Source organism: Aptenodytes patagonicus, chromosome 2 (assembly GCF_965638725.1).
Source record: "Aptenodytes patagonicus chromosome 2, bAptPat1.pri.cur, whole genome shotgun sequence".
Lineage (NCBI taxonomy): Eukaryota > Metazoa > Chordata > Aves > Sphenisciformes > Spheniscidae > Aptenodytes > Aptenodytes patagonicus.
The window spans coordinates 122,398,882-122,632,116 of NC_134950.1; the positions used below are offsets into that span (position 1 = coordinate 122,398,882).

General features: G+C 41.6%; 3 protein-coding genes and 1 long non-coding RNA gene across 7 annotated transcripts; 1 reads left to right on the plus strand and 3 right to left on the minus strand.

The window, feature by feature from the left end:
- Window positions 1–1,599: 1,599 nt before the first annotated feature.
- On the minus strand, window positions 1,600–29,969 carry CDCP1 (CUB domain containing protein 1). Its single transcript, XM_076331028.1, has 11 exons — window positions 29,884–29,969; window positions 27,399–27,400; window positions 25,234–25,296; window positions 18,110–18,313; window positions 16,398–16,754; window positions 14,697–15,065; window positions 8,976–9,203; window positions 7,840–8,220; window positions 7,012–7,377; window positions 5,637–5,718; window positions 1,600–4,427 (listed from the first exon to the last, which is right to left on the minus strand). Exons 1-11 carry the CDS (start codon window positions 29,967–29,969, stop codon window positions 3,980–3,982), a joined length of 2,586 nt encoding a protein of 861 aa, XP_076187143.1. The 3' UTR covers window positions 1,600–3,979.
- Window positions 29,970–70,008: 40,039 nt separating this feature from the next.
- TMEM158 (transmembrane protein 158) lies at window positions 70,009–71,222 on the minus strand. The gene has a single exon (XM_076331029.1). The coding sequence runs from the start codon at window positions 71,085–71,087 to the stop codon at window positions 70,161–70,163; it is 927 nt and encodes a 308-aa protein (XP_076187144.1). The 5' UTR covers window positions 71,088–71,222; the 3' UTR covers window positions 70,009–70,160.
- A 692-nt stretch (window positions 71,223–71,914) lies between these two features.
- Window positions 71,915–125,614, minus strand: LOC143156871 (uncharacterized). 3 transcript variants are annotated; one of them, XR_012994700.1, is made up of 3 exons: window positions 125,528–125,614; window positions 105,720–105,778; window positions 71,915–72,134 (listed from the first exon to the last, which is right to left on the minus strand). It is a non-coding gene; the product is annotated as an uncharacterized LOC143156871 (long non-coding RNA). The 3 variants fall into 3 exon arrangements; XR_012994701.1 differs by lacking the exon at window positions 71,915–72,134 and adding an exon at window positions 94,101–94,383; XR_012994699.1 differs by lacking the exon at window positions 71,915–72,134 and adding an exon at window positions 98,657–98,799.
- A 548-nt stretch (window positions 125,615–126,162) lies between these two features.
- LARS2 (leucyl-tRNA synthetase 2, mitochondrial) lies at window positions 126,163–220,914 on the plus strand. Of its 2 annotated transcripts, none has more exons than XM_076331031.1 (21): window positions 126,163–126,385; window positions 130,319–130,569; window positions 132,351–132,479; window positions 141,835–141,926; window positions 145,401–145,461; window positions 153,334–153,423; window positions 157,612–157,755; window positions 170,967–171,074; window positions 172,658–172,817; window positions 176,084–176,188; window positions 179,207–179,322; window positions 180,866–181,149; window positions 184,967–185,065; window positions 187,355–187,492; window positions 197,402–197,505; window positions 198,708–198,890; window positions 202,921–203,090; window positions 204,132–204,209; window positions 206,331–206,442; window positions 214,979–215,106; window positions 220,671–220,914. In XM_076331031.1, exons 2-21 carry the CDS (start codon window positions 130,336–130,338, stop codon window positions 220,848–220,850), a joined length of 2,715 nt encoding a protein of 904 aa, XP_076187146.1. In that variant the 5' UTR covers window positions 126,163–126,385; window positions 130,319–130,335; the 3' UTR covers window positions 220,851–220,914. The 2 variants fall into 2 exon arrangements, with proteins under 2 accessions (XP_076187146.1, XP_076187145.1); XM_076331030.1 differs by lacking the exon at window positions 126,163–126,385 and adding an exon at window positions 126,924–127,015.
- Window positions 220,915–233,235: the final 12,321 nt, after the last annotated feature.

Here is a 233,235-nt window from a genome sequence, read left to right on the forward strand (position 1 = left end):
ATATGTTGCTGAAACAACATGCCAGAAGTTTCTAAGTCCCTGTAAAAGGACTGTCCCTTCCTCCAGGCTGGATCAGTTTTCCATACCAGAATTCCTCAGTTTCAAAGAAAATTAGGTAACCCGTGCTTACATAATTGCTAGGATGCTATAGTTTATCAAAAATCACTAAGTTGGATGTCGAAAGCCATTTATACTAAAGGAATGAATCCTATAATTTTCTTTTAGTTTCTAGCTTCAAAGTTTTTGGGGAGACAGATTTGCTCCCATCTTTGTGTACACTGCAGCCTGCAATTAAATGCTGGCTGGTGAAGATGTGCACATGGATGAGGGATATTCAGCATTTTGCTTCCTCCCTGCCCCCCCAACAATATTCACATACTGAAATTTATTCTCTGTCACACTCACAGGTATTCCAGGATAGTTTCTTCAGAGTAACATCATTTTTTTTTTCCCCTAGGGTCAAGGAGTTGAAATCACAGTATTAGTCTGGTGTCAACAACAAAAACAACTTTTTCATTTCTTACATTTCATTTGCTCTACAAATTTTGCTCTAATCCGAAGATTAGTAACTTGGCTCTTGATTTATCTGGAAATTGCACTATTCACATACATGCTTAAAAATAAAGCAATTACTGAGTGTTTTGATAGATTGAGACTGTCCAAACCTCACAGATTCAAGTCCAAGCAGCAAGAAGTAGCAGCTTTGCTGCTTTGGGCAACAAAACCCGCAGCTTCTCTTTGCTCTTCAAAAGCAAGTAACATTCTGGCTAGGAGCTTCTGAACTGCTGTCCTCCCATGGACCCCCACCTTTCAATTAATGGTTAACCAGACTTAGAAATTTCATTTTTGGATGAAGACCACCACACGGGAACTACTCCAGAATGGCACAATATCAATGAAGATCCAAATGATAAGTACTTTCATTTACAGTCCTATTAAGTGGCAATTTTGGAGCAGGCCTAGGGACTGGCCAAACCTTGCTGAGTTTCCTATGCCTTCCAAGAGTAGATCTGACTAATTCAGCCTAGGATCCATTCCCAGCAATTACTGGGATCCTCAGTAGTGAGGATTTCAAACATCATTTTTATGTGCATTCAGCTTGCCTCAAAATAAAAAAATAAACCAAGAAAGCAGTCAGTATGTACTGATTCCATGCACTTTAATTTAGAACAAAAAAGGGCTTCACACATTTTCATAAGGGTCTCTTCTGGGCTGAAGGACTAGTCATAAAATGTACTTTTATGCTATTATCCCTGAAAAGAAATTAATTTGGAATTCAATTGTATGTGTCAGTTGGGTGTGAATAAATTACAAACATCACGACCCCACCGAGAAGCCACTGAACCATTTATTTTTATACTGAAAGCTTCAAATATTTTACAACCCTTCTCCCCAATGATCTAAACAAATGCCTTTAAAAACAGCAATTAATAGCATATCACTGGCTACACGAGAAAAGGACACTCACAGTCAGCAGTATATTAACCCAGCAAACTAGGTTCTCTAGAAACCCATTTCTATCATCTAGGGCAACAGCATAGCTACCAACAGTCAGATAGGAAAATACTCGAGGTCGAGTTTACACACACACACACACACACACGACAGACTAGTTACTCCAGCCGGTAGTATCATTATATTTTATTTATTTTTTAAAAAAATTAAGTCACAACTTTCTCTTAATGAAAAGCAAACTGGAATTTGTGCCTAAACTCTTACTCTAAACATACCAAAGTAAGCACAGTGAAAGTTAACCTTAGACTGGAAACAACTGTAAACTAAGGTTTATATTGCCATACCAAAAGCTGAGTTAAAATAGAACAAATAAAAATAACAGTCAACAAGCATCATATTCTTCCTTCAAAGATCAAGAGGTTGTGAACAAAAGCCCAACCTCCATTACATTTTCTTCAGTTGGTTAGAAAGAACATGAACTAAAAAATTTAACCTAAACAACTGCAGAAACCGAGCTAAAGGGATGAGACAGCCTTGAATTTCTCTTACAGACTTCTCATTCCTTTTCAATAAAAGAGAAGTGAGAAACATTGACCAGATGAACGCACAACTGGACTACTCTGATAAAAATGTATTGTGGCAAATCAGTTACCTGAGAAAAACAGGTATCAGTATCGCAGAAATCTTTTTAAGTTCTCAAATTACATTAAAATGATCCAGCAGACTTTGAAATATGTGATCCCAGCAACTAGCCAGTGATCTAGGAATACACATTTCTATATTAAAAGCAGGAAGATACCTGAAACAATTAAAAGGCACTTTTAGACGGCACATTTTGGTATATGCTACAGAAAACTGAGTCAGATACGACATTATACTGAATCTTATAGTGGTCCAAGCAGTATAATGGTATACACTGTTAAATATGCACACTTGACCGTATAAATAGTCAATTTCCAATGCCAGCATAGTTAACACAGGAAGAAATCCACATTCTTTTTTGATGTAAACAGTAAGGTTTCTAGTAAACACATTTTCATTTTAGACATTATTATATGTTTAACATTATTGCATGCAACACTGTCTAAAAGTTTTATGGCACCTTTGTGTATCCTTAGGCAAGAAACAGTCATGATAAGACATTTGGAGAGAAATTCTCAAGTCATCAGGTCTAGTGCTGCATGCAAAATTGCAAACATCCTCAGTAATTGCAAACCTTGACAAGCCAGATGTTTGTATGTAAAAGGCAACTTTATTCATATACCTGTAGTCCTCTGCATGAAGATCTGACCCTCAAGTTTTAAAAGGCACAGAAACTGAGGGGTACACTAACTACAGCACTTAAAAATGAGACCTATTATTTACCTGATTTCAAGAGGTAGCTTTTCAAAGGCAGCTAGGTGACTGAAGTGTAAGTCCTGCTAGAAATCAAGAGCTGTCCCCAACATCATTTCAACTTGGTTGTTAAATTCAGATTGATGAATAAAAAAATATCTAGGCTTTCCTTATGGATTCACTCCCATACTTTGTATTTCAGAGAAACCACCTGCTGGAAATAATCTGTTTTCTTTACTCCTTTTTTTGATCCTTACTAAATAACCAAGCATCTCTAACACACGTGAAGTGAAATGTATTACTAAACAGCTGGAAGACCACATCATTATTTCTTCACCGAATCCTTACTCTTACTTGAGCCAAAAGCACAAGGTATTAGTAAAGTGTGAATGCTACAGGCATCTGAACAGAAGCGCAAATTGTTTTAGACTTCTGAAACTGTTTTTGTAAAAAAGCAAGGAAAATACAGTCTTTGGTGTAGGCTCACACAGTGCTATCCAAGTATTATAACATCAGTTGGAAATTAGAGAAAAACCGTAACTTTACTTCCAAACTAGAAGAGCCAAAGCTCAAGCGTTCACACTGATTTACACACAAGGAGCTCTTCCAGGCAGCATACGTGGTCTTTCACTGCACTCACATAGCCACCAGTATACTAAATACGATGAACTTTCAAGCAGCAAGCAGTGGAAACGACCGTGTCCCCTCCTTTGCTCAGACATTAGCAGATTGCTCAGACATCTGTGCAACCTGGAGCTGCCTTGAGACGGTGATGTAGCCTACACCTTCAAGGAGTCACCAACGAACACTCAGGAACAAATGACTTGTGAGAGATGAGGACATTCTGGACAAAACTCTCCCCACGCTATTAAGCTGACAGTTCGGAATTAATTTTCGTGATGTCTTTGTAATAAAAAGCAGGAGCGTACCTTTGCCACTTGTTTCACAACCACAAGTGCATGCAGTCCTGGAGTGTCTTGACTGTTTTTGAGTTTGCTAGATGTTCACTCTAAAACTGAAAGCTATCAACAGCTGAAGTTTAAAAAAAAAACCAAACAACCAAAACCACACACACAAAACATCAAAACACATTTAAAATTAACACTCCTCTTCAGTTTTTTTTCCCCTAGACCCTTGTCCTTACAGGTCACCTGTATTTCCACAGGAAACTGCTATATCTCATGTAAAATTACTCCACTAAATCATCCTGTTCCTTGTTCTCCAGCAAGGACGTGCTCGTATCTGCATTATTCTTTTCATTTGTATCTCCATTGTCCTCCGATTGCTCTGATTTCTGATGAGCAAATGTGTAAGTGTCATGGTCTGTGTCCGTCAGAGGTAGAGGTTCCTCAGTGTTAGGAGAGCATTTAATGTCTTTTCTGAAGGAGAATGGAGGTGGAGAAGGCGGCAAGCTACCAATAGGTCCATCGAAAGGCCTGTACACATCAACTTCTGGAGCAACTGAGCCATTGGATTCCTTCAGCAAGTGCCCATAGACCATAGCATCATCAATAACTGCATAGACATGAGACTCATTGTTTTTCCTCCCTTTTGTGAATAAGCCTTGTTTTCCAGGCACTTGGGTATTCACATTAGGATTGTACACTCCCACCATGGGATTCTGGCTTTTCTTCTTCCTGTTACAGAGTTGAAATTGTTAACAGGTCAGAAACAACATATGGCTGCTGCGTTTGAACTCAATAACGGCAGCTTCTGTTTACCCATCCCAGCTACCCAGGGTCAGGCAGCCTACCTGGATTGAAGGCTTTACTTGCAATCTTAGGAAAAATAACTCGAGTCTAGACATGCTTTTTTGGCAGAGCAGAAAATAACTTCACACTATTTGGTTACCTACTGCTGTTCTGCTGACCCTGAAGTTTGCAAGATTAACTCCAACAGCCTCCCAAGTACAGGGATCCCAGCTATGCAGCGTACTGAGTCTCCCAACATCCACAGACACTAATAGGATCTAGAGGCCATCAGATCCTCACAAAACAAGGCTGAGCGTTGCTGAAGACCAGTAAGATAGTGGGTCCTCTATGAAAGCTGAATGAACTTTTCTTGATTGCACTGTCGGGAGCGACTGTCCCCAAGGTAGGAAGACCAAAGGCTGAATTGAAGACTTTAAGCATGTATTTGTAAAGTCTTTCCTGTGTGGCAGAGAAGTGTGCTCATAACTGCTCTAGTCATCGTATTACACAAATTCATTCCAGCTCTACAGCTTCAGGACCCAATCACCCTGCCAGCACTGAGCGTACATGTATCGGAAATCCCAAGCTATCGATGACTTCAGACTCTGCTTGCATGAGTAAGGCTATGCATGTTTGCTTTGCACAACCTAGTTCTCTCCCCAAGAGCTCATCTCACAGAAAAATGCTCCCACTTGATGTGCAAACTCCAGAAGAAGTTGCTGGAGGTTGTGTAGATGAAAGATAGCTCTTCGTATATCTGAGTGAGTTTACAGCTTGTCTGAACAAAGCCTTGTCTACAGCCACAGCAGTCACATTCATTGCGATTTCATTTCACAGGAATTGCTGATGAAGTCCAACCAATACCTTACTTCCAGTACAGCCAGAAGCCTGTGCTAAGTAAGGCCAAGGTAGGCAATGCACTGGGGGTGGAAGTAATGCGACTCAAGGAATGGTGCTCTACTCTTAAAGTCAATCAATTTAGAGTAAAGCAGCATTCTTGGAGGTGCACTACTTCAACTGCTAGCACGCTGCCTACCTCATGCTTCAGACCCTTGTTCAAGGGATCTATATCAACACGTGAAAAAGAGGCCCCAGCAGCTCTCCTGAAATGCCTTCTTGAACTGCTAAGTTACAAATGCGAAATTATGAACTTACTTCTTCTTAACACAGCACACAGCAAGTCCAATAGCCATGAGAACTCCAGCCCCAGCCACCACAGCAATTATCACTCTTAGGTCTGCAAACAGACAAGGTACATGGACACTGAGCAAGAAAGAGAAAACATTGAGCTTTTCTAAAAGCCAGCTGGGTTTGAACCTCCTCAAGAGTTTCTAAGCACACCAGCTGCCTGCAGAGCAGGAGTTTCCAAGCCGTGCTCACCACGGGGTAACACAAGCGATTTCCAAGAGGTTGGAGGCCAAGCAACAAACTCCTGCTGCTAGCAGTGGAGCACAGACAAAAAACCCAACCAACCCACCACCCCAACTCCAAGAATTCAATACAGCTCATGGGCTGCTAAACTTACCTGCAACATCTCACATGCCTCTGGCTGAATAGGCAGGGAAGAGAAGAAAGTGCAAAGAGAGACAGAAAGGGATTCAACAAAGGAAACAGTGACATTTTACCAACTTCCCCTCAATACAATCCTTTCCTCTGAAATACACAAGTTGTGTTGACCTGGGGTTTTCTAAGTCATAAAATTGATCAGGAAAGTCCACGTGTGAGCAAAGAAAAATGCTGCATGTTTTAAAAGAAATATACATTACAAAACAGAAAAAAAGAGGAAAAAAATAGAAATTAATTTGATACTACTTCAGTTCTAGCCTGTGTAGCCAATACTTCTACAGACAGCAGTCTCCCACAGACGAAGAGGAAGTGCAAGTGTGAAGCAAATTTACATGAGCAAAGCCTACCCTAAAAATGCCTTTTTTTTTTTTTTTTTAAATGATTTATGTTTCAGAGAAATGAAAGACACCAAGAATGCTGATTTTGCTGTTAGTCGTCAGCGTACTCTCCACTAAATGGTCAGACCTGCCCCAGGGATGATTTCTTGCTCATGTGAACACTGAGGCTAATTGAACTGCTAATGCGAAGTAATGACTACTTGGATGAATACGTCTGCATAATCAAATCCCAAGTTGTTCACCAGGTCTGTGATCTTGGGAGGGGAAAAAACATCACTTGATCTTCTTATACCTTCTGGCTGTGATCTCCAATTTAAAAAGCTAAATTAAATAAGGAAAATAAAATTCAGTCTCACTCCCCCCTTTCCCCCCTGAGCCCTGCAATCCTCTGTCTCAAAAAAAAAAAAACCCCAACAAAAAACCAACCACATTAAAAACCCTCCTTCCTCCCCAGCCTCTAGAAGTACCCAGCTGTAACTCTCAGAGGTTTTTGAGGGACAGGTATTTCTGAAGGCAGGGATCTCATAAAACCCACACCCAAGGTGGACCAGCATCCATTACTGTTCCCCCAAGGGAAAGCAAGGAAACAAGCAGAAAGCAAACCACCACAGCCTTCCAGGACCCACCTATCTGCTTGTCAGCAAAAGTCACCCAGAACTGCAAGGTCAGCTGTGTCTTATCCACAGGTTTACAGTTGGAGACGTTTACCCAGAAGTCGTGATACATATTTCGGGGCTCGGGCAGAAGCTCATCCTCACGGCGCACGGTCTCCTCTGCCCCCAGTGTCTCTTCCTTTATGTTGACATAGGCACGGCCCGTCTCGCAAGCGATGCCCATGCGGTCCTTGGAGAACCCTAGGTGGGCAACTTGCTTGCTGGGCACGACGACGTACCAGGATATGGAGACATAAGGAGGTAGACCATATGGCCAGTTGGGAGTCTGCAAGTAAACTTTAGCTTTTGGATCTGGACTCACAGTGAAAGTGCACTCATCTGTAGTAAAGGAAAGGAATAAAGGAATGAAAACTTAGTTTTGATACTTTCTTTTCTTTTAAAGCTTTCTCTTTCAGCATGTAAAATTATCTGGTCTTTCTTCTCCATAACAAAAAAGTGTCACTTATACCTGCAACCAGCAAATTTACACAGTCAACTGCATCTCAGTACCAGCAATACAACTCACCTATCCTCCCTTCCATATCAGTAATTATCCCAATTAGCACAGATATATCTGCAGAATTACCCACAAACAGCTATCTACTATATAGAGTACAAAGTTCCTTCCTTCTTCCAGGAATAAACCACCTCACTGATTCAGATAAAGATCGATCCTAGTAATGGTTCTAGGACTAGACTCTAAAGAATTGAACTCTTATTTCTATTTATTCATATGTGCTCTAACAAGCATATTGAGAGATCCAACACTGTACAACAAAGTAGTACAAACCACTACCTTACCTTTAATATGTGGCACAAAAGACATTTTCAGATCCTGATGGTTAGACTCATTGAGGAATCCTTTACCAAATGTTTTTAAGGATATGGTGATATTATTCCTCATCTGAATCTTTTCAATGGATCCACCAGGACAGAATACACCAACATTCAACTCGGTCTCTGGGGTGGCACTAACAATGCTGTAACTGTAGCTTGTGTTGCACCTCTGCTCTGGGACGTGTTGCTGAAGTTTCAAGGACGGAGAAGTAATTTCTATGTTGATCAAATCGGGAGCCAAGAGCTTCCAAATAAACTTATGCAGTCGAATTGGCAATTGGGTAATAACCTTGGGCACCAACAAGGAATAGATCTTCCTCTGACACCACCGAATATCGACACAGCCTGCAATCACAAAAACAAGTCTCAAGGGTTGTATTTTTCTTGCAGAGGAAATATCTAGGAAAAGCAAGTTTTCCTGTGTACACATACCCAGAGTACTGTCAGTTTTGTGTTACAGACCCAAACAAGCATTTTCCTGAGAAAATACCCTCTCTTAGTAACCTTTACCCAAACACGTATCATTTGTAGTTAAAGAGCTTTCCTTAAAAGGGTGCAGGACACCAAAGAAACCAACAGATACAAACATATTCAAAATTCCTCACTCAAGATATTACTTTTTCTGTATCACTGGCTGACTGGGCCACAGTTGCAGACTAGCCAAGGTCCAGATACATACTTTAAAACTCATTCTCTACTGGTAGTTGAAAGCATTTGGGAAAATCCTACACCAAGTGGACATGCAAGCAGCACAAGATGCATTCCTGGTGGCCACCTTGGTCCTGCATTTTCACGGGCAGATTTACAGCTCTCCTGTTCTGTTTCCTTATTTTACAGTTTTCAGCAAAAAGATTCTTAGGTGCTTTCTGTTCTTTCCCTTCTAAGAATAGCTATGCAGTTTCTATTTTTAAAGGTAGAATGACGTAGCGAACAACAAGGTCATCTCCAGATTTACTGTACCCATCTCCCAGCTGGCCAACGCTGGATTTCCAACCTCACTCTATTTAAAGCCCAAGCGAGAGAGGAGGTTTGGCTGACCACTGGGGAAAAGCATGCAAAAGCATTCCCTAGGAAACAACATTAAGCCACTTTTGTCATACTTATGCCTTTTTCAGCTGTGATCCTCAGACGGGACAAGTCCTTGCACAGAAAGGAGATCTTGTAGACGGCTCCAGACACCAAAGTCAAGACGCGGTCGCAGGTGCGAGGATTCTTACAGATCAGGCATATCGGTTCAGACATGAGCGGGATGCGGCTGGGCCACCCTTCAAAGTGTATCGTTACAGTCATATTCCATTCCTTGCTCAGGTCGACCAAATGGGTGACATCTGCAACGAAAAACACCCCAGAGCAATTACTGGCAAGAAGCATGGTGTGAAGCAGAACTTCCTCCGTCTCTTCTCACCCCATTAGACAAGCAGCTGTTATAGCTATTTCTGTATTAGCTAAGAAAACATTATTTACTTCTTTCCATCAGTGTAATACAAATTCAGGCAGTATCGTATCACTCTTCTAATTTAGAAGTTTGAGCCCTTCCACACACAAAACCCACTTCCCCACCACTTTCCAGCTATAACAGGGTAACACGTATGCTAGCCTCTTTTGAACAGGTTAGGCTATAATGTAAGGAGCTCAGCCAACTATGTTAGACTTCTTTTCCTTAAGAGGTTTCTTGTATTTCTTTTAAAGTCAGTTCTACCAATCATACAACAGTTGATCGGAAAAAGGTTCTCCGTTCTCAAATTTGTATTTATTTCAAGATTACCATCTCAGCTAACTTTTTGTTAGTTTAGGTTTTTCAGAGCCAAGCTGAAGAAAATTGTCCAAAGTGAGTAATTAAGCACATCTGGTTGTCTGGAGTCAGTTAAAGATTAAGCTAATTTAAATGCAAGTACCAATATGGTTCAAAAGGGAAAAAACTGCCAAGTACTGTACTTCAGCAGAAGTGCTGGCAGACATCATGAAGGTCACTAGAGCCTTCAAAGATACTTCCTAAAAGCCTCTTCTGTTTGGCAGTTAAAAACATACAGAGATGCCACAAATTATCAAAGTCTGTCACCATGCCGGTGGGAAGGCTGAGGACCAAGCCTTGCTAGACTGCTTGGTTTCCTTCAACGACATGACCGAACTACCACGCTGCCCTTCCATTTAATTGCTCAAAATCATTCTTCCAGAAATAATTTTCTGGCTAGCTGTAAAAAGCAAACCTGAGAGCTGGCAGAGTTAACCCTGAAAAGTAAAGAGCTCCTTCCTCTTCCTCATCACTAGCCACCACTTCTCTTGCAGTCCACCCCTTTCCCTGTACCGCACCGCACACCAGCTGCTGCAGGAAGCCTTGTAACACGCTCTGAGCTCGCTGGACCTGAGGTGCCCAGGCGCACACAGAGACCATCATCCCTGGCAGCCTCTCTCAAACAGCGAGATTCAGCTCAAAGATCTGCTTAAGGAGGCATGTACTGAGGCCAAAACTGCTTAACATTTTCACTAATGGGACAGACTGCACCGTCAGCAAGTTTGCAAGAGTGGGGCTGGAAAGCAGCTTTGCAGAAAGCCCTGGGGATCCTGGTGGACACCAAGTGGAATATGAGCCAGCAACGTGCCGCTGAGGCAAAGGTGGCCAACAGCCTCCTAGGCTATGCTAGAAAGCTTCGACAGCAGGTTGAGCAAGGCGAGCCTACCCCTCTGCTAAAGCACTGGTGAGACATTTGCAGTGCGGGGTCAAGTTCTGGGCTCCCCAGTACAAGAGAGACGTGGATGTACTGGAGTAAGGCCAAAGAGCCACAAAGATGCTTAAGGGATTGAAGTATCTCTCACAGGGAAAGAGACCAAGAGAGCTGGGACCGTTTAGCTGAAGAAGGTGGCTCAGGGGGATGTGCATGTGTGTGTGTGTAAATAATATGGTGCCAAACTCTTCTCAGTCATGCCCAGTGACAGGGCAAGAGGCACAAATTGAAATACTGGAAGTTCTGCTTAAACATTGTCCTAGTTTCAGCTGGGATAGAGTTAATTTTCTTCCTAGTAGCTGGTACAGTGCTGTGTTTTGGATTTAGGATGAGAATAATGTTGATAACACACTGATGTTTTAGTTGTTGCTAAGTCATGCTTACACCAGCCAAGGACTTTTCAGCTTCTCATGCCCTGCCAGCGAGAAGCTGGGAGGGGGCACAGCCAGGACAGCTGACCCAAACTGGCCAAAGGGATATTCCATACCATATGATGTCATGCTCAGTACATAAACTGGGGGGAGTTAACTGGGGAGCGGTGACCACTGCTCGGGAACTGGCTGGGCATCGGTCAGTGAGTGGTGAGCAATTGCATTGTGCATCACTTGTTTTGTATATTCTTTTATCATTATCATTACTATTATTTTCCCTTCCTTTTCTGTCCTGTTAAACTGTCTTTATTTCAATCCACGAATTTTACTTCCCCCCCCCCCAATTCTCTCCCCCATCCCACTGCGGGGGAGCGAGCGAGCGAGCAAGCGGCTGTGTGATGTTTAGCTGCCTGCCGGGTTAAACCACAACAAACATTAAAAAAAAATAATGCAAGGGTGGTCAAACACTGGAACAGGTTACCCAAAGAAGTTGTAAAGTCTTTGGAGATACTCAAAACCTAATTGGACACGGTCCTAGGCAACCTGTTCTGTCTCATCCTGCTTGAGCAGAGGTTTGGTACTAGATGACCTCCAGAGGTCCCTGCCAACCTCAGCCATTCTGCAAGTCTGTGATATCCTAGATGACTTGCTACAGCAAGTCAGAACAACAGGGGTAAGCAGGGATGACAAACACCTTCCCCCACGTAAACTACTGGCAGTTGCAAACACTTGGAACATCTGGAAGGGGGAGAGGAAAGGAAAGAGGAAAATAAATCGAAGATTATGGCTGTAGCCTAGTTCACAAAGATTAACTAGTGTGCAATGATAGATATCACATGCACACAGCATTCTTATGCTGTTAACAAGGCACGTGTCTCTGATGTCAAAGAAAGCAACCTGATCTAGTGGAAGGTATCCCTGCCCATGGCAGGGGGTTTGGAACTAGATGATATTTAAGGTCCCTTCCAACCCAAACCATTCTGTGATTCTATAAAGCACAGATTAAAAAAAAAAAGAATATATATACACACACTATTATTACTCTTAATTTTCTGTTTTTAGCTATGGATCTCAAAGGCATAAACAAAAGGTGAATAAAATAGCTTTCTCCTGTGTGGGAAATCAGACACACAAAAAGGCAAGAGGTCAGGCAGAAATCTCCAAGTCATTGTCACAACCAAGCACAGAATCTATGATTTCTACCGCAAGGTTACTCATTCTTCAGAGGTTTGTTTTTTTTGCAGCAGCTATACACAGAGAGGGTTAGATCAAGAAATTATTTTGATTGGAAAGAGCTATATTTTCCTCTTATTTAATGACAAGTACCACAGACAGCTGTGGAATACCCAAATGTTTGGGAAGCTTTGAGAATATGCAGATACCAATGCATTTTTAATAAGCGCCATGTTTAACTTGTACACTGCAGATGGCATTTTTTGTTTTTCTTTTTTTTTTTTTTTAATAAAAGTTTCAATACTGTCCTGAGGGCTGAATTTGAATCTTTGGTGGAACTTATATAACTACAAAATCACTTTTGAAATCCTATAAAATCCCTAGAGAAACCACTGTTGTCTCTTAAATCCAAGTGGTTTATTACTTGCATTTAATTCAATAAATGACAACCTGTTTTTTATTTTTTAGGTGATTATCGTCTTGTCTACTGGCCATAAATATATTAAAATTCCTCTTTGCTTTCCAAAGTAGAAGGGAGATAAAGCTAATTAACTCTATACAATGTTTTCACTCTGTCTGGCTTCCAAGGTGCAACACAATAAATGTAAGCAAACATGATTTGGTTAACAACAATTTCAGGAGGATTTGCTGTTCATGAATGGAGCCAGACTAGACAAAGAACTGAGGATTACAGTGGTGAGATGCTACAGAACCTTTCTGGATACATGACTTCAAGGTACAGGCCATTCAAACTTCATTCCCTCTAAAATGACTTAGAAAGCCTCTAAGTAGCTCCTGCTGCAGTGGTAGTCTGGAGTGTGGACTTCCCTCCACCTGCTCCTCTGCAGTGAGGGCACCTTGACTATTAACCTCTCCACCATGAACTGAGGTCAGAGCTAAGAAACCAGAGGATAAATCACTTATTTCATAGCTCATTACCTAGCCAGGCCTTTTATTTCTGTTTTTAGATAGAAGCCACGGTATTACACATCATTGTGTTAAGCCTGTGTGAATTTGGGGCAAGAAAACAGAAAAAAAAAATTCTTAGTGTAGCAACAAGCAGCAAGAAACCTAAAGAACGTCCAAATATGTAGGGGGTATTATCATTGGAGTATCTTATTGACACCTTCCATGTCTAGTGTGACTTCTTCACACTAGATGATGTTCAGGCTTCCCTAGGAAGCAAAATTAAAAACTCAGAGGAAGGAAGAAAGGAAGGAAAGAAAGAAATGCATATTGATGCCCTTAGTAGTATGAAGACAATTTTACACCTCCAGTTTCACCAGTTCATGCTATGGATCCTGACCAGCCGTGACAGAGGTTTCATCTGGCTAAGCGCGACTGCTTACGTACAGAGCAGAAACCTGGGCTCACATATTAAGAATTATCTTTAAAATGTTGAATCTTACAGCTGAAAATAAAACTGTCCAAATAAGCTTGAACTTGATTTCTGTACTGGAGAACAGTCAGCCACACGTGAGCCTGGACAATTCTGATCAAGCAGTTACAGTCCCTGCCCGGTAGCTGGATCAGGCCCCCAGAGGGAACACAGTCACAAGGAAAAGCTAGCTTTGTTTATACAACATGCAAGACCTGATACCGCAGGTGTTAAAGGCGTTTTTCAATTACATGGTGTGGGTGCTGGAAAAGGAAAGGCATCTCCGTTTACAAGCTACAGTGTAAAATCTACGATGAAGCTTTATACTCCATCACAAATTGCAAATTTTAGCATCATCGTCCGCCTTGCCATAATGATGGCCAGTGGTACCCAGGGCAGTAAAACAGGCCTCAGCGTTGCTTGGCAACCCACCTCCTTAAACTCAAGGAGGGTCCAAAGTTCAAGAAAAATGACAAAAAACCCCAATATTTCTCTTCCTTGTGGTGCTGTCCTGGTTTTGGCTGGGATAGAGTTAGTTTCCTTCCTAGTAGCTGGTAGAGTGCTGGGTTTTGGATTTAGGATGAGAATAATGTTGATAACACACCGATGTTTTAGTTGTTGCTAAGTAGTGCTTACACTAGTCAAGGACTTTTCAGCTTCCCCTGCTCTACCGACTGAGGAGGCTAGAGGTGCACAAGAAGCTGGGAGGGGGCACAGCCAGGACAGCTGACCCAAACTGGCCAAAGGGACATTCCATACCATGTGACGTCATGCTCAGTACATAAACTGGGGGAAAGCTGGCCGGGGGGGCTGCTGCTCGGGGACTGGCTGGGCATCGGTCGGCAGGTGCATTGTGCATCACTTGCTTTGTATATTCTTATTCTTCTTATTAGGATTTTATTCTATTTTTAGAAAGAGAAGAAGAAGAAATAAATAGAAATAGGAGAAGAAATAGAAAAAGAAGAAATAGAAATTTTCTATTGTTAAACTGTTTTTATCTCAACCCACGAGTTTTCTCACTCTTACTCTTCCAGTTCTCTCCCCCATCCCACCGGGGGGAGGGGAGTGAGCGAGCAGCTGTGTGGTGCTCAGTTGCCGACTGAGGCTAAACCACAACAGATGCTCAGCCCAGGCATCTGTAAGCAAAAGCAACAGAAGGGGCAGGCAGGTACTTACTCTCATCGACCTGCGGGTGCTGAACGACGACTTGGAAGAGCAAGCGGAGGATGCCTGGGTTCTGGGCATCCTGATCGCAGCCCTGCAGGGACAGGTTGAAACTGCCAGCGATATTGGCAGGCTGGCTGTCGCTCAGCTTGAACACCTCTGGGTTGCTGAGGGAGCCGGGGAGGTAGTACTCCACCCTCTCCTCTTTCCTTTCGCAGTTGGAGAGGCTGTAGTTGTGGAAAAACACGCTTGCTCTCATGTTGGAAGGAATCACAAACTGCCACGTCATGAGCTCATCTTCTGGAAAGCCGAGCGGATAGTTTGGGGACATCAGGGTGATTGAAGACTCCCCCTTCAAAATGGATTCAATAATGCATAACCCTAAAACATGGGGGGGAAACCAAACAAAACAAGTTGCAATTAAAGATTACACACTGGCATGTGCAGCACGCCGGCAGCAGAGTATTTTTATTTTGACAGTTAGATCATCCATTTCAGCTACAGGTTAGGTTTTTACAAAACCCTCAGATTAAAACATATATTTGAGTTGATGCTTTTGTTTTCAATTACAGAAAAGGTAAGGGATATATGATGCTGTATTTTCAGTTTAGTGGGTTTACCTTTCAAATGCATGGACGGAGAGGCCTTTATTTTTTGGAAAGGAAATATCCTAGTTCCTACTTCTGGTCCTGGCTTTACAAGAGCAAATATGCAACCTGACAACTGCTTCTGCTTCACTGGGTTTTGGGAAACAAAAGATGTGAGCTTTTATACCAGCACGGAGCTCTCTGTCCAAAAACCTCCCAGATCTAATAAGAGCACGCCAGCAAAGAGCCTCAAATACGCATGATAAAACATGAATGCGAACCGTGAAGATCGTGTAAGACACTTCATGCTTGGCTGACTTTTGGCAGCATGAAGTTGCGTACACAGAGATTATGGACCCACTCTAAGGGGGAGGAGTGCCAGGAGTTACAAAAACTCATGTTCTAGAAACTCGAACCTGGACCAGGTCCTTTCTATAACTGATGGCAACAACTGCAGAAATCAAGTAAAGCGCAAGAACATCTCCTAAAGAGGGTTTGTCACGAGATCACAAAGTAACCCACTGATTGCTATATAATATTCCAGGTATTTTAAGAAGATTATTACACAACATTTTATGTTACTGTGCAGGTTGAAACAGATAGCTGTATTTAAGCAGCCTCACGTGCCTTCCAGGCACTGCTTCCCCTTTTCCCACCTTCCTCTCCTGAAGAGAGGCATTTGTTTGAGACTCCAGCAAGTTAAGGAAGCTTTATTTAAAAATAAACAAATCCAACTACACACTGCAACCAGCAAAAAACTCTTGGCTTATTCTAATTATGCTGTCTAGTCTCACCTAGCTGAAAAAATAGAAACAACAGAGCAGGTATGTTTAAGTTTTAGGAAATTTAAAGCAATTGAAAATGAGTAATGTGCACCAAAAGCAGCTTCACAACTGTTTTCGTAATTACTAGGTTAACCAATCAAACTAAGATATTTTGACGCTAGAAGAGCAACAGCTACCAAACTAAAAACCACACAGCGACAGCTTTTAGAAAAGGTGAAGTGGAAGGGAATTAGGGGTAGCAGCACCAAAACTAGAAGGTTACCTGAGAAGAAAGGTTTAAAGAATTCTGCTGCAATCTGCACGAGGCGATTACAGGTGAGGAAACACTACTCTCTACTTACGTTTTATGGAAGCCCTGTTAGCTATATTGAAGCCTGAAGTGGTGAGGGGAGAGTCCCATGGGAGGTGCAGAGACATGATGACTCCTCCCAGCAGCTTGATGCGAGACACCGAGCCGTTCCTGCAGAAGGTACCAATGTTGACTGTGGCCGTATCGATACAGCTGTTGATGTTGTAGCTAACGACATCTGGGCACGTCTCTCCTGGTTCAATCTGTCTTAGCCACGGGGTAGAAAATTTCAGTTCAAGTCCAGCCTTTGTACTCGCCTTCACATCCCAGATGAAAGTCCTGTTAAGGCGAGGTAGCCCCGGTGGGTAAAGATGAACATCTCCAAAGGGACACGGACCCGACACACAGTCTAAACGCAGAAAGAGAACAGCCGTGATACACTATGGAAAGCATTCAAGTAAATAAGGAATTTGACACTTTCCATTTTATTGCTATTTTCACAATTTTTAGGTTGCTCTTAACTTCTATATGCATTAAAAGACAGTCCTATAACATGGTTACATGCTGTCTCTAAACAGCACTCCTAGCCCATAGAGTAGACAGGATAAACCTGCTTTAGTCAGGCTGACTAATAGAAGGAATTCATTGTAGTATTCCCACCTTGTTTGCTGAAGAATTTAGAAGGTATTTACTGAACAGGGTAGAGAGCTGAATGAGCAGAAGGGTGAAATTCAACATCAGGAGAGCTGGAAATCATGGCTCTAGAGAACTGATTTTATCACATCTCACTCAGAAAATTCCTGGCAAAACATTCATCTTTAAATTTTCCACTTCTTGCTGTGAACTGTATCTTCTTTTTCTTGGTGCCCTGATGAACAACCTGGGGCCCAGATTTTGCAGAAGTGATGAGTAACAACAACTGCCACTGCAGGATTCTGGGGAGAACCTAGAAAACTTTTCTCTGAAAAATCCAGATTATTGGTATTTTAAGCTGGACACTAAAAATAAGCATACTTTAATTTATGTCTAGGCTCCAACTTAAAAGAAGAAATATCACAAGTGCATCTTACAAATATGTAATGAAATATTGTGAACATTACTATCTGCATGAACCACATGAATAAAACTCCAAAACGTGAAGAGAACTATCCTTGAACACCACCCCAAAAATAGCAAAGATGTTACCAAAGACTGAATGCCCAATAAAGTTTGGGATCTTGTTGAAAAGTAGCACGTGTTCATGCCATTAAAAAGTACATTAACATATATACACCAGGGATCACATTCAAAGCAAATGAAGGTTTAGTTCCAAATTTTCAGTTTCTTGACTTCAATAAAGTTCATTAAATATAAGGAAACACGTGCATGTCTTCAATGTTTCTGTTGCCCTTACAGACACAATCAAGCTGTTCAACGAATAATGTGGGTAATATATCATTATCAGTGCTCAGAGGCTTTGGAAAGGAAAGAAAGATTCTTTGATGGGTTTAAAAACTGTAGGAGAAGGGAAGGCAGCAAGGAATTGATGCAACAAACTATCACTTAACTGTTTCCAAAACAGCCAAGTTAACATTAATTCTGCCAGCCATAATACTTGTTTAACTTGCATAGTTTCAGTAATTCAGGGTTATTTATCAGTGTCCAAAGACGACTTCTTACCCAAGATTACAGGGGATACCTTAATACAGTAACAGGAAAAAAAGGTATGTGGTTTTACTGGAGGAAAATTACCATCGGGGGAAAAATTCAAAAACTGTATCTTACCAATATTTTTCTGAATTTCCATGATGAAATACTTCTCTGGATTACTACAAGTGAAGGTAAAAGTCACGTTCTCCCCAGGCTTTATCTTGAGTTCAGACCTGATGACATTTTTAACACGAATTTGACAGCTTGGTGAAACACCGTGTCTCAGTTTAATCATAACTGTGATGTTGTCCACCGTACGAAGAGAGATCGTAAAGGAAGCTAAGAAAGAAAAATAGACGTGTTTTGTTACTAGCATGTACGAATATCACCAGCCTCTCCACACATCCCCACAGATGCCACATTATCAGAAGGAATATTTCCATCCACGTTCTAAAAAGTCCCTCGTGTTGGACCTACAGAAGATGCCTTGGCTCTTCCAGTCCAGCACAGACAACACGTAAAGACACTTGCTGCATGTGCCCAGAGAGAAGTATACATGGAACTTGTGTAGGACCAGTTCTGCTCCAGTTTACCTTCACCAGTGTTATTTATTTCACATTTAAAAAGTAGCTCAGCTATTCCTTTCAAATTTCTGTTGTCCAGACTTTGGTTTTTGGTCTGTCATGCCCATCATAGAGCCTGCTTCATTTTTGAAGGCACCCATGAAGTTGTGACTCAATTCAGGAAGTTTATTCAGCAGCCAAACAACAAAGCAACCCTCAATTTAAATTGTACACGACGGTAACAGGTGAATCTCTGGGTATGCCTCAACAATTACTGCAGACCAGACTAGGTACTCCAGCGATACCAAAAGCACATATCAACAGACACTTATACGTGTGGTCATGGCCCTCTCCCACATTCCTCACTTTTTACAACTCATTCCCTGAAGGTACAGGACATCCGTCAACGCCCCTCAGCAGCACAGAAGGCATCTGTGGCCTGGGATGGACCATGTGTGCTTGGATACCTCCCCTCCATCCCTGACATGACCATCATAGACTTACAGCTTTTGGGGAATACATAAAAGCCTCAGCAATCTTCAGAGATTTCAACCCATCCTCAAGCACTACCGAACGCAGAGACAGCTCTCACAGGAAATACTGGAGCCACAGAATAAACTGGCTGTTGAATAATCTTCTCATATTGAATTGGTAGCAATTTATCAACAAATGGACCAAACTTGACTGTCTTCCAAGAACATACATGCAATATAAGACACGAAGGAGCACCAACTGGACAGTCAAGACGACTAGAAAAGTTATTAGCATCAGTTTGATGCTTAGCAAAGACTTAGCCCAGCCCTGGCTGAAGCAAGTAAAATTTGCATTGAAGTCAACCGTATCCCAGCCCCAGGTGAAAGTCTGAGGACAGGTCAGTTGGCAAGTTTTCCGCCACTTGTTTTCACTACTCTCCCTTTCTTATTTCACTGTACAGAAGATACAATCACAGTGTCTACAGCACTTGTGCTTCTAGTGTTTATGAGAAAAAAAATAATTTCTGTGTATTTAAAAAAAAAAAAAAAAAAAGATCTAGAAATAAGGGTACCCCAAGTTCTGTTCAGAAAGGCCTGTTCCTTGAGTGGGACATTACGCAGGGCTGCATAACAAAGCTCTGCCCATACACCAGGTTGGGAATCCTCTTGCTCATTAACCCCAATAGAGAGAGATTTACCCTAGCAAACTCAGCAGCGCAGCACCCTGGGAGAGCCCCTGCAGCCATTCCTATTGCCAGGCAGCGTGCCAGGAAGGTGCGAGAGAACTGCTGGCTCAGAAATGCAAATCTGCAGGGCACCCCAGGTTCTACCCAACTGCTCACCATCCCTTGAGCACCTAAACAGCCAGCCTGGCCCATGCCAGCTGCTATCGCTGTGGTGGTGGTAAAGAGGCTGGCCAAAGCCCAGAGACCCGGGGGCTCACCTGGCGAGGGTTGTGGGGAACAGGGCCAAGCACACCTTGGGAACCCTTGATCAGCAGAGCCCTCTCATGGCAGATGAGCACACCAGAGACCCTCAGCCAACCTACCCACCCAACTCAAAACTACAGCCATTGCAGCTGCAGAGAGAAGCATACAGCATTAGTGACTCACGTTCCCACAAAAAACACCTGTCCTATTTTTAAACCTCCCTTTTAAAATCTCCTGATTTTTACAGCAATCTCATGGTTTTACAGGGCCTGACTTTCATTGCAATGTTTTGCAAAAGCCCTGGGGATCGATCAGTCAGCACGGGCTACCGTCCTTCCCTGCCACCGGGAACATTGCAGCTCCAGGTTTACAAACACTAGGCATCAAAATCTCACTGCTAGGGGAAACAGGGCAAAAGAGGGTACTCGAAGAGATAACCCATCGTGCTTTTATTTTAGTTTTGTGAGCCTTTTTCCAGACTTTCCAGCTTTCCTACACAATCTTGAAGTCAAATAGACTTAACAAGCCCTTGAAACTGCCTTACCTATTTGCTGCCAGGATCAAAGGCTTTAAATAAAAACCTCAAACACCATGAGGCTTGCCACATTTCTGCACATACTTGTAATGAGTTTACCAACCCTCTACACCATTAGTAAGAACCTGGTCACTTAGTAACTTTCCTACAGCTTTTAAGTGACAGGACAGCCCTCTGCCCTGAGTGTCTACACTGAATTCCCTTGCCTCTTCCAATGGCTGGCACTACTTGACATCTGCGTTTCTACCTTAAAAATGCTTTTGCAGCGGTTTTCAACCTGGGTTTTCCCAAGGTTGGGCAATGTCCATGGGGTGGGGAGGAAAAAAAAAAAAAAAAAAAAAGAGTAAAGCAAAGCCAGCAACCAGAGCTGCTCCTCCTCGTGCTTCAGGAAGAAGCAGTTTTCAGAAGAGAAAGTGAAACAACTACTTCCAGCCTAGCCCAGAGTTTTGTTTTCCATACCACTGGACACTTTTGGGTTTTATGTAGGTTTTTTTATTATTAATCATCATGCCTAGTGCACAAAATATCCTTTGACCCTGATGGTCATCATTTTTCTGATGTTTATGTCATCCAGATATGAAGTATAATAGCACAATACCAGTAATTAATAGCTACAGACAAAAGAGACTTCCTTCTTGCATACGGTAATTGTCACGCTTGTCTACAGTTTATGACTGAAAAGTCTGTTCCTCACTTTCCTGTCAAACAGTTATCACTGTTCCTTTTCCCATCCCTGGGACACCACAACCACATGGCCAACCTGGCAGGACGGAGGAACGCAGCAGGGCCACTAACAGCCAGCACTTCTGCACCAAACGCTTGAGCACGGCTCTAAGACCATTTTTAGTCATGAGGATTAAGTTTAAGCATAACCTTAAGCACATGACTAGCTTTAAAACAAAACAAATACACGCCCTGAGCTGAAACCAAATGTCAGACATTTTGAACGACATTTTGAAATAAGTGAGTAAATGCTTCCTACAAGGGTCAAAACAAAGCATCGTCTTCCCCAGCCCTTGAAAGACCTGACTTCTGCTGCCTGGGTTTTTTTGTGCCCTCCCACCCCCGCACCCCACCTCCAGACTTCATGACCACGTAGTCATTCATTTGATCTCCCTGCAAGAAAGACGACATTGGGCAACGGCAGGTGAGACAAGGCTCCTGCCTGGGGTGGTCCATGCACACAGCAGCACAGCACACAGGAGAGACTGACCTTGCTCTCAGCTGCAAGGAAAAGGCAAGCAGATACAGACAAAATAAAGCAACGTTGTCTCTAGTTTTCATGAAGCCAGCCTCATGAAACCCCTCAGATAATCATTTTGGTCAAAGAAATAAGAGCACGCTGCTGTAATGTCAACAGCAGCCAGCTGCTAGAGATGTGCTATCAAATCTCATTTTCATAGGAAAAATGGAAAAAAAGAATCATGCAGAAACTATAGCCAGTGATCCCAAAGTCACTAAAAATGACTAAATGGCTAAAACCCCCAAACTATAGCCACACACACAGAGCACAAGAGAGAGACTACTTAAAATCACCTTTATTGCAGAGCTTTTATAAACACGAGTGAGACTCTCTGTGACTCACACTGATCTGTCATTGTCTATGATTCCCACTGCATGCCTTTTTATTAGGATTACCAGGAATCTCCACGCCTCATTAAGGCTGCACAGGGATGACACACAGGATATCCAGACCAAGAGGAAGCATTGCCAAGCTGGATCTAGTCTCTGTCTGCACAACAATGAAATCGCTGGGCTGGAAGATGTCAGAGGTACAGCCTCCAGCCCTGAGCGGGTTCACAGGCTGACGTAGACATCTGATGTCACCCTGAATTTGTTTCCTCTAAGCGATTACAGTTTTGAAGCCTCCCTTGGCTATTTCTTCAACTGCCCCAATCTCAGTCTGCATCTTCCCTGCCACAACTGGATTTCGCTACTGCTCGTCCTTGTTTAAGACTGCTCCGTCATGACAGTTGTCTCATCACAGCATCCCTTTATCACTCAGTAATGCTCCTCTCTGCGCAAATGCATCTTGGCTAGCTTTTTCTCAACAGTATGATTTTTCCAAACCTTTCATCAATTTTATTGCTCAGAGCTCTCCAACTTGAGTTAGAAACAAACTGCATAGTGTAAAACAAGTCAGATTACTCCTCAGAGTTTAGCCTAAATTTATCTACTGTGGTTGCCTGACACTAATCCCCAGTATTTTTAATATGTATATATAAACGTCAAAAGGACATTTTTCCTGTACAAGAGGGTGGTGCAATGTAGAAAACAGTTGGAGGGACAGAGAGCATGCGTACATACAAGGAAAGGACTTGGCAGGACAGCAATTTTTATGGCTATGTACAGTGCCTTGCTAAACAAAGCAGGAGCGGGAACAGAGTCCAACTAGTTTTGGCTAGAGGGCTGCATTTTATTGCAGCAATTTATCCGTAAGGACCTATGGATTGTTTCATGACTTCACTGGATGGATTAAAACAATCAAAAAAACCCCAGACAGACCAAGAAACCAAAGCCGACAAGAGTCCCCAACAATAAAATCCCAGATATTAATTTATCCCAAAATAACGTACAAAACCCGCTGGTTTGCTTTTTCTGGTTAAATCATGGGCTTGTTCCACTTCAGCCATTTTTAATAAAAACCAGTTGGATGGGGCTGACTCAGACACCATTCACGAGCTGGCGGCAGCTGGAGGAGACAGGCTGCTGCAGAAGACAAGTAGTGGCAACGCTCGCTCCGGATATGAAGTACCTGGATCCAAACCTCTGTTCTGCCCGAGGGGGATCTGAACCCACACAACCAACACACCTCTCCGCAGAACGGGCTCATCCACCACAGCGCTTCGTGCTACCGCCTCGGGACATGGATAGCACTGCAGCGCTGTTTGCCTCTACGGCTCGGTCGGCGCTCCTGGAAAGCTCACCGCCTCTTCTGAGCCCTTGCAGGGATGCTGGCCCACAGGCACGCTCGTAGCCTGCTGAGGTTGTTCCACTACACATGATCTACCGCAAAGGTTGTGGCAAGATGGCGGGAAGCAAGGAGTACGACTCAATAACGTAGTGACCCTGCCATAAGCTGAATGATTTCAGTTTCAAGCCGTACGAATTCCTGTTGCTGATCTAATGGACAGCCTCGGTGCAGGAGACGGCAGCATTGGCAGGACACGTTCAGAGCAATCTGTCCAAAACACAGTTCGCCTCGCAAGGGGACCCTCACGCTGTCTCCTGCGTGATGGGGACTGCAGGCTCCAGCTCCCGCATCCCGAGCAAACGTCCCAGTGGCTCAGCTAAAAGCGATGCACCAACGCTACACCTGACCATCCATTCCCCCATCACCTCCAACACAATTTGTTGCACAGTTGACTCAAATTTGCCAACAACAGGTCAAAGAATACTTCAAAGAGTAAATGTCTCCCTGCTTTGCTGACTGTAACATTTTGTACCTGCCTTATTGAATCTTGCTTTGTCAATTTGAGTCCAGCTCTCCCATTTAACTACAACACCCAATTGCCCAAGCATCACCCACTCCTCCAGTTCCACCTGCGACACCCATCCAGGTAATTGCCTTCACATTCTTCGAGCCCTTAGCAAAGTTAGTCAGGGACCCGTACACCGTTTATACTCTTCTCACCTACCAACCAGTGCTGGGAGCAGCAAATGGAGATCACGAGCACAATCACAAATTATAGCCAACCCTGCTTGCTGCAAACTGCTGAAATCCTGTTGGACTTTATAAAGCAAACAGGCTTTCTGCTTACATTTAAAATGTGAACTCACTACTCTCTACATTGCTCAATAATCTCTGTATATTTGGACCTGCCTTCTAATACCATGCTTGCTTGGGATATGAGGTCCGTATTTTGTGAAAGGATTACTTTCAGGGAATCACCCAGAAAATTAAAGCTTAAAATCTGCAAAGGTTGTAAACACTTACAGATAGTTGCTGCCAATGGCTATTACACCAGGGTAACCACCCACATCTCAGGAGAGGGCACCCTGGGGGAGAATATTCATTCCTCAGCCACCACAGTACAGCCTCCTCATCTTCATCAATGGTTTAAACTGATAGCCAGGATGGGGATACGAAGCAGGCAAGATGTCACACATCCCATTCTCCTCCTCATCAGGGAGGAAGGGTGGACACTTTTGCAGTAGTTATGTTACAAGCCATCCCACCACAATTCACCAGAGAAGGTCTGTCAGTACCCCAAGCTACCAAGGTTGCTCACTCAAAGTTGTTAATTCATTGAGTTAATTTGTAATGCCTCAGAGGAATAAAGTACCTTCAGTTTAAACAATAACTTAACCCCCCCCCCCCAATTATAAATTTCAGTACTTCTACCATTTTCTCTGGAACCTTTTTAGAAGGATAATTAAGACACTCATGTGTAAGAGACATTTTTAAAAGAAGCTATTTTCACCAAAAGTGGGTAAAAAAAGACACTTTGGGACTTGTCAAGTTTAGCTGTAATTACAGAAGGGAGAATGTTGACTCTGGGCTGCCTTTTTTATTTTATTGTTATTTTACAGATATGAAGTTTTGTTGCTTCTGTAGAAGGGAGACGCAGAGCTCAGTGAATGCTGTCTGCAAGCTGACGCCCAACTCGCGTACAACATACAAAGTGTACGATACATGAGTCCGTGCAACTTGACAAGAAAGTGTCACACTGGCATGAGGAACACTAAGACACCACGCAAGTCGCTGCAGGAGCCTCCCTTGATCAAAGGGGTGTTTGCCTGCACAGTTTATCCCTACCTTGATGTAAGCCAGCGAGAGGACAGCATCTTGGAGCATGCCTGAACAGCTCTCTGGTCTTGGCTATGGCTGACGAAGGTAGAAGAGCGCGTTTCACAATCAGTGGTCCCTCCCATGCCAAATATCCTGCCGACAGCTTTTTGTCTCTCACATCTGAGGAACTTCAGATCATACCTTTTCACTCCCTGCAGTTTGCTGTCTCCATACGCTAATCTCTCAGCTCCACCCACAGATCCAGAAGAGCCAGGGCCAACTCCGTAACACTGGCGTGTTCGCACCTCAAAATAAGCATTTGCTCTGACAGCAACCACACTCACTTTGTTCCCCAAGAAATCAAAAGGTACAGCTCGAAGCAGGCTGTCCCATGGCACCCTTCAGGATGGTTGTTAAAAGGTGTCCAATGGAACAGGCACAGGTGAGGCTTTTCCCCCCATTATATGAGATAGGTAAAAAAAATAAATCTGTTTTCCCACAGTACTGGCAGCCTGGGCACTCAGAAGCAGACGAGACCTTACTAACATACGTGAAATGCACATCTACCAGACATTATGGCATGATTCTTCAGCTGGCTATTCTTGAAGGTATTCCAGGAGGTCCCATCAATACTATCTACACTGGGCAGGTTCAGCTACGGGCAGCGAACCCTCGCCTCTGTCACCAGCTAATAGAGAAACAGAAGATTTTGCTCTGACGTAACAGCCAGCAGTCAACAGTTTACTAAGCGCAGCACAACACACGTCCTTTCCTTCATGCCCTGGTCGCGCAAGCAGACATTGAACAAGAGGAATCTGCATGGTCACACCTCCATCAGATTCGAGAAGTTTTCGAGTTGAGGGATGGTGACCAGACTCTATCAGCTGAATCCTACTAAGAGAGCACCAAAAGTCACCAGGTGCTCTACAGGAATTGGTTAATGGTTTGGCTCTAACAAATCAACCCGTGCTGCAGTGGCTGCGTTGTCTGCTCCAGAGCTGAGGTTTGATAGGAATACCTGAACAACCTCAGTGAGACGGCTAATGTCCCAGAAACTGCTGAAAGCGCTCTGTTAAGGTAACATCTTTAGTCTTTCCCCCAGTCGGACAAAGGTTTATAAATTACAAAAATTATTAAAGACATATAATTGTAAAAAGAAAAATTAACAGAAACTTAAGAAAAGTAAGGGGAGAGGATACAGGATTACCCAAAAAGAGACCAGTTAGATCAAAACTGGTGTCCAAGACCCATTTTTCCCACATCCCCCAGTCTAAAACACGCTTCGCTGCAGCTGAGCTTTTCTAGGAGCTCTTGCGTGGAGACCATGGCCAGAACGCTTCCAAAGGGAGAGCTCAAAGGAGCACCCAGAAGACAGCAGGAGGACCCTGCCGCAGGTGTAGTAAGAAAATCTCTGGTCAGTTCAGTTGAACGTCCCACGTCTATGCACAGCTATCGCACCAAATACTTCTTTCTGCAGTTTTCCACCTACAAGTTAACCAACGTTTCATTTGATAATTTACGTTATGCATAAAGTTGCATCTGAAGAACCACCACAAGCTCCTCTGAAGACAATGTAACCAGCCATGCTTCACCTACACGTTCTTACAGGACAGTAAGGACAGCACCGTAATACTGTACCTGCTGGGAAAGCGTGGACAGAGAAGGAGAGAGAAGAAAGGACTTCATCAAGGATGACAAGAGACAGCTTTAGAGATAGAGCACCAAGATTTGTAGCCGTCCCACCAGAGCATCACCAGTCCTCGAGAAGAGGCACGTGTGCCTCACGGCCACCTCATGCATGGTTCTGCACACCCAGCCTAAACCTGGCCTCGCTGAAAGGAAGATTGCTGCAACTTGCAGCCAAAACACAGCAACAGCAGAGCCAGTACCAGTGTCAGCACCAGGGCAAAGGGAACTCCTTAAAAATTACAAGCTACGTAGGGGCGTGGGGGAAAAATCTTAACCTAAACTATCTTGGGTTTTCACGACAAACCTTTGCTCAGGGAAATGTTCAAACTACAGTTTTGGTTGTGCAATAACAAAAGCAGCTCTCACTGGGATGAAGGACACACCAGGCACACGACATCTACCAACAAACCTGGGAAGGCACTGTTCCACTCTCCGGTCCCACTCACACCATCGCAACCTTCAGCCTGCCAACCCATGCCACTAATGCGGCTGGAACTGAGCACCTCTTTTTTGGGGGGACTGGGGGTCCACAAAGGGGAGGAAGTTTGACGGGATGACAGAGGACCTGGCACACGGGAGCTGTGGTGCTTGTGCAGGAGAGGGACAAGCGGGCAGAAGCATGCAGTTAGGAAGGAAGAGACTGAAGGAGGTAGGAAGAGGGACCACCAAAAGTGGCAGCAAACCATTGGGTCTACCAGTGGTGTTTTGTGCCACTTCACTGTTACTAACTTTGCTTTACAGAGCAACTTCACGGTTTGCCCAAGGGCAAGGTCACTGGCTGGTGAGAAGTCTCTCCCCAGTTTCTCTAGATGAAGCTAAGAAAGCCCCAGATCACACAGACATCTTGTTTGTAGAGGAGGTTTGCACAATAAAGACAGACTAGACATTCTTCATTGGACTCGCCACCTTCCTTCCATTTCCTGCGCCCTCCCATCTGATTTGGTTTTGCCACCTTCCTGACAAGAGCTATTACAATCACATGCAAAGCAGACTTGCCTGGCTCTCCAGGGACACAGCCTGCACCCACAGCCACCACATAGCCAGTATCCTGCTCACTACTACACTCAACCAAACTAAAACAGTGTGGGCTCAACCTTGCATAAAGCAGGTATAAACTTTTTTTCTTAAATACCAATGCAAATACATAATTCATTTGGATGTTTAAACATGAGAGAGGGAAAGAAGCTGGAGCAGACGATGACAATAAGCGAAAGTCAAAGACATTGGCTCAAAAAGAGCTGTACTGTGCCTCAAAAGCAAGCCCATGAAGTTTAATGTGAGGCATCAAGAAGATTTATTAAGGGGGGAAATAAAAGGAACAAAGGATTTTGATAACACAGTTTGACCAGAGTGTGAGGAATAATGTGTGAATGTATGATTCACACATACATACATCAGTATGGCTGCTGCGTCTCCCAGTGAAGGTCTAGACCTATGTATGAAAAAGGATGCAGTTGAGGATTTTTTCATTTGCTACTTCAACAATACAAGATCTTTGGAAAGTCTAGCTCCTCTCCTTCTAGCACTGACCCATCTGAGGCTTTAAAAGTTTGCTTTCTTTTAAAACAACACACAGTTAACCACAGTATAATGTTCTTTCTTTTTCCTTTGAAGAGGCTTAGAGAGGCAAATAGCTGTCATTCAGTTGACTCAGAGGCAATGCATTAAATGCAAGTATTTTATTTAAAAGACTACATAGCTTGAAACTTAAACCTCAGTGCTGTCCAGTTTCACAGTCAACCTTTAGACTGTATTGTTTATAATAAAAATGGCTGTGAGCCACGCTTCAGCATAACCAGCGCCGTTAAAGGTAATAGAAACGTTAAAAAGACATAAATTTCACATCAGACTCTTTAGGTTATTCACAGTCACTGCAAATAACTCAGCAGTTCTTTTATATAGAAGGACTCGTACTTCAAGAGTCTTTAACAAGACTAATAGCTATAAAACAGACTGTTTAGATTTGAGGATGGGCACTTTTTGCAATCAAGCAGCTTTGGAAATTGAGGAAAACCCCACACGCTGTCTCTGCGTCCATAACCGGAATTCTTTTGGGGTCGTAGACAGGATTTAAGAAAATTATTCATGGGTTATATACACAGGATTGCATCAAGCATCCAGGAATTTCAAGAGACGCAGAGTTCGTAGTGAGCTGCGGTCTCCCATTCAGCTATCCGACCCAGCTGGGCACACAAGCCATTCTGTTTCCCTGTATGTACAGTTCATCCATTGCTCTGTATAAATAATATCATTCTCTTTGCTTAAAAGCTTACACGACCGCACGGTCCAACACAGAGCACGATCCCGCGAGCTCCCGCTCCTTACAGATAATTCAGCTGCCTCTCTGGCGCCCAGGGAAAAGGACTTTGTGGAGCGACTTGCACGATCAGTGCTCTGGCAAGCCAGGCCGTAAAGATCAAATCATTTGTCTTCTTAGTATTTACTTCATAGAGAAAGAAAAAGGAATCTTCACACGAGAGGCGCTGAAACTGGATGTCCCTGTTTCACCATTATTTTTAAGCCATGCCCGAGCACCCCGGCACAGCAGGCCGCCTTTGCCGGACGCCTCCCGCCTCCCCGGGGCGAGGAGTCAGGCAGAGCCGCAGTGAACTTTCGCTCCGGGAAGGAGACCGGTTACCCGCACACGCAAAACCCCGGGGCTCACCCCCGCCTGCCGACACAGGAGAAAAACGACCCGCACGCGGGGGCCAGGACCGCCACAAGGCGCCGTATGAACGTTACAGGTGCGATTTCCCCCTCCCCCCCCCTCCCTTTTAATAACTAATAGTTATCAAATGAGCAGTAGCACACGGAGATAAAAGAGAGTCACCGGTCTCTCGCCTGCGGTGCAGCCAAGAAAACCAAGGTAGGGCTCAGACGCACACCGGGGGGGTGCCCCCTGCCCGGCCAGCCCCACCGGGCGAGCCGGGGGTGAGGGGGAGCCGCCCCGCCGCAGCCCCCGCCGCCCCGTCCCCTCCCCGTCCCTACCTTCCCGCTGGAGGAGCTGCGCCGAGGCGGCCAGGAGCGCGGCCAGGAGCGCGGCCAGCGCCCGGCCCGCCGCCATCTCCCCGCATGGGCCCGGCGCCGAGGCGGGCGCGGGTCCCCTCCGGCGCCGCCGCCGCTTCCTGCTCCACCTCGCACCTGTCAGGGCGGGCCGGGGCAGGTGAAGTCCCTCCTCTTCCTCCCGGGCGGCGGGGAGGGGAGGGGAGGGGAAGGGAGGGGAGAGGCTCGGCTCGGCTCGGCTCGGGGCGGCCCCGGGGCGGCCCCGGGTACTGCCGCCGCCCCGGCGCGGCGGAGCCTCCTTGGCGAGGGCGCGGGCGGTGTGGATCGTAGTCGGTGCGAGAGATGCTGCTGCCACCGCAGAGTGTTATTTCTGCTGTTAGACCTTGCTCTAACGCTTCCCCTGCCCATTTCCGACATTATTAACTCCTACCAAAAGAGTCTTGAATTTTCGGTCAGCAAGCTCCCCTCGCAGTCTTGCCGAGTGCCCGATCTGTTACTGATGCCAGGTAAAGCGCACCTTGCCTGCCGAAGCATCTCTGAACAGATGTGCTGTCTCATCTAGCGATGCATAGGTGGTGGGGAGACCTTATTGCAGCCTTTCAATACTTAAAGGGGGCTTATAAGAAAGATGGGGACAGACTTCTTAGCAGGGCCTGTTGCGATAGGACAAGGGGGAATGGTTTTAAACTAAAAGAGGGTAGATTCAGACTAGATACAAGGAAGAAATTTTTTACGCTGAGGGTGGTGAAACACTGGCACAGGTTGCCCAGAGAGGTGGTGGATGCCCCATTCCTGGAAACATTCAAGGTCAGGTTGGACGGGGCTTTGAGCAACCTGATTTAGTTGAAGATGTCCCTGCTCATTGCAGGTGGGGTTGGACTAGATGACCTTTAGAGGTCCCTTCCAACCCAAACCATTCTATGATTCTATGATTCTATGATTCCATGTTTGGAAGTGCCAGATTTCACACAGAAGTAGGTTCTTCCCAGTGAAGAGCGGTTTGTACCCTGCTTTTAAATGTTTGGGGACTTTGCAATGAAAAACTCTGAGCAGAAACCATTGTGACGTAGTCAGGAGTAGATGTTTGCCCAATGAGTAGATACCTTACTAACATCAGACAGCTCATCTTCTAGCAATTCCATGCCATTGCTTTGGAGTATTTGTTTCTTTGGCAATAAACCCAGTACATTTATACTAGCCCACAACAGCACCTGGCTATTACAAAAATGTGCACAGCAATATTCATGTTCAAAGAAGGAGAAAAGTCAAAATTATGTCAGAAGTGCAAGACCTTTTACAGATTTAAGACCAAGCTTTAGAGAAGACTGAAGACCCTTTGCCCTTGCTGATTTCAGCTGGCAACAAGGATACTCAGGTCTCCTGGGAATCTTTACACCTCTTTTATAAATAAATCTATTGTTCAGTGGTCTTTTTCATAGTACGGCTTTTTACTCATCTTAATGAAGAATATGCAATTAAAAGAAAATATGTATGGCAAAAAAAAAAATCAGTCTTTAGAAATGGACACTGTTAATAAAAAAGTAATTAACTGGTTATATGACTGCAGAGAAATGAACAGATAGGAGCTTTACAGCCATATGAGGAGGAACAGAATGATTTCTTAGGGGCTCAAATCAGTTCTGATGCTGCTTCATTAACATAAGGAAATAAGGAAGGGCTAGGGTTTTTATTTTCTCCTACTGGAGAAATAGGAAGGCTTTTGGCCAGCTCACAGGCTTTATGTTAGTTGTGTCTTACAGAGTTTCACATCTTCATAAAGTTCAGTACTTTCCCACTGAAGGTAATTCTTATGTCAGCTTTATATTACCTTACAGTTCCTTTTTTCTTTTTTCCAGATCAAAACACGGAAAAAGTGTGGTAGACTTCCTAAAATAGATGTGGGTTTATGTTCATTATGGTTCTTAACACTATCCTGTCATTTGTAATTCTGATATAGGAGCACAGAACCAGAAATCACCTGCGGTCTGGCTGCTCTTATGTTCTCCTCAGTCGCCCCTCTGGTCGTCAGCATTTCCAAACGAGCTCTAGAAACATTAGCTAGCCAGTCTAACACCACCTCTGTGAGACAGATAAGTTCAGTTCCCTCCGATTTGGAGATGATGGACCGAGGGACAGCCAGTCCTTATGTCTTCCCCAGTGTGACAGGAGAGTGAGTGCTTCTCCGTTTGGCTGAGAGGGCCGTGTAGTGACGGACTGGCTAGTTACAAGAGTAACTTCCTAGTGGATTTGGACATCTACTGTTGCATAAACAGTGTAGATAGCTGGATTAAGATGCTTAAAATATTTTGCGTGGGAAAGCATGCAGAAACGACCACTTCAAGTCAAAAAACATTGACTGTCTGTACACATAACTCTACAGGAAAAAACCTACCAACACAAAGTGAAGGCATTTTCCTTACAGTGGTAGCAATCCTGGTTGCTGTAGTATCAGCTACAGTGAAGGAGTCAACATCCATCAACACCTTTTGTCTAGAGATGCCAGGATGCTATAGCGGAGTCCTGGGGGGGTGGCAGGGTTAAAGTTAAAGAGTTGTTCCACGTGTCTACCCCAAAACACCCTGACCCTCAGAGTACAGTGCAAATGGAGGTGTACCACTCTCCATGATGACGCTCCAGCATCCAGGAGGTAAGAAGGCATGCTCTGAAGGCAAATGCTGTTAAATAGGTACCCTGCTAAAATCAGACTTTTCTCCTCTGTCTGCAAAGAGTGAGGACAAGAGGTAAAGAATTGTCAGTCTAGTGGCGAGTTGATATGCTAAGCATAAAACTAACTTAATCTGCTTTGCTGTGACTTCAATTGCTTCAACTTTGTTTTTAAAATGAAGAAAGAAGGAAAACAGGAGGAAGAGTAAGAGACCCCTCTCCTTTCACACATCTTTTTACCAAAATTTCCTTTGAAATAGCTATCAACTTTCACTTCAGTGTATTTTCTTGAGAAGGTGGATACTCTTGTGATACTGTCAGTTTGTCCACATGTCTATTTTGGCTGATGCAGCTGATGAACAATTCCCTCAGTCAGCCTTTTTATTGAAGACAAAGAATTTTTTTTTAATTGTCCCATCTTCATTTTTTTGTGTGCTTAAGACATTTCTGGTTTTCCTCTCTTTTTGGTTATGCTTATATATTGACAGTGATGGGAAAGATCCTGATTTGGTCCTAATGTGGGTTAAATGTGAAAGCGTCTCTAAGCAGACCTACCATCCTGCAAGCAGCTCTCACCTCCGTCTCAGGCTGGAGGCGAGCAAGAGCAGCGTGTACCATTTTACATTCCTCCTCCCTGCTCTACAGTCATTTCCTCAGAAAAGAACAAGAGTGAGCCGGGTCAGATTTGGGAGCCAGCCTTCCTGGATCAGCTTAATGTGGTATGCAAGTCTATGGATTGAAGTTCCCAGGGATTGAGAAATAATTGCATCTGCAGTCAGAGTGTGCCCACACGCAGTGAAAGTTCCATCAAAACTGGCTAATTTGGCTTTCACCTCTCATTAGCTTAATGCACAGTGCCCTGGTCCCGCTGGAAACAGTGTAGAAAATCAGAAGATTTAATCCTCGTTAACGTTATTTTTCATTTTTATAGCATTCTTCTTCTGCAAGACTTGAAGTGCTTTGGAGCAGCCGTTTCACACGGGCCATGTATCGTTGTTCAGTGGTGAGCTTTACTGACCCGCTAACCACAGTAATGTCAATACACTTCTGAGGAAGAGCTAGGATTAATCATCTTGGAAATGTGAATTTAGTAAGGGAATCCATGGAAGAAGTAAAAATGGGATTAAAAAAACCCAAAAAACCCATGCATGTGCTGGTTAGTCAAAACTATTCCTCTACCATGTCTATGGGAATCATATCCTTTGCCTGGAAATGCCCTATTAATGACAGAGAGCAAGTTACAAGAAAAAACAGAAAAGCTATAAATGGAAGCACATGAATTCTAAACCATGCTATTTTTGAGGAGCAAATGTCCCACTTCAGCTTCCTTATCCCCGCAGTGTGTGTAACATTGCTAAATGAACACATCAAAGACTGATCCAGTGTTGTTCCTACCAATAGTTGTCAATGAAAGATTCTGCTCCCTACTTTTTTTCACCTAAAATGAAATCATTAAAATAATAACCGTACAGGCACATGGGCACAGACCCTCACAGTCAGCCTGGGGAAAAATCTGCTGAGAAAATATTCTGATAACCTCACACCAGGAGAGACACGTGTAAATGTGCTCTTGTCCTAATGAGAGAAAGTTCACTCGAGTAATTTTTAGGCTGGTCGTTTCTGCCATGCTCTGACTCTCAATAGCAAAACAAGCTCAGCGAATCCTGAAACAATAGGGTGTGGATTTAGTGCAGGTGTCCATGAGACAGGTGGTAGAAGAGTCGATGCAGCCCCAAAGAGAGTAATCAAGATGCAGTTCGTCATGCTTGAAACACAACTGCTGTATGAGATAGCATTTGCTTTCGCTGTGTAAACCAAAGCCGCTTTCAGCCAGCTGTGTGACACTCAGCCAGCTGCCCAAAGAGCACCGGACGAGTGCCCTGCGCTGGTGAGAGCGCACTCACCGGGTATTCTAGCTGAATTTCCAAGTATTTCATCTCCTCTGTTATTAAAGAAAGATCAGACTGAGCAGCTGCTTTATGACTATATACTGTGGTGATGCCTAAAGACCATACCTAACACGGACAGCTTCACCCTAGGCACCGTGCCAACACTGAGAGCGAGCCTCGCTCCACAGAGCTTGCAAATACATAAGCAAAAGGTGGCAGAAGCCTGTAACGGAGAAGAGGATGTGTTAGAGGGAGCAGAACCTGGGGCTGTTGGTGTTTGCACACACTGGACGGGGGTGAGTGCAGCTCCCCTCTACTGGGATCTGATGTACCGGGGTAATTGCTATGCACTGGCTCTCCAGTTCTGCTGCAGTTGAGAATAGCAATGGTGCACAGCATCTGCTTTCCCTGTGCTGGAAGCTCAGCTCAGTATGGTAGGAGAATGGTACGAAGTACAGTATCTCTTGCAAGAGCACAGGAAATACTGCATTTTTCAACCCTAGCAAATTCCAGGCTTATTTTTTTCACTATCTGAAGCTTATTACTGGAATATACTGAATGTGCTACCTCCTGACTGAGGTAGGCATGGAAATAGCTAATAGCATATTTATTTTTTAAGCTGTTTTTACTTACCATGTTTTATGAAAGTGATCTATTTCCCTTGTACAGTAGTTGCAGACTAAGACAGAGCAGGTTAATATTAAGGAAAGACCAAAGAACTTTATATGTTCCCTTGTCTCTCTTCAAGAGAACCAAAGTCACTGTTACCTCTCCTTCAATCCTAGCAGGAATATCCAGCTATAGTAATATGGCATATCCATCATGGTACATGGGATGCTGTTTGTGGCAGCTGCCTGGAGAAGAAGGAGTTGGAGTCTCATGACAGCCTCAACAAATATGTAAGGAGATGGGAGTTTTATTGCCTGCCAGGTGTACAGCCCCACGCTGTCTTCTGTGTATTTGTGAAAATGTCAGCCATATGAGCACATTTCCATTCCTTTGATAACTTCTTAAAGTAATTCTTCTACTAAAGCAATTCTTCTACTAAAGTGATTCCACAGGGTAAGTCTGCCCCAGCGCCTCTGGCCAGGTCTTGTGAGCCACTTCTCGGGGGAAGCAAGTGACTCAGGAGGAGCAAGGGAAGGGAGCAAACAGAAATGCCAAGGTGCATTAAAGTCAGGGCCCTTCTGATAAATGTAGGTACGTACTTAGATAGTTTTGATATTGTCCTGGTTTCAGCAGGGATAGAGTTAATTTCCTTCCTAGTAGCTGGTACAGTGCTGTGTTTTGGATTTAGGATGAGAACAAAGTTGATAATGCACCGATGTTTTAGTTGTTGCTAAGTAGTGCTTGCACTAGCCAAGGACTTTTTAGTTTCCCATGCTCTACCGACTGAGGAGGCTGGAGGTGCACAAGAAGCTGGGAGGGGGCACAGCCAAACTGGCCAAAGGGACATTCCATACCATGTGACGTCATGCTCAGTACATCAACTGGGGAAAGCTGCCCAGGGGGGCCGCTGCTCGGGGACTGGCTGGGCATCAGTCGGCGGGTGGTGAGCAATTGTACTGTGCATCACTTGCTTTGTGTATTATTATTATTATTATCATATTATTATTATTATTATCATTTTATTTCAATTATTAAACTGTTTTTATCGCAACCCACGAGTTTTTCTCACTTGTGCTCTTCCAATTCTCTCCCCCATCCCACCGGGTGGGGGGGAATGAGCGAGCAGCTGTGTGGTGCTCAGTTGCCGACTGAGGTTAAACCATGACAGTAATCAACACGATCAGTGTCTTACTGACACTGGCTGTAGTCTGCTCAACCCTCTGGACACAGGATTAAGTCCATCGCTGCAGGACAGAATAGAATTTCCCACAATAAAAGACAATTATTTGCATGTATTTAAATTCCATTGCTTTCAAGTTAGGCACTTGCTTACGGCTGTTCTCGAAATAAAGTTGAAGTGTATCTATGCTACAGCTGTAAAACACCTGCTCACTGTGTTTGGGAGTTACTCTATTATAGTGTTTAATAAGGATACATATGATGCTAAATAAGAAATACAGCTCTGCATGTCATAATATATACATTATTGATCATAAAAAATGGAGGAAAGAATTAGGCCCACCTATAATAATGATCCATGGAATATTTTTGAGTCAACAAATCAGTCTTCCATGGACTGAAGTCATGCAGCATATAATTTTGGTCAAAAGCTTAATTATTTCCAAGTTATTCATGGTGGTTAGATGAATTGTGGGAAGCATAGGGACTGCTTACAGCACTTGAATATGGATTCTGATTAGTTGTTGAATACGAGTGAGATTCAGCGATGCTTGAATGCAAGACTTTGAGCCAAGCCTTGTTACCTGAAAATACACCCACAAAGCACCCGAATAGCCTAAAGAAAATTTTTTCTCGCCAGAACATTTAAAATGCTCGTGTTGATAGCTCTGATTTGACTTGACAGGTACATTGCGCAGCGAGTGCAGCAACATTTGTTACAGCTTGTTCAATGATTTTATGCTGCGGAAGAAACAGCCCCCGAGCTGACTGGAGTTATCCTTCAGTCAATTAGTCAGCATGGGGCTTTTTTCTCATCATAGCAGTGAGGCAATTCTGACTTGTACCCTGGTTATTAGACAAACAGGCTTATCTTAAAGATTGGAAATTACACGTGCAAGGTCTTATCCCACGATCTTTTGCCCTTTGCCTGAGACTTCACAAGCGGGGCTGGATGGACCAGCAAAGCAGAGAGGGGATGCGAAAAGCTGCACCCTGGGCAAAGGAGGAGGTGGGTCACAAACTGCGTTGTAACTCTGCCCTTGGCCAAACTGCTCATTCAAATAAGGGTTACTCATTCATGTAAAGAAGATGAGCGGGATTTATCCTTGAGCAAGCTTCGATAAACAGATAGCTCGCAATTTTCCTGTGAAACTGGGTGTGAAGAATGTGATGCTGTTACAGTAGCACGGGAGAGAAATAGCTGCCTCCGGTACGTTTCATTTCTCTTTGGTATAAAGTTATTGTTTTCTTCTTGCTCGTATTTTAAAGGGAGTTTACCCAGGAAAAGAAATAGAAGCAGGACTTCATGAGGGGCTGCCTGCCCCCCTTCTGCTTTGTGCTATGCAAAATGCAGGGGAAGAAAACATACCAGCAAGCCAGAGTGGCTATTTGGCTGATTTGTATCCATCTGCTCCCAAATGGTGGTCAGGGGTGGTTCAGCATGAAATGTATTGCCTTACCACATAAGACATTGTGGCCTGAAAGGAGTAACCTGCTTGCGTAGGAAGGGAGCGCTCATCGTATATCACACAGACAGGCAAAGGAGACAGCAGAGAGAGTCTCGAGGCTCAGGCATTTCTGGGCCTCTGGGAAGAAACCCAATTTTTTGTCAGGGAGAAGTCACATTCCATCATCTTTATCTGTCTCTAAGTGAAATCATAACAAACCAGCTCAACAGCAGGAACATTCCTCGACGCTTAAGGATTGGTTATTTATTGCATACTGTATGTATCTGTTTGTCAGTTTATACAGACATCTCTGGTACAGATGCTCAAGGTCTGATAACAAAAGATATAAATAGTATGTGTGGTAAACAACTTGTAGAAAAGGATGCCACTACAAAATACCGTGTATGCCTATATGTATACTTAGCAGAGACAGTGTGAGTCGCGTAAGTGACTCTATGGGGAAACCAGCGCTTCCCCATGGCTCTCACACTGACACATATGTAATGGGTCCTTTATATATGGGAGCTATTGGTGATGTGCCTGCGCTATTAGCTATTCTGGTAAAAACAGTGAATTTGGAAAGAGCTTGAGACATGGAGGTTTCCTCCCTGAGTGGCGCATGTGGTCTAACATTCTCATGCCTTCGTAAAGGTCTATGGCTTCATTAGGAAAGTGAATCAGGTGCCTACTGCATAATATTCTGTCTTTAAACAGGTTGTGTTAGGTACTGAAATGATCCAATTCACACAGACACTAATTGTGCCTGGCACTGACAGTCTTTCCATCACAGATTTATAAAGCTCCCAAGCAGGGGGGCTGCATCCCAGGATTTTCTGTTGCCACTCATACCTGGTCCCATTCTGGCAAAATATTTGCCATCTCAGGTGGACAAGGAAAAAAAAAGGACTAGGTCAGTGATTAAAAGACAATTGTGGACTTCAATGTGATTTTGTGGTGATGTTCTAGGTGCAATTGCAGCAGGTTGTCCAGGAAACTGAAGCTAAAGTTCTTATTCCACATGTAAAACTGCTAAGACTTTCCTGGAAATGTTTAATGAGGAAGAAGCGAGCATATGCTGAAGCTATTTTAAGTTATACAGAATGTATCAAAAAAGTGAGATTCTGCCCAACAAGATAATGTGAAGTGTTAAAGTTTTTTTGTTTTAACTGAAAAGTTTGTGCTTAGATCCAGTTGTCACCAACGCCTGGGAGAGTTGGACATGATGCTCCGATGATGTTACATTTACACTTTGATTGTTCAAGCGGCTCCCGATGCTGCTGGTTCTGCAGGTTACAGGGCGCTAAGCTAAGAAGCTGTCATCTAGATTTGAATTCAGCTTTCCAAGAATCTGTGGCGTGTAGGTCCAGCATCCTAGCTCGGGTTTGAAGGAACAAAGTGTGATATTAAAAAGCCTGCTTGGGAATGGGAGCACAGCAGTCAGTCCTTACACTTGGCAGAAATTAGACATCTGCCCATCATTTCCCACCCACCCTAGCCCTGCTTCGCCAAGCTTCCCAGCGGGGCGAGTTCACTAGGCGGAAAACTTACTGGGCTGTACTGGGTTTTGCGTTACCCTCTTTAGATCCTGCTGGCTGAGAGCTATGTTGTGTCGCACAGATGTAGTTTTAGCCTTTCTGTGCCTCAGTTGCCTAACGCTTAACAAGGAAAAATAGCAACACCTTTTCATCAGTGCTAGAAAGATTAAATGCATTCAGAAGTGGGGCTGGTGGGCTGTTCTCTGATGCTGTGGCAATGGAGGTTGTGTAAGTGTGAGAAATTTTACTTTCAGTTGAAGTTATGGTCTCTTGTTTTCAAAAGCAGCTGGAGAAGAGGCTGCTTTGCCCTCTGGGGAGAGGAGTCGGGTTTTGGAAGAGCTGAACCCCACCCCAGAATACAGATAGCCTGGATGCTGAAAGGGCATGGATCAGCAGAAACTTTCTGTAGAACCTATTAATACTGAGAACGTACAGTCCTGGGGCAAGGTCTAGCTCTATTTTCGTGTCCACAGATCATCCGCTGCTCTTTTGGGTACTAACTTCATAATACATGCTGCTGTACTGAGACAATACATTCACAAATCCCCAGGCTTGTACATTAAAGATCAAAACTCAGGTGAAAGGCACAGTAGCGATCATAACTAGAAAATCAGCGTTTCTCGGAAGATAATTGCCACACAGTGACTATGGTGATTATACAAATACCGTGGGATCTGCAAATCAGAATGCATTTACCTGGCACAGATGCTGACTTTTCCAAGGGCAAGTAATGTTTCCAGTAAAGAGAACTTCTCCCCTAGGATTTTAGAGCTGGACTTCAGAAAACATCTACTTTATACTACAAAGGCTTATCAAATCCCTAGGAGAAACACAGTCTAGGTGAAAAATTACTTTACAAATATCCAATTTATTGGACAAGGAGAAGGTGCTGGTGACGGCAGGCAATGTAAGATCCTTCTGCCTGAAAAGGCTCAACATCTTTTCCTTTCCTGATCATTGCCTGTGCGTTCAAGCTCAGCAGAGGGCACCGAGCCCTCTCACATGAGCCCTTACAGACTGAGCCTGCTACCTTCTTCCTAACAAAGCTGTACATAAAACAGGAGAGAGAACGTATTTTCTAGGACACTGCATCTGTACCACAAATTAATTATAAAAATCAGTTGGCTCTCACTTTACATTTAGCAAAACATTAATTCACATCTTCCATCTCAGAGAAATACTTTGAGAAAAGTAGGTGCAGAATGTCTCCATTTAATTCTGTAACAGGACATAATGTAAGCTCTTGGTGTATGCTTTAAATTATATTCTTTTCCTTGCTCGATTTCATTTGACTTTTCCTTTGTGCTGTCAAATATTCCTGCTGTTCCGCACAGGTAGAGTCAGCCGACCGCAAATGTCGCCGCTGCCGAGAGATCATGCACAAACCTATCCCCTGCTGGAACCTCAAGCCCTCTGTCAGCTTTTTACATCAGGGAATTTCACATTCATGGAAGAGAGTAGGGGCAGATCCTGGCACAATATTTATACCTATCCCCTGCTTAGGTGCTTAAACTTTCTCGACTTCAACTTTTGCACATTTGAGTCTGCAACACATTCAAAATAGAGGTTACGTCCGATGTCCTGCAGAGCTAACATGCACCAGATTCTGTAGTAAGAGCAGCACAAGGAGGTGTTGCATCCTTGAGTCCCCAGAGAGAACAACGGGGCTCAGGAGAGGCCTTTGGTGCAGGTTTGTGGGGACAAACAAAGAGGTGAGACACCTTTGCTGTGTTCTCCTTCCTGGCAGTATGCAGCAAATGTAAAAAAACTCCCTGGGTTTAGAGCTGGGATGCAAACTCAGCTAAAAATCCTAGTGAGTGTTCCTAAAGCTTAGCCACTTGGGAGCATTTGGTACACAGATGCTAATTGCCTCCTGAAATATCTTTGTGCTGTCAGATGGCTTTTTTTTTGTGAGCTACATCCTTTTATGTCAGCAGTACCTCCTGATCATGCAGCGATTCCTTATACACTGTTCCAGGGAAATCGGTGAAGCCAGCAGGTTTCCTGGAAGGGAACAGAGACCGTCGGGGTGATTCAGACTGATTGCTCTGCGAATGCCACATTCACTGTGTGGCAGCTGAGTGCCCCTCAGGTTATTTCAGCAGAGTGATAACTTACGTAAAGTGATGGCTAGTTCATTTTGGAGGGAGACTATACTAAATGGAAAGACAGTTTCTCATTTCTCACTAGATAACAGCTGCAAGTAGAAAAAATTATTAGTGCCCAACAGTTCACTGGGACACATGTTCTTCTGCAGAAGTCAAAAGTCTTATACAGGTAGTATAAACTAATGCTGGATCTGCCAAGAGCTTACTTCTTGCATGGAGGAATAGTGCTTCTTTAATAACAGTCCCTGCTAAATATCTGAAGATAAAACTGTACAGCAAGAAAATCATCATCATCATCATCATCATCAATCATCATCATCCAAGGAAACAGCTCTGTACCATAGGAGGTACCCATAATATCACACGTGGCATTTAATGGGATATATGATATTCACCCATTGTAGATTGGGAATGGCACCTCTGGTTAAGATTGTCTCATGCTTCCCTCTCTAAAATTGTTTTTGATTGTTTGTAAGCTTATCATACTCTTCGTGCTGAAATTTTTCATGCCAACTATCTACTTCAACCTGAATTCTTTGAGTACATTCTAGCCAAATTGATTTAACTGATTCAATAAACTCATCATTTTATTACCTGTAAAAAAATATGGTGAGTTTTTTTTTCTGAAAAGCTCTGCTGTTCACATGCTTTGGAGCAAGAACTAGAAACAGTGTGGGCAGTGTGTCTGTCTGGGGTTTTCCAAGATTTCCAGCAGTCTGAAAGCTCCTTGGCTTCTGTTTGCTGATGCCACGTAGAGAAATTAATGTCCTTACTGGTTTTGCTGCTGATACCAGAAGACCATTAGAAGGCTGCCAGTTACTTTGTACAGCTGCTTCGTGTTCCCAGGACAGTGACTGCGTGGAGGCCGGGCACTCACATTTTCCACGGCTCTTTGGTTACAAAGCAGGCTGATGCGCTTCCTTCAAATCGCTGCTTTGTCCTCAGCAGCAGGACATCAAGCCTGAGGATCTAGTTTCACAGTCAGCTCACTAATCCAACTGAAAATTGACCCTTCAAAAACAGAAGAAAAAATCAGTTTTCAGGTGTCCCAGTTTGCTGAGCCAACAAGCTTATGGCAACAAGCTCTAGAGGTGACATGAGAAAGGGAACAAGGGAGGAGACGGGGCAGCGCTGTCGTTAAGTTAAGGTAAGATGTTTCTAACAGTCTCTCAGGCAAAAGCAGCAGAACAAACACTTTTGACAAAAGTTTGTCGTACCTGAAAATTTCATCCAGCCAGATCCCAAAGCAAATACCAAAGAAAGTCGCAGGAGGAGATCTGCAGATCTATCTTCAGAATAGTGCCTGGCAAGGGAGGCACACAGCTTGGCCCATGCCAGCGGGAAGAAAGCAGGAGGATGATCTGCTGGCACTTAGATGAACACCATCCCTGCTGCCCTCTGCATTCAACGCCTGCTCCAGGAAAGAGGTCTCAGAGTCTCGGGGACCACCACTGCGTATCGGCAGCTATCGAAAGCTGCAGGTTACACGTTGAGAAGTGGAAGACTCTTAATTTACTTTTACTGCACACTCTTGGATCCCCAAAGCACACAATGTTTCTACTTGCCCATCGCTGAGGATCAAAACGGCTCACCAGGCTGCTGCAAGTTTCATTTGCAGCCACGCACACATGCACCTTCTGTAGCGAGTATATTTGCCATTTATCATCTAACCTTTCCATGGATCAAAGCTTGCTTTATTTTGTGTAATTCTTCTTCCAACCAACATTTTAATCAGTCAAGTTTTCAAAAAACATGTCTGTTAGGAAGGCTCACTAGTGCTGTGTAGAAGGGTAGAAAGAAGACAGAGAGAAGAAAAAACAATGAACAAGATCTCCCCAATGCACTTAGAAACACTCCCAGACTTTTCAGTTTGTTCCCCAGTTTTGCTAACTTTGCCATTGTAAGGAGAATAAGCAAAATTTGTTTGGCAACATTCTTCCCTCCCTGAGACAGAATATTATCAATACTTACTGCAGCCGAGCAAATAATTAAAAATGAATAATTTATACAATTAATGCAGTCTTTTCTCCCATTTATATAATAACTGCCAGAGGATCACAAATTTCTTTTGAATTTATTCTTTAGTTAAATTTATTTGATACATCTTAATGATCCTACTGCTCTGTAGATTGAATGTTAATTTAAGTAATTATTCACATTCGTTAATATGCACATTGTTTTCTAGTGGCTGGTCAAATAAATCAAGTTATGTCATTTTTATTCCCTGGCTGAATAAATCTGCAGTCAATTCCAGTACAAACGTTCATAAACATGAATGCAATGCTTATTTTTTTGAATAGTCAGGCATACGAACTTTGAAAATCCTCTTCCGAGTTTATTTGAACTTGGAAACTGTGATTTCCCCCATATCTGCAAGCAAACGAACACAAAAGCCATGACAGCACATCTAGAGTGAATGTATTTAAAATTCAAATGGATATTGGCTTGTGGTTTGTTTATTTGTACATCTTTTTCCAGTCTTTCAAGTGCAGCTGATGCATGGAGGCCTCTGCATCAGACTGATATATAAAAGACATTATTCCCTCCAAATGCTAGCATCTTCCTTTCTCTAACGCATTCCCAGCAGATAAACAGCATCCTTTTGTACTGCTGATAGGCATTTAAGAGCTTCTTTAGCCAGTCCACAGCAGTAATGAGAAACAAAAATTACTTTCCTTGTAATGTGTGGCCAGACCACAATGACCTGCTTTAATGTGAGCTTTTCTTTTGACTTCAGCGGCAGATTGATCTAGTCCTGGCTCCTTTTAGCAGGTGGTTACTTTGCTTGGAAAATCAGCATTTCTTTAGCAGCAGCATGCAGCCTTTATCAGAGGAAGAAGGGTACTCACCTTCCCAAGGTCTCTGCTGTCTTCAAGAGACAGTAGCTCTTTAGTGTTGTATCAGTCCTCAATAAAATCCCTTCTCATCATGGCACAAAGCTCCTGGGAATAATGTCATAGCAGCAACAGTGCCTCAAAACCTAAGGGTTAGTGTTTCCTAAAAGCTGAAGCACAATTACTACCATTAACCCTTGTTCTTTGTGAGAATTTCAAGTGTGATTTTAAATCAGTTAGTTGCTTAATGTTACTAAAAAATATGTATAAAACCCAATATAATACAGTAATACAATAATAATACAACCAATATAATATAATATAATATAGCCCCAAAACTATACCACCAAGAAACTATTTTGGTGTGAAATCTACAGGTACTGCGGATGGGGAAAGCCCTCCCTCCGCACGCCAAAAAACTCTTTGCCCGAGGAGCATCTCCTCAAAAGCATGCCCAGAGCAGTGCCGCATATCGCCCTGTTGTGAATGCTGGGTATTACTGATGTGGTGGGAGGCTTTGCTACTCTGAAAGAGCTAGGACAGCTACAAAATTATTTTAATTTCATTGATTTACAGGTGTAGGCTTGAGGACAGGTTGGAACAGGACAGCTGGAACAGGTTCTAGCAGAGGAGCAATACACCACGAGGTGCTACACTGGCAGGCAGACATGTAAAAAGTGATGATTTTAGCCCTGATTCGTGGGTTGCCATGGTTAGTGCAATCTACTGCCCAAAACGACCAGCTCAGTGGCATGCAGGCACTTTGTGTTCGAGCCAGGATTTTAAGCAAGGGCCACGGGGTGCTGAGCTCTCGCCCTGACTTCAGCTTCTCCTTCCCCACCAGTGCAGAGCTCTCTCCTGGCTTCGTCCCTGTCTTTCATTCTCTGCAGATTTTTGCTTTGCCACAGATATTACTCACCTGCCCAGCCTTTGTTTTCCCTTCTATCTCTAACACACTCCAATATCTGCTTGATAAAGCATTTCCCCCCTGATTCCACCTCCTCCAACTGTTATTCACTACGTGCCGCCTTTCCAAGGGTATCCAATTTAACTGAGGTGCCTCCCTGGATTAATCATGGGAGATAAGCAGGACAGCCTTGCAAGGCTCTTCATCATCTCCTTTGCAAGTCTGCCTGTCCTGCTGTTATTTGTCCATTTTTTGCATTTTGGCTCATTATTATTTTTGCATTTGTTGTTGTGAGTGCCAAAGCTCTTTCGAGAAAGGCTTAATGCTTGTTTAAGTAGATAAACTAAAGGAGGTTTCTGTGATAATACCAGGTATCGATTGTTTTAACGGTCCACTTGGCAGCCGAGGCAGACTACGAGTGACGTCCGTGGTAACCTCGGTAGGCTGAGCCCAAGGCAGAGTCTCCAACCAGCTGGAGACAAAGCTAGGGCTCAGTCCCTCCCCTACTCACACCGAGCCATGCCGGCTCCTAGGCTGAACGGGTCTGTTTTGCCATGCATGTGAAAACAGCCATAGCAACAAGTTTGTGAAGAAGTTCGAGGATAAAGTGTGTTGATATAAATTATTCTCTAAATATCAAGATTAGTCAGATGAATTAAAAAAATTTATAAACATGGTAAAAGTCGGGATTATAGGGGAATCATTTGATGAGCTCAGGAAAAATTCACTCAAAATACCAGCGGTACTTCTTGTCCATGTACAAAATGAGTAAACATCCTTGAGAAGAAAGCAAGCAACTATTTTTTAACAATTTTATGAAAATATCACAGTAAATGTTCCGCTTTGTACAAATCAATACCATTGATTTATCCATAGGCACCAGTCTCTCACTCTTTGGAAATACACACTTGGGATTGATTTAGATAAAACTCTTCTGTTTAGTTAAAAAGAAATCAAAGAGGCTATTGGACACAGAGGTAATCTTTCCCCTGATGTTTTTAAACAAGAAGGATTTGCACTAATATGGAATCGCCGTGCAAAGCACTGAGCTGGCATTTTCTCATCTGGGGGAGGGAAGCGTTGCATTCACATGAGGAGCTGCATGCGTCAGAGCACCAGCGAGTGCAACTGTTCGTACGCTGAACCAGACCACTATGGTCTTTATTTTTTTCTGAAGAGAGTGCTTGTGCTGAGGGAACAATTACAGGGTTAGCAGGTCTCTAGATAATGATCCTGAAGGAAGCTTTTAGCAGAATAGATTTCCCGTTATTGTAACGCACCTATTCCACTGTTATAATTGTTCCGGATAGATCCAGTGCTTTCCATTATGCATCGCTCAGATTGCTTTGATAAACAAAGCATTTGCTCATGTTGATTGTAAAGTAAGAAGGAAACTCACACCCTAATCCAATTTAAAATGTAGCCAGGAGGTGGATGTTGATTACAGTGTGAATATAGCCACTGTCACATCAGTGTAAGCCCGGTCGCCAGATTAGAGAACAGGCAGCTTGGTACCTGCAGCAGCGCTGGGGAAAAGGAGCGGTACCCACTCCCAGTACCCCTGGGAGTCTCAGGGCTATTGATTTTCCTTAATCTCCCTTCCTTACCCATTAGAAATGTGTTCCTCAGTGTGTTTACGCATTCTGCTTATTTCAACCACCTAGAGGTTGGGATGGGAAAAATAAATTTGGGTTAAAATGTGAGCATAAAGCAGCAGTCACAGTTTGTGAAAAAAGGCTGTGATTTTACCGGTTAGCCTTGCTGTGAAAAAACTCAGCGAACTGAAAGATGGAAGAAAAGAAAAGCAGGAGAGTGGAAGAGAAATAGGGAATTGAGGGGGAAAGGGAGGAAAGGAGACAAACAAAAGACAATGGAAGGTATTATTGGGGAGCGGCATGAACATTAATGGGAAGTGATAATCCTAACCCTCCAGAGAACCAGGATCCATGTTCACAGATCAAACCTGTAAGAAATAAACAGGCTCTACTCTTTGTTCAGTTGCTTTCGTTAAGACAAAGAAGCAGGTGGTCTCAGTTCGTTTCAGGTCTCATCGCAGCTTCCACATCAAAAAGCCACCTACACCAATGGCCTTTCTGTTACCAGCGTAGGCACAAATGTCAGGAGCTGCAAGATCAGAGCGCCTTCCTCTTGCTACAGGCTCTTGCCCGGCCCCCATCCCTGTAGTGCCTGAGCGGAGCAATAATCCCATCTGGCAGACAGGGAACAGAAGCAAGCTGATGCTCGAGTTCAGCCAGGCAGCCCGTGCGAGAGCAGGGATTGAATCCCCCCAGCCCAAGTCCAGCCTTCCTTTCAGCCATCCCTTCTTGGCGAGGTATACATGCACTGTAGCCTCTGTGCCTTCTCCTGAATAGGGATGGTCCTTCTCATAGAGCAGCAAGGCAGCAGGAAAGGACTCCTGTTTGCTGCCTTTCTAATGGAGTCTTACTTGGGGGGGAGTTGTTTTGGGTAGCTGGATTACTGCAAACATTATGAACGTCAGATTAAGGGAACTGCCTTTGTTTTCCTTAAGAAATAGGTTTTAAAAACAGTGTACATAAGATCCCACAAGACCTACTGGCTTAACTACAGGCCACATTCAACTCTCAGCTGGTATAAATGGAGAGTAACCCAACTGCTGTCCCTAATGTCGCTGCAAACTCCCTCTCAAGCAGCAGAGATCAAAATCTGCCCCTCTGTTTTTGCCTCAAAGTAAAGTCAAGGGGAACATGCTTCCAAGGAACATGTAATTCCCCCTGAAATCTCATGGCCAACTACTCCAGATTTGAGCTAGACATGTCTGAAAAACATGTTTCTGTGGGAGGCTTGGACTAACAAACCAGTGATAAGATTACATGCTTTTTTTGCAGGGAAATGTTAGCTTGCCTTGGTAGTGCTCTGAGCCAGGCAGAAATAATACAGCCAGGTTGGGGCAGTGTTGGACCTGCACTAGCTACAGCCCCTTGTAGGACGGTGCTTCTGCATTGGACTCAGCTCCACGCAGACTGCAGCTTTCCATCTTCCACCTCAGAGCTGACTCTCAGAGCGTGGGCTGAGCTCAGTCGTGTGAGGCTGCAAAAGCCCGCGGAGATACATTCCTGGACAAAAGCACAGGAAAGAAAAGCAGAAGAAGGTGAGAAACTTTTCCTGCACACCAGAGATTAAGACGTGTACAGCAATCTCTGCCTTCTCCCTTTCAGGTTGTTACCAACACCAACACACTGCTCCACCAAGAGAGCATTGACAAATGAGTGCAGACCAGAAGACATTTACCTTCTGCTAGCTACACACAGGTCAGGATATAGCCACAGAGCAAGAGAGTGGAGACTCAGGGTTTCATTTTTCCCCATAGGATTATCCTGATCTGAGACACCACAAAACGGTGGTGGGGCACCACATGAGTGCTGGGGCTTAACGAGGCCCCACTGACCAAGACCAGACAGGTTCAGTGAGCCATGGGATGGGACTCCTCGAAAGACAAGGCCAGTTTGCAGCAAGCCTCCCTGTTCTTGGAGATAGTGGCTTCAACACTAAAGCAGATACCCAGTGCGGTTATTTTGCTGGTACAATACTGCGGGCATGAATGGTGCTTGACTAACAACATGAAGCAAGTCTTGGCCCTGAGACATTTGTAGTATAAGACTTCAATTGTGGCAGGGAAGAAACGGGCATATTCCTGGCCTGAGCAGATTTTGTGACAAGGTATGAGCTGGAAAAGAGCAAGGGAGGCTAAGAGAGTCCAAGTGAGATACTTCAGCACTTGGGGGGAACTCTCTGGTTTTATCACTCCATGTCCAAATAATCCTCTTTTCCCCTGTTTAGCCCATCCCAAAAGATCAATTCAGTCCTTGTGGATGAGGATCTGCATCACCTCCTCTCGAGCAGCAGCAGCTAGCAAGGCTTGGCTCTATTTGCCTCTCACATGGCATCCCCTTGTGCGGCTGTGGATGCTGATGCTCAGGGGAAGAGCAGGAGAGAGGAGGACTAGGACTACAACAGTAGCTATCAGATTTGCTTCTTGTCTCTGGTTACAGTGGCAGGTATCATGGCTGGCTAGAGGGGGATTAGACTGCAAAGTCGATCAGAATGGTGTATGAGCTATATACACATACAGACACAAGGACACACACACATATATATAACACAAAAATCCAAAGCAGTCAAAAATAATTAATAAAGGACTACTGAAAATTAGCAGAAGGACATTTCTGAAAGCAGGGAGACAAATGTAGGGAATGCTTAGTTATTAGCACACACAGACTCTTTGTAGCACAGTTCTTTGCAAATCCAAAAAAAACCCTGTGCCTGGAATGGGGATAAATAGAAATATTGACTGTTCTCTTATATTCTTTTTGTCAGCTTCATTTCCCAAAGTGCTCTGATTTAAAAGACAAAGGACTTGACCCCAACATTGGCTTAGTAGGATGAAGACCCTGTCTGTTAGCTGGCTTTGGAAATTCTCTCTTTTGTTAGGAACTGAAGATGCAGAGAAAAGCTCTCTGTCAAAATGGTTTGGATACACTTAATTTGAGTGCCAGCCCCTTTTTTCCATTTGTTTTTTGCTTTGGTTGGTCAGTCACTTAAAATACATTATAGGATAAAATGAACCCTGGCCAGGCAATGGTTGCTTATTTACCAAAGAGGCACAGTTCTTGTTACCACCTGAAGTTTCAAGCTTCCATGTACTGCTCTGAAAGCCATTTGGGTAAAGTAGACAGCCTGACCTACAAGCTGTCTGTACAAAGCTGAAAGCCACAACACCTGTGCCACAACCCTCAGAAAGCCAAGGAGCCCTGGCAGTGGCTCACTGGCGAAGGATAACTACCTCATCCTTGCATGTACCCTTGCAGCTTGCAGGACAGAGCAGAACTGGGCATGCCATTAGATCCGGGGGCAACCTCTTGATGTTTGCAGCAACTGCCCTGCACACAGCCAGCAATGCATCCCTGCACGGGGACCGTCCTGCTGCTAGGGCCTGGAAGCAGAGCTGTGCTTGGGTAGCCAGCAAAATGCAAGGGCTCATGACCTACGAGCCAGCTGCCCTGGCCCAAGGTTGTATTAGGGGAGCCAGCCTGCACTGATGGCTCAATTTTGGGCTGCTCAGAAGCCACCATTGCTGCACAATAGCATTCTCTGGTTTCTAAATCCCAGCAGTTATTAAAGCTTCCCTACCTGGCGGTTGTTGCTAGGCAAGAGGCATCCTGGAAGTGCTCAATCACTGAGGTCAATTAAATGCTATCCTCAAGCAAGCTGCTTTGAACTGAAGCCTGTGTGAAAACAGAGACAAGATCCTTGTTCTCTTCATTAAAGAATGATTTGAGATGTTGATAGAGACCAGTCTTAGTCACAGCTTTTAATTTCCTCAGAGTAGAAGGGAGGTTTGGACAGTAATTTTTAGGACTAAGCAAGGACACTGAATTTTTAAAGAGAAAGAAAATGCATCCAACATAATGTACATAATTTGAAATAGCAATGCAGAAAGGTCTGCCCACCCCCTCCTCCTTTGCATCACTTTTTCATCTGAAATGAGTGTTGGTGTTGAATGACACCATAGTTCATGCCCATGTAAATGGTAGGGTCCCTAGTTGTACCAACGGAATGAGGCACATTTCTGTTCAGATTTGGGATGTACTGCAAGAGAAGGAGAAAGATAGGAGGGTTGCTAAGGTTTGAAAGAGAGAGTGAAGCAGAGAAAGCAAAAAGGGGAAGGAAAAGATCATGGGTAGTCTTAAAGGTAAGGATGCTTTCTCACTGATAATAAATGTGCCAAGAAGGCTGAATTCATTTTAAAAAGTCATTGGAAAAAAGTCAGATGAAAAATGTTTTGATAATTGAAATCAAAAGTTTTGTGCATATTATTTCATCCTGGTTTTCTGCCAGCTCAGCCAACCAGCTTCTGGGCAAGCAGTGTTGCAGCCTGTAAAGGAGCCTATCCCCAAGCCAGGATCCCCTGGACCCCTGCTGCATGCAGCTCCGCACAGCTCCATCAGGCAGACACAGCCAGGGAAGGAGCCCTGGACTGCCCAAAACAGTGCGATAACCGGGGGAACTGCATGCCCTAGGGTTGGGGGAATATCCAGGGCTCAGCTAAAAAAGCTGGAAGTGGGATTGTGGTTGAGGTTTCCCTCATTTCAAAGCTCCTGGATTTCCTTTAAGCCCTGCAGATAGAATTTTATTTTTAAAAATTAACATGTAATGCTAAATTATTTTTAAAATTTCTTTTTTTGGAGAAATTCCAATTCCAGAATGATAATGTAACAGACTTTTCATGCCTCATTCAATGCTAGTGGGTACCCAAATTAATTTTTGTAGCAAATATTTTTTTTGTCAGTGAGAGACATTTTAGGAGCCACTACGCTTATTCAAGTTTCATGTCGAATTTATCAAATAGTTCGGGCAGAAACAAATATTTAGAAAATGTCAGATCATTTGACTTTGAGGTTTTGGTGTTTCATTCTGCTGTAGCATTGTAAAGCTAAGGAAAGCAGAGGAAAACACTCGGTGTTGTCAATTCCTTCACTAGACTGGGCAGTGGTGTGGGAAAATACGCATCTTACTGCTCAGTGAATTAGAAACTGGAACCCACCTGCCCCTTCACCCACTGAGCCTGTCACCACCAGGTCACAGAGTTGCTGGCTCAGTGTAATTTCAAGTATTTGAGTGTGTTTTTAAAGAAATGTATTCGGAGCTACAGCATTCACCTCAGAGGTGAGGAAGTCCAACTTTGCCCTCCCACATCTAGGGTGCAACCCCAAATGCTAGGCTTCTGTGGGAAGGGCGAAGAAATATCATGACCACTTCAGTCTTCAGTACCCAGAACAAAAAGTGTGATGCTGTGGCTGGCTATAAATAATTTTGGAAATTTTTAAAGAAACAGGAATGTCACCTTTCCTCTTGCTCCCTCCCAGCTGTGTTCCACCTCCTCCTGCTCAGGCTGCAGCAGAAGCTGCCTAAGGCCTCTGTGAAATGCTCTGTAAATGGTTTCGTTTAACCTGAAACACAGTTTCACAGCTGCTTCTTTTGGTGTGAAAAACAATGTTTCATTTTGGGTCGGTCCAAAATGGGTATCTCTTTATTGTATTATAATCCTATAGTAATACAGTGCCTTATTTGATTCTCCCTTCAAACAGCTTTCCACCAGGAAAAAATGAAACCCTTATCCTTCCTTTGATTTCTGTGCAGGCATCCTGCTGGCAGTAGTAGCCAATTTGCTATTTGTCATAGGATGGTAGTATCTTGAATACATATCTCAGCTGGTGAACCATTTGTCTTTTGAAATCTATGTTCTGCACCCTCTGGATATAGTTGACATCCCAACCTAACACAGTGGAGTAACAGGGGCTGCCTGCAGTCATATCTGCATTTCCCAAAATGCAAAATCTGTGGGTTTGGTTCTGACCCAAAAAAGCACAGATATTTCTTCCCCAGTCCTCCTTCCTCTCTGAAGGACCTTTCCCAGCTTGCTGCGGCTGTGTCATGTAGAGGAGAAGGCATTCACGAATTCTTTCAGCCAGGCCCAGTGCCTGGAAAACCACAACAGCACGGCCACAGGGTACTTCTTACTGACTTCCTTCCTGAGCAGTAGTTTTCAAGGGTCTTTCCTCAGTGCTGTGGAAGTCCCTACAGGTGACATGCCATAGGAGACCTTCAGGCTGCTGGAAAAGCCTTACGGAGAAGCCAGTGTGATTTTAGAGCCCGAGTCAAGACATGGTTTGCTCCCATTTCTGGGGCTGCAATCCTGCCCTAGCAGGAGAAATGACAAACATTACCCATGAGAGGAGACTGTAGTACACGAAAGACCATTGGGTAAGAAAACAAATGTTAATTATGTAAGCTAACCCCCCCCCCCCCCCCAATGCACAGAGAAAATCACAGGCAACTGCTGAATTTTCCTGCTACTGCATCTCACTCCTTTTTACTGCTAGAGCTTCCTGTAAGAAGAGCTAAGCTACTCACGTATGTCGAGATTTGCCAGGGTTTTCATCTTTTCTGCTGTGCCAGAGGGGCAGTGGCAAAGGAGCCTGACAGTGGCATTATCCAGCTTTAACATGAAGTGGAACAATAGTGTTCTGGCAAGGACACTAAATGGGGGAGTCAAGTCATCACAACACATAATTTCTCACTCAGCTTCCTCATGCTTCCCTTTTTTTCCCCTCTGGACAAGCTACTTAACTGCAGTCATCTTTAGTTGCCTTATTTTTGTGTTAGAGACAGAAATATCTGTGCCACGTTTCCATGCCTACTCATATTTACAGAGTTTGTTCTGAAATCTTGAGCTGAAAAATCAAAGGAAAGGGTTGCTAATAACACGACAGCAAAGCAGTCCACCTCCTGCATCCCTTTTTTTGTCCTGAGTCTTATCTCCCAGGAGAACAGTTATTCAGAAAGGGAGGTCAATAAAACCCGAAAGACAAGCTAACTGAAAAGTTCGTATTTCTTACAGTCTTTAATGATGTTCAATGACATGAAATTGTTACCATGGAAACTAGTTTAACAAAGGTGTTATATGTGCTGTTTCCAAGGTTCAGACAAGGCTCCTGCCTCCACCAGTGAAGTTTGTTAGAGGAGGAGATGACTTCTCAATGTCTTCATGGGTCAAACAACAGCTATCTGAAAATCTGCAGGCCAGTAATTAGATGTTTGCCTGACTTCACTCAGATAGGACATCCATTGTTCCCAGCTCCTTCCTTTTTAAGTAATCCATATAAATTTAAGATACTATTAGTTGAAGACTCTTCAGGAAATGCTAGAATTGAATATAGCATGAAGCTGGACCTACCAAATAAGTTGTTTTCTATTGCTTTGCTGCAGGCTATTTTACAACAGAAAAGATATGATTTGGACATTCAAGATAGAGTTAATCACTTTTGTTGGATGCTGAGAAAACAGAACATTCTGCATCTTTAGGGGTTTTATGATGAACCTACTCTCGTCATCAAAAGCCATATTTCTGTGGAGCGTACTTCTGAATTCCATCTGGAGTTTATAGCATGCGATTTTTCTTCATAGCATATAATTCCTATTATATTCTATTCCTATTCTCTTCTTCCTAGAATTATATTAAATTAAATAGCATGAAAAGAGAGAGAGGAGGCCTTTGGCAGTCAAGATTGAGAGATTTGCCTGGGTACTCCAGCACCAGCAGTGGCTACGAGGTAGGAACAGTGGTAAGATCACCTGTTGTACCAAGGTGAGTGCAGCCCTGCAGGAAGCCTACAGAGGCAGAGGTCTGCTAAATGCAAGTTGTGTAGGTATGTTATGCCCAAGGATGGACTGCCTCGGGAAGGCCAGCCTGCTGAAGAGAGCCCTGATGACACAAATTTGAAAGTCTAGAAAATAAGACCTGCAAGGAGAAATGGAAGGATGCGTGGCTGTTTAGCCAAAGAAGAGAGCACGGAGGAGTGATGTAGGAAGGGTCTTCAAATACTTCAAGGGTAGCTATAAGCAGGAAGGGACTATTTGGGGGAGGCGGTGTGTGAGAAGGACAAGGAATAATGTGTTTAAATTACACATGACAAAATTTAGGTTTGGCTTAGGGGTGGGATTCATCTAAGCAAATGTAGACATCTACTGTGTAAATACCCCATCTAGGCTTCATACATAACAGTGGAAAGAAATAGTCACTTACAGAGCCCAGATCATCTCATCCTAAAATAGACATCTAAAATAGTGCTTTCACAACACCTCGTGCTTTTCATCCAAAGCAATGCGAACCTGCTTCTTGCCCCCAGCGCTTCCAAACTGGTTCTTGCTCTTACAGCCCTAAACGTTAAAGTTTGTGAATCCATTGTGTATGCAGGACTAGGTGCCAGGGGCTGCTTATCCTAGTTTGCTAAGATAAAGAGCAGACCCCGGAGCAGGCTGAACTGCTACATCCAATTAGCGCTGTGACTGCAAGCCCGTATTTAGCAGTTGTAGCACATCACTGTGAGCGCTAATGGCCATGTTAGAAAGACTGCATGTTTATGCAGAATATAAATGTCCCTGTTTCCTGCTGTTGTGTGCTGGGAATTGGCTCTGGGTCATGCATCTTTTCAGGAGGACAAGGGGAAGAAAGGAAGAGAGAGCATCACCTTGGTGAAAGACAGGTTTTCTCTTGCAGTCCAAGCTGATAGCGTGGCACAGATGTCTGTGCGGCATCATGGTTTTGAAGATGTGGAGAATTAAGAGTGTGATGACCAGATTTTATATAATCGAAGCAGAATTATAGCTTAGGTTGTTAGAGGGTAATAAATTAAATGACTGCATCGCTCAAAATCATACCTTCCCTTCACCATATTGAGTTCTGCGCCACAGACACTCCCTTTTCCTTTTTATGTAATTCTTTATTCCAATATTACCCATGCAAAAGGCCAGCAGCAAAATTTTCTTCCTTGCAGTGAGCTGACATACACACACACACACACATGTATCTGCTCCTTGTTTCTTTTCCTTTGATGGCGCCTGTAACAAAAGTGCAGGGATGCTTGTAAGGGCTAATGGCAAACAGTAATAAGGGTGCATATTGGTACATTATTATTGTCTTTAAAGAAAAAAGCAAATTGCAACAGCTGTATCATGAGGAAAGAAAAAATCTCTCCAACCAGAGCAAATGGAAATGACTGTGCTGTGCCCATCTCTGTTCTAAGCCACAGAACTCAAAAGGGCTGAAGGTTGGTTTTAATGATCTCTTGATGAAGTGTAATGAAGGATACTTTTACTGCCCAGAAAATCCAATCCCTTGGCACATTTTACTTACAGAAACACTCTGAAATGTTGAGCTGTGGATAAGCCATCCTGCCTTTGAGATTCTGGCAAGCTTCTGTATATTTTATCAGATACAATAAATAAATACAAACCAAAGGAACAAAGAAACAGGCAGGGTCAGTACACAGAAATCAGGTCAGCACACTGGTACTTGTAAAACACGGTAAACGTATGTTACACCACCAGCACAGGCATTAAATCAATACATAAGATGAGGTGTTATCAGGAGGCAAGCAGCTATAGATATCTTCTAGTTTAGTTGTATTTCTGCACCTCTGTAAGCTATTCGAGGTGAGTAAATATGCCAGCGTAAAGGCTTAATGATGACTTACTCTAGCGCTCCTGTAACACTCTACCTTCAGAATGCCACCTGTCTGAGACAGGTAGGTAAATATTACCCCTGCTCTACAGCTGACTTATTTATAAGCTATCAGCAGGCAGGTTATGCTGGCGGGGTGCAGAGACTAATTTATAGCTCAGGCATAGGGAGTCACTTGGTTTGTCTGCACCTCGGAGTAATTTCATACTGTCACTAGTCCTTCTTCGGCCTGTGGATGGAGATTTCCTTGTCGGCCAGCTCCCGCGGTGGGAGGATAACAGATAGCTGGCTGCAGGAGACCCACCAGCCTCCTCTCCTCTGGATTTCATGACCAGCCCCGGGCTGCTTAGGTCCAGTCTGCCAGGCCAGTTTGTCCCCCGGCTTCTTAGCAATTGCTAGGGACAGCCAGGGGCACTTTATTTTACCTTTGGAAGAGTCTTCTCTTACTTGCCAGAGAAAAAAAGGTCTTGACCTCATATTCCCAAGTGTAAATCCGGAGAAACGATGCTGAAACCACTGGGGTTGCAGCATTAGGGCCAGAGTGGTTACAAGGGAATCGATTCCTTATTATTTATTGATCACGCAGAGGATCTGATTCTTGCTGTGTTACAGAGAGTCAACCAGAGAAGAAAGGACATTTTATTAAAGAAATAAATGTTTGATGTGGATTGTTCTAGGGGCTAGGAGACTGCATAACAAATGATTTATGGCCACTTTTAACATCTTCACTGGTAGGCTAATAGCACTGTAACACACAACATCTATCATTTCCTAACTCACTATAACCAGTTAAAAAGTGGGTCTTTAAAGACAAATAGGTCTGGACGCTGGCTTATTGGCATAACTGTTCTTGCTGTCTTGGAAATGGGATGCCACTGGTGATCATGGATAGGTATGCAAGGTCTGTGGGGTGGATGGCACACAGCACAGCCACACGTGGGGCACCGCCATGGGCAGCCCGGCTGTGCGGAGCGGGAAGCAGTCGGCAGAGCACGGTAGGACACAGCTCTGCTCCCAGTGGGGAAAGAGCCAGCACCGTGCTCTGGTTTGCAGGCTAAAGCACACACATACTGAGGTAATAAAACTGATTTGGGTAGTCTGTTTAGCCTGTACGTACTGAGATGTTAATGGCGTTTTACAGCACTGTACATTAATGGGATGGCTGGTGAATGCACATTTTCATTCCCTTTCTGCTATTTAACTTGCCAGAGAGTCACTTCTGCCCATCACACAGGCCACTATTTGATAGCATCATTAGACAGTGTGATTACATCATAAATCACACTGCTGTTAAAGCAAATCCCCAACTCCGTATGACAAACATAGATGTGCCTTGTGAATACCTGTATGTCTGTGAGCCTCTATCCTCCCTGACAGTACAGGTTATATTCGGTCCTATTCTTCTCTGATGTACTTTACCCTAAGAGAAATCACTCATTTTAGTTGCAGTGGCTACCTAAACTTCTTGTTTGCTCCTTTTAACTTTGTCAATTACTTACATCCAAAATGAATCACTATGATGAGTCATGATGAGGCTGAGAAAAACTATCTGCACTAAAGGAACAAGTCCTTCCATCTTCCAGGTCTCCTATCTGAAAAACTTACTCGAGTCCCAAGAGTCAGGTCAGGGGCACGGTACAGCCAGGAAGCCAGTAGTGAAGGATGCAGTCAGAGATCAAGGTGAAGTGGTCAGGAACAGAGAAGCAGGTCGAAGCTAAGGGGTTCAGAAGCATAAGCAGCACACAGAGCCAAAAAGCAGGAGACTAAACTAACGACCAGGAGCAAGAATCTGGAGCATAATGGCAGCCCAGAGTCGGGCCAAGCAAAGTCAGGGCATCCCAGCAGCCGGCCAAGGACAGTCTGGGGGCTGGTGACTGACTGTAGCTTGACTGCCTGGGACCCACAGGTTGGGCTCAGAAAGCCCCTGAGATTTTGGCTGGTTAAAAGTCTTTAGAGCAAGAGGAACGATGAGCTGGTCACAGACCTCTAGCAAAGCAGCGCAGCAACGGCACCACACCTCTTATGTTGCACTGTGGTAAGCTGGAAGGGTGCAGTAGAGCTGAAAATTCAGTGAGGCTCCTGTGAGCAAGCATGATGATGCCACGTGCTGGGTATGCTGCTGGGCCATGGCCTTAGGTTCTGACTTGTGCCTGCAGCACGTCAGAATGGGCTTGCTCAAGTTTGTACAAAGAAGTACTCATGCTAGCATTTGCAAAGCCTGGAGTAAAGTCGTACACTGCCTACACCCTCTCACAGTCATGGTCAATTCTGTGTGAATCATGTTACCATTGAGATACCATGTAGTTCATCACAGAGGCCCAGTTTTCATTAATACTGCCTCCAATTGTTATTCAACACATGCTTTTACTATCCATCTCATACATTTTTACATTAATTTTTTGCTTTTCTTAATATGTGGAAGGTAATCTGATTACAACTTTGACCTTTAAGACAAGGCATAGCTTGTTTTTTAAATGCCATTTTCCGTATCATGTACACATAAGCGTAACCTTATTAGACACAATTTCTGGTTATTAATGACATGAAGCATAAATATCCATGCACAGGGACTATAACCAAACGCACTGCTGAATTCAAATACCAGTCATGTTAGCACTAATCACTCAGACCTTTGGGCACAAGCAAAGCTCACATAACAGTGCTACAGCCACAACCAAGTTGCAGTATTGGCCAGGAATGGAGTCCTCTGCGAGAACAACAGTGGTAGTTGGTTCATCTTGCCTTCATCTTCCCACAGGAGCTTGGAGAGAAGAAAATTCAGCATATGCAATGAAATACACGACAGGAATATACTCTTATTCAAAACCATCAGGCACGGAGTATTCTGATACATTGGTCAGTGAAAAGAGGAAAGCATCAAAGTTGCGGTGGGGTCTAGAAGCCAAACCGCTGATGGAGAAAAATAACCTTGAAAGTTCAAGAAGCCTAGAGTACTGGAACAGGCAATGTCAACACAAATGCCCTTCAGCCATGACATTTGGATTCCATTTGCACAGCACCTTAAGGTGCAAACAACTGCAGAAAACTTTATTCAATCGAAACGCTTTTTAAAAATTCTGGCTGCCACTAGTAGCTAACAAACTGAAGACTTTGTTTTAGTAATTAATATTTGTTAAACACCCGAGGCACTCCCTGGGCAGCTACCTTCAAGAGTGGAGAAGAGCAAAAGTCAAGAAAGCATGACTGAGCACATTGAAACTGGAGTCAGTCAGAGTAGCTCCAAGTGCCTCTTTAGACCAGCCTAAATACATGGTGATTTTGCTTTTTCTGAAGCAGTGCTCACACCAACAGCCACGCTAGCACGAGGTGGTAACTCTCACCAAGCAGCCACAAGAGGAAAGCAGCTTCTCAGATTTGCTCCAGCTATTTGCTCCATGGACACGTGCTCATGGCTCATGGACATGTGCCCACGGCTGTAGGGTTCTGCCTCCAAAGTGGCACAGAGGTTACCTCGCAGCAGTGATAGCGACTGCTGCCCTCGGTCCTTGGCCTGCCCTCTCTGAGACGTTTCACCCTCCTGCCCACCAAGGAGAAGGCTCAGTTGTTTCAGCGTAGTGTGGTTAACTGGCATGTACTGCAGTGCTGTAGGGTGAGTCAAGACGTGGTACTTACGCAAAGCTGCGCTGCTGTGCGGTACTTTCCACCAGAAGTGCTCTTCATATGATCTATTCTTTCAGCATATATATATTTTCTACACTTTCTCTGAATTAATCAAACCCCTACATTCCAGTTCTCTGAACTAACTCAAAATCCTACAGTAATGTAGAAATTTACACCCTGCGATACATTTATTTATTAAATTCATCAAATTCTAACAACCGCCAAAGCTTAAATTAAAAACAGAGGAGCTGATACATCCTCCTTTCCTTATGCTTTATCCAGACTGACTGCTCAAGTGCTTTGAACTGATGAATAAAGATCCATGTCTTAAAACCACTGCAGCAAACATCGATTTCATTCTTTTCTGAAGTCATGCTCCACACTTTATAGCAAGCAGTGCAAGGAACCTCCAGCACGCTCCGTTCCTGTGCTAATGCCAAGCCTAGAAGGCTTAGTATTGCCTGCAGCAAGTTTTTGCTGAATTGCTCACATACTACATTGCTTCCTAAAAAACCATGACTCTAAGCATGCTGAGCAAAAGCAGACAGTACAGCAGCTGTAGGAAATAAAGGCAAGAAAATTAAGGTGGTCGAAGGGAAAGAACATTTTGGACCTTTTAAACCCTAATATTTAAGACAGGCTTATAGGTAGATGAAGTACACTTGTATCATTGAGGAACTCAGAGTAGTAGTTTGAAAATATTTTATGCGCATTGTCACGAGTAATTGGTTTTACCATGAATGTGGGATTGGAAGATATTAGGAAGTAGCTAAGCATAACTATTATTTGCCAAGTAATAGCAGACAACGCATGCTTGGGAACTTGCTGTGAATGCTTTCTGTTGCTACAGTCAACCTGTAGTCCTCAACACTGAGCATTTTGATATTTTACATATATTACAGAAATGTATTAACTCTTTGATGTTTTCCAGCTTATGAGCTCTCTGAATATCATTGTTAGAAGGATTTAACTGGGATTTTAAGCAGTTTTTTGGTCAGAAATGTCATTAACATTATTCATCATCACAGGTTTCTCACCATCTTTTTATATGTAACAGAAGAAAGATGGCAATAGAGACAACTTGATAGCTGTGAAGATACTAAAGATAGTGCAGGTATCAGCTGAATCACACGTAATTTGATGAAATTAATTGGGAAATTTTCAAAAAGTGATCCTATTCCTGTCACTATGGTAAAAGATCTTCCAATCACACAGTTAAGCTGGGGCTGTTCTCATGGCAATCAGCAGGAGTTACATGCACAGAAAACAGTTCTTGGTTTTGTTTTTGAAGAGCTGGTTCATTCAGAGTCTGCTTCAGGGGGTTTGTTTTTCTTACACGGGTAAAGCCACTGATTTCTGCTTCGCTGTGCCCTGCACATGTAGGAAAACAGATTAGCCAATGTTGTTTTCTTTCTGTACTTTGTGTGTGGGAGGAGAGTAAATCTTTCTGACCCATTCCACCCACGACACTTCAGTTAGCATTGGGCAGCACCATTATCAATCTCACCGGCTGAATTCAGGGAACTCAAAATTGTCACAGGCATGAAACATTCCAGATGTAGGAGGAAAATAAGAGTCGTCTTCTTCCGTCTTAACCCAGCATGGGCTGGTGCCTGTAAGTGTTATGATGGCACTCTCATGGGGAGAGGATATGTGTCTCCGTTACAGAACTGGGGATAAGTAAGTGACATTTTGGAGGATGAGTTTTGTCATGGGTAATCCACTCTCACACCAGGGTAGCTAGAGCAAAGCCTATGGAATGACATTTTATATGCATGGGAAAGGGGTGTTCCCAAGGCAGTACCTACAACAATTCCTAGTCAAACTCCGAAAAAAATAATAAAGCAAACCAAAAAGGCCTGCAAAACTCTCAGTATACATTAAAGGCACCAGTACATGGCTCATATAGTGCACAGACGCTTCTGAATAGCTCAGTAAGAAATCTTTTCTGCTCAAAATGGCTTTCAGGCTAAAACCTCATTCATTTCCTAAATTGTGAATGTGGTTTCCCTTAGCTGCCCCACATGGACCTATGAAGAAGTCATAGCTGTGGAGTGCTCCACTGGCATGGACTGCCATCAACTGAGGGCAAGAGGAACAAGAGGTCTGCTGGCAGTGGTCCTCTCCAGAAACTGTTACCAGTACAGCTACATTAATTTTTGTGAGAAATGCCGCTTGCCTGGGCCTGCTGTAAATTTATTCCCACCATAATTGTGCTTCCAGGACAGAGGGAAAGGTGATATATGGCTGGGGTAGAGCACAGAGACATAAGGCCCCCGTCTTCATGGTCCTAGCCCCTAAATGATCCTACAACTAGATAGTGGGGGTTGGGGCACCATGGGAAGTCCCCGTCTTGCGGAAGGGATGGGGCGTTGCAAGGCCACATTGGACACACTGTGAGGTAAACATCATACCTCAAAAGTGGGTTTCTCTGGGTTAAGAAAATGATGTGACCCTGCCTTGTTAAGTGCTTCACACGTCCAGGAGGAAATGAAAAAAATCTCAAGAATTCACAGTAAGTACTGCCTGAAGAAAGTAGTTTCCAGTTTCCATTTAGGAGCAACTACATTGCTGGCATAATTAGGCACAGCCCACATTCCCCAGAGAAAATGTGATGAAACACACAGTGCGAGAAAAGAAATGAAATAGCCCCATGATTAAATCTCCACCAGCTACCGCCACACCAATTTTTTCAGATGTTCACCTCCTAGAAAGTATTTCTTACACCTTGGGGGATTCTTTCATATACTTTTGGATTAATGAGAATCTCTTCCAGTAACATTCATCACTTAGTAATGATTTGTTTTTAATATATCAGCTCACAGCAGCACCTTTCAATGGGAAAAGCATTTCCAGAGTACAGCTATTGCCTGGCTAAATTGTGGACAAAATTGTGCAGAATACCTTAATTTAACAACACAAGGCTCAAACCATGCCCTTAAGTGCGAAAAAGAACAGAGAAGGAATAAAATCATGTTCATGTTTTGCATTTTTATTGTGCTTCACATGCTCAAAACGCCATACGGGATTTAGCTCATTAATCCTTTCACTACCAGTATGAGAAGAGTAAATATTATTTCCTCCACAGCTAGAGAGACACAGACAGACATGTTGTTTTCAGAAGGCTTGAGCACTCATAGACTCCAGCGTGAGCTGTACATATTTATGGTCTTACAAAAGCAGGGCTGCAGTGAGCTGTCCTGGCCATTCAGTCAGTTACTAGTGAAGCCAGAATGCCACTAGATCAGCACTTGAAAAATCTGTCAGGGGCCTCTGCTTGTACAACTTGTCCATCCAGGCAAGGGACTTCAATTTCTGCAGAATCCAAGGTTTATTTGAAAAGTAATGATTTTGACCCTGTAGTTGCATACCTGAGCTGAGTGTAACTTTAAACACTGATCCATTCCTAAGTGAGATCACTGCTTCTCTGGTTGTGCAGAGCTTTGCCAAGGTGTAAGACACCTACCTTCAGTTAGAGCAGAAGGCAGGGTGAGACACGTCCTGACATTGCAGTCGAGGATATGTGGGAAGGGTGGCATGTGAGCTCCCACGATTCATGAGATAGGGTTTGGGGCAGGTGCATGAGTAGAGGGTTATTCAGAGAAAGGACTTTGAGGAATTAAGGTGGAAAGAAGCTCTTCAAATCGGTCCACTTGTCATTTACTAGAAGACACAATAACTTAGGGCCCCTGCCCAGTGTCTGGGGCAGAAGTATGGAAGAAGTCCTGTGACCACAGGACTGGTGGGAGAGGCAACTTTGCACTTGGGTTTTGCCCTCAACACAAGGTTTCCTGTTCATCTTTGGCTTGTAGGTGTCACAGACCAAAGGCATGAGAGGTACGGTCTGAATGGGTGAGAAGCAGAGTGGAAAAGCCGAAGAAACTGATAGCACAGTTTCCTGGGGTACTTTTTATAGCTTGATAATATAAGACATGCTTGTGGGAAAGACAGGTGAGAAATCTGAAGACAGAAAATGTCAAGATAAAAATGTGCTAGAGAAAGAGAGAAGGAAAGAGGGAGATAGTAAGTAAGAAGAGGCAAATCTTAAGAATGATTAATTTTCAATGACAGAAGAGAAAGCAGAGTGACGCTTGGGAGACAATGAAGATAGGGACAAGAAAGGAAGATTAAGTAGGTAGTCTTCAAACTATATGAGTGAGAAAGTATTGGCAATATAGATCAGAATGCTATAAACAGCGTACCAGCATGTAGTCTTGTCAACAGCAGTGGCCCAGCCTGGGAAATACAGTCACACCAGCACTACTTCAATTGAGGTGAAAAGCTTTAATATAGTTCTGATTAACATTTGTGTGCTGGACAATGAGAAACGTATATTTTACATGGATCAAAACAAGGTATGATGGAAGAACCATAGCCATTCCATAAATACAACTTCTAGCATGTTTTCCTTACAAGCTCAGAGAACATCTGAAGCAAAATTAGAGTAGATAGCATATGCAAGAGAGTGCCTTGCCATTTCATTGCTTGGTTTCCAGCAATATGGAGAGTGATTTATTTTCTCTTTTTATTTATGGTATGGTGGTTCCACTCCTACTTTTTCTTGAGCCTCCCATTTATTCCCAGGCTCTTATTCCCTTTTGCCATTACTTTTGCCAATTGGGGGCCAAAACTGCAATCAATTATTCAAGCAAAGCACTGAAAAATTTGATTGAAGTACAGAATTGCGTTCCTAATTCATTATATGTCAGCTTCCTTTTTTCTCTATGATCTTAATCACTGTCTTTTTCCCAGTTGATACTTCGCAACTTCTTTGCAGAATGTGCTGGCATATTTACTTCTATGTCTTTTGTTTCCTTTATTCCTCCATGCTCTTTTTCTGTATCTCCATTTTAACCACTTCATGTTGCTTAGCAACACCCAGAATGACACCAACAAGGTAAGGTCCCACTGATTCTAGCAAGTCTCACCTTACAAGGAACAAAAACATAATTTAACTTCACACTCACAGTGAATTCACTTCCTCAGAATGGCATTGATCTCGAATTCATGTCTCATTAATCTGATGTTTTTCTACGAAAGCTAAGAACAAGTCAAACACGCAGAAACACACAGCGTTTCATAGGATATTTGGGTCTTCCAGTTTTGCTCTGACTTCGGTAACCAGATAATGTGAAAGCTAAAATAAGAGCTAAAGTTTTGGACCCTGTCTTTCCCAACATGCAGATCCAGAGACTCCTCTGTCATACAGATGATCAAACTGCTACACTCAGTTATGAATCCAAATTTTATAAAAGTTGGAAGATGTTTGGATTGTGAGACTTAGTCTGGCCACAAATCTAATTAAACACCATCCAGACATTTCCAGTAAACATCTTTAATATCCCAATTTTTATACCAGGCTGCTTTCTCCCTTGGCATAATACAATTGAAACAAAACAAACGGGCTAAGCTGCTTTTTTTTTTCCCCCAATTGTTTTGAACAACTTATTTAACCAATACTATTATGAAGGACAGACAAGAAATGTAGTTCCTTATCTGTCACAAGCTGTGATCAATTCCAAATCATGGACAAGAATACTATGATTAGAATATGGCTATGTATCACACAAAAAATAGGAATAATTTTTTTTTTCCCCAAAAAAAAGCACTTTTGCAAGGTAGAACACTTATATGCACTTATGATCTTCACTGAAATGTTCTACTTCTGAGGGGAAAAATGGAAACCGATGTCTTTGTTTAAAAATATGCTTTTAAAAATCCGTTACTGGTTAAAAAGATTTTTTATGTTTTGAAATCTGAATACATTTGGGATTTGATATTCACAAATTTTCCCAGAATCATTAAAAATGTTTTTTTGAAAAACCAAGGCCTTTCCCTGAAATACATTGAAAAAAAATGACATTTATTCAGTAAAATTCCTTGAAAAATAACTGGCATTTTCACACTAGCTTCAGAAAGAAGTTAATTTCCAAACTAGCAAGGCCCTACATTGGACTGAGAAATCCTGGCTTTGGATTTATAAACTATGTGTATAAAAAACAGAGAGGAACACGAATGCAATACCTACTCTTATATCTAGATATATATCTTTAAAATAGATTCTTTGATCTTTAGTCATACAAAACTTCAATTAACTTAACTATTTGATTTCATTGGGCTTTTGTTCAGCCCCTGGAATCATGTAATGTCAGCCCTGGAGATACTTTTATTCAGCAAGCGGGGGTCATGATGAATAATACTTACTCAGCCAAGTAAGGCTTTTAATTAGTATTTTTAGGGCCTGGTTCAGTAGCCCTTACTCACATCGAGTAATATTCACTGCACAAATAGTACTGCTGTTGCAGTCATATTAAGCATTGAAAGCACTGGTGAACTAAGCCCTGAATAAGTAACAACTCTCATGTTTATCTGAGTATGGCAATTTTGCCCCAAATATCCACGTACCTCCTGACATACAAAACTGCTCTTGATTACTGATAACCTATTGAACAACAATATGCTTACATAAGATATAATTATTATTATACTGTACTACATTTTTAAATTTTCATTATGGGAATTAATGTGGCACTAAATAACAACAAGACTGTGTCCATGCTAAAAGTACATATTCATCTGTATACTTCTGCTTCTAATATATCTATAAAACATAACTAAACAAGTATGTGAGGGACAGAGATCCAGTTCTGAGGTCTGAATATACAGCAAAAAATGTATCAGTCTAACACTAGCATACAACCTTCTAACGCTGAATCTCTCTCTGGAGAGAGTTCCTGGAAAAAAAAATCTGTAATATACTTGAATTACGTAAAAAGGAAATTGAGAAATTACCTCTGTTTCTAGGTATCTCTTGCTTACCAACAAACACATGTACATAAAGTAAGTCAGGATATCTTACCAGGAAACATGATCCAACAAACAGTGAAGGAAAACCAGTATTACTTGTTCAGTATTATTTGTTTCTCACCATCCTTCTTCTCCCTTTTGTTTTGACTTTCTGTTGTACACAGTAAGTCCTCATGTATAGATGTATGTATATATACACATATATATGCCCTCTCTGAGTATATGAAGGATTATAAATGGTGACTAATTCCGCTCTTGCGCTGACCCTGCTACCAACTGGTTTTAAAAATAAATCAAAATGAATAAAAATGGCTTAGAATCATCCCCAGTAAAGAAACAATAAAACTCCACTGCCAGTGAAAAAGAAAATAAATAGACACTTTGGTGTCTCAAGGTGAAATCTAAAACTAGCTGGTGTGGAGAGGTATCGTTTCACATTGCTCTGGGCTTGAATCTTCTAATTCAGATGAAATTCCCATGGATGCGGGTGAAAGTTGTGTGTGCCTTTTGTTACTCAAAATTATCGGTTACTTAGAGTCGTAGTAGCAGCCACAACTATGGGAGCAGGGTTATTGGTATTAGATGTATTAGTGACTGAAGAAAGCTCACGGTCTGCATAATGCATTTCCATTCTCTGTTCTTTACAGGAGAAACCCTGCTGCCACCTCACCGACACCCGAGGGTTCAGGGAGTTAGGTCCAGTCTAAACCCTGTGCATCGGGTAATCTCTGTGCCCTCCACTGTGCCTTAAAGTACTCTTTAAGGCACAGAAACGTGGACTGTCCTCCCTCTATGAAGGGAACATGCTTACCCCAATGGTTACTGCGATCTAAGGAAACACCTTCCCTAACTCAGAAGTGCTCTTTGCACTTTGTAGCTGAGATTAGTACTCCCCCAAAATTTTGCGTTTTTTTGTATTCTGGACAAGATTTGCCTTTTGCGGTTTGTTTTAGTTTTTTTAACGCCATCCCTGTGTTTTAAACATTTCACATTTTAGCAGATTTTTAATAGCAGCTCCACTTACAAGCATATTTATAGAACTATAAGCAAATCCCTCTCTTCTATCACACTTTTTAAGTGAAGCAGCAAAATATTCTGAGTATCGCATTGCCTGTTCAGAAGGTTTGTATTCAAGCTGATATTGGTAGAATTTAGGAGACATACCCCAAAACCATTCTGTACCAGCTTTACTGTTCTTGGTAGGTGTCTGTAAGAACTGCAAGTAAAAAACCTTTAATAACTGAAGCTGCCTGTTTCAGACAGTAACGCCATTATCTTGTTTATGTTGATGCAATTCAAGAGGAAAAACAATGGCACGTCACTGGTGAAACTAGGATAAGCAAAAAAGAGATTCCAACCTTGAGTTTAAGCACAGGCTCCCTGGATCACAGTGAGTACTACGCACTGTACGCTGCAAAGCCAGCAAAACTTCCAACAAAAGTTCTTAACTCTCTGCCTGAATAGATCTCATTCAAAAGAAGAAACTCTCTGCCTAAATTTATCTTCATTTAAAAGATGAAATTCTTTCCTGGCATGGCAACTCTTCCGAGGGTTATTCCGTATGTAGAGCATTTCTCTTTCACGGGAGTGTTAACACGAGCTTCATGTTCTCTTGCTAGCCTTGCCGTTCAGTACGAAGAGGCTCCTCTGTCACACGGGGCATTATAGGCAAATAACTGCTCTCTAGCATGTCGCATTTCTGTGCAAAAGAATTTGCACAAGGTGGAAATGATACTATGGTTTTCACATCAAGGAAGAAAAGCGGGGCTCTGTAAACTAAGCATACAGGGGAAAGGTGCCCTTTGGATCAACAGGTCAAATGAACATTTCTCGCAGTGACTGGATCCTCTACTTTCTGAAAACAACACTACTGCAATGTTTACTGAAGTGACATGCCCGTTAAGATCAATAGGAGAAACAGTGGGTGTAGAGGCAGCCCAGTAACATGGAACATTTTAAAATCTTGATTTATTTCTGCTGTTTGTCAATCTTTTTCTCTCTGCATTTTTTTTGCAGATAGCATACGCATACAGCATGAATTCATTTTATTTTGTTCTCAATTAAAAAAGTAGGAATCTTAAGAATTTAATCCTTCCAGACTTTTCATCCAGTCATTTCCACCAAACATAGAGAAGAAAACAACATTACAAGTACACCAAATTAGCCCCGAGTGAGTTCATGTGTCCCTAACAAATTAAATACATTGATGTTGGCAAAGGAATGAGAATTCCTATTGCAAATCTTTCTCACTTAATTCACATTTTTGTTTTAGAAACTTCGGCTGGACTAATCACGTCTAAGGCAAATGAAACAACTTCTTATAAGGCTAAACAGTTGGAAGTATACAACAAACGATATTTCAGGCTATGCAACTGAAATAATTAACAAGAAAGAAGAAATCTTGCAAATCTTTCTTCCTTGCATGCTTGCACAGTGGCAGCCGTAATCTAGTTCTGGACCGGCAGCTCCTGCCTCCTCTCCACCCCACAGGCTTTCTGTGAGCAAACCTGCGGACTGGTAGATCAAAAAGAGGTACGGTATTACCATGCCCTCAACAAATACACTGCATCTGAGTTGTTTTTGAGGAATGCACTTTGTGGATGTCAGAGACTTGCCCCCGGGCTGCTTTTAACACATCTCAAAGAGTGGGCCTCATCTTCCCAGGACCGAAACCACCCGACCTCAAACCGAGGAGAAAGCCATAGTCTGTGGAGCGGTGCTAAGTAAATCGCCTTGGAGGATCTCTGGCACAGACATGTTCCCCTTCCCACCCCACCCTGATGTAGGCATATAAACCGAAAGCTACTGTAAGGACAGGACAAACACCATTCAGAAAGGGTTTGGGATTCTCCTTTTTCCACCAACGACCCAAGTAATATGATCTCATGGGGAAAGGAGCTTCGCAGCCGGTTTGCCGATGGGGAAATCGGCCAAACCCTCTGTTCCACCCTGGCAAAAACAGACCGACAAAAGGCTGCGGTGGCTCCAGAAGGAAAACCTCTGTATTAAAAGCCAAATAACGCGGAGCTACAATAATAAATACACACTATCTTAACTGGGAAATACAGTGTAAAAGGCTCGTTAAAGTTCAGCTTCAGCAATAACAATATATATATATATGCTGCTTCAGTTCTTGATCCTGCCAAAGAGACTTTCCTTTCTGTAAATAAAGAAAAAACCCACTCCAACTGTATTCATATACAAAAAAGCTACTCCAACTACAACAAACGCGGTTGAATGGGAGGGTCTTTTATTTCCTGCGTTGATTTGGGGGGGGCTTTTTCTTTTTTTTTTTTCTTCTTTTTTACTAAAAGGTTCGTTTAAAACGGGTACTAAAGATATAAAACCAGCACACAGGATTTGGTCGTCTCCGCCGGCGGCGGGGCGGCTGGCGCGGCGGAGCTGCTCCCCTCAGGGCGGGCCGGGCCCTGAGGCGGCCCCGCGCGCCCCACGGCCGCCCGGGCCGGCGGCGTCCCGCCGCGCACCTGCGACACCCTTCAAACAAGAAAAACACGGCAGAGTCCGGCCCGGCGGGAGGCGGCCGCCCCGCGTCCCTCCACGCCGCACGACGAAGGGAAGGGGGGAATCACCGGGAGAGGCTACTTGGCGGCGGCGGCGGTGCCGGCGGCGGCGGCGGCGCTGCGGCGCTGCTCCATGCCGTTGGGCAGGAAGCCGGCGATGATGGGCACCGGCCAGATGAGGGCGGCCACGCTCCACACGATGATGACCAGAGTCATGAAACAAGCCACCAGGGTAGACTCGATGGGCTTGCGGTTCATCCGCCAGCCCGGCTCCCCCTTCAGCTCCTCCAGGCTGAAATCCAGGCAGCAGAAATTCAGCGGCTCCCCTTGGAGCCAGTACTGGCCGGGCTCCGCCGCCGGCGGGTAGGAGAGCGAGGAGGAGGCAGCGGCGGCGGCAGCAGCGGCGGCCTGGGGCGCGGCGCCCCGCAGGCGCCCGACCCGCCTGCCCCGCACCCAGCTGCAGCCCACGCAGAGGCGCAAGTCCTGCTGGGCGCCGCCGGCCGCCAGCCCCAGGTGCTCGATGAGCAGCGGCGGCCCCACGCGGTGGAAGGCGGCGGAGAAGAAGGCCCGCCCGTGGCTGTTGGTGGAGAAGAGCAGGAGGTCGCACTGGATGCCCAGCGGGCGGCTCCAGCGCACCAGCAGCGAGCTCAGCATCTGCCGCTGCACGCTGATATTGCAGTGCGGGTCCTCGGCGGGCTGCGGCTGCCCCTGCGGCTGGGGACGCTGCTGTTGCTGCTGCTGCTGCCCGGAGGAGGTGGGAGCGGAAGGGAAAGGCTCTTGGCTAGGGCCAGCCGGCGTGCCCGGGCTAGCGGTGCTGCCTTCCTCCTTGCTTGCTGCCCCGTCGAGGTCCATCTCGAGGCTGGCCAAGGAGCGGGAGGAGTTGACAGGGGGCAAGAAGAGCTCTTGCTCCTGCTCCTCCTGCCCGCTGGCAGCCGCCGAGGGGCTCCAGCCCTGGCAGGGCGGCAGGCAGGCGGCCAGCAGTGCCGGGAGGAGCAGCGGCAGCATGGCATTGACTTAGAGCCGGAGAGTAGGGAGAGGAGGAGGAGGAACGGGAGGCTGCATGGCGCTGCCGGCTGCCATCTGGGAAGGGAGGCACACTGCTCTCACCGAGAGAGCGAGAGAAAGGGAAGGAGGGTGGGGGCAGGCGAGGGGGTGGGAGCGGGGCTGGGGCTGCCGCGGCGGCGAGGCGAGCGAGCCGGGAGCCTCGGTGACGGCAGCGGCTCCCCCCTTCCCCGCCTCCTCCGCCCCCGGCCCGGCCCGGCCCGGCCCGGCCCGGCAGCTCCCCGGCGGGAGGAGCCGTGCGCCCGGCCAGCCCCGCTTGCCGCGCTCTGAGGTGCGGGCCAAGCGCCCCCGCCCCGCGGCGGGGCAGCTGCCCTCCTTGGGTAGGCAGCGCCTCCCTCCCTCGGGGCACCCGCAGACAGAGGCGGCCCCTCTCCCCTCAGGCGGGGACCGCTCTCCCGTGCCGCCCGCCGCCACCGCGCCGGTTCCCCGCTTCGCCTAGGAGAGCTGAGACGCCCCCCCCACCCAGCTCCGCCGCCGTCCCCGCGGCAGGGGCGAGAGCTTCCCCGCCGCCTGGGGACGGGAGCGGCGGGCGGGCGGTGCCGCGGCGGGCAGCGCCCTGTGCCCCGAGCCCGCCGGGTCCCTCCCTTCCCGCCTCTTCTGGCCGAGAGGGCAGCTGTGGGGCGGCCGCCCGCGGGGCTGCTGTGGCAGTAGCTTCTCTCCCTCTTAGGGGGGCAGGGGCGAGGGAAAGAGGCTGGCTGCGGGCAGCGCCCTCCCGCCGCCGCCTCGGGCTGGGGTGAGGGGCGCAGATGGAGGAAGAGCATCCAGGAACCGACTGCACACACTTTCATTTCGACTTTATAGGACGGGAAGGGGACGAGGGAGACGCGGAAGAAGAGAGTTTAAACTGTCGGATAGGGTGCGGTGGCTGGGCCCTTCCAGCGGTGCTCTGCACGCCCGGGCTCAGCCCCAGGAGCTGCTCCCGCAGCCGGGCATCCACAGCCTGGCCTGGGCTGAGGCGCAAGGCATCCCACAGATGGGTGCAGTCGGTCCCTGTAGCAAAGATTTAAACGTGGAAGCTTATTACAAGGAGCACAAAGCTACCAAGTGTGGTAACTGTGAGACTTGGCTGCATTTTTCGAAAGGCTGCTTTACAAGCATGGTAGTTTATAATCAATCTAGATACTCCAGCTTGTTTCATGACCCTGTGCTGGCTGTAGTACTACTCTTGACACAGGTTGAGGCTTGCTGTGTTGCAGTTTGACACTTGGAGCCTCAGGGAGGGACAGAACTGGATGACACAAATGGTGAACATTTCTTAGCCTTTACCTTGGGCAGGGAGTGGGATAGAGTTACATTTTCCTGGCAAGCATCCAGAACTGGGACTCTCTTCTTTGCCCTTGCAGCCCTTTTTTTACAAATACAGATGCAAAAGGGAGACACGAGTACAAAAACTAGGCTTTCCCAAGTATATATGGGACAATTTATGTGAACGACAGAACTGAACTCCGTAAGGCGCTCCTTTGAGGTTGGCATTGGTCCCATGTCAGACATGGTCCCACATCAAAGCAACACATGGACATGTTCTCACTTGGAGAATGAGTTCCTGTAATACCCCTCTCAAGTCTTTCAGATGAGTGAGGGTAGTAAATGAGGGTAGAGAGTAAATTTTAGATTTGCTATAATTCAACATGAACGAAGGTAGTGAATCAGTTTTCTTTCAAAACCCTTGCCTAAATATATTGTAACAAAATCCAGAGTTGCTTGCCTTCTATTCAAAAGAGACCTGAGCACCAAAATGGACTTGTGTTCAGTCCCAAATTAGCCCAAAGAGTATTGTCTGCCAGATGTCTATAGTTTGGCTAGGTTTTTAATTTGGCTTATTATAGAGAAACATGCCTGATGAAGTGTTCAAAGCAAGTTGTCCAGTTCCAGTTCTGGGTTTTTGCTCAGATGTTACAATACAGTTATTACAATTTTCAAGCGCTATTTCACTGTCTCTTATTTAAGAGTTCTCTGATACTTTTTATTGTCCCTTGAATATGTCTCTACGTGCATCTCCTGATGTCCTTTGTCATATCCACAGTCCCATGCATTTGTGTGGCTGTAAGTTTTTCTGTTGTAGTATGTCTATAGACCCAAAACTAGATTAAGAGAGGGCTAGTGTGTAGCAAATAATGCCAAAACTGTGCGACCACTCATGCGCAAATTACATTGCATTGGGATTTTGGCACAAAGGACTGGAAATGAAACTAAGCCTCATAAAAAAGATTTAGCTCCTCAACACTGTTGCAGTATGTGGGTGGCAAACGTTCTCAGGCAGAGCTTCAGTTCTTTTGGTCCCAACTCCCAGCACCCAGCTGAATGCAGTCAGGAGTATTTGCGAAGAAGTTTGGGGAGGGAGAGTTGAGCTAAGTTTCTTTTCCTGCAAGAAAAGATAACCTGCCACAGGAAGGTTAAATGCATTTAGCATCATTTAGACTACCATGGCAAAGAACTAAAAGAGGTCAATTTATTCCAGGTTGGAGATGCATGGGTGCCTCATATCTGTTCCTCTTCATCAAGGAATAATTGAGCAAGCGAGTAGAAGAAGCAGAAAGAATGTTAGATCATTGGTTGATAGTCAGGGTCCAACAAGGCCCTTTACAGATATTTCATTTATAGATCTATCAGATATACTTAATCTCTGCATGGACTCAGTCATTCAAAGAGGTTGCAGCACACTTCAAAACTCTTTATAAGTAGTATTAATACATAGCTCTGTTCTGTGGTTTTCAGCCATAAATCTCAAAGAACAAGGTAATTTTATGTCTGGGGAGGCTGAAGCATGAAGAAATCAGGGGCCAGCCAAAGGTGACCCATAAGTCACAGGCAGATCAGGATGTAGATTTTGCAGGTTTGATTCTATAGATGTAACTAGAACTATAATATGCACTGTAGGTCACAGTAGCATTTGTCAATGTGGTAGAGGAGGTGTGAAGTGGGCTATAATGATAAAATTTTAGAAGGGAATAGTGAGGTAACAAGATAGTAGGAGTTTCATGAGACAGACTGCAGAGCTGTTGGGAGGATGAAGACTAATGGTAAAGGACAATCAGAATCTTTGAGAGTTGTTTTAATGACATTTTAACTAACCATTTTTATGAAAGTATCGCTTGTGAAATACTTCAAGTAAGATGAAATCAAGAATAAGTATTTCTGCCCAAGTGCCTTAAAATTGCATCTCACAAGGGTGCTGTTTTAGAGCCTGAAGTCTCATTGCAGCTAGTGGAAACTGACCCTAAGCAGGTACAGATTCCAGAAGGAAATCCATAATTGGATTCAAGTCAAATCTTGTGATCCTCAGGCAGCGTTCCTCAATTCAGCAAACTTATGCTGATCTGCACTGAAGGAAGGGAATAACTGTGGAACTTTTCTTGATAGAGGATGCGCTTTTGAGGTTGTCATTTCTGAAAGGAGTTGCATGTGGGAGAGAAGATGGGAAAGTAGCGGAGTAAAGGGTTGGATACCCAGCTGTAACATCACAGAGATAGTTTTCTGTGGAAAGATACCTACTGTCAATTACAGGAAAAAAGATGTTAGGAGCAAGTAAGTATAGCGATGCATTACCGATCTCTGTAAAAGTGCCAGGTAAATAAGGAGAATTTCACAGTCAGCAGCTGAAGAGGGAGGCAGGGTCAGGAGAAAGAAGTTGGTGCTTGACTCCTTTCAGAAAAGAGCAGTTTCAGTTCTGTGAAAGGAGTAGGATCCAATCATCCTGGGGATTGTTCTGAGAGATACTTATTCCCAGCTGAGGAAAAATGTTTCTGTGATATAATTTAGAAGGCTTGGTTGGCTAATGGTTTCACAGCTGATGTGGGGGGAGAATCTCAGTGACGTAAGGAAGTGAGCTGATCTTACGATGGCTGTGGAATATGCTCTTTGAAGAGTCATTGATAATCAGTGGTTTGCTGGTTGAGGAAGTAGCTAAGAGATGTTTCATACTGCCCACCGACATGTTGCTTTGATTGTGAGCACAGTGATCAGAACCTTCACTCTCCTCCTTCTTGCTTGGTATTCTTGTGGATTTGTCAGAAAATATTTGTGATGAAACGCTTAAAGGCCACTGAAGCTTCTGAAACAGATAGTAGAAGCTGGTTGGACTAAGCAGCTTGCTACCACTACATCATGTCAGAAAGATTTATCCGCAGAGAACAGAGATCATGCGCTGCATGGAACAAGCCAGGGTTTTGTACCACCCTCTATATGAATATCAGAAGCCCAGACAAAGGGAACAGCCAGTTGGCAAGCAGGCTGAGAATAAGGGCATGATCTCTCCAGAGAAGTCAACACACCTATCTCAGCAAAGACACTAAGCTCATCATTTGACATGCATTTCTATCAGCAGCAGATATTGCCTCCACACCACCCTCTCAGTTATACAAACACAGAAGTCCCTGAAGCCATAAAAGAGCTGGGGCAGATGACTGCTATTTGAAAATAACACCTTTGATATACATGCCCTTTTTCATTAAAATATCATAAACATTTTCAGCCCAACCTTAACCCCAATCTTTAACCCCTTATCCGGATTACCACACACTCCTGCAAAAGCTGTGCTTGCGTAGCTGAGGGAGCGAGGCAAGGCAGCAGGGAAGGTGAGAGGGTTTGAGCAGCGAGGGCTAGGCTAGGGCTATTTAGCCACTGCATGTCAAGATGGGCTCTAGCGGGGCTCCTGCGGTCTGCAAACCACGCAGCTGATGGGAGTGTGGACCAAGAGAAAGCAACTGCCATCAGGAATCCGAAAGAAGTACTGAAGGAGTTATCCATGGCAATTACTACAAAGTCTAATCCAGCTGCAAATGCGATTGCTACAAATCGGGAAAACATTGTTCAGAGCGTCAGGTGGTATCAGTAAGATTGGGGGCCTGCAGGATGAGGGGTCTGTGAACTTTGAGGAGTACTTAGGAGCTCATATCCAGAACTCTGTTAGACTCTGTGTTGTACTAGCACAGACTAAAAATACTGTTTCAAATCTAAAGATAAGTGTGAAATATATGCAGAGAGTGCTAAAGGGAATGTATTAATAAACTTTCAGAGCTTTTTTTGTAGCATGCTTTATATAGGTTGAGGCTTTTAGACAAAGATCAAAAAGAAATGACAGGAAAAGAAGAATCAGTGGAAATGGGTGTAAGAGAGGAGTGGTCCAAAGAACAAACTTTGCACCTCCACAGCGGAAGGTGATCTTAAAACAAGACCAGACTGGCTTGAGGTAATTGCAAAATAGAAAAAAAACTATGATATAGGTTGGTTAGATCTAGTTGGCCTACAAAGAGTGATAAATGCAGTACTTTCATGTATTCCATTTATACAATGAAGTTTTTAAGATGGGTTTTGACCTGAAGCAGTGTTCTAGGAAGACTGGATTCACGTTCTTGCCTAGGTTCCCACTTGCAGGTGGAATAAGACCCTCACTCCTGTGAGACTTCCTCCCAACTGAACTTCTAAAGCTTAGGCAAGATTCAGCCCTGGACTACATTTATTTTGTCTTGTAACTACCATGCTTGCTTATTTTAAATTTTATTAGCCAGGAGCCTGACTATAACTTATTTTGCCTCCTATTTATTTCACCAGTAAACCTGTTCAATGTCGGAGCTTGGCTGAAACTGGCAAATTTATGATCTGATATGTTGATAAAGATAATGAATCCAAATTAAATGGTCTGTGCAGGCAGAATTGAGACTGGCAATCTGAGTCATTTTTAAGAAGCCTCAGATAGGGTTAAAGGGCAATATAATACCTTTGTTCCCACCAGAGTATACACATTGCAGGACTCGGGACTCTACTTTCTGCCAGGTTGCTAAAGGCCATTGTAGGGTGGGTTTGACCAGGTGTCAAGCTTTGTGTGTTCATGAAGCACAGATGTTCTGGACATCTGAATGATCCCCGGGGTTCTGGGCAAACCCTGACATGTCACAGCCGTTCTTGAGGGAAAAGCGATGTCAGCTAAAGCAGTAGTTGTTTAATGCTGATGCTGTGGAGATACTAGGAATGCGAAAACATTTTGTGTGATTACATATTAAATTGTTCTGCAAAATATTTGGACATAAAATAGCATTTCTCAATGACTGTTTTATGAGTTTGCCTTTGGAAAATCTAAACATTTACTACACCAATACATTGAAAAATAGCTCCCTGGAAAGCATTTAGTTCTGCAAATACTTTGAGTGTTTCCCAGCCTGTTCTGAACATGGCCCTAGGGCTTGCCTTTACTGTTATTTATCTCTGTGTAGAAAAGGGAGACAGGTGCATTAATCTGGTATTAGTCTGCACTAAGCAGACGTGGGTTTGGCACTCCCATGAGCTTCCACTGTGGCCTCAGTCCCTCTGTGGTTTTAAAACCCATCTATAAAATACAAAATCCTGCTTCCCTGGGAAGTTGCAAGACACTTGGACTGTGAAGCAATCCTGTTCCACAGGAGAGGAAGACAAGCTAGTTCACAGGTCATTTAAGCATCGTTTTGCCATACTGCACAGAAGACACACAAACACAAGACATTGTCGATGACAGTCGGTATCCTAAAGAACTTTTCAAGAAAACAAGTGGGTGAGAATCAGAGTTCAAAGGAGGGGGTGTGATACAGATTCTGTGTGCAGCTCCTTAGCCAACCTGCAGCCCTGACCATCCTCTGCCTTGCTGTTATTAGCTGGTGCTTCAATGCTATGAGATACGTGACAGAGACGTTGTAAAGGAGTCTACAGCAAGGACATTACTGGTTTCACTGCAGGATTTTCTTCCCAGTCATAAAGGGAAGTGTAGAATTGAGAAGCAAAAATGGAGGCTGCAATCGACAAAGCGAGGGTCGGTGGAAGGATAACGAATACCAGGACTCGTATGAGGCAGGATTGAATTGTGAAGGGCTTTGAAAGGGAGAACAAGGAGTTTGAATTTGGAGCAGTGGAAGAGGAGAAATGACAGAGGACTGTGGAAAACTTGGTGATGTGCCCAAATGAATGAACTTAAGACAGTTCCAGGTGCTCTAGCCAGAGAGGAGATTACAATAGGGAAGATGCACAGGCCTTGGCTAGGACTTTTGGCAGAGCAAGCTGAGATGAATTGTGATACTTTGGAGATGCTGCATGAGACACAACAGTGACATTTAAAGCACAGCAGTATCAACATCATCAGTACAATTAGCAGTAAAAAATAAGCCCCTCCCTGCCTCCAGACTGTGCATCAACACCTTAGACTGGGGCTCCCAGAGCTGCTGTAGCTATTGGTGTGCAGAAGCGGAGACCCTTGAGTTCTCAAGCAGCACTCAGGTACCACTTGCAATGGTCTGCCTATTAGTCATATGCATGCCCCTGTTTGGGAACCCTTGCCTGCTGTCTCTTCTCCGGTGAGACACTTGCTGTATATCAAAACAGGAAAAGAGATTCATCTGCCTCCGTGAGTCAGCAGAACCGCATTAACTCTTTCCAGTAGTGTCAGTGCCAGTGAGTGGGGCTGAGTCATCCGAGCAGACGGAGCTGATGCCCACCCATTCCTTGAGCTGGGAAGCAGTCCTAAGGTGTCAAAGAGAAGGTGGTTACATTTCCCATTCCACTCATCTGTCCAGCATCATAATTATTTGCAGAACAACAGACAGCCTGAGCTTCAACTAGCAGATTCAAAAAAACTGACAGCTGTTTCTGGGTTAGATAGGAACCAGATTTAAAAGGAAACAAAACGTTCTTTGTTTCTAGGGAACTCGCTAGTTCACACTACTTATTTTCCCAGCAATGGCCACAACCAGTATGACATTGCAACAATTGTCTGAGCCATTATTAGGCACTCAAAACCCAAGACTAGTGCTCAGACATCTCTGTTATACCTTTGCTAAGCTGGAGTAGCTTCATGGAAGTCAAGGGAGTCAGAGCTTCAATTCCTAACTTCCAAAGCACTCTTGTCCTAATCCAGCAAAATCAGTACATGAACAAGGAGACTGATTGCTTTCAGCAGGACCGTCGCACTCATAAATGCTATTCTGTATGATACTAAGGACTAAGTCCTTAATGCGGGGGTACACAGGAACAAATGCAGGTTTTAGCCTTTAAACCTGATGCGTTGAACAAGCAGCAGAGGAACACAGGCTCTTCAAAACCAAAGATTTTCTATTTTCATGCAAATATTCCTAATGTTCTGAAGCAGAAGGAGGTGCTTAGAAAATACATGCAGTACGAACAGCTTGCTCTCTGAAAGATCGATATTCACTCAGCGTTACCTACTCTTTCCATGAACAAATAATGACAAAACAAGTAGGGAATATAGCCTCTGATGTTATGTGCCTGGTTCTTCACTGAACTGACCAGGTTTAAAAGGTGTGCCTGGGTTTTTACGACGTCTTGGCTTGATTCTGCAAATTAAAAAGGGATACATATCAGCCCTAAGATGTGTATCTTAAATTAGTCTGGGGGATCTCTTGCTCAAGCCATCACATCAAATGCTACACTTCCTGATATTATATGTGAATCCATCACCCACATCATTGCATTTGCCCTTGGCAAATGCCCTTACTCTGTCACTGTAGAGCAGCCAGAGCTGACAACTGCCTTTTTATCTTCTCAGAAAGACTGGTAGGTGTTAATCTGTCATAACCATATTCAGGCTCCTCTTCTCAAGTTCTAGCTATGAATGAAGCCATTGATTCTCTTCTCACCTATACCCATGTGCTATGGCCTGTCCAGACTACTCCTGCTGCAGTCGACAAACTGCTGGTGGAAATGCCATGGTTCCCTGATTTCCAGGCTCTGGTATACACTTCCGAAACGCTAGAGGAAGACTGAGTTATGAGGAGGTGACATAAGCATGTTTGTGCTTTTGGTCACATCTTATCCATAGAGGTAAAAATAGGATTTAAAAATAATCCCCTGTATTCTTATTGCAAGCCAGGAAAATTTAATTAGTCTCTGTGGGATTTCCATGTGCAATGACAGTGAGGGATGCTAACACCAGTGGACCACTAGAATAAAGAGGATAATCTGATAGAGAGTTTATAATACTTTAATTAGCCTAATGCCTTATGAGAATATTATTTCTATTGTATTGTCTGCATATCTGAATATTGAATTAGCTTTCATCCCTGCCATAAAATACTCACTGGCTACATTTTCTTCTTCATGCCAGAGCAATAGCATCTGCAAGCGGCAGGTTAGATCAGAATCTGCATTCCCAGCTTTGCTGAATATGTACAAGTACAATGCTAGAAGAGAAAGGAGCATCTTCCTCTCTCAGCACAGGGAAGCAGTTTGCTCAGAAATCTGTAGGATTACCTGAATATCCTGTTTTAGAAGTTGTTCAGTTTTCTTTCCTTTAACTTTTGTTCGTGCTTTTGCCGTTTTATTTTGGTTTGTATCTCTTGTCACTGATGTCTGCTGATACGCATATTCCTGCCTACAGTTAATCAAACAGAAGGCTTCTCTGTGCTACAGTGATAGATGCTAATCCACTAGTCATGGCTTGTTGTGAGGTATCTTTGAATGGATGTCAGAGCCTTAAGTTTTATGTACAGTGCCATATAATATTTACAATATAACAATATAACTTTTCAAAAAAACATCATTAATTTTGGACTTTCATCTCTGTTTTCTACTTCGGTCTGTTATCATCCCTGTACAGTTTTTGTTTTCTACTATGCTGATGTCAAATCCTTGCTCAGAAGGCTGGACCTTGACTCACATGCTTAGAGGTTACAGAACTTTCCCCAGGCAGCATGGGTTTTCTGCCTGCAGTATCTGAACTGATACTCCCAGTCCTCCTCTTCTATGATTTCTACCTACCAGTTCGGAAACAGTGTAACTGGGACTCCAAGTTAGATGTCTTTCGCTATGTAAAATGACCAGTATAGTTTATTTTCACTTTCTGCCAGCAGCTCTGCTTAAATGGACATACTGGATAGCTGGTCCCAGGAGAGAAGGAGCACAGTTTCAGCTTAGGGACATACTTATCTCACTTCTATTCTCCCTGCTTCTAGCCTACAAATAGGAAGACAGATTTGGTATGTCGGCAGTGATAAGAAAGAAGCCGCAGAAACGTTGAGTGAAGGTAGTTGCTTGTTAAACTGGTCATTGCATAAGAGGAAATACAGAGCTTAGTGTCACATGTTAACCAAAAAAAAAAGTAATAAAAAAAAGCAAGATATTTGTGTCTTACAGAGAAAATCACATTATAGGGACAAAATTAGGAAGAAGTATGGAGCATAAGCCTTAGTCAGTCTGCCAGAATTTTTGTTTTTTATGTGGCTGGAGGAGGTGGGTATTAGACTCTCCAGCTGTTCTCCCTGTTGTCAAGTACACCAGTAGCTGGTTTTCTCTAGAGATTTTACAAATGCTGATGCTATTTTTGTTCGTAATTTTATACTCTTGAGCACACACATAAGGAACAAAAATGAGTTTAATAAACAGGACTCACTGAGGCTCTACTGATTAGTGAAGATGAATATGGTTAATTATTTAGCATTATTTTCTTATTCAGAATAGTGTCTTTAGCATCAAACATTGACATGACGTATTATAAAGATTTCCCCAGTGGTAAAAGCAAATTATATCATTTAAGCAAAATTGTCCACGTAACTTGAATCTGAGGCTTAACTGACACAGAAGGCCTTGTGACAGTCCTTTGTACTGGAAGGAAATTTGACACAAGAGCAGAACTGGGATTTCCTGTGGCACTATTGAAAAGAGGAGCTTGAGATATGCTTGAAAACGGCATCTTCAAAGGCAAAGTCCAAAAACGGTTTCAAGGCAGTGGAGCTTCTTCTGTGAAAATTCTTATTTACTATAATCAGAACTGATTTGGACTAAGGCCTCTTCCACAGGCAATTCTGACACTAAACAAATGAATATTAAAACATTCTGAAGTGGAGCTGAAAAGTGAAATTCCTCAAGAAATTAAAATTCTAAAGAAATTTGTTTTGAAGCTATTATTGTATGGATTTTAAGAGTTGGCTTACTACTATCATGTCAATAACAAAAACTTTGTGCCAACTGTACTATCTTGATTAATTTTGCTTAGACTTTGCATCAAATTAATGTCTCAAATGTCACATATCTGCAATATTATGTTTATATATTATCTAATATTATTTAATACAAAATATGGAAGATAATACATACGAAAGCCAATATCAAGCAATAACATCAAAAGCGGTTGTATTTTATTAAACTAAGCATTTCTACAAGATCACAACAAAACTAAAAGGGTGAGAGTTTGTCACATCACTGAAAACTGAACTGGAAGGTGGCAAGTTGTCACAGAACGGTTTGATCTTGACAAAGCTACATTTTGTGCCAACTTTGCAGACCAGGCCTTTGGCTCATTTACACACCTAACACTGCCCTGATTATTAGCGTTGTTAGAAAAATCTTTTGTAGAGATTTTACTCTTGGTCACTCACAGACGGTCAGATTCTTCTAGCCCTCCTAATATACTGTTTCCAATGTGCCAGGGCTACAAAGAAGTATGGGTATGAATGCTAAACAATTCATTAAAAAGGCCAGGTTTTCCTCTGAATACAAGGTTTACATCAACATCATCCTGTTGATTTTGACAGTTATTTCTGATTAAGACACATAAGAGTGGAGAGGCTTGAGACCATAAATTTTAATTGCAATATGGCCAGGCATCTGCTGAAATAACAGTGTTCTCTGTGATTTCAGTAGTAATTTTTTGGGTCAGGTTTTTCAGCTACTAGAAACTGCTTTTGAAGTCAAATCCATTGAAAAAGTATTTGCTTCACAGAAAGTATTTGCTCCAGAGTCCCACAGGGACCGTCAGCATTGAATGAACAGCTCCAGGAGCTGAGCACTGAAGACGATCATTGTTTGTCTAAATGGTATACCTGTAGTATTACTGCACCTGGAGCCATTCAGCTTGCTGCAAAGAAGTTACAAAAGGCACTAGAAAAACTTATGGATGATAACTCTGGCAGTGCTCTTACATATAGGTAGTCCATGAAACTATTCCAAGAGTTGAAAGCCTATACCTGAGGCAGGATGACCCCATATATACATACACACACACACATATATATATTATATATAGATAATATTATGTTCACATGAAAACTTCTCTTTCATTTTCCCATTGAGTATTCTATAAAAGCCAAACTCAGACATGCACTGAGCAATGTTGAAGCCCATTGTAACAACTGAGCCCTGAATGGGAGGCAGTTCCTGGCCCTCCATATTCTCTTCCCAGTATGGTCTCATGGGTGGGCCATCAGAACAGGCCCTGGAATGAATCCTAATTCTTTGATTAACCTGTCTGGTAACTGTGGACAGAACAGGGTGCTTCGCTCTGCCACTGCTTCCTCCAACTTTGACCTGTGACTGCAAGCACCAGGGAATATGTTCTGTATTTTGCTCTATGTAAGTGTACAGAAGCACAGAATAGCTTGAGTTAGAAGGGACCACTGGACCACTTGGTCCAGCCCTCCTGCTCTAATCTGGGTCAACTAGAGCAGGTTGTTCAGGACCATGTCTGGTCAGGTTTTGAATATCCCCAAGGATGGAGACTCCACAACCTCTCTGGGCAACCTGTGTTAGTCTTTGACCACGCATATTTAAATGCAATTTCCTGTATTTCAGTGTGTGCCTATTGCCTCTTGTCCTTTAACTGGATAACACTGAGCTACAACTCTGAATACTACTACAGCACCTAGCGTAATGAGAACTAGTCTTGGTGGTGCCTGTAGGTGCCCCTGTAGTCCAAAAAAACCGTAGAGAAATAACAGTAACAGTCAAGCAGGATTTCTCTCCCCAGCATTCCCAGAGGCTTCCAGTACTTCTTAATTAAATTGAATAAATAATTCATTTAACACCATAGACATTGCTCGAGATGAGCTCAGTGCTGATGGAGTGGGAACTGAGAGCATCACCACACAGGAACAGTGTGAACCTTGATTGCTGGAGCTCCTTCTGCGCAGCCAGAGGGGAGGCAGGGAGAGAAGGACAAAGTGAGCCTCAGGCACTAGAGTAACAATACCTGCGTGTGGCAGGAGACCTTCTGCTGGACTCAGCAGCCCACTTTGGGAGCTGGGGGCTCTGCAGGAGCGGATTGGCTCAGTATTCCTCTCTCCCCATCCTTTGCCTGAAGTTTGCTATAAAGGTGAAACTGAGCCTTACTTGTCAGGAAAGAATGAAATGATCCCCAAGGTTAGCAAAGCACTCAGAGACCCTTTGGGAAAAAAAGTGCTACGTAAATAGAAGCTGATTCCTACAGGTTATTAATAGATGTATCTGCAAAAGTAATGTGCAAACTACAAAGGAAAGATCATTCTGAGTTAAATTACCATAATTTTTTTCATTGCTGTCTCTTTTCAGGAGACCTGGATAATACTGCTAACAATGACAGGTTGAATAAGAGACAGGGTTTGTGTGGGCCAGAGGTGGGAACAGAGAAGGAGACTAATTATATCTTTTTTAACCTTTGCATGCAGCTGGGCAGGATAAAAATGAACTATGCAACCAGCAACTGAGCTGTTATCCCAGTGGAGGCTGCAAAATGGTGCCCAGGTTATCCAAAAACATGATCTAAGCTGTCCCATTTCTTCTGGTTCTAACCACTTTACAAATCATTAAATAAAATGGGTATTTTCTGCATGCTTCACCTAAGGCTCATATAATTATCCTATGAACAAGCCAAAACAGATTTATGTTACTTGCTCTTACCTCAACAATGCAGAGGATGAAGGGCAAGCACTGATGTGGTATGGCAGAGCTAGGAGTAGCATTCTTCAGTGTACCTTTTGAAACCTCCTGGGTTTAATAGGTTAAAGATGCTTTTACCGTCACTCAGATGTATCATTTGAACACTTTATCATGTGGTATTTATTCCACTTTTAATGTGTGTTGTGACATGAAGCTTTGTTCAAAGGTTGGAACCGGATGGGAAGGTGTGGAGGGGCCTTTAATACCTGTATTGCTCAGCAAGGTAGCAGGTGTCTGACCAGAAAGGGAAAGAGCCTCTTTGCAGGCAGCAATTATGGAGAAATGGAGGAATACGTTCCCATGAAATAAGAATTCTTTTTCTCTCTGCTCCTTGACTTTCTTCCCCAAAGTTCAATTCAAACTACAATTTAAGCTATGTGGTCTATTACTGATATCCTATAGCTCTACCACTTTAAAGGGATTTTGGCATAAATTGGAGTCATATCACAAGCAAAGAATTTGACCCTTCAGTCTTGATTTTTTTTGAACTCTATTCCCACCATTTTGCAGTGTCATCTGTGTTCCACACCAAATTAAAACTGTCTGTATCATACAAAGGGCTTGTTATGAACAGAGTTTTTTATGTTGCTCCGTAATGCTTCAGCCAGTTAGCCCTTTCCTCGCTGAGCTTATCAGAATCAAACTCTGGAGGCTGAATGAAGCATCTTTGAGAATCTGAACCCAAACTTTGCTCAGTTTTGTATTAGTTCCCTATCTCTAATTTGGTCCAGTACAGTATTTATTAACTGAGTGACCCAGGACACTACAAGGCTTTAAAACTTGCAGCCTAGGCCAATTTACCTAATTCAAGAATTTTGGCTGCTTCTTTTTACTTTCAGTCTTTGTCGTCTCAAGGAAATAGCATCAATTATGTCTGTGTTTTGAAAAAAGGGTAGAGAATATGTTGTATTTGGTTGCTATTGACTTACAGAACGGAAAGGAGCAATATTTCATTGGAATAGCTGTGCCTGGTGGCGTATAAAAGACTCTGTTAGGTTAAATCTTCTTGTGGATAACCTGATACCTCAAAAATGAGTACATGCCATTTCTTTGTCTCAAGTAGTGTAAAAAGCCAGAAAATGAAGTGGAAATACTGTACTGAGTAAGATGCAAGACAAATTCTGTTCCTGGAAGGTCACATTTTACTGAATTGAGATTTCCTCCCATTCTTCCCTTTTATAATCTGTGGCACCTTCTGTATTTGCAGTCAAGCACTTGTGATTTTGTAATTATTTAAACACTAAATTCTAGGTAACCTACTGCCACCTGAGTGACTGAATGCATCCTCACTAAACCGCTAATAATGACTCAATTAAGCAGTAGTCTGTGCCAGTGTCTGTAAAAAGGCCAAGTCAGTTTTTGTAAGACATCCCAATATAGCAGATCTGTTGATAATTTGGATATAGTGTATAACATTAATGCTTATGTTAGGAATTTACCAGACCTAATATCACTGTTGCTCCTCTAGAGGTATCTGTCACCTACTTGTCATCCACTTGCTGACATGGCCTTCAGAAGACAGCCCTTTCTGTCATCAGTACACACAAGCATCCGTGACAGTGGGGAACAGTCTCCAGTACCCATGTCTCCTGGATTTGGCCTTAGGCCACATAGTTTGTGTCCTCCTAGCATGTTTAGTACAGTGAGCTGAATGTGAATGGAATTCCTGAGACTGTGAAGATCCAGCAGATTAAATACCTATAGCTTACTTGTCAGACCAAGCAAGTGAATACAATCCAATGCCGCACTCACTTATGACACCTCATGAGAAGAGAAGTGAGCTCAACATTTTAGTTCCTATTTTTTAAAGCTCCATTGGACTGGTCTTGTTTCAGAAACAACCTTGGGACCTTCTGCGATAGCAATGTTCTGCTGGATGTGGAACCTATAAGCCTCAAGGGATGGGGGAGCTTGTGAATGCAACTGCCTCCTCATGACATGAAGGGATTTGCAGGTATGCATTGCACATCTGTGGCCACTAATGCATACATTCCTAGGCAAAGGAAGAACTGATACAGTAAGTGTTCTTATCACAAACATAATCACTACTGCCCACGGGGAGCAAACTTTAAGTATGTAAGCAGAGGGAATCAAGCTAGGAATTGGCGCATCCTGAATGCCCTGGAAGGTTACCAGCAATCCTGCCCCAGTAGAGAGGAGTTGTGACTATTTGCATTATCTATGAAGAAACAGATGATAGCAGCAAAGCAGATTTAGGACAGAAATCACTGAAAATATTTTGAGGGACTAAGAAATTGGAAATGCATTTGACATTCTTGAAAGAAAAAATATAGCAGTTATTGCCTCATATATGTTATTTAACTTCTTCAGGGGTCTTTTTGGGTGACAGTGCTGTTGGTTCTATTAACCCAGCACTCAAGGTGAGCAGGACTGTGCTGCGCATTCTCCACTCCCAGATGGATGCTTGTACTACCCAGAAATACCATGTTTATAAGCGAAGAAAATGATCCCCAAATCAACACAGATTAACACGATACATTTATTACACGACTTGAGCAGGGAGTTGCACTGAAGTGAAAACACTTGGTGCTCCTTGCAGCACATGTGTAATCACTCCAAATGGTTCCTTTATCCCAGAGCCTGGTGTTGGTTTCTTTGCAGAAGCCAATCTCTCTCGAAAGGACGGTTTAGGCTGCGCATGAACACAAGGCCTTCACCCCAGCTGCAAACGGCGCTGCAGAGCAGGAGAGGGCTGCGTAGGTGGAGCTGGTTGTACACGTGGGGAAGGGGGAGAAGGGCAGAGCCTTCTTGTGGCCTTGCCAACAGCAGCTTGGTGATGTAGGGGCTGCTTGTGGACCAGTGCTTCTTCTCCCAGCACCTAAAATGCCTACCATGGCTGACTGATAGACAGTGAGTGAGCTCATTGGTTTTTTAGCAGTGTTTTTTTTTTTTTTCTGAATGGGAGGCACAACCCTGGATTTCTCCTTAAAAGTAAACAAATAAGTATATTTCCAGTTTACTGTTCCAAATTGACAGAGAAAGCAATACATAGACTATATGTGCATAGCTCTTCTTCAAGGAGAAAGACTTTTCCATTCCAGGCACCAATAGAGCCTTTGCACTTCAGACATCTTCCCAGGCAGCATTTTTAATTAAAGTTGTAACTTATCCCAAGGAAGAATCCAGAAAATATCTGGATCTTTTCTTCCTTTCGTCTATCCTCTGCCCTAGGCAAGGAGATAATGAACTAGTCACTTCAAAACAGTGCTCAGCATGAGCTAATTTGTTACATTTTGGAGCTTCGGGTTTAGTACAGACTGGGGATTTCTTGCAGAAATGACAGAATATTTTGAGCTGACTGGAAAAGCAAGCTTGTTTTTTCCAACTATTTAGTTCTTAAGCAGAAGCAAAGGCATCAGGAGCATTGTAGCATTTAGTCAATATACGATGGAAAATGCAGAGGTGCAGTTGTGGTATGCAGAGTCAACATGATGTGTGCTCCCTCCTTTCTGCAAGAGGACCTCCTTGTCAAAGTAGCAATGAGTTGCAGCATGTGTGTGCTCTGCATGAGCAGCTGAAAAGGCTTCCCTTGCAAGCACCTCACAGGAGACGTGAGAAGCAGAAATACCTATGGCTGTGCTGGACTTTCTCTCCTGGCTTGACTACTTCTCCACCATTCAGGAGTAATTAGCACCCACACACAGCACATTACGGTGCAGAATTTTAAATCCAATCAAATTGTTTCCCCTGTAAAATTATTTCTCATTCCTAAACTTCCTAAACTCTCATGATCTAAATTAGTTCCCGTTGTCTCATTTTCTTTGATGACTTTGCTGCTGCAGAGGGGTCAGATGAAAAAAACTGGGGAAAGGGCAGGGGAGCCGAAGACCCTCCTGTATCTTTTCCCATCAAGAAAGTTATTCAGGGCCTGAGACTTGCAAGACTTTCAGCGGGCACTAAGCTGCGGCTGGGGCTGCTTCCCATTTCTAGGAAATCATAAAAGGAAGGGGAAAACTGAAGGGGCTGAAGTTGTAAGAAGTAAACCAGCTCACACTGTTGCCAGTTACTATACGTGCACGGACTAGATCTTCTCCACTTCTGAGTCAGGTGTGGCACCAGTAGGCATCCTCACATCACGCTGCTGGCATGAGAGGAGGAAGAAGATAACAGCATATAATTCTCTCCCTGCTGAAAATAAAAGACCTGGTAGCTGATTTCCAAGGGCTTTTTAAATACTTACGGTCTCCTGTTGCCTGTCTGATATTCTGCAGCTCAGTTTTCCACTTCTTGAGCCAACAGTCGCAGCTTAGGCCTGCCCTGCCCTTGCCGCGGGCTGGCATGGAGCATCAGGAGGGCACGCGGAGCTGGAGGTGCCCCTGCTGCCGCAGGGTAAGGCACTCCAGCCGTGCAGGGCACTGGGTCAGGGGTGGCTTACCGAGCGCAGATTTGGGCCAGAAACGGGCCCTGATGGAGAACAAGGCTCACGGTTGGAAAAGCTTGTCTTGTCACCAGGGCCGGGAGAGATGCCCCTGGAGAGCAGGGTTTATTTCCAGTTGATGACTCAGAAATTCTACTGAAGTTAGAGGGGTTCATAGCAGAGAGAGGGTTGCAATATGACACTGCCCAGGTACGTGACCTTAGCAGAAAGCAGACCATGAAGCTTAAATTCTGGTTTAGGAAATTCTTCAAATTTCAGTACTTCTATGGCTGATCCTTTTTCAGGTGGCTGCCATTTGCATTTTCCACATGAAATTCAAGGGTATTAAGCCCCCAATTTAGCAAGGTAGGTGAGCGCATTTGCAGCATGACTTGCAGAAGACTGGTCAAGTGCTTACAGTTGCCTACCCAGTTAAGTGGTCATGCTGATTTGAGACCTCAGTGGCTTTAATATCCTGCCTGCTTGAAGCCTTTCTTCCTCCTGGAGAAACAAGTACACCGAGTCACTGGTGAGGGCACTGCAGTATTGATTGCATTAGAGGCACATGCAGAGACATCAAGTCACGTGAGGGATGTGTTGGTCCATGGGATGACAAGAGTTGCAGCACTGCAGCTGGGACGGGTATGCTTTAGCAAGGCTCCATGGGGCATGAAGCCCCACCAAGAAGCTCCCGGTGCATATGGAGCACTGCTACTGCATTTCTCAGCCCAGGATGTCATAGCAGCTGTTCTGCCGAGCTCCAGTGAAGCCAACCTGGGCACGCAGTACAGGGTATCGCAAAGATGGAGAAAGGCTGTGCAGCTGTGGCGATATCTGAGCCCTCGGCAGAGAAGGAGGAACACATTGCATGAGGATTGACAGGTCTGGAGCAAAGAAAAGGAGATGGAAATAATCTTTTGTAGGGAGAAGACTGTGACCTCATGCCACATCTGTTTTGCTTGAAATTATTATTATAGATGAGCTAAATAGAAATCTGTTTTCCTTGGAAACTCATCTCAAGTTTAGCTCCACTCATCTCAAGTTTAGCTTCAGATTTACAGGCAGCAGGGAACCTTTCTGCTAATTGGAGTCTAGCATCAGGTCAGACTAGCAGAATTTCTGTTCAGGATCTTTTAAGGAAAGCAGATCTTTTAAGGAAAACCTGTACTACATCTGTGCCATTTTTACTGGCTAAAATTTTGTATGTGTTATTTGAAAGTACGTGAAACTCAGAGGGTGGGAGTAAACAGCAGGTGTCATTTGTGATCAATTTACTTCCATTTTTTAGACTTGGGCACTTCTGGAGCTGAAAATTCAAGGAAAGCTCATAACGGGATGTAATCAAAGACATACAAATGCTTGTAGGAATCTCATGAACAAAATGGCTTTATGAAGTCTCTACTTTTGGTCTTGGAATATGGAGAGAGTTTGTGACGCCTAAGACAGTCTTCACTGTACTAACATTGATGTCAAGCCTCCTAATGAATTCAGGCTCTCATTTCCATTCATTGATATTTTTCTTTACACCCGCTCCTAAACTTTGATCCCTTTCTTCACAGGAGGAAACAATGTGTATACTAAGCACAAATTCATATCTGCTGTTGGACACACCTGTTTGTATCCCATCAGAACCAGATACAAGGAAACAATCTAATTCTATATTTAGATTTATCTAATCTAATATCTATATTTGTACATTTCTTGATGGGCTCATCTAGATTTTCCTACATTGTGATTCTCCTGTTGTATATTTATATCACCCTGTAGAGTTCCTGTTAACACCACCAAACATTCAACCTTGAGCAGTTACAGTAACTGCACAGGACACAGGAAGGAAATCTATTTATAGTTTAGTAAATCTGAAACCTGCATGGTAGCACATGTTGTCATTCAACAGTGGATTTTAAAAAATGCAAACAGCAACCCAGAGGAATCAAATCTAAAATTACATTGATTTTGGTTGAGGGGAAAATATGAAAGGACAGGGAAATCAATGAAAGCCTGTCTGATCACTGTAGGTAGACCTTAGTTTTGAAAAAAAAAAAAAAAAAAATTATATAACATGCTTTTTCTGAGTGGAGTATCACACTAGATATTGCCCCTTTTTATTCAGAACCAGTGATGAGGTTAACGCCAGTTCTCCGTCTCAGTTCATAGGGAAATTGGCAGCTTGATTTAATAGATCACTACAAATGCTCCAGGTTTGACTTGGAGAATTTTTCCAAACAGGGTCATTACTGTTGGCTGGTCAGGATGCTGCCAACTATACAGTGTCTTCTGTGTCAAGGAGACCAATATCTGCCCATGGCTCTGGGCAGATGTTCTCTCCTGGCTCCAGTGATGCCACCTGAGGACAACATTGATTCTACTCATGGGTCTCCTGTGGCTCGCAGCCACCCACGACATGGAGGTATCCGTTTGTCTGCCCACCGCCCTGCTGTGTCAGCTCTGCCTGATCTGCTCTGTGACTATTGGCTTATATTCATCCTTAAAAGCAAGATGACCCCACCAATGTGTGTTTCCGGAAGCAGGTGAGGGAGCATTCACAAGGTCCCTTCCACTGGCAGAGCTGGGGCAGTTGGCAACCTCCAACACAGATGTGGTGACAGGCAGCTGGGAATGGTGCAGCTGTTTGCAAAGTGAATGTCTGTGTGCATATATATGTATGTATATATATATATGTATATTTTATGGCCTGAGCATTTCTCCTTTAGAAGATAAATGACTCACAGTCTACAGTGAGCAGACTCACCTCCATTACCTAGTAAAGTGGCTGTTTCTGCCACAGTCAGAGGAAAACAATGGCCCTTTTTCTAAGAAAGACATCTTTGAAGTCAGTCCTCCATGACTACGCAGAAGGGTTAAAGAGCTTATTCTGTTTTTCTAACCCCAGACAAAGACTTCCCTGTATGAATGACACCCCCCCCCCCCCATGTTGTTCTTAAGGGATGTCTGAAGAATGAAAGGAGGATTGAATTACTATTTTTAGCCTACCCATTTCCTCTGGCTGTGCTATGAGTTGAAAACCTTCCTTTGTGATTTCAGTGCTGTAGGGTAACTAGTTTCCTATAATTCTCCAAAGAGAGAGATATTTGCGGTCATACCATATTACATGTTTATGACTATACTCAGGAGAACTTGCGTGACCCGGAAATGTTTGCCAATATTTAAAGGGATTTGCTAAACATTGAATGGATATCTATTACAATTTCATAATGATTTTCTGCAGTCCAGATACTGCTTTTTATGCTGATTCTTGTAATAAGACATCTCTTCTTGCCTTCACCTCTTCTGTGGTATGCATAAACACTTATTTAATGTACATGTTACCAACTACTTTGTTTTTACTCAATGATTAAATTGTTAAGTTGGATGGATTCAGTAATATCTCATTTTACCATCAGATTAAGTTCCGCTTTTATTTTCATTCTCAGTTCTAAGAGTACTTGGTATACTTATTTTTGGCAGTACACTGAAACCTAAGTCAGTGTTACTTAATTTATAACATATCCTTGATATATTCTGGTCCATTAAACAAAGGAATGTCTTCACAACCTCTTCTGTAGACAAATTATAGCACTATTTGAGTGTCTGCATTTGAAACGTTCTTTAGCTCTAGCCCACGTAGGACATTCAGTTCCTCTGATCACACTCCCGTGTGGGATCTGGGTAGCTACACCACAGCAGTTCATCCTGTGCTTCCTTTATGGAACAAGCTTGATTTTGAACTTTAACAAATAAAAGGTGCAAATCTTTTCCTGTGCTTACTATCATTATCTTTGGCTTGCAAAAGGAGAAACAACCAAGAAATGCCAAAAGCAGGGAAATTTGCTGGATGCCAGATGTATTACTGCCAAGAACCCAAATAGCTAAAAAGACAATTGGATAGTCAAGGACATCTTTTCATAGCTCACATAAAAACAAATTATTCCAAATGTCTTCATTTTCCTATTATTAGGAGTTTGGTTTGTGTAAAGTTGTGTAAAAGTTGAAAATGTTGTTGCTACTCAACAACTGTAGGACATATAAAGAATCTTACTGTCTTTATAAGAATGTGTAATATCCATACCTCTATACTGAGATACATTTATGTCCTTATTATATATAGAAAGAAACTTATTTTTTACTAGCTGCTGGGGCATTTCATTCTATTTCCATTGCTTTTCTAACAAACATATATTTTCTTATTCAGTGCAGGCAAGTTGCATTGGCATCCTTGTTAGAGGTCCACTTCCTCAAAGGTATTTAGGCAACTCTGATGTCAAAGGGAATTTGTTACCTAAAATATCACAGAGGAGCTGGGCATAAACTCCTCACAAAAAATACAGGATGAAGCCATGTAGCCATGCTTCAACTCCACTAAATTTGGTGGCATTCCCCCATTTACAAATGGCATAATTTGGCCTGATAACTATTTGCCATAGTTGGCCAAAAAAAGGGGGGGGAGAAAGCAGGGGTGAGGAAAAGCAGAGAACAAGAGCAGAGAGTCCTAGAATTCCATAGAAAAGGGGAATCAATTCTTGGAGGATCGGAGAAAGCTGAAAAAGGAGTAGGAAGAAACCTCAGACGTGGTCAAAGAAAAGTCCCTACAAGACTAAAGCTGAAAAATAAAATTTCAAATGTTAGCAATTACTTTCAAGATGTTATCAGCCACCGCTAGTGTGTTGTCATGGGGAGAAAAAGGCGTTACAGCATCAAAGGAATCAAGGAATGTAATGAAGAAAGAAATTAGAGGAGTAATTTGCATCTATTTGGTGGTACAATCTTCAGAGGCACTTTTGTTAATTAGCAGGTTTGGGCTGTACATATTAGAGTACCGAGAGGCTGGTGGAAGTCTCTAGAGATGTTTCAAAGCAGTAATTTGGATGGTCACAGAACATTTCTATAGCCTCCCAACTTATCAGCAAAATGAGTTATTTTTCCTTCATCACTTGAAACTTGACAGTCAGAAGGGAAAAAGACCAACCTTTTGCAGGATCCTGTTTCTGTGAGCAATCATAATATTGAAAAGCTCATCTTTTCTTCCAGAACTTTTGATAAGATGATGGTAATGGCATACTCCCTCTATCCGCTGGGGTGTGACTATATTTGAGTGTACCCAGTCTCAGTGGTGACCATTTGTTCTTCTCTTGTATTATGGGTTTTATTCCTTTCTTATTATACTTTTGTGAGTGTTCCGAGGTCTAGATATCTGTTCTGAAATAAGTAAATAAATAAAAACATACATAAAGGGACAGAGAGAGTAATTCCCTGCTCCACTGAAGCCAATGGAGACAGAACAGCAAGGAAATGTAGCACGCTTTCTGGTAGTGTTTATAACTTCAGATGTTACTTAGGTGGGTGTTTATTTATCATTAGCATCTAAAATCTCTAATGGCAAAAGTTCAGCACTTAAACCCATACGTTTTATTAATCTGAAAAAATACTTTGATTTTTAGGAACTTCTTTACATGTATCTGTTCCTCTGAAGCTGAGGTTTGAGTGAAACCTAATTTGTTTTTCTATATACTTTTTCTTTTAACCATAGACATAGAACTTTTCTTCCCTTGTACAGGGACTTCCCCAGTCCGAATTCTTTTTCTTTCCTTTCTACCTTTTATTTCCTTCATCTGGGACTTTCTCTGGTCCCCAAGTTCTCCTTTCCCCGAGTGTGTCACCTGCTTCGGAATATACCACGTCCCTGCCCCTTCCCTGTGTGCCCAGCCCCATTCATTAGGTGGATAATTGCCTGCAACCATTTCACCTGAAAACAATACTTTCTTCCAGTCCAATCTCTTATCCCTGCTGGAGTCAAATTGAGTCACAGGGTCTAAAATTATCCCTGAGGACAACTCCACGGAGGTAAATACAGTGGATTTAACTCTGTGTTTTCCTTATATTTCAAAGATGATTTTTTAAAATTTCAGCCTAAACATACATGTTTTCAAAACATATTTTCATTGAGAAGTATGAAGGGAAGAGCTCAATCATTCCCTTCGACTAATAGCTATTCTTTTCACACAGCAGCTGTACCAAATACAAAAATCTTTTTTTTTAATCAAAACAAGCAGACTGCTTTCACAGCTTACTTGCTTTCCCCCTCATTACTGATCTTTTGCTGTAACCATGGATCTATCTGTAATGTCATGTTTTGTGTGTAGTAAACTTTGTGTTGCTGAAAAAGCTCTGACCAAACTTGCTTGGGAGTCTCAGATGAAGATTGTTCAAAGGACGTGGCTGAAACCAAGAAGTGTTTCCACCATTCCATAAATAAACCCTCGTAAGTGTAAATTGTGACCGTTCCTTTCTCCATCTGAACACTTCAGGCTTTTCAGAAAGCTGCTTTTATGTAAGATTCGAGAGCTGTCTCCATGACATGATGCTCTGCTTCTCTTCACCATTAGTTGGGCGTTAGTTGTTCTGGCTGTAAATAGACAGGCACAGATGGTACCACGACTCTCCGAGCCTCCACACATCTTGCACGGCAGGGATTTTTGTTATTCTTGTTGTCTCTCTAGCAGCTCCTACTCTTTCCTAACAGTTTGTTGAGAAGAAAAAGGGAAGGCTAAAGAACAATCAGTCCCTTTCCTCTCTAGGATTGCTGAAGGCTTTAGACAGGACAGCAGGATTCATTTTGACTTTTTTCTTTGCTAGGGGAACCCAGCCATGGGCTCGTCAATGAAGCAAAATTTCCGCCAGCCTCACCAGGTGAAGTCAGTCCTCCCCGAGACAGCTGAGCAGAACTAGATGCCCCAACGGCACTGAACTGCGACACTCGAATGGCACATCCTCCCTCAGTGCCCTGCAGCTCTGACCACCACACTGAAAGAACCATGACAGATAAAAGAGGAGCTGGTGTATTGAAAGACTGCCTTGGTGCACAGGAATAGTGTTTGCAGGAAAACAGGCTGGAACAATTAGCAACACTGAATCTGGAGAGGACATGGATAAGAAGGACGTGACAGAGTCATAACCCCCCCTCCCCATGCACGTCATAGAGAAGGTAAAATGGGTGCTGCTCTTTAGTCTTTCATATAACACAAGAACAAGATGTTAACTTAAAGGCAACAAATTGAAATCTGATAAAAGGAAGTCAATTTTATAGAGAGTACAGTTAACCTCCTACAATAACCATTGAAGCCAAGAACTTAGTGAGGCTATAAAAAGGATTAGATGTTTGTATAAATTATTAAAGTATTTGTTTAATATTTTCTCTATCCCATCTAATGTAAGGTTATAAGCTTCTGTGTCTCTAGAGAAGTCAAGTTACTAGCATAAGGGTAAGAAGTAGTCTCCCTTCCCTGCTAGCAGGCAAATCTCCTATTTGTTTACTATTTGGTTTTTCATCATCTTCCTCTTCAGACTTGGGGAATGGAAGAATCAGTGACATGGTAATGGGTGGACCGTTCACCTGCTCCTCGACAGCAGTTCCTGCATTTTCACCTATGAAGCAACTAACAAGAAGAAAACTGGTAAATGTTAGCCAGTGTGTTCATGAATAGCTCACCTCGCTCCTGGCCCTCAGGCTGTTCGTATAAACCTGTGTAACATTTTTTGGGGGATGAAGCTTTTTCAGATACACTAATGCCAAAGCAGTAGACAGAGGACTAACATCTGTAGATGCAGATCAAATCCCTCTTTTTTTTTTTCCCCCCCAAAGAAAGACATCAAAACAGCAGCAATGCAGCTGTGAGGTGGCTGTGGTGAAATACAAGTCCAATCCACTGGGTCTCATGGTCAGGGGATAGCTTCCTTCCTCGTCACCCACCTCTTTTGTACGACTCCAAACTCATCCACCAGAGCCCTGTAATGATACAGCTTCTCTTTATACAGGTCCTGCTGCAAAACAAAAAAGCCCTCCTCTTACAGGGAGGTACACCATGTACACCAGCCACGGGTGGTCCCCAGAGACCCGTGGGCAAGCAGGAGCCGTGCCAGTGGGTGCCGCAGGTAGGTCTGGACCCGCCCCCCCCAGGGCTCCTCTTCCATGCTGCTCTGCCCTGCTCTGGGGAGTTTATCTACATCTGTATTTATCACCCCATCACAGGCCCTATCTTAATCAAGACTGCAATATCCTGTAACAAAGGAGAGGCTTGCAGGAGAAGAGAGTGTGATGAAAATATTGCCAGAAGGAACATCACAGCTCACCTTTTTTAATGAAAGGATTGACTGAGAACAGTCCATCAAAAGGGCTAGACACCTAAGTGATAGATGCATTTCCTAGAATTGCAGTGTTTCGACAGGAAAAACGAAAAGCACCTTAATATTAAATAGAAGCTGTGACTGTCGTGTAGAAATAAATCTATAACAATCTGAAGAGGAAGCAGTTGATGAGATTATAAGTAATACCATATATTGCATTACACCATGCTCACACAATTCGTGTTTCCTCAGCTACTCAGTACAGACTGCTGTCAGTTCACCCCTTATCTGCTGCAGACTTTGCCTATCTCTTAGCTCCCCCATAAGTTTGGACACTGACATGTAGAAATGGGAGGTGTCTCATTTCTCTGCAGATGCCAATGTATGTGGCAAATCTGGGTGAAATCCTGACTGCATGAATGGTTCAGGATATGCCAACATGGGTTGGAAAGGCAAGTAGAGATGCAGTTCTTCTTTGCAAATGTGAAGACAAATAAATATATAATTCACTTGACCAAGTCAGTGGCAATGGCTTTGAAGCCTATGGAGCAGTTATGCCGGTAGTTGATTTGCTCCGGCTTTTCTGCACCATTTTTCCTGGTGACTCTGTGCAGCCGCTCCTGGGGAAGCTCGCAGACACCCTGCTGCAGAATACGGGAGACAGTTGATTCCTCTGTGCTTGGTGCCTTCCAATTAAAACCAGCTGTCTTCCTAGAACATGTGCATTAGCTGGACACACGTGATTAGGATCAATACAGAGCTGCAGAGGGAAATTTATGGATATTGGCATCTAGTGTCATCTAAAAGCAACCCTTGCAGGTCTATGAGACACCCACTGTACTCTCTTGCTTACCTGTTTGTCTCACCAGCGTCTCCTAGCTTGCCTTTCAGAGTGGACTCTGTTGAAGAAAAAGCCTGTCATCTACCATGCAGTACCACAACAGGGTGGGCCCCCAAAGAAGTTAGCTTTGGAGGCTGCAGTGGAGGTCTTTAATAATATTCCTGACTTTTTTTGATTACTGCCACTGAACACCAGGTTCTGCCAATGAATAGAGCAGGACTTTAGAGCCAGGTACGCGTCTGCCACTTAAACCCTAATGCTTTGCTGCTGAAGTGAGCTGCTTGCAGGAGTTGCTAGGTAACAGTAACCTGCTCATAGCTTATGCGAGCGAGCGAGATGATACTTCTGATGATGTCATGCTTCAGATTCATATTTCATCTCTTAAAAGAGTTTTCTCTGCGTTTCTACAAGAACAGGTGCGTGGGGGAGTTCTTCAGTGAGGCAGAATTTCCCTGCTCCATCATGCTTATGCAGCTTAATTTCACTCTTGCAAAACACTGTAATAAAGCAAAATTGGCCAGGGCTTCTCACAGTGTGATTTTAGGGGAGAACTTCTAGCTGTTCAGGCCTCTTTTATCTTCTAGACACCAATTCAAGGGCTGACTCCTTGGAAACACAGACATCTTCATCGGCTACTCCGCTGCCTGTATCTGAACAAAACGATGGCTTACTCAGTAGAAAGATAACAGGAGTCTTGCGATTATGCTTTTCAAGAACACAAAAATCCAAATATTATGTGCCAGAAATGGACTGAAGCCGAGAGTTATGCCCCTTTCAATACTAACTATGTGCCTAACTAATATTTATTAGTGAGAGTCTAGTTACGCCAATGTGTGACACTACGAGTGTGTGTAGTACATCTTTGACAAGACAGATGAGAAAAGCTTCTCAAACAAGATGCTTTGAACATGCTGTGGTGAGTATGGGATGGATGAGCAGGAAATCACAGAGTTGTGGGAGATCTAGCAAGCCTAGTCTCGAGACACTTCAGCCCTAAACCTGGGCTGAACAAAGCCTGCAAGGTGTGTGTGTCCTCATTCCTAAGCCCAGAGGGGATGCACACTCAAAGCAGGGTGTGTCTGAAGGCTTTCCAGGTGGCTCTCTGCCCATATGGGAAGGCATGAAGGGCATGAAGGAAGGTGACTGGCCATGGCTGTGTGTGTTTGACTCCCACTGGGGCTTTGCAGATGTATTTGTCATTTTTCCTGGTTTCTTCCTGCAGCCTGGCCTATCTGTTTCTCACTGAAAGCCATCATTTTGCTCGGAGGTCCTCTCTTGGGTTGGAGGGCATGCTGTCATCTCTGAACAGGCTGGTCTTGTCTCCTGGTCTTTTTCTTCAGTGGCCACCGTGTGCATTGGCACCAGCAGGAGCATCACACTGCAGCGGTAGCTGGTGCTAGCAAGGAGAAATCAAACCCTTTGCCTCCTGTCCTCCAGCTTGTAACACTTGTGCATCCTCTGGGAGCTACTGCCTTCATCCCTGACACTCCTAACTGTATCTCCTGGTTGTTCTCTCCCTGTTTGCCTGCCTGATTTGATCTTCTTTTTCTTTATCACTGCCTCTTGCTGTCCTTCTCCCTCACACTCTTCCCCACGTGTGCGAATTCCCAGTCAGTGCAGAGCGCAGGTCCCAGGCATCTGCTGTGCTGGGCTGCTGCGACAATTAGCTAATGTTTGGAGAGTGCTGCACAGCACAGTCTCCAGCGTGCTATTTTAAGATGCACAGTCTTGATCACATATACCGGTCTACCTGGCAGGAAAGGAACTGAGGCAGAGCATACAGCTGACGTTCCCTAGGCTCTGGACAAGTGCTGGTGTTAAATGTGCTGTTTAGCACTGGGAAGACCATTTTCTGCAGAGAGAGAGCAAGCAGGCACTCATTAGGACAGGCACAGTCCAGTGGGAAAGATGATATGCCCCACTGTCATCAAGTGCCTTAGTATCTTCACCTATTCAGGGTGATTAGACAAGAACCCCCCTCCCTCCAAGATGAACTGTAGGAAACCTTTCTGCTTTGTGTCACTTCCACAGAAATCATCGGGACGATTTGCATAAATACGCAAGTGGTAATCAAACCTGAGGAGTTCATCTGGTTTATGGTACTTTTTTTGGTACATGCTGTGCATACAAAGTGAATAGATTTTCACTCTGTTTAAACTGCACAAGGTCATTGAATTGAGCAGGGGCCAAAGTAATGGAAAGCAAATTTTGATCCCCTGCTTCTTGGTATGATACCTCTCCTGGGACGTAATACAGTTACTGTCGTGGCCAAAGAGCGCAGCAGATCTGCTGGTCCTCTAATAACGGTCCTGTTCTTCTGCCTGCAATTTTCTAACTAGTTGAAAGCAGTAAGTAAATGAGGACGATTACAATTGCTGATCCCGTTAGGAGACTTTTCTTTCATGTGTATTTTACATACCGAGACACTCTGCTAAATCTAATTTACGAGCAAGTAAGAGTCTATGAAGAATTAAGTGACTGAGATTCCTCACTCTTGACATTTTCATTTTGTTTTCTGCTTGATTCCCTGCTTGTTCTGATGTTCAGACCAAAGATTAACACACACTCCACAAAGCTTCCTGGTATTTTATAGAAAGTACTCGAGGTTTTTTTGTGACTGTCCAACAGCAGCATGGTAGAAGGCTCCAGAGTTTTACAGAATGATCAAATACATACTTTCAGCAATGTCAGTTTGCATATCGTTAAAACTGGGAACTAGAGATTTGATGATTTTTCAGAAGTCAAGTAAATGAAGGCCAGCCTAAGAACTGAACCAAAATGAGGATTTAAGTATCATTCTCTTAATTACCTGATACAATCCTGACATTTTTGTTTTAATAAATTACTTAAGTGCCAGCTAAAAGAAAGTCAATTACCTAGAAATCTGTTAATCATTCATTGAGTTGTCTAAAAAACCAGCACTCCCCAGTTACACGGTGAAATATTTATGACTTATGACTAGTGGTGATACATTCTCAAGGCAGATGATCAGATTGTACACAAAACAGATCAGGCATTGGTAGTTTAGGAAGGTGTCATTAAAGGCCACAGTTTTGAGGGGCTTGTAACTTTCTGATGCAGTCACTTTGGGGAATGAAGTTTTTCATTGCTGGTCCCTTCCTGAAGATGATTCCTTTCAGATATTCATAACCATTCTAGCTGCATATCTATGCTTGAAGAACGCATTATATCAGCATATTGTTTGGTATGATTAACAGTGGTATCTGCTGATGAAAAAAGTATGGTGATACAGGCTGAGGGGTAGAATTAAGAGGGTGCATGTAACTCAACATCTCAAACTTTGAGGGCCAACAATAAATGCTTCACTGTGCAGCTTGATGATGGCAATCTGATATATTCACAGAGAGAAAACATTTTTCACTGAAGACAAATTTTTAAGTTATGTTGGTTTGAATAATCTGATTTTTCTAAACAAATGACATGTTAATAATTCTTTAATAAAATACTGCAGAAATTATAAGCAATGTTTAAGAGTACCCTTTCTTGGGATTAAGGTTTTGAAATTTCTCACCCAAGTTTTGTATTCTGTTCTCATCTCCTTGTACAGACACAGCTTGTAGAAACAGTTACAATTTATTATGCCCTAAAGAAAACAGCTTACCTGGATGAAGGCATACTAGGATCAACTGTTTTTTAATAGTTCACTTCATGTTTGCATTGTGACAGTTAGTTACATTTTTCCTTTTGTAGGAAAAGCCATGCCTGCCCTGGCCCATACGGCACAATTTTCAGCACTTCCATGGTGGCTGTCCCCCGGCACTGTGGACTCGGGTGAGATCACCTTGGGCGCGGAGCAGTTCAGCCCCGCTCTGTTCACCTCCGACAAGGAGGCTGGAAGCAAGGTGAAAGATGCTTCTCCCCAGCCTGCAAGTTACACGGATGCTTTTCACTACAGAAAAATGACGCTGTGAAATTAAAACAAAAGCAAGCGCCCTTCATCCCAGCTCCAAACATTGTTCACGGCTGTTTATTCAATAGCAAAGCTCTTCCAAACAAAGCCTTTCTGTAGGGGCAGCTGTCCTCCCCAGTGCACATCCCTCCAGGGAGCTGCAAAGCAGTGGCAACTGGGAGGCTCCCTTGAAGACACCAGCAGCCACCACAGGGGGCTGAAGGACGTGCTCCCAAGTGCCCTCCACAAAGGCACTTGGGCAGCGTGGGCACGCCACAATACCGCCACTGCTGCTTGAGGCAAGAGCCGCTGCTGAAGTTGGCTACAGCCTCCGAGGAAAGTGATGATAGGTTGCATTTTATTTTTGTACCCTGAGCTTTCATCTTTACACTGATAAAGGAACAGCTGCCTCTAATCTCACTTCTAAATCCCGGGCCTGGTATGGCGACCTCTCTGGCATCGTGGATGCTATCCTTAACTGGCCAATGAGACTCAAATGCCAGATATTATCCTTATGGCAACTATGCGTGGCATTACTTGTGGGTCTTTTTTGCTGCCTGTTTAATTTTCGCAGTAGCAGTTGGGGCTCGGGAGTCAGAGAAAAACTCTGCAGTCACTCCTCTTGCTAAACATTCGGATTCACTCACCAGAGGTGCGTGGAGGGTTGTTCGGGGCTGCTTTTGACACTAAAGGTTTCATTTCCAGAGACACTCACACAGTGATGCAAACTGCCAGGGGAATTTAAGCATGGATGATTAATGCATAGTAAGGACTAGCTGAGCTGCTATTGCCGCAGAAAGAGTGCCTTGTAATATCTCATTTATATAAGAGCAGTGAGACACTCTGGCCTCGGAAGTGCCATGGGTTGAGTTCACCATTTCCATAAAAAACATGATGGCATGAGGCTTCTTGGCAGGATAGGCAAAACGCAGCCCTTCTCGCCATGGATGAGACTCAGCAGAGGCCGTGGAGGTAAGGCTGTGGTAAGGTGATCTGCTCTGCCTACACATAGATCTGGTCCTACAAAGAAAATAGTCCTCGTATGGATCAGCCCGTTGCTGTATTTCTGCCTTTTGGAAAGTAAAGAGGGGACCTTTATTTCAAATGACTGCAAGAACATAGAAACAGATCTATTGTGTGTCTATAGGGGAGGAGCTCAATGCAGGTGAAAGAAAAATTATTTCTGTCTTCCCTGAGATTGGTAGGTAAGTATGAAAAGGTATTCCCCCTTTTTTTCGCTAACTTTTACCAAAAGTGAGGAATTCCTTCCTAAAACTTGACCACCACATAGTCATAGTGTGGGTCAGTGGAGGCAACGCTGAGTAAAGCCAACTCCTTTGGAGGATGAATGAATGTCTGGGAAAGAGGGGAAGAGTATAGAGCAAGCACGATACAAGAGACTGGAAAGAGGTTATTTGCTCTTTTTGTCACAAAGAGGAGTTTTATAAAGGGCTTTGCAGTTGGTGCTTGTATCCAGATAAGATTTAATACATATTCTTTCTGATGGTGATGCATTGGTCAGAAGAGATCCTTTTCCATATATGCAATACAGAAGGCTTGGATGGAATATTTTCTGTTAAAGTGGCTGTAGTAGTACTAAAGGTGCAAGCTGACAGTGTGCCTTCAGAGCTAGTGGTTTGTTGACAATATTCTTCTTTCAGCAAAAGCCAGCGTGCCGAAAGAAGACCAGGCATCCTTCATGTTCCTGGCTGCAGGCTGTGGTTTGCTCAGGCACTGAGGGATTATTCTCGTGTGTCCCCTTGCCCAGCCTTCACCCCACAGAGAATACAGTATGTTAAAATGTGAGATATCTTGGTGATAGAAAACATCAAGAAGAGAGATTCATGCTTAAAAATATGAATTCTTCTCCTGACTTAGATTCACCAGCCTTTCAGTCTGAGTCCATAGCCAGAACTGCTGAGTACCAGCAATTCATTTTAAGATGGTTCTTTTATATAAACAAATATATGCACAGATGTACACAAGGAGACATCTACAAACGTTTGCAATTCACTGTAATGACAGAGGACATAAATGGTATGAAGGATGTTGAAATTATTTTTCATAGAAAGGTGCAATAACTTCAGTCTCGTACAATTCCTACATATTCCACATGGCCTCAGTTTAGTAACTGACAATAGGAATAATTTTTAAAAGTTGTAAAAAAGCTGTTTATCTCCTTTATCAAATTAGTAACAGAAATGATAGCAGCTTCTATCCCATGCACAAGCAGGGCACCACTGCATGCCTGGTAGCGTAGCTCTGAGATGTCTGGTTTTCCTCAGGGCCATGCTCCAGTGATTCATCCATTGCGTTCAGTCCATCCTACCTCCCTTCTCTCCCAGAGTCATTAGTCTTTCTGCTCTATTGGAGGCACAGAGGAACCTTCCACCCACCTACGCTAAACCTAAAAAAGCCAAAAGAGTCTTTGGGTCATGCATTATCTGTGCTGAATATACTGATTTACATAAATATATTAGTTTTATTTCCTCTGCTGGCAGACTGTGCTGCCAAAAGTTTTTAGTATTTATCACGCATGTATTGGGAGTGGTCTTGCTCACCTGCAGTATCCCAAACAGCTCTTGCTTTCCAGATGGGAAAGGGCATAGAGCAGAGCAACTAAGGAAGAAATGTCTCGGGCCCCTTCCACTATATGAAAGTGGGATTAAAATGGCAGATGCCCAACCTGCTGAGGTGGAGACAGGAAAAGAAGTGAAGCTGTCCCTCCATCACCCTGTGCTATGTTCTAGAATGGCCTTAGGATTGAGTATCTTTAGAGATACGAAGAAAACCTATCTCAGACATAATTAAATCCTTTTTCCCTCTTTATTCTACCAGTAAATCTGCCCACATACCTTCCACTGAAAAGCAGATCACTTTGAAATGCATCATCTGGGCTAATACTTTGTTTTCAAAGGCACTGGTCATGCTTGGGTATTCTTGGTTCCTACTCTTCACGAATTCGTAGTTATCAAGCAATATTAAAAGGTAGATATGAAAGACTTTTACATCAGCATTATAGTCCTGATCTCTCAGGACAGTCAAAACCTCAGTTTTATTTCTCTGCTACTTTTTTTTCTCAACCTGTTTGTATATTTTTTTCTACAATATCCTTACCTAGCAAAGGCTATTCTGAAATACTTTTGTTCATCAGGCATTGCCTTTCACTAATCAGTATGGCCTATTAGAGCTGTAGTGTTTCTCTCTGGTTGTTTGATGGCCCATCTATGAAAGCTCGTGGCCAGTCCACTCAGCTTGAACAAGGAGGAAGTTGACAGGAGGCCTTTCAAGACCCTGTTCTTCTGCTGGCTTGCAAGCTAGTTCTGAGCCAGTAATTCCCAAAAAAAGTAATAGCTTTTATTTTGTCTCATTACTATAGTGGCTCAAGAAGGTAAAGAAACCAGGGGGCATCTAGCTGAGCCAGTGAAAAAACATCTCTGTGATTAGTGAGTAACTTGTTCATTAATTCCCAGTTCAAAACAATGTTTTCATTACCTGATTTTGCTTCTGCAGTCACAACTAGCTTGAGAAAGATTGAGCTGTTTATGTGCAACTTAAAATGGATGTCTGAGACATTGCTTTTTTAAATAATTGTTTGGTATTGCTGACTGATTTTCTACTAAACAGGCACAGTTACTTAAATGATGCTGTGATACTCACACTTTGTCTTCTGTTCAGTTCCAGGAAATTTGTCTCATGAGGAATAGACATGCTGCCATCTGCAATACAGACATTTCTATCAGCGGATATGACCAGGAAGACCTACTGTTTGTGAGTAATTTCTTCTAAAAATAAGCACTGTCTCTTAAAAGTGAAACGGGAGAGTGACATGTAGCTTTAAAACTATTCTTCTAGTTAGTAGCAGAAAATAACCCACATCTGTGACTATTTTGTAAGGCAAATACCATGGGCATGGAGCAGGGTGCTAATCCCCTCCCAGCCCAAATGCAGCTTTTGAACCTCGGTCCCACAACATGCTGGGACCATTGGCTGGGACCATCGGCTGGAGACCCTCAAATCCTTCCTTCCAAAGGATTTGAGGGTCTCCAGCCGATAGTCCCAGCTCCGTTCACCTCTGGTGGGGTGTGAACCTCCCTCTTGCTCAAACAGTGGAGGGGAGCTGCAATAGCAAGGGGCAGGGGAATGGCACAGACACCCAAACTACTGAGGTGGGAAGGGAAAGGTAGCATGGGTCAGATCAAGGGGCAGGATTAGACCTTCTCTTTATCCTGTAGGACCAACACGAGCAGCTTCTATACATCCTGTGAATGGCACAGCATACTTCCGTTTGCAAACTGCTAACCAAGGGAGCAAATCAGAGCTTATCATCAGTAAAGTAACATATGACAGCTATTTTTGTCTCTCTCTTAGCTCTAGGTCTTCTGTGCTGCCAAGAGACAATTAAATTGACACCAACTTCTTAATATACTTGCTCTAATGAAAGGACTTTTGTCACTGTTGTCCAGCCCACTCATGTCATAGGTGCTGCAGGACACAGAAAAGAATCATCACTTCTGCTCCGTGCTCAGTTTACATTTCCATCTGAAATAATCCATCCCTAGCCCAGAGCAGAGAAACTGATGGGAGTGAATAAAAAGCTCCTGGAGGCAGATCAGCCATCGCCGATTGAAGGGACCATTTCCAGCGCAGTTCAGCAAGCTCTCCTTTAGCTTCGGACAGGGCTGTTACCTTCGTAAATGCTGCTCAGGCAGCAATACATTAGGCACAAACAGTAACTGCCACTTATCGTCCTTTCCCACAAACCCACAAAGGGAGGAGATTTTTGTCCACTCTGTTAGACACAGGCCATAAAAAGATCGCCAATTCAGCCTTTGGCACAACTGAGAGGGCAGAGACCTGTGGCCCGGAGGCAGCAGGCAGAAATGGGGCAGGAACCTCTTAGAAAGGCAATAAAAAGGTCAACTAGTTATAATTTGTGAAAACAATAACCAGTAAATAGTCCACCATTTAACCCCCTACTTCTACTGTCGTACTTAGTCATTAAGTCTCAGTGTGACAAATGAATGAAATCCTTCATTTGCAGAAGTGCCTAGTTTCTGGCTTGTCTGAGGGAAACAACTTGAGAGGGTTTTTTAAGATTCCTATTTGGTTTTAAGGCTGGGCCAACCTTGTCTCTAAAAATTACAGCTTTCTAATGGGGCCACCCAAGACATCTGGCAACTTGGACTTCCAGATCAGAGAAATAATCACTACTGGCACTGAAAACAGAGAAAACATCTTCCCGTGCCCTACGTCTCCCTGTCCCATCAGCGAGAACTCAAAGACAGTCCATTATCCACCCTTGGTCAGGAGTCAGCAGGGCATTTCTGGAGTCTTATACTTCACAAAGTCCATGGAGGAAAAATAATCTTCTTCTTGTCTTAGCTAATGGAGTGAACACAATGTGAAGCATTCCTCTGCCTTCTGAGAGCAGGACACATATAGGCCAAATCAATTTCCATCTTCCAAGTTGTCGTTCTTACCCATATGCATCTCCTAGTGCCAATCTAGTAAACAAAAGAGGGAAAAGTCTTCACACTGGAACTCTGAGCAAAGCAGAGGGGAGTCTGCTGAGCGGAGGCAACAGCAGAGCCAGCTGAGGGGCACTGTCCTGTGCTCTGCTCTGGGCACAGCATCCTCTGTTCATCAATTCTACTGATGATTTGGCTTCAGGGGCACTTTTTGTTGGGTACGAGCATGGGATGGCAGAATCTGAGCTTTTTCTAGTTTCAGATAGTTTTGGTCTGGGTTGTTTTTTGTGACTTCCCCAAGCTACAAAAGGTGTGAAAGCAACAGAAGCTTAGCTGCTGGCATAGTCTGGAGAGCACATGCATGATGCAGTATGGGAGAGAGTTGGGAGAAATTTGTGGAAATTTAGCGGAAGAAAATGGCAATTGGTTGTCAAAAAGAATTTCTTTACAAAGTGATGACCTAATCAAAGAAAGTGGTAAGAAATCCCGGCTGCTTGGACAACTACAATTACTCTGGGTGAAGAGAGGAACAGTCTGCTTTGGCTGGACCTGTCCTCCCTCCCCCCAAAACCCAGAGCTCTGGGGCAGCTTTTTCATAAATGTTTTACAGCACAGCTTGCTAGGCAGCCTGCAGGCTGAGGCTAGCTGTGTGGCCATTTCTGTCCCTAATGGCCTGCTCCACTACAGCCCATGCAAATCACTAAGAAATACTCTCACGGGAAACTGGGGTCTTGAAAAAAGCTCTGAAATATAGCAGATAAATCAGCAGCAGTGTTGGCATTGCATAAAGGGCAGTGTGAATAATAATAGCAACAAAGAACTCCCAGCATCCAGAAAGTGCGGCAGAGGTTAGGCTCTGCCACCAAGACAGTTGTTCGGGAGAGATTTAAATGTTTTGAAGGAAAGCTCAGGAGGGCAATTGCACAGAGAGCTACTAAAAGGCTCTGTTTCAGCCGCAGCCCCCGGGTGCTGGGCGCTGGCTGAGGATGCTGCCACAGACACAGCCTCTTCAGCACTTCTCCGTGTGTTTCCAAGCATGCACGTCCCATAGTCCACTGGCCTGTTGCAGGTGGTTCTGTCTGTACTGGCAGGCTGTGAAAACTGAAGCCTGCTCCTCAGCAGTCTGTTAAAAGGCGCCTCCAGCAACCTGCACTCTGGCCAGCTCTTGCTCCCCTCTCTGGCAGCCACCTCAGCCATTTTCAGCTCAGTGAGTGGCTCCTTTTCTACAGAAATTTAAGCCTGGAGCTGGAAGCTGACACCGTCCAACCTCACCCTCCATACTCCCATTGCAGCGTGTTGCCAGAACTTCCCTTGCAGACCCCAGCCATGTTCCCACTGGCCACTGCATTCCCAGCAAATTCTCCCTGCATCCTTTCAGGGAAGCCTTAGAGGAACACATTACCACAGCTGTCTTCACTGTGCACTGGCTCTTTGGAGTATGGAGAGACTGCAATATTCTCAAATGTGTCTGTTCTTCAAAGGGTTATTTTTTAATTTCTTCAACAATTAATTCTTGGTCTGTACCCTGACTCACTGAGTGCTGTACCTCTCTTAAGTAATGCATGCTAATGATCATCTGCTCTGGATTTTATAGCTAGTAGTGGTGAAAGATGAAAGCCCAATATTGCCTATTATACTGAGGCTACAGTCAGATATAAAAAAAAAAACCACCTCCAAGATGACATCTGTTGTAGCCAAAGTTCATATATTCCTTCATGAAAATTCAACTACATTAAAAAAAAAAAAAAGACGCTTTGCAATAGATGGAGGATGATTCATGCTTAAATATGCAGCTGAATGCCACTCAAAATTCTCTCTTTTCCCTAGTCCTTGCTGTTTTGTGAGTCCAGCCAGGGAGGAACTATGATCAGTGCTAACAAATCTCCATTTTCTCACCTTGCCCTTCAACATTTCCTCAGAGAGAACAGTAAAATCTGGTGCTCTCTCGACATCATGCAAATAGCATTCCCTGGCTCTCTTCTCCTCTCTGCAGCCTGCTTTATCTTTCACTGCTCAGCAAATCTTCACATGAAGCTAATGTTTAGCTGTAAAAATGAAGTGTATGGAGGATATGGATGAATACAGAAAGTAGCAGGACTGTCACTGAATGGCCCTTTTTGGAGAAATTGGCCCCATTTCAGTGGTTAGTGAACAGCTGCCTCCCAGCTGAGATTTATCAGCTAAAGACAAGGTGATACAAAATCTAGCAAAAGCGGTAGAGAGCTGTGAAAACTGGAGGGCTTCTTTCTGCCTGTACTCTGGAAGTGCCCGAGCCTGGGCATTTACATCCCAGTGAAGGATGCCTGGGTGTGTATGAGTAGCAGACCTGCTCCCAGCAGCTCCCACTGGGAAGAAACGGGCCCCTGCAGTGAAGGGATGACACTGCTGAGTGCCAACTAGTAGAAGAAAGCAAAGCTGAAGCCCTGAGACAAGCGCCCAGATTGATGTCTGGCACAGTCTCCCGTATCCCTGAGCTGCAGAAGTAGGTCAGAAACTTAAGAGAGAGATTGTAGCATTTCTATCCGAGTAGCCAGTGCTTCCTTGGACGATTGCCTATTTACAGCTGCTGAGTGTCTTCCCATTTCTCTCGGTCACTTCAGTCCCTTGGTCGCTTTGGCTAACATCCAAAGTCAAACTGGGTCTCCTGCTCCACCTGTGCAATGACACAGGCTGAGCTGGAAGCTGGAAAGATGTGCTGGACCACGGGAGGAGGGAGGGTGCTACTGCAGCCATTGCTAGCTTCCTTTTTGAATGCCTGCAGCAGCAAAGTGAGGTGGGATGGTCCTTCCATGGACTCACGTCTCCATTATGTGTTTCTGAGGACTACAATTTGCTGTAATTCAGAATTAAGCTATTGCAGTTTTGGTGGGGAAGATTAGCTTGCTAAGACGCCAGCACACCTCCAAGGCAGCCACAGCTGGACTGTCAATGAGTTGGTGGCATGTGAAACCAGGTTGCAGGAATGAGACGGGGAATGTGACGCCCATGTAGGTATCCTACAGAAACCATGGAAGAAAAAAAATGGGGCTGGGATGCCACAGACAGGGGAGCCAATGGAGATAATCACGCAGACATGGAAACCATCCCTTGTTGCCCAGGGGAGTCTGGGGTGGAGCTGTCTTTTGTGCAAAACAAGCTTTTAACATCTCGCTTATATTACCGGTTAATCTGGGAGGTTTTGTCTGCCAGAAGCAAAGTGGCACTACCAAACGCCTATTTTTTTCTTATTATTTTACCATTCAGATTTCATGTGCCCATGCGTTTCACAGCAGAGCCGGATCCTCAGAGAGGATACCTGAGCAGGGTCCCATGAGGCTCCAGCCCGGGACCACGGCAGTGAGGGAGGCCATGCCAAATATGCCGCACCGGGCAAGGGGAGAAGGTTGCCAGCCAGGAACTGTGAAGACTACTTTGAAGTTAAGTCCATTTTTTTTTGTCCTTCCTTCATACCTCAGGATGTTCTGACTTCTGAGGGTTTTATGGTTGCTCTGGAAATTGAATGATTCTCTGTGGGGATGAAAATGTTATTTACAAAAATTCTTTGTGAAAAAGTGACAGTTAACTGCCAGCAATTTTTGTAATGCGCACTGCAATCACAGATACCAGAGCGCTGATTAAAACCAAGGACTACTCCTGCAGATACATGGGGAAAATCACTCATGGTCTCTTGCAAATTGCAATTTCGCATGCTGGCAACCCACCAAAGCACCCCGGCTCACTCCTGGCCAATAAAAGCACAGGAACAGGCTTTTCATGTGTTTCTGCACTAAGGTTTGGTGTTAATGGAACAGGATGTTCCAATAACCTTTTAAAAGGTTAGACTAATTCAGTTGTTTGGGTTTGCGACAGCCGAGCTGCATTAGTCCGGTTATTGCGTGATAAGTGAAGGGAGGCAGCGTAGAGGGGAGTGGGGCGATGTTTTAAGGTGTTTTCATGTGGCAGTTGGCATAAAAAGACAGATGAGCTGACCAGTGGGGAATTCAGCTTTCTGGCAAGGGACCAAGGGGACAGATGCCCGCAAGGTTGTTGTCTCTCCTTGGCATCGCCAGTCCCTGAGCCAGACTGCACCTGTGCAGCCCCGGTACTATCATCCTGGGATGAGAGGGATACATTGGGGTGCATAATTCAGCTGCAAATCAGCTCTCTGACTGCACATCATTTTTTTCTGGGTTGCTATTTTTAATTTAGATACTCCCACATGTGTGTTTGGTGGATTAGAGACATATGAGAAATAGGAGAAGGCGGTTGACGCAGGCAGGTAGCAGAGCCTGGGGATGGTGGAGGTTGAACCAGTGCTGGCCTTGAGCAGGACCGGTGCTGCCTTCCTGCCAAGGGCAGCATGGGGCTGAGCACCTCTGAGTCCTGCTTCGGTGGGAGCTGAAAGTGCTCAGCACTGCTTGCTTGGATTTACACCTCTGTGTTGGCAACCACAAAGAAACAGCGGAGGAGCCCGTACGGTTATAGCTGGCGCCGGACATCCGGAGATCTGGGTTCAGTTTTGAGGTCTGCTATTTATCTCCTCTGCGCAAACCTTGTAAATCCTCTCTCTCGTAGTTCCAGATTCGTTAGTGGGAAAAACATTACCGCTGCTTCCTTTGGTCTGTCTCACCTAGTTATAATCTCTGGGGAAGAAACCATCACTGCTTGTTTATAGCTATAGAGGGTAACTCATGAAGGAGCCTCTTCTGTTGTAAGGTAGCATCTTCCAAACATATTTTTTAATCATGAACATCAGAAGGATAGAGTTGTCAAAATGGTTTAAGAGGAGAAGGGTTTTAGTTGCAGCAGCTCAATGAGGAGGTGAGGGACTGTAGGAAACAACAGGACAGAAAAGCTGCCAATTCGGGCAAAAACAAAACTATCATTACATGCTCATCTTTGTGAGAATCCAGATTTCCAGAAGAGACTGGCTGGCATTTTGATTTGTACACTAGTTCCTACAGATTATAAAACCAAAGATCAAAGCATAAAGGAAATCCTGTCATGTCTGAGAATCTTTTCTTTTTCCCCTTGCTGTGTATACACTGTTCTCCAATAAATTACTTCAGTTGACACCTAGTACTAATAATAACTGCTTTTACGAAGTCTAGACTGCTTTTGCAAGTCCCTGGCTGGTAAACGCATTCATGTGTTCCTGTGGACTCAAGGAAAGCTTTGAAATTAGAGTAGTTCACTCTCTTCTTGTTAAGTTATACTGAGTCTCAACTCTTCAGCTGTAAGTCACTGGATATGGGGAACCTCTTAAAAATGAAATAAGAGGGAAGCAAGTATTTGAAACCCAAAACTGAAATAACTAATGTGAGATCATCCCGCAGACTACTGCCAGGGTTGGGGAAAGCATCCATGTATCTGAGGCATGGTGTACTGTGCTACCCCTTCTCAGCACCTAAGTAAAGGACTTTATGTAAGAAAAGCCCTTTACTTCTTTCTCTATTTCTTGATCTTTGTGATCAAGAAAATCCTGGACTATTGCTTAATTGCTTGATTCCAGATCAGGAAAATCTGCTGCTGCTCCCAAATTTTGGGGGAAAAGGGCGGAAACAGAAAAGGAATCTGTAGTGATGAAGAAGCCAACATCCTTTGCAACAGAAATTTGATGATGAATGTTTCACAAAGCCTGGTGGTCAGTTTTAACCATGTGATATCCAGGAGACTGGAACAAAAAGCACTCTCAGTTACACTCAGTTCAGAAAGTAGGTCATTAGCCAACCAGCTAAATGCCTAATAAGATCTGTTTATCATGCACCTTTGGCCTCCTGACTTCTCCCGGGAAAACAACGAGCACCAACAAGTACACACCGCATGGTGGCTTCTCACACCAACATTTTACAAAGCATAGCTACAATTTTAAAACACAAAACAACATGCCAGACATACAAAGGTTTCTCTTTCTTTCCTAGGGGATATAAAGCATTCAGTTTGCAGCTGGTACTTCACAAGATACTCAGCCATAGCACTGCCCCAGAATTAGCTTTTGCATATGCATTGCAGACCATTTTAGAGTTTCTAAACTTTTATCAAAAATTGAATTACTTTTCTTCTCTCTAATGGCACATCTAAAGGCATGATGGAGACTTCTTATACACCTTTTTACCCACTTAATTCTCTGTCACTCCTTCCAGATTTTTGTGAAGTTGTCGGTATGTAAATTTTTCTTTCTGGTTGGTCTCTAGTTTTGTCAAAGCTCAGATGGATAGCGAGGCAGCCATTAACCAGCCTTCAACCTGTGAATAAGCTGTAGTACAGTCACTTGGTAGACTTCTATCAGGAAAGCACTGACATTTGATTTCCCACCAGCAATTTGGTAAGTCATAGACTTTTAACAACCTGTGGTAACCATCTCCCAACACATCTGTGCAGCCAGTGTCTGTGCTGGCTCCTAGCTCCAGGCTCCCTCAACACACAGAGAAGCTCCCTGAAACTCCACTGCATTAGGAAGATGTTTTGGAGACATCACTCAACACCCTTCGTCAGCATCACTCCAGGTCATGGAACGCTCTCAGTACGCTAATGTATGTTTGTGACACTGGATGTATGGGGGTACCACCACTTGTGCGGGCAGCGTCACTGCTCCCCAGCGTGCTGAGTCTCAGCGTGTCCTGCAGTCCAGAAACTGCTGCTGAATGATTGTCCACAGTGTCCTGCGGGAAGCATCCTGTGTTGGATTAACACCTCAGCCACAAGCAGGCAAGCGTGGGAGAAGCCCTTGGTTTAGGATGAAGAGAAGTGAGGAGTACTTCAATGGAAGCCTGAAAGTGAGCGAGTACTCCTCAATTTTTCTGTGCTTCTTTATACAAACGATGGCCCATTTTTTCTTCACATACAGCAAAGCACTTAATAAGGAACAGGCACTAAAAATCCTGGACAGGCCTTAAGAAATCTTAGCATTGCGTTCATGTAAAAGCAGTGCTTATGTGGGCTGGGGATTTTAGGTGTCAAGCTACCTTCTAATCTTAACTACTCTAGTGGGCTTTTGAATGTTACAGAGTAGAAAACAATATTTAAATTAGCATAAGGTTAACAGTGTAAGTACTGTGTTTGCAAAGCATATGTAAAAACTGCAAACATTACATGCTCTGCTTAGACTTGGGAATGTTAACAGGAAAAAATACGTCCAAAAAACCCTTTAGAAGTAAGAATCAAAAGTAGGAGTCTGGCTGTATGGGCTGTACGTACAGAGTACCTGAATGGTGTTTTGGTATTTTGTTCACTTCATGCAAATTCTTTTTCACAAGTTCAAGCTGAACTAAAAAAAAAAAGTGGAATTTGGCTACTGAAGCAACCCTGTACTTCTCACGTAGAACACAACGCCAGGACACACAGACAGGTCACCTCAGCATCCCTGTGGGTCTGCATAACTAGAAGCAAAACTTGCCTTGAATTCCATAATATAACTTGGCATTGTTGAGTTTATTTATGGCAACAGAACCTAAAATAAGCCATACTCTCCGAAGAGACACTCTCAACTGTTAAAAGAAAAGTTGCACGCATGTAAAAAGTCTTATGTTGTTGAAATATAACTACTTAACATTTAAAATATATTTTCTTTTTTTAGATATATCATATAAATCTCAAACATCTTCTATTAGGAAGCAATATACTCCACTTTCTTATACAGTTTTTGTGACCTCTTTTCCCATAATTTCAGCTACAAAGAGAAAATGAGTGGCAGGTTTTGTAACATCAAATCCTGAAAATGAGGTGTTAATTGGTATTTAGGAATTGCAGTCCAGAGCATTCAATCGTCCTATTAGTTATCTAATCATTGGGAAGCAAGAGGATTTCTATCTAGTACCAATGGATTTGAATAGCATATGCATTATAGCTAACAACCAAGACCATTCTATGTAATGGACTTAGTATCTCCATAGTCTACATGGCATTAAATATGTTTGATAGTCACATTAATAAATTAATAAAAATAGTAAAAAAAAAAAGGACGAAAGTTAAATCATTAGGAAAGACCACCAGACTTCAAAGAGCATCCACAACGCTTTACCAATCCTGTTTTGCTTCCTTTCCAAGGAAAATTAAATTAAAAATTCCTTTAACAGGACTCAGAGCTGCAAATAGCGCTAATGAAGAATATAAGGTATCTGCAATTGCATGAGACGGCAGGGGATCATAATAGCATCATAACTTTCCCAGCTGTAATATATGCAATATCCTAAAGCAGCACAATAGTCTCTCTGCTGGACTGTGAGCAGGCGTCTTCTCTCCCCTGTGCATAACCTCCCTGACAGAGTGGCTTGCTAGGTCCAGCAGCTAGTTGTGCTTGTGCTGGTCCTGCTTGGGCTCCCCCAGCTAAATAGCCTTCACCATTCCCAGACCTGGTCTGAACCCCTTCTGGGTCTTGGGGCTTCCAGCCAACTTGTTTCGTCCCTCTGCTTTGCTATTGGGCTGAGAGTCTGACTTCTGACAGCAGGTTCTGAACAACTTCACTCCTCCTAGGGCTTTCCCATTTATCATCTCTTGTGTTTGTTGATGATGGAGTCCTTACTATATCAGTAGAGTGTGGCACACAGATTTGGACAAAAATCACAGTCAATTTTTCGTGAAATTTCTCACACTCAATTTATCATGCTGTTCTTATGCACTGTTGGCTTTTCTGCAGATTTTCCTCCCTGTCCCAGCAGCACAAGAAGCCGCAGATTGGTAAAGGAACATAAAATATTAATTTTAAAATGCAGAGATGTCCTGCAGCCTTCACATCTTTACAACAGTCCACCATGCCCAGACGGCACAGCTGAGCAAGGTGTTGACAAAAGCTACCCCAAGGGAGGCCAGCTCCCTTCTTCAGCTCCTTCTGTAGTCAACAGAGAGAGCAGGGGTCTGACTTAGGTACCCTGCGTTGCCAATGGATGAACTTTCCCCCTTATTGCTAAGCCTTCCTCAGCTAAAATAGGCCCTGGTGAACACTGTCCCCAGCCCCATGTCCAGGGTGGGCTCCACAGGGCCCTAGCTGGGGTTCCCACATGCAACTCCTCACTGGCCCGGGGACAAAGTGACCCATACAATCTGGCTACCTTAGGTATACGATGGACACAATGTCCTGGCACAAGAAAACAGTCTGCTTGTCCTTTGCTGCCCTACCTGCTTTATCACCCCAAGCACAAGGGGCTGCCACAGCTCAATTGTAAAAAAATGCTGATAGGGAACAGCATTGAGTCACCATCCATGACCATCATTCCTGGGCTTAGGTCATCCTTGAGTGAACAAGTGATTTTCTTATGTCAATAAAGTATGAATCAAGGTATATCCTGTGCTGAAATTGCATCTCCTTTCCTTGAATCTGCTTTTTGGACCAGGAAGGCATGGAACATCCTCTCCTGCCTGTCTCCAGCAAGTCATTTCAATAGGAGTAAGGAATGCTGAGTGAGCTATCCGGTACATCTGGTACGCCTGCAAGCCGTGCAGCCAGTTCTGCTGAAAAATGTGCAAAAGAACCTTCCCTCTGTTGAAACTTAAATTTTCATTTTTATTAAAGCATAATGAGTTTTGACGGGGGAGCAGAAAGTGATTTACAGAAATGCCAACTTTGCATTACATCTATGAGACCTTCAGGTTTCCCGCTGTACTGTAGGATGGATAGCACGCCTGTATCTGCCTTACTTTGTGATTCCAAGCTAATTGCTAGCTAGCAAGGCTCCCATTTTAAATGTTACTTCACAAAATAATTTAGAATTTTTCCAGGGAAGTAAGGACTTGAGTGAGCAGTTACAGTATTTCAAGAGGCCACCTGCATTACCAAACCTACACCAGGCCCTGGCTCTCCACAGAGATCGTGCCACATCATCTTTTCTGTTAATGGGTTGAATTTTGTCCTAAAAGTTGCTAGAGTTATTGGAGGGGGGAGGCTGTTTCCATTCCTTCAGAAGGCTGTTACAGGACCTCTCTGATTCAGTCTTTAACAGGCAGACCAGTTATCCTCAGGATACTCGGCCCCCCGAGCTGGAAGACAGGGATGGCGAGCAGGATGAACCCCCCATAATCCAAGAGGAAGCAGTCAACGACCTGCTACGCCACCTGGACGCTCACAAGTCTATGGGGCCGGATGGGATCCACCCGAGGGTGCCGAGAGAGCTGGCGGAGGTGCTTGCCAAGCCGCTCTCCATCATTTATCAGCAGTCCTGGTTAACGGGGGAGGTCCCAGACGACTGGAGGCTTGCCAATGTGACGCCCATCTACAAGAAGGGCCAGAAGGAGGATCCGGGGAACTACAGGCCCGTCAGCCTGACCTCGGTGCTGGGGAAGATTATGGAGCGGTTCATCTTGAGGGCGCTCACAAGGCATGTGCGGGACAACCAGGGGATCAGGCCCAGCCAGCACGGGTTCATGAGAGGCAGGTCCTGCTTGACCAACCTGATCTCCCTCTATGACCAGGTGACCCGCCTAGTGGATGAGGGAAAGGCTGTGGATGTGGTCTACCTGGGCTTCAGTAAGGCCTTTGACACTGTCTCCCACAGCATTCTCCTAGAGAAGCTGGCGGCTCACGGCTTAGACAGGTGGACTCTGCGCTGGGTAAAAAACTGGCTGGACGGCCGGGCCCAGAGAGTTGTGGTGAATGGAGTTCAATCCAGTTGGCGGCCGGTCACAAGCGGTGTTCCCCAGGGCTCAGTTTTGGGGCCGGTCTTGTTCAATATCTTTATCGATGATCTGGATGAGGGGATGGAGTGCACCCTCAGTAAGTTTGCAGACAACACCAAGTTGGGCGGGAGCGTTGATCTGCTCGAGGGTAGGAAGGCTCTGCAGAGGGACCTGGACAGGCTGGATCAATGGGCCGAGGCCAATTGTAATGAGGTTCAACAAGGCCAAGTGCCGGGTCCTGCACTTCGGCCACAACAACCCCATGCAGCGCTACAGGCTTGGGGAAGAGTGGCCGGAAAGCTGCTTGTTGGAAAAGGACCTGGGGGTGCTGGTTGACAGCCAGCTGAACATGAGCCAGCAGTGTGCCCAGGCGGCCAAGAAGGCCAATGGCATCCTGGCCTGTATCAGAAATAGTGTGACCAGCAGGAGTAGGGAAGTGATTGTGCCCCCATACTTGGCACTGGTGAGGCCACACCTCGAATACTGTGTTCAGTTTTGGGCCCCTCACTACAAGAAGGACGTTGAGGTGCTGGAGCGTGTCCAGAGAAGGGCAACGAGGCTGGTGAGGGGTCTGGAGAACAAGAGGATCAGCTGAGGAAACTGGCCTTGTTTAGCCTGGAGAAAAGGAGGCTGAGGAGAGACCTTATCGCTCTCTACAACCACCTGAAAGGAGGTTGTAGCGAGGGGGGTGTCGGTCTCTTCTCCCAAGTAACTAGCGATAGGACGAGAGGAAATGGCCTCAAGTTGTGCCAGGGGAGGTTTAGATTGGATGTGAGGAAAAATTTCTTTACTGAAAGAGTGGTTAAACATTGGAACAGGCTGTCCAGGGAAGTGGTTGAGTCACCATCCCTGGAAGTATTTAAAAGACGTGTAGATGAGGTGCTTAGGGACATGGTTTAGTGGGCATGGTGGTGTTGGGTTGACGGTTGGACTCGATGATCTTAGAGGTCTCTTCCGACCTTAATGATTCTATGATTCTATGATTCAATAGTGAGAACCTGCTCTTGCTTTCCAGTCAAGAAAATGGTTGGCTTGGGGTTTTTTTATTCTTTTCCTTAAATAGCTCTTCTCTGTTCCTGGTATTAGGCCAACCAGTATATTCTTAGAAAGAAATCAGTATCCTACCATAGCCTTTATTTTTTAGACTAAGCAGCACTTTATGTCATCTCTCATATGACATGCTTTGTGGTACCTCTCTGCACTGGTTGCAGATTAATTCATCTTTCTTACAGAAATGTGACAGCAGTTGTGTTGCAGATGTGCATTCATGCGTGCCTTCTACAATGAAACTTTCTCTTTCTGTTGGAAATACCTTGTCTGATGTATGCTATGAGCATGTACACCTTCTTCATGGCTTCATCCCATGGTCGATTCATTGTCACCCTGTGATCATGTACGACACCCAGAGTTCTCTCCACTTGAGTCATCTCTTATCTCCCTTAGAGAAGAAATTCCTTGTTAACCCTGAAGTGCATGCCCAGGCATCCTGTTCTAATCAAACATTTCTTCCCATTTATCTACCTGTCAAGAGTCAGAAAGGTTTTAACGTATGATAGTCTTCTTCCCTTCATCTTCAGATTTCAAAAGCACACCGATTTCATATGCTAATGTAGTTAATGAAAATATTATCAGCACTGGTCCTAAAATTGATCCTTGAGGAACTCTTGCAGTAACTTGCTTCTTGACCCTTTTCTTCCTTTTCCTCTGCCCTTTCCCATCAGCCAGTTCTTCCCCACCTTTCGTGTCCTCTGTTAGCCTCCATCTTCTTTTGCTTCATTAGTATTTTCCCATTTAGGAGTGTCCCAAGTGCTTTGCTAAGGTCCAAATGAGATTTACCACATTTTCTATTTTGGAAAATCTGTTATCTCATTTAAGGAAAGCTATCAGATTATTCTGGCACCATGTTCCCTTGCTAAACCCAGGCTCCTTTCATCTTGTTTTCTGTTTAACTAGAAAGAATAATTTAATCATTCTTTCTCCTTTGGTAATTATACTATGTGTAGAAATACAGAAAAAAACCTGAAGTATATCACATTTACTTCCATCTGGGGCATATTTATGTGTATATACATATAAAACGCATATACGTATGTGTTTGTGCATATGCATGTTATGTGTTTATATACATACACAGACAACACACACACATGCATGTAAATATGTGTATACAACAGTTTCCAAGCTGCACTGAGCTTTTTAGTAAATACTAGCATTTTAACTCTTCCATATAATAAAGATCAACTAATGCTCATTAATTTTAAGACTTGTAGGTATTTCCCTCCTATTCTACCCCAGTTTTTCTTCTGGAGCCAGTTGACAGCCAATGAGACAGACCCAGTGTGCAGGATGATTTTACCCAGCACTCAAACTGTTTCCTGCTGTCAGATATCATTACAAAATTTAAGTGCAATGTAGTTGTTGGATAATTGCAATGATTAAGTTTGGCCGTCAATGTAAAAAGCTGTTTTAATAGTCACGGTGAACAGAAAACGTCCATTCACCACCTATTTTAAATGAGGGCCTGGCTCTTAATGAAAGAAACATCATCACACAACAAGGGTTTAATTAATGGGTGTCTGTCTTGTTATTCTTTCTTGTCTGACATGGTAGCACGTGCTTTTGTAATATACAAATTTACTGTGAAAGGTGGGGGAAGAGGGGCACAGCGCCTCTCTATAAGGTGGCTGTCCAGACGGATGATCTTCTCCCCCACGTATATACAGAGAGTATGTACCGTATCAGCGTGGCAGCCTTCCCTAATGGCTTCAAGCAGCTGGAATCACCTGCCTCTTGGTGCACAACTGACTTGCCATCTCAAATGACAGGCTTCTAAAAAGAGAGAATGAAAACCCAGGTTTCCAAAATTTGCATTCTTATCTATAATAAGGAGACATAATGTTCCCAGATGCATCTGAGTTGTGGATAACTTAATGACAATATGTTATCGTCATTAATAACATATTATTATATTATATTATGTCCATATAATTATGGACACCATAACCAGAGTCCACCAGCTCATGAGGATTGGGCTTTTAGCCCCATGACTGTAAATTCAAAACTTTAAGCAGTCTTACACACAGCTTTTTTCCAGATTAAAAGCAAGAAAGGTAGAGCTTTGAATGCTGCAAAGGGGTAATTTTGCTCACCACCGTGTATAACTAGCTCCAAACAACAGCAAAATTGTGCTAGTGAATTAGCAGAAGATGGCAAAGATGAAAATACAGCACAGATTACTTTGCTTGAAAACTGGACTGTTGATGAAAGGCAAAAAAGCAGAAGTGCATTGATTTTGATAACTGCTCCCGACCTACATGCAGATACCTACTCACAAACTTTAGTCTGAATCAGTAAGAAGCTGCTAGCTGTCACAGACACTGGTCTGATACCTTTGTGTGGAACATCGAGGATGTGTGTTTCAGGTTAAATGCACGCCTCTGCAAACACCCAACACAATACAGGTGCTGCACAAAATCCCCTCAGAATAAGGCTCACCTAGGACTCAAAAGGGACTCAGCCCCATGTCCCAGCTCCAGGCTTAGGGGCCAACATCAGCCTGCTAAAACAACGCTGGTAAATACAGTTCCACTAAGCCTGGTTCTTGTGTATTTTCAGAATCCTTCCGTATCATTCAGTGGTTTAATGAGTGGCAGAGGGACAGGCACAGGTTCATGGATTTTCCAACCAGATGGGGCCACCCTGGTCACTGACCGCAGACCCCTGGATGGGGGGCGGGGAAGGTCGCTGACTTATTTAGCTGATCTCTTCTTCCATTGACACATTGTGTAAGTTGTTCTTCATTTTGCAAAACCAAAGAATGATGAACCTGTGTTGGTTTGGATGACAAGAACCTCCTCTGTCATCAAGGCCAGTCCCGAGCTGGAGCAGGCATCAACCGTTATCATGTAATAACCTGTTATGAGAAGGTTAAGCTCCACCCCTAGTAAAGTGACCAGTCTTGCCCAAATCCATTCCTTTCTATCCCAAAAGTATAACTCTACCTCTTCTATCTATTTCAAGAGTTTATTCTTCCATTACCACAATATTTGAGTGCTTTTTAAATAAAATCTATTGCAAAAATGAAGCTTCTATTGATCTTCATGGGGTCACTCAGAATTCTTCCATTTGAGATCTAGGCTCAGATGGTGGACATGGCTTTGAGAGGTTATTTTTTAATTTAGTCTATTAATTTCTTCCTTTTTTATATTCTCAAGCGCTATTCTTCACATCCCTGCAATCCAATCACCTGCATTTTTTATCTGACCTTGTGTTTTAAAGCAAAAACACTCACTAAATACATGTATATGTAAAGAAAGGCAAAATGAAACTCAGAAGCAAAAGCCACTCTCAAGGAGTTTAATGGAAAAAAACAAACTCTAATTACATGAAATGGGGCTGGGATTTGAAGTATGCAGGCAATAAAAATTATTTTGTATTCCAAATGCTGTTTTTTAATCCTCTTTTTGTAGGAGGCGGGGAAAATACTAGTCATGCTGTTGATGTAGGAGCAAAAGAGCAATGCCAGGAAACACAAGCATCAATTCTGGTAACTTGGCAAAGCCAAAATTGTATTTGTACGAAAACCTGGGAAGCATGATTTAAGCGACAACTGGGGCACTTCTGCACATTTCCCATACAGGAACTAATGGATTACCTAACTAACTACTTAATCATCTCCAGGCTTTGTGTTGATTAACAAAAATGCTAACAAACAAGTTAGTGTAAAGTCTAAAAAAGAAAACAGGGGAATATCAGCCTTATGGAAAATAGCTTACTACCAAGGTTATTATTAAGGCAAATACAAATGTCATTATATCATTAATTTCCCATAATGAAAGGAGATTGAGCAAACAGCCCAGGTTAACAAGCAAAACCCACATGGGGAAGGTGGGGATCATGGGAGAGTGGGGTAGGTCCCGTGTTTAGAAAAGTCTGGGGATGTCTTGTATTTATCCCGTTATGATACACCCCACCATTTGTGGGGTTCATAGTTTGATATTTTGGTTTAAGCCCCTGGCACATCTGGATGCTCTTGAATGTAGAAATTAAAGAACAAAGCAGAGGCATAGCAGCCTCTAAGATCTCTGTAATTATCAGCGGTATCTCAAGCTCCCTCTCATTTAAAAAGAGCGTAATTGCCCCTGGTCATTTTTTCCAACTCTTTTTCTGTTTGTCATACATACACCAGGTGAATTACCCTCCTTTCATAACTTGGCCAACCTTCCACCCATCCAAACATGCAGACAGGGCACAGCAGACAGGAAAATCCGACCTCCCGTTGCTGGATGAGGAAGATATCTCAGAGAGGTTAGCAGACTTGGATGAGACCACAGAAAAAAAGTCAGTATCAGATTTTGAAGGAAAGCTTTGGTGTGCTTTTGGCTGTCCTCTTCACACCATGGGACAATCATTCATTGCTATTTCCGGGACTTACTGCGGACATGGGATCTTTGTTTTTAAAATGGTGATGCCAAACGATTAGTGCTTAATAGATAGGCAACTCACTACTACTCTTACCATGACTAAGCCAATAAAGAAGCCCAAATGCGAAATAATAGCGTATATCTGCATGGGTTTTGATCTTCGTGGATTATCATACTATTCAAAATGCCTTTGCTCTTCTTTCCTTCTGAGTATGCTTCTGGTTGGTCTCGGTTTTTCTCACCTAGTTTTAATTTCTGTTTACAGATAATCTTGCACCTTGTTTAGCTTCATCTGATATTGGCTGCCTTCCTCACTATCAGAATCCAGACAGCACAATAAGCTTCAATAAAATCAATGAGAAAGTGACACAAATTAAGAGTTCAATATATTCTCAGAGTAAGTTCCCAGTAGTATCTTGACAGAAGTCATCTTCTACATGTCCTGAAGTAACACACAGTTCAAACCTGTGTTGAATGTGCTTGGCTTGTTTTTGTTAGCAGCTAATCAAAATCATACCAGCAAGTCCTCCCAGAAGAAAATAAGGAATAATAGAAAATGATATTCTTTGGTTTTTAATTTTTCTCCAGTTTATTTTTTGGAAACAGTGGGTGCAAAGTGGCATCTATAGCCAAGACTTGGCACGATACTGCGCCTCCACCCGTTTATAAACCCCTCCAGCAGTACCCATTTCAGCAGTATCACAAGCTACGTCTGACTTTAACCAAGCCCAGTTTGGGTTGTTGCACAATACGGTGGACAGAGAAGTGCTGGAAGCTCCACATGGGCCCAAACCCAAGTGCTCCTGAGGTATGGTAGGTCTGCATTTGTGTATAGTATCCATCTAACTTCTTTGGAAGCATTTAAGATTGTGATTAATTTAGTATTAATCTAAACAGATTATCCTCAGCTTCAAGCAAATGAAATACATAAGTAGATTGTCAGGATGAGAAAGCAACATTTTAGTGAAATGAACGGATTAAAAAGATAAGACAAAGGTCTGACTACTCAATCAGCTATAATCTTGATGGAAGGCCTTGAGAAATATAGGTCAATATGTTTAATGTTAGATACTTCAACATCCCAGAGATTTAAATGTATTTAAAAAAGTCAATTCTACATTTGAGACAGTGATTGGAGTTTCAAAATGTTTTCAAGACAACATAAAATAATTCTCTCATTATTTTGCTACCTCCACTTACTCTGAGCTCTACCACGTTGTCCCCAGTCAAGGTGAAAGGCACTACACACAAAGTAAAGAGGTTTTCATTTGCAAACAAAGACAGCCAGCTCTTCCATGTGAGATCCCTTCTCTTTGGAAGTGGGAACCTCTCAGGTGCCTGATCTGAATCCAACAGGGATCACGAATTAGAGCTGTGAGCTGCCATAGCTCACAGCCCACCATACGAATGAAAATTAAATTCAACAAGGGTTCATCTTAATAGGTCAGGCAGGGGTTGGATGGTTACACTGCTTGCTCATCTGTCTCTTCTTACTAGGCGGTAACCCCTGCAGAGTGCAGGGAGTGAGTGGGGACACAAGCCCTCGAACAGCCCCACATGAATCAGGAGAGCTCAGGGATCAGGGCTGGTGTGAGGGAAATCATCCTTCAATGTGAAAACATGCCCCAGCTGGTCACACGCTCTCGTTTATCCTGGAGCGGGGTCTCAGCCGAGGACCGCACTGCCTGCTCCCCCACACTGCAAAATGCCGCGTCCTCCCCCAGCGCAGGAACTCACACAGCAACAAATTCGGAGAGATTTGGGATGGGAAGGTCCATTAGACCAAAGCCACCATCGCTTGCTGAAAGGGAGATCAACAGGAAAGCAAAGCAAAACTATGCAGTCCTGGTGAAACTGTACTAGTTTTTAAGCAGAGTAAGCATCAGAGCTCCTCTCAGTTAGTTTTTGCAGTGAAGAGGTTATAATTTAAGCGTATTTGACAGGTACACACAACCAAGCAGAAAACTTACAATCAGTAAATACTTACTTTTAGTCATATAAGAAGCTCCTATCTCTAGAGTACAAAAAGGTTCACCTTACTGTAGGCATTGCATTGCATAAACAGAATGTGTTGTCTTAAACTCCGCTAGAAACACAACGGTGAACAAAAAGGTTTAAAAATTAAAAGAATCAACAGTTGCCAGCAGCAAAAGGGCACAATCCACAGGAGGGAAAAAAAAAAAAAAAAGTATTTCTTGTTCCTTGGAGACTACCATAAGCTACTTGCAGTAACTAAAAACAACTCTGAACTGTACGGTGTTGACAACTGGGTAAGATGTTGTTTTCCAGCCAGAGGTAGAATCAATTACACTGCTCTAGATTGTCTTTATTGATTTCTGCTTTTTTTTCCTCATTCGTCAAAACGACGTCACAAAAAAACTATTGGCTTTATTTCAGAATCTGCCTCTAAAAAAAAATTAAAAAATTACAGAAGGGAAATAAAATTATTGAAGACAAAATGCTACAAAGATCTAGCCCTAAACTGTATGGTCACTTTACAGAGTATCTGTATATGCTGCAGAGGCAAGCAGAATTAATCAAACACTGTGCAACTTATACACAGATTCAATCCCAGTTAATTTAATCTTTTTATTTACTGTTGATTCCCTAGGTTTGCATGTTAAATATCTGAAATACAAAGATACAGTGACAAATCCAGCCTCACGGTGCCCAGCACAAGATCCTTCAGACCCGTAGGAGTGCTCTTACGTGTCACGCAGGTGACCAGCCCGCTTTCATCCTCTGTCCTCCTCATCAAACACCTACTGAAACGTCTGCAGGACCGAGGGGCCGAGGACTTCAGAGCTACCAGGCCGCCACTCCCAAAGCAAAGACTGCGATCTTGGTAAGCCGTCCTAACGTATAAACGCAGTGTACGTACTCTGTCGGGGGGGGCTGCTGTTTGATCTTCTAAAATGCGTAACTGTACCTAAAGCCATTAATTACAACGGTTGCTACCTACCTCTAGTAGGTTAGTAACTGCCTATCACTGTTGAAATTCAACTTTTGCCCTAGATTTTGCAGGGCAAGTTTTCAGTGCAGGCTCCGAGGGGATGGCGCCTAAGCAGGCACCGCAGCCGGGTGGCCTTCGGGAAGGCTGCCGTTTCGGAGGGCCACGCTTCCCTCCCATTCTGCCTACTGTGAGGCTCAGGGCTCAGAAGCACGGGAGACTTCCTGCAGGTTTTTCGGCTTTCAGACCGTTTGGTCCTGGCAAGCCGGACGCCGAAGTCCCCAGGACCTCGCTCCGCCTCACCCGCCCGCGGCGAGAAGCGACGCCGCGGCACCGCCCCCCCGCAGACCCCCCCCCGCCCCTGCCAGGGACGGCGCCCCGCGGCGCATGCGCGGGAGGCCGTGCGGAGGCAGCGCATGCGCCGTACGGCCGCCCGCGCGAAAAATGAGCTCAAGATGGCGGCGCCCAAGGCCGGGAAGAGAAGCTGAGGGCGTGTGAGGTGCAGCAGCGGGCTCCCGCGCGGAGGTAACGGTTCCCCAGCGGCGGGCACGAGCGCGGGGCTCGCCTCCTGTCAGCCCAATGGCTCTAACTGCCGCCTGCCTCTGCCTTTGCTGCTCCTCTTCCTCCTCCTCACGCTCAACCCCGGACGGCCTTTTGCCTCCGGTGCCTGCAGCCGTGCGCCCCTCCGCGCTTCCCCTCGTCCGCTCTGTTAGCGTCGCTGCCCCCGCCGTGCCGCTGCCGGCGGGGCAGCCCCTCGCAGCCGGCTCTCCCAGCGGCCCTGTGCCCCGCAGCAGCCCTCCCCATGTCTCCCGCTTCGCCGTGACTGCTCTCCCGCTCGCTCTTTCCCGCTGAAGGAGCTGCCTGCTCCCGTGCCTGCTTCTCCAGCAGCGGGCCACCTCCACAGGGCTTTTGCTAATAAACTGTAGGGGGGGGAAATGTAGGGAGATTTTTGGGTTTCTAATTCAAATTTGAGCCGCAGGGAAGAGAAAAAAATTTGACTACCTGCATCACTTGCAGGGTGAGTGAAATGAGCTGGCCCTTACTAAACAATTTTCAGTACCTTAAATTAGTAAAGGTCTCCTCTCCTGTGTGCTTATTGCATGTTTCCAAAGCAGGGTCTCAACCTTTATTCCTCCATCAGTCCAGCCCTTTCCTCCCTTCTTGGCCCACCTTGCAGAGTTGGACAGTTTTAGCTTGTAACGTGCTCTTCCGAAGACCCACACAGCACTGGGCTAGGATGCCCGGAACTGCGGCGGGGAGGGGCACCCTTCTTGTCCTAGCCCCGTGCACACAAGCCTGGAAGGGCAAACCCACTTAGGGCCATATCTCTTGCATGTGCTACATGTCCTTGCTTGGTCCAACGTGTGACTTGCTGATCACATCTTGTGCATGAGGGGGGTCTGGGAGCAGGAAAGAGATGTAGATCCCTTTCTCATCCTGGAAGTCCATGTGTTTAAATGAGTGTTGTGGTTTAACCTCAGCCGGCAACTGAGCACCACACAGCCACTCGTTCACCCTCCCCCCACCCTGGTGGGATGGGGAAGAGAATTGGAAGAATACAAGTGAGAAAACTCGTGGGTTGAGATAAGAACAGTTTAATAATTGAAATAAAATAGTAATAACAATAATAATAAAAGAATATACAAAGCAAGTGATGCACGATGCAACTGCTCACCACCCGCCGACCGATGCCCAGCCAGTCCCCGAGCAGCAACCCCCCCCGGCCAGCTTTCCCCAGTTTATGTACTGAGCATGACGTCACGTGGTATGGAATATCCCTTTGGCCAGTTGGGGTCAGTTGTCCTGGTTGTGCCCCCTCCCAGCTTCTTGTGCACCTCCAGCCTCCTCAGTCGGTAGAGCATGGGAAGCTGAAAAGTCCTTGACTAGTGTAAGCACTACTTAGCAACAACTAAAACATCGGTGTGTTATCAACATTGTTCTCATCCTAAATCCAAAACACAGCACTGTACCAGCTACTAGGAAGAAAATTAACTCTATACCAGCCAAAACCAGAACAATGAGTTTTGCTCTAACGCTGTGTGACCCAGGCTGCGGCCCATTTCCCACTTGCATCCTCTGCTCTGACCCCTGCATGCGTGACCTGCAGGGCCTGAGGTTTACCCTGGCAGGTGCCCTGGCAGGCATGACATTGGCAGGCGGGCTTCTCTTGAGCTGTGTGCAGACATGGGGTCTAGCTTGTGTCTTTCCTTTCTGTCTTCAACGAAGGATTCACATGTATGTAACATTCATGTTTTAAAATATATATGTATTGTAAATCAGCAATGCTGAAAGTGGCCTACCGTGAGAAAGGGAAGTGCTCCTTTCTGTTGTAAAATAAATTGAAACAATAGAAATAATTAATAAGGAAATAATTCATAAAAACAAGCAAAACAGTGAAGTACTGAAATGTTCTTGCTAATTTTGAGCTGAGTGAAGAAGTGTAAGGTTATGGAGGGGAAGAGATTAGGTGTCTCCTGAATAAGTTGTGTGCACCTGCACTGGGAATCCTGAGTTCAGTCCTGAATTTGTCATTATTACAAATATGAGAGATTTTAGAGATTAGCAACAAAAAAATTCAAGACACTGGCATGTCTTATGTAAATGAAAAATGTTTGAAAGAGCCTATTTGATAAGTAACAGCGAAAAGGTGCAATTCTTTAGATATGTAATGATACAGGCAATGAGGGCTTGTGTATGCATACAAGGTGAATGTTAAGTATAACTCCCACTAGTTATACTGGGGACCTAATTTAGGTGATATAGCAGTTATTTCTACTGATAATGTTGCTATCATATGGGAAATAAATAAATAAAACTGTTTCTTATACAGAGTTTCTCTACACAGAGATTTACTGATGTAACTGCAAGATAAATTATGAACTGACTGAAATAGCTAGCTTGGTACAACAGTCAAGTGTGTAGGCCAGAATTTGAAAAAAAAAAACAACCATAGAGGATAGGAAATATTGATATAAATAAACAAACAAGATTTTTAAAAAGGGAATTAGGGGTGAAGACGGGGAAGAAATCTTCTCAGCATAGGGGCTTTTTTAGTGCCATATTTCCTACTGTAGGAAGTAAAATTGGTAAATATCCCATTGAGACCGATCCTGAACTTGCATACTATTTGATCTTTCTCACATCTGAGTAGTTTTATTTTAGAAGACTCACTCTAAAGCATATGAGGAGTTCTTTTAACTGGATTTTTAGTTGAAGGAGAGCTGGATTGCTTTACTTGCTTGACTTGTTAAATTATATCTTGTCTGAACAGTGTAAGTTTCTCATGTAGTTCTTGCAGAAAACTGTACTGATGAGGAAGCCCTTCGCAAAATACTCAGTTTAGAATATCTAGTTGAAATCTACTAATTATAGTCATCCTCCCCCATCTCTTTTCAGTGATGACAAATTCAGTAGTTTTACAGGATAATTTCATCCAACTTCCTCTTCTCCCTATTTTCATTCTAAATCATTACTAACACCCTGTTAGCCATCTTCTTCTGTTCAGTCAGCCGAGTTTCTTGGACCTTCAATTGACTAATCCTGCTTTTATGGGAGACTGAATACAAGAATTGTATCTTATTAGTGAAGAAATCTAACAGAACAGTTTTGTTCTGTGCAAGGGCCACAGTTAGTTCTCTTGGCTAAAAAGTAAATGCTTTTATAATTCAAACACATGGGAATAAAATGTACGTACCATGGAAAACAGCCAAGTAATCTAAATCAAGCTAAAGTATGTTTCATAGCTACCAAATTTCTGTACAGTCGTAATAACCACTAAATTCCTGTTTATGTATCGTAGACTGAAATACCTATTTTTGTCTTTTTCAGATATCATAACCTTAAGAATGCAGTTGGTTTGTCAGAGAGTTGGCACTTGTTCCTCATGTTTGAAGAGACAACTAAATGGCTTCCTGGGATTAATTAAATGGCAGAGAAGACTGGTTCCTGCTTGTGTCAGAACTATTTACAGTGAGACGGGGAAATGGGAAAAAAGCTATGGGTTGGAGACAAGAAAAAGAGTTGAAAATTGGTGGCTCCCAAGAATAAAGGATCAGTTCTGCAAAATTTCAGAAACTGATGTAAGCATTATGAGAAATTTGGAAATTACATGTTTGATATTTTTGTTTTCTCAGAATGGAATTAATTGAAAATTACTTAGTACTGTTGACTGATAATGATGAGGTGTATATTACATTTCAGGGGAAAATACTTTTATATGATAGATTATTAAAAACAGTTGATGAAATAGGTGGAAAAATAATAATAAAATCCTGAGGAAAAACACAGTCAGCGAAGTATGAGCTTGTAAATTTAGGAAGTGTTTAAGTAATCAATTCTTTCTTTGTGTTTTATACCACATTTAGGAATTAATTATTTAAAGTATTAAAAGAAACATCTACATTCGTAACTTTTGTAAACAATTAATTCTAAACAATTAATTTTCTAAAGTTCTTGTTCCCAATGGTTACACTATGCACTGACTCATTAAAATCTGTGTTAAGGGAAGATGATTTTTTAAGAATATTTTCTGGTTTACAGTGTCTTAGAAATAATGAGTGACTTGCAGAAAAAAAAAGTTTTCTCATGCAATAAAAGATCTTGAAAACAATTGTAATCTCAGTCTCTGACTCTTTTTGCCTTCACAGTTATGCTCAGTCACATAGGTATAAAAACATTTTTGTGCCCCTTCACGTTTGTTTGTTCTTCTTTCCTAAAATGTGCCCCCTCTCCAACAAAAGATTGATTCTATCAAAGTGTCGAAGAGAAAAGGGGCTTGCTTTTTTCTGAGTAAGAAAGCTGAGGTGAGAATGGTGTATTTGCATACAGGTGGCAGGGAAAGCATTAATTTAGGCTTCTGTCTTTAATATCTGACAATACATGTATACATAGGTACCATATATATATATCTCATACATATGCTAAGTTCTAAATTGTATTTTTAATGATATTTTTGTTTTATCCTTACAGTTGAAGTTTAATAACATCTCATATTAAGAGGCAAATAGTGTATAGTACAGTGAGGTATTCAGATTGTTTCTAATTTTGCTATTATTGGACAAAAGCGATAAAGAAGTAATATTTGATAAATATGAATAGAGTTTGGTTCAGAATAGTTGCCTATAATTTTTTTTTTTTTGCATTATTAAGAAAAATAATGTAGGAACTTATCAAGCATGTATCAATGATAAATTCAATGGTAATCAAGATGTATTAGGAATAATTTACATGAGAGAGAGAATGTTTGATTTCTTTGTAACTTTTGTCAATTTACTCAAACCTAACAAATTTTTATTTTCTTTTTACTATGCAAGATACTGCTTGTAAGATGTCTTTGAATCTGAGCATACATAATGGAACTGAACAATTTCACTTCAGTGGATGTTCATGCAATTGCAAATGATTTAGTCACTCACTCAGTGAGTTACTGCAGTTAGGCTGACAAAAAGCAACCGGCCCTGAGTGAGCTCCATGGTTGTTGTAAATACAGAGTAAAACACTTAATTAATCTGTCATGTTTTCATTTTTTGGTGGGACAGATGCTATGGTAGGGAATGGTGATACGTTAAGCTGCAGTTATGTTAATATATCTTTTGTTGAGTAAAAGTTGATTAAAAATAATTTTCAAGTGTCATTTAAATACCAATATAAATTGATGACACGGCAGCAAAGTCTGGTAAAACATCTGCATTTACAGCCCCAAAGAATTTGATCCTAGGAACTTTGTCAGTGCTCACTTGGATCAGTTCCAGCAGAACCTTGTGTCTTTTCATGGCACCGTGTAGTTTATAATATGTGCATGTATTTATTCAAGTGAAATGCTAACTCATGTAGTTACAATTTTCAAAAAATTTCTTTCTAGAAATCAAGACCAAAATTTTATGTGCTTTCTATGTTCCCGTATCCTTCTGGAAAGCTTCACATGGGCCATGTTCGTGTCTACACCATCAGTGATGCAGTAGCTCGGTTCCAGAAAATGAGAGGGATGCAGGTAAGAAAAGATCGGCAGTAGGACTGGGTGGTTTTTTGGTGTTCTAATATCACAATTGGTCAGGAAATTAGTATGTTCCAAAATGCATGAAGATGAAGGCTTAGTTGGAACATATGCTACAAATGCATAGATAATGACCTGTGGAGCTTTGAGTATTGAAATTTGAGACTTTTTTAAAACAGGTGGTCAGAACTCAACAGTTGATAGCAAATCGTTAGAATTTATCTCAAATGATACAGCTGAAGCTGTATCAGCTACCTGAATCTATTGATGTACGGCACAGTGTCGATGGGATGTATGGGCCACACCAATTCTGTGAGAGGAGACTGAAGACCCTACTGCCATCTAGGTGGGAGAAGAAAGTGTAGCTGGCAAGAAAAAACAGACACCACAGAAATCGACTCCTTTCACCTCTTCTGCTCCTGACAAAAGGTTGATGTCCTTTGTCAGACTTGGAGGGGACATCCTACTCCTCTGTGCCAGCTTGGAGGGAAACCCTTTCTTGTAACTGCTGTAAGTCAGATGGACGGGGTCATGTCACGTCACCTGGGTGTAACTGTAGAAATTTCTGTTCTGTAGTGGCTGACCCCTTGACTTCCGTATTTCAGCCTTGCTCATACATACGAAACGCTGTCTTCTGAGGGTGCAAGTCTATGAAGTAGGCTAAGACTAACTACTTGCCACATCTGCAAGGAGAAATCACACTTTCCCTTCCGCATTCCTTTGTTTCCCAGTCCACCCGATGCCGGCCATAATTTCTCCCTTGCTCCCTTCTCTCTCTCCGGTAGGTAGAAGGTGTAGCTGAGAGCCTAGTCCCTGCAGTCTACAGGTGGGATCCTAATTGGTATTCTGCAGTAAAGACTGGCAGGTAAAATTTGAAGGATGTGAGGAAGGTATGGGAGAATTGTGGAGTGAGTGACAACCATTTTTGAGCCAACTGGGCTCTTGAAGAGACTTTTCGTTCTTGCTTGATGTTAAGACCACTGGAGATGTTATTTCAGGACATAGCTCATCTCTCATCAGTAACAGTGGAGATATCCACTAAATTTCTGTTAGAGAAATGAAAACATGCTTCCTCTTCTACTAGGTAAATAAAGTGAAAATAATTGTCTACATCCAGTAGGATGCTGTAGGTGTTAGCTTTTGAATACAAGGGAAGTAAGCACCTTTAGTAGAAACCTTTGGAGAAAATGAAAAGGTAATATAATTGCAATGAAATACAAGAGCCACTATGAAAGCAAGTTTTTATTTCCACAATTGCCTATTTTTTCCAGAAAAGTTTTGAAAGTCTTTCAAAGTTTTTAAATCTTGTATTTCAGCTTATTTTTACATTTCATGTAAAAATGAATTTGAAGGGTATTAGAGTGCTTGTAGAACATGCTGAATTTCTATAAATACATATATCTTCTGTTGTGTTAACCACTTTGAACATCTATTTATGACTAAAGGTGGGCAGCCAAAGAATTTAACCCTCATGTACGATTAAGAGACATTAAAGATCTCTCAAATAATTTTCTGAGTATGTCAGACTAAGAGCTGTTGTGTTATTGATGTACATTAACTTGCTGGAACGTATATTTACCTTAAAAAACCTTTTCTTTATTAGCCATGATAATTTCTCCATCACTTAGCATTAAAGTCTTTATAATTGATTTTCTCCTCGCAATTAATTTATCAGCCTCTAGATGTTTTCTCTGGCCTTTGTCACAGTCGTCCAATCTATTAAAGATTTCTTTATTGTGATGGTTATAGGCTATGACATGGTTATGTCTTATCATACATAAAATTTGATATACCCAAGAAAAATGTTTTTCCCTGTATTCAGGGAATTACTGGAATTCTTCAGTACAGAAAGTATGCATAATTTTGAAGTTATTCTATTGCTTTTTTTTTCTTTCTGGAAATTCAGCTTTAATATTGCATGTTTGAAAGTTCAGGGACTGCTAATTTTTCCCAAGTCAAAATTCTAAGTAGAAATGAATGTGTTTCAGGTATTAAAGGCAAGTTTAGGATAAGATTTTTGAGTAGTAATTGCTTCCATCATTTCCAAACTAACAAAAAGCAAGAGTCATTGAAAATAATCTTAGGAACTATATCTCTACATATAGATATAGAACTGACCTTGGTTAGCAAGTCATAAAACTGTGCTAGAAGCAGTACAGGTAGGTTAAAAGTGTTTGTAAGGCAATGAGGAATGATGGGCTGTTACCATGAAAAATATAGGCAAAAACATTCAGAATTACAGTTCCCAGGGAAAACTTCAGACTACAATGCATATTTGTTGTCTGATGAACAGTGAGGGGAAATACCAGGGAAAATATATATGGTGTGTACATAGTTGACTAGTATATATGGTTGAGTGAAAGACTAATGTATGTTGAATAAGGTGGAGATACTTTTCTTGGAGAATGCCTTCATGAGAAAATAGTAAATTAGTTTCATATTGATTTAATCTAAACAGGCAAGAATTGTCTTATTTGTTATAATATTTAAGTAAGGATAAGCCTGAATGCCTTTACAAAGGGATTAGAGCTCCTTTAGTAAATTGGAACCATTCTTTGGAATGCATTCATGTAATTTCTTCATATTGAAGGTAGTTTGAAATCTTAACTGGGAAAGTGTTAAATCATTTGGATGCTGTTTTTTTGTTTTTCTAAAATGGAACATTAGTATTTCATTTTTCTAGCTGGATAGGATCTGATTTTGTTTCAATTAAAATATCCTAGAGAGTAAATACGCACTGAAATCTACTATTTGCCAGAAACCTGTACTTCACCAGCATTTCAAGTGGGGACAATAAATACTTGTTGCTCTTTTTCCCCCCTTGTTTTTGGAAGAAATACTGCTTCAACATAAAGCCGTAGATGATATTGGTGACTAATGACACTGAAAATCAAACAGATTACCTAATGAGCGGCAGTCTTTTCTGCAATACATGACTGGCTGGTCATTTATTAAATGGTGTGCAGGGGTGGGATTTAATGCAAGTGTAACATCGCAATAGGCAGTCACTTTGTCAATGTACTGATGACTGATAAGCTTCGCAGAGTTTTCAGTAGGAGGTGCGTGAATGTGCGTATTGCAGTACAGAGGTAATCACCAGAGTTGTATCGATACGGGGCCAGCGCATTGATTGTGCCAGTGGGTGATGAAGTCCTGTTTGTTTTACCTGAAGATCTGACCAGCGGAGCATTGTCTTGTTCCAACACTCCTCAGGTACCTGCAGGCAGTGCATGGGAAACAAACTCTGTCATGCACTTGGATTAGGTTGCTGGGTAAACGATTTGTAGAGTACATCTGTTGTGAGATAAGTTGTTTACATTCCAATTACTGAAGATGAAGTTTGAAGTCTTTGCGTGGGAACTGTAAACCGTATAGATTACTTAGCATGAATGCAGTGAGCTAGTCTCTTTCGAAAATATGTTAAGGATAACATTTTTCTTGAAGTGCAATTAAAACAATTTTTGTGTATGGAGAGTTCTAGTCACAGATCTTATTACAAACATATTTCTTTAAAAATGCTATAAAAAAGTAATTTATCTATTTTAAATTACAATTTTGTATCTATTAGTAAACCAATCCAGAACTAAACTGTGAAGTTTCTGGTTGTATTTTCTCCGTAAATTTACATGCATGTTGTGAATTCAAATGTATGAGTTTTATAAGAAGTTAAGAGATTTCCTATTCATTTTTTGAGTGCCATGTACAAATTATAGAGATATTCATGGTGATTTTCACCATGGCAGATTTCCAGTCTGCTGCTGCTTGGGGAAAAAGTATTTACCATTGCTTTATCACGCTATCATTATCATGTCTTTGATAAATTTCAAAGTGGATAATTTGTGTCTCTCAAAGGACTGAGAATAATTCCCTTAGCAATCAGTAAACAGAGAGTGATTCAGTTCAATAATTCCTGTGATATCTTTTTAATAAAATTTTGAATTGTAATTGATACCACAGCGAGGCTGTCACGTGCAAGTTGTGCAGAAATGAGAATGATCATTGGACAATTCAGGGTGAAATTCCTGTACACTAGGATCAGATTTCTTAATTTATACTTAAACTGCTCCTGATAGATGGGATTGGAATATTGTCAGTGATATTTCCACAATATCCAAAAATGACTTAAAGAACGTTTTCGTTTTATCCAGAACATCTTTTTTTAAATTGGATGTATTTTTGTTAATTGTTTTCCTTCTCAGCAGTGAATCTTAATACTCTTGAAATTGCAAAAGTGAATGGTATTGAAGAAAGACAGGCAAGTTTAATTAAAACTTTATAATGAATTCATCAGTAGGATGAATTATTTCGATACAGTTCCATTTTCTGATCATCATTAGCTGCTATTCTCCACCCTTTTTTTGTGTGAGGCTGTTGTGTCCTTTTGCCAGGTTATTTTCTGTGGTATAAACCAAGTGGAAAGTATTACAGGTATCCTATGTGAATTGAATCTTATTTAAATTTAGTTTTCCAGTAGCAAGTGCTGAAAGTGTTAATTAGCTCACTGTGTTTCATTTTGAAAGAAAGAGAGAGGAAACAAGATATTATTTTAAATGCAATTATGTTATACAGGAATGTGTGAGATTAAGGATGTGGGTGACACCTTTGTTTTCTAAATGTAGTAGTGTGTGGATGTAGAATAATTTCTTGTATTTTATATCTTGTGAGAACAAGAAATAAATGAGAGCATTTTATAAGCAAAGTTATGTTTTGATAGAAATCTGCGTGGGTTGATTATTTTTTAATTTGAAAGTGCCTTATCAGAATGCAAATATGCAGCATTCTGTTGCAGAAAATCATTGAAATAGTCCTTGCTAGAATGTACACACTAGTCAAAAATTCATTATTTTAATCTATTTCCGGGTGTGCTTTGTCTGCTTGTGGTTTTTTTGTTTGGTGGTGGTGGTAATTTTTAGCTGTTGTGTAACAGTGTTTATTACCTAGTACACTTAAAAGATAATCTAGGCTGCATTCAGGTGGAGGTCTTGTATTTAAAATGTGTTGGATCTGTAATCTGTCAATTTACAAATCAGATTTTCAACATGTTCAGCCTAATTGTAGGCGGCCAGTGGAAGGAGCAGCCGTCCCCTCCTTCCCCCTCTCCAACCACGTGTCCTTACTGTCTGACTTGTCTGTGGTTGCACAATTGTGAGATCAAGTGCAAGGAGGATGACAGAAAGTTGCTGCTGGAGCCGGGGGTGTTTTCTGGCAGCTGGAACTCGTGACCACAGATCACGTATTTTGTCAGCCTTTTTTGGTTAGTTCACATCGAGTGTGTCCTGGGGCTATAACTAGAGACAAGAATGTAGACTTTGCTGTATTGAGTCAAATCACTAATTTGTCAGCAAACCTCTTCGTTTTCATATGGGGTTCTCTTCTCTTATCACGCATTCTCTGAAATAAATATATTTATTTACAGGCATTTTTGACACTGATTCTGCTGTCTTTCTTAAAATTTAGAATGCATCGATCTGGATGTAAGAAACATACGTCAGCTCCCTGGTCACAGTTTTGAGACATACTGAGCACATCAGGAGAGCAAACAAGTTCTTTGTTTCCTTGCAAACATTAAGGAAAATTCACTGAATCGTCTGTCCTAGTTATGTTGACGGAGGCAGAGAACTGAGTGTTATGAGATCATTGTCAGCTTTGTGTTATATAGTACCTGCTGATCTTGCCTACTAATGTCAGTGTGATGGGCTGATTGTTATGGCAGTGAATAGATGAAAATCTTCTGAAAGGAAGAGCTGAGATCTCAGAAAAGAATTAATGGAGTTACCATGTCTTCCTCTGCTTCGTTCCACAGTCACATTAAGAGCTCTAGCCATTGTTAATGACAGATTTTTGTCCATGCTGTGAAATGATTCTTACAGCGATGCTTTGAGCTAATATGAAGTCAGAGTCTTTGGGATCTAATATGTTTCAAGATGCAACTGTTTTCCTTTTTAATAATCTGCTCCTGAAAAGAACGCTCAGTGTGGTAGTTACCGAGCACTTTGTTCCCCACACACTAATAAATTACTTCCTTGCAACTTCATGTTCCTGTGCAAGACATAGTATGTTGAGTGGTAGAAAATGCCAGTCTTTCATAGTTGATCCTGCCAGGTGATGTGAACTTCTGAGGATCCTCAGCCCTCTTAGTTCAAGACTAACCTGGTAGTTCTAACCAGGAAGAGTCTACCTGTCTACTTCATCGTGAAGACCAGAAACACACAGCTGCCTTTGGAGATAGTACTGGCTTCTGCTGTCTTAAAATGACTGAAACTATAGCCTGCCTTCTTTTATCAGGTATAGACATCCTCGGACGTATGCAGGCCTCCTACAAGATATGTTCATTATTTGTTTTTCTTTCTCCTCGTGGCTTAGAGAAAATACTGTCTGTACAGAGAAGCGATGCTTGGAAGAGTGGTCACTCTAGTGAGCAGAATTGATCCCTTAGTTGCATAAGGTTTAGAGAGTGCTGTCAGAAGCAATCAAGTCAGCATTCAAGAAAGTGGATGACTTTTTTTCCTTTTCTTCTGCTCGTCTGTAATGCTGGAGGGAGCAGCCGTGTTTTCTGCTAGCTTATGACCAGCCCATCAAGGAGCTACAAGGAATACCCTTTGGTCTTCAAAATTGCTTTCTTCCTATTTTTTCTTTGTTTTGAACAGTTGAACTGTTCCTTTATTCTTTGTGCCAACTTCTGACATGTTAGTAGTATATTTTCTTCTCCCCTGTCTCTTGAGATCTTTGATGCTTTTTAGAACTATATAGTTAATCTCAGCCTTGTGTTTTATGTTGGCTAAGTAGAGTTAAGATGTAACACCAAGTGCTCCGTGGAGACTGTGGCATTTTAACTGTAGATACGGAACATACATTCCAGCCAGAAGCAGCTGACCTATTGTTTAGACAAATGCATTTCACAAACCTTTCAAATCCATTCACGGTAGAGAAGTAAAAGAGACAATAAACTTGAAATCATTTTCTAAACCACTGTGCATGTTACATTCATCTCTATAGCAACTACATAAATAGATCTATCCTGGAGATTAATTTAAGGATATTTTTAATGTCTCTTTAAATTCAGGTTTCTGATTGAAACTTGAATTAGCGTATTTCTTCAGCCCTTTAACTTGAGGAATGCTATTGGTTGTTAAATTGAACTGTCTTTTGAATGTGATAAGTGAATACACTGTATGATATTTTTAATATACATGCTAGAATTGGGAAGATCTGTGTGAGCAGATAACTCCTGCTAGCGCTGATGGTACAGTGATAAAATGTCTGCACATTAGCTGTCTGGAGCATCAGTCAGCCCTTTTGGGGAGCCTGGAGCCGGTAGTTAAGCCGTTCTTCCCACATCCTTTTGCTCATGAGTGTGAGGAATGAGATTCTGCCTTGCTTTTGACTGCCTCTCTATATCCAGGAGATCTTCAGAAGCAAAATTTTACAAAAATTAATCGAGTAGTTTTTTTAATCTCATTTACTGTGCATCAGCTTGTTGTAAAAGAAGGCATTTGTAGCGATGCAAATCTAGTGCATTTGTCTAAACAAACAGGGTTTAAAGAAGAGAAAATATGTATTATACATGAAAAAAAAAAATCTGTTTTATTTCATCATTTCTGTCCAGAGGCAGATGGTCAGCAATAGTAGTGGTCAAAAAGAGCTGAGCTGCAGAAACTAATATTTTAGTGTGTCCTTAAAAAATTCTATTGAGATTTGTAGTTTATGTAAAGTTTACCTTTCTTTTTTCTCTTCTATACCAATAGTTTTCATTACTGGTGGGGGAGGGAGAGGAGAAGGGCTGGGGAGAGGTGTGCTTCAATGGGGCCTTGTCAAGTGGTTTAGGCTCCAAATGAGATTTTCCATTTAACGCTTATAATGTGAGGAAGTGGGGAGTTAAGAAATCTGACTCTTGTATTTTCTGACACTGTGATACAAGGAACAATAATCTGTCTGATTATAGGGCAAATTTGTAACACAGCATAGCATTCCGATTTCTATTAGATTTATACATAAAAAATGTGCTGTGCATGGACCCTTACTGTACTGGATTGAATCACAGTTGATCGCAGGTTAATACCTTTGGTTTTGTTGCTGCACCAGCAGAGTAATGATATACAACAGGTTTAGTTTTAGGTCAGTATTGAAAACAAGAATGCTGAGGAGTCACATCTGTTAAATTCTGTTGCTTTTACACTAAGCTGGTGCCTAAGGCACCTTTATAAACATGTCTATAAAATACTTTTTATGAAAGAATCCATTGAAGTCAGAGGATTGGAAGGTTTTGGCAAAGAAGAATAAAAATAATTCAAACCAGTGACAAAAGTAGCTCTTACGCTTTGGAAACGATCAGATTTTTCGCATGGAGATAGCTTATGAGATTAGTATTGCTGGGCTTGCTTTCTTATTGCTTGTTTGCTTGCATGTCACTGAAGAACAAATTCTTTATATTTTTAGGGGTAAAAATTTTGATTTCTTACCACCTGTAAAATGTTACTCAATCATATTTTGCTATTGTTAAACTTGTGTAACTTTAATCATAGTTGTTGAATTTATAGCACATTTGTAGGTGTAAGAAATGGGATTAGTTTTATCAGGTATCCAATATATAGGTGTGCTTAATGACAGCATCTTAAGTACTGGCCTTTCTTTCCCTGGTTATTAAACAGGTTTTTTGAATACTTACTGTATTGCTAGATTATTTTTCTAAATAATTCACATGTGAATAGGAAAGATACATATCTGTTTCAACAGAAATTATCTATCATATTTTGCAGTAAACATTTTTTCCACCTTTATTTATTTGTGGTCAGTCTGCAGTCTATATTTACAAAAGATATTTTAGTAAAATTTGACTAAAACAGTTTTCCCCATCCTCTTCATTTTATCTGTTGGATTTAAGGTTATCATAGGGTATTTTTCTTTCTTCAACAAAAAAGAAAAAAAAAGTAGGCTACACATCAGTTACAGTTATAAAACCATTGGTTCAATTAGTTTTGCTTGCTTGCTTGCTTCTCCGCCTTCTTTAGGATGAGTATTTGATTCTGTTTAGCAGTAGCATCAACTGCTAATTTTGACCACCACACAAATTTACAAAGGATTGATTTTTGTCATTGTTAACCTGGTATTGAAATAGTCATGAGGATTTATTACACAGTACTTTAAGGTCCCTCTAACATCACATTGTAGATAGCAAGTATGCTTCATATTCGTCTTTTAAAACTAGCTGTAGTGGGCATGTTTTGAAGAGGTTCAATTCAGACAAAGGAAATGCTGAAATGCAAAACACGGTTCATTGTTTAGAGGCCTGTGTGTGTTGTTGATGCCATTCCAGAAAGTTACGTAAGATTGTGTTTTTCCTTTTTGCTTACAGGTGATAAATCCAATGGGATGGGACGCATTTGGTTTACCAGCAGAAAATGCTGCAGTTGAACATGGGCTTCACCCTGCAAGCTGGACACAAAGGTAGTTTTTAATGAATTTAAGTAATATGACATTGCCACTGTGAATACCTGTGCTGTGGCCCCCATAAACCAACAAAACAGAGCAAAACCAGTGTAGAAGTAGAAGAAAGACGGTACAGAAAGAACCAGGGTTATTTGCCAATGTTTTATGGGACTTCGCAGATGATTCAGTTTTGAAAAACAAATGTATCAGGATGATTTTCAAGGTTTTCATCTCAATTACTTTTAACTTGTAAAAAAGTAGAATATTGAAAGAGTGACATTTCCCAAACACCCAAATCAGTGAGTAAGAAATAAATCAGAATTTCATTATGGTGAGTTAAACCTTAGTATAGAATACACAGTTGAAAATTATGAGCTACATGGTTAGATTTACTATCATTTTTCAGTACCATGTGAAAGAGGAAGAAGATAGTTTTTTCATTTGAGACTGGGTCTTGGAAAGTGGTATGCAGCCATTATTGCTGCTGATTTCTGTGAAAATTTTGGGCTTTAGTCCACAGAATTGGGTGTTGCATTCCCCTAATATTCTTGAAAATGAGTAGAAAGTTATCTAAGTAAACATTAATTTCTATAAATGACTCGGAAACCAATCTTCCTAAGTGAAGGTGTTTGTTGTGCTCTGGGTGCAGAGCCCAACAATGGACCTTGATCCATTTCCTTCTTTGATAATGCTGTTTCTTTTAAGGTTTTTTTCATACTTCTGGTCCCATGTTAAACTTTTCCAGCTAAAATATGATGGCAACTGATTTCACTTAGGGAGAATGCATGAGTGCACTACACACAAATTCCGAGTTATTGATGCTAATTTTTTAAAATTTCCTTCATGTATGGTTTAGATGAGAATATGCGTGAGAACCAGTTACCATCAAGACACAGAAACCTGGTTTTGTTCTTTTGAGAGTCTGAAACATCACTGTGTGGTGTGTTGTGGGCTATCAATTATATTGTAGCATGGTCAGTAAATTGATTTCTGTCTTCCTTCAATAAGCCTACTGAAGCTCAGCTGTAAAACAAATCTACGTATCTGTTTTATCTGAGTGCCTCATTTTTAACTCAATTATCTTGATGGAACCTTCACCAGGTAGAGGGTTACTGTGATCCTTACCTACCCGACAAATGAGGCACAAGGAAGTGCAGGTTGTAGTTTTGAGACAAGGAGGCTGTCATTAAGTACTTGTGACTACAAAAGGGTCAGTGTTTTCCCCTCCTCTCTACTACATGGTCCCTCCTCACCTATTGTATTAGCTTTGGCACTGGTAGGACATCTTGTTGAACTGACTCAGCTTGCTAACTCAGAAGAAAGCTGTTCTGCCAGCTGACTTGAGCTGAATTGGCTCAACAGAAAAGCAGTGAGCGTGTGGGGCAGAGAGACTGCAATATCAAAAGTGCCGTATCAGCTCAGCCTGTCTCATCTGAGCTGTTTGTCTGGGTTGTATCAAAAAGCATGTGGCAGGGCACAGCCTGAGCTGATTCTCTTCTGCTACTTTCTGTGCTCTGTCATTTTTCTCTTTTCTTCTAAAGAGGTGCATGTTGTTCCATACACTTAAAGCAGTTCAGCTAGTAGCTACAAGTACAAAATCTTTTATACTGGAAGAAAATTTCGCTTTGAACATTTCCTTAGTACTAAAAAGAGTGATTGTCTAGTTTTAAGTGTTAAATAATAATATTATAACGACAAACTGAGACAAGTTAGCACATCATCATTGAGACTGATTATAATAACAACCAAATAGGAAAATTATTTACATACCCAATTTTTTTGATTATGCTAAGGAAGGGAGTTGGTTGTTCATACCGGCAATTTAAATTCTGACCACTGAAGTAATTGCTGTCTCCCATTTTATCCACTGTCCCTGTGCTGAATGTTTCTCATGCCTGCAGCAGGGATGACTGAACTGGATGTGAAGCTGTGATGGTGTGATAGCAACCTGATGTGTTTTAGTCATCCCTGGTGCAGAGCCAGCCACCCATGTAAAAGGGGGCACACTGTAAGCATTTCAACTTACTTGTTTCAGGAGTGAACAAACAAATTTCAGAGCATCATAATTTTCTGAAGAGGTGATTTAAAATGAGCTCCAATTGACTATTCCTTCTTACACTCTCAAAGTTAGGAAAAAAACATAAAACAAATTGAAGACAGAGTTACTTACACAAAACACACAAATGTTTGTTAGTAAGAGTTAGTTTAGTGGCAGAAGCTTTGTGAAAATACACTGAAATTTGAAATTTTTTTATTGGTACAGTTCATTTGGAGTGGGACTTTAATATAAGCAGTAGTACTGAAAGTATGGTTTCTCCCAGTGGAAGCTGTGAGTCCATAAGAGGATTTCCTGGCATACCTGTACTGATACGACCCTGCTGGCAGGCCTTTTCTCATGTAACTGGGGCTCTGCAACTGTTAATACAGGATACTTGCATTACTCAGTTATTCAGCAGTGCAAGTTTGTTCTGGATCAGAATTAAATGCCTGGTTTCATGACTGTCCAGTTAGCCACTGTGGGAGGGTAGATGATACTTTATCTGACATAATGCATTTTAGTAGAAAGTTAAGTCCATAAGAAATTTTAAGCAATGTTAAAGTGTATGAATGAATTCACACTGGGTCACTAGTTAATATTGTGTAGTTGTGAGTATTTTAGTAAACTGTATTTAGTACATTTTCAAACTAAAGCTTCACTGTATATTCTGATGTATCTTATTTTACATTTTGGATATAATCCATCTGGGGCAAGGTCTAGTCCTACAGTTTCACAGTTGACTTAAGTTTATCTATGGCTGTGCTGCTACCAGAAGTTTAGGTCTTCCTTGTCACCTCTCAGGATATACGTTCCCACCATCTTCTCTGTGTTGGCTCAGCTGTTTTTGCAGCCACAGTATTGGTGTGATCAGCCTGTTGATCAGAGGGAAGCAAGAAAACTGGTGGGGGGCTTTTGGAGAACTTTTTGTAGGGCATGTCTTCAGTTGAACAGGTAAGCTGATTGAACTCATCCTATAGCCACACAATCACCAGAGCCAAAGCAAAACACAGCCAGGATAGCATTGCCAGAATAGAGCAGGATTAAGCTGATTGTGGAAGTACATCCTAGTGCATTGTGAAGATTTCAGAGTGCCCGTTGGCTCAACTGCAGTAAAGATAATTAAAAATAACAAGAAGTGGTACTTCAGGAAAGTTTCACTCAAACTGCAGTGCCGTATTTGCTTTTCAGTTATGCTCGAATCAAGAGAGGAAAAATCATTGTCTTGTACACACAGCCGTTGAAATTGAACCAGAATACACCAGGGACTTTTAAAATTGTTATTTAAGATGAGTATTCTGATAGTTCCTTGAGTTTCACTGTTAGTGAGATACTAGTGTTTAGAGGTTAACTAGTGCTTTTGATTTCTCAGAACTTTATAAGCACCTGATTTTAAATATGATCCCATGATAGAAATATTTTTAAGTTAATAAATTTTTTAATTTTTTGTTTTGCAGTAATATTCAACACATGAGGGAACAGTTTGAAGCACTAGGTCTGTCTTTTACATGGGAAAGGGTAAGATTTTCTTTTTTAAGGGATACTCCTTTTTTGTATGATGGAACATTGAAAAACATGGAATTTCACCATTTTATTTATGATAATATAGAAGTCTCTGAAAGTGACCAGTTTAATTTGTTAAACTGTAAAATTATACTTGAAAAAAGTAGGAAGTCAAGCTTCTCTCAAGCTTCTTATCAAAATTCTTTTACTGTTGACATACTGACGTCATCTGATAATCTCAAGGTTTAGGAGAATCTTTTCTTTAAAGTAATTTCAGTTTTGCATTTTGATTTTTCTCTCTGCTTTTTCGGCACTTTCAAAGTAGCAATTGTCTGTGTTATAAGTTAGGCAATAGTCTAAATAGATAATTATGAAGCAGCATGCCTTTGTGTTAAGGTATATATGTTTGGGGGAGTACTTTTTTCAATGTGTATGTTTTTATAATATACTCAAGGTTTAAAAGCTAGTAACTTGAAATGGTGGATTGGTTATGTTATTCTAAATTTGAAGCATAAGTCTGCATTTTTGTAGGTGTTCATATCATGACTGTTTTGGAAAACAGAAATTTTATTTAAAACACTAATGCTTGAGAATTAGGTGTTCACCTTAAAAATCTTACCAACATGATCAGACATAAGCTAGTGTCATTTTCAAGATAAAAAATAAATTAATTTTTGAAGCAATTGTAAGGTTATTGCATTTACCAGTGAATCAAAGTCAATCACTACCTTTATAATCTCAGCAACAACTGTTGCTTATTACCTTGATATGATTTTGTATAGAGTGATGGAGATGCTAATCTTGGATTTTTATAGCAGTATTGTAGATCTGAAAAGGAAAAGGATTAGTTTTCTGGCAGTCTGAGACCTGCCATCTGTTTTCTTTAATCTTGAAGGTGAAGTTGTTTATTTGTATGTCTTACATCTAAAAACCATGTTTCATCACATCATATATATGGCAAGATTTTCAGTATAAGCCTTTTTACTAAGATTTTCGTTTTCTTGATAGCCGAAAAGTTGCTCTGCAAATAAAAGGTTTGTTGTGGAAGGTACTGCACACTTTCTTGACAATTATTTTCTTACATTTAAAACTGTTAGTATCTCGGAGATTTTCTGTATGTGTAATACAGCAATACTTCAAAACAGTGAAATCATATGTGTAGGCTGTATTATGGAACACACCGGAGTTGAATGTTGCAGAGTGCCTTTCAAGAAAATTGAGAAAATTCACTTCTGTGTATGGACTTTTGTTTAACCCTTCCATTCTGAAGAAGAGATGGAGAACTGGCAGTATTGAAAACCATGGCAGGAAGTATAAGTATACAGGGGAAAGTAATTTCTCATCTCTATGCCTGTTCTTTGAGGCTTACCTTCACTTTTCGAGTAAACCATGTTTTGGTTAATGAACTTTCAGAAGTCTCTGAGTACTTGTGAAAAGGGCTTGATGCTGTGCAACTTAAGTTAATTTGAACAGCTGTCATTAAAATAACTGAATGCTCTTAGGGGCACATAGTTTGTGGTTTTGAAAGGTAAGCTATTAAAACAGCTAAAAAGTGTTCCTTGAAACACAATGAATTTTGGAGTTTTCACTCCTTAGCTTATTAGTTACATTTTATTTTACCTAGAAAGCCTGCCTTATTAACTGAAGTAAGAGTGACCTGGATGGTAACCATTAGAAATAGATATGTTTATTCATTGCAAAAAATGTATGATGCCTGAAATATATCTGTATGACATGATCTCCAATGCACGGATATTTGAGCTAGCCATGAAAGAACTACCTTTGGAAGCAGAACGGCTAAGCTGTGGCAGAGTGAATTTTTCAGGCTGATAAAGCCTGCTTCTCTGCAAGGCTAATTAGGCTGGGCAGAGCATCTTACTGCCTCAGCTGCACTGCTTCTGGGCTAACTCAAGCATCTTTGCACAGCAATGCACTGCGCTGTGCAGGTACTTATCTTAAAAGTGAGCTCTTTGAGGTAAGGAATATTTTGCTTATTATTCTGTACTTTTATGGCACTAAATCAGTGGCTTACAAAATACTGAGACAATGCAAACAAACCCACTAGTGTTAGTGACTCCTATGAAAAATGCAAGAAAAACCACGTTTTATATGGGTTAGTCTAATTTACCAAGACTATTGTACAAAACAGGAGTTTGTTTTTAATTTAATTTCATTGGTGTTGCTTAAATGTGCTCCTTCATTGTGCTAGAGCATAGTACCTAGCAAATATATGCTGGAGGGAACCCATTCCCCTGCCTTGGATCCCTATTTTAGTGTGCAGTAAATTGCCTTTTTGAAGCGTGAACCTTTTATGTTAACTGTCTCTGTCCTCTGTGGCCACCTTAGAGTATATGCCTAGATGATGTGAAGGAAACTTAAGTAAATTTTACCATTTTACAAATGTTAAGGGGAAAAAAAAAGTGGGAAAATAATAAAAAGTACATTTTGAATACGTCGTGCATGTAGCTCTGCTGAAGAAGCTGACCGCTTATAAAGTCATGTCTGGTGTTCAATAAAGTCCTGTCCAGGAATATGAAGACCAGTTGTAGTTTTATTGCTTGGTAAAATTATTATGAACAAGTCCCAGTGCACTTGGGATACTAGAAGTTTCCTTTTATTTATCTGGGTTTTTTTCATTGTTCTCTGTGTCTTACAAATCAAAATGCAAAAGTATTTTTATGTTGTAGCAGTCAGTGAAATTACTTAACCAGTAAGGCACCACAAATAAGGTATTATTAAAAGCTAATTAGATTATTTCAGAAAGCTAGGTTACAAAGACACTGGAAAATTATTCTCCTAAACAGAAAATGTCAGCAAACTAAAAAATGTAATTAAATGCATAAAATAGCTTTGCAAGTACTTTGCTTTAGAGTAGTTTTGAATACTAATAGTGATCTGATATTTTTTCCCTGAAACATGTAGGTATTTTTAGTGCCTCAAGTAATAAATGTTATATTTTTAAATCACTTCAAAAATGGTGTGATTTTGGGGAGAGATTTTTAAAAAATAATAAATAAGAGAGAGAACATTTCTATTCTGAACTTCTATGTTTGTCAGATCCAGGGTTAAAAAGCTGCAGTTTGGGGATGGAAGAAATGTCTCTGAGAGACGTTAAAAACACCTGGAAAATAAACAACATTGTGGTTATGTTTTGTTTTTAAGATAACAATAATTTGGGCATTCCTGGTGATCAGATTTCTCCAAAATACCATCCCAGACAGCATAGCAAACTGCCTGCCACTTCTTTTAAACATGATTTTCAGGGGAATTAGGCAATATCATTTTCAAAGATTCGTATCATCAGCAACAAGGGATGGAGAGTGTATAACATGTTTCCTTTCTTTTGCTCAGGAGTGCCGTCTGAATGCATGTTCCCCGTAAGCCATCAGTTCACCACTGTATTATCAATCTGTAACTTTCTTCTAGAAGGTAGCTCATGCTGCCAACATTTTTTAGTCTTTTCAATTCATGCATGCCAAGTGACATAATTTTTTGCATAAGAGTGATGTTCCCCTTCTGCTCTGTACATTAAAAAAGATGAAATCTTTGGTAGATTTTCTTTGTGCAGATATTTTTCCGCTTAGTTTTGAAGTTGTCATTCTTGTGCACTGCCTGAGCATGCAAAAAACTGTAACAGTAGATAGAGCATTAACTATCAAATATTCTTTTTATGCACATATCACTGATAATCAGTCACACTACTTGTAATTAAATAAAAAAGGAAACCATTGATACAAGGCTACTTTTTTGCAGGAAATATATTAATGCTCTAAAATGTAGGCACTGCATGATATTTGTATTTGTAGCTAATAAAGCATGAAACTAAGGGCTTTTGAAATACAAATATTCAAATGAATTTAGAAATGTAGTTTGGTCTAGCTCTAAACCTCTGAAAATCAAATAATTATCCTTCCAGATGAGGTGGTACATGCCCTTTAATACCCAAATAGGCAAATAGTAGATGAAAGAGTGTTTAATCTTCCCAAATAGATTTTGAAAAAATCTGTTCGGACTTTTTCTCCTTTTCACCTTTTTAATAAGTGTCAAGTGCAACGTGGCTGTCTTCAGGACAGCATAAGACTGTGCTAGAAATAAAATTATTAGTAATAAACTAGGAAATTACTTCTCTCTAGTCTAGTTATGTGTTGTTCACAAAGCCTGGTGGATCTTACAACAAATAAACACTTTTATGCAGCCTATAAATGTTACTTTTATTTAAAAAAAAAAGCCATGAAAGTAGCTTGAAGATGTAACCTTCTTAAAAAACAAACAAACAAAACCTGGTTTTACGTTCAGAGCAACATAATAGAAAGTTGTGAGAATGGAACAGATTTAGAACAAATGATTAATTATAAAACAAGGCATTTGAAAATTAGTTTTTCTTTTATTAATGGCCAAAATCTTCCATCCAGTTTGGGGTTTTTTTTGTTTATCCAGGATTCTTTACTGTTGGTTTTCCCCTATTTTTGGTAGCTGGAGGTTTTTTATCAGTTTTTTTAATAATGAATGGCCCTTTAACCTTAACATGAACCGGTTGCTTCCCAAGTTGCACTGCTGTCAAATCTAAATTGTAATACCACTATTTAATCTGTAACTGAGAATTTATTTGCAAAAATAAATAAGATACTAACCCCTCCATCATACTATTTGTTAGGAACAGATTGCTGCGCTGCGATAAAGGGATTAAGCAAGGTAGTTTTTGGTAAGGGTAGGGATCTTTCTCTTATATACCTTGGCAATATCTGCTATTTTTAAAAGCAGACCACTTTTAAAGGTGGTTTATTTTAATTGTTACAATGAATTGTTTTAATGAATGAGTGTCATTCCTGTAGGAATAAGGAGCAGTAACAGTAACCAGTGATAAAGATGCATTTGGGTGACAGTATCAGCTACTTTTTTTAACTAGCAAGCTGACAAAAGGAAAAGGGAAAGTGGTTGGGGGGAAGAGGGAGATGCTGTCCCTCCCATTTCATAGTACCTTCTGAAATGCTGGGGTGACGGGTTGTCACCAAATCTGTCACAGAACACTGAAGAGCACATGCAGTGGACAGCTGAACAGCATATTTCATATTTGTAAAAAGGGTTCTGCTTTTTAGTATGTAATTTATGTTTGGAGAAGATAGGCTAATATCCTGTTTATATATATTCACTGAACTGCTTTATGATACGGGGTTCTGTACGTATGCTGTTATGTTAGTGCTCAGCTCACAAATGAGAACCAGAAAGTTACGTTTTTTGGCAGGGTGGAAGGACTCCATTGTGCTATTTTGCAAACCCTTTTATAAACCCTTTTCTGTATTTCTGAGTTAAGTCAGTTCTGTTAATTCACTGCAAATCTTTGCCTTGCTCATAAAGTATAAATAGAAACATTAACATTCACCTTAATTTAAGCATGATAGCAGCCTAATGGAAACTTTTTACCAGACATTATTTATTTAATCAAGATCAGTAACTGGCATACATGGAAAATTATTTTTCACTGTAAGTCTTAATGTGCTAAACAGTAGGAAAAAAACCAAAACACATTCTGAGATTGACAAGAGGTTGCTGGCTTGTCATCAGCAGCTCGTTTCACTTGGTAGTGATGTAATTTCTCTTTCTTTGTTAGCTTCAAATGTTACTTCAAACCTTCATGGTTATAAAGTTAAATGATGAGCTTGAGTGATCTTTTCGCAGCTCAATGACCACAGAACAAATTTTCTTCAGTGATAGCAGTCTGCTGCATTTCTTTCTAAGAAACGTCGATTTACAAATTGTAAGAGAGCATGGACATGAGAATCTGTTCCCAGGAGTTAGCTTGTACCATGTCCCAAACATGCCTGTTTAGACTGAGAAACGTCATCTCTTTTTGTTTCAGTTAACCCACATCTGCCGTTCAGGACCAAAAGGACAAATCTCAGTCCATTTTACTATTTTTATTTGACAACTCACTTCAGTTGTCTTACCTGTTCGCCTGTTGCTCACATGTTCTTATATTGTACCAAAAGGGATTGTCTCTTCTTTTGTGTCTCTGATATTACAGTGATGAAGCTCTGTTGCCTGTAGTGGCATCACACTGGCAGAACTCCACTGTGTGGAGAAGCAGGGAAAAAAACCCAAAAATTATTAACTGGATAGTGTTTAGTTGGAGAGATGGAAATCAGACTTTTATCAAGTGTTTTTTTCAGTGCAGAGCACAGGGATTTAATCAAGCAACTGTTTTTCATGACTAAGTCTTCACATGCTGTGCTGAAAACTTGCCATTAAATGTCTCTTTCTGGTCTTGAAAGCCTCTTATACACACTTTTGAGGCATATCTATTCAAAGGTCATCTTAACTGTTCAAAGCGACGTTTCAGCACTGGAATATAAAGTTGTAGAAAAAGAATAAAATTTTTATGCTAGAGTGTTTCAGATGTCATTTGAGTAGCAGATGAGATTGCTGATGTCGTGTGTAGTGGGAAGCTTAGATGATCAGAAAGCCTGTGTGAAAGACATTTCACATGTGGAGCTATTTCAGGTAGTTGATAACTATTTGCAAACGGAATAAATTTTATCAGTGGCTTGCTGTCAACCGTGTAACTCTAAAATCAAGAGAAGTTCTTGTTGGTTTGAAGTTCAGTGTAGGAGTCATCTTCCACTTCAATAAGTACAAATGTGGTCAAACAGAAAGTTCATGGAAATGTTTCTTCTTTAAATGAGTGCAAGTTAAACAGGAAAGCTGTTGAGGAGGGAAATGTGATCTGTTTATTGTTATATATTTATGATATAATTAGAGCTTAAATACTGAGTTACACAGTTGTTTTCACTTTGGCCAAACTTTAAAATATGTGGGTGAAAGTGTATGTGTATTCATTGTGCCTGTAAAACCCTGTGTTTGTGTAGAGAAAATTGGGAGTCTATAATCATGTAATCCTGTAGTCATCTTTACATATTGAGATGTTTATTTGAAATGCAATTTGGTTTTTTAAGAACAAACCTTTAAAATAGGGAGCTTTGTAAGCAGGTGATAAGTAGGTTGGTTTTTAATTATTAGAGTTCACTAAAAACTTATAAAATGTTTGCAAGTTTAAAAAAAGCTATCCATTATATTGTTACCTGCTGTTCTCTTAACTCCCATTCCTTCTTCCTATGTTGTCTTTTATTTTTATCTGTCTTTATTTCCCTCTTAACAACCCCCCTCATTTGTGACTTCTTTCGCGACTCTGTCTTTTTCTCCACACGTTAACCCAGAGCATGCTCCTACCTTGAGCTGGCTTGCCTTTTAAAATGGTCACTTATTTGACCTTTGATTGTGAGATATCCTTTGCAAGTCTTTCATCTTGAAGTTTACAGTCTTACTCCATATTCCTTCCTGTCTGCCCCACGCGCTCTATTTGTCAACAGCCTCGGTTCCTCAGTGCTGGTCTGCTGTCCTGCCGTATCTACTGCTTCAGCTGTAGGCTCCTCCGGTCTGCTTGCTTCTCTGCAGCCAGCTCCCAGCTGCCTCTGAACAGTCGACAGTCTCTGTTCCTGCTTTTCATTGCTGAGCAACAGAGGAAAAGGCAACGTGGCTAAGATGACTTCTTTGATAGAGTTCTACTTTATTCTAGTTTTGCTGTTTCCCTGGTCAAGCAGCCGTGGTCATTTCCATCTTCTGTTCTTGTATCTATCAGCATTGATTTTACAGGGTTCTTATGTTCCATGTTAACAGGGAAACTTTTCTTTGTACATCAAGCCCACACAAAGCCCATATTCTCTGGTTTTGTGTACAGGTGAATATCACTCATGATAAACATTACCCAAAATTGCATTTATGTTTTCTCTGTGGCATGTATTATACACTCCTGAGTTAATTGTTTAAGTTAAAACGCTGTAAGAAAATACTAAGAATAGCTTCAGGAATTTTTATTTTATTTCATTTCTGCAGGAAATAACCACTTGCTTACCAGAGTACTACAAATGGACACAATATCTCTTTCTTAAGCTTTTTGAAGCTGGGATAGTGTATCAAAAAGAGGTAGGTACAAACTTTGACCCTTAATACTTTGCAGGTGCACTAACTCAAGTCACTTATCATGTCAGTGGCACGTTGCTGGATCATCCGTTCACATTCATTAAGTGGATAGGTATTTATTGTGCTCTATTGGTTTTAAATCACTGCAAAATATAATGAATTTTATATATAACTGAATTTGATGTATAGGTAAATTTTATATGTAACTAACTAACGTGAATGGGTATTGTAGCAAGTCAAATCAGAGATGTTTATTGTCAGTGATTTACATTGAAGTGCAGGATCAGAATATAGCTACTATTAGTTTATTTCATGGCCTTAATATAGAATTTTCTAGGTCTTAACTTCCTGCTCATGAAAATATATAAGATAATGTGATCATGAGGAGTCTCTTCAGCAGCAAGATTATTTAACTGTATACCGTTACTGTGATGCTGTCTCAGAACTGATAGGATTGGATAGGATAGTTGGAGATTATGTGCCTAACTGTCCAATTCCTGGACCCTATTTGTGATCTCTGAAATATTACAGAAATATTAGATGCTATATGACTATCACAGCTGTTTTTCTGTTAGAGTACATTAAGAAAATATTGACCTTATAATATTTTGTAAATAATATATATCAGGCTATCCGAAAAGGGAAGGGTTCAGTTAACTTCTTAAGCAGGAGGTGAAACAAGATGTTAAATGAGCATTCCAAAGAACTCTCTGTATAGCCAAGGCAACGCAGTTCCAAAATACCTGAACAGCTGCACCTAAACAAAGCTGCAATTTAGTGAATGTTTCTAACTTAAAATGAAAACTAAGATTTCTTAAATATGCTTTGATGTTTCATTTGTATTCTATAGAAACCAGGAAACCCCATAGAATATAATTAGGGATGTACTCTAATTATTCTCTGAACCCAGAGAAAGGGGTTGACGGTGAAAGGTAGCATTTGGAATGGCAGGGCATTACTGCTACTTCTCCTATTTCCATGGGCAAGATGTATTCAGAGATCTTAAATGACAGCCAGCAAAAAGATTCAATATTTGATATGTCCTAACATGCTGGGTTTGGGGGGGGGGGTGTTTCTTTTTTTTTTCCCCCTGTAATTATTTTCTGAGTTTGTAATAAAAAATTAAACCCCTAGCTTTGCCATAACAAATTTATTTTTATCTGTAAATTTGTTTGCTTGACGAGTGATCCCAGGTGAATCTGAAAAGCACAAGGCTTGCTTGTGCTTGCTGCTTCGTTAGAAGCAGTGATGATACACAAAACAAATTTTGCATGCAGGCTCCCAGTACTGTGGGATCCTGGAGGTATTTGGGTACCAGTGATCGGATCTGCTTCCCTCTTAAGAGTCAAGGATCAGTCTGAGGACGTAAATCAGCATCTGCAGCCTGTAGGGGATGTAATCTCTGGTGGATATAAACCAGTTGCTTTTTGGCAGGAAACCGATGGCAGAGATAGCCCATAACCCTGGATCCCTTCAAACAGTCATATATACTTAAAGCATATATTTATCCCATGTCTTCCTCCTACCTGCAATATATGTTAGGCAGTACTTTTGCACAGCTTGAAGTCTCCTGTCTTACAATTTCATTTTGGGTACAAGGAGATAATTCATAGCCTTACTGTGGCAATAAGAATAATATACGTAGAGTGTTAGTCTAGTTAACGCTCTGTTCCAGGAGTATGTGTGTCTGGCCAGAAATTACCCTGGTGGGGAGACAGAGACTCAGTATCTCCAGGAGCTGGAATTAGTGAGAATTAAGAATGTCTGTCTGGGTGCTGCAGCATCCATAGAGGGCATCTGTATTCACCGTAGCAAAATCCTCTCTTCTTCCTGCAATACTGATCTAGTCAATGTACTGTAGAGGTTATTGACCTGGCCAGATGTGGGTGTCTTATTTAGCTTGAGATTAATTTCTGCCTAGATTCTATTGATTATTTTGATTAGGTAGCTGTAGACTGTAGTGGAACCATAGACACCAAACCTGGAGATAGATAGTTATGCTATAGCTACCTGAAGTTAGATGAGATGAATCCTATCTTAAACGCATATGGTCTACATTGGTATAGTGAGGAGATGTAAATAATTTGTGGTCCTTACACACTTTTGCACTGTGCTCTCTTTGTGTAGATGACATTTAGTGGCTTCCTGGGACCATAGTTTCAGAGGCTGTCATTGTCAAGAGGTGCAAGTAGGAACTAAGGATTTAATTTAATATCCAGGTCCTGGATATTAGTCAAAAGGCTGTGAGAGATGGAAGGAACAAAATGCAACTCTAAAAATTCACAGAAAAGACCTTTCAGCTACAGATTTCTTATATGCATATTTGCTTTGTTTTGCATGATTTATTTAGATAAATCTTCCGGTTATGAATCATGAGAATATGTTATGCTAAATAATTATATTCATATAGATCAGTTCAGTTACCTTCTAAAATTTTCATCGTAAATTTGATCCAATATCATCAAAACAAAACCAGTGTTTTTTCTCAACTTTGAGTCATAGTCAATTTAATACAAGCATATGCTAATACTGCTTTATGCAACTGGCATTTTATTACTTCTTAATATTATGTGATTTATGTCTCTTTAACTGTTATTTTAACTTTGTAGTGGTGTGGGTTTTTTTCCAGAACTTATAAATTAAAAGATCATTACTTTAGAGCCAACTTCATAATGTGTTGTATCATTACTGAAGAAGTTGTGTGTTCTGAAAGTCTAGTGGGATATATTGATTGCTTTTAATTTCCCACTGAATTTTCAGAAGCCTTTTATAAAAAACAGTGTGGTGTTATTGGTAGGTAACAGATAAAAGGTAGGCAAACTGTAAAAAGTTTAAATTCCAGTGACATACTGAATTCACACAAACTTCATTTGAAAGTGAGTTTGTTTTTATCGAAGAATGACTTTCATTCATTTCATGATAATAAATTTTGTATAAATTGATGTAGGTAATCAGATTTCGTGCATGCACACACCACACACTGATAACAAAACCAGCAACAGTATTCCTAAGGAAGAGGATCCATGCATCTGTCTTTCTGCTGTCCTCACTATAAGATTTGTAAAATGGTTGTGATATTTATTATTTCTAAGAATATGTAGTATATTTAAAACTAAGCAATATCAGTTGTTTGGAAACTGGGGCATTTCAGAAGGTGATCAGTGATAGATAAGATGTAAAGTGAGTAATATGAGGACAGTGATAAATTTTTAGATTGAGGTACTAAGTCCTCCCCATACCCAAAGAATGCATTTGAATTTTTTAAATAATGTTTAATGTATTAGAATGCTATGGAGCTGGAGCTACTGTTTTTCAGTCAGGCTGATTTAACTTTGATTTAGCTCAAATACTAAATAACACTCAAAATAATGGATTACTCTTCTTTATTGCTTTGATTTTTTTTTTCTTTTTCTTTCTGTTCATTTTTTCAAGTTAATGTCTAGCATTGAATACCACTTCTGGAATGACCGTTAGGATTCTTTTGTGGTCAGATCCTTTATGATAAATGATCAGCTAAATTGTTCAACACTGGCTGAGGGGGGTGAGTTTGATTTTTGCTCCCTCCCCAGTATGTTATGTCTGGTATTTCAGTTAGCCCTCAAAAACCAAGGTTTGTAGAGTTGAACACCAACATTTATTTCGCTTTAAATTTTCTTTAATGTATTTGTATTGACAAGGAAAGATGATTCCAAAAGTAATTCACACAGTTGACAGAAGTTATGTGCAGAAGATATCGACTCTTTCACTTGAAATATAGTTGACCACTATGATACTACTTTGTGATTCTGTCCTCTCAAGTTGGAGATCCTTGGTTATTCATCCCCCTCAGTCTGATGCAACGCTTTTGGATTAGTGGTAGACAGCTTTTAAGCATCAGACTATGTAGTTTTCAGTATAGTCAATTGGGACACTTACCTATTTAATATTCAAGTATCAGCCTATCCCACTAGCATGGTCAATCAAGGCAAATGCTGTCAACTGCATTCTTGGGTTTTTTTGAGTTATGAGAAGATGAATATTCAAAACATCTTCAGTTGAGTCCATGTTACTGATTCAAATGGATGTTATAAAAATGTAGAAAACTCAGGGGCCCAAGGAATGTTTCTGGATAATTCTTTTGGTGTCTGAAAAGTAAGATTCTGGTTTTGAAATAGCTGCTGAAAATATTTTTCTTCCTGCAACTTTTTTTAGGCCTTGGTTAATTGGGATCCAGTGGATCAGACTGTTCTAGCTAATGAACAGGTGGATGACAATGGTTGCTCATGGCGTTCAGGAGCAAAAGTGGAACAGAAATACCTCAAACAGTGGTTTATCAAAACTACTGCTTATGCAAAGGTATGAGAATACAGTTTTTGGAAATTATGGTAGCACTTAAAAGAGGTGACTTTTCATCCAGAAATATTCTTCAAGCTGAATGTGGTCTTTTATATATGCATGTTTGTATAATATATATCATAATATACGTGATCTATCCCTGTGTATGTGTGTATATAAAAATTATTATCCCTGAAGTCTTTCTGTTCACATCTTTAAGAATTCTAAGTAATTGGTGTGGGATTAAGTTTTGAAGAAATCAAAAAACATAAACTAGAGCTGAATGAATGAATTCTGCATTCACACATTGTCATCCCATATTTACCATCAAGTGCTTTTCTGCATATTTTGAGTGTACAGCTGTGCAACCTTCTGAACTAGAAACTTGTTCGCCTAGTCAACCTGTTGGACTTATGGGCATGGTATAAGCAATGGAGTACAGCCTGTCACCTAGTGTTCATTTTCACGTGTTGGAACCATAGTTTTTTATGATTAACTGCTCTTTATTGAAGATCATCTAGACCTTCTATTATACTTCATACTCTACTCTGTTTGATTATCTGTAATTTAAAAAATATTTTCAAGTTATTTAAACATCCTTTTTTGTTATGAGCTCAAATTTTGATTGTGATGGGACAGCATAGCTTCCACACCTAGGAATTCTTCAACAAAATTTTTGGCTTTATGCTCTCTGAGATGAAAGTATCGACTTCCTGTTTTGTCTGGGTAAAGTTTTTATTCCATCCAAGTGTTCTGTGTATTGAGACTTCAAGTACAGATTGAGAAAGTTATTCCCAAGAAAATATTAAAAATTCATCTTTGACCCTTTTCCTGAGCTTCAGATTCACGAGACCAAACTTCCACCGTCATCCAGGGAGAAGAAATCCCGGTCTCACTCTAGGTCCATTCATAATAAAGAGAAAAACCTTAGATATCCTGCCTGATGCTTTGATTCCTCATACACAGAGAGGGTACTTGAGATGCATGTTTTCTGATTGTGCTGCCTGTTCTGGCAGTAAGGAGGGAACCTTTGCTATAGCTGAAGGAAAAATGGAGCATGTCTGCACAATCACAAAATGACCACAACATTCCGAGCTTTTTCTTGGTGCTCTTGTCACCAGATTTCATGATCACCTTTGTGATATTTCAGGGTCTGCCCCAACTCACTGTTTCCCTCAGTTTGAGGCTGGAGCTTCACTAGAGTTTCTACCTTTACTGATACATTTTTTGTCTCTTGTCTTTATAGAGGTTGTAGGAAATAATGACTGGTGTTTCTGGGCTGTATCCATGCTTGCACCAAATCACTGCTTACTTATCTCCCTCTAAGAGGGGTGAATCAGCCTTAAATTTGTACTCATAAAGACCAAAAGACAAGACTAAGGAGCTTTTCAGTAACCTTGAAAACACCTTTGGCTTACAGGATTATTACCTCTTGCTCAATATCCATCCTCCTCTAGGGAAGAGGTTTTATCTTTTGTCTTTATAGTCTCTGACCTAAGAAACGTTGTTACATGAAAGGCATCAGCTCTTGGGATGATCACATCTCCCACATGTTATTCTCCAGTAAGTAGGCTCAGCTGATGACAAGAAGGAACTTGTGCGTCCACAGCACCCCCTCATCTTCCCCCCGAAGATGTCACCTCAGGAGACTACCATATCCCCTACCTACATGAAGGGCAAAAGTGCAAACAACCCCTTGTTCTTGAACATCTTAGTGGCATCATGAATGAGAGCTCCTTCTACTTTTCATTTGGGGATGAACATTTATATCAACCTCTACAAAACATTTAAGGATTACTACAGAGGACAGCTGAGTACTCTGCAGATCTCTGTAAAGGTTTCCCAAAATTTTGTTCTGTGCATGACTGATATTCTGTAGGGTCTATGCTAGCTGATACAACCAGGTCGATGAATGATGCCATATTGCTCCCAGCTCAAGTGCTTTGGCAAGCATTGCCTTCATGTGCTCCCACTTCTTGTACAGTGACAGATGCTACCAAGTATCAGCAGGTGGTTTGGATTTTCCTTTTTACTCACCCTCCACTGGCTCCCGTTTTTGTTGCTGGGGTTCTGGCACATTTGAACAGTCTCACTCTGCTTCTTTTGGCAAGGGCTTTAAACATTTGGTTGCAGAGGGGGGAAAAAATTACTTTTTTTTTTTTCCCCCAAACCTTCAAATAAGAACAGCAGATTACCAGGCTCTGCTATTCTAAGTCCAATATCTGATATTAGATGGATTTCATGCTTTGGAAGATTAAAATAAATAAATTCCCTTTTTTGGTACTTAATTTTTTCTTTCAAGTTGCAAGAGGCTGGATAACATAGCATGTTGTGTCTTACTTTCTGAAGAAGACTGTTTTGGCCATACAGCTCTGAATGGCCCATGAACTGCAAGCCACAATTGAAGATTGTCCATCGGAGGGAGACTGTCTCTGAGCTAACATTGGACAAGTACTTCAATCTCTTAGAGACTCTGTGCCCACACTGATATAACCAGGAAGCTTCACAACAGCATTTTGACAGAAGCCAAATTACAGATCTTAAGTGCTACCACTTTGGCTCCTCTTTCTGAATATCTTGACTAATTATCTTCAAAACTCAACTTTGCACACATTTCTTCATTCCTTACAGTAGTCATCTCAGTACTTTTCAAGGAGTGGTAAGAGACATGAGTCCTTCCTTCTAAATCTGTTTCTTTTGTGTACTTTTTCTTTGGATTCAGGCTGTTGACAGTTGATCTGAATCCATATCGTCCTAAATAGCATAGTGTTGAACACCATGGTTACAGCAATCACTCTTCCCAGCCTATTCCTCAAGCCTTCTTCCCCACCTCTTTTCAAAAGCCCTTGCCAGGAGACCAGGCTTTATTGAGACAGAGATGTTCATTTACCTTTATCATTTACAGAGCCTTTCATCTTGGAGCAGAGGGTCCAGATTTTACAGAGCTAGTCCTAATAGGTGTGGAGGATAGAAACATCTCTTTAACTTTAAGAAGCTAAAGATCTTTAATCACTAATACAATTTTAGGATGATAACATTAGTGGTGATAATACCTTTACTTCAGCATCTCTTGATCTTGAAGACACTCATTTCCATAAAGAGATTTTCCTGGCTTACATCATGGACCAAAACCATTACCAGTACAACTTCCTTTTCTTGAAAGTCTTTGCTGTTCAGAGACTTCAGATATTTGTGCTTCCAATGATAAATAAGTACAACAATTAGGTTTTTTTATCCTTACCTGACAGTTTGCCAATGAACATACCTCTCTAGAATAATACCAGGTTCTTTATGGATCTCACTTCCCCTTTTCTTCAGTTGTTTGGGGCTCACCATGAATATGTGTATAGTACCTTCTCTGCAGTTATTTTCAGGCACCTGAAGGCTCAAGATGCTACAGTAGTAGAGAGCATTTTTATCCAAGCTGGGCTTGGATGGTGAAGGTTACTTATGGTACTCCATATGCCAGACTCCTGTAAATGGGAAATCTGAGAGGACAATATAAAGATTATCTATAATGGGACTGGGGATTTCAAATCCATGGTCAACTTTTTTTGCATTAAAAAAAACAATAGAAATAGAACTTCACCCTTCCAGAACTTGTCTGGCCCTGAGGTCTTTATTCCCCATTTCTGAGGCAATTGCCTGTTGAACATCTTTTGTCCAGTTCTGCTTCTTTTGAAGGTGTCCAGAGGGTTAAGGCAAGATGGTGCCAGATTAGAGTGGTCAAAATCATTCTGATCTGAAGACCTACATTTTCTGTCAGTATAGAGTAGCTTTTAGGTCTTTGAGCCGTACTGCCAGAATTCATATCAGAACTCACCTGGCCCTCTATTTCCTGTATCTCACAGCTTGGACAAGTTCATGGGCACAGAACAGATTTATTCCTTCCTTGTGCGAGATGTTCTTACTAGGTTTGGGAAAAGGTAGAGAGCAAAGTGAATCAGGCTTTCAGTGAGTTGTATGGCTAGATTTCTGTTATCCACTGAAGTTTCACTACTTTTTATTTTGAAATTAAAAAATGGGAGGCACTAAGAGATTATCTGATAGTAATTTAATCCTTGCACCTTTTGGGGAAGATTTGTATTTTTTCCCCACTTTGGCTACTTTTAGACTTAGAGGGTTAGTATTCTTTGTGTTCTACTTCTCCCACTCATCTTTCACCAGTGAGACCTTAATCTGTTTTTGGTATCTCATGGGGAAAGCCATTTGATTCTGGTCACCTTTTGCTTGCACCTTCCATGGTGACTATTATTTCTTCGGAAAAGTTTACAGAAATTCAAGACCAAATGTCAGAAAGCTCCACCTTCCTTCCCCTTTTTCTGCAACAAGGCGCTCTGCAAATCTGTTCCCTATTCCTTCCAGAAGTTATCCCTGAGTTTTCTTTAAGTTGACGTAGTGGGAAAACATGTTGAAAAAAAGCTTTATTTCTGGTAAGTAACTCCTTTCCTGTGTGGCTTAGAGGAAAATGTAAGTCTTTATTTCATAATCATGTTTCATAGACAAAGTTCCGTTTAAAATACATTTAATGAATCTGCTATTCTTCATGCAAATTACCAGCTAGCAATAATGGCTGAATATGTATGCGTACAACTTATTTTCTACTTGGAGCATCCACAAATTATTTTGTTGTAACTGTTCAACCTACTTACACTGCATACTGATGATCTTTCTAGTCATCTGTGTTCCTCTTTCACCCATTTATCATTTTATGTTTTCTCCTGTATCTCACAGCCTTAATAAAAATAAATACTAGTAAGGGTAATCTTCATCTGCAATGCTTAAATTACTAGTCAAATAGCAACAAGGAGTTACATGATCAGTAATGGGCTGTGAAATCATCTCATGTGTTACAGGAGTCAGTGTTTCATTCCTACACACACTATTCCTTAGATTTCTGTTGTGTCCAGAGGAATCATCTTCTGTGGATTTGCTTTGATTTCTTTATTGTTACTGCACCAGCTCATTGTCCTTTCTTGAAATAAAAAATGCAAACAAGCAAAGCAGTGTTTGCCCACATGGCAATGATTTTTTTTCAAAGGGCAAAAATACTGACCATGCTTTAAATGCTTAGTAGAAAGCATTTTGGTTACGTAAAGTAATAAAGTAATCATGACCCATTTTTTAAACTGTGAAGTACATATGAAATCGTCTACCAGCTTTTATGGATTTTTTTAAAGAACATTTTAATTGTCATTTTTCTTTTGACAGATTTCTTTGATAAAAGTATAATGCCTTAACTGATGGTATTATTCAAATTGTTGTCTGTGCATTTAAGATGTTTAAGCTAAAACATTTAGTTGTTATGGTTACCCAGTTGAATCTGTAGGCAGATTCATTGGAAAAATCTATCTGTAAATGTTAGTATTTTCTGTGTGTACCTGTAAATTGCTATTATGGCTTTTTATGCACAGTCAACTGAGTCCTCAAATGAGAATCTGTAAGGTTAGTCTTTGCATAGTCCCTGTTCTTCCTAAATTAATTTTGTACAATATTTTTTCATATTTTACTTTTGAAAAATCACCCAAATAACCAGAAAATAATCTTTTTTCCAACAAAATAAAATAGAAACAACTTTGAAACTTCAAGTTTTGCCTTAAATAATCTCCCTTTTTTGCACAGCAATAAGATAGTATATATATATGTTTAATTTAAACACTGAGGAAAGTGACGGGGCCTACAAAATTCTGCCACTCTAATTTACAGTTGCCATACAGATAAGTCGTACTCTTTATTTTTTATTTTTTATAGGTGATTTTTTTTTTGTACAGACATTTAGAGAAATCCTTCTCACATTCTGTGAAGCACGGGAACTTAGATGTTTAGCATGGTGCTAACTCTCTGAAGGGAAAACAACAAAAGATCTACCAAGTCTTCTCCAGCTTTTCTCTGGGTTTGTGCTGCATTTGACAGCCCCTTTGTCTGGCCTGAATAGAATTGGAATTGTTTTACATAATCATGTTTTGCTTGATTTTTTATTTTCTATTTTATTTCTGAGATATTAAGCAGAATGGTAGTGAAATGTAATGAAACTGAAGTACTGCATTTTAGGATGTTAAGAGTCTTGACAGTACTTTGGATTTCATAGCATGAGGTAATGCCTCATCATTGAGAAGAATAGAAATGCTGGCTCTTTAGTTTTTCATGCTTTATGTGTGATTTTTTCACTTCCCACACTTGGGGTCTAGCTCATAGTTGTCTTTTTCCAATAGAATGGGCCTGATAAACCTTGCTTTGAAACTCTTCGTCTTGACTCAGGCTGAGAGCTCTCTCCTGGACAGGCACCAGGAGCACTGTCTCCACAGCTTGCTTAGGCACTTCATTAATAAAAAAATGACACCTGTTTTGTCAGCTTGGCAAGACAGAAAATTGTTTGTGGATATCCAGACCCGGCTGATCTTTTCACCTTAGTTGAAATGCAGCATCTCATTTGATGCTACAGCAGTATAAATTTAAGTTCCTGTTGGCATGAGATTAATCAAAACAGTGAATGCTCAGTACTACTAAAAATTATAACAAATGTTTTACAGAGCTTTTATATTCATGGAATCAATTACTCATTTATCCCAAAGATACGCTTCATTATATTGGAAAGGGAATATATCTTCTCTTTGGTAATTGCTACAGTGAGAACAACTCTGGAGAGCAAATCTGGAGAACGCTGGCTTTACTTTTTGCTTTTGAGGAATCATTTCTTTGCCTCAGTTCTACACAGTCAAACCAGAGGTGTCTGTTGACCATAAATTATATGATAAAGAAAGGGAAAAACTCTGACGGTTCAGACATCTACGAGAAAGAATTTTAAGCACACACAGTATCTGTGTTGTCGCTCCTTTTTAATGTATATTTTCAGTATACTTCACACATGGGAAATAAGAGCCAAGAGTGACCTATGATAGTACAGGCAGAAACTACTGAAGGTGGAAAAAAAAACCCCCAAACCAAGAAGAGATTAAATACCAGCAGAAGCTGTACTGCATAATCACGGTTGGAACTGTGCAATAGAGTGCAAAATAAAACAGTGGGCAGCCTAACTTTAATTTCCTGTACTTTAGTTAATATATTCGGTTGTATTAAATGATTTTGTGTAATCTTTAGTTTGTATTTAGTTACTCTTTTGGGAGCTTGATCAAATAAAGTGAAGAATTTCATTTTAATCCAAACAGATCTTGAATATTTCTTTGACTCTTCCTCAGAAGCAAAGCTTTTTATTTTAATTTTATTTTAATTTAGTAGAAGACAATTTTATTTTGCTAATGAATTGAATGCTTTTGAAATGAAACCTTTTGCTGACCTTTTTATTTTAGTCTTGTTGTTATGTTGCAAATTTGTCAAACTTCATTAAAGTATCTTCTTGAAAAAAAGAGTAAACATTTGGCTTTATAGCTTAATATTTAGATTTTTCACTTTATTTCATTTACTTTCATGGAGGAGTTGAAATCATAGAATCATAGAATAGTTTGGATTGGAAGGGACCTTTAAAGGTCACCTAGTCCAACCCCCCTGCCATAGGCAGGGACATCTTCAACTAGATCAGGTTGCTCAGAGCCCCGTCCAACCTGACCTTGAATGTTTCCAGGGATGGGGCATCCACCACCTCTCGGGGCAACCTGTGCCAGTGTTTCACCACCCTCAGCGTAAAAAATTTCTTCCTTATGTCTAGTCTAAATCTACCCCCCTTTAGTTTAAAGCCATTCTCCCTTGTCCTGTCGCAACAGGCCCTGCTAAAAAGTTTGCCACCATCTTTTTTATAAGCCCCCTTTAAGTACTGATAGGCTGCAATAAGGTCTCCCCGAAGCCTTCTCTTCTCTAGGCTGAACAACCTCAACTCTCTCAGCCTTTCTTCATAGGAGAGGTGTTCCATCCCCCTGATCATTTTCGTGGCCCTCTTCTGGACCCGCTCCAACAGGTCCGTGTCTTTCTTATGCTGAGGGCTCCAGAGCTGGACGCAGTACTCCAGGTGGGGTCTCACCAGAGCAGAGCAGAGCAGAGCAGAGCAGAGCAGAGCAGAGGGGCAGAATCACCTCCCTCGACCTGCTGGCCACGCTGCTTTTGATGCAGCCCAGGATACGATTGGCCTTCTGGGCTGCGAGCTCACGTTGCTGCCTCATGTCCAGCTTTTCATCCACCAGTACCCCCAAGTCCTTCTCATCAGGGCTGCTCTCAATCCCTTCATCCCCCAGCCTGTATTGATACTGGGGGTTGCCCCGACCCAGGTGCAGGACCTTGCACTTGGCCTTGTTAAACCTCATGAGGTTCACACGGGCCCACTTCTTGAGCTTGTCCAGGTCCCCCTGGATGGCATCCCGTCCCTCTGGTGTGTCGACTGCACCACTCAGCTTGGTGTCATCTGCAGACTTGCTGAGGGTGCACTCGATCCCACTGTCTATGTCATTGATGAAGATATTAAACAATACGGACCCCTGCGGGATGCCACTTGTCACCAGTCTCCCTCTGGACATTGAGCCGTTGACCACTACCCTCTGGATGCGACCAGCTAACCAATTCCTCACCCACCGGACAGTCCACCCATCAAGTCCATACCTCTCCAGTTTAGAGAGAAGGATGTTGTGGGGGACCGTGTCAAAGGCCTTACAGAGGTCCAGATAGATGACATCTGTAAGCCCTTCCCATGTCCCCGATGTAGTCACTCCATCATAGAAGGCCACTAGGTTGGTCAGGCAAGACTTGCCCTTGGTGAAGCCGTGCTGGTTGTCTTGAATCACCTCCCTGTCCTCCATGTGCCTTAGCATAGCTTCCAGGAGGATCTGTTCCATGATCTTGCCAGGCACAGAGGTGAGACTGACTGGCCTGTAGTTCCCCGGGTCTTCCTTTCTTCCCTTTTTAAAAATGGGGGTTATGTTTCCCCTTTTCCAGTCAGTGGGAACTTCACCGGACTGCCATGACTTCTCAGATATGATGGATAGTGGCTGAGCAACTCCATCCGCCAGTTCCTTCAGGACCCGCAGATGGATCTCATCGGGTCCCATGGACTTGTGCATCTTCAGGTGCCTCAGATGGTCTCGAACCTGATGTTCTCCCACAGTGGGCAGCTATTCCTTCTCCCAGTCCCCGCCTTTGCCTTCTGTGGCTTGCGCGGTGAGGCTCGAGCACTTGCCGGTGAAGACCGAGGCAAAGAAGTCATTGAGTACCTCCGCCTTCTCCGTGTCCCGGGTAATCAGGTCTCCCGTTTTGTTCCGGAGAGGGCCCACATTTTCCCTCATCTTCCTTTTATCCCTGATGTACCTATAGAATCTTTTCTTGTTGCCCTTGACATCCTTAAATCCTTTTACTAAGTATGAAATTAGTGGCAGGCATTGATCATACTAAAAATTTTAGTTCCTGAAGTCAGAGACTGAATTTTTCAGGTGCTCAGCAGAATCCTCCCTCTTTGAACTACAAGCGGGAGGGAGACTTTGGGAGTTGAGATACTCTTGGGAAATTATAAAGTACTTCTGTTCTTTGATTTTATGTACTATTTCTGTCTGAAGATTGCTAAACTGAAGTTCTGTTTCTCTGTGAATCTTCAACAGACTAAACAGCTGGATATGTGAGATCAGTTTTCCACTTCCAGATGCTTTACTTCTAGTTTCAGACTTGGTCATCGTTGTGTGTGATGAATTTTCATGAAACTCATCTTGATTTTGTGACTCTCTGATCATCTGAACTGGTTGACTTTCATCTTCCAGCTATGCCAGAATTTTCTAGGTGTTCTGAAAGAGTAAAGCAGTCCTGTGAAACATTAGTTTATCCTGAATCTTCAACTTCTTCAGCACTTAGGTCAAACTTTCCTAAAGGTGTAAGAGCCTTGAAGTCATTTTCATCCCCAAATGTAGCTTTGATTTCTTTAGCTTTTTCCCGAGTCTATTTTTAGATCTGAAAGACTGTCAAAATGTATTTATGCTTTACCTTGACTTGTGTTTAATTAAGATAAGAGTCATTTCTCCTGTAATTAGATGTTTGCATTTTAAGTTTTATCGTCTCTTCCTGAGCCATGAAAAATGAAAGTAGAAAGACTCTGCTACCGAATGTTTCCAAGTTTCTCACTATTAGGTCATCATCAGAAATTTGAAAGTGGAATTTATTTGATAAGTTTATTACTCTCTGCTTACTGGATTGTAATGCTGCTGCTGTTCTTTGTCCCTTGCAGAATCCAGCATGGTTTTACTTTTGTTTATTTGCCTATGTGCTGGGAATCTTCTTGTTGATTGTCTTTTCTGTGTTACCTAGTTAACAAACTTGTGGCACAGATGACTAGGAGTTATGTACATGCCCTTAATGGTCAGAATTTTTGTTTAAGGAATCATATCAGTAACTGCAAAATAATAATTGGAGCAGAATTCATGGGACTATTTTAATAGTTCATGTTTTACCAAACATGGCAGTGATTTTAAAAAAGAATGTGGAAAATTCATGGAGTTAATATTTAACTTTTCAAACACTAGCTTATAATAGTCAGGAATTTCTATGCTAGCGTTGGTCAGCTTCAACTCAAGAGTTTCTTATACCCAAACAGGCTACATATAACTTTTAAAAATTAATAATAGTTTTAACATATATTTATAGATTTATGTTTTGCAGGGTGTAGTGCAATTGGATTTGAAAACTAAAAGTTCTTTAAAAGGGTTTCCCTTAAGCAATTTTTAAAAACCTCCTAATTTGCATGGATGAATTTTGAATGTACAATGCATTAATGTGTGTAAGAATTAATGTGCTTTTCTACTTTCCTGTTAGTGAGTATCCTAGGTTAATTTACCATCCAGAAACACTTATTAACATGCTAGAAGTATGCATACTGTGTATTTTTTGCCTCTGTTACACTATGTAAAATGTTTGTTTTACATGTTGTTCATTTTCTACTTCACCTGCTATTCGTAGCCTTGACAAGAAACCAAAGTAGTGTGTTGAGTGTATGAGAATCATAATTCCATATTGAAAATTTTTTAAGGTTTTTTTGGTTGGTTTTTTTTTGTCACGCTATATTACTGTTCATGTGCATATTAAGATGCGAAGGGTTTGTGTTTGCAAACTCTGCTAGGCTGTGTCATCATGCAGAATAAGTTTTGTTATTGTCATTCAGGTGAAGCTAAATTGGCTTTTACTGTATTTAGCTGCATGAAGCAATTGCATTATCAAGAGAAGAATTGGGCTAAGTCAAACTGTAGCCTATAGCTCCTAATAAGGCCAACTAACTAGAGTTAAAATCATTATCACACTGGTATTAAGGATGTAAGTGAAAAACATCCTGCAGTGAAAAAACATCTAGAAAGTTTTGCTGGCAAGCAATTACAGACTGTACAGTTTCAGTAGAGCACATGCACATTTAGCTGCTTCTGCCAGCAAAATGTAATGTAGAATAGGGTGGATATCCAAGCAGGAGAATTTATAAAAATCTGCTAATGTGTCCAGCCAGTTCTGTGTGTATTGGCACAATTCCATTTTTTCTAAAATGCATAAAATTCTTGCAAAGAATGTATCCAAGTATTGTGTATATATATCTCTGTATCTATATATATCTTCAGTTATTCATTATTCTTTGCTAGATATATATGTACACGGATTATTCATGGCAGATAAAGCTCAGTAGTCTCTGGAACACTAAAATGAATGAGAATAATGACACTTTGGAATTATCTGTGATATAGTATACTTGCAATTGTGAGCTACAACTGATTAAAGTTACAGTATGATTAAAAACCTTCCAAAACCTTACCTTTCTTTTATTTATAAATCATCAGAAAATGAATTTGATTTTTAAGGATGTAGAAAGCAATAATAATCCTAAGTGGTGATGTAATATTATGATATATGAAGGACATGCCCTTTGTTGTATTTTGAATGATAGATATACAACAGAGCAATAACTAGAAAGTAATCCTTATAATGTCTTTTATGCATCTCACTCTGAAAATATTTAAGAATGTAGTTAAAGCACATCAGTTGAAAAAGAATGAGTTGTATATTCACTAATTATCTAACTACCCACTATTTAATTTGAGCAGCATGTAATAGCCACTGTCCATCCTTGCAGGTTGTTAGCAATTAATGAGATAATAAAGAGCTTGCACATTTGACGTTGGGAGTCACAGCTGAAGGAAAAATTATTCAACACGTTGCCTTATTCTTAGATTTTAGCTGTAATTGTTCAGCATATCCACCATCTGTCTGAGTGACTCATGCCTCTGGCTGTACTTCTGCCAAAGTAAAGATTTTGGACAGTCATGGAGTATTCATAACACAAATGTGAAGTGTTATGAAGTGAAAAATGAGATGAGCTTTGAGTTATCCATCCCTTTGTACATCTTCTCCTTTACTTTTTTATAGATTCCTTTTATTAAAAACATACTGTTCAAATGGTTTAGGCAAATATTAGTTAGCTTGGAATAGTCTGTTATGCTTCCATGCCACACATCAGAAAGCACATAAATATATGGATATATCTCTTGCTGAGTATAAATATACATAGAAGGTACAGGTTGGCTGTTGGACATTATGGCTAATGAAGGAGCCAACACTTAATTTCTTCTCTGCTGCGTAATATATTATACTATTATTATACTATTATTATATTATTATATATATTTTGAATTTAATATGAGCCCTTATTATTATGATTTGGGTTTTGGGGTTTTTTTACAGGATGATATTACCTAAAGATCCCACTCAATTTTACAGCCTGTTGTGCTTCATAAAATACCAATATGAAATATGAAAAATAGATAGGCAGCTGGAAACTCTATTTGGCCATTTTAAGTCAGAGCTTGAAAACTTTAGGACATATAAATGTCTTTTTTCTGACTGCCATCTCCAGGCTATTGTCTAGAACAACTAATCCAAATGCAGGCTTCATACCTGCAAGCACATCTCTTATGTGTCAGTAGTTGTGATCAGCTCATTACGTCACTTACACTTCCCACAATTTACACCCATTGGGAATATTTTCTGTGTTTTCATCTAAGAGTTTTGTTCTGTGTTTAAGGTTTAGTCCATTCAAAAGGAAGGCCTCTTTTAACAACAATAGGATCTCTGTTGGATACGTCATACCTCTGGCTTGTGCTGTGTTAATTCTGTTCTCAAAAAGATTAATTTGGGGCAGCAGCAATATAAAAACACCTCTTCCTATGTTTTTACCAGCACCTTATCATTTTGCTGTTAGTTATAATTAAACCCATAGCCTTAATTTGTATGCTTACAAAAGCTGAATGTTCTAATTCTTTCTTTTATTGCATCAGGCTATGTTTGATGCTTTGTCCGATCTCCCTGAGTGGTATGGTATAAAAGAAATGCAAGCAAATTGGATAGGTGACTGTGTTGGATGCTCTCTTGACTTCTTGCTAAAGGTAAGTCAGAAATGTCAATGCTGCTATCTTGGCTGGGCTAACCACAACCCCTTAAATGCATGATGGGAATGGATTTTCAGATCTAAAAAGCTTGAAACCTGCTAAAGGAGATTATTATATGTTCATGCCCAGACCAGCACAGATCCCGAAGAACACCACTTGCAGGTTGAAGAGATACTCCCTGCTGTCCTCCTTAGGAAAGGGTTTGTGTGTTCAAGTGCAACATCGGATGCAAATTGGCTGTGTGTATTTGTGCCAAAATACATGCCAGCTAATAAGCATTCCTGAAAGCCAGGACATTTAAGGAAGCAGTACCAAGAGGCAGTATCAAGTGGCACTGCACAAATCAGCTGGGATCTAGCTGGACTTTAGCTCCGCTCTGCACAGCACCTTCTCTGTCAGACCCAAGCTGACCTCAGGCAAGCCACTTTATTGACGTTTGTCCATTATTTCATTTATTACATACGGTAATTAAAATAATGAAAACTAGACAATTAGGTAGTGATGGAGCTACAGAGAAGTCTGGATAGAAAGAAAGGAGAGGAAGGAAAGAGAAACCTTAAGAGAATTATAATTATCTACAGAAAAATGGTAAAATCTGAAGTCCTTCTGAAGAGATGCAAAAGGCTTTTTGAATATGATAGTGGCAAAAGAGATTTTCAGAGAGCCTGATGGAATTTCAGCCCTTGGGCTTCAGAGCTTTATTGTGCTCATTTACTCTGGTCTAACATTTTAAAAGTGACTTCTTATTTTAAAATACTGAATTTTTGGGAACCTCAAATTGAGACAGCTTAAACTTTCTTAATACCTCTGAATTTCACACTGCTAGAAGGTGCATTTTTGTATTTTAAGTTGTTTTTGTCAATTGTTTCTGAAAATATATATCAATACCTGTTGTAGAAAAATCTCCTTATAAGACCCGCATACACTCCACAGTTAACTGACCTAAAATATAAAGCCTGTTGAAAGTGCTGGGTGATAATTCTTAAGCAGTCTTAAGTTTATTACTCTCATTTTATGTCCAGTTGTTTTAATGTTGTGCCACCTTTTATTATTTTATTCCTGTATATAAGTTGCAGCATTGACTTCATCAGAGAAGTGTGGTGGAAAGCCTTGTAGCTGAGAAAATCTTAAATTCTCTTTAGTTTTCAGAGGTAACGTCTCATTTCCATTTCTTGGAAGCAGGGCATGCATATTAAAAGGGAATAGAAGGATTCCAGGTTACTTAACCAGGGATTGAATCTAGTTCAGTAGCACAGTCACAGAATCACAGAATGGTTTGGGTTGGACATTGTAGTATTACAAATTATTTTAGAATGTAAATATTTTTATATATATTTGGATAAACTGAGGCAAGATTGTAAAGCAACTTTCTTAAGGTCTTAAAAGTAGATTTTGTCAAGATTTGATTCTGGAAACTCCCCATAGTGGGAATCCATCTGGCTTTGATATTCAGAATTTTATATTTCTACAGCATGATGTATATCTCTTAGTTGCATAAAAAGGAAGGGGAATCTAAAACCACTGCACTTCCAATGGAGAAAAAAATAAATTAATCGGGGATATTTTCTGCTCTTTTCCAGGTTAATGGTAAAGTAACAGAAGAGAAGCTAGCAGCTTACACCTATACGCCTGAAGCCATTTATGGAGCTTCCCATTTATATATCTTACCAACTCACAGACTCCTGCATGGGAATAGCAGTCTCAAGGAAGTCTTTCAGAGGGAGTTCATCCCAGGGAAAGGTGATATTTTTCTCATACTGCGTTTTGTTGTAGAAGAGTACCAATTTTAGAGAATGATCTTCAGAGAATGTGTGTTAAGCTGAGCATGAGCTGTTCCTGTCGAGAGGGAACAGGTCTTTTGATTCTTTGTGTATGTCAAACAGTGTCACATCAGCCTGTCCTGGCTTCAGATACAGTAACAGCAGCTATTGTTAGAATTCTTCCTTTTGTAATGGCCGTAAAACTTCATCGTATATAAAAGCAATGGAACAGATTCTTGTTTCCTCACGTACCAGAAGTGAATAGTCCAACTCTGACTATATCAGCCCATTGGAAAATCTCGTGGCTATATGGATATGGTAATTTGTCGTTAGCACAAAGACAGCAGAACCAACTCTTGCACCAGCGATGATCTCTTCCTGTCATAGGGAATATAAAGAGGGCAAGAGATCATTAACACATAGCAAAGTGGATCATTGATAGATAGCAAAACAATACTCTGCTGTGCAGATCCTTAGTTCATACAAGATTCTAATGGAGTAAATTCAGAGTAGCCCTATGGCAGGTCCTGACTTATACAGAGGATACAAATAAGAGGTAATTCTTTAATTGGTGTTGACTGGTTTCCTGAAGGCTCCTACCACCAATTCGGCCTTTGTTTAGCATCCCTGGCCTACTATTTTTTTGTTGTTTGGAAAACCTGAAAATTGTAAGAGTAAATACAAAGTATACCGAATATTTTTTGTTTCCACTTCAGGCTGGTGTTCAATATTTACTTTTTACTCACTGGTAAACATGTGGCTTCATTGTCTGTATAACATCTGATGTCAGCAGCAATGAAGCAGGAATCTTGTGGGAAATTGTGATGGTTGAACAGAACCTGCTTTATTTTTGAGTGCTTCATTTCTATAACCTTAATAAAGTTTGCTTGCTAGCAGAAAAAAATGGAGTCTGAATGTGTTGAGTATGTAGAGCCCTTGTCTCAGAACTGAGCAAAGCTTGGAGAATTTTTATTAAGGAACAAAGGAAGACATTTGCTGTTCTTACAATTCAGCCAAATTAAAGCACTAACCCCAGAAACGCACGTCCACATGTACGTGCCTGTATCTTTGTTGGATCTTGTGCTTTAAGCCAAACACACAGGTGCAAAACTTATTTTTTATAAGGACTACAATATATTTTTAATACTGTTTTTATGTGAAAATACTTGAAAGGCTTTTTTTGTGTCTGTTAACAATAAACTAAAATAAGAAACTCTCATCTGGAATAATGACAGCCATAAGACCTTGAAAAAGAGGCTTTAAAGTGGACACAATTCCAGAATCGTAACTCTGCTATTGTTGTGTGCTTCTGCTAGTCATAAATACACTTGTATGCATTCTTCAGTTGAAATTGGCTGATATTTCTTACTATTTCTTGAGCATTTCAAAGGCACGGACTGGTATTTTCCAAAGAAGAGAACATAAAGGAGAAGAATTTCTACATGGACTTTCAAATTTGCATTTCAGCCATGGTACATATGAAGGGCCAACAATGGTGTTTAAGTAAAAAGAAATTTTTGATGGCCTTGGATAGACCATATTTTCACATTAACCAAGATTTTTTTAAAACATTCACAAGTAACATTAAAATTTTAATTCTTTTCTTTTCAGCAGAGATAGTCTCCTAACTCCCTTTCTTCACTGTGTTCTCGTTTAAATAATTAGGAGGGTATGTTTTTATGTTTTCTAGGAGAGAAAAAAAAAGATGTTGCGTAGCAAAGTAACTTAAAGTTCTAATACCTTTACTCTTGGAGTACAGCTCTGTATTTTAGGCTATTATTATTTAAATAGAGGTGAGCAACTGGTTTTCAAACATTCATGGTTTTTTAGCCTAGCAAAATTTATGTTAATTTAGAATCTGGTAAGTCTTCTAGTTTTGTCAGTGTGAGGTATCTGAGATTAAGATTTGATCCTTATATTGTTTGTTATCTCGTTATAATTCTATGCATACATTCTTTTACATTTGTAACTGTAATATCATCTCTTTACAGCTATTATAATAATGATGTGAGCAAATGAGCAAAAGAAAGAGTGCCTTCATAAACTGGCGTTATTATTTTGGGTTCCAGCATAAAATCAAAATTATTGCTGGGTGGAAGAGAGAAGTTATTTTTAAAAGTAGACTGTCCTACCCACTCAGCATCCTGTTCATGAGGCTTTTTGCTTAGTTGCCTTTAAAGAGTGAAATTATTCCTTTTGTACATTTTTTTAAAGAGAGGAGGAAAGCTATGTGCGGTGGTTTGAACGTGAGAAATTTTATCTAGAATATGGGTATCTCAGAGACCTGAAATTTGAAAAAGTAGTAATCAGAAATAAATAAATATATTGTTTGTGTTAACAAGACTGATGAGATATAGTAGCCCTATTCTCTAAAATGCTGTTATTTTATTTCAAGCAGATTTTATGCGTAGCAATACAAGACTGAGACTTTCCTCAGCTTAGCTATGAAGATAGGTGAAAGGAAGCTCTTAGCAGTCTGTATTTTAATTATTTCTATTATTTAATTATTTTAATTATCATCAACTTAAAGGCACTGAAAAAGTTAGAAACAGGTCCAAATTGAGATGTGGGGTTTGAATCCTCAAAACTTGGAGTATTCAGGTTTGATTTTCTTCTTGCCGAGCCACCAAAGCTACACATTGTAAATCAATTTCAGTTTATCACCCTTGATTCTCTCCTCTTCTCTCTCCCCTTCCCTGTGGACATTAGGTTCCTCATCTCTAGTATGAATATGAATATTCTGTTTGGAAGTCAATTGGTTATTTAGGTTTCTTTTTTTACACTGATCAATGTTTCTCATGCTTTGTAGTTCTTCTGTAAGAAAGCAAATCATAAGCGTAGTATATATGCTCCCTTTCAGTTTCATCTGAATAACTGGATTTTTTTTGCTTAATTTTGTAACGTCTGCTAGTATATAATTCAGGGCTTACAATTCAGACAACTCTGCAGCACACAAATAGTGGTTAAGGACTCACTATTTTTTTATTATAGTCCAAATATTACTCTGTTTTTATTCAAGTGTTTGTTATAAATATATTTTCTAATCATGAAAATTTATCAATCAGACTTACTGAAGATTTCAATACGTCTGAACTTTTCAGAAATGTGATTAGGCTTTTCATTTTCTTTCTTATTTAAACCAAATTCTAATTTAAATTTCATGAAACTGAGTTTTAATAGTAAGTAATGCTCTTAGCGTATTTTCTGTCATATTTTACTTATTGTGATCATTACATTTGTTTTCAGACTCGCTTACTTCAGTGACAGCTGTGAATTTGCTTACCAATCAGGAGATTCCTGTAGTCATCTCAGCAAAAAACAATTTTGAGCATTTTCTCGATACTAAAATAGGTATGTGACATTTAATGTGTAAGTGAAATAGTATAGTTTTCAGTTGCTGTGTTGGAGCACCAGATACTGTTGCAACAAATCTTTGAACACAGTGGCTCTCTTCTGGACTTTGGAATCCCGTTCTTCATTACTGTTCTTCATTAGTGAAGAAGTAGCTATGTAGAAGTAGTAGCTAGTAGAAGGGAAAAGTAGCTATGTGGAATCTGTCTGGGGGAGAGATTTACAGGATGATAAGTTTTAATGGAGATACTATAAAATTAGTACATTTAATGAGGTAAATTTGAGGATCTGCATCTCTTAAGAGGATTGATTACCTACAGTGCATGTGTATTTGGCTGTCTCTCACCATCCTTAATCAAAACAGAACTGTGCCATTGTTTGACATAAACATTTTGCAAACAGCCCAAACTTTTAGCTTGTTTTTTGTCTTATGTTTACATAAATTATGTACATCCTTATAGAGAAATGTTTCAGACAGTAAATGTACGAAACTTCCAAGTTTGACTTTTATCTGATAGTATTTGTCTTGAGATCAGTAAAATAAATCAGAATAGGTAATAATTCTGTTCAGGTAGTCTTGGACAGTTATCTTGGACCTTTTATCTCTAAAGGAAGCATTCCCATAATTTAGGCATCTAATTTAGGATTGAGCATCCATAAACGGAGGGGGAAGGGCATTGCTAGAGGACACTCTGAATCGCCTGGAGTGGGCTTCTCTTCTCAAAGTCATCCTATGAAGCAGCTTGTCCTACTCCTTTCCTGCATGGGGAGCCTAGCCCCTCAACTTAGGCAGTTACATATGTTTAGATGGTGTGACTGTCCTTCTAAGTAAAATTAGAAATTGTGCTAGCTTTTAAAAATTGTGTCCATTTTAATCTGCAAAGTGTGTCTTCATTGGTAGCACCCACCAAGCTTTTTGTTTACTGTTGTGTTTTGCTGTGGTCTCATCTCAGCTGCAATGAGTAGGCAGTGTTCTGTGCCAGTCCTAAGAGGAAATAGTTCTTTATCTCTTCTTCCCCCTTTCCACTACATCCTTATCCCTCAAGTCCCTTTTGTTGCCTCCCTGTTGTTGATACTTCTTTCCTGCCCTGGAGCTACTCCTTTCTTCTCTACACCACTGCCAATGTTGGCTGTTCCTGCACAGCAACTGGACTGAATAAAACCAGCTGACACCGCAAAAATGTCTTGGATGACCCTCACAAGGCTGATAGAAATTATTCACTTGGGCTCTATACCTTACTTACAACATGCCCGCATCTTACACTTTAGGAATTAATCCATTTTTGAGAACCAGAACCTCTGCGGATATGAGCGAAGCCAAATAATTGAGATACCTAATCATATTTTTCATTAAAAGCTTCCAGCTTGCTCACTGGCACGTACCTTGGCCTTATGTCTGTTGGAAACAGCCCAGCTCTTCCTGGGAAGTTCTGGATGCCAGCTGTTGAGCTTTGTGAATGTACATTAATAGCATCATCTTTTTGAAAGAAGGAAGACCAAAAAGTGGGGGCCTGCTTTTTTTCCATTTGTAGAGCATATTGTGAAGCCACCTGTTGCAGGCTGCAGGGCTCTCTGACAAGTTAAGATACATACATTATTCTATAATAGGGCCTTGGCAAGAGTGTACATCTGCTGGAAAGATAAAACAGTGATTCCATATTTTGCTAGTTAGGGAGTTATTTGTCACAGGGCAGTTTTGTTTGGTTTTCTTTAGTTACCTGCTTCCAAACTTCCATATATTGACAGAGTTAATGTATAGCTGGCATTTCATTGCCTGAACAAAGACAATTGTTAAACTGGTTTTGAATGAAGTAGTTTGTATGTTAATAATTCTGATGTGCTCAGCAATGTTTTGAGAGTTTTTGTCTGTAGTTTTCACCAACCTAATGTTGGCATTGGCTTGTTGAAATAAGTTTCTTTGCCTTTTAAAGATGACAGCAATTGTGCAAGATTGTTCAAAATATTAAATAAATTATCACTGAAAGGAAAAAAAAATGCAGAAAGATGTATCTCCCTGTGGAAATAATATATCTGTTAGTATCTCAATGTTATTTCAGAATACATGTGATAATAAAGTTAAGAAATTTCTTAACTCACCCTGAAAGGTAGTCCTCCAAAGTAGAACAAAGTATCTTTCAAAATACATGCAGCAAAATCAGAGGGAAGATGTCATCATCTATCAATATGAGTAAGAAATATTTGAAGATAATGTGTCATTTTATAGTGCTGGTAAATTGCTATAATAAAAAGAAGTCTACGTGGCTTAAAAGAGGAACTTTTATTCAGGATGTATGACTGACCCGAGTAATAAGATGCGAAGGAAAAGATAGCGTCAGGGGCCTTAAATACTGTGACTTTTATAACTGACTTGAACAGCAGTAGGAAGTGCTCTCGGTAGCTATATTCCAAATAGAAAATTTATGTTATTTGAATTGTTTTCCGGAGATTATAAACAAATCATGTCTTTCATAATAAGTTAAGGGGATAGTAATGTTAGAGACTGTTGTGTTGTGGTACATTTCAATAAACTATTAAATTAGAGAGAGATTAAATTTACTGTTGAAACAGGAGGACTATTTAGGCTGTTTGTTTAGCATTTGTTTCTCATTAGCAAATAGAATTTAAATTTGTATTATTTAAATATATTATATTTAGATAATACAATTGTATTGAAATTTTTATTATTTATCCAAATTTTATAGCTTTACTTTTAGGCTTTTTCTGAACCATCTAATTTTCAGCTTTTTCTGTGGTGGGACATTGATTAATACTTGGATTACAGAGAAACTGAGAAAATGTGTTTGTAATTATTGCTGCTTGAATTTCACTGCTTAAAGAACATTAAAACATTTTTATTGTTTTCCAATTTTTAAACTCCTTTGGGCAAATGTAAGTTATTCTAAAGAGAGTGTCGTAGAAATAAAATGTTTTATCCCCAAATTGATGATTGATATCCATGTTAGTGAATCCCAGAACTAATTTTCTTTTTTTTTTTTTTTTAACTCCCCTCCTCCCCAGGAATACCTACTACAAGTGCAGAAGATGCTGTAGTAGCTAAGAATCTAGGCATTTCTTTCACTGAAGTAATTGAAACATTGCCAAATGGTTTGGAGAAAGTCATTAATTCTGGGGAGGTGGGTATACAAGTATGGAGTTCTTTCCAACTTAAAATAACAATGCAAACTAATTCTGTTTTTTCAAGAGTGCCAAATAATTTGTGTGTTTAAAAGCTTTTTTTTTTTTTTTAAATCAAGCCAGGCTTATGCTACCGTATTTCTAGGAATAATTTAATGATGAAATATGTTGGCTTTTCTGTAGCAATAAAATGAGGTTTTTCTTCCTTTTGTGCAGGAGAAGAAGCTACAGTATTGGTCTGAGTTTTATAATGGAAACTGAATAATTGATCCTGTGTTAAAAGTTGATTCTTATTTCATCATCTCAATACATTTTTAAGCCAAATATTAATATATCAGTCCCTTTTCCACATATTCACTGAAATGTGGCATAAGTCTTTCTGGTAACATATCTGCCTGAAGTGACATAGAAATCTTGTATTTAAATATCAAATATATACGGTGTTATAGCTCTTGAAAAAGTACATTTGATAGCAGACACAAAGCTCATATTCTATTACATCACAGGTAGGGTCTAAGTGGTTAAGACGTATCTGAAAGCAAGAATAGAAACCCCCCAAATGAACGGAGGAGAAAGCAAGCTGTTTCACCATCCACATTTCCTCAGTCTCTACTTTGTGTTGGTGATATTCTGGAAGTGTGAGCATATAGCAGTTGATTAAAATATTGGCAGTAAATGCAAATATCTGCCAATAAAGGCTGAAGGGGTCTACAGGGCTCTTTCTCAGCCTTGTTCTATTCAGGCTATCAAGAACATTACCCTTTGATTAAGAGGGTGTCCTGGTTTCGGCAGGGATAGAGTTAATTTTCTTCCTAGCAGCTGGTACAGTGCTGTGTTTTGGGTTTAGGATGAGAACAATGTTGATAACACACCAATGTTTTAGTTGTTGCTAAGTAGTGCTTACACTAGTCAAGGACTTTTCAGCTTCCCATGCTCTACCGACTGAGGAGGCTGGAGGTGCACGAGAAGCTGGGAGGAGGCACAGCCAGGACAGCTGACCCAAACTGGCCAAAGGGATATTCCATACCATGTGACGTCATGCTCAGTACATAAACTGGGGAAAGCTGGCCGGGGGGGCTGCTGCTCGGGGACTGGCTGGGCATCGGTCGGCCGGTAGTAAGCAGTTGCATTGTGCATCACTCGCTTTGTATGTTCTTTTCTTATTATTGTTATTACTATTACTATTTTATTTCAATTATTAAACTGTTCTTATCTCAACCCACGAGTTTTCTCACTTGTATTCTTCCGATTCTCTTCCCCATCCCACCGGGGTGGGGGGAGGGTGAACGAGCGGCTGTGTGGTGCTCAGTTGCCGGCTGAGGTCAAACCACAACAGAGGGTTTAAATGAATCCAGTAACTGGTATGTGAATAGTCTCTTGGGTAGAAGGATGTTAAGCAGAGGGAAGGGGAAAATTAATATGAGGCTCATAAACTTTGACTCTCAGAAATTGCATTTGTGACTTTTTTGTTTGTTCTTGCATTTTCACTGACAGCAAATATACATTTTTCTTTCTTCTTCTGCATCTCTTTTTTTAAATCAGATCACAGGCATGACTCGTCAGGAAGCTTTAGAAGCTATTACCCAGCAGGCCAAAAATAAAGGAATAGGCGGAGACCTAACGAGTGACAAATTAAGAGACTGGTTAATATCTCGACAGCGGTACTGGGGAACACCTATTCCTATCATTCACTGCCAGACATGTGGCACTGTCCCTGTACCTTATGAAGACTTACCTGTGGTGTTGCCCAGTGTAACCACCTTCACGGGAAAGGGAGCCTCACCTTTAGAAACTGCTCCAGAATGGGTGAACTGTTCCTGTCCAAGGTAAGCCAATGCTGCATTTACTGCAGACTGGGAGAGAGCGCTTTGTACCTGCCTGTTTCTTGTGCTCTTTCCATAAGTGTTGACAGCTGACCACTCTGAGCCAGGATACTACTCCAGAATGATGTTTAGTCTGACCCAGCGTAGGGGTTTTTTTCTTATATACTCTGTAAAACTCCTATTTTGCAACACAGACACCCACTGCTATTTCTTCATAAACAAGCTGAAGCAAAGCTCACTGTTTTTAACTTGGAGGAAAGAAAAAAGGGAAGAAAGAATTATTTTCTCCCTGCCCTCCATTTCTTAACAGTATTTCTCACTTCATTTACGACAAGAATTTCCATTATCTTTCACCAGTAGAGTTCATATAAAGCTTATAATGATTATTTAATTATTTCATTTTGTTAAGGAAACTAACATTGTGCTCATTTGCTTAGCAGTAGTCCAACAATAAAGTGTTTCCTCAGCTATATAATTCTTTATCATGAAGAATCACATTCACTGTATATTAGAGATGACAGCATGTAGTTCATATTGAAGGAGATAGTAAGTATATGCATCTTGTCAGTGTTGTAATCTTTATTGTTTGTAGTCCAGCTGTTTAAGAAATAAAATAGCCTAAATTAAGTAGTGACAGATACGTCATGAAAATCAGTTGTCTAATCTTGAGGGCTGCTTAGATACCCTGTACATTGGAGTTTGCCTACAGGTTCTGCAGAAGAACTGGTAGAACATGAGTTACCCCAGAGAAGTTTTTCATCAGCAGTGCAATGCAATGCTGCTGCTAACAGGCTGAGCAAATGGGAAGTATGTTATCAGGCTGCCAGGCAGGGGAATCAGACACAGAAATGACATTAGGGCTCTCATTGATAACCCAGCAGTTTCATAACACGTCACTGTATTTTAACATTTGCAGGGTAGAATATCAGTGTGGTTTTCGTTTCTAATTAGGTAGCTTACGCACAGCAGTTCTGTGGTTCTCTGGGAACATGTATTTTGACCTTTGTTGATAAGATGTATTTTATGTAAAACACACATTTACTTCCATGTTTCTGCATAGAAAATTTCTTCTCAGATATGCCTATTTAAATTACATATAGTTAGTGTATTTTAAAGTGTGACTTCCAGGGAAGCCTTACTAAATAAGATCCACAGGTTTAGTAAAATCCCTAGAAATACCTTGGTCTACAATTCATAATTTCAACTGAAAAATTTTCCTGATGTTACAGAAAGTCATTGTGCACTCCTGGCTTCCTCCTGACCTTAATTCAAAAATGATTTTGTTGTTTACCAGGCAACAAGGTACTTTTGATGTATAACAAATCCTTATGGTTTCTGGATAGTTACTGTGGCTGCCCTACTTAGAAGTTAATCAGGGGCATTTGTTTAGTCAGAAATAAAGGCGTACAGGATTAGTTTCTTAGCCTAAAATGTGGTAGTTTGCTGAAATTAACTTTTTTTTTTTTAAATTCTCACCTTTATTTGGCTTCTTAATTCTCACTTGTTTGACAACTGTCTTCAGTTTTGCTCATCCGTATGTCTGCTACAGTTTCAAATCCTTTGAGCTATTGCCTTTGTGCGTGCAGTCTTCCTTGGTTTTCCTTGCTCTGAGAAATTACGTCATCCCTTCCTTTAGTCCTTCTCTCCAGTAATAGGGTTTTTTTCATTAGTTGCATTTAATATCTAGAATTATTAAGGAAAGTAAGATGGAAAGATGTAAAAGTCTGTGAGTATTTGAGTGACAATAATGTAAGCAGTCATAAATGGGAGGAGATGCACAAGTTATTCGTTGTTACACAAGTCCAGGTAATTGTGTTAGTTGTCTGAAGATCATCTAATGAGATTACAGTATTGTCCCTGTTGTATAAATTTTGAAAGATGCCCATGCTGTCTGTGCCTTAGTGAGCCATGTCCATTTAGAGAACAGGCAACATCAGAGGCATGAAGCAGATATAATTATGGTTCAATGGCTGTAAAGTATGCTTGCTTTTGACTGAAAAGCCATTCTGTTTCAATATAATACAGTATTATTTTACATTGGCCAAGTCTCTGCTTATATGTACAATTTAATAAAATGGTTTTTCTATATTGAAAAGCAGTTAGAAGTAAAATTTCTTTACTACGTTATTCTCATTGAAAGAAAAACTTGCTGGTAGAGAAGGACCTGGGGAAGAGACAGAGAGAAGGAAAATGTTAATTGGTGATACTCTCCTAAACTTGCCTCAGCAAGCCATGCTGAAGTATCAGGCAGACAGGCAGATAGGTGTTGCAGCTCAGTTATCAAGCCTGGTCACAGACTATGCAGTTGGAAAATATTAAATAGCCAGTGCCCATTTATTACGTATATTTATTACACATATACATGCATTTAAATTTATATACATTTATAAATTGCATACATTTGTTACATATAGCCAGTGGTATTTATGTGCAAGTTTGTCACAGGTTGCAAGGTTTTATTTATATTAGAATAATCCCATTGTTTTAACAGTAAGAGTTTTAAAGAGGGATCGTTTACAACAAGGGGAAGTTTATTAAATGTGATTATTGGCTCCTGTCGTGGTTTAATTTCAGTCAGCAACTAAGCACCACGCAGCCGCTCGCTCACTCCCCCCCACCCGGTGGGATGGGGGAGAGAATTGGAAGAGCACAAGTTAGAAAAACTCGTGGGTTGAGATAAAAACAGTTTAATAATTGAAATAAAATGATAATAATAATATGATAATAATAATAATACACAAAACAAGTGATGCACAGTACAATTGCTCACCACCCGCCGACCGATGCCCAGCCAGTCCCCGAGCAGCGGCCCCCCCGGGCAGCTTTCCCCAGTTGATGTACTGAGCATGACGTCACATGGTATGGAATGTCCCTTTGGCCAGTTTGGCTGTGCCCCCTCCCAGCTTCTTGTGCACCTCCAGCCTTCTCAGTCAGTAGAGCATGGGAAGCTGAAAAGTCCTTGGCTAGTGTAAGCATTACCTAGCAACAACTAAAACACCGGTGTGTTATCAACTTTGTTCTCATCCTAAATCCAAAACACCATACCAGCTACTAGAAAGGAAATTAACTCTATCCCTGCCGAAACCAGGACAGCTCCTACAAACAAATAATTTATATTCAGGGAGAAACTAGCAGAAAGTAACCTGAGCTACTAAAATTTATTTTAAAACTGTTCCTCAGGGCTGCCAATATAACTCCTAGCAAAAATTGATTTGCAGTAATCGCAAATTAAAATTGTGCTACAAGGTCTAGAAGAGATTTGCTACATCTCAGTGAAAGCTTAAATTAAACTAAGTTCATTTTTTCTACAGATGATAAGTGGAATCTGCAAAGACCTTTTTATACAGACAATCAGAGAGGCAACGACCTGCTCCGTCTGCTGAATGTTTATGAAATTATTTGTCTGCTGGTACCTAACGAGTGTGATATATATTGAGTTCCCATTAACTTTATGGCAAAGTACGCTTGTCTGTGCTTTAAGACTTGCTTCGTTTCTTTTAAAATAGCAATTATAAAAAATTCCAGGAGCATACGATGGAGAGGGCTGTCTGGTGCAGTGCAGTCTTCTGCTATTGCTGGATGCTTTCGCTGTTCAGCCTTCTTTTTGGTTTGGATGTTGTTTGGTTTGGGAGGGAGAAGGAAGGAGAGTGGGCTGTGTTACTTGTGTTGGGCTTCTTCTGAACATACCATTCCTCAGAGTGCTCAGACCCGTTCAGTTTTCAATCTAAATGTCTTCATGGCCACTCTGTACATGCATAGTTGTTTTTTTCCAAGCTTGTCACTTATCTAAAAATAGCTTTTCTCCTTCTCTCTTGCTCAGGTGTAAGGCAGCAGCACGGCGGGAAATCGATACCATGGATACATTCGTTGATTCCGCTTGGTACTACCTGAGGTACACTGACCCTCACAACACGGACAGGTGAGGGCTGCAGCCATCGGGTGGGCCAGCCCGCTTCACAGAATAGAAGGGAGGGAAGAGGCCAGACACTCTGGTGCTGCTAGCTTCTAACTGCCTTTGCAGCAGGCGGAGTAAACCCCTGGGCTGCCCTGATTTGTGCCCACGCTCTGGCCTGAGCACAGCGCAGGGCAGACTAGGAATTGCTCTAAAAATGCGGCATTTGGTTGCTCCCATGCCAGGAGATCTACAAGAGCAGGATGTGTAGACACAACTATGTAAGCACAGGAGCTACAAGGCAAGGGGCAGAAGTTTGCGTGAAAGGGCATTATGGGGCAGGGCACAGAGGAAATGTTCAGCTAAGGAGCTGAAGATAGTCCTTAGTGGAGGACGCCATCAAGAATGACAGCCTACCATGACTCTCTCTGAGGCTGTGGTAAGTTGCATGGAGTGTACCCTCCCTGGCAATACACTGAGTATTTCAGTGTGTGGACAGACAGTGCTTTTCCACCGGTAAGAAGAGGAAAAGCCCGGTGTAACATCCAGCTGCCAAGAATGGCACCCTCATTTCTCTCCTTTTGAATTCTGGTAACTCTTGCTACTTCCTTCTGCGCAGACCTAAAGTGAAGTGGCATCGCAGCAAGCTCCTGCTGTGTCAGCACTTTGACTATATGCATAATTAATGAAAGGAGATTTTTCATGTGCTCTGTATTAGTGGCTGCAGCATGGAGAGTGTGGTGTGGGAAGATAGATGTAGTTATTTAGCTGTTTTTCTGCTTCATAGTCTGCCTGTAGAAGTGCCGCTGATCGCACTGTTTTTTCCAAAGACGAATTAGTGGAACAGCTGTACTATGTAGTCTGAGGAAGATAGAGAGAGTTGCATTTTTTAGATATTGATACGACATGTAGGGCTCTTTGGGGATTTATTTATTTATTTGCTGTCCAGAGAAGTGTCTGGGTACATACTACATACCAAGTGATTTAGTATAGCTGGGCCAATTACGGGTTTTTTTTGTATTGGCAGCACCAGTTTAGTTAAACTAAAGAAATATCTTCTGTGAACACTTTTATTTCACATCAATTTTAATTATTTGCTAGTGATATTGTGAATTTATTATTAATATTATTAAGTTATGCAGACTGCTTCCTCTCCAGTGACAATTTAAAATATTTTTTTGTGTATGGACAAGAGGGACTATTCCAGAAGTTGAAGATTAAATAGTCAGATATAATATCCAGCTGTCAAAGTAACATCTTAGTGTAGCTAAATCTGTTTTATATTGAAATAACATTTTTATGGACTTCTGTACTAGATCGCTACCTCCATTTGATTTATTTATTTGGTTTTTTTAGCTAAGCTGGGTATATGTAAACCCTTTATTTCCATAAGTCATATTTCACAGGTCTAGAATTTGGGAGAATTACTCTGTTGATTTTGGAACCCTGTGACAAGTTAGTTTTGATTTGTTCCACTAAAGCCATGAATCCCAGGTCTATGATTTGCTTTTGGGCTCCTACGTGAGGAAAAAAGTGTTGCTATTACAAAAATTACACATGGAATAATCAAACAAGCTAACAAAACAAGTAAATTTGTTAGAACGGGGCCATAAAGCATACATTAAAGAACAACATACATACAAATGGTATTTTGAAGGCAGGAGCCCATTATAGGAGACGTAACAATATTTAATGAAGCAGTAAGCAATGCTAGGAAACCATGCAGGTGACCTCCAGCGACATAGTAAATATGCTCTAACTGACAAATTTACTGTGAATTCATAGAGCATCCTTGGAGTACGATGACCCATCTGACTCTTGAAAATGTTTTGCAACCTTATAGTAAACTGCTTCATTGCCCCCTAATGGCAACAATGCAAACCTCTGATTAAAAAAAAATTAACTGTTTTTGAGTGGACATGTCTTTCACTGTAATATATTTGTATGTAAAAGTTGATAAATACTAAAAAAATTAAAGCTTAGCCACAGGTTATTTATGAAAAAAATCATTTAAAGAGCAAGCAAATATTTTCATCACTTTCTCAGGTAACGTATGTGAAATCTTAGTTGCTTCCCTAAAATATATGAAAATTATATTTTTGTGGAACGGCTTTTCAGAGGCAGTTAACATTTTGTCTATAATTTAATAAGCATATCACTTCTTAAAAATGAAAGAGATCTGATAGCAAAATAAAAGTTTTATTACATGTGTAGCTCTCAGTAAATAGTGGTGTCTAGTCAAGTATGATGAGCTACTTTAGTAGAGCTGATCTTTCCTTTCCATATTGTGTTTTTTCTATAATTGTGTTTTTTCAGGCCCTTCAATAATGACTTAGCAGACTACTGGATGCCTGTAGATTTGTACATCGGAGGAAAGGAGCATGCAGTTATGCACTTATTCTATGCGAGGTTTTTCAGCCATTTTTGCCATGACCTAAAGATGACAAAACATAAGTAAGCCTTATATATTTCTATAAAAATCTTTCATATTTCATTTGACTAGCAAGAGTGTTAGGGGACATTGTTACAATGATAGAACATTACATTGAATAAGCCTGAATTTTCCTGCTTGTCAGTCTTGTCTAACTACTTGGTTTTTCACAGTCAGTTGCATTTTCTGTATGCATACATACATACATAGCATTTTTATTACATGAGTATTAACTGGCTCAGAGCAAGTGATAAAATGTTGCTGTAGATTTTCAGCCTGCAAAAGCTCGCATAAACTAGTAACTTCAGGCATTCTGAGTAATGCTGTTATTTCAAATTAGGTAACTTCATGCACAGTAATACCATTAATTTCAGTGGAACCATGCATATGTAGAAAAATAAGCACTCCTATAATTCACTGCAGTATTGGATCTGAACAGTGCAAAACAGTTCTTGATAAGCAAAAGCAGTATATTTATCTGCTGTCAATTTATTTTTTATTTAATGACTTTTATAGAATTACTTTTAACTACTCTTGTTCCTAATGCTGCTATAGCCTAATTCATTATCCTCTGTTTTGGTTAGAGGTAAAGTTTGAGGCAGGAAGGTGCGTCATCTGATGTTCTATTCTTTGTCCTCTCAGGTTCCCAGCTTGACATCCCCACTTCCACTGAAATTCTGCCCTTTTTTTACCGTAAAATGCTATCACAGGAACGCCTCAACAGGGAGGATACTAGTGTCAGAATAGTGAAGTACTGCCTCATGCTCTGTCCAGTTCTCCCATCAGCAGAGACATTTGAATAGATTGAGTCAAAATGAGTGATCCCATGAGAGCAACTGCTCAGTAATTTCTCAGCTGGCAACTTGTATGCATTCATTATTTACTAGTATCCACTCTAAAAACTTGATGTAAAAGAGGAACCTACATATACATGGCACTGAACTCTTGAATGCAGCAGTTTTGCTACAAAACCAGAACTTAAGTAGCTGTGTGCCAGAAAAAGATGGACTAGTTAGTGGAGCCAGCAGAATATTTCCCTGAGTTACTTCATAATCATTTGATGAAAGCAGGCAATGCGTTTTCGTCACTCATTCTTGCCTGCAAAATAGTTTGCAGTGAAAGCTGTATTTGAGATTTTGGATGTGGATGATTTGTGTACCTGTGTTTCAACCTGTTGTCTCCAGCTTGCACAGCTGCAGCAGGAAGGCTGTTCCTTCTCTGAGGGAGTGGGCCTCTCAAAGCAGATTCTTTCTGTCATAGGCACTATTTCTTTAAGCAGAGAATTTCGGAGCTTTTCCTTGCAAGCAATTTCAGTTTTATCAGTTCTACAAAAGACTTCACAATCCTAATCTATCAGCCATCTAGTGGAGCTGTAACACACAGCAGCAAAATGTTCTTTTGCTAGTCAAATTCTTCCACCTCCCAAAACAACATTAACTATGGTGGCTGAAGTATTGTCACTGTAAACTGAGACCACAAGGAAGGGGAGGTTTGCTTGCAAAGTAAGCTGTCTACTCTGGTTTGCAAGAAAATGAGGAGGTATGGAAAGAGGCCAGCTTGGCTGAAAAGGGACCTCCTGAGTGAGCTCAAGCACTAAAAGAAGTGCATGGAAAGGGGAAGCATGGGCTACCCCTGGAAGAATGTGGAATCATTAACTGGGTAGGCAGCATAGAATTAGAAAAGGCCATAGCTCATCTAGAATTGAAACCTGTGAAGAATGTGAAGGCAGTAAGAAGGGCCTCTGCAAATAGAATCAGAATCATAGAATAGTTTGGGTTGGAAGGGATCTTTAAAGGTCACCTAGTCCAACCCCCCTGCCATAGGCAGGGACATCTTCAACTAGATCAGGTTGCTCAGAGCCCCGTCCAACCTGACCTTGAATGTTTCCAGGGATGGGGCATCCACCACCTCTCGGGGCAACCTGTGCCAGTGTTTCACCACCCTCAGTGTAAAAAATTTCTTCCTTATGTCTAGTCTAAATCTACCCCCCTTTAGTTTAAAGCCATTCTCCCTTGTCCTGTCGCAACAGGCCCTGCTAAAAAGTTTGCCACCATCTTTTTTATAAGCCCCCTTTAAGTACTGATAGGCTGCAAGAAGGTCTCCCCGAAGCCTTCTCTTCTCTAGGCTGAACAACCTCAACTCTCTCAGCCTTTCTTCATAGGAGAGGTGTTCCATCCCCCTGATCATTTTCGTGGCCCTCTTCTGGACCCGCTCCAACAGGTCCGTGTCTTTCTTATGCTGAGGGCTCCAGAGCTGGACGCAGTACTCCAGGTGGGGTCTCACCAGAGCAGAGCAGAGCAGAGCAGAGCAGAGCAGAGCAGAGGGGCAGAATCACCTCCCTCGACCTGCTGGCCACGCTGCTTTTGATGCAGCCCAGGATACGATTGGCCTTCTGGGCTGCGAGCGCACGTTGCTGCCTCATGTCCAGCTTTTCATCCACCAGTACCCCCAAGTCCTTCTCATCAGGGCTGCTCTCAATCCCTTCATCCCCCAGCCTGTATTGATACTGGGGGTTGCCCCGACCCAGGTGCAGGACCTTGCACTTGGCCTTGTTAAACCTCATGAGGTTCACACGGGCCCACTTCTTGAGCTTGTCCAGGTCCCCCTGGATGGCATCCCGTCCCTCTGGTGTGTCGACTGCACCACTCAGCTTGGTGTCATCTGCAGACTTGCTGAGGGTGCACTCGATCTCACCGTCTATGTCATTGATGAAGATATTGAACAGTACCGGTCCCAATATGGACCCCTGTGGGATGCCACTTGTCACCAGTCTCCATCTGGACATTGAGCTGTTGACCACCACCCTCTGGATGCGACCATCTAACTAATTCCTCACCCACCGGACAGGAACATCAAGGAAAATGTTGACCTGATACAAAATCAGACAAAGAGCCTAGTAGCAAAGGACGATCTTTGCCTTGGCCTTTGCTGTCAAGGTTTGTGCTTAGTAGGAGAGTTTGAGGGAAAGAGGTGCTACCCACTGTACAGTAGGATTGAGTTAGGGATCACTTTAAGTAAACCAAACATGTACAAGTCCATGGGACCAAATGGGATGTATCCAAGGGTGCTGAAGGAGCTGGCCTTTACCATTGTGAGGCTGCTGTCAATTGTTTTTGAAAGGTCATGATGATCAGGGAATGTCCCTGTTGACTGGAGAAAGGCAGATGCAAAACTCATCTTCAAGAACAGGCAAGGAGGATGATCCAAAGTACTTATAGGCCAGTCAGCCTCACATTTGTCCCCAAGAATATTTTAAAGCAAATCATCCTGGTAGTAATTTTCAGGCACATGAATGACAAGGTGACTGGGAGTAGCCACTATGGATTTACCGAGAGAAATTATGCCCAACTTAATCTGCCTTCTTTCTGTGGTGAGATGATTCCCTCTGTGCATGAGGAGAGCGCTGTGCGTATCTTTTACCATGACTTTAGCAAGGCTCTTAACAAGTTCTCCCATGGCATCCTTGTAGTCTGACTAGGGAGATGCGGACTGAATGGGTGGACTACAGCATGGATGGAAAAACTGTCTGAACCATCAGGCTTCAAAGTCTGACTGGCAGCTGTTTGCAAGTGGTATTCCTCAGGAGTCACTGCTGAGGCCAATTGTATTTAACATCTTCATCAAAAACCTGGGCAGTGCAACAAAGTGCACCCTCAGCAAGTTCACTGCACACTGGGAGAAGCCATTGATATTCTGGATGGCAGGGCTGCAATGCAAAGGACTTTGACAAGTTGGAGGAGCAAGTCTGAAGTGCTGACAGGAATCTCATGAAGTTCAACAAAGGCAAATTCAGAGTCCTGTACATGGAGCAGATTACCCAAGGAAACAGGGCTGGGCCAACTGTGTGAGGAGGAGCACTATAGAGAAGGGCTGTAGGGGTCTTGGCAAATGCCAAGTTTGATGTGAGTCAGCAGTAGGCCTGAGAGTATACTGCGCTGCATTAGCAAAAGCATGTCCCGCTTCGATTATCTCTGCTCATCACTCAGGAAGTCACATCTGGAATACTGTGTCCAGCTTTGAGCCCCCGCAGTGTGTGGGACTTTATCAAACTGGGGAGGGTCCAGTGGAGGGGCACTAAGATGGTCAGGGGCTGAAGCATGTGTCATACAAGGAGAAGCTAAGGGAGTTGAGCATGTTCACCCTGGAGAAGAGAAGGCTGAGGAGGGAGTCTAATTGCAGTCTACTACAGGAGGATTATAGGAAAGACAGAACCAGGCTATTCTCAGAGATGGTTTCCCCTCTGAGAAGGAAAAGAGTAACAGTCACAGATTGCAGCAAAGTCCAACTGGATAGAAGGAAAATAATTTTGACAGTGAAGGTGGTCAGACTGGAACTGTTTGACCAGAGAGGTTGTGGGATCTCCATCATTGGGTATTTTCAAAACTGAGCTGGACGAGGCCCTGAGCAACCTGAAGTTAGGTCTGCTGTAAGAAAGGAGTTGGACCAAATGACCTCCAAAGGTCCCTTCCAACGTACATTATTTTAAGAGTCTGTGATTCTGTAGCTGTATGAATTTGGAATGTGTTTTGTTCATACTCTGCTGTGACAACAGTAGCACCAAAGCACTGTGCTTAGAGTCATCTAAATATGGTAAATTGCAGGAAAAACTCTTAACTTCAATGAAAAAAATGGTCAAGAAGCACTGACTATGTCTAGTGACAATAGCAGAGAAAATCAAAATTGCTTTCTGTAGAAGTAGTTTGCAAGACTGTGGACAATTCCTATGAGGCCATGTACAATCTCACAAACTGTTGCACATGTGAAGATACATTACAGCATTGCCCCTAGGATCTGTTGTATGTACTGCTTATACGTGTGTTCAGAATGCAAGATGACTGTAACAAATCCATCATCATGCGCAAAACTGCTTGCTTGCTTTAGGTCTATGCACTTAAAGCATTAGGTGCTTTTAAGCCATGAAGTCAAATTAGGATTTTGTTTTGATACGGAAATTTCAACTCCTTTATAAATATTGCCACGTCTTAAATATGTTTTAGCATTGGTCAGAAGCCACTTTTGCTCAGTCTTCTGTTAGGACTGCTCAAGGGCTGGTCTGAGAGATCTGAAAAGAAACAACAAGCTTATTGTTAGGAAGCTTAAAAGTCATGGTGTTGAAGCCCACAGCTCCAAGGAAAAACATTAAAATTATAAAAAAAACTGCCCTCTTGTGCATTTTCAATCTTTGAAAATCTTTAGCTCAGATTTTGTTCACTGATTAAATTAGTAAAATTCTGCTACGTCTCAGTTAATGAGAGCTGCCACCATTTAAAGTGTTATCTAGTATCCTGACAAATTTTTATGATCCTCCTATTAATCTGTAGTAATTTTTCATTTTGATACATTTTCTTCATGGAAATTTTCATTGTTTGGCTCCTATCTGCTGACTTTCAAATCCATTGAAATATTTCCTGATAGCCTTTAATTCTGTACTAATGGCTATTAATATAATAATGAGGTTGAAAACAAAAGTTTAAAATTTCATAGTTTAGATTTTCAAAGCAATCTCTTCACATATGATGTACGTTATTACAATAGAAATATTATAGGCCATTCATTTACAGATGTCACACATGCTTTCATAGAAGACGCAATGTTTATAGGCATCTAAAATTGTAAAGGTGTCAATATAGTTGAAATATCCCCTGAAGATGGGGCATGATCTTTCATTTTATTTTTTTTTTAATGCATTGAATTGGAGATGGTGGGAAGTGCTCCTCATTTCCTCAGTAATGACAAGGCAGAATAAATAGCACCCTCTGGGTATTGGTACATGTGACAACAGATTAAGCCCAAATTGATGTCATTTTGTTTTAGCAATCTGGTCTGTAAAGCGCATCAGTTCTGGAATTAATTCACAAGCCAGTCAGCCCTCCCAGCTGTGACCACTGCTGGGAGAGGGGCCAGGTAGGCAGCTGGGGCCAGCAACCTCCTCATCTGTTCCAGCTTAATCCACCATGGCAAGTGTGTGCTGACACACTCGGTTACACCTGCTCAACCGTATTATTGCAAGTACAAGTTACACAGAATTTGGCTCTTCCCTAGACTTTAGTAATCAGTTCTGTCTGATGAATAATTGTAAATGGAATCTAGCACACTCTCTCTGAAGGATTATAAAGCAATAAAAAAATCTATTGTTGCCATTAAGTCAGCAGATTTGACTGTGATAGAGAGCAAATCTGTTGAGTAAGAAGGCACTATTTTTACATAGGTGCCTTACAGAATAAAAGAAGATAAGTGTGTGACAGAAATAGCTTATTCTGTAAAGGAAGGATGTTAGAGCTTCTCTGTATTCATTAGGGACTTTATCACTAGTGTTGATTTTAAGTAAAAGCACTCAGCTATTGACAGTAAAATCTGAACATTCAATATTGTTTGATCATTTTTCTGCCTAAAATGATCAGCTCCCACATCCCCCAATCACTTCTGGCCTTCTACAGGATTGCCAGATTGTTACAGATAGATCTAACTGCAGGTTTCACAAGCACCTGAATTCAGCTGACAGTGACTGACCAAGGTCTTGTCTTGACTCCAGGGCACAGCGTCAGGCTCTCTCAGCCTTTCTAGAAGTGTGGGATGCAAATACATGCAGTGAGCTCCCTTGCTAGAGCTATCCCTTCTTCCGAGTCCACTGTTTATCACTGTTGAAGGCTCCACAGAGTCCTTCCAGCCAGGTAATTGGATTGAAAGTCCCGCTAGTCACCTTGCACGGAGCAGAGCGAGGAGCCTGAGGACATGGCACTGAGCAGGAGTTCCTGATCTGTCAGTCGCACTTGCCCCTCCATCCATTGCGTGCTCCTATATAGAGAGATTGGTCTATCATAGAAATGAACCTGTATATGAACGTTACTGAAAGGAAAAAGATGGATTACACACTTCGTGGCTAGCACAGCTGATCCTTCCTGGAGGTGTCAGGTAGACTTCACAGGTAGGGTCCCATCTGACGTACAAGAAGATCAAAAGCTGCACACAACTAAGGCCACAGTGCCCATACTCCAGCGGGGGCGCAAACAGACTTACGGGCAGGTGAAGGCATATCCCGTTCCAGCATCCTTACAACTTGAAATGCGATTGAGCATTCAAGGAAACTCAAGCCACCTCTTCGCTTACTGTGCCAGCAGTGTCTGTCTGTCCGAACATAGCTGAGTTTGTTGTTTCCAGTGCTATGGCTCAGGAGGTGTTTGTGACGCCAGGCCATGAGTGGGTGCTGCAGTATTTAGATCAGAACTGCATCACACCTGATGTGCTGCGGCATCTTGGCAGTCCCCATCCACAGCCAAGAAACACATCTCCTTCCTCGAAGGGGAAGGTTTTACATGTGCGGTTTTATTAATGTAAATTAAAGTGTAACTCTGCATGTGACCATGAGATGGAGCCACCACAACACTGGCAAAATCACTGTGCACTTCAGGAGAAATTCGGGACAGGGCTCAATTTGTTTCTGAGCCCTGTGTTTATTAGGCGAGCTCTGGCTTTCTCATTTTGGGCATGTCTCCATTTTCCTGCAGTCTCCCACTAGGAACACAGGGTTTTTTTCCCCCATGCTTGGTAATGTATTTTGTATTGCATTTTTGTAGCCTCTGTCAGCATAAATAAAAATAGGAAATGCTCATTCCTGCATTCAGCTTTTAATAACTTGGCGTATGATCTGAACTAACTCTTTGTCATTAAAAATAAGTGTTCCTTGAAAAATCACTTCCAGTGGAGAGCCCTATCTGATTTGGATATTCTGGCTACCTCATTAACTTTATTTTAGATAGCAGCAAGTGTAGCTATTTTAATAACCGTTCGAGGTCTTAACCACACTGAAGTCTGAATGATAGGGGGGAAAAAGTCTTTTTATTTTTCCTTGGTGTAATGTCTTTAGTTTGTAGAAGAAACTTATCCTGAACAGTTATCTCCTGAAGCATCTTTACACCATTTGTTGATGATAGTATTACAAGGTTTTTGTTCCCGATTTTCATCTCCTAATTCACTTGGATAATTTGAGATAATTATTTGAGATTTTAGATAATTATTACCTCCTATTTTTAAAATACTTTTTCTTGTTTGTACTGTCTAAATTTGACTTCAGTTGTCATCTCCTTAAGTTCCTTTAATTTATTTCTAAACAACAGGATTTTTCAGGCAACCTATGGAATATTGTTTAGAAAACTGTTTATAGAGATGCTTGAATTGCTGCTCTTACTTAACATTGTTGATAAAACCAGGTGGCATGGTAGAGACTAGTGCTGCTTGCTGACTGGATGATACACTATGTGCCAGTACTTGCACAATATTTAGAAGTATACAAAATATGCAAGGAAGGAAACTCGTGTTCAAATATGAATATGTTGAAGATAAAGTATGAAGCCTGTCACTTTCTCTCTCCCAGTTTAAAGCTTTTCTTTCAAATACTTCCTTGCTTCAGAGTCATCAGAAGGGTTTAAAGAGTAGTACTTGGAAGATACCTGCTTTAATACAGTTAAAACATGCATAATTGTTATATAATTTAATAATACTTTATATTGTTAAATAAATTACAATGGTTTAAATCATGAGATAAATTGTCATATAATTTATATTGCCTAATAATGTAAAATACTAAAACGGCTTCATAAAAGTGAGTAGTGTTTTGGATTATGACTTTTTTGTACATGTGAAGTAAAATGTGGAAGTCTGTTTTTACTTTTTCTTCTTTAGATGGATGGATTTATTCTAGCTTTTTGAAAAATACGTAAATATAAGTGATGCATCCTTTTTACTTAAGTTGTTTTGGTAAATATGTGGGGCTTTATTAGGTGGAGGTGGGGAGGATTCAGGTTGCTTAATGTTGAGCACACATACAAGCATTAGGAGGTGCAAGTCGGTAGTAACCAGCGCTAATTAGGATGCCCTCCAAAATGATGGTCACCAGTGTCTTTGTGTCAGAGGATCCCATGAGAAGACTCCCCAGACTATGTATGCCTTCTGGGTCTGGCTCCATACCTCCCTCCTGGCCCCTAGCGTTCTTGGGGTTGCTGTTAGAACTGCCTTACTTTCCTGACCTATCGAGTGGGGACCAAAACCTCTAGAGATTAATGTTGTTATCTTTTTTCAGTGAAAACAATGACAGACGTCTGACTCGATGAATTAGAAATGCCAGATCATTAAAGGAGGTGGCAGCAATAACGTATCCGTCAACCAGAGCAGTGTTTACTTAGAGTTTTATTTCTTGCTGAGTGCACCACTGCCCTTAGCTTTGGTCCTTTTAAGGCTCTTCTTAGCTCTATCATACACACATTTGATGAGAGTTTTCTCTCCCTGATATAAATTTTGATAGAAAAGTAAAGTTTTAATGTTCAAGATGCTAAAAAATTGATCCACTGATGTGAACTTTCCAGCATTGCCATTTTTCTAGTGTACTTTTTTTCTTACAGCTAGGTCTTCATGGCTAGTTCTGCAAAGGGACAAGGCATGCAAGTGCTTATGTTAGAGAAACTATCTTCTCCGTTTATAGAAAGAAATGTGCAGCGAGATTTTGATTTGTTCAAAATGCTGTGCTCCTCAGAGAGAAGCTAGAACTAAATATTTGTAAGACAGTGAGGCCAGGTACTTGAACGCTTTTACAAATGGGGATTTAGCTTGAAGTTAGTGAAATTGAACAGTTGGCCAAGAAACCTTTGTGTATTATCCATATGCTAATTTGAAAAGTGACGTTAGAATAACTCAGTACTAAATCAGGGTGCAAGAATGTGTGCAGAATACAAATAAATACTTATACTTGCCAGGCAGCCACCATGAATAAATGCATAAAGTACTCTTTCTAAGGTGATACCCATTTATGTATAGTCAACTTGAAATTCTTGTTTCATTAAATAATTGTGCCTGATTGGCTCAACATCTGAGGCTTATCATAAAGTATGCTTTTGATAGCTCTTTTCAATAGACAAGTTTCTTTTTCCTTCCATCCTTAGGGAGCCTTTCCATAAGCTCTTGGTTCAAGGTCTTATCAAGAATCAGACATTCAGACTGACAACAACAGGCCAGTGTTTGAAGAGAGAGGAGGTTGATCTCACTGGTAAGAGAGACTGCATGGGAAAACCAGCACAGATGCATCCAGAAAGTCAGGGACTGCTTTGGTGTACAAGTCTCAGTGCTGGGAAAATTTGGAAGAGAAAATGAATCCTTGTAATATTTAAACTGGAGAGCAACTTCAGTGAGTTTTGGATCCATATCCACTCTGAGTGCACAGAGACCCTACTGATCCAGCAGCTTTTATTTGCATCCAAGCACAGAAACAGTGCTATGGTGTTATTTTAGCTCCAGTGTAGTCCGAAGGACTAGAAGTCAGTTTACTTAAGACAGTGCTCAGCAACTTGCTGAACAGAGCTAGTAGTCCCAGGAAACAGACAACCTGCAAAATCACCATGGCAAAGCTAACACAGATGTTGGTGTATTCAGTAGATATTAGGCATGTGTAACACAGGTATAGGAAAAAGTGCTGTTTCTCGAGTTCTGTCCAGTGCTCTCACTGCATAAGCTGGAGCAGCAGCTGTTGCCTGAGGAGCTGTAGCAACAAGAGTGGCTTGGTCGTATTTGCCTCCCTTAAGCACCCCTCTGACGCAACCTTGTTTTCACTGTTCTTCTCCTGCACACAAACCCCATAAGCAGTTAAACAAACCAAAAACCCCCTTACATTTACCACTGTCTGCTATCCTGTTTTCTTCCAGAAAAGCTAGCGCTTTTCCATAGCAGGTATTTTTGCTCAGTTGCACCTTTATCAGTGTAAATGCCCCTTTCCATCTCTAAGTTCATGCAATAGAAGGCACGTTCTTGACAGGATAACTTACTGCAATTGAAACCTATGAATTGAAATCTGGTGTTTCTAAAAGCTAAGTGCATGTCAAAATTGTACCAAATCAGTACACCTATCTAGGAGGTTTTAAATGTCATGGTTATAACAATGCTTAAGTCTCAGGGGCTATTAAGGTAGCACAGAGGATGAGTGCCAGATACAGCTTCCAAACAGTAGAAAGAGACTTTGTCATGATGTAATGGAAGCATTGAGATACTAATTGTGTTAAAACATGAAAGTAGGAAAAATTTGGGAGGGAAAAGGTTTATTACATTTACAATGGGTTTTCCTCTTTAAACTGTTTGGAAACAAAAAAAAAAGGCACTAGAAGTAGTTGTTTCTTCTTATACTTAGTGAACAAAATTAATTTCTGTTACAAATGAGCAAAATTTGTTTTAATATTTTGTGTATGTCTTAATACTTAGGAACTGAACCAGTTTACCTAAAAACTGGTGAGAAGCTCCAAGTTGCTTGGGAAAAAATGAGCAAATCTAAGCACAATGGAATAGAACCTGAAGAATTAGTGAAAGAGTATGGCATTGACACCCTACGTCTTTACATTCTGTTTGCTGCTCCTCCAGAACAAGATATTTTGTGGGATGCTAAAAGTAAGTCGGATTGTTTCTGTTGTTTAGTTTGTGGGTTTTTTTTTTTTCCCTAGTGTGTTATATTTTAAACACAAAATTAATACAGTTCTTGATGCCCAAGTTTTGGAACAATTGAATCAAGAAAGTATAATGAACAGGTTTTATTGTTTGTTTCCTTTAAAAGAGAGGGGGTCACAAAGCTGTCACTGAGAGGCAGCTTGCAAGATTGTTGCAAGCAGCTTACCTCTTTCAAGCTGAAAGCATGTGTGGAAAGTACTTCTCAAGTCGTATTTTCTTCTGAAATAACAGAGTGCAAACCTGGACCTCATTCTTTTATTTTTTTATTAGCTATGATTGATTGACTGAAAATGATTATTTTAAGATTATTTTCTTCATTATAAGATTTTTTTTCAATCATATCAGATTACAGATAAAACTTTGCAATTTTTTGTTATTTCCATTTATTTACACATGTATGCAATGACTTTTGTAAGCTGGACCATGAAATACTTCTCAGAAGAATCTCATTGGAAGATAATCAGAGTTCCTAGTAACTAATATTTGTATACCCATGACATTTTTATGAGCTTAGTTCTTGAATAAGATAAGATTTACCCTCCTACACACTTATTTACTGCCATCATGCAATTTGTCATACTGACAGATATTAATTTCTTTTATCCACTGTGGTTCATACATTTTAATGTAGTCTTATGCATACATTTAAATCTAGCCCTCTTGTTGCATAAGGCTTTAATAAAACACTCCATGCCTGGTTTAAAAAAAGTGTATTTCTTCATTCTTGCTTGTGGTAGCTTCTTGCTACTTAGTTCAGTCTGCACTAAGCATTATTTCAGTTGGTGTCTGTCACCCTTTACAGTCATATGTGTTTATTTACATATTATTGCACTGTTGTATATACTGGACAAGTGCGCTATATGACTTTTCTCAGCTGGCTTTCTGTCATCATCTAATCATAACAGTACAGAGCTAGGCATTTGAAGAGGTAATGTCTCTCAAAAAAACCAACCACTTGGAATCAAGCTGCAATTCCTGCGTCCCTAACAGTACACAGGTACATAATTCCCTCTGAAGCAGCTAATTCAGTGATACACGATCTTTTTGCTGTATTTTTCCATCTTGAAAATGGAATAACTAAATTAGTATGAGAATTGTGGGTACAGAATCTTAGTTGCAAAGTATATTAGAGCTTGGTGGTTAAACATTCTTTAAGAAAGCTAAGCACATGCAGGTATAATGCTAGCAAAAATGCATTTAGAGATTCAAACCAATCTGTTTACCACTTGAGAAATACAAAGAAAGATTTCGGAGTCATGTCATGTTAAAAGAGCATAGGAAAATGTGAACCAAAGGAAATGTTAGCAGCCTAAAGATATTTCCAGGGGGAAAAAATGGAAAGTAGGTGAAAAGCATCTCTTAAATCTTTAAGGTTTGGTCTGAATTTCTTAATGATAACAAAATAATGAATGTTTAAATTGAAGAAAGCAAGCAAGTTGTGGTGGCTTTGACCTTGGCTGGATGCCAGGTGCCCACCAATCCGTTCTATCACTCCCCTCTCCTCAACTGGATAGGGGGAGAAAAATACGACAAAAGGCTTGTGGGTTGAGATAAGGACAGGGAGAGATCGCTTCAGCAATCACCATCTCAGGCAAAACAGACTCGACTTGGGGAAATTAATTTAATTTATTACCAATCAAAATCAGAGTAGGGTAATGAGAAATAAAACCAAATCTTAAGACACCTTCCCCCCACTCCTCCCTTCTTCACGGGCTCAACTTCACTCCCGATTTTCTCTACCTCCTCCCTGCCTGAGCAGCACAAGGGGATGGTGAATGGGGGTTGCAGTCAGCTCACCACACATTGTCTCTGCTGCTCCTTCCCCCTCACATTCTTCCCCTGCTCCAGTGTGGGGTCCCTCCCACGGGAGACAGTCCTCCACGAACTTCTCCAATGTGGGTCCTTCCCATGGGCTGCAGTTCTTCATGAACTGCTCCAGCGTGGGTCCTTTCCACAGGGTGCAGTCCTTCAGGAACAGACTGCTCCAGCGTGGGTCCCCCACAGGGTCACAAGTCCTGCCAGCAAACCTGCTCCAGCATGGGCTCCTCTCTCCATGGGTCCACAGGTCCTGCCAGGAGCCTGCTCCAGCGCAGGCTTTCCATGTCGTCACAGCCTCCTTCAGGCATCCACCTGCTCTGGCGTGGGGTCCTCCACGGGCTGCAGGTGGATACCTGCTCCACCATGGACCTCTATGGGCTGCAGGGGGGAGGCACAGCCTGCCTCACCGTGGTTTTCACCACAGGCTGCAGGGGAATCTCTGCTCTGGCGCCTGGAGCACCTCCTCCTCCTCCTTCTTCACTGACCTTGGTGTCTGCAGAGTTGTTGCTCTCACATATTCTCACTCCTCTCTTCCGGCTGCTGTTGCACAGCAGTTTTTTTCCCCTTCTTAAATATGTTATTACAGAGGCGCTACCACCTTTGCTGATTGGCTCAGCCTTGGCCAGCGGTGGGTCCGTCTTGGAGCTGGCTGGCATTGGCTCTATCGGACATGGGGGAAGCTTCTAGCATCTTCTCACAGAAGCCACCCCTGTAGCACCCCTGGTACCAAAACCTTGCCACACAAACCCAATACAGAAAATTGTCTTATTCAGAGAATTTTAAATTCTGGTTCTTAGTTGCCATGATCCTTCTCTTCACTGGATGTGTTTTGATAGCCTTTTGAGGATTGCCCTCCAGACTATATTCCTTGTCTTTTCAGTGGTGGCCATGTAGGCAGGGCCTCATGTCACTCTCTCCCCCTCTCCCCTGGTGTGGGCAAGCAATATTCCAGACTATGCAGGACCAGATGTGGTCAAACTTACCTGGCAGCTTATTACACCATTACTACAGTCTGGATAATGCCAAGCCTACCTTATCTAGATGATCTACATGTTTCTGGTATGAACAGGAAATGGAAAGTTTGGGGAGAGCATCATACTCCCAGTCCCAGCTATGAGAGTTCATGAGGATCATGCAGACATAGTCAATCAGGTTGTATTTTACTGTTCCTAGATGTGCAGGAAGTCTTTCATCTAGTGCAATCAGACAGATAATCCACCTGTATTACAGTCACTCACATGGCTTTTACTTCTCCCAGTTTAGTATAGACCTGGCAATCTTTTCTAGTGCAGTTGCTGGAGCAGAATTGGAAGCTCTTGCCAGTTGGGACGTCTTAGGATATGTTGACACTGTGCAGTGCGGTGTGATGTAGTGCTGTGCAGTCTAGTAGAAACACAACACATCTGGAAGAGAGAGCTAAAGCCATATCGGTGCCGCACATCAAGCCATACCTTCACTAGTGGCTCTGCACCACAGCACATGGAGAACCTGGCTGTGAGCAGCAGTAGCTTGGGTCTCTCTATAGCATGGTCCCTATAGAGCATCCGTGGTGTAGGATTGATGCCTGCAGGGTCAGGGTGAACAGCTTTATAATCTCTCCATCCCATACTAAGCTGTGTCAAAAGATGGTACCAAGGATCAGAGCCTATACTCGTTAGCACAGTAGCATCTCTGTAGCCACAAAAGTATATGCAATTCTAAAATTAAATTTTAGAAGAAACCTCTCCATGTAAAAAAACATGTGGGCATACGTGTGTGTGTATATATGTATGTTTGTATTCTTCCATGAGTTTGAAAAATGAGAGCATGTAGAAGAACTGTTTTCTTGAGTCATTAAAACACAAGATGAACATTCTAACATTGACGTAACCTTGGGTTATTTTACGGATTTAGCAAATATTCTTGCTGTATATATGTTTTAAAGTCATTGCAGAAAAATACTTTTGTTTTATCTTACTGATTTCTTTCCATTAAAGCAACCTGGCATTATTTGTAAAGGCATTTTTAATTGCATTGACATTTTTCATTTAAAATACAGGGGTTTTCTTTTTAAATGTTTGACTCTAGCGTTCAGTTTCCTTTCTGCTTTTCTTTAAAGTTTTGGATTCATTCATTGTAACTGAAATTTGTTTCTGCAATCTTTCATTAATCTCAGCTGATGCTATGCCAGGTGTTCAGAGATGGCAGACACGCCTCTGGACGCTTGTAACTAAACTTATTGAAGCAAGGACTTCAGGAACCATGCCCAATCCTGGGCTTCTGAATAAGAAAGAGAAGGCTGAAGCCAGAAAGATCTGGGATCAGAAGAATCTGGTGATATCTGAGGTTAAAAGAAACGCTTACATAGTTTGTAAATGACTAAATAAGTTGCTGCTCATGCTAAAACTGTATGCTTGCCTTAGAGAGTCAAGAGTTTTTCCCCGGATGAGTAGCTCATAAAATAATTTTTAAGTGAATTATTCTCTGTATAAGTAATTTTATTTACCTACAAATCTTATGGGACAGAACTCTTGCAAAATAGTAAGATTTGGATTGGCAAAATTTCTCTGCTGTGTGCCTCCTTTAAAGGATGAATGAATGAATGTTACGGCATTAAAATATTATCAGTCTGGGTTTGGAGTAACTCCATTTCTAGTAGCAAAGCTATAGGTGAGTTATGCAGGTTATCCCTAAGAAGGGCTTTTCATCTGTTTGCTTCACACCTCATTATCATGCCTGCTGTTTCATATAGAATGAAAAAAAGTTGTTGGAGAAAATATATTAGCATATGCTAAAAAAAGATAATTATTTAAATGATTGTTCATCTCTTCTTATGTGTTGTCTCATGCTGTGATTAGTGTCAATTCAATTATCCAAGACTCAGAAGAAGACATAAATATCTGCAAAATTAACTTAAAATATTTTTCTGCGGATAAAAACTTTTCCTGATTTAAATCCTGTGGTGAGGGACCTTCCAGGTGTTTTAACAAACATTAGATAGCTTGTTATGGATAGACAAGCTGTCACCGGCATAACTGGATTTACAAGTATGAAGACTTCTTCAAGGGGCAAAGGGAAGATATTTTATTAAAGGAAATAGAGGGTGATTACTAATACACAGTTCTAATTGGCATTGATTGAAGCTTTTAAAATCCTGAAACAGAGGGGAACTAGTCAACTGAATTTTTATATGATTATTATTTTCCCATCCACACATGTGGATGGATGATGTGTTTGCATGCTGAAGTGATTTTCATGTAAGAGATAAGATGGGCATATTTCACAAATTGAAATTGATTAGCAATAATTATTTTTCATTTTAAAACCCAATATTCCCTGTTTGAGAATTTTAAGTAATTAGTGACCAACCTTTTCTTTTAATACAAGGTAACAGAGTACTTCACAAAGGATCATTTGTTCAATGCAGCTATTTCTCGATTGATGAGCCTCACTAACGTACTCCATGTAAGTATGCGATATGAATGAAGGTATTTTTCTCTCAGACTCTGTTCCTGTGGTCTTTATACAAAGCAAGAGCTGCCTGAACTATATAGGTCCAGCTTTCCATAAGTCATTTACTGTCATTAACTTTGCTACTAATTTGAGAGCCCCTTTGAATTATTCAGTTCAAAAGCAATACATTCTAGTATCACTGTAACCCTGAAATACATTGTTTTGCAGGATGAGCTTGACGGTATTAGAGCCACTAGGTTCTGATGTTTACATCTGCATCCTGTAATTTCAAAAGGATACATTTTGTTTAGCTCTGTTCTTTGTTCTCTTTTGTTTTTAAACAAGTTGCGTATGTGGCTAGGTATAGTAGTACATTATAGAATTACCAACATTCTGATTTAAAGAAAAGGGTTATTCTTTACAAGGAAAATCGCACATAATGTTACATTCCTCAGAGACAGCTTTCACCACTGAACTGTCTGCTAGTAATAGAGTTTGCAAATTCTTCTTTTTAAAACAAATGTAACAATAACTTAAGTCTTCAGCATTTTTTATTTAGAGTATGTTGTTTATCAGCCAGTGGTGATAGGTCAAATATAATAAACTGTTATCACTATTTTTGTTACTGCTCTTACATCTGGTTGAGCAATCCTTCAGGCATATAATGGTAACCTGATCTAGACCAGAAATCAAATAAAAATCTGGATTTTTCAACTTCTTTATTGAAATACCATTTTATGCCTTATGGATTCCAAGGAGATTATTGACAAAGTCAAGGAACAAAAAGATAAGTAAGGCATCCACAAGTGCTGTACTGAAATAACTTAAGTCTGGGATGCTGTGTGGTGTCGGGAAGGTGACACACAGTTCTTTATCCCCAGCTCAGTGATTCATATGCATTTTAGGCTGGTGGATGGTGATGAGTGAATGTTAAAAAATAAAGAAAGAAGTAAAAATCAATGTCCTACAGACAGCCAGATGTTTGACCACTGACATATTTCTTGACCAAAAAAGTCAGTGCAGTATCTTTCGAGAACAAGTTTCCATATAGCATGCTGACACTTCCTCTTTTGGTCCCATTTGAAAGGAGGAAGTGGGGAGGTGGGTGAAGATCAAATATGGACAAAAGGTAGTAGTTACTAAAACTTACTCAAATCTAGTTTGCACTGACTTCGTTAGTATCAGTGATAAGAAGATGCCATCTGACAGGTCTTCTGTGGTCTGTGTGAAACAAATCACTGGTTTTGGATAATTTTCTAGTAGTCAGGAATGGGTGTTCATCACACCCACCAAATAATTCTCATAAGCTGATGTGTATTGACATTTTTCTGTGCTATTTCATTAGAGAGGTGAATTACAAAATAAATGCAGAATCTGAACTTGCCATGGAATGTAATCTCTCTGAGTCAAAACAGAAGCAAAGAAAGAAAAAGTTTATCTAACTACTTTTAGTGCTCTATCTTTTCTATTAAGATGCAATAAATAGAGGAATGAAGGTTCAAATCTTGTCAGTCTGGCACCTTTTGCAAGAAATTGAAAATTATCTGTACTAGAGAAACTGAAAAGCGGTCTGAACACTGAACTGTAAAAGGCTGTGCTGGACTTTTCATTCCCAAACCTTCCTTCAGCAATAAAACCTCACTTTGTCACTAAATTCAGCTTTACTTAAGCCACTCTAGGATCCCATACAACTGAATGTTGTCCCAACAAAAACTATGCTGCATTCAGCACAGTTTGACTCTTTCATACAAGTACTTCACCTCTTCTCAGATAGTTCTGATTTTATCTAAGATTGCACTTCTAGAAGTGGCAGCACTCAATTTTTTTGAGGGCCACTGTTGTCTGCATAGGTCTGTGTTCAGACTCCTGTACCAGAGCAGATCCCCAAGGGTCTGCATCAGCCTCTTCAGGATTAGCTTCCAAGTGTTAGAGAGCACTCTGTGACCAAGAGTTGGGTTTTAATTCTCCAGAACTTTTAATAAGTTTCTAACTTACTGTGAAATGATGCTGTCCTGAGCATAGACATTGATTTTAGGTTTTATTACTGCATTTTCTTCTTAAACTACTTTCCCCTCCACACCAGAATATTTATATTAACAATTTATTTTCTTTTACTTCTGTCTTTTCACTTAGCAAGCTTCTCGGCCTCTTATTCTCCACAGCGCAGAATTTGAAGATGCTTTGGCTACACTCTGCATCATGGTTGCACCTATGGCTCCGTACATTGCATCAGAGATGTGGAAAGGTATTTCTAGAAACACACTTTTTATTGATGTTGCAGGAAAAAAGGCAAAAAGTTAACATAATACATGTGTCACTTATCCCTCAATTTTTCATCTATCTTGTCACCTTCTGTCATAATTCCTAAACAAATTTGAAACTTGTGGTATTCCCAGATCTGTCTGCTTTTAGTTTCTTTTCCTTTGCATACAAAGGTGGGTTTCTTGAGACTAGACAGAGAAAGGGAGAAGGAAGAAAAATTCAAGACAGGACTTGCATGAGGAATTCGTATGTCAGCTGCTAGCTGCTCCTGTATACGGATGGCGGTATTAAAAGCTGAACCTGAGGATAGAAACAGCCCTTTTTCAAACAACTGCTTCAGAGTCTTTGGACTACAAATATTTTCTTTCAGGAATTCAGGCAGAGAGGACGATGTCAGAGGACTGTATACTAAAAAGACTAAAAGAGCGTTGAATAAAAATCCTACTCTTGTAAAATTCTCCAGAGGCTGAGGGATGTTATGCTGCAAATTAACCTCTCACGGAGAGTGGGAATGGTAGACAGGAAATCTTTTTTAAGATCTATCACAGTTGTAAACCTTGAAGTCTGAATCCCAAGTGGGCTAAGTTGCATGGTGCTCCTACAGTTAAAGCCTGTGAAATAAGGGATGTGCATGCCAGAGTTCAGCAGTTGCTTTTAAGGTTTATTGGGAGAAGTCCCAAGGCGTATGTGGGATGATAGGAGTATACTCTGCATTAAGACTGGCTACAGATTGCTTTGTGGTTTTGGACCTAATGTTAGCTTTCAGATGCTGTTTTAACAGTTTGATTTTCAACAGTCACCTAAAACTTTGTGCATTCAAGTGTTCACGGAGCATAGCTACTAAATTGCTTATATTTCAGAGCTGTGCATGGCCCTGTAATAATGTTAACTGCCAAAGAAAGGCTGCTCTTGTTCAAAGCAATAACATAGGGGCAGAGACTCTGGAAACAGTAAGATACATTGGGGAGAGTGGGTTTTTTTCTGTGTTTTCATTTCTAATGTTTTTAAGACGTCTTAATAAAAGCTTAATTGTTTAGAATAAAGAGTGCCATCAGACATGATCCATTTGGAGAAAGCTACTTCTGGTCAATATTCTCTTACAAGGTGAAGTACCATCTAATTAAAATTATACTTAAATGGAAGTAATGGTCACGATTTGTTTTCCACGTTGGTTGAGATGGAGGCAGAAGAGGTCCAGCCTAATTACTTCCATATACAGTGCCTTGTGAACTTGAAATTCAAATAAATGTTAGGGAATACAGAAATACCAAATATGTTTGATAAAATGACAAAGAACACTAGGATATCTTAATTAACATAACTTGTCAAATGTAAAGCTTAATTCTGTAATGTTTTGAATGTTAGAGAAGGAAGTCTTTTCTTAGTACTAAAATCACTGGAGAATGAGAATGATAAACATTTTCTGGATCTCTCTCTGATGTAAGAATGAAAAGGAAGCATAACAAAAATTGGGAGTGTATTGTCCTCGGCTCCTGTCTGCATTTAAAGATAAGATTTTGCTTGTGTGGTCCAAAGACAGTGCATTGTAATCCAGTGCGACTAGCATACAAAAACATTTTGTGGTGGTTATTGCCTGAAGAATTTTATGACTAAACATGAAAATCACAATCTCTTTTAGCATGATCATCATTACAGTACATCAAAGTTATTAAACAATTTTATCAGGAGAACGCATGTACATTTAACTACTGCATTGTGGTAAGAAGACTATATTATTTTGAAATAGCCAACATCTAGCAATTCTGTCCTGGGATTGGGATTTCTGGTGAAAAATGTCCAACTGTGTTCTAGAGACAGATTCCCTAAGTTCATGTTCTGAATTGCACTCTGGTTCCACCAAGTCTTGTTGCTTTTCTGATGTTAACTGATTTCTTAAACTTTATTGTGTATAGGTGATGATGCTTTCTTTTTTTAAATATTTTCAATATAAAAATTAAACTTTCTAAATACTTTATTTAGTTTTCTTTGTGCTTTAGTTCTCCATACACACTCAGAGTAAGTCTCTCTTTTTGTACTGTGGCTTTCATCTAAATGTAGGTATGGTGCTGCTTCCTCTCTCGTAAACTAGTCAGGAAAAGGACTTTGTATATTATTAGCTCTATAAATAGCACCTATAGCAGTGGACCCCTGCACTTTGATGGAAGCCTCTGTCTCCTATTGTAATGCCAATAATAAGCAACACATAAGCAATGTATTTATAACTAAATACTGACATTTCATTCTAAAATGACTTGTATGCAACCTTTACATTTTGTTTGGTTTAGTGATTAAAACAAGGAGCATTTTTCTTTCTACAGGGGAAAATGAAACCGGGAAATTTGGAAGCCCTGTAGTTAATATCAAACAGATAATTTTACAGTTGAGTAGGAAGGTGGATAGGAACAGTGACCTGTTGTGTTAACTCTGAACCACATTACATTTCCTTGTGTATTTAAGCTTTTTTTGAAGAAAACAGATTTGCTTTCTTATTAGTGTTTCTCATTAGAAAGTTTACTACATAGTCAGATATGCCTAATATTAATTTTACTACAGCCTTAAAAGAGAGAGAAGAAAAGAGCATCCTCATTAATTTTGACTGCATTGTGCTTCACAGGATGAATAATACTGTTGCTGTTGCATTGTAATCTCTCCTTTTATGCTTTGCTGATCACTGGTCAAGAAACATTTAAGAAGAAATTACAATAGAATTTAAAACTTAATGTGAAATAATGACAACCTACAATAAGACCCTGACTTAATGTATTGTATTATATTAATTCTGCCAAAGATTTGAAGACGATTAAACCACAGAACTATAGAACTTTCTGGCTAAGTACCTGGAATGAGGCTTTGTGGAGGTAATAAAATAACTTTTGACAACTGGAAGCTCTTCTGCAGGCGCAAATAGTGTTTTTTCAGTTTAAATGACAGGTGTGCTGAAAATTGAAAATAAATCAACCAACCTTTTTTCCTTTTCTAGTTTTAGAATAAAAAGCTAGGCAAAAGAGGCTACCATCTATAAATATTAAAATCTTGAAGGATCTGATGTCCAAAAATATCTGATACTGTTAGTTTTATTCAGTAATTGCATAAAATATTCTCCTTTGCTCGAAAAAATAACGTTTAACTGCAAAACATGATATGATAAATTTTAAGTATCTAACAAATTTTCTTAAATACTTGCATTCTGAATGCATTTATATTTAAATAGCAAAAAAGGCTTTTTTGCATTTTAATTGTTTTCCATTTTAATCTATAAGCTATTTGACACAGATCACAATGAAATGTAAAAAAAAAAAATTGCAAATCACTGTTCCCTAATACAATAGCTTGTAAAAATTAAAACTTGGCTAAGTGTATAACTATGTATGTAGGTATCCTCTTGATTAGCAAAAAAGTTCTTTACAACTGGATTTAACGGCAAATCAGTCCATCTTAATGATTGCCAACTAATGAAAATATTAGGAAAATTACAAAGATAATCTTAGAGTGTTAATTAAAGATGCTTTACTTGACATTTTAAGTAATGACTAGCATCAGTGGTATAAGTAATTTTGATTGTAATAATGCTATCCTGCTCTGCAGGAATTGCATCAGAGTTCATTTGAAATTTTAGCTTTTTAGTTCACTATGTTTTCTTTTTAGTTTGTTGATAAACTTTGCAAACTCAGAACTTCAGTTTGATATCCCAAGGATGCTTCTGATGTAATGTTCAACTTCCAAGTACAATTAAAGTAAAATTAGGTAGATTCAAGATACAGCAATTTTTGTTCTTCTGCAGCTGAAGAATTATTCTCCTGTGGGGTTCAGTTTATATGTGACCATCTTGTTTTCATGCATCAGGTAGGAATGAAGAGTTTGGTCCCTTTGTGAGCTGGATGAAGAGCATACTTCAGTATTGGCAGTAAATATTTCCAGTTTGAGTGAAGGGAAAAGCTGCTTGAGTGCTGTATGATAAGTGCCTCGCCTTTCAGCAGCTGAACGATAGTGACCCAGTGCTTTGATATTTTGTGTGTGAAGTAGTTCTTTCTTGTGCTTAGAGGAGGAACAGTTTTCAGTATTTCGGTGTGTCAAAGTAATGGTCTTAATTGTGCAGCGAATACACTGGTTTATCGCTTAATAACATAAAAAGCGACTGTAGCCCCTCAGTGTGGGAAGAGTTCATCCGGCTGATATCTTGGCAGTTTATGAACACTAACAGGATGAGGAAATCTGTTTCCTTCCTGAAACCTTGTATCTGAGGAATATACAGACACCATTTGAGACGTATGGGGTTTTTAGTTTATTTGTAGTAGTACCGTATTTTGCTGCCCAGACAAGGATATGAAATTGCTTATTGTGAGTCGTTAAATTTTTATTAGACATGGCACATGAAAGATATACACTGATGATAAACACATCTTAAGATGCATTGAAATGAAACATAATTATTGGAATTTGTAAAGTGTAATTGTCTTAGCAACATTTTAACTGTCATTGCAATAGCTCTATTGCAAGAATTTCTTCTTCTGAATTCAGTCCTTGCTCAAGAAGGCTTCTGTAAAGAATAGAGCTGAGTAGAAGGTAATTGATGTTGCAGATTTTAATTGAAAATCTGAATGCAGAAATCCCCCTTCACAAATCCAAGAAGAAACACGATTTGGAATAAAAAAAGTGTTTTTTTCATCCAAGAGTAATAACCCAAAGTAAAGGATAGTAAGTCCGTACAAATGGAGGAAGGCAGATCATTTTCAGAAGGTTCAGAAGGATTCATGTGGAGTTTGCTGAATTGGAAACACATTCTAGAATTAGCTTTTAGTAACCCAGGCTTTTCACAAGCCTCCTTGGTGCTCCACATCTGTCACTAGGGAACATATAAAATGAATCCCCTAGCACTGTATTGAGTAAATGTAAATTTTCCTGACCTTACCCCGTTCTGTACTACTATACCAGCAGTACAATACAGTTTTTCTCAGACCTGTCTGGAAACAGCTGTTATTGTATCGCTATCATTTCTTTGAGATTGCAGACCATTTCACATATGACTGACAGACATATCCCTCCTGGGCTGCAGAAAAGTATTTCGGATGCACAACTTGCCTGAATCTGTCAAATAGGAAGATTCATTAAATAGCAAAAAAGCATATCAAGAACAAAGTAACATGGTAACGATCTTGTCCTTGGAAGAGGCTGCAGAGGCGAGTAAGATACTAACCCAGAATGCATCTCCACTTACCCTTACACACTTCTGCTCTGAGCTTTTTAAAATCTTTATCTGCCTGTCTGCTAGTGTGGCGGATTTTTACTTAACACAGATTTCTATTGTTTTGGGTTACCTAAATCCAAAAGTTATCAGCATTTGGATAATGCACCCTCATAGTCACCTTACAGTGTCCCCTCTGATCTTCTTATGTCTCCTGTTAGAAAATCCCTAGTCCTAAACTCTGATATGGGCGTTGCTTCAGTTGCCTTCATTAACTTCCTTTTATCGCCCATTAAGACTTCTGTCCTCCTTGCCTTTTCTGCTTTGTTAACCTCTCTGTGTCGGCCCTTGTCCCATGCCAGCTCTTACTCAGTTTACTCCATAATCACATCTTTTTCTCTTGCCTATCATTTTGTGTCAAACTAGCTGCACTGTTGCTGGGATTTTACAGATAATTTTTTCTAGTGCTTTTTTCCTCTAAGACTAGAATTACCTTGCTGTCCTAGCTTACCTTGCTGATACACGATTGCTTCCACATTTTCCTTCTTAAATCTCTTTAAAATGAGAATCTGCTCTTCCCCTCCAAATAGCACCTTAGGGGAAGTATTATGCTTCTGAAAGACTCATGTAATGCTAATAAAACACTGCCATGAGGTGAAACGTTGTTAGACTTGTCCTGTCCCCTCCTCCTCTCAACTCACTCATTTACAGTAACATAATATGCGTTTAACTTGGTGTTTTAACTTGGGCTCCAATGCTGTGACTTACTCATTAGGGCAACCTTGATTTAGTAGTAGCTTGCTAATCAGTAAAAGCCCATTGAAGCAGATCCACTTGCAGGATCAGGGCTTCAGATTGAGCACAAGTGTTGTCCTTGATCTGTCCTATATGGATGTACAGGTGTGTACATATGAGTAAACAGCTTACAGTAAGTAAAAATGTACTCAGGTGGCTTTCTGTCCTATGGCTGCAAGAGAATCTATAGCCATAAAAGCGAAATATGTCAAACAATGTAAAGCAAAATGCACGATGCTTCATAATGTGCACTTCGCTAGGCGCTTCCCAGTACAGTAAGACAGTAAAACAGGTTTTTAATGTTTTCACAATAAAAGTCTGTGAAATGGTCAGTTCTTAACTTCTCAAACAGCGCTTTTGTGTAACATCTCAGAATCAAGTGGGAAGGCTGAAGGAGGGTTCTGCCTAGGTCCTGACTTTAATGAAGTTTCTGGTTTTGTGTGTGTTGCATTTTGAAAATGCAAACCAAATTATTGCATTTTCTGTGTTCTACAGCTCACAAAATGTGAGTTAAGGCAGGAAGCCAAACAGGCAACATAACTAAAACCTTCATTTTGGTTTCCTGTCAAACTCTGTTTTCTGAAACTAGTTCTGTTGACTTTTGCACTTTTTTTTTTATATATAGATGAGCTCATAGCTCATTTTGTAGCAAGAAAACGAACCAAAAGATAGACATTGTGCTTAGTCACACTTTATCTGCTTCAGAATACATTTTAATTTTTTTTTTATTAGTAGGTTTATTAGGGCTGACAGCCTCCACGGGGATTAAAAGGGACCCTGGTTTTGCTTTCGTAGATAGACGCTCTTGACTTCTATCAGAAAGTGGTTTTTTAATAGTTTGAAGAATCCACTTCAACAGGAAAATAAGGAGTGGCCAGTATGCATGCTTCTGCCACAAGGCATGTGATCAGTTGGAAAGAAATGAGCTCATCTGGATGTTCAAAATCCAAAAAGGGAAGAATCTAGCAGCTGTTGTCTTTAAAGTCAACGTGATAATGAATCACCAATGCAAAGATTTTTTTTCTGCTTGAGTTCCTATCTTTTGCTCTTTCAGTTTCTGAGCTACTGTCACAAGAGAAAAAAAATACACGAATCCAGATCCATTAAAGTATTTTAATCAATTATTTACCTAATAAGATTGTGGCTTAGTTGTTATTCTTAGGAAATATGCACGTTCTTGCTTGCCATTAGAAATAGCTCCCACCGGTCCACCCCACTGCCCCTTTCTGAATCATTCAGCAAATAGCACGGCTGTGTGTCATTTTACCAAGTGCTTTGTCTGAAAAAGTGCTGACAAAAATCTGGCCGATTTTTCTGGAGGAAGTTGCATTCCCTTTATGTCTCTGTTGTTATTTGCTGTATTAGTCTAAACAATCCAGCTAGGTAAATTCATGTATGTATTATGCATGGGTCGGTTTTGCTCCTATGTCTGCCTTTGTGCTGTGTTTTGAACAGCTTCGGGTACCTCAGTCTCAACAGTGAATCTTGTGTTGATGGGTTTTCTTTGTGCTCTTGCTGGAGTTTCCCTAAACCAGATGAGATTTCAAATACATTTTGCAGTTCTGAATGAAGCATGTGTTTAAAAGAAGTTTTAGTCTGTATCCTTATTCATACACAGAGAATGTTTTTAATTTAAAAATCCCCTAGCTTTGTGAGAATCACAAGAGCAATCATCATCAATATTGATCATATTTGACAGCCTCGTTAAGAGAAATCTTTTTATTTTGTCCTACAGCTGGAGTAAACAGCAACATAAATCCGACTCAGCAGCTTTTATTCAGTTAAAGAATGCGACTTCAGAATGAATTGCATTCTATTCTCCTATTACTTAAACAAATCAGGAATTAATTGTCTTGGGGAGAGCAAAGCCTACTTAATAAAAGGAGATCACTTATAGCCATTTCAGGAGTTTTTTAAAATGAAATCAAAGGATAAAGCATTTCAGAGTGTACGTATCATAAGAAGGAGAGCAAGCTGTGCAGGGCGTTCTTACATAGCACCTTTAATTTGTGAAAAAATAGATACCTCACAAAACGTGAGAAAATCTTGCAAGTAGCTTGACTTGCAAATTTAGAAACTACCCAGCATATTACAGATGGTAAAATAATAAGCCAAAATTGTGTATCATTTTGATTGAGTTGCTAGTAAAATTTTAATCAAACTGATGGTGTTATTGGAAAAAACCACAGTATTATGATTGATTTCTAGAAGAAGAGGTCAGCTTGTGTTGCAGTATTACAATTTAAAATAATAAACAGTGGTGTTCTCTGCTTTTGCCAAAGTTTTGGAGTGCTACTCCAAATCTAAAATGTGCCCACAACGTTCATGTTAGCATCCCTACACATGGTATAAAACAAGCACTTCAAAGATATATATCTTTCTGTTTATAATGTGCTGTATGCTAATCTAAACAATGTTATTTCCTCCTAAGGGACTTACTTTTAAAGTCAACTTTATTCTGATCTTATTTCTCCAACAAATTCCAAAGAGCGAATGTTCTGGTGACAATACAGCTGAATGTTTGACTGGTTTCATTTTCCAGGTTTGTCACATATGCAGAATAAACTTTGTACTCATCATCACTGGGATGTTGATGTGCTGCATCAGTCCTGGCCCAAAGTAGACCCGGAGTACCTTCAGCCGTCAGATGTTGTGGAGATGTCTGTTCTGGTAAGAGCATTCTCATTTATTTTCAGTGGTGGTCAGTTAATGCATTACGAGCTCAGAGGATGACAGAACTTCTGCTCTTGTGGAAGTCAGTTCCCTTCTTTGGTGGCTCAGTGAAAGGTCAGATAGAATAGAAGCTGCAATTACCGTTGTGCTGAGTAATTAAAATGGTTTCCTAAATGAAAAAAATGTAGCAAGTCTGGAAGAGAGACAATCTAAATATAAGTCTTTTTGAGTGACTGCATATTAGTACCTGTGGAGATTTGACCAGTGAACAGCTGTGGGCAAGGACGGTACAGTCAAAACTGTGATCAAATTACAGGTCCCTCCAGATTTTTTGCCTGACAGTACATTTATGATCTTGGCCCTGTACAAAAACGTATAATCAGGTGACATTTCTTGTGGTACCTGTAGTGCTATGGTTGCCTAATACAACTTCTCATAAGCTGGATTAAGTTGCTGTGATTTTTGCCAAATGATGTTTCCCATCTGCCTCAGGCTGAACTTCTGGCACATTTCAGCAGAGCGTGTTTGCAGGAATGAGGGTGAGGAAAAACAGGTATCTTTCCTAATGTTAGAACCGCATCCCAGTTCCTCTTTGTGCTCTAACACCTTTGTGGTCTAGGGAAAGAGCTGGCAGTTCAGTAGAAGAGTGGACATAAAACTACATTTAGTTAGCCTGTAACTTTCCAAAATGCATATGTGCACATGCACAGTGTAGTTTACTGTCTCTTTTCCTACATCTCTAATTAACTAGTCTGTATTCAGCGTCGTTAAGCTTTATCGTTACATGGAGCACAGCAGCAGCAAGTGCCACTGCAGGCCACAGAGAGACTTGCGGGGCTTAGAGCCAGGGCGTGGGATCCATGAGTAGTGTCTCAGCTCTTCCATCAACTGGCTCCTGGTCAACTTGCATTCAAGTGCTTCATGCTCCGGCATTATGGTAGTCTGTAATTACATAGTTGCATACTATTAGATCTGCAAGACTCCTGCCTTTTTCACTGCTCGCCAAAGAATAACCTTTAATATACCATGCAGACATTCTAAACTTAAATGTTTTAACTTTAAAATTAAATGTTTCAACTTAAACACTTTTTGTGTTTCTGGACGTTGAATGAGATGGAGCCTCTAGAAGAAACGTCATTTGGTCATGTAAAACTGCATGCTCTGTGTGTGTGTGTGTGCGTGCGCACGTGTGTACTTGTGTGTGTAAGGGAAACAGAAGCAATGCATTTTATCTGTATTTTATCTATTTTATTATGTTAGCTCCTTTGGGTAGGAGGAGCAAGTTCAGTTATTTTTGTTCAGCTGGGTTTTTTGAGGAGGGAAGAGACTGGTTGGATTTAGGGGAAGTTGTGTTGCTTTAGATTGCCCTAATCAAAGTATCTTTGCAAATAGTTTCGTAACTTGCCAGATCTCTCAGTCACAGTCCACTTGAACAGAACAGAATGAGAAATGCTGCTAAAAAACTAACTTTTCTAACGTTCAACATAAGTGCTTAGCAGAGGCCACAGAGTCTGTCTTTTTGGAGGAAATTTTCAATTGGCATCTTTTCCCAAACCAAGGAGAAGAACTGAAGTGCCAGCTGGGGTTAATAGCAGACTTAGCCTAATATTCACTGTGGGTTTATTGCTTTTTTTCCTTTATGTTTTTTCTTAAGTGATAAGTATTTATTTGTACCAGTAAAAAGGTCATATATCCACAAAAATCTTCTCTTGGGTATAATCACTTTGCTCAAGCTTAAAATAAACCTTCACCTTCAAGCACAGCCAGCAAACATCTTAAATTCCAGTGTTCAGTTTATAAGGAAGTCATGAATGAGAAATTGTGTAATTATAGAAACTTCTTCGCAATTGTGGTTAAAGCAAACATGTTATTAAATATATCTTTAAAATAAAAACTTCAGCAATACAGGGAAAACTCTGAACTCAATGTTTTTAAGACTGTACAACTGAACATAAAAATGCTTAAACATTTCACTGATATTTTTCTGCTGACGTTAAAACTTCCTTCTCAAAAAAAGAAAACAGAAGAATAAAAATTAATTTTGCTTTAAACAACCATTATGAAAATTATTTTTGTTTCTTTTCCTGGTTGACTTTGTGAAAGCCATAGCCTTGTGCAGAAGTCTTGTAATAGAAAAAGCAACCCCTGTGTTCTCAGTCATATATTCATGGAAGACTATGATATATGTAAACACCTTCCTTAGTTCTGACAAAGCAAGTGGCTCGAATACCAGAGAGACAAGTTCCTTTTTTGAACTGGGAATAATTCTTAAAAATAGTGCCTGGGGGATGTGCCTGGCTTTCTAGTATAGAGTAAGGCAAAAGGGAAATACAGAGGAGCAGGGAGAAATCATCATAAATGTGAATATTTTAAAGTCTTGTGGACACTGTAGGTTTTTGTATGGCTGTAAAAATAAATTGCCCTCATTAAACCAAGAAACACTCGTCTTGTGGAGGAATTGGTTAGTTGCAAAGAGGCAGTGTCTCTTCACAAGGCTGCGCAGTCACACTGAGTCTTTGGGCCACAACCCTATTCTTCTCAAGACATCAAACTGCCTCAGGCTGCCATGGATTTGCCTGCTGAGACATTATGGTTTTATTTCTCTTGACACAAAATACTTCATTATTTCCTGTCTGTGCTGGAGTTACGTCTTTCCATATTTAACCCAAAGCAGCAAAAGCAACCAATTCACTGCATCCTGGGCTGATACAATACAGATTGCCTACAAGAAAGACATTTAAATTCACTGGATATGCATGGTATCTGTTGTTCTAAATGTTATTGCAAAGTTGAGTATTTTTAATCGTACTGTATATTGTTAATGCTGTGAAAAATCTGACCTGAATGTAGTGTGCTTTTCATCATATGAACACACTTCTGACTAGCATTCCTCACATTTTCTAGGTGGTGCAGAACTGTTAGCAGCTGTGGTCTTATAACTGATGTTTTTATAAAATTAAAAAAAAAAAGTTGGTGTCATCTTTCTTGCTTTGGCGTATGAGGAAGGCCTAAAAGCACACAGATATTTATTTTCCTTTTTACTTCTCAGAAGGATTGTGTATCAATGGTAAAAAAAAAATCTGAGTAAATGAGTAAAAAAAAATTCCTCCCTGCAGCCTCCAGGTGCTTATTTTTCAGTCTTTTGTGATTTCATTTCATCCTTCATAACCTCTCTAGTTCCCTCTAGCTCCCTCTAGATCCAAAATAGTCTGAAATGTCAAATGTTAAAAAAAAGAAAAAAAAAAGAAGAAAAGAAAAAGCAACAGCTTCCTTTCTCAGGGTAAGAAAGGACCCAAGCCTCATTTATTTCTCCTCTTGCAGTTTGCCATGGTTTTTCAGAGAAACAAGGCTGCCAGCACCCAAGTTTGTTGTGCTGGCACTTTTACCTGGAGCTGTCGAGGGTTATGCTGGTCTAGTGAGGTACAGAGAGAGAGGTGGAAGCACAGCAGAAGGTATTTGTCCTGCTGAGAATCTAACCCCTCGACTAAAAGAATATGTGAATAGGATGCTTGTTACGCACAGTGTATGATTAACTCTGCAGATGCTTATTTTAAGAATGGCGTTAATACGTTTGACTTTGCGTCACGATACCTACAATACTATGAAAGCCATGCTGCAAACGTGCTGAAATCATAACCAATCTGCTGTTTGATAGGATTTTCGGACTCAGCTTGCAGCGCAGTGTGGGAAGATCAGGAGAGATGCTGTGGGAAGGTACACAGTGTCAGGTCGCCTAGGCTTCTCGACCTTTCTAGGAAAACACAACCGCTAGCAGTCATTTATTTACTAAGCTGATTTAGACCGCTTGGCTTTTCTGTTGAGAACAGCACCAAATAGGCTAGTTGTGGCAAGTTTCCCCCTGCCAACATCCATCCACTGGGACATATTAATTTGCATCATGGAGGACAGTGAATGACATTTTAACTAAGCAGGCAGAGTTTTGAACTGCAGGCTGTGTGTCCTAGCAGCGAGCTCACAAGCTTGCTTTATATTCTCACTAAAACTGTATCCGTTTGGATTTTACCATTTTCTTTTTCCTGTGGAATGTATTCTCCTCTGAAGTGCCCTGTCAAAAAGAACTACTTGTATTTATTTTTCACAAAAGCTTTAAAAATGAACTCTTCTGTGTTTTTCAAGGAATTTACTTTGCACGAGGTGCTAAAGGCAAAGTTTAACACAGCCAGCCTTTTATGATACCACGTTATGGATACATGTAGGAATAGTTAAAAGCCTACCTGCATTATCACTGCAAATTGATGTCAAGTCTAGTCAAAAACCAGAAATGACTCATCCCAGCTGCATTTGAGACTTCATCTTGTTCCTTAAAAATCTGTCCCAACTTCCTCTCTCTGAGAATTGCACAGATTATTTTATTTTCAATAAAATACGAACTAGGGAAGTGAAGTAGGTCTCTCTCATTCATCATATGTTGCATACATGTATCCTGGATAGAATCCAGGTGAAAACCAAGCTGTGTGCATTTTTATGTCCAAGCTGTATGAAACAACGTATGTTCCGTTTAGATGATTGAAAACTCGTTACAATGATGTCTAAAGGTCAAAGATCTGCAGTACCTGCAGCAGATTTTTATGCAAGTAATTTGATTGAACTGGATTAAAAAATTCAAATTATTTCATTTGCTAAAATGTGGGATTGATATTCTTTTCATTAATCCACTGAAAGTACTCTATATAAATCTGAAAGCTTTTGTAATAATGAATTTTATGCCAATTCCAGAAAGGTACTCAGTAAGGCTCTGTAGTCCCTGTCCGTTATCTACTCTTAGTGGATGACAGAAAAGATTTCTAAGACCATTTTATAAATTAAGGTGATTCCCACTGAAGGCCTTACTCAGTTTTACTTACATGATTCTGCCCTGCTGATGCAAAACCACTATGGAAGCTGCTCTGAAAACCAGCCACACACAAGAAAGCATTACCTTATGAGTGGTTGTTGTCTTTGTGGTCGGTGTTGGCTTAATGAGTCATGCGTTTAGTACGAATGCAACATATAATGAGTTAAAGCCTATTTTTCTAAAAACAAGTGATGATGAATCTTTCAGATATCTTTTCAGCCACAAATATTTTTATTTCAATAAATCTTGCATTTGAATCTCTGTAAGGAATCGCTAAGCTGTAAAGAATGCAAATTGCAGCCTAGAAGTATGTACAAACCAAGATTCCCACCTGACAAACCATTATGTTCACTCATTATTCAGCTTGTGTAACTATCACGTTTTAAAACTTAAAAGATCACCGCATTGCATAGTCACATGCAGCTTGCTATCTTCAAAACTAAGACTTCCTATGGCCACTTCTTCAATTTTCCTTGAGTATCATGAGTCAGAATTTCATTCTCTTATTTTATGGTAGAGGGACAGGAGGTGTGGAGAATTTTCTGCTTAGAAAGTTTCGTGTTGGAGAAAAGAGAGTTTGATCCACGTTTTTTCCCCACATATAATGCGATGGATTGGATTCAGGAAATGAAATTGTGTAAATCAGTCTAGTAACTTCTGTTTTTCTTGTTTTCATGTCTCTTGTTTTCATGTCTCTTTTTTTCAGATCAATAACAAAGCTTGTGGCAAAGTTTTTGTGCCTCAGCAAGCAGCCCGCAATTTGGAAGAAGTCCACAAACTCGTTCTTCAAAGTGAACTTGGAGTCAAGCATCTCCAGGGACGAACCATTAAAAAGGCCTTTCTGTCTCCCAGAACTGCCCTTATCAACTTCTTAGTGCAAGAATAGCAAAGGCTCTGCTGGGCTGTAAAAGGGAACTGGAATCTTTCGAGATTAAACCATTTCAAAAATACCAGTTGTGGTTATTTAAATCTCATGTAACGATGGGGAAGAAATGTTATTAAATTCAGGTTGCTGCTAAATCTTCATTTCAGCGTGGAGAAATGCATGGAATTAAAGTTTCTTATCGGGTCACGGTGAGGTGCTGTTTGTCTGTATTCTCTGGGAGCATGAGAAGGAAGCGCAGAAGAACTAAATGATTGTAACAGAATGTAAATGATATAAAGTGCAGGGGTTTTAGTGTCAGCCTCGGGAATTTATCCTATTGGAAAGTTGGCTTGGCTAAATGCAGAGGCATAAATATAATTCTAGGACTAAACAACTGCCCTGAGTACGTGCTACACCAAATGTTAGGTGTGCTGCAGTCAGTCTTTGCTGCCTGTATCTCATGTTTGGGTACCCCACCATTAACTAACATTTTAAGTTGTAAGAAAATGTTACTACAGAGTGTTAATTTAAAAAAGGATTTGTTTAGCACTGGCCAGTGGCCTAGGGCACAGCAGGTAGCCAGAATTGGGGTGGTTTGATACATTTCACATACGTTTCAGAGCCAAGGCAAGAAAAAGGTCAGGTTACTTAGCCAAGCCCTGCCTTAGCCAGGATCCTCCTTCCTCGCTGGCATATTTCTGTTGGCTCATGCATCAGAAATTCAACTTCAGCAAAGTGCTGGCCGTTGTTTCTGCACAGAACAGAATGGCAGTTACTTCCTATGCGTGAGCCATCTCAGAGACTTTCGGGGGGGGGATTCAAGAAAGGGATGAGTCGGCTGCTAGAAATGCAGCAGCGGTGAAGGCAGACAGCATGCTTTTTGCCTCTACTCCTAGTTCTTGTAGCGCCTAGATCGTAAAATCTGAATCAAAATTCTTTCTTTTTTTTTCTGAGGGCTTCATTAAGTGGAAATAGCCATCATGTTTCTAAAAGTCAGTCAGACTTTCATAAAACACAAAGCCATTCTCATGCCTCATTTCAACCATTTTATTTGTACACTCCATTGCTGTTATATCCACACGGACGTGTTTATTGTATTTAGCAAATGCTTGAAAAAGGGTTTCCAAAGAGACAATTACAGGGTTCATTGTGTAAGACTGTCTTTTCTTTAACAGCCATTAAACTAAGTAGTCCAATAAACCAGCCATTTATGAGCCATTCTGACAGTTAAGAAGTCGGCAGTAAGAACCAGCTAGGCAAATGCAGAGGTCTGTGTTAACCCTCCAGCCCAGCAGTCACCTGGACTGTGTATTAGATTAAAAGGAAACCAACAAAAATCTTCCCATATAACAGTAAATAAGTCCAATAGATCCTAAGGAACTAGGATCAAGACAGATCCCATCGCAGTGTGAGTACTAGCTAAGCAATTCCTATATTCATTTTGGTTTTGTGCATTTTTGGTACCGAAGATCTAGCTGCATAACAGAGATGCCAGGCTCAGCGAGCAGATTCGGCTCTACACATCCCTACTTCTGCAACAAAACTCTTCTGATTTCTGCTTCCTCCTGGACCACACTCGTGCAGATTTTCTCTCCAGCAGTCCTTTGACATAAGAATGACTAAGAAATGGAATATTTATAATGAAGATACGGTCCTTGCAGTTTTAAGACTCCAAAAATCTCAGCCACAAAGGAATGCATTCAGACATTCAAACACAGGCCTTTAGTTGGAGTTAAAATAATTTGAATTCCAGTGTCTGCCTGACATGTATGTTGTTATAAATTCATAAAACTCCTGTTCAGAAGCTCCTAAAAAGACTGTGAAAGAGGTCCTTTAAAGTAAAATCTGTAGCAAAGCACAGTCCTGCTTTTTTTCTGTATAAAAGCTTAACACACCCTGTGGAACCATTTTAGCAGAGTTTTTCTTTGCGGGGGAAGGTGACATGTTTGGTGTAAATAAAAACTTTTAAAATTTACAAGGATGAAGAAAGATGTTGTAAGCCCAGCAGCCCTACGGTGCCTTTAAACAAAAGCTGCAGTCACTCCAGGGCTGAGCAGCAGCCCACAGCGTTTATTGCTGTTAGCACTGGCAGGTATTTGCTCTTGCCAGAGGAAGTGAGTTGTAGATGTCACTTGGTGATTCAGGCAAAAATCAAAATAAGGAATGGACTTCTACACGCTAAAAAAGGAAAGGTAGTGAACAGCCATTGCCCAAAAAGCGTGCGGTCATAAGTCACGCCAGCGTGTTTACAGTAAGTTGAAATTCAGCGTGGTCTAGAGGATACAAAAAAGGCACTGAAAAAGTGAGTGAGAGATGATGCAGAAAGTCTGACAGAGCCTAATCCCCTGGTAAGTGTATGTTTGAAAGATGGCAGAGGTGCCAGCCGTGGAGTTGTGCAGTTGTCCTGACAGCTGCTGACATTTCTCATAAGGTTGACCTGCTCTGAAGCACGATTGCCATTTGTCATAACAATAATTGTGACTCACAGGTTTGGTCTGTGCCTAGGTGGGACTGATGCTGATACACAGGCTGTAGCCTGTTACCAAGCCTTTTTAAAATAACTTCTCACAGATGCCTCTCATTTATTGAACAGTTGTTACTTGTGTCACGGTACAGATGCATCTTTATGCTGAAGGTGGTATAAAGCATCACAGATTGTGTGCCCTTGAAGAGTTCAGTGGCTAAATAGTATGGGAGTTTTAAATCTGGGCAGGGATAGTTGAGGAGTGAGAAGGAAAGGCGCTGGTAGGCAATCAATCAAATTGCGCTGCGTTTGTCACACATTAAAATGGATATGGTGCCACTGTCCTTATTCCACAAAGTGATGAGCCGAAGGAGATGTGGGAGATTTGCTAAACCTAGTGGGATAGACCCAGGACAAACTACTCCAAGAAACGGATCCACGACACGGAAGGGTCATTCCCTGCATCCTGTCACTCACAGCGATAGAAGACTGCTCACGGCACTGATCCAGTCTGTGTCACGTTTCTATTTTAAACAATATACAATTTTAAAAAGAATTATTGGTACACTTTCTACCCCAAAATCATTCACGTAACTGAATTTCCAAAATGTCCAGCCTTCAAACACTGATTCTGGAAAAATAAAAATTGGCAAGTCCTGAAAGGTCACTAAGTACTTTTCTGATGCTGTTGATTTCACGCGAAGGATCTCTTCTGCTGGGGAGATGGGGGCAGTGTAATGTGCTGGAAGTAACCACACTGTAGAAAAAAGTGTTATTAGGCATAGGTGTTTTGTAGCCATCTCCAGTGACTGCGATGACATGGATACACCAATGCTGCTTTGCAGCAAGGCAATAGGGCTTTTTACCTCACATTAGGGAACAATGTTACAGCTTAGGTCACTAGCTAAGGCAGTTCTCTAGCCAGGTTGTCCCACCTATGCTTCAAACAAAAACCTATACAAGGGCGCTGCTGAACAAGCATGCATTTTTCCATGCCCTTCACCAGAATCCAAAAATGGAGATTTGGTGCAAAATAAAACCTGTGCTCTCTGTGATTTATGGGATTAAAGTAATGCCTCAGAACTGACATCTGGTTAATGATGGCTTTTTCTGATCTGACTTCGTAAAAGCCTGCTTGTTTCTTGTGAAGGGAGAAATTCCACAGGTAACGCAGGTCATACAGCTTCTCTTCTTTGTCTCTCCTTCTGCAGTGTAAAACCTCCCAGAAAGCTATTCCTCTTCTCTAAACTTTTTACAATCGACATGAGCTAGAAAGAATGTTAATTAGCACTTTGCTGGTTGTTCCTTCCTAGGGAAATTTGCAGTATATAAGATTTTTCTAAACGCTTGGCTATAAATGAGGACGGGGGAGAAATCACTGGCATTTTTTGTAGCACTGCAATACTTATTGCAGTTTACAGAGAGGGGATTGGCTTTATTTATGTATATTTACTGACTTGGAACAGTACATACACTGGTTTTGCTGGATGCTTTTTCTGCTGCTTTGTTTCTTCAGTTCCCTCCTGTCAGGATCTGAGCTAATTTTGTATTAAAGGACGGTGCAGTAAGAGAAGTCTTGCATGTGAAGCCAGGTCTATCACCAGAACCTGAGTGGTGAATATACTTGTTAGCCCACTGATTTCTATCAGTCCAGGTAATGTCCACTTTTGACTTTAAAAAATGTTGCTGGAACTACAGCCGTGTTATTTTTTTATGGAAATGGGGCTTATGTCTCAAAGAAGAAGGATGAAGCTGATCATAGTAGATCAGAGGCAGTTTTTAGTACGTCCCAGCCATAGCAAGAAGAGAGCTGAACTGGAGCATTATCTCTGTGCAGGAGGGAACAGGATCAGAGCTCTCATCTGCAGCCCAGATGATAAAAGAGATCTTGCCTGACACGTGGAGGAAAGGTGGGATTTTTTTTTTTTCCCTTTCCTGATTAAAGTGACTTTCCGGTACCACAAAGCATTCTGCAATTCACTAACCCCGTCTGTCCCAAGAGGCCCCGAGTCACACATAACCTTTGTGTCTCGCGGCACTTCTCTCACTCAAGTAAGCCTTGGGTTGGATAAGTTCAGGTCTGTTTTTAGCCCTCGCGAGTTACAAGCCAGCATCATCTTCCATATAAAATTAGCTCTAGTTTTATGTGTAGTCAGAGAGTTTGAACAGGTTTTCCTGGGTTTATGGGTTGTTGGGGTCTCTGAATGGGAGTATTTTTGCCTGGGTGTAGCGACGTGGCAGAGGGGAGTCCTGATGGCTCTTGTTCTACCTGCCAGCCTTTATGTTGGCAGTGAGAGACTGGAAACTCAGTCAAGGTCAAGCGGATGCTTGTATTTGTTGTCAGGTGAACATGGCCCAAACCCACGAGAGATTTTGATCACAGGAGTCTCATCAAAAATACCCCGTGATATTGAACATCCAGGACGTTTCCTTGCATGCTCATCTGCCTGCACCACGCCAATTTGCTCTCTGTTTTAAGGCTGCTGAATTGCACACTCAGCAAAGGAACATGTAAATGCAAAAAGTTTAAGTACCATGAGCTAAATATCTATATTCTTTCTGCTTGCACTTGTGACACTCAGCCTGGGACATCTGGGGCATAAGAAGTTCTTTTATTTGAAGAGCCTGATCTTCTTCAGTATAACTATAAGCAGAATGTATACATGCAAACATAAGTTTGCAGATGACACCAAGTTGGGCGGGAGCGTTGATCTGCTCGAGGGTAGGAAGGCTCTGCAGAGGGACCTGGACAGGCTGGATCGATGGGCCGAGGCCAACTGTATGAGGTTCAACAAGGCCAAGTGCCGGGTCCTGCACTTCGGCCACAACAACCTCATGCAGCGCTACAGGCTTGGGGAAGAGTGGCTGGAAAGCTGCCTGTCGGAAAAGGACCTGGGGGTGCTGGTTGACAGCCGGCTGAACATGAGCCAGCAGTGTGCCCAGGCGGCCAAGAAGGCCAATGGCATCCTGGCTTGTATCGGAAACAGTGTGGCCAGCAGGAGTAGGGAAGAGATCGTGCCCCTGTACGTGGCACTGGTGAGGCCGCACCTCGAATACTGTGTTCAGTTTTGGGCCCCTCACTACAAGAAGGACGTCAAGGTGCTGGAGCGTGTCCAGAGAAGGGCAACAAAGCTGGTGAAGGGTCTAGAGCACAACTCTGAGGAGGAGCGGCTGAGGAAACTGGCCTTGTTTAGCCTGGAGAAAAGGAGGCTCAGGGGAGACCTTATCGCTCTCTACAACCGCCTGAAAGGAGGTTGTCGCGAGGTGGGGGTCGGTCTCTTCTCCCAAGTAACAAGCGCTAGGACAAGAGGAAACGGCCTCAAGTTGTGCCAGGGGAGGTTTAGATTGGAGATTGGGAAAAATTTCTTTACTGAAGGAGTGGTTAAACAGTGGAACGGGCTGCCCAGGGAAGTGGTTGAGTCACCATCCCTGGAAGTATTTAAAAGACAAGTAGATGAGGCGCTTAGGGACATGGTTTAGTGGGCATGGTGGTGTTGGGTTGACAGTTGGACTCGATGATCTTAGAGGTCTTTTCCAATCTTAATGATTCTATGATTCTATGATTTACATGAACAGAAATGCATGCCTTTGTGCTTGCTCTCTTAGATAAAAGCACGTTCGCTGGGCTGGTTGCAGGCCCACAGTCACATCTAAGGCTCTGAACTTCCTTATCTATCAGTAGTTTTTTACATGTGCCAAAACCGAGCATAAAAGGTCCAAGGTTCTCCCAGTACACCCACCTCCCGCTGCCAGAGGAGACACATGAGCTGCCAAGCAAGGGAAGTTGCTCTCCAATAACTGTGTTTGGTGCCAACAATACGTGAGGCGAAATATATACAGTCATAACAGCTGTAGATGATAGAGTGCACTGATCAGGAATACTAAACACAGGACATATAACCGGGGCAGAAACGAGAGCGATTTAATAAAGGAGCGTGACACATTGCTAGCATTGGAAGCCTGGGTTTGTTTCTGATGAAGATTAAGAGAATTGGTATAAAAGGAAATTGTTTTCTGCTACAAAGGGAAATCAATTGTCTTTAAATACACAGCAGTGTAATTAGCAAATCTTACTAATTGCCACAAAATAGAAATGTGAGCGTGTGTTGTCAGGCTGGCTAAGCCAGGAAAGTATTGTGAAAAAAATTGTAGAAGCTTTTAGAAATGAATATTTTTCTTAAGTACGCCTCCATCCCTGGAGATCCACGTGGCTGGATGAAATAGCAAGGGTGCAATGAAAATATATACTTCCTAATTTTCCCATGTGAAAGAGCATTTAAAAACATCTGTTAGTCAGAGAGCTTCTCCTAGGACATGCACGGAAGAACGGGGTGGGTGCAATGACTGCATCTGGCAAGTCCACTCGAAGTCCACCAAGCCACGTGAGGCCAATGATTGATGACAGGATGTCGTCTGACCTGCAGAGTGCTTCCAGCCGAGGATTACTAAAGGCCACATATGTTGGTTAAACAGGTCATGGTGCTGTTTGTGTTAATGCACTGATAAAGAGGCAGGGAAACCGAGCTGGAAAATTGTCCAGGCAAGTCCTTGTCCTGATAAAAGGCTCTTTTTAGTAGAAAATGGAGAAAACAAACTATTCCATATTCTTTCGACTAGGGGTAGGAAAACCACCAAAGCCACCTGCATTATTTTGGTGCAACCCTGATGCCACAGAAAGCAAGTGTTTGGGCCGGTGGACTGATGGCAAAGGGAGACCAGCGTCTCTGCCACTGCTGATGGCATCTGGAGAAACTGAAGAGAGGAAGGCGAAGGGCGTTCTCTGCCCCAGAGCGGCAGCCAAGCCCTTGGCACCCGTCTCTGGCCTTCCTCAGGGAGACCGAACTGCTGCAGCTCGGAGATTTGCAGCCTTTTCTTTCTCTGCTGCTGCCTGGGCTCCTGTTTGGGTTCTTGGTGATTCCCTATGGCTTCTCTCGCCTCCCCACAGTGTGCCCTGCCAGGTAACCCTTCCCTGCCTCAGTTTACCCACCTGTGAGCAGGGCCCACAGCATCCCCACTGAACTGATGCTGCAGGGTGTAGTCATTTAAGGAACATGACCCTGAAAGGCTTTTTGTGACGCATCCGTACCACTCCAGAAAGGCAGTTTGGAAAGCTGTCCCAGTGCTGCCCTGGCCCTTCTGTGTCGTTACTGTTAATTAAATGACTCAGTGTAATTTACAGCAGAGATCATGCCCCGTAGCAGGCAGTCGTACTGCAACAGAAGCAAAACATCCAAGTCCGGACCCATTTCTGCCGTGACCCTGGGGGCAGGGGACGCATGCACGCACCCAGGCTGCACGGTGGGCAGCTGGGCTGTAGGGGAGGGCAGGGGTCTGCCCACAGTCCCCAGCCTGCCCCTGCAACTTGGGGGTTAAATGTGTAGGCAACGCAGGAGGAGGCAGCTCAGGCAGCAGGCAGGGCAGGCCTCCCGAGGAATGTAGAGGCGCCTGGGGCAGCGGTGGGGAAGAACAACATCTCCCAACCCTGCCCTGCTGCCTTCCTGCAAACTTTTCGGAAGACAGAGGCTGAGGTTTGGCATCTCCACCTCCACAGCCCGGCTTTCAGCAGCCTGGCCCCGGCCTTGAGCCCGGCTTTCTCGCCCGCAGCCACCTCTGCGCTCACCTCCCACTGCCAGCTCCCTCCATCCTTCCCTCCACCACCCTCTTATTTACCCTACAGCCCTGTGCATCATTCTCCTGGTATAAAGCACCCGGCTGGTGCAGATAAATTGCATGTTTATTGAAAACCTCCTTAGAAAGCCGGAGGGAGTGTTCATCATTTCCTGGTGCAATTCAGTTGGTGCGGAGTTCAGGGATGCTGTGACACTACCTTGCGAGAGCTGGGAGATGCGTTTGCTCCTGCAAGAACCAAGCCAGGCTCCATCCTGGAAAGACTTTTGCCTTATAAATTCTTCATTCTGTTTATATTCTAGCACTTAAGCCTTTATTGCTTTCCTGCTAAAAGACACCAGAGCACGTATCTCAGGCATTTCAGGGTGGCATGCGTAGCCCAGGCTCCTGCGGGAAATGACCTGCCTGGGACAGCTATGGCCCTGGGGAGGCACAGGCACCAGGGATTAGACCTGGAAATGTCCACAAAGAAACTGGTGTGCTGCCAACCGCTGGTTCCTCGTGCTGGTTTGCTTGCAAATAGTAAGTATATGATGGTTGCTTTTGGAGAGAGATCTAGCTATAAATTGTCACCCAGACACCTCCTAATCGTCTTTTTCCATAAACTATACAGCCCCACGCTGTTGTCGTGCCTCGAAATCTGAGGGCGTTTTCTCACAGATAGAAAAATGATCTGGGAGGCGGGGGCGGGCGGGGGGGGGGGGCTTTCTCCGCATTTTCTCCAGTTCTCTGCAATGTGAGCCGAGAGGCAAACGTGGCAGCAAGAAATCGAGACAGACGATCCCCTCCCTGCTCTTGTTCACGACTTCCCTGTTTATCCGGGCAGGCAGCGCTCTGCCCCAGCCTGCCACCTCGCCGGCCCTGGAGGGCTGTGCCGCCCCAGCATGAGGCCGCGGCGATGTGCCCGGCGCTCCCACCAAGATGGGGCCGAAATCGGGGAACACCACTCAGGGCTGCTTCTCCCCAAATCGCTGCCTCCCTCCGCCCCTCAGGCAGCTGCGATTGCCACGTGGAGCAGGGCTGGGTTACAACCTGTCAGCATTATTTTGCATGAGTAAATGCAGTGTGTAAGCCTTGCCCACAGGAACAAAACCAAATTAAATGAGCAATGGCTTTTTTCTTCAAGGGATAGGGTTTAGAATAAGTTAATTCAGATAGCACATAGATTTTGGTCCTGTGCTACGACAGCAATCACGGACCCCTTCACTCCTTAATAGGCATGGGCTGTAAAACTCACAGGAACTATAAAACTGTGGGACCATATCTAATCGCAGCAGAAGGGTCTGCAAGTCAGTGTAGTACTACAACTCCAGTCCAGTAGAAAGTTCAAGTTAATCATCTGCTTGCTTGGGAATACCCCTAACCCAAGTCTCACAGAAAGAATAAATCCGGGCACGAAACTTCAAAGGTATTTTCCTGCCTAACGTTCACTGAAAGCGTTGCGAATTAAACACCAAAATGCCTTTGAATTGCTTGGCTGCGATCCCCCTTCGAAGGCACTTGCCATCAAAGTGTCTGCTCATGCGTGCGGAGCCTGGAAGGAGGCCAAGCCCAGCGCGATGGTTCCCTATCCAAAGGGCTTCGGCAGCCTTTTCCATGTTGTCCGCGCGAGCATTGTTCTGCTGACAGCTGATTTGATCCTTTGGCATAGGAAGGAAATGTAGTTTACATAGCTGGTGAAGGTCAGCAGCATCCAGAGCGGCCATTCGGCAAGGCGGCTGCTTCCCCTCCCGGGTTGGTGAGCTACTGCGGGTCCGACTGTAAAACAACTTACAGATGTTAGATTACAGATAAAAAGTAATGGCAGAAAATGTATGCATGACCCTTAAAAAAGAAAGTCGGAAGAAAACCATGATCTGAGGGAAGTTACATTTTCTTCTTTGGTTGGTTTGTTGAAAGCTGAAAATTGAGACACCTATTCCCAAATACTTCTGTTCCACCAAAGGGTTTGTTTCCTAGAGGTCCGAAGAGCCTCATCTCCGTATGTTTGCAGAAAAAAAAACCCAATAGACATCGGCTGAGTCTCTGATATGCTGGATAGGAGCATGCCTTCCCTTCATTAACTTTACATCCTTTGGTGAGGAGGAGGGAAGAAGGTGCGTGAGCAAGGTGCAACTTCCTTTTTGACTGCTCTTTGTCCACTAACGCCGCAGATTCCTCCCACCAGTGAAGCAGCAGTGGGACTCTCGTTCCTGTCCTTATCTACCTGCTGCTCTATTTCCTTTCTGTCATTCTCTTGGGCCATACAAATATGGATTCAAGCAATCCATTGCTCATCGACTCTCGACGTTGTCAAAACCGGCCTTGCATTAGCTCTTTCGAAGGATGCTCTCTCAGTTTTGGCTTTCACCACCCCGGCTGAGCTTAACCTCAGCCTCAACAGTTTCAGTCAAGTCCCTCAAAAGAGGTAGTTATTTTTGCTCTTGGCCACCGGTGGCTTGAGCCTGGTCATGAAGCAGCTGCTGGGGGGCCACTGCATCCTCTCCTGGCCACGAAATGGGAGGCAAACCCTTTCAGGTCCGGCCAAAAGGGCCCCGGCACAGGCAGGGGCTTGCTGTGCTTTTTGCAAGTTAAACCTTCCCGAACTGCTGGGGCTTGTGCAAAGTGGGGTTTAGCCCCCAGGCACCCAGCTTTTCCCAAAGTGAAACAGGGCTAGTAGGGCTCAGCCTATGGAAGCTGCGACATCCCTAATTCCCCCACGGCAGAAGGCAGCTTGGAAAGGTTTGATAGATGGGACTGCTTGATAGATAGGGCTGTTTTCCCAACACTGTGTGAAAGCTCCAGCACTATTGATCCCTGAACACTCATCAGGCCACGGTTAGTGGCAGCATGCGCTGGGATACACCTTCGCTGGCTCCTGGGGACTGGAACAGCTCGGCCACTGTGCTTCGCTCTGCACTGGGATCCCCACCCGCCTGCCTTCCCCAGAAACCATGAAACCCCTTATCTAACCCTGTGCTATGTCTGGGCTAACTTCTGCGAGTCTGAAGTTTATCAAGCATATCAGCTCAAGCTCGAGCCTAAGGCTGTCGCTGCCAGGATGAGCCTCTCGGTCCTGCTCGCAGCCTGCCAGGTTGCTTTGAGAGAAGGACACACACCTTTTCCAGGGGCCTACAGTGTCATGATTTTTAAGCACATCGGGCCGAAACTCGCTGGAAGAGTTGGGCTATTTTAGACCTGGCCTCAGTTGCTCAGCAGTGCTTCCGTACAGGAACTGGTCAAAGAGGGGATGGGATTTTTTGTTTTTTGACAGGTTTTGGTCACAGCCCAATTTGCGATTATTAAAGGTAGCGAATTTCCACGTTCGTTAACATCTGGCCCTATCTCCTGGAGCCTGGGGGAGAATAAAACAAGTCCTGGGAATGCAGGACACATGCCCGGGCCCATAGGATTAACTGCACCAGTCGATTTGCTCAGAGGCACCATGGCTCCCTACAAACCGGCCTCTCCCCCGAGCCCGGCAGAGGTCCTGTCGCAGCCCCCCGACCTCCGAGCACCCCCAGCTGGGTTTTGTCATGAAAATTTTGCAGCAAGGAGAGAGGCCGGCAGGCAAAGTATAGAATTACAAGGGTAATTCTTTGTTTATGTGCATGAGGAGTCCCGTTCACATTGGGACACCCTGAATGCAGTTTTACACACGGTTCTTACACCTTTCGTGTTTCAGGTACAACACGATTTGACCAATCACTATTTAACACACACATGCCACTGTTTTGCAAAGCAACTATAATTTTATGACGTCATCATCCATCTGCTTCTTTCTCGATCTGAATGCCCCTGGAGTTGGTCTTGCTGCAGTTACTTGTCTATGATGCCACGTAATGGGGCGGCGGGGCTCACAGAGGTGTTGGAGGGGCTGGGATGCTGGTGTTACCTTGGGCGCCCAGGGGCATCCTTTATTCTTCGGGGGGGGACGGGGGACGACTCTCCTTCTCCTTGCAATGAGCTGGGGTCCTTTAGCCATGCTCACTTAAGCATGACCACACAGCATACAACGTACAATGTACCTGTATTAAGAAAATTCATACAATTTCCTACTATAAAGACTCATCGGTACCGTAGTTACAGAATGAGATTTTCGGGGGGGGGGGGGGGCTGTTTTTTCACGACGGGTGGCAGCGACTTCTCACAAGGGTTTTTCACGAGGGTTTCAGGGCCGGTACGGCCATTCTTCAGGGGAACGTGGCGAGAAAAGGAGCGTTACGCGGAGCAGATGTGTAAAAACGCCCTCTTTGCATCATCCGGGCGACTTCGATCACCGCGCGCATCCCTTTCCAAGCCCCTTTTCCAAGCTCAGCGGCCTTATCTAGCCCG

Excerpts from the sequence above, each read along its gene's own strand:
- CDCP1 (XM_076331028.1), bottom strand. The coding sequence starts at position 29,969 with ATGCGGGGAGATGGCGGCGGGCCGGGCGCTGGCCGCGCTCCTGGCCGC. Across the intron at positions 8,221-8,975 it reads CACAGCTGAAAAAGGCATAA|GCTGTGTCGATATTCGGTGG; the intron begins GTATGACAAAAG and ends TTGTGATTGCAG. Across the intron at positions 7,378-7,839 it reads TTTTGTGCCACATATTAAAG|ATGAGTGCACTTTCACTGTG; the intron begins GTAAGGTAGTGG and ends CCTTTACTACAG.
- LARS2 (XM_076331031.1), top strand. The coding sequence starts at position 130,336 with ATGCAGTTGGTTTGTCAGAGAGTTGGCACTTGTTCCTCATGTTTGAAG. Across the intron at positions 130,570-132,350 it reads GCAAAATTTCAGAAACTGAT|AAATCAAGACCAAAATTTTA; the intron begins GTAAGCATTATG and ends ATTTCTTTCTAG. Across the intron at positions 176,189-179,206 it reads TTTTCTCGATACTAAAATAG|GAATACCTACTACAAGTGCA; the intron begins GTATGTGACATT and ends CCTCCTCCCCAG.
- TMEM158 (XM_076331029.1), bottom strand. The coding sequence starts at position 71,087 with ATGCTGCCGCTGCTCCTCCCGGCACTGCTGGCCGCCTGCCTGCCGCCC.